At 38.5% G+C, this 243,793-nt stretch overlaps 9 protein-coding genes across 11 annotated transcripts; 3 read left to right on the top strand and 6 right to left on the bottom strand.

The window, feature by feature from the left end:
• Positions 1–1,740: 1,740 nt before the first annotated feature.
• LOC109031131 (uncharacterized) lies at positions 1,741–53,409 on the bottom strand. Its single transcript, XM_019042475.2, has 8 exons — positions 53,093–53,409; positions 48,548–48,609; positions 43,685–43,775; positions 24,502–24,705; positions 17,956–18,097; positions 13,310–13,509; positions 12,232–12,384; positions 1,741–5,841 (listed from the first exon to the last, which is right to left on the bottom strand). The coding sequence occupies exons 2-8, from the start codon at positions 48,579–48,581 to the stop codon at positions 3,594–3,596; spliced, it is 3,072 nt and encodes a 1,023-aa protein (XP_018898020.2). The 5' UTR covers positions 48,582–48,609; positions 53,093–53,409; the 3' UTR covers positions 1,741–3,593.
• Positions 53,410–56,524: 3,115 nt separating this feature from the next.
• Obp73a (Odorant-binding protein 73a) lies at positions 56,525–76,628 on the bottom strand. Of its 2 annotated transcripts, XM_019042276.2 has the most exons (7): positions 76,430–76,628; positions 62,463–62,562; positions 61,617–61,777; positions 59,862–59,897; positions 59,178–59,334; positions 58,723–58,787; positions 56,525–57,829 (listed from the first exon to the last, which is right to left on the bottom strand). In XM_019042276.2, the coding sequence occupies exons 1-7, from the start codon at positions 76,520–76,522 to the stop codon at positions 57,806–57,808; spliced, it is 636 nt and encodes a 211-aa protein (XP_018897821.2). In that variant the 5' UTR covers positions 76,523–76,628; the 3' UTR covers positions 56,525–57,805. The 2 variants fall into 2 exon arrangements, with proteins under 2 accessions (XP_018897821.2, XP_072154218.1); XM_072298117.1 differs by lacking the exon at positions 76,430–76,628 and having other exon boundaries at positions 62,463–64,716.
• A 2,522-nt stretch (positions 76,629–79,150) lies between these two features.
• On the bottom strand, positions 79,151–125,045 carry LOC109031173 (uncharacterized). The gene is made up of 5 exons (XM_019042536.2): positions 124,984–125,045; positions 85,282–85,483; positions 83,901–84,179; positions 82,660–82,901; positions 79,151–81,644 (listed from the first exon to the last, which is right to left on the bottom strand). Exons 2-5 carry the CDS (start codon positions 85,297–85,299, stop codon positions 81,164–81,166), a joined length of 1,020 nt encoding a protein of 339 aa, XP_018898081.2. The 5' UTR covers positions 85,300–85,483; positions 124,984–125,045; the 3' UTR covers positions 79,151–81,163.
• A 2,211-nt stretch (positions 125,046–127,256) lies between these two features.
• LOC109031174 (nose resistant to fluoxetine protein 6) lies at positions 127,257–149,528 on the bottom strand. 2 transcript variants are annotated; one of them, XM_019042538.2, is made up of 15 exons: positions 149,216–149,528; positions 146,539–146,643; positions 142,204–142,377; positions 139,348–139,577; positions 138,519–138,730; positions 137,874–137,974; positions 137,196–137,398; positions 135,667–135,827; positions 134,663–134,828; positions 133,716–133,909; positions 132,571–132,703; positions 130,299–130,488; positions 129,270–129,412; positions 128,349–128,454; positions 127,257–127,868 (listed from the first exon to the last, which is right to left on the bottom strand). In XM_019042538.2, exons 2-15 carry the CDS (start codon positions 146,594–146,596, stop codon positions 127,762–127,764), a joined length of 2,178 nt encoding a protein of 725 aa, XP_018898083.2. In that variant the 5' UTR covers positions 146,597–146,643; positions 149,216–149,528; the 3' UTR covers positions 127,257–127,761. The 2 variants fall into 2 exon arrangements, with proteins under 2 accessions (XP_018898083.2, XP_018898084.2); XM_019042539.2 differs by lacking the exon at positions 149,216–149,528 and adding an exon at positions 147,671–148,087.
• A 3,272-nt stretch (positions 149,529–152,800) lies between these two features.
• LOC109031165 (nose resistant to fluoxetine protein 6) lies at positions 152,801–177,705 on the bottom strand. Its single transcript, XM_019042522.2, has 15 exons — positions 177,510–177,705; positions 172,376–172,498; positions 171,636–171,806; positions 170,188–170,417; positions 167,803–168,014; positions 164,311–164,411; positions 161,646–161,848; positions 160,661–160,821; positions 158,595–158,760; positions 157,689–157,882; positions 156,772–156,904; positions 155,804–155,993; positions 154,703–154,845; positions 153,764–153,869; positions 152,801–152,960 (listed from the first exon to the last, which is right to left on the bottom strand). Exons 2-15 carry the CDS (start codon positions 172,428–172,430, stop codon positions 152,947–152,949), a joined length of 2,079 nt encoding a protein of 692 aa, XP_018898067.2. The 5' UTR covers positions 172,431–172,498; positions 177,510–177,705; the 3' UTR covers positions 152,801–152,946.
• Positions 177,706–181,030: 3,325 nt separating this feature from the next.
• Positions 181,031–187,963, top strand: LOC109031156 (reticulon-4-interacting protein 1 homolog, mitochondrial). Its single transcript, XM_019042511.2, has 6 exons — positions 181,031–181,517; positions 182,742–182,968; positions 183,513–183,710; positions 184,326–184,444; positions 184,888–185,170; positions 186,824–187,963. The coding sequence occupies exons 1-6, from the start codon at positions 181,247–181,249 to the stop codon at positions 186,938–186,940; spliced, it is 1,215 nt and encodes a 404-aa protein (XP_018898056.2). The 5' UTR covers positions 181,031–181,246; the 3' UTR covers positions 186,941–187,963.
• Positions 187,964–189,095: 1,132 nt separating this feature from the next.
• Positions 189,096–211,916, top strand: Nup107 (nuclear pore complex protein Nup107). The gene is made up of 17 exons (XM_019042468.2): positions 189,096–189,304; positions 190,376–190,482; positions 191,764–191,916; positions 195,131–195,276; positions 196,497–196,667; positions 197,502–197,627; positions 198,588–198,686; positions 199,406–199,602; positions 200,516–200,749; positions 201,486–201,756; positions 203,119–203,315; positions 203,829–204,021; positions 204,812–204,946; positions 206,282–206,455; positions 208,090–208,224; positions 209,223–209,324; positions 210,459–211,916. Exons 2-17 carry the CDS (start codon positions 190,380–190,382, stop codon positions 210,564–210,566), a joined length of 2,544 nt encoding a protein of 847 aa, XP_018898013.2. The 5' UTR covers positions 189,096–189,304; positions 190,376–190,379; the 3' UTR covers positions 210,567–211,916.
• A 418-nt stretch (positions 211,917–212,334) lies between these two features.
• LOC109031127 (uncharacterized) lies at positions 212,335–214,792 on the bottom strand. The gene is made up of 2 exons (XM_019042471.2): positions 214,551–214,792; positions 212,335–212,913 (listed from the first exon to the last, which is right to left on the bottom strand). The coding sequence occupies exons 1-2, from the start codon at positions 214,713–214,715 to the stop codon at positions 212,578–212,580; spliced, it is 501 nt and encodes a 166-aa protein (XP_018898016.2). The 5' UTR covers positions 214,716–214,792; the 3' UTR covers positions 212,335–212,577.
• Positions 214,793–221,152: 6,360 nt separating this feature from the next.
• Positions 221,153–236,396, top strand: Tom70 (translocase of outer membrane 70). Its single transcript, XM_019042478.2, has 9 exons — positions 221,153–221,456; positions 223,274–223,447; positions 224,091–224,298; positions 225,166–225,319; positions 226,906–227,125; positions 228,343–228,477; positions 229,951–230,175; positions 231,553–231,773; positions 233,272–236,396. Exons 1-9 carry the CDS (start codon positions 221,259–221,261, stop codon positions 233,435–233,437), a joined length of 1,701 nt encoding a protein of 566 aa, XP_018898023.2. The 5' UTR covers positions 221,153–221,258; the 3' UTR covers positions 233,438–236,396.
• The last annotated feature ends 7,397 nt before the right edge of the window (positions 236,397–243,793 follow it).

The raw sequence follows: 243,793 nt of genomic DNA, 5'->3' as shown, positions 1-243,793 counted from the left end.
CTCGGAGGTTTTCCTAACGTAGTCACTCAGATAAGATTATTGAAAATGGAATAAGGGTAGAGGGAAGAAGCATCTAAAAACGTTATACGACTCGTTGCTCCTCAGCTTTCGTCCTCGTTCTCAATTCTGGCGCCCATCCTCTTTAGGGCGATGATGGTGTTGACAGCCTTGATCCAGCGCTTCTTGATGACGTAGCGTTTGAGTTTCGTCTTGTCCAAAGTAACCTCGCCCGCGTCGTGGAGCCACGTGTGGTTCAATGCCTCCAACGCGGTCATCCTTTTGCTAAAAAAGAAAAATTAACAAAGTTCCCTCATTTTCGGCTTAAAACAAAATGCACTGGGAAAGTCTCATGGAACCAGAGTCTAAACTCTTAAAAAATTAGACAAAATGAAAATACTCTTGATTCAATCGGATTTCCCTTGGGTTCCAGCAAAAATCCGATTGAATCAGGAACAAGGCCCCAGCAAAAATCAGATTGAATTAGGATCATTTTTTTGTCAAATTTTTTAAGAGTCTGGACTCTACACCCAAGAGACTTTTTTTCCAGTGTGTGCAAACGTCTCATCGGACAAGAACTACATTATAGCGTATATTGCTCTGCAACAGCTTAAGTCGAAAACTGCGTACCTCAGTTTGGGACGTTGCAAAGTATAAAGTCTTGTTTTACTCTTCCGAAGAAAACTAACGAACAGTTTGCCTTGAAATTTACAATGAATTATCTTCACATCATAAAAAATATTCACGGATGATTTGAAGGGAATATTTTGGCTCATTTCCTTTTTATTCCCAATTCACCCTATCAAACTTTTCATCCAACTTTTGGATGCAACTTGTCGAATGGAAAGTTGGATAGTGTGATACCGACGGGAGAAAACGAAAATTCGATGAAAAGTTGAACGGAAACTTGAATGTGATGTCACATTCAACTTTTCGTTCCACTTTTCATCCAATTGACGGCGCTGATTGGATGAAAAGTTGAATGAAAAGTTGCAACGAAAATTTGCGATCGACATGAGCCGAAGCTGTATCTTCGCAAACCGCAGGCTGATGACGATATCACACTGCAACGGTAATTGAATCTATTTTTTTGCGTCAAACTTTCCATCCAACCTTTTGTTCAATCATGTCGGACGAAAAGTTTGATGGTGTGAATTGGGCTTTAAGTAATAAATGCAGGATCAAAATGTTTAACCTTGCAATAGAGATTCGTATTTTTCTAACCTGCCATCGGTTTTCATGTCCCCTAAAAAGTCTACAATTAACAATTGCAATCTTGGAAATATTTAATTTTGGTCCATATTTGTGTGTCAACGTATATTTTTGACAAGGAGTCTATGCGTTGTCATTATTGCCTTGCAATTGTTGCATTGTTGCTGTTGGCAAGCTTACGTTGCCTAACAATATCATCATCAGAAAATACAGAGAATTTCTATCTCATCACTTTTGACCACCAATCTCTTGTTCTTACAATAAAATAATTGGTGATGATAACGGGACACCTTGTCTACCACAGGGCTCTCGATCGTTATCAGTCACAGGATATTTCTGTCGAGACCACAGAACTTAGACGGTGAACAAGAAGGACTCTAACCATATTTCAGGAACGTTTTGTAACTAGGACGCTTATTGTAAGAATAAGCTCTGGAGTCTCATAGCTTTATATAAATTTTGATTATCTTACGTGCGAGAGGCTTGAATATAGTTTGCTACGTTGTTAGCGCGCAGCCTAAATATTGTTTTTTCTTCGAAGTATTTACTAATTTTATTTTTGCTGGGGACCATGCCATTCATCAATCACTTATGATGTGCTTGTGTGATATTGAACAAAAACATTGCGTTTTTTTTACAAAATTTATTAACATTTAAAATCAATTCAACAAATAAAAAAAAACAAAGTAGGATCTCTTCTAAGAACATTCAAGGATTTCTACTTACTTGGAACAATCAGGGGGACTTATGCTTAATTTCCATCCATCACTTAAAATTAACAAGTAGTTCAAATTAACATTTCCATTTTCTAGCTTTTTATACATTTTTGCTTGGATTCCCTCGGTTTTCTATCTGAATTTTTGTTGCGTCCACTTGGACTCTAAACATTTCCTCCAGAAATCTCTGTCTCACAAAATGGTTGCTGACTGTGACTAGGTATACGCTTTCAAACGATTGAAAATTTCACACTAGAATTACATGATCTAAGTACTAAATAACTTGATCACCAAAAGAGCCACATTTTGCAACCAAAAACCATTCATCCATAACGTCGCGTACCTGCATAGAAAACTATCAGCACATACGTTGTTTCCATAATGAGCTTGAAAAGTGATTCCTTTTCGCAAATAGTCCAAATGCCTCTCTTTACCGAGTTCGTAACTAATTTAAAGTTTACTTCAGTTTCCCTCACTCCATATTACACACTGATGATATCAGAATTTTTACTCATATTTTTTTCTTCTAAACTTTGATAATATTTTCTTTTGAGTCCGATCATGTCGCTAAAAGCAACATCAATAAGCCACAATTGTCCCTCAGCTGTGACAATTCAGATGACTTTATTTTCCAATAAAGAAAAAGGGTCAACGTTTTTTGCCCGAAGTTCTGCATTTTACACGGTTTATAAAATATACAATCAGTAATAAACTAATTATTATCTTTTTAACAGGAATGCCAAGTTTGATGTCAAAATATTTGACAAGATACTGGGCTTCAAAAATTAGACATATGAGCCTTAACCTGAACTCAGAGAACCAAGGATACTAATTTCATTTACCACCTTCTGGGGGAAAGTAACTTTTCTCCAGTCTTCATCCTAAAATAATTGTTTAAGACCATTGAAAACTCAGCTGATTAGCAACTTACAGATCTCTACGTATTAAAAATACCGTTCATAAATTATGTCAAGATGACATTTGTAATCTTGAATCCTGTTCATCCGCCCCGCTGAAACAGCAGGTGAATTTCACCACACCCAATTTCGACTAACAAAATGATGTAGCACCATTTTCTCGGTAATGAGACTTGTAATTTTTAAAAAATTAGCAGTTCGCACCGATCTTGACATGACGTCATGCAGTACCAAATTTCCTCCTCAATAATTGTTCACTTAGAGCGGAACCCACCCTCTTTTTACAATAAATGACGTGACGAACAAACAGCCCCCTTATTCTCTAATCCATCACAGGTCAAGTAGAAGGCAAAACAAGTGAGCTTTGAGTAGAGTCAGTCGGAAAACAGGAACACCTCGATGTGAGCAGGCCAGGGTGGCAAAATTTCATGAAAAATAATGTCTTGAAATTTCACGCGAAATATTCCATGAAACTTCAGAACTTCATGAAAGATATTGAAAATACCGGTTCCTTTTCACGTTTTGCAAAATGAAAAAATTGTGACGTTCTTCTATTTTTGTGTGTTTGAGTGCGGGTTGCATACTCTAGACCCTGAAAAATATTAAATATTTCACAGCCTCGTAAAATTTCATGAAATATTTCACCAAAATCTCCAATTTTTCATTTCTTTCTTACGTTTCGTGCCACCCTGGAGCAGGCGCACGTAGAACACGTAACGCGGAAACCAGACGCATCTCTCGGCTACGTGCCCTAGGAGTTGATGAGCCCAGTCTTCTTGGGCGGCGCCACGCTCTGTATCGACGCGTCCGCCTTGAGCTTCTCACTGAGCATCTGGAAGATCATGTCGGCGTCGAGGGAACCCTCCGAGGGCGACCGCGGCGACCCCAGTGGCGTCCCTGGCGCCGAGAGGAAATCGGTCCCCGCCCAGAGCGGCCCCACCGGGTTGGACGTCAAGCAGTTGGTCAGGTAGTACGTCATGTTGGTGGGCGGCGGGGCGCTTCCCACGGGGACGTCGCGGTTCAGGTAGGTGATCCGGCGGTACTTGGGTCGCCGCTTCCCGTTGAGGAGGTCCGTGATCTTGTCGTGGCGCTCCTGGGCCATGATGGCCGCCTTGTCGCTCGACCGCTTGTCGTCGTCGTTCAGGCGGCAGAACTTGTCCGTGATCCGCGAGATCTCCTCGGCGAGGCGGCTCCCGACGCAGTCCGCACGGTCGTCGAAGAACGTGTCGCTGTTGACCAGGCTGGAGATGTCCGAGGCTCGTCGGTCGATGTTGAACCGGTCGTTGAGGAGCCGATCGTTCACCCATTCGTTGATCGGCTTCCTATTCGTACTAGTGTCCGTGACGCTCACGCTCACTCTGTCTTTGGGTTTTTCACTAGCCGATACTGTAACGCCGACTCTGTCCTGAGGTTTTTTACTCGGGGTCGCGTCCTCTACTTCTATCCTGTGTAAAATAACCTTAGGTTGAGACTCTTCACTTTCGGGGACCTTCTGGGGCTTGGGGCCCACTGTTCGACTTTTGGCCGTGTTCGGTGTAGGGCTGGACATGGTTCGGTTATACTTGACGATCGGGTGGTGTTTGGTCTCGTTTGCTAAGATTTTTGAGCCCCAGATGGATTTCAGTCCTGAGATATTACTGTTGCCTAGTGGCTTAGGTGGTTTGGGTTTTTCCTCAGTCTTAGAACTTGTCTCTTGCTTGCCCTCCACGGTGATGGGTATCACATTTACCCTCGGGAATACTGGAGGGGTGGTTTTAGAGCTAAGGGGAGAGGGTGGACTAGGACTAGGTTTAATTTCAGACGTTGAGACACTCGGTGACGGTGTTCCTTGCTTTGGAACTGTGTTGTTGGTTGTGGGTAGAGCTACGGGAGAGGGTGAAATCGGAGGGGGCTTTTGCACTGGAATGGGTGTGCTGGTTCGGGACACGTCAATATAATTACTGTTTATGTCCGGGCTTTTTGCCGGGTCTGACTTGGGCGCTGTTTTTAGTTCTTGGGTTACGGATGGCTCTGGTTTCGTATCTAACATTTGAGTCGCACTAACAGCCGGTTGTGCAGAATCACGTACCGTCTCTACTTTATTAACCTTTGGATCAGTCGCTTGAGCTGTAATTTTTTGTTGCTCCCTACTGTTTTCATTCGATGTAGTTGATTTAACTTCAGCCGGTGGTATAACCTTGCTGCCGAGAGTTACAGAGCTTTCTGGTTTTTCGCTCTTCGGACTTTGTGGTTGTGTCTTCGGAAGGCCGTTCAACGTATTCGAGGTTGATTTTTCACTAACTTGTGCTGTGTTAGCGACCACAGGTTTAGGAGAGCTTTGAGCCGGGCTTGCATCACTGGTCCTCCGGTTCGTGTTGATCGGTGGAGAGTTTTGCACCGGGCTAACGCCACCGGATTTCAGGTTCGGACTGCCAGGTGCAGAGCTATGTACCGGGCTGACGTCACTGAGTTTCCGGCTCGTGCTGGTCGGAGAAGAGTTTTGCACCGGACTAGCCTCGCCTGGTTTCATACTCGTGTTACTAGGTGCAGAGCTCTGCACCGGACTAGTTTTCAGGTTCGAGCTGGTTGGTATAGCGTTCTGTGCTTTGGTGACGTCGAGTTTGAGGCTGGTAGGCGGAGATTTGTTCTTCTTGGATCCGGTGCGTGTTTTCTTGGGCTTGGCCTTTTCTTCTTCACCCTGGAGCTTGATCTTCTTGGGGAGAGGTGACTGGGGCGAGGTGGGGCTGACGAGGCTCTCCGGGCGGAAGTCGTTGGGGATGTTGACGCTGGGCTTGGCCTCTGGGAATTTGGGCTCTTCCGTTTCGAGCTCCTTGATGGCCGGCGTCTGGATGAAGAAGGCGGTGGGCGTCTGGTCGCCCCAGCGATCGACGCAGGAGCGGAGGTTGTCCTTGGTGGAGTCGAGGCGCTCGACGGTGCGCTTGGGGGTGGGCGCCATAAGGGTCGGTGGGCGCCGACGCAGCCACGCGTGCTGCAGCGCCTGCGTCGCGGTCATCCGCTGGCTGAAAGGCAAGACAAAGACCCCGGGTTAGTCATACTGCCAAGTACGGAAAAGCATAGGTTAGGTTGTAGCAAAAAAAACATTCTTTCCTTTCACTGGAATAAAAAACACATTGGATATAGAGTCCAGACTCTTTAAAACATCGACAAGAAAAAAAACTCTTGATTCAATCAGATTTAAGCTTATATCAAGAACCCAGCCTCTTAATTTGAGCGGATTTCCTTGTGATTTAAGCTTAAATCCGATTGAATCAAGAGTATTTTTTCTTGTCAATGTTTTCAAGAGTCTGGACTCTAGATCCAATGTGTTTTTTATCCAGTGTTTTTCTCCTGTGATACGTTCATTTCAGTACGTGAGACAATGTTTTTGTTTCGTTTTTTGTTTGTTATCAATTTCAAGGAAAAAATAAATGTGAAACTGAAGATTCATAGTTTTGAACGTTACCTCTCAAAAATGTGAGGTAATTTTGAACTAGCAGGCCATCTGTAACCTACGTCACGTATAATGTCGGACGTTTTGAGCCCTTCGCTGTTGAAAAACGCTCCAAACTAGGTATGTTTGAACTGGGTCCTCGGGAACATCGGAGTCCACATTCGATCACATTCAGATATGTATTTGAGTTTTACACATTTTCATGAAAAATCACTCGGAAATGACAAAACAAAACACAAATTGATGATTAAAAAAACACCGCTCTGGGTTTTGTTTTATCATATTCGAGTTAAACTGTCTGACTGCGATTTTCCACGAACTCTTAAGGCTTTGAAAAGATTGGACCCAGTTCCTATATTTACTCGGTTCTAAAATTTACATCAGATTGACTATTCCCTCAAATCATAACCAAAATGAAGGATACTCCGAAAAAGCAGTAGAATAAATCTCCGTACTTAAAGCGTTGACATTTTCTCTCTAGAATAGTAAAATGATGCACTACTTTAAGAAGTGTGATTTCATATAATTTTGGTGGCAAAATATATTGATATCTCCCTTTTTTCACTTTTTTAAACTTCTTAAATTGTCTCAATGTTCAGGTTTTCGACAGCTTCGACCGTTACTGGCATCTTGACATCAGGGTTGACTTTACCCTCCACACTTTTCACCAGGTACAATGTACATGTCAAGCATCCTTTGATCTCGGACGGTCCCTAATTTTTCACAAAAATTCAATATAAATTGTCTTACAACTTGACTTCTCGGTATGAGTAGTTTTTGTTATAGCCAATTTATTATCACTTCATTTCATCACTCACGTATCACCGATCAATTTTTTTTCCGTTCTGAATTGACATAGGAAGAAATGGTTTTTTGCACAACCTTGCATAAACACTGGACTCGCTACACTGTGTCAATAGCTCTGAAGATAATTTCACCGAGTCGACTTTTTTGCGCAAGGAAGTTGCTTCAGTAACTTTAGATTTTTACCGGTATAATTATGTTTTTTTATTGCTAAGGATTACCAAATTTAGGTAAATTCTTAAGCATTTTGTAAATACACAGTGTATGTATTTCCACGGCATCACTGAGTCTCCTCACATAAATAAGGAACATACTGACTAAATGGATCGATGACCTTGCATTATTCTTAAACCAAAAGATTGAAACGTGGTACAATATATACAACACCGATGGATAATCAGATGCCGGTAACTGAAATGAACAAGTTTTTCTTTTTTTGGGGGGTGGGGGGGGGGGGGCTTATTCCATGAAACATCCATCGGCTATTTTTTCTACCAAACAAGTACTTCTATTGTTGTCACTGTTAATTGTTTCTTGGCGATCAACGGCATCTGACTCTCATTAAAAGAAATGAATTCAGAAATTATTTTGGAATTTGAGGTATTTTAAAAGAAAATCGAAGCAGTTTTTTTGGTTTCTTATTGGTGTCCAGTGAAGTTTCTCTCCCCGGAGCCATGTATGCAGTGTAGCGGCCATCAGAAATGGAAATAAAACAAGACGACACGAAACATATATTGCAGGTTTTCTTCAACATGTGAGTAAAATATTGTGTATGTTTTGCATAGTATGTGTTCGTTGTCTAACCATTATCCTTGATGGATCAAAATTAGGTGCTGCTGGAATCCAGAAAGGATCTGTTTTCCAACCTCTTAGGGTAACTGAGTTTAAAAATTATGAGTTGGGTAGGGTTATTATTTGTTTGTAAACAAGATTCAATAAAAGAATTCATGGATATAGAAAACTCAGTTGGGGAGGGGGGTCGGTCAGTGTCGGTTGTCTTTAAACCATAGGGACAGACGTTAACCCTCTCTCACCCATGAATTAAGTTTTAATTTGTCATGGAGATTTGATGTATAGAGGACAGTCTTAAGATTTAGAATTTTTCTCCTTAATAAAAAATTATTTTCAAATGTGCAATGAATAATTGTATCGTATAACATACATATGTGTATGGGCCCTGTAAATATGATTCAAATTATTCCGTTAAAAAGAGGAAGACCAACCCAATTTTGCATGGTGAGTGATCCTCTATTGGAACAAAGCATATCAATTAATAACTCTTTCAGTGAAATAATCAGAAATTGGTGGTGTTGCAGATGTTTTTTACTTTTTTTATCACAATGGGCCACTAGACAAGGCGCGAACTTAGGCATTCTGATACATGCTTGTTAACTAGAATTTCACGTAAAACAAGATTCTTGCATCGAAAATTACTGAAATCAACTCCTAACTAAGATATTAATGGTATTATATTATCGATTGAGCACTGGGGAGAATTTTATGAACGCCGTCGCCCGTGGCGCACTATGAACTCAAGAATAGGAAGAAATAAGCTGAATAATGACTGAAAGATCACGAAAGTTTTGTAACTGATGTTTTTTTGAGTCGCTAATTTCGAATTTGATGTCAAATTGGTTGCATTTTAACAACCTGACCTATCAATTAAGGGCAAGTTTATGACACGGCGCGGCGCGGCGTGCTGCCGCTGTCAGCTCGAACGGCGCACTGACGCATACAAACCTAAACGGATACTTCAAGCATTGCGCAATGCGTGAGGTAGCCCTTTAGATTTGTAGGCGTCAGTGCGCATTTGCGCTGCTAGCAAGCCGCGGCGCCCCTGACGGGCGGGTGGTGAACGATTTCTTGCGGGTAGAGCTCCCTGGCGGAGAAACTCGTACATCGTGTACATTTTTTTTTTTAAATTTTCGACTTTGAAAATTACACACCGGTCGTGTGATGGGAAGTAATGATTGCACTATCAACACTAGACGAAGTGTAACAATGAAAGGCAGGTCGTGTGCCATGCGCGCTGCGGACGGCGCAGGGCGGTTCATGAACAGAGACAACTCATTAGAGCCTCCCCTGTGCTATGCCGTTATATTACATTGGTTACGGGAAATTTGAGTTGCCCGCTCACAAGAAACTCAATACTATATGTGAGTCCAGTCATGCACTAGAGCGGTTTCGGCAGGCTTCTCTATCGAGCCTTGTTCATTTTACACCCAATTTTGTTCAAACTATAAACAACTTGCTATAGCTGAGCCAAAACGTCAATATTAAGATTGCAAGATTTTCATACCGCAGAGACTGTCATGGTAAAGTTTAGTGTCAGATTTGACTCACGCAGGCCATTGTGTTTTCATGAGCGGGAGGTTTCAATTCACGCGTTAAGAAACGCTTAGGAGTTGATTTCAGTAATTTTCATTGCATAAATCGCACTCTACGAGTAATTTGGGTTAGGAAATATGTATCAGAATACTTAACTTCTAGTGGTCTGTCTAGTGGTCCATTTAAAATATCATTATCGATATGAATATCATTGAGAAACTAAAATATCTCCTTTGATTCTGATTTCAATGCTCCAGAAAGCTCTCTTCCGAACATTAAAAATGAACTGTCAATTGGAAGGGGCAAACGTCCGAGGACATGGGAGATATCTCACTTTGAATTCTGTTCTTATTACTATTTAGGTATTCGGTTTCTTTTCTTTAGTAGAGGAATACAAGTTATAAGTAAAAGAGAGTGTGTGTATTTTTCTCATGAGGAAGACAAAAACCGCCTCTAGATGAGATTTAATTGCACCGGTGCTTGAAAATTAATATTTAATAATAATGTTTACTTGAACTAACTTTCCAATACTATATTTGAATGAACTACCGAGCTTGAAGTGAAGAACTTTTGAAAACAAACCGGAGTTTTGCATATGATAAGTATTGCTCCTCTTTAAAATACATCTTGTGCAGGTTGGGAGATAGCTTTGCAAAGGATACGAGAAGAATCAATTTTAAATGAAATCGTTATTTTTTTCATGCTTGGAAGATGTGCAAAACGAAAGGTATTGTTGAATCCCGAAGGAAACGTAAGAAAATTTGGAGGTTGAAAATGAGATGAGAGGAGTATCGTTTATAATGACGGAGCATTGCACACGTTAATGCGCATTCGAATTTTAAGATATGAGAAAAAGTGAGTTTTGGGGCTTGTTTGTATCATGGATGAGAAGGACCTTTTTCTTGTGTTTCTTGGTGATGAAGATTAAGTAGAGCGAAGGAGTTGAGGAGTGCAAGAAATTGCAAAATACAAGAGGAGGTTTTCAAACGGAGGCAGAAAAGTACTCAAAAGCAAGAAGAAGTGATCCAAGTGATCGAAGCAAATACTGAGCAAGTTATTTAAGTCAGTCTGCCTGTAATGCAGAGAGGATACAACCGAGAGGAGGGGTTTGCTAATGAAGTATTGGCAATTAAAGCGAAAGATCATAGGGATTAATCGATAAATGAAAATGAAGCGTTAGCCAAATTTCTTCAGGATATATTAAAAGCATAAATGGGTCTTTGTCACGCCTAAACTGAGTGCTGTCTCATGGAGTTTTTAAGGCGCAGCACACGATAATTGTGTTTAAAACGCAAAATTTTCCATTTCAGTTAACTGCACACAGTATTCTGCTCATACCAATCTATACTATTAGTAACTGTTCGTAAAGGACCGTTGGATTTACCCTTCATCAAACGAACCGGTAGCCATGGATTCAAGTGGTACCTGATTAGAAATTAACAGTGGCGCTCTTGCGAGTTGGAAACTGTGCTTTTCCTCCATTTAAATGCATGTAATACAATCGATTCCAAGTCAGGAAGCCGTAGGATCGATATTTATAATATATTTGAATGGTGGGAAAACGGTTTTTTTTGAACTTACAATAATTGCCGCTGAGAATCGTTAAAATCGGTTATTTAATCATGTATTACGTTCGGCTAGGGCTAATCAAGTCCAAGACTCTTGGCTAAAGGGGAGAGTAAAGTACCATCGTTTCTAGCTGCAATAGCAAAATCCATGGATATTTCAATCTAAATATGTTGCCATAGCGAAAAAAAAGTATGCCAATCTCAATCTGGCTGATTTTGGCGCTAGCCGAAGACGTGAAGGCACCAGCTAGTGCTAGAGGTATGGTTGATTCAACCACATTTTCGGCTGAACCAACCGTACCTCCGGCTGGTTCAACTACTTTCCTGACTGGCACCAAATGCAGCCCGGAATATAGTTGATATTGTCACACGGATCTTCCGTGATAACCTACGATTTTTACAAATTTGGTCACTGTTTTCCTTGCACGACAAAATTATCCATATGTATAACAACTCGCTTGGAAAACACCTGGTCAGAGGCGGATCTCGCAATTTGGCAACACCGAATTTTCTCCATTTAAACGTATGCATTATCGATTCTTGCCCGAGCACTGGCCCCTCCAAGAATCGATACTTTTCCATAGGTTTGAACGGAGGAAATCCGGTGTTCCCAAACCGCTGGATCCGCCAGTGCACCTGGTTAATCGTCTTCTTAATCAGCACCCATGTTTCTCGATTAAAAGCGAAAAAGAAATTTTCCTTTCAGACATTATTTCACGAATTGGCACTATATCCCGCTTAAAATGGCATGTATACTAAATATACGAATATCACAATCATCTTGAAATGGACAACCAAATGGAACGTAAATGTGATCTAGCATAACTACTCTTTGGTGTCGTTTCCATGAGCATTTTATGATTCGCGAATTCGACAATATTCACTATGAAAAGTTCCTATCAAATTCAATTCTGCATTTGATTAAAAGAACACAATGTCAGCATTTTCGGATATTCAAGCTGCGACATCCGATTGAATGAACCCGAATGTTGAGTGAACCAACAATATTTTTACTTAATCATATCCGACTTTACTTATAAATCAATAATTATTATACTGCTGAATTGTCAATTTTTTATGCAACTTTGGATTCATTCAATTCGATCTGTTTATTCATTAAATCGCATCCTCAATATAACTTTCTACTTGCAACCTCTCGAAATTTTCTCCGGATTTATCATGATTTCAATTCAGAATTCTTGTGAGTCGTCTGTAATTTTGTTTCAGAATATATGCGTGATTTATGAATAGTTACTTACTCTTTGTCTTTGAGGAGTAGCCTGCGAATGAAGTCCTTAGCATCCTCGGAAATTGTACTAAATGCATCATCGTCAAAATCGTACGTGGCGATAGTCACGTTGGCCATTGTTGCAACGTCATTCTCGCCCATAAATGGAGATAGCCCCGATAATCTGTGGAATATATTGATTCGCAAATGAATAACGGTCGTTTTCTTGTTTACTAGAGTATCTTACCCTGGTATACTGAATTGAACTATTTTTTCTCTACACTAAGTAAAGTATATCCATGATGAAAGCCGAAAATCACGACCTCTAATCGTCGCTTCTCGAGCAAAGGAAACTATCTCTTTTCGAAGGTCGCAAAATTTACACAGTCAATTCTATTTTTCACGAGAATATACCTGCAATATTTGTGTAGCACACTTTTCTGATTTTTGCACGGTATCAGAAGAAAAATCAGTGAAATTTCTAGTTAGAAAATACCAAAATTCTCCTGGTAAAAATAAAATTTGCGTGGAAATATTTGGCAACACTCAAGTTTAGTTACGTTCTTTCGTGAGAGGAACAACGAATTACAACACAAACGTTTTTGCTAATTATTTTATTTTCATATTAAACTTTATTTCTTGTAATATTATGATGTTGATTGTATTGTATCGCTGGAAACATATTTGCAAGAAAATGCATACGAATATTTGAAATATTCCGAGAATATCTTTAAATTTCACTTTAATCAGCCTATACTAGACAAAGTGGAAGAGGAGATTTTTCAACGTCGCTGTCGAGTTATGTGTTTTCGTAATTGCACCATCGATTGCCGCTGTCGGAAGCGGGTGTATCGTAATTGGCACGAAGCCTCAATTAAATTTATTCACCTGTGGGAGTGTGAAGCGGGGTGGAGGGGGAGTCAGTATCAGAGAAAAAACAACGGAGCAGGGCGCTACGACCCCGGCGAAAACGTATAAATAGACGCCAACAAATCAAATGAAAAGGGTTTCCCGAGTTTTTATCTATTTCGCCAGAACCAACACGGCGACGTTTTCCAAATCTGCAACTTTGTCATTGATATTTAAGGAGGATGTTTTTTTGTACTCACAGAACGTAACAAATGACGCCGACGGACCACATGTCAGTGCCAAATCCTATCTGGTCGAAGTTCACCACTTCGGGGGCGACGAATTCGGGGGTGCCGAACAGAACTTGGAGCTTCTTGCCAGGATCGAACTTTCGCGCCAGCCCGAAGTCTATTATCTTGATGCGGTTCCCCGTCTTCGTGAGGCACAGAATATTTTCCGGCTGAAATCAGAGATGACGAATGGGACGTTAAAATCTTAGCACCTTCTCGCATTTATCAAACGAAAGAGAAATTGTCGCCGCTAGCCAGAAGTGATATAACTGCGTGGGCGGTTTTCAAAAAAGACGTACATAGAAAATAATATAATGGGTTTTGTGAGGTTTTTCAGCCGATGTGTGATATAGCCTCATACTTCCAACTTAGGCGCCACTCATGAGAGGTGGAGGCTACTTTCGTCGGCACGGGGTATCTTTAAATCATTTTTAAGTCTTTCCTTTTGCACCATCTGTAAATAAACGGGCGTATCGGAGAGATAGCTGACTTTCCCTCGACCGCATCGAAGCGGTTATCACACAAATAATCGGTGATAACTAGTTTGAAATTTCTACCTATTCGGTTTTTTTAAAGTAAATTCAATGAGGAACGTCTCATGGAATCAAGCACTTGAAAAAAAATACATCGGATCTAGAGTCCAGACTCTTAAAAAATCGACAAGAAAAAGTACTCTTGATTCAATCAGAATCTAGCTTAAATCAAGAACCAAGCCTCTTGATTTAAGCGGATTTCGTTTTGATTCGAGCAAAAATCCGATTAAATCAAGAGTATTTTTTCTTGTCAATGTTTTCAAGAGTCCGGACTCCAGATCCAATGTGTCTTTTTCCAATGAACATAAATGAGAATTCATAAGGTTTCTAAAATGGTAAATTCATATAACTGAGCGATACCACTCTGTGTCAGAATTACATCACCTCAAAGTATGAATCTAAAGACTAGGCTAACGAGAATCGTGTTATAAGTTTTCTCGTTCGCCTGATATGAAGAACCTCACAAGTTTGGTCTTTACATTGAAAACTTTTTGAAGCGAAGTGAAATTGAACTCATTGGAGATTTTCAGAGACAAGTTCTTTTGAAAAGAATTCCAGTTTACTTAAAAGGAATTACTTCGTCTGAAATATTCAACGAAAGTTACTTTTATTGTTTTTCTCACTGCCGAATAGGGTGCTGGGATGCCATTATGGATATGGTGTATCAAACCGTGACATTTTTCAATGTGCGTGATTTGGAATTTAAATATGGCAATCTGCTCTGAAGGAGAGTGAAATGTTAAAGCAGGTCTTGAAACTAGCGCGGTGGAGAGCAGTTAAGGCGTATCGAACTCAAGTTGACTGCAATTCGTACGGCCCAGGGATCAAGCGCCTGAATTTCAGCCAAGTCTATGAAACACGCGCTCCACGGTCCACCTGGAGCCGATTGTTCAGCACGTCAGTGGTGCCATTTTGAGCGCAAAAGGCAACTGAAGTTTTCAAACACTGATGTTGGACGTGATATATGAAATTTAGAAGAATCATCAGAATCATAAATCATTTCAAATCATCTTTGAAAATGTCAATGTAAATATCCAGAAAGTAACTTTCAACCGACTCGTATAAATTTGAACAAGCGGACGCTTGAATCCCGCAGGAACAACAATAAATTACTATGGAAATGGTGTCCGTTTGAAATGTAAACCTATATCCAATTAACCATGGGTATTATATTTTAGAAATCCAGTTTTTATCTTACGCATCTGCTCTCCCGCGTTGAATAATTCCGATTATTAAAAAAACTTGTATTTTAAATCCGATTTTCTCACTCTTAGAGACCGTGGAAAGGGACAGGGACCCAAGTTCAGAAAAAATATTGAAAATATAGAGCAATCAACTGTAGTCTTTACTTTACGTGTGAATTCTCTGAAAATTTTGTGACAAGAGAAACTTGAGAAAAACAAAAAAACTTGCAGTTCAAAGAAGTTAAGTTTTGAGATGAAGATAGGTATTTGACATTCTAATTTTCCATGTGTATAGCATAAAATTACAAAATTATTAAATGCCTTTAAACATTCTACCAGCACAAAAAAGAGCAGTACCGTACTCAATGTGATTTCAGTCACCAACAAGAGCTTTTCGTCAATGTCGTAAATGCTATAATTTTTCGACCCAACCCTTAATAAACTAACTCCCCTGAAAATCGTCCACCCGTAGACCATAGCTCCATTTCCGTGAGTGTTGATCGCCTTCTAATCCTGCAAACCCTGGCGTTACCGCGCGGCGGTGCACAGACCGTGGCACGTCTGTTTTAAAAATTCTGATGAAATTTGGAGAATGGACATCTCTGTTAATATAATTCACAGTTGCGGCCACTTAGCGAACGTGGTATACCAATAGTGCCAAAATCTTGTATCTTAGTCGATTTTAATAAACTGGACTGAATATTCTTAATTTGATCGGGTATTTCAAATGGTAAATTTTACTGTGAAATCAAAAACGTGAGAGGATACTGCTTCTTTGTTTGGGAGGTAAAGCGCCGACAAATTCGCTGGAAAATCTCGGGAAAATGGATGGTCTGGCATCAAGGCGCTAAATTGCTCAGTAGGCCGAACCGAAATACCCTCTTAACGAATTCTAGTCTGTCTAGCCGAGCCGGAATCCAGAGAAGTCTCCCAAATTCCATCCCTAGTTAGCTCACGCCTGGGTTCGTAGTCCGTCTCTACTGAAATTTCTCCGACGAAAATTATTAAAAACCGGGAAAATTAGAGGCAAATCGCATCCCTTTCAAATACTTTGTCCTTGCCTGACCATTCCACGTGATGATGTACGAAATTTTCTAAACGGTCAGATTTTACTACCATACTTGTAGGGATAATTTCGGCATCATGGAGATGTTGCATGTGTGAGGAATTTGCGATTTGACTATTGATTCTCACGTAAAACTTGGTGAGAAACACGATGGTGCCACTGGTTTCCTCTGAAATCAACTCCCAAGCTCAAAAAAAGCTCTCAAGTTGAGGCCAAAATGGAGGGGATATCCCACGCTATCCTGAGAGTCCACCTCTATATACATCAAGACAAACTCTCCATGAGAAGATAAGGAGCAAATACATTAGCAGGGTTGCCACTTTATTTGGGGACTCTAAAACTGAAAACATGGCAACCCTGCAAATGTATTTGCTCCCTATCTTTGCAAGGAGAGTTTGTCTTGATGTAGAGGTGACTCTCAGGATAGCGTGGGATATCCCCTCCATTTTGGCCTCAACTTGAGAGCTTTTTTTAAGCTTGGGAGTTGATTTCAGAGAAAACCAGTGGCACCATCGTGTTTCTCGCAAACTTTTACATAGGAATCAATAGTCAAATCGCAAATTCCTCACACATGCAACATCTCTATTTCGGCATAATTATTAAAATTAAAGAGTAGTATGAAGTAGATTACGAGAGGAGGCAGACTGGAACAATGGGTAGACTATAAGGTAAATTTGTTTTTAAAAAGTGAACTTTAAAAGGTCATACAGGAAGTTTTGAGCCTTCATGGGCTCATTTTCAGCTGCAAAGGCAATACATATTTGTCATCACTTGTTATCGTGCAACCCTTATCGGGCGTGATAACAGTGATGATTGCCATTCACTGTGTTACTACTGCAGATATTTTATTCATGTCAGCAGCTAAAATTGAGCCTGTGACGGTGTGGTAAGCCGTCATAGTTCCGTGAGCTCTGTTCTTTACCCAAGAACTGCTGCAATAATTGGAAATACTGGGCGGTGGAAATGCATTAACCATCCCGAAAAGACCAAGGGGTTTCCCCAAAATTATCTTTCAACTAGACTTATTTCGCGTTATGGTATACTGCAATTGAGAATTGCATCACACGAAAGAGTTCTATCAGTAAAAAGAGGTGTAGACCATCAACTGCCGCAGGATTTTTATATACAGCCTTGAAAGGTTTTTCCGAATACTCCTTGCTGTGATGCCCTAGTGCAACATCCAGATTCGTCTGATTTTGTATGCGTTCCTATAATTTTCGTGTATGCTTTTCAAACCTGTTTCATGTATGTCCTTTTCCAAAACTTTTCATGCAGATAAAATTCGTCCAAATATACGTATACTTATTATTAAGAGAATCTTACGCCACTGGTATTCTTCGAAATCAACATTCAAGCTCATACAAGGTTTTCGAAATTGAGATCGTAATGATGTCGTAAGCCATACTCAAAACTATCAGAGAATCACCGTATGTATAGGGTCAACTTCTCTGTGCGGATAGGGCTAAACACAATGTACCATTCAAATTTCAAGATACTCATTTTCTGCTTGCAGTCATAGTAGCTCTGCCCATTGAGTTTTTCTATCTCTGCATAGTGAACATGCGTGAAAACGATCGAGACTCTCGTGTATTTACGTGACGAACCGTGACCTAGAAGGTCTAGACTTCAAGAGCTTTTTGTAAGTTGATTCTAGACATAAACAATAGCAATTTAGTATTCGGGGGGGGGGGGGGGCGTTTGGATTTCAAGTGGATCCCAAGTTCCTGATACTGCAGGTGATCTATTCATTACGACTATAAGTTTGTTATTTTTAAAGAATTTTAACCGCTACCGTGAAGATTTCCCACTGTTCAGAAGAAAAAAGTAACATACCTTCATGTCTAAGTGAAGAATGTTTTTGGAGTGCATAAATTCCACAGCTTCGCAGATCTGTCTGACGAAGACTGTGCAAGCTTTCTCAGTCAAAATGAAGTCATCGTCGATGACTCTTTCAAACAGCTCGCCGCCCTCTATCCTGAAACACGATCAAATCAGTCAATTTAGTTTTAAGCACACTCATTAAAAGTTAAAGTCCATGGTTTATCTTTTTAGGAATTTTGAGAATGCTGTCAATGTCGGCCGAGAGTTTGAAAGAAAAAAGATACTTAAGTGCGCAATTTGCGTGTCAGTCGGGGGTGCATTAGGAGCAAGAGCAAGATAGGGAGAAGAAAGAGAATAAAAAAAATAGGAGGAAAGAATAACAAACTGCAGAGAAATCAGATAAAAAGGAGAGTGACAAAGAAAAGATAAAAAGAATGGAAAAAGTGCAAAATAAGAAGGTTTTTTTCCAAAGCGTCTCCACTCAGCATATGTTAAAACTGTTGCACATGTACTCATTGCGCACCCCCCCCCCCCCCCCGTAAAAAAAAGAAACCCCTTAAATTGGCACGACCCGAATGCTAATTGGACCTCTAGCATCATAAAACATGCTCCCCTCTTAAAATATGTAGAGAACGATGGACTCGTTGAAACTTTCCGAATTCCGTTCACACGTGAGAAAATAGCGTTTTTTGTGCACCATCCACATTTTTCACTTACAAAAAAAACCAAAGTCTACTTGAGTCAAATAGAGCACTAAAATAATTTCGGTATACTCCTCTATGGGAAAATTCTCCTGTGTGCTGATTTTTTTGATCAAAAGTGCTTTACATCAGAAGGAAAGGTAATGTGTAGGAAATCATGTCCTAGTCATTTACCTACCGTAAAAGTTGTTTTTAATGGCTGATTTACATTGATTATGGTCTGATGGATGGAAACTGAAGTTGGTATTTACTATTCACGAAGTATACTATAAACGTCAATTTTTCACTTACGACTTAATTTTTGAAAGTTTTCGGCATGTTTAAGGTCTCCTGCGTGAAAATTTGACGAGGACATATTTTATACGTCCAATTCTTACCGGGTCCTCCATTCTATCTAATTACGGCAGACCTCGGGTCTGAATTAAAGCTTGGAAACCAGTGGCGTGGCGTGAATTGCGATTTATCGATTGTTATGCCATTGAAACCTATGGTAAATAATCGATTATTAAGGTGTTCGCTGCGAACACCCTATTTATCGATCCTTTTCCATAGGTTTAAATGGCATAACAATCGATAAATCGCAATTCACGCCAGGCCACTGTCGGAAACCGGACGACTCGGGTAAAGGATTCATAGTGCACCGAAATGTAATGGGGCCGCTCTCGGGTCACTCTATATCGGAATGCTGCACCATTTGCTTGCACAAGAGTACTGTTTTTTGAAGATAAGAGCTTTTAAATCTTATTCTCCTGCAGTTTTTTATGTGCGATCAGTGGAAAAGTCGACAGGCGTCGTAGAGTAGGGAGAACGGAATGGAGTAGCAAGCGCATGTTTCAGATTTATTTAAAATTAGATGAAAGGTCGCCGCTTAAAGTTTCAATAATGTTGTGAGATCTATGACGCGGAAAAGTTTTGCACCGCCTCTGCACGGTTGTGCTGCTGCTGAGGAAGAACGTCGCGTTAACGAACGGGTGTTGCCAAATTTTTCCGAATGAAGTATGACCATTCTAGGCTACTTGTGAGGGCCCCCCTCTGAAAAATGAAAATTTTAATATTCGCAATATTAATTTAGTGTACTGAAAATTTCAATGAAAAACTAGCGAACTTTTTTATCCGTGCAGGTATGAGAGAGGCAATTTGCGGGACTTTCAAATACAAGTTGTAATTTTTCTGTAGCCAGTAAATTTTAAAGAGAGAGAGAGAGAGGGATGGGGAGGGAGAGATTGAAGTAATCAATAAATAACAATTTTGTAATATGGGTGCATTCTTCGCCGTAAACGCAACCAATGTGAAGAAAGTAGACGGGTTTTCATCAAACCCGATTGAAATTAGGGAATTTTAGAAAAGCTCAGATAAAAATGCATGTTTCTCAAAATTTAAACCGTCAACTTCGAAAAATCTGCAAGGCGAAGTAAATTTCAGAGCGGTTATTCAAATTTTATATGATCAGTGTTTTATCAGAAAAAACCAATGCAAATAATTGCAATTCCTATTGTTCCTCCGCAATATAAGGCAGATATCTGCCGATTCGCTGTTAGTCATTAAGTTTTTGCCTCTATAGGAGACTGGGGCTTTGAAAGTACCAGCTTTCCCCTATCGGGTGTGCTGTCGATATTGATAACTTCATTCAAAAATAAATTTTTATTTGAGGGAATTCGGCAACCTCCGAATATTCATTCGGCGTTTTTCCTGAGGCGGCAGAAATGCAGATCGTACTACCGCGGCCCATAAACACAATATTTACGATGGGTTCCTCCATAACTAATTACTATGCTTCACCACAGCGTTTTCCACAACGGCCGCGAAAATAGCTCGCGCCCGATGCGAAGGTGTCGATTTTGGTCGAATTTCCCGCGGTGTGTTGCCGAATGATGCTACGAATCAACATTTTTCTTCACTAGACTGCGCATAAAGCATGCCGATTTCACCATCCGATCCGGCAAAGTTGCACGAGCGCAAAAGCTGCCGAACAAACAGTTAGCCTCTGTTTTGCCCCTAACCCATACGAAGAAGGTTGTTTCAAAACAAACTTGTGGAACACATCAAAGTTGAGCCGTGAGCTGTGCCAAAAAAGTTTATTCAATGCTCTCCCGGAGTCGTGTCTTTTCGCTAAAATAATATTTCCACCACTGTCGCCAAATTTAAGGTCTACCTTTGCATTTACTTTAAAAATCAGTGTACCATCTAACGGACATTAACTAATTTATTTAAAAAAGTAATATAAAGACATTAAATGATATTTAAATGCTGTGATACCGTCTTGAGTATTTTGCAAGGCCTTGTAACAGTGTGCCACTTGGCTAAAATGTCAGTGGCGCAATCATGAATTTTTCATGGGGGCAAAAAATGTACAAGTTGCTGAAAATGAGACAAAAGACTCCTTGCGGGAACATTGTCACTCGTAAAGGCTTTGAATCTTCTGCACTTAAAGCCCGTAATTTGAAATAATCGTCACTTCATCATGGTGACACGCATGATAATTTCTCGCAACTTTATCCAGAATCAGTCAATTCTTCCCATTTTAAAGAGTTAACGGGTGTGACCATCGGTTATCCTGTCTAAGTACTTATCTTTCCTATTTTAGTTCATTGTCTGCCTAGCCTGCCCAAAAAACTGTCTTGTTTCCCAATTTTGATATCTATAAAAAAAGATGAACCACTCTACTGTCTTTTATGGTTATAGGTAAATTGATGAAATTTACGAGTAAAGTCTTCGGTACATGTTTCGTTTGTGGCAGTATATATTGATCTCATGCCGGAAGGTGACATCTCAAACAGTCTACCTTAAATGTTCAATAATGTTAATGTTTCGGCATGGTGATCAAGATATGCAGCAAGGACTCTTTAACTAACTATCAACTGAATTTATGTACAAATGACCCCATCGTCACTGATAAATACATATAAGAGTGATTGTTATCTTTGGTGCAGGTCTACGTTGCACTGGTCCTTAAATGGTCCTTTCGAGTGGCATATCCACCCACTGTCGTTAGTAAGATTATTTTGGGTAACTAGTACATATACACAAATTTTGCTCGCAAGGGCAGAGTATGAAGTATTATATCTACAACTCGTTTCGTGAAATGACTCCTCACGTGCAAAATTCCGTTTCGATCGTTGATCGATCGATTGATTGGCTAATTCTGGATTTTATAGGACACCACTTATCACTTACCACGAACCACGTCAGAAAATGATGCGGACAATTTGATGAAAAAAAACTCTGATTTAGCTTTAAAATTACTTTCTGAATGAAAATCGGAACGGAAAATGATTTTCAATATTCACTCGGGACGTATTTTTGGATTTTTCCGAGGTGTTTCTGGGTCAAACTTTGTCTGAAAATACCGGACGTTTTTATTCAAGCTTTCGTTTTTTCTGTTTCACTAACTCGTTATTCTACAGAAAAAGCGTAAGCTAATAAATTTTATTTTAGGTATTCACTCCAAAACCTTTAGTAAATTGTCTCTACTTTTGTATAGTTAGAAGCTATATTTTTAAAATTTTTGTTTAATAATTATTAAATTTTAGCATATTTCAGCATATGATATGCTCAAAAATTATGAGAAAACCCAGGAATTATGAGCTATCGGTCGGCTATCAAACCCCTCTCCAAAGCCTTGGAGATCAACCCCGAGTGAGACGCTGTCCGCCGGACAATACTCTTGGTCACGGCACTTGGAAATCATGAAAATGTGTAAAACGCGGCAGCCGTGCGCCCAATATTCCGGCGTCGGGAGTGGGTCATCTCATTGATGGATTCGGTGAATGAGTGCATCAAAATACGGTTGTGGGGATCAAACGAGGGATTGACAGCAAGGGGTCAGGGCCACGGGCGATCGACCGAGAGGCAGCGGCTTTGAGGGGCACAACTGCGTAGTTGGGAGGCGAAATCGGGACCGAGTTTTCAACGAAGCGGAGAAATTTACGAAAATTTACGCACTGTGTTTTTGACGCGTCACTACGTCGGTTTTTGACAACAACTCATTCGAAGACAGTTTATGAGGCCTTCATTACGTTGTTAGAGAACGTATGCAATACCTAAACACGTCAAGCGTGTTATTCGCGAACAGTTATGCAATTTTCCAACATCCTCGTGCTAAAATCACTCTTGGCCTGTTAGTATCGCAGTAACTTTTTTTCCTGTAAACTCGTTTATTAGACGGTTCAATTTTATTTCTTTTCAAAGTCACAAAATTTACCCTCGAAAATTGCATTTTATCAGGAAACTGTTGGACATGTCTGACTGAAAATGTCTCTAATTTTGCACCTAATTTCACACAAGAATTAGAAGTACTTTAGCCAGAAACCGCATTTTCATATTCCTGTAGTGAACTAAATTTTTCGGGTCAGTTTTGCAAGCTTGGTATAAATTTGGGCTCCCTCGTCGGCATAACGACCGAATTGTTTGCAAGGTTTTACTCTCTTTTCTATTTAAAACAGAGCCCTTACAAGGTCGAGGATTTTTTCTCCATGTAGAACTCATTGTTTCACTTGTAGTGCTCTTAGTAGATTCCAAGTCTTCAATTTGAGCTCTACCTGTTTTTCTAGTCGTAAGGAGAATGACAATTTTGTATTGTTCTTTAAATTCCCAAGCCGAGACAAATTGACCCGAGGCTTGCCCAAAAAAGTGGCGTGCTGATTGTATAGAGCGGCACATACGAGCTTCCGTGTTTAAAAACCCCTCCTAAAAAGAATTAGACATCAATTTGAAAATTGAAGAAAGAAAGAAAGAAACGAAATCGATTATCAGCAGTCGGTAATAGGAGCAAAGTAAGCGGACCACGTTTTTCAACTTTTCTACCGAATCTGAGCGACACTTCTTTGGCAGCAGAGCATAGAGCGGAGCACTGCGAGTTCACGCCTCGCGCCATCGCGCCTTCAATTTTGCTGATACAACGCGGACATCCATCAAGTACGAATAGTTGTATCACTGCGCCGTCGTCAACGCGTGCCCGTTCCCTCGCTCTGTTGAGCGTTCACCACGTTAGTGGTGTACGCTCTATCCGGCCGTTTTGCAGCGGGTATGTTACTGATGGATCTATTGGTAAAAGCTCGTACTGCTCCATGGGAATCGGCGGCAATGCCTAGTTTCTCAATTTTATTTATGTACCATTTCTACCTTTTTCCTCCTATTTTGTCCACTTTATGTAATGCCTATAGGTTTGTCTTTGAGAAATTAATATCTTTACGTTGTAAAACTCTACAAAGTACTTTTATTAAATGACTCTTTCAAGGATCGTTCAAATTTTTTGTCGTCGTAGTTCTAGAAAAATGTTTGGGTACAAAGTACCCCTTCACTAATGACCCCTATATTTTACTCTATGATTCTTGTATATATGTATGTTTCCTAGGTTACGCTCCACGTTTAGTTCAGCGTCTTGCAGCGCTCTCTTCCGTCCGCGCAAAACCACTTCTACATATTGACGAGGTGCCACGCTCTCCAACATTAAGACGTTGGAACCGTCGTCGTCTTGTTTCCATGTTTCATTGGTTCCGTTTGTCTTATTTTTATTGGTGCCCCAAGGACCACATGAGCGACACAGCCGAAGATAGGAAAGATGTAATCAATCCTCATTTTTTTTAATCAATTCTCCCGAATCTGCGCGACACCTAACTATCAGCATAGAGCGGAAATTGTGAGTTCACGTCTCGCGCGTTCGAACTTTAAGGTAGCCGCAATCCTACCTTATTTTTAATTTTTACCAATTCAACGACTTTTGTAGTGGTATAAACTCCTGTGTAACATTTTCTCATCAGCTCGAGATTGTTGGATAGACGTTTCAAATTAATTACTAGTAAATGATGAATACTATGAATACGATGCAAACTATGCTAGCGGACTTTTGGTTACTTACAACTCGAGGACGACGCACATGACGTTACTGGACTCGAAGGCGTCGTAAATCTGGATGAGCCGGGGATGCTGGAGCTCCCGCATGATCTCCACCTCCCGTTCCACGTTCTTCCGATCCTGACGACGCCCGACCGCAACGAACTTGGCCGCCAGCGCCAGCCCCGTCGCCTTCTCCTTGCACTTGTACACCGTCCCGAACTTCCCTCTGCAAACATACAAACGAATTACAGTATATATTTAAGATAAAATAGGGAGATAGATGTTAGTTAGTTTCCATACGTTGATAAACTCTAATAAAACTTTACAAATTTTCAATAACACGAAGGGATAGGTTGGTGTGATAATGTGATAAACACATAACACTAACACTACTTTGAATACAAACTAAATGTGAATACACATAACACTAAACACACTGGAAGAAAAACCACATTGGATCTAGAGTCCAGACTCTTAAAAACATCGACAAGAAAAAATACTCTTGATTCAATCAGATTTCCGCTTAAATCAAGAACCAAGCCTCTTAATTTGAGCGGATTTCCTTTTGATTTAAGCTTAAATCTGATTGAATCAAGAGTCCTTTTTCTTGTAAATGTTTTCAAGAGTCTGGACTCTAGATCCAATGTGTTTTTTTTCCAGTGCACGTTAAGGAATAAGTGATTATAATTAATGTAGAATCCAACGAATATTAACCATAAAAGAATAACGTAGCATTTTCTGTGATATAGAATTGTCCAATCATCAATTCTATAAATGTACCAAAAACATGAAAATCAGGACACGGGTACCCCTGTGTATCAGAAGAATAAGGCAATTTACTATTTCGATCAATACTCAAGACAAGAACATGATCCGGGGAGGGGGGGGGGAGGGAAAAGCTAAAATTGACATTTAAAAAAACCGAGACGTTTCGCCCGCAAACTTCCGAACTTTTGAAAATGCCCGAGAGTTTGGGCGAAACGTCTTATGATCAGTTTTTTCAATGTCAAGTTGAGCCTTATTTCCCCAGGGTCCTGAACTTATTTTGTGTATACCAAAAACTAAACATATAGCGATTTATATATAAAATCTTAGAATTGAGAAGATATAATAAAGTATAGTTAATGGAATCAGCTTTATTCAACTAGATAAAATATAGCAGACTAATCAGTATAATTATATCAATCCCATTCCTGCACTACTTCCTAGTTTGCTAAGTAAATGAAGTCGGTGCGATGCGGAAGAATGGAACTGATAGATTATAGTCGAATCGACTTTCGGTCAATTCATCGAGAATCGATTTTCTCGCAGCTGAGAACGCGGCCCCGCTCGCATACTCCGACGCACAGTGAAGCAAGTCAGTGGGAGAGGTCAGACATGATAAGGAAACTTTAAAAGCAGTGGCGTGGCGTGCTTTGCGATTTATCGATATTTCCCCATTTGCAGCTATGGTAAAAGATCGATTATTAAAGTGTTCGTTGCGAACACCCTGTTTATCGATTCAATTCATAATTTTAAATGGCAGGTCAATCGATATATCGCAAAGCACGCCACGCTACTGTTTAAAAGCTCACATCTTTGTGAAGGTTTCAGAATGATTCCATTGGTTTTTTCATAATATTTCCTCATTACAGCAGCCCATTAAACAAGTTACGAAATTTACGGTAAAATTTGCGGTTTTAAGTCGAATATTTCATGTCCAGCCTCTCCAAATCGTTCGTTCCTTTGTGCGACGCTGGCGAGGCGAGCAATGGCCGAGCTGGCAGCGGGCTCGGACCTGAGCCAAACTCATAATTCCATTACATCATTCGATTTTACCTCAAATATTATTTGTCACCCAGTGGCGCCCCTTCCCCTCTTACCCTCCGACGGCCCAGGGAGAGGAGCAGCTTGCACCCCGCTTGCCCCTCCGTCCACCCCCGCGTCTAATGACCGTCCGTGACAAGCAGACAAGGTGGATATCTTGCGATTATCATTCTCTCGCCGTGTAACAAAACTGCGGGTACCGCCCCCTGGCTGCCTCGGTGTCACTCCTTTCAACAATTAAAAACCCTGAAATCTTTATTGGTTTTCGTGTGAGAACAAAGTCGGGAACATAATTATTTCCGATTTATCACCTCGGTTTTCGATTTTTTGGCACGTAGTACGTAGTCACTTCAGTGGCGTGGCGACCGTGGCGTGCTTTGAGATATATCGATTGATCTGTCATTTTCACGTTTGGAAAAAGAGCGATAGACAGGTTATTTGCAACGAACACCGTAATAACCGATTCTTTACCATAGCTCCAAATGGGGAAATATCGATAACGATCATTCACGCTTCGCTTTGAGCCGCTTAAAACCACCGGCGACACAAATGTATTTCTGTCATCGTAAAGTCACATCGGCTATGATAAGAGAATCCTCGCTGACAACAAGGTAAATGAAATGCAGGTTTGTTTTACCGATTCAGACCCAAAGTCGAAGAAACGCTCGGTCGCGTTGGTTTCGTTTCAGTCCTAACGGCAAGTTTTCCCGTGAGGAGAAGAGGACCAATATGAATCGTAAATTGCAGGATTGGAACACTTCCAGGAAGAAAGAGGACCATTTAGAATCGAAAGAAAACAAAGCTATTGAAGTAGTATTAAGTAGTTAATTATTGAGCTTTTAGCCGATCCAATGAAAGCGAAACTATGTAAATTCAGGCCATGCTTGAAAGTAAAATAGTGTGTAAGACATTTCGGTACAGTTTATATTGAATTTATCATGGAGGTTAACGGATATTTGCTTGAAATCAAAGGAAATCCGCTTTAATCAAGAGGCTTGACTCTCGATTCAAGAAGAATATCCTATTTAAGCTATTGTATTTTTTCTTGTCAGATTGTTCAAAAGTCTGGACTCAGGATCCAAGAAACTTTTTTTTTCCAGTGTACAGTAATTTTCTTGTCTAAAAGTTTGCGAGTCCATCAAACTCGCGTTAAGTCAATTCGTTCATCTGCACCTCCTGTGCGGAACGGACGAACTCTGAGAGGCGGTCGTCGGGCATCGGTCGTCGGTAATGAAACCCGGACCCGGGAAGAACCGGGAGGCGGAACTGAGCGCGGTCTCGGGTGGCGGGTCCGGCGGCCGGTCAAGGGCGGTTCCGCGCCGCGCCGCGAGGGAGCCCCGTGCCAACGGGACGCTCCCCCCGCCCGCCCCCGGGTCCCAGCCGCGGCTGCCAAAATCCGCACTGTTCCGACTCGCCACGAGCCGCCTGGGCCCTGCCGTCTGTCACACTCCTCATCGGTTAACTCCGATCTCTCGGGGTGGCGCACCCCGCTTATAAGTCCATCTACTACGAACCCCCCCCACCCCCCCGGACAACCACCAGCGATAATTGAAATTGATAGACAAAGCTATAGACAAATAATGAAAAGGAGATGGGATCCTTTTGATGGAAGTAGGTGGTTAGAATTGACAAAGGAGGTAAGTAATAGACTAACTAACGGTAACCCACAAGAGCCTCGATAGTTAGTCCATCATTTTCTCCCTCAGTCTATAGCACCCGCACCCGTTTCCACCAAGAAGATCGCTACATTCTCCCTACGTCTTCTTTGTTTATTGCTGCGTCTATCAACTTCAATAATCAACCCGAAGATCAGCAACGGACTGATAATTAAACATTCAGAGCAGCAAGATACCTGCGACTTCGAAATGTGATACATTCCATGGTTGGGATGGGGCTGTATTATCATCTTGTCGTATCGACAGAGATCCAATAAATCAAGCCTCAGGGCTATCATTGCGCTCTCTGGTGCTTAGCGGCGCCTACCCGCTACAGTCCTGCATTCTCCCTAATAGCCCCCTAGTAAGTAATGCTCCTTCGTATGCAAAATTCCCCGTCGCTAACCGTATTACTAGGCGTCCGCTTTGTCTCCTCTAACGGGAGCGCTAGTCAAGCATCCTATTTTGCATAGCCTTTCTTCCGTCATTCTGTTGAAATGACCATGCTAAACTAAGCTAGGCCACAGTTAGTTCCTCAACAAATGTTCAAGTTTTAAGAAATTGTAGAAGAAATTACCTTCATTTTGGAAAGTGAAAGTTCAATTTTTTGAAATCTCTAGAGCATGCTAGACGGCCTCCGCGAATGATGTGCGCCGCCGCGGTGCTAAACTCATGTTCTACACGCATTAGTTTCTTCATCCTGTCTTTCTACTTTTATGTAGGTCGGATTAGGTCAGGTTTCGCACCACGTTAAATAGGTCAAGTCATCAACCCGAGTCCTCTCGCGTTTATTCGCGTCGCGATCAATCGTTTTTCGGACGGACTTTTCACCGCAAGGAGTCGTATATCTCTTCGGTACGAGCGTGTTGAATGGAGTGCATCTAAATTAAGAAAATTAGCGTCGCCGAAATGAATGATGATCAAAGAGGATAAGGACAGGAAATCGTTTTATTATTGCTCGGTCGCTCTGTACGCGAAATTTCACGGTTCTTGATTAAAGAGTTTACTTAACTCGATGAGAGAACTGCGTTAATCATAAAAATATGACAGTCAGCGTGGAAACTCGTCGTCCAACTCACCCACGCCGAGCATGTCTGTAATGTGGAAATTTTTCGCCTTCACACGTTAGAATAGTCATGGAAGAATTTAGACCTCTCGTGATTTATGGAAGTGTGTTATTCTGGCAATATTTAGGCCCTCTTGTTAAAGCAGAGTATAGGGTTCGATCCTGATACGTATTGCTTTTCGGAAGATAAGATCATATTTGAACGTATTCATGCTAAAAATAACTATGTGTACAGGGTTTGCATGCAACATAGTTCCTTTTAGCACAAATATGCCCACTTGGCTTCATGTTTTAATGAGTGACCACAATTCCTGGGTCATCCATAGAAGTACCTATCTACATGGCACATATCTTGTTCCTAAAATGAGGCAGAAATAGTGGCTTCTGATTGAAAAATGTCAATTGAAACCAGAATGGTATACATCTGACACGGTGTCTAGGCTCGTATACCTAGTGCACCTTGTAAGTACGGGCATGTGACTGCACACTTTTGGTCGTCAGAGGCGTTGAAAGTTTCGCCAGATCTGCCATCAAATTTAATACAGATGCTCTGTTTGCCTAGAATAGACGAGACGGGTCTTCAAGCTTTTTGAAACTTAACGATATCTGAAGTTTTCACTTTTCCTCTTTTAAACGAGTGCGGAAAAATGTAGCCAGAATAAGAAGTCCACGCAATATCGTTGAATTGGCACCAATTTTCGCACAAGTGCGCATGCCTATATATATGTAATTAGCACAGAAGAAAACCTAATGTTTCAACCCCTAATTTTCAAAATTTGAGCACCTCCTTCTTAATTTGCCCTGTTGTAAGACACTTAAATATTGCAGTCAAAATGAGTTGTATGATTATTTTGCATTCTTGACTCATTATGTATAATATACTCATTTGAAAAACATGCAACTATTAAGACCCCCAATTGCCTCCTACTGAGCCTTGCTATATGTGCTCCTATTACCTGCAATACTTAAGTGTCGTATAACAGGGCAAATTAAGAAGGAAGTGATCAAATTTTGAAAATTTGTGGTTACAACTTTTAACTATCTTGTGCACAAGATGCAGTATAGTTTTCCTATGCTATGGTGCTATTAATAGCATTTATTTCTACAGCTCTTAAAATGAAAAACTTCGCATAGAAACTAGAATTTGCAACCGTTTTGACTGAAAGTGAAAATTCTTAGTTGCGTCATTGCAAGACATAGGCAAGGTTTGGCATTGGGGCCGTATTCATAGTTATTACTTTAACAGCCCATACCCTTACAAAGGCTCATATGATTTAATTGTGATTGAGGTAGGTTTACGGAGACTAACTCCATCATTATAACGACAATTCCAACCATTTTTGAGTTATTTTACAACATGATAACTTCGAAAACAAATAATTGCAAGGGATACCCATGATTTATTACTGCAAAAAAATACAAAATACGGGGAAAAATTCCACGATTTTGACCAACTTTAAGGTAGGTACACATCTAAAAATTTGCAACACCTGCTCTTTTGAATTTTTCATCTCTTGCAGTTGCAAATTATTTTGATCCCTTGCAAGATTCTATCTCCAAGTATACTGTCGAATTCTACTGGAGATTCTTAAAATTGCCGTTTTTACGACTCTACATTTGATAATAATTTCTGATCTATGTATAACCTCGGCTGCAACTTTGCGCGACAAACACTTCAACGCTGGAGACTCCCGATAACTCCACGAAAATAACCTTGCCCGACTTCGCAACAATGAGTTTTCCAAGCGCGCTGCATGGCCGAAACTTATTTCGGTCCTGGTATTTGGCGACTTGGCTTGATTACGCAGCAACCTTTTTATTATCTGCGGAAGAATAAACATAAAACAAGGAAGATCGTTGGCGCTTCCATTATCCCTTTTTACGGCGTCCGCGGTTTTGTCGCCCGTAATGATTCCGTTGTCCTCCACGGTGGGAAGCGAATTCCAGGGTAGTTCATCGCCAACACGTGCGCTCATTTCGACAAATTTGGCCAAGGTGTCGTCTAGTTCCGCCGTTTCATTCATCGCCGTCAATAACCTCCCCTCCGTTGTTTTAAAACTTTCCATGTCAATAGCGATTTTTCAGTGTGGAAAGAGTGTTGTAAACAGGGGCGGTTCGGCCAGCGGCCCGATTATTGAAATGGATAGACAAAGCTATATACAAAGAAGACAAAATGGATACGGAGGGATCCTATTGGTGGAAGCAGGTGGTTGCAATGGACAAAGTCAGTAGGTAATAGACTAACTAACGGTAACCCACGAGAAACCCGATAGTTAGTCCATCATTTTCTCCCTTAGTCTGTAGGAACCACGCATTTCAACCATTAGGGTCGCTCCTTACTCCCTATGTCCTTTTTGCCTATCGCTTTGTCTATCAATTTCAATAATCAGCCAGCAGGGGTGCTGGGGTGCTTCAGCATCCCAGAAAATTCTGCCGGATGGCTCAGGGGGCCCCGGCAGGACTGAGAATTTGAGAATAGGGGGCCCCAAAAACTTGAAAACCCCATGTGAAGGAGGACTTTAGGTTGGTGAGGGGGGCCCCACTCGAGAGAAACCCCGAACACGTAGCAGCACCTCAAACATTTTCTAGCCAAACCGACACTCTTCTCGTCTCAAAATTAACTTACGTATAGCCAAATATACTCTTTAATATTTTTCCGCTATAAAATGCAACGCTTTCCCCTTACCCTGGTTAAAAAAAGTAAAAAGAAGATGAAAGAATACTAAAATGCGTGGCATGGTTTGCCACGCACCCCGCGTATTTTTAAACAAGTTCAATTGGTTCTGGGCAGTCGTGAAGTATCTCTGATGTTTCTCTTTCTCCTAATGTTTTTAATAACATTTATCTAAAAGAAAGTGTTAACTTTCCTAGTAGGAGAAATTAATAATAATCTAAAAAAGCTGATAAGTCATGCACGAAAGTTATCCTCTCTAATCATCAACAATAGCTCATTCATGGATGCAATTGCTGTTTAAAGATAATTGAAGTAATATCTGTCATCCCAATGCGTTATACGAGTAAGAATACGTATATCATGTCAATCTTGCAACTTCGCTTGGCTTCGACATACCGGAGCGTTTAATGCTCTTGATCTACACGCGCTTTGAAGGGTAACGATAATGTCAATAAGATAAGAATAGCGTAGTAATAAAATGGAGTGTCGAATTATGTGAGTGGTGTGAGGAATCACTCACTCAAATGTTCATCGTGAAAAAACTCGCGCAGGAAACCTTACAAGCCTTTAAAATGTGCAAAAATGTTCAAATATCCTGCTATACGTAACAGAACGTTTATTTGATTTTGGAATTTGATCGAGCCATTTATTTTATGTTCAATTGATTTGTAGTTTAATGTTACCCATAAAAATAAAACCGTTCATAAAAGTGTATTTATTTATTATTTTATAAACCGCAACTTGTGTTTCTCCTGACAAAAAGGACGTGACCTAACTTCGTGATGAACTCTGTCGTCTGTATAACTCGATGCTCTCCCGGGCTCATTTTGTAGTTACGTAGTTTTGTAGTCTGACGTAAGGACGTATCTCCATTGCCATATGAGCCGCGGGAAGCATCAGTGGCGTGGCGTGAATTGCGATATATCGGTTGTTATGTCATTTAAACCCATGGTAAAGGATCGATTATTAAGGTGTTTGCTGCGAACACCCTGTTTATCGATCCTTTTCCATAGGTTTATATGGTATTACAATCGATATATCGCAATTCACGCCACGCCACTGGGAAGCATACAGTCAAACGGAGAACAGGGATCACGTAGAAATCGCGATATCACTGAGAAAAAACTATGGTTTATAAACCTATTAGAGGTAAATATGGAACACCTATAATAGTCGTAAATAAACTAATGATTCTCGGTCTGTGAACCATACTAAGGTCTCTGTATCTAATTAAGGTACCCCGTACCATAACTAAGGTATATGTGCTATTATTATATGTAGAGGTACTACTATTAGTGGTGTTCCATATTTACCTCTAATAGGTTTATAAGTCATAGTTTTTTCTCAGTATAGGACTTTACGTTAGAGGTGCGACGAAATGTCAGAAGACCTATATGAGCACAGCCAAACATACTTCCCTATACCACACTATCTTACACTACTGATAAATGAAATGATGTAACCAAAAAAATGATAATAATATTGTCACCTTCCGGCCAAAGTATCACAAGCACCACCCGACGTTTCAAAATTTCCACTGCCATTTTATTTTTTTACGGAGAAATTGTTTAACGAAGCTGTCCGAACATTTTGCTGAATTTTCTTCGTGGTGCCGATAAAATTCAGTGAAATGTTCAGACAGATTCAACCAATAATTTCTTTGTAAAAAGTAAAATGACGGCGGAAATTTTGAGCTGTCGCATGACGCTTGTGATACTTCGGCCGGGGGTGACGATGTATCTAATCAGGAATGAGAGCTAAATGGTCTATTTAAGTTAAGCTTGCAAATCTTAGAGGTACGGTTAAGTTACGCAAGTTTCTGTATTAAATTAATTCTCTTATCAGGCATTCTGTGGCGACCGTATTTGCAATAATTCCTCAAATAGCTCCTTTCTGTAAGAAGGTCACCACGTAGCCTCATAAAAGGGACAATTCTTCGAAATCTGGAGAAGAATATAAGAGTACATCTTTCGAAATGTATCCTTACAAGGGATTATAATGATTTCTCACAACGAAAATAATTACAAATTGAAGTAGAAAGTATATCCGGGATTTTGCAAGTATCAGGGTAGTTTCTGACGTATCTGAAAATTTTCAAAATCGAGAAATGTATTCCTTAGTATTTTGTATTTTTTGTTGTGATGAATCATTCTAATTCCCTGTAAGAATCTGTTTTCACAGTTATACTCTCCTCAATTTGACGTATTTCTGTCAAACAGAACTATGTGAATTATGACGTGAGCCCTGTTATGCACGTATTCTTATGGGGCTCAGGGCTCATGTCTTAATGCACATAGTCCCGTTTGATAGAAATACGTCCAATTTTACTTCAAGTTCGTCAAAATTGTCCTACAAATAGATCGCATTTAGCACGAGGGAACCAGCGCGATCACAGTGTCGTAGAAATGTTGCTTATTTATAATTAACTAAAATATCTCTCATAATAGGAAATAGTTTTTGCTTCCCACCAAAAATGCGGTAATTTTAAAGGGAAATAATTGCGTAAATTGTAATACTGTACAGTGTACGTACAAAAATGATTTTAAAAAGAATAGGAGAAGTTGCACGATTTTGAAAACACTGTAATCGCACTGGTTCGTTTTTGCTAGATGCGATCCAAATAATGTTACGTTAAGGACTCCTCTGAACTTCCATCAGTCACGACGCAACCGTATAGGGTCTTCGTAAGGGATAAGAAGCTGTTTAAGGAAAGATTATGAACACGTCCAAATAACGTCAGTTCTCCGCGCTTTGAGTGAGATCTTGCGTGTTGGAGTCATCTCATTATTTCTGTGAATAGGACCGGAAGGAAGTGACGTTAAATAGAGAAAAAAACTGAAATTCTGAAGAAAAAGCTATGTTTTTCTTTCTTTCCTTAATTTGTTTATCGTCTGCGTAATGTATCCAAGCGCACAAGCCGGCCGGTCGAGAAGCAACTAAATCTCCGCGCTAATTTTTGGACGGCAGCCATTCATTGTTGTGCGGTCGCCACGATTCGAGACGAAATATATTTTCTTCTCACCGAATTCCCTAAAGACTCCATTCCATAGTCCTCCATTCCGATGTTGCTCCTTTCGGAATATTCAGAGCGACACAATATTGAGCCGCTTTTTTAGACAAAATTGGCAACATCGCAAACAAATATGTCTAATTTATATTTCGTAAAGCTCGTAGGTAGGCGGATCCAGACGCTGCGAACGGGGGGGGGGGAGGAGTGTGTAGGGGGCTTCTCCCAGAGAATTTTCGAAATTTTGAAACATCTGAAATGCAGCTTGAGTCAATTTCGCTAAGAATAATCACAAAATGTAAGCTTCCTTCCTTCTTATTTCCTTCGTTCCTTCCCTTAATCTTTCTTCCCTTTTTCTGAATCATTTTTTCGAATAGAGGGGGGGGGGGGGGTAGGCTTACGCCCCCTTGAATCTGTCTATGGTATAGCTCTAGGTAAAAGTCAAAACTTAGTTGTATCAACTTTTTAGGACCTGAGATCTTGCCAAATCGCGTGTTGTACTACATCTGAAACTATATGTTTTACAATAGGAAACCATTTATAAAGGCTGATTTTAGAAACAGCATAACTACCGATGATTTCGCAATGTAGAGCACTTTTATGAAGCTATAGAAGTAGTGGTTTTTTTACCGGAAAAAGGTAGTCAAAGTCTCCAGGAAAAAATGCAGTCAGTGTCTCACATTTTTACGTGTGTTTTCTTCTTCCTCAGATCAAGACAAACGGATGCGATAAATCATGTCATTCAAAGCCTTTTCCGAAGAGTATGCACTCCTCTCTCTGTACGTCAAACTTGTGAGGAGAGCAATTCCGTGAGATGCAACATCAGGGAACTTGTCACGAGTTTGACACAGTGACGTCATACGAGCTGTCAACATTTAGGGCATCTCTTCGTCAGCACCCCTTGTCGACTCCGCACCTGGGCTTTTAAAAGCTGTATTGCCAACTTTCATCCTCTTTTGGCGTAGAGAATAGATCTAATCCCTTTTTTTAAACGCACTCGAAAAGGAAAGAAGTAGTTACTTTACGGATGTACGATAGCAATGTATTACGGGAATTTGAGAGCCGTGAATTTTGTTAAGTTTATTGATGAATCTGCTCGCTTTCCCAGGCTCAGAGTAACATTGTTTTTCTTACAGCAGCGATGTGACAGGATTACTAGACTAATTATTACAATCACCAAAATCCATGGTTTTATACTACATCGAAACAACTGCCAAATTATCACACCGAGGAACCGCAATGTATGTAAGTGAACAACACGTAGAGAAGATAGTAGGTTGTGATCTACACTGAGAAAAAACTATGGTTTATAAACCAATTAGAGGTAAATATGGAACACCTATAATAGTCGTAAATAAACTAATGATTCTCGGTCTGTGAACCATACTACGGTCTCTGTACCTAATTAAGGTACAGGTACCATAACTAAGGTATATGTGCTATTATTATATGTAGAGGTACTACTATTAGTGGTGTTCCATATTTACCTCTAATAGGTTTATAAGCCATAGTTTTTTCTCAGTGTAATAGTACAGTGAGAGTTAAACCACAAACCTAATTTGCGGTAGAGTTTTCCATAACTGTCGCCAAAATTAAATACTACACTTTTACAATGGAATTGAAGAGGCTCAGCTCCGACCGCGGGCATATTTAGAATTTAAAAAAAACTTCAAAAATAAAAGTCTTATTATGACCCACATGAAACTCTCCTTTTGCAGTCTGACGGTGTAACCCTGGAGCACCCATTAAATTGTCTTCGGTCGCCGTGACTTTTGTTCTTCTTGAAATTAGCCGTGGGTATACAATGAGAAAACTGACCAAAATGTTGTCTAATGCTCTTTAATTTACATTGGTTGATTATTCGTATGTATGTATGAGCCGCTTTTACGGCGCACTAGGGCGCTCTGCGACGCCTATTCTCCACAGGAATCTGTCATGGTAGAGATCCTCCGGAAGCTGGCATCTCTCCATCTCTTCACGGATGCCCTCTACCCACCGTTTGGCTGGACGCCCTCTCCGTCGCCTACCTGGGGGGACCCACTCCAACACCTTCTTCGGCAACCTGGTATCAGCCATTCTCTGCACATGCCCATACCATACCAATTGCTTGGTCATGATATCGTGCACAATCGTCCCCTCAACGCCCATTATCTCTCGGACACGTTCATTCCTGACACGTTCTCTCCTCGAGATTCCAGCCGATCTTCGCCAGAAATCCATCTCGGTCGCCTTGAGCATTTCTTGGGTCCGCTTCTTCAACTGCCACACTTCACTGCCATAGGTGATAATAGGCTTGACAACCGAGTTATAAATCCTCTTCTTGTTGTCTTTGGAAATCCTTTGGTCCCAAAGGATCCCATTAAGCATGGCGATGGCTTTCCTTCCTAGAAGATTACGGTCCCGAATGGCCTGATCCAGCTTCCCATCCGAAGTCAGGTTCACCCCCAGGTACTTGTATTGTTCGCAACTTTCTATATGTTGACCATCCTCCAGGACTATGCTTTGCTGAGCACCTCCGACTGACATCTTTTTTGTCTTACGGACACTAACCTCGAGGCCCCATTTGCGGTACTCCTCCACCAACTTCCGGGTCATATACTCCGCGTCATCGTGATCTTGACTTATGACTACCTGGTCGTCAGCAAAGCATAGCGTGAAAAGCGTTTCTTGGTCATTTAGAGGGACGCCCACACTGAGAAAAAACTATGGTTTATAAACCTATTAGAGGTAAATATGGAACACCTATAATAGTCGTAAATAAACTACTGATTCTCGGTCTGTGAACCATACTAAGGTCTCTGTACCTAATTAAGGTACAGAGACCATAACTAAGGTATATGTGCTATTATTATACGTAGAGGTACTACTATTAGTGGTGTTCCATATTTACCACTAATAGGTTTATAAACCATAGTTTTTTCTCAGTGCATGCCGGCACACTTTCTTTTCTACTCCTTCAGAACGTGCTCTAGATATATCTTAAACAGCGTCGGTGACAGACAACATCCCTGCTTAAGCCCCTTGGTGACAAAAAAACCATCTGAAAGCCTTCCTTGGCACTTGATTCTAGCAAAAGCCCCCCGATAAAATTTATTAGAAATGCCCTGCACTGAGAAAAAACTATGGTTTATAAACCTATTAGTGGTAAATATGGAACACCACTAATAGTAGTACCTCTACATATAATAATAGCACATATACCTTAGTTATGGTCTCTGTACCTTAATTAGGTACAGAGACCTTAGTATGGTTCACAGACCGAGAATCAGTAGTTTATTTACGACTATTATAGGTGTTCCATATTTACCTCTAATAGGTTTATAAACCATAGTTTTTTCTCAGTGTGTACATTCCATGTCCCAAAAACCATTGTCCTTTTCCGTAGTTTGTGTCGCAAAATCCGTTTTTTTCCATTATCACCGAGGCTATCTTTATTAGGCTTTTTAACATTAAGTTTTTTTCCGGGTATCGGGGAGTTAGCCCGATGCCCCAACCCCCAACCTGGAGGACCACACTGAGAAAAAACTATGGCTTATAAACCTATTAGAGGTAAATATGGAACACCACTAATAGTAGTACCTCTACATATAATAATAGCACATATACCTTAGTTATGGTACCTGTACCTCAATTAGGTACAGAGACCTTAGTATGGTTCACAGACCGAGAATCATTAGTTTATTTACGACTATTATAGGTGTTCCATATTTACCTCTAATAGGTTTATAAACCATAGTTTTTTCTCAGTGCAGGGTTTGATTTTGGAGTACCGTCTCCTAGACAGGCTGCTTTCACCACAGCTATGAGCCCTGTCTGCCCCTCTGATGAGTGGTTCATACGCCATGAAGCCGGTGACCATCTCCACCCCCCTTTAAGGCAGGGGCTACCAGCTGGGGTCCGCAGGCTTGCTAAACCTGTGACAGTACTGAGTACAGTCCCCCATACGGCCTGGTTGATTATTCGCTCAGTTAAATTGGCCAATTCTTCTTGGTTGGAAAACTTCAAGTCCGTGAAAGCTAGGCACAAACCACTAAGAAAACTCGGATTTTGAAATTGACAATCAACTTGTCATCTGCATGTCGCAACTGATAAACGAAAGTGAGTGCAGTGGGCTTTCAGTCATCAGAACAATTCCTTGATCTCGAGGTGTCTCGGAGTAACTTGAAAAATCGGTCGATTTAACAAAAATTCAGTTGATCAAATAAGTTGTTCTGGTTGATGTATTTAATATTAAGGTGATTCGATGGACGCCATATTTTGTGTCAGAACGGCATGCGATATATCGCATCAATTGGTTCCATATTTTCAGCTACTTGTCATTTTTCTCCTATTTTGAGATCGCACACTGTTGTCAGGAGTCTAAAGCACTCACTTACCAATTTTAATATAGAAATTCAACTTAATAAAGGCGTGGTTTTTTCAGAGAGAAAACATCGCATTCGATACTGATATCGAAACTGCACTCGAATGCGATATTTTCTCTCTGAAAAAACCACGCCTTTACTACGTTGAATTTCTCTGCCAAAATTGGTAAGTGAGTGCTTTAGACTCCTGACAACAGAATTGCGATCTCAAAATAGAAGAAAAATGACGAGTAGCTGAAAATATGGAACCAATTGATGCGATATATCGCATGCCGTTCTGACACAAAATATGGCGTCCATCGAATCACCTTAACCAAAAGGAACCAAAAGCAGATAATCAAACCGGAAAACTTTAGCAGAGACTCCATCCGTTAGCTTCCAATGACAAATCCTTTCCGGGGGGGGGGGGGGGGGGGCAATGATTGCGTGATCATTTAATGACCTGGGGAGACGACTGCAGCAGCCGGGAGTCGCCGTGGACGCGAGTCTCAACGGCGCACAGGAGATCGAGTTAATTAGAGAGGTCGGACATGATTATTTTTTTACTAAAGCTGCAAGTTTTGATGCTAATTTCGTCACATTTTAAATTTCAAGGGGTGTTTTTAGAAGAAAATTTTACGAGGAAACCCATGGAACCACTTTTAAAATCTCAAAGTTTTGTATAAACGGAGTTACAAGCGTTTAAAGTTCCCAAATTTTGTCCGATCTCTCCTATTGACTCGATCTGCCGTGCGGCGCACAATAGAGCGAATCAGTGGGAGAGGTTGGAAACTTTAAAACTCATATTCTCGTCAAGGTGGCTCTTGAGAATTTGGGAGGAGGACTCGATTTTTGATCGATCGGTTGATAATATTTGGATTTCAAGAAATTTTTGAGCATCCATGTCATACTATGACCCGTCAGGAATCACTGGAAAAAAAGCACATTGGATCTAGAGTCCAGACTCTTGAAAACATTGACAAGAAAAAGGACTCTTGATTAAATCAGTTTTAAGCTTAAATCAAAAGGAAATCCGCTCCAAATTAAGAGGCTTGGTCCTGGATTTAAGCTTAAATCTGATTGAATCAAGAGTATTTTTTCTTGTCGATATTTTTAAGAGGCTGGACTCCTAGATCCGATGTATTTTTTTTCCAGTTCGTCCAAAACAACAAGGAAATAAAAAATAAATTTAAAAAAAAAAAAATAGTTTTGGGCATATATGGGCTGAATTGACACAATAAAAATCTAAATTTTTCAGTTATTTATCCAAGAATCTCATGTGCGACCTCACTGGATGGCTCGCTCCACCGTGCGACGGAGGCTTAAATATAGTTTAGCCGCGCATTTTCAACGGGGGTATTTTTAACTCATAAACATGCGGACGCTATGCTACAGCCGTCGGATCCGAATTCCAAGCATGAATAACCTCACTCTGCCTTTTCCAGGCATTCGCGCCCGTGTCATAACCGTCCGACGCCGGGTCTCGGCGAAAACCGTTTAAGTCTCTCGAGAATCGAATGCGCGTTCGCGGTTTTTCCTTCGCGTCCCGACGTAGTACGACCCGCAGTGTGATCTCATTCTTCCTGGGTCCGCTGGGTCAGTAGCGCAGACTGCAGATTTGTGCTCGGTAAAAACGCCGTATGGCCAATCGAACGTTGCCAGATTCTCTCTTTTGTAAAATGTGAATTTTCTTTCAATTTACTATAGAATGGGTCATTCGCACGCAAGAAATACAGCACACAGCTAAGTGAATAGATTTTTTATCGGTAAAATCCCAAAAAATCACAATGCGCATTTTGAACGAGTCTGGTATACTTTCTATCAAACGCGCAATGCGTCTGTTGCATCACTGGAAAAAAAAAAAAAAAAAAAAAAAAAAAAAAAAAACAATTGGATCCAGAGTCCAGACTCTTAAAAACATCGACAAGGAAAGTACTCTTGATTCAATCAGAATCTAGCTTAAATCAAGAACCAAGCCTCTTAATTTAAGCGGATTTCCTTTTGATTCAAGCAAAAATCCGATTGAATCAATAGTATTTTTTCTTGTCAATGTTTTCAAGAGTCTGGACTCTAGATCCAATGTGTTTTTTTTTTTTTTTTTCCAGTGATTGTTGCAAGGAGGATATGCAGCCGTGTGAGTAGACTTCCCAGAGGCTTCGTTTTTAACTTTTCTACAGAATCTGAGGGACATCTCATTGGCAGCATACAGTGAAGCACTGCAAGTTCAAGCCTCGCGCCTTCAATTTTGTGGATGCAACATGGACATCCATCAAGATCGAATAGTTGTATCTCTGCGCCGTCATCGTCGAGTAATGAGGCGGTTGAGAGACCCCTAAGCATGTTTTTACTTCTAACTGTTACTACTTGAGACAATCTAAACTGCGTAACAGCCAGAAAAGGGAGTGTTTCTGCGCGAAGAAATGAACACCATAAAAAACCCGAGTTCGGTTATTTTCGAACTGAGAGATTCAACTGAGCCGATTATTTTTTCTTGGGTAATTACGTATGGTGAACATAAGTATAATTTTTGAAAACATTTAGTTATTAATGATTTGAAGTAAAACTAGTGCTGATGCATACTCTGTGAAAAATTTTAGCTCAAATTCCAATTTCTAAGCAGCAAAAAGTCAGTTTGAACTTTTTCCCACCATAAGGATCCGTGTAAGTTCGAAACTTCCGACACTTATTCCTCAAAATAGAGAAAAACTGTGCTTATGCGCCTCGTGCTCCAAGCCCCTCATTTCATCGAGGACGATCTAATTTAGTATACCAACAAACAGCTTTTGAATAGACACCCGCTTTTGCACAGACAACGCACGACATGAAATTGCCAGCGCGGTAAATTCATGCGACCGGGTGCAAAAATGTTAATACTCTCCGCCGTCACCAACGTTTGGGACGCGAAGCCCATTTGCAAAGGCAACAGCTGGAGGAATGTTGAATCGTTATCCCACGACTTTGATCGATAAACAACCCTGCAAAGATAGGGACCAAGATCAGTCGAAAATGATTCATCAATGGACCATTGGACAAGGTACGAATTTCAGCATTCTGATACGTGTTTCTGAACCAAAATTTCACGTAAAATACGATGCGCACAACAAAAATTACCGAAAACAACTCCTTACGAAGATATTTAATGATTCTTGATGCGTGAATTTTAACCACCCGCTCATGAAAACTCAATGCTCCACGTGATTCACATCGCGCGTTGAACGTTATCATGACAGTCTCTGCGATATAAAAATCTGCAAACCTCAATCTTGACGCTTTGGCTCAGCTATAGTAAATTTTTCATGGTTTAAACAACACATGATGGGAAATGACATTGCTCGATTGAGGAGCTTGCTGAAACCATTATAGTGCGCGATTTGACTCAAGTAGAGCTTTGAGTTCCTTGTGACCAATGTGAAATAAAAACGTTAATATCTTCGTTAGGAATTGGTTTCAGTAATTTTCGTTGCACAAATCGTGTTCTACGTAAAATTCTGGTGACGAAACATGTATCAGATTGCTTAAATTCGTGCTTGTCTAGTGGTCAATTGGCAGGTGGGTTTAAATAATCACACTCGATCGCGCGAAGCCGCGAGGGCGCAACTCGCGTCGCACGCTGTCTGTGAAACCTCAGCTTTAAACGCACGTATATTGAAAACATGCGTCGCTACTCTCAGATTCCCGTGGCAGCGCGCGGGGGCGTTTCATTCAAAAATCTATCTGAGATGACTCCTGCCAATGCGGAAGTTTTCACCTTTCGAAATAATAAGTTTAATTCGTAATTAATGTCGTAAAAATAATTAATTGCCCGTCGTGCAATCGGCGTCGTTGTTTATGCTGATTTTGTTCCGAAGCGTGAAACGTCTGTAACGGACCGTGCTGCCAGAATCTTGGGGAAACAAACAGCGAAATTCTACGCATCACAACAGGATTGAGTTCAGCTGAGAGGAACCGAATACATGGATACGTTTGTAAAAGCTCTTATTCACGAAGAGAAATCAGTGGTGAGTTATTTGTTTCTGAGTGAGAAAGAATTCTGGGCACCTTTTTGCTAAACTCGGAGAATGTGAGGCTATTGCGAGGGCTTTGAAATTGTTTTCTTCTTCCCTTTTTTTTAGGGGAAGGCAAAGTGAATTGGTGGTAAACATATTGTGGTTTTGGTCATCGGCGATGATAGCCACGTGATAAAGTTATGAAATGAATGAGAAAACACACAAAATGACGTAATTTGACTATTATATGCATTCATCCATTTGAAAATAATAAAGCATGGTCAGTATATAACATTCTGCGTTGATTTGTAACCTTTATTACAAGAAAGCAAATTATTTCTGTTTTGAGTTTACATTTTAAAGTGCGGAAGGATTTAGACTCCTCCATTTTGGTATTAATTCGTAAAAGGAAGACTCCCTCGCTATCATTGAAAGTAACAACAATGTTTACGTGTAGAGTATACAAAAAAAAAAAAAAAAAAAAAAAAAAAAAAAAAAAAAAAAAAACATGTGAAAACTATACGCATACGCAATTATAGTAACCCTAAAGTTTGGATTTTATTGCATTCTATCAGCTGAACGCTTCACACCTCTATGCATTAAATTTAAAAATAAATAAATAAATAAATAAATAAAAACTCAAAATGTACTAAGAAACGGTCACTAACCTGCCGATTTCAGACTGGAGTTCGTAGAACTGTTTGACGTCAACATTCCATTTGATTTGAACATCTCTGTACGGAAAACTTGGCTCCAATTCTGTAACAGAAGATCACTACATTAGACTTTGGGCGTATTGGCATAGCTATTTAGGTAATGCCACTGCAAACTTACACGAGAACGCTTTAAATATTTACCTCTTCCGAGTCGCATGGTGTGTGACAGGAGTGCCATCTCTAACCCCGTGTCTTCGGGTTTCGAGTGTAAAATTTGCACATCTTGAATTTTAAATTAGAAGTCGCTTACATAATATTTACTGAGGACGCCTTTCCGCCTCACGAGGTCAGTAGCGTAGGGTTTCATACTGCTAGATAGGGCACGTTTCCATTTCCAAATGAAATCAGACAGGATTCGCCACAAAAATGATGAACGGTCACATTTCAATTGGACTTCTTACAATGAGGAACTAACATATCTGTAGGATCCCCATAAAATCACTTTTCTGCAAAGGGAAAATGATGACATGAATTTTATCTCCAAAATAGGCCAGAAACAATGGTTTTTCGTTTGAAAAATGTAGTCACATCTTGGCCTCGCGCTGGGAGTTAATTTAGACGAAGGAAAAAAAAAAAAAAAAAAAAAAAAAAAAAAAAAAAAAAAAAAAACACCAGTGACAGTGTCGCGAAACCAGTGCTCACAAAAGTTTACATGAGCGAGTTCACTCTACAGTCGTAGGTTACCAGTGTAACGGTTCCATTCTACGTCACAATCACTGTAAAATTTCTAGGATGAAAGCTAGCTGGTTTTTTTTAACCGGTCGTTTTTTTTTTTTCAGAAAAAATTAAAATAATTTGTAATACAGTAACTGAGTTTTCTTTTCGGAAGATTGCAGTGGCGAGAACCGAATACTGCCGTGCTAAGGAAGAACGCCGTATATGAACATTCGAGAGTTGCCAAATTTTCTCATATCAAATGTTTATTTCTAAGGAAAATCATGAATATTTATCCTTGAAATTTTCAAACACTTTGGATCAAATTACAAACAAATTTATCTGAAAAATTGGCAGGGAAATATTCAAAAACTTTCCTGAAAATTAGTGGTTTGCCAGAGGGAATTTGGCAACGCCTGAAGGCTCATACGGCGTTTTTCCTCAGCACGGCAGAATATGCATACGCTCCCGACGGTTACTATTTTACAATGGTGGCAACTTTGTTTTCCCTTCATTTAAATCCAGCGGGCTGATTATTGAAATTGATAGACAAAGCAATAGACAAAGAAGACAAAAAGGATATGGAGGGATCTTATTGGTGGAAGCGGGTGGTTGCAATGGACAAAGGACTTAGGCGATAGACTAACTAACGGCAACCCACGAGAGACCCGATAGTTAGTCATCATATACCCCCTTAGTCTATAAGAATCACCCATTTCAACCAATAGGATCGCTCTATACTTCTTATGTCTTCTTTGTCTACAGCTTTGTCTATAAATTTCAATAATCGGCCCGTAGGTGAGACAGATTTCCTCACTTAGAATCGATTGTTTTAAATACATTTTAATGGAGGGAAAACAGCGTTGCAAATGAACCAGAATCGCCACCGCTTCCCGATGGGAGTGGGAGGGAAACAGTGAGACGGTTTCACCCGATGACATTGACAAAACTCGCATGTTCGCTTCGACTAAGTCAAGATCATCGTGATGGAAAAAAAAAAAAACCGAGAATCGAGGAGCCCCCGGGAATGCGAGTGGGGATTCGGGGGTCTGGAAACTCGGCCAGACGCGGAGCGTCCCGGGGTCATGATTTGTTGTTTTATTAATTAATTGGCACAATTTTTCCTGCCCAATGTCATCTTTGACCGCCACCGCGCCGCACACGCAGTGCTTGAATCGTGATCTTTACGGGTCAAAATTCGCCTCTTTCTCTCAGTGGAGAACACGGAGTCTCGGTTAAAAACCTCTGAGTGACTAAGTGAAAAAAGCGAGCTACAAAGTATATCGATCTCTATATACATCTCTCATTGCATAACCTTTGAATTGAAGGGGTATTCAAGCTCACGCGCCGATTAGTTCGAGTGAGGGATGATATAAATATTCCTAAATTCCGACTTCATCTTTCAATTGACTAAATTTCAATGTTTCAATTTACTAATTTCCTCAAAAATTCCCGTGATATTGCCGCTTTGTTTAAGAAATGTTTTAAAAATGTCAAGCAATGAAGTTGACTTGTTCCTATCGTAAACCTGAAAGTAGTTACAAACTCATTATAAAATCACGATTTAGATACTTATTTCCGAGCCGGGACATTTTATCAGTCCTAACATTTTTCTCTTAACGTAAGAAAAAAGTTTTTTCAACGGAGTCTTCAAATTTTTCCGGGCAGTGTATTGGGCAACGATTGGCGATTTCAATTTTGACGGTCATCTTGGATTTGAGGCGTCCTTTTGGATTTTAAACCTCGGATTCGGAATCTTCGACCAAATTTACATAAAATAGGTATCTATTTCGAGATCGAGCACAAAATTAAATATGTCCAGTCTCTGAGCCCACAGGCTGCCAATTTGAATTTGGGGCATTTGACGCGAACTTGAGCCTGTCAACTTTTGTTCTCTTTTTTAAACAACCAAATGAAGGGATTAAGACAATGTTGACACTTGCCACCATAACGTGTACACGAAAAGCTTTTTTTGAACCGATGCTCGTTCACTAATCCCATCACCGATGGTTGGCGATTCAGTTGCCAAAAGTTTTTGATCTGACCGTAAACTCTTACGATATACACTGCACGTAAAATACGACGGCTTCGTTGACAGACACTTTTCCAGAGTTCGTTAGTCGCCCCCCCCCCCCCCAAAAAAAAAAACCCTCGTGTGTCGTGGATAGACCCTTTTGGTTTAAATGCGCTCTCACAGAAATAGTCATGTTTCAAAATTACCCGAATCACTCAAATACGCTTACTTTAAAGTCAAGGCTAGGACGGAACACTGTTTGATGTGGTCTCGGGGGAGGACCTCGCAGAATCTCTTCAGCACTTCAGCGTTACATCTCTGCCAAAAATTTCATTGTTTCACGGTCTTAGAATTGACTCCATGGCGAAGCGGATTAAAGTGTCACCCACAACAATGTACCTTGGCTTGTGAATCGTATACGCCGTAGGAGATTAAATCAATGGAGGCACAGTGGAACCAATTTTTACAAATTCTCATACGCTGACATGAATGAAATTCCCCGTCCTCAAGCTGACCCACAATTTATTTCGAGCGGCATTCTTTCGTGATCTTGAATTTTCTTCTCTCATCACGGTATTCTAAAATTGTTGTTATGCTCCGCGCAAAATTCAATGCACTTATCAAATATGCTTATAAATTTACGAAACGGCCTTTGGGAGTAACTGAGAGGAAGAATCTGTTCAAAACTTCCATGCTAAGGGAGAGAGAGCACTGCAGTAAGTAGGGGAAAAGAAGTATTTTACTGCAGGTAGTTTTGTTTTTTAATTCTAACCTTGGGCGTTGGAAAAATATCATGACAAAATTTTAACAAAAATTTATGTAAAAAAGTTTGAAGAGTGCGTCTGAACATGAGATCGGTCCATGGAACGCTAAATAATCAGGCCAAACAGAAATAATCTCTTTACATACTCAACTGTTTCTTGCACATATTCCCATGAGTATGAGTAATCAAGATTAATTTTGATGTTTTATTTGCCTCTCTCAGTTGAACAGCTTGTTAATCTCTCGAAAAAGTACACATAGTGCATGATTTGATTTAAAACTAACAAGGAAAAACGTGCTCTTTCATCTCGATGTTGTAGGTATAAATCATTTAATACACTGAAGCCACTTCAGAGCATCCCTACTTTAGGTAAAACGTTCGGACACGGCCTGAATCTATGTGCGCTTGCAGTCACTAAAATCTGAAATGGCAAGTTGGAGAGAGTAATGAACTAATGATCATTATTAATTTCCTCACACCATGGCGCGGAACCAAATATTTTGTTCCGCATTCCTGTTCTGAGCCAAAACACACGATGAGTAAATCCATTTACAAATGAACCCATTTGTTTGAAAGAAGTCATCCAGTGCGCCCAAAAAAATAAAAAATAAATAATTGGATCTTCAGGACACATGTTCGAGACAAAGGAAAAATTGAATAGTGTACACAGGCTTATCGAGCGTGTCCTAGACTTGAAGAAAAAAGATGTAAATCCCAGACAACTTGCCGAAGTAGTGCTACCGAGGGGTTTCCTGCGCGTCACACCAAAATTCAAATTAAGAGGTGGATTTTTAGCCGGCAGGCTCCTCTTTTTTACCCATCCTAATGTACTCTGAATAAATAAAGCTTAGTACCAAGAACCCGTTTGCTTCGTGGGAGATGAGCAAAACAACACAGGAAATGTGTCATTCAATAATTTTTCTAGTTTCATTAAGCTCTTCAAAATTTTCCATCTATGAATGTGTGATATGTAACACTTTTGAGGGAGTTTTTATTTTGCATGAAATCATTGAAGTGACTGTATACATACGGGACGTATAACTGAGGCAAACAAAAGCAAAACACAAAACCAAAGGTGCAATTTGTTGTTAGGAGTGTTAGAAGCGCATACTCGAAATTTCCTCAAACTGGCATGCAATTATGAGGACCAAAAATGAAAAACTCTGTCGTTAGTTTGACTAAGAGTTTAATCTCAAGTTGATAGTAAACATCTGAAAAATCTATTTCAATATTCATCAGTCATACCAATGCATCATAGCAAACTCAATACGCACGACATCCAACACATTTTGTTCGGTGACGTGGTTAATAATGAAAAAATCAAAATTGCGAGAACTCGTTATATCAACACGCGAAAACTCGTGATCTTTTAAATGCATCTTACCTCCAATTGGATCGTTTTCGTCAACTTTAATCATTGTTATGGGTGAGTTTTTACCGAGGCGCCTGAAACCAATGGTAAATCAATTTTAAATGCTGCTCATCGTTTAAATCTTAATCGAAAAATCTCATTACTGCAGTATGGTAATTGTGTTAATACACATAAACCCTCCAAAAAAATCAACCAAAAACAACTTCATTTATACCACATTCATACAAGTATGGTCCCAGTATACTCATATGTATTATCTGTTTTTGAAGCACAATGGGCCTGTTGCAAACTTTTGCTAGAGCAAAAATGAGAGTTGTTTCTTGTAAATAATGCCTCAAAAATCACGATGAGCGCATCGGCAAAGTCTGAAATGCACTCATAACTTCACAATCTGCGTAAGAAATTTGCGTTTTTTTAAGCTTCCCGCTTCAAAAACAATACTACGGCACAGGTGAACATTTTGTTAGAGGAGTCGCTCCATCGTCGGCGATATTCATCATGGCCGACGCTTGCGCGCAGTTCCGCGCGTACTTCGAGGAGAGTTCAAGGTCAATCAATTCGGGCGTGGAAAATATGAACGTTAACACACCGATTGTTATCTGGTCTAATCCAGTTCAGGTGTTATCTCGTCCCATCAAACGTGTTTTGGCAGATTGGCGTCGGCCATGATGATTATTGCCGACGATGGAACGACTCCTCTTACAAAATGTTCCCCTGTGCCGTAGTATCGTTTTTGAAGCGGGAAGCTCAAAAAACCGCAAATTTATTACGCAGACTGTGAAGTTATGAGTGCATTTCAGACTTTGCCGATGCGCTCATCGTGATTTTTGAGGCATTATCTGTAAGAAACAACTCTTATTTTTGCTCTAGCAAAAGTTTGCAACAGGCCCATTGGATCACATTTTGCAATAAGGAGCCACTATTTCTGGCCCATTTAAGAAACAGCATACATGCCATTGGTTTCCCTGCGCAGATATGTGCTTTTATGGGAGAGCCAGAGATAGTGGTTCCTTATTGAAAAATGTAATCCAATTGACCTGCGTTAAGCAGAAAGGAACCAAGTAACATCAGCTGCTGCAAATTTTAACTGGGCGATTTAATTTTTTACATGGAAACGGTTGTGCGGATTAATGTGCAAATTTCAGTGTATTTTCTGCATGGTGCTAATTAAATTCCTTAAAATTTTTGGAGGAATCCGCACAACCGTCGTCTAGTAAAAAATTATGTCCCCCGGTAAAATTTGGCAATAGCTGATGTGGCTTGATCTCTTTCTGCTAAGCGCGGTCCAATTTGTTTATTATCTCTTTGAATATGTTAAAAGCAATAAAAATACTAAAACATCAAGGATAGAAAGGTACATTTCGAGTATCGTGCGCTTATTTCGGATACCTCATCAATATTTCAAATTTACACGATTTGCGCTACGAAAATTCCCGAAAAAACTTCCGACCTTAAGATATCCAACATTTTTTGATGCGTAGGTATATAACTTCAAACTTCCCGCACATGAGTCCCGCAAAAGTCCAAATGAGTCAAATCGCGCAGTAAACGTTACCGTAACAATCTCTGCAGTATGAAAATATGACAACCTCAATCTCGGTACTTCGGATCAGCTATTGCAAAATGTCACCACTTTGAAAACACCGTTTCTATTACATAAGTAACCTGCCAAAACCATTGTAGTACGCGATTTGATTCAAGCAGACTATTGTTTTTCTTCAGAGTTGACAGAGTTACAGAGATACAAACGGCAACCCACGAGGAACCAGACAGCTTGTCCATCATTTTCTCCCGTCTTCAATAGGAACCACACATCAACCAATAGGATTTTTCCATACCCCTATGTCTTCTTCGTCTATCGCTTTGTCTATCAATTTCAATAATCGGCCCGCTGGGTTGGAACGTCCCGCGAGTTCGTAAATGTTGCGCCCCTCGCAATGGGCCTGTTTCAAACTCTCATTCTCGGCCGAGAATTCTACCCGTTCAGGACCCTATTATTACCGCCCAATTGTCGCTCAAGCGAAAGCTATCCCTCGTCACGTAGCGGCGTAACGTAATTAGGTACTTCTGATGGTTTACTTTGGTGCCTGACGAAGCTTATTTAGATTTTCGGGTGCCTTGCGCTCAGTCGTGTCCCTTTGTTTTCATTCTAAAAAAACCCCCGGTGAAAGACGCGCGCTGGCTCGAATCCACCACCGGTCGCGGCTAATACGCTTTGGCACCCAACGTATTTACTCGGCACGGCGACGTAGGATTGACTTCCTACTTGCACGGGGTGTACGCTTCCAATCGTCTCAATTCTCTACCTGTCCGACTCGGCCACTTGTCCCCAACAAACCATTCTAAAACCCACGGAATGCGTCCGCAGTGCTCCTAGTCGAAACTCTGAATGAATAATTTGGATCGCATTTTGAAAAAGGAACCAAGATCATAGTAATGTTGCTGCACGGAGAAAAAACCTTTGTGCGTTGGACCCGAAGTTGAGGTCATATGAATCTCTGAAGTTTACGGATCACGCATATAAAAACTCGAGGTCCAGCTGCCGAAGTTCGGGTCAGACATCGAGGTACTTCGGTATGTGCCAGAGTGCTCCAGATGTGTGACCCGAACCCTTCGGTATATATCGAAGTACTTCAGATGTCTAACCCTAACTTCGGCAGCTGGACCTCAAGTTTTTAGATACGTGATCCGAAAACTTCAGAGATCCATATGACCTCAACTTCGGGTCCCACGCACGAAGTTTTTCTCTCCATGTGGAATTGTGCAACTTCTTATGTCTTGATGGAGGAAAAACCTGATCATCTATAAATAATTTCTATTTTACACGCGAAAAACTGTAAATTTAAGAAAAAAATTCCCATGTGAATTCCATATAATATATTTGCATGGTTGCAGTAGTTTTATTGCTAAGGGTGGAGCTGCACAGTCTTAGCAACGTGGCAATGTTCCTAGTTCCCCTTTGCAAAATGCAATCCATTTAGTCGCGCCACACCCTGGATAGTCAATGAGAGAGGTCGGACATGACATTTTTGACTAAAACAGCAAATTTTAATGTTTATATCATCACCTTTTAAATTTTAAGGGGTGGTTGAAGAGGCAAATTTCACGAGGAAACCAATGGAACGACTTCAGCTTAAACATTTTGTATAAACGAAGTTTTAAGCTTTTAAAGTTTCCAAACTTTGTCCGAGCTCTTTCATTGACTCGATCCACTGTGCGCTATAGCCACAGAATCATGTTTAAAAGATCGAAGTTTTAAGACCAGCGAAAAATAACAAGACGTGTTCAAACTTGATGCTCTACAACCGATATTAACGGAGGTATCACCCGTCGAAAGACATAACCTATGATTTCATCCACCGCGGTAGTGCGTAACGTGGTTCCTTTCCCCTAGAATTCATCCGTCTTCTACGTTGAGCAATCAGAGCAATTGTGTGAACTTATTGATGATGAATGATGAAACCAATGTGGAAGAAATTATAGTAACCTACCACGGCGGATGGCATCATAATGCCGTGTTTGTCGATGAGTGATATTACCGTTAAGGTTGGGATAAGAAACCTGGCACTCGCAGAGATCTTATTATACTTTTTGCCAATCGATAGCCTTTAAACACCCAAATACGATTTTACGATTAGCGCAACTGACCAATTATCAACTCACTCGCGATGAAAGAAAAGGGTGTCCTTTATAGAGAGCAAAAACTTCCGTAATGAGGACTGAACTTCATTTCATATGGAACACTTAGTTTTCAGTCCAGGTATCTGAAATTTTCCGAACTGAACTTCGATGCAGGTAATCAGGTCTATAGTGTAGAATAAGGGACTTTTAGAATGACTATATATTGGTTTAGTAGCAAACCGGCGAAAAGCACAGGAGTTTATTAACTATATTTTTCCATACTCTATTCAAATTTTTCCTCGTGCAGTTTTATAATTTGACCAACGTAATCTACGGATTTGAAGTTCTTCTCAGGACTTTCGAAACAATCTCGGACGACACTTATACCCAAAAGTAATCAATTCATTTCGTGACAACCGAAATTCGTTTGCAGGAAGTTTTCAGCAAAAACTCCATTCATTTTAAGTATAAATTCTAAATGCACCCAACTCACTGTTTCCCAGAATCAAGAAGGAAAAATGATGTAACTTCATTTCGGTGTTTGAACGTATTCTGCCGTGCTAAGAAAAAACGTCGTATAAACTTCCAGGCGTTGCCAAATTTCCTTTGATAAAACACGAATATTCTAGTAAGCTTGCGAATATTTTCCTCCCAATTTTTCGGATAATTTCGCTCGCAATTTCTCCTGAAGTTCCTGAAAATTTCAACGAAAAATATTCATAACTTTCCTAGAAAAATAAACGTTTTATTGAAGGAAATTTGGCAACGCCCAAATTTTCATACGGCGTTCTTTCTTAGCACGGCAGTATTCCAGTCATATTCCCATAAACATTGAGCTAATGAAACCGATTTTGCAACATCGGAATGTAGTAACGTTCCTTTGTGCGGAAGACAACAAATGAACCTAAAAAAAATCTAATTGGATCATGTACTTACAATTAAAAATATTTAACAACCAGATCCCTTGCTCTGCCGGCAAACTGGCCGCGGAAAACGGGACCTAGGGCCGAAATCCGTCACACAACACCAATTTCCCGAAACCCCAATCTCGAGGGGCCGAAACCGATGCGGTTTTCTACTTATTCCCGCGTGAAATATTCACGATTTATCTATTCCAAGCGTGCGTTTTCGCAAAAATGCGAATTCGTGGATCGCGAACGCGGAGGCGAAACAGAAAAGCTTGCGCGCTGCGAGGCGTGCACTGAGCGAGTTTTCCACCGGGCGAGCGATCGTGGCCCGGCCACGCGGAGCGGGGCGAACGCCGAGTTCGGCGAAAAACACGTAACTGCAATATTTTACAACTGACGATACGCTGTTTCTGCGCGGTTTGCGGTGCGGATTTAGCTATTTTCACGAAGCCGTGGCACGCTGCCCGATGCGTCGCGCGGGGTCTTATCCTCCTCTTCCACGGATGAAATTCGTGGGGGGGGGGGGTGGGGGCGGAAGGGGGTAGGAGGAGGGGGGCCTGTCATAATTTTCTATTATTACTCATTTTCGCATTCGCACCTCGCGGGCCAGGAATTCCAGCCGGGCCCACGCATATCCCGACGACGACGGAATCGCACCTTAAGCGGTTGGCCGCGCTGTGAATTCGTGTGACACTAAGCGGGTTGTCGTGCGCTTGGGGGAGTCGTTGCCTTTTGGAAACTTTTTTTTTTGTTTTTTTGGAAGGAATTTTGTTTAAATATTACGTAACTACTACAAGTATTTCCTTGTATCCATCTACTTCTACATGGTTTAAAACTGAAACTAAACGAATTGCATTTTTACAGGGTAACGTTAGATATAACACACTGGAACAAAAACACATTGGATCTAGAGTCCAGACTCTTAAAAACATCGACAAGAAAAAATACTCTCGATTCAATCAGATGTAAGCGTAAATCAAGAACCCAGCCTCTTAATTTGAACGGATTTCCTTTTGATTTAAGCCTAAATCTGATTGAAACAAGAGTATATGTTTTCTTGTCAAAGTTTTCAAGAGTCTGGACTTTACATCCAAGCGACTTTTTTTCCAGTGAATTCTTTGTTATTTTAGGACGTTCTGACCTTTGAAGCATCTAGTGTAATATCTGACCCCTTGTGTCCACCTGCTGATCCACTCTTATAAGTTATTTTTTCAGTGTGTTTTCCGATGGAACTACACTATTGACACTTTTCACGGCAAAGCTGAAGGACGATCGAATCAACGCAAAGACGACAAATGCTTTAGCCGCTCTGACGGAGCCTCCAGCTGTGCACGCCGCGTTGGGCGTCGTCGTGTCGCGGCGCGGCGTCGCCCTGTGCCGTGCGGGATGTGCATTGTGCACCCTGCCGGGCCGAGGAAGAACGCCGTATGAGCATTCGAGAGTTGCCAAGTTGTCTCCGATAAAATGTTAATTTTTAAGGAGCGTTTTGAATATTTTTCCTTTAAATTTTCAGAAACTGTAGATTGAATTGCAAATGAAATTCTGTGAAAAATTGGGAGGAAAATTTCCGCAAGTTTTCAAGGAAATTCGCATTTTAATGAAGGCAATTTGGCAACGCCTAAAGGTTCATACGACATTTTACCTTAGCACTGCAGTATTATGCACTGTGCAGCACGCATGCAGGATACCCCCAGGCATGCCGAACTGTATGCACCTTTGCTCGCAAATCGCGGCTCAAGCCAGCGCGAAAGTTCACTCCCAAAATACAGTCGCTGCAGTTGCTCATCTTTCGCGCGTAACTGACCTTTCCCTATGCCGCACAGTGGGGAGGCCGTTTATGATTTGGAACATTTTTTCAAATAGTATCTTTGTTACCGAAAAACGTAAAGATTCATGAGATGTTCTATATATTTCTTTGTGAAATGTCCTTCCAGTAGTGCTCCTTGAAATTAACAATGTGACCAAACAAACATCTTTGTAGTTTCAGTCAATAGTGTTACGTGGGACCTCTTCTAATAGCTCGTTTTACTGTATGCCAACAAATGGTGTTTCATACCCATGACACATCTCTTAAAAGAGGGATTTGAAACGAAATGGGTTACTAGAAGCATGAATGAAAGCACCGTGATTGCCTTCTTCTGGACCCTGTAGAGTTTTCCATAAAAAATTCGAAATGGGGTGTTTTCTTTCCGCTACTGGTTGTGCGGCTGTAGCAGGTCATCAAATGAAAAAAGCACTTGGAAGAGTTTGACATTTTTGTTAAATATTTTCTGCGATTTATGGGGACATGAAAGGTAAGTATGAAGTATTAGATACTCACGTCTAGTAGGTTGAATCTATAACCCGAACTTAAAGCAACTACCAATGTAAAAATCATTCGTTTTTCAGCTAATATTTAATGTTTTCCCTTTTAGGTTGAATGCAACGAAATACATTGATCAAATCGATGCATGATTTGATCGATATAAATAGTTTATTTCATTCATTTCGTCAAACTGGATTTTTCCGTTTCAGCGTCGGACAGCTTATGAGGACATAGTTCATTTGGTCTGACATTGACTAAAAGCCCAAAAGAGGGTCGTGGATTTAGAATTCAGAAAATCTCAAGCAACCTCGTCCATCAGCTCGCTAGAACAGACGAGGTGGTTACTGAGCAACATATTGTCAATTTCTGTTGTTAGAACGAAACGATCGAAAAGTGCCAGTTGTATTTCACCCAAGTTTTTGTATTTTAATGATCGTGTCTCATTAACTATTCGACTGATTTTCAATGCCCATTTTCTTGCTAACTAATTCAACAATTATTCTTAAGTCGAATTAAAAGCTAGGACATGGATCGATGGAATATTTATTTAATCAAAACTACTCCCATTGAAGATGAGCTCTGCGTTGATAATACGTATTTGCAAACATGTTAACACTTTTTTCAATCAAGCCATGGACAAGCGTGACATTTATTGTGATACCACTCTTCGACCACGTGGGCACCCATGTTGCCCACGCTAGAAATTGAGGGCGAAATGATATGGCGTTAAAATCACCTCTTCCCGTTTGGTAAAAAGCTATTGCACCGGTTTGTGCGGCTTCCAAAAAGCTTAAATTTTCACAGCATTTATTAGCATAGTTTTAGCACCTCTAACAATAATAAAGCTCATTTGGTTCCCACGTGTGTCACGCACAGTAACAGTGGCACATTTTGAACTTTTTTTAACATATTTGTCAGTCTTTGGAGTCTCCTTTTTATATATATGTTTACGAATTGTTTTGAATAATGCATTGCAATTTGTCTTCTTAGCTTCTGCGAAGCATAGATATTACTTCTAGGAATTCAAGAAAGCATGCGCTCAAAATATTTGTATAAAATGAAAAAAAACAAGGAATAAACTATGTTTTTAAAGTAAATTTATTGAGAGTAAAAAATAAAATTAACTACTAATAATTAAAAGAGACACGCTATGAATGAGGTAAAAATGATAATGATGATGATGATGATGATGATGACGGTGGTGATGAAGATGATGATGATGACAATGATTATGAAGATAATGACAATAACGAAAATGTTTTTTTAAATGATGGAAAGAATGATCATGATTTATGAGGAACACGTGACTTGGATTAGTGATGAACTAGAATTGAGAATAGGGAATTATCATGCTGCATTTTTCATTCAGTCAATGACGAACTTGTTTTTTGTGTGAAGTTATGCAATTGAAAACATCTCTTAAAAGGGGAAAATTCGTCGAAAATTATCATGTTCAAGATTTCAAATTGAGAATCCTATTTACAGTCCACGCCAAGTATAATAAGTTTAAACACTTTACAGCGAGAAAAAATATCTTGGTTTTAATTAAGTGAAGGCGGTTGATCTTCTGTCGCAGTTTGAGAGAGTTTCAACTCAAATGCTGTAAACTTTTCCAATAATAAATGTTACGATTGAATGAAAAATGTCTATCAACGGACAATAAAAATATTTATGAGTAATAAATAATCCCTCAGCACTTCCGATGTCACATTTAATAGTCATACATGAGTGGGAAATTAGATGTCTCAAATGGTTAATCTTTGATAAAATGTTCAATAGTGAAAGACTTGGACACGTGAATTTATATTTACAAAGGTTAAATTAAACCTTACCTAACCTAACCGTAACCGAGCTCCAAAACTTCAGAAGGAAAAAACAGATTCGCAAAACAAAGGAAATCTGTATATTAATTCTTATTGCAACTTAAAAGAAGTATGGAAAAATTTCTACTGAAGGGATCAATTCTCTCAATAAAAAACTTTTGCATGTTCAAAAATGCCCACTTGGCGGTTGAAGTGACAGAGGGTGTCTTTCTACTTTTTCATAAAATGACTAAAAAGTGACGAGTTTAAATTCGATCGATTTAAGAAACCGCACGAAACTGTTGAGCAATAGTCGTAATTTTTCAGATCATGGCTTGTTTCCTTGCTCATGGAGAAATAAAAGGTCTGTTTGAGACATCGCAGAATTTGCAGTGTCTTAAATTGGGGTTTTCACGCGATTCTTGACTCATATCAATATTAGGACGTCTTTGAGCTTTTAATGCTCTGGAAAACTACCCAGGAGCATTATGTGCTGTACTGCTGAAAACAATGTCACACAGCTTTCCCACGTCCTCGATTTGGTAACTAAAGTTTCATTTTTGCGGTAACTTCGTGCAAAACAGTCTTATAAAATGCTCGGTAGAAACATGAAATTTCGTTGTTCGGGAAATTTTCAGGGAGCAGCTCCACCGCAAGCCTGGAATCAGATAAACACGAAATCATAATTTGCAGAATACTTCTTGGATATACTGTTTATTGATACGCCATGTTTGTATGTTCTAATATACTACATGCAATTGGGTATATGCTCATAATAATATTTTTACATCTGTGCTTTTCATGATTTAATGGTTGACGCATTGAGTATCGATGCACCAATCTTGCATGCACCATTCGTTGTGCGAGGATCAATTTTTCTCGCAACAGGTCAAATCATGAGTTGAATGACTCATATCGTCAGTGGTTCATAAAAATGTGTGTGATCAGAAATTTTACCAGCGGGCCTACATTCAAATTTGGCTACGGAGACAATAAAATTTAAAGAAACTTGCATAATGCGTATCTCAGTTGCATTGTCCAAAAATCTCCACTCATACTTAACTTTTTTAATAGGACCCAACCAACCATATGACTAGAATTTTTCATAGAATATTAATCAAACAAAAAAATTAAGATCTCCCGAAGTTTCAAAGAAATGACGCTTGGTTGTTTCCTGTAAGAAAGAAAGTATGACAGGAAGTCTACACCGCCGCAGACCGAGATAAGCATTTGTAGTTTCACCATCAATATACAATTTATTTTGGTTAACTTGCGCACGCACAAAGAAGTACTTAGGCAGCGCAAACCAATGTCTGTAATAGACTTCAGTATTAAAAGCACCATACCAGAATCAAATTTGATGGAATGAGGTCAATCAACAGTTTTCATACAATCAAATTATTTCATTAAGTAAGGTGACTGATAAGGTGAAATAAAATTGAAGGATTCTTCGGATAAATTCTAAAACTTTCAATCATGATAAAATTGTGTAGAGAATACCAAGCAATTATTACCTAGTGTTTCGAAAAAACAGTAAAATACACTACTTACGCGCTCTATTTTTTCACTGATGCACTCGAACATGTCGTACGCTAAATCACACGTTTGACCGCTCGCTGAAACATCAGAAAGATTAGATTATTAAACATGTCGAAAATCATGAATCAAGACGTGCAAAAACAAGAGTTGGAAAAATATGTTGAATACGTTTTGTAATTCTTATATAAACACCTCTTTCATTTTTAAAATTGTATTCTCGTGTTGCGGAAAATACTTCAAAAATAGTGTGGATCCATCACTATATTCTACCATCTCGTTACTTAAAAGATCGATTTACTGTTTGCTCGAAGGACCATCATTTAAATAACATGAAAATAAGGGTTTTTTTCCTCCCAATGATCTGCTGGAAGTGGAACTAAAGAAATTTTCTCGCTCTTTGATGCCTAGAACTGAATCAAATGATTTATTTTATCCTACTTAATGTCACATAATCACAAAGAGCTTACCAAATTTTTGGTTGGGCTGCTTCAGTTTCAGCGCCTGAGCAAAACTAACACATCGTTCTACCGCTTGAACCGTTGCCGAGTAATAGTTGTTGTCTTGAACCCCTTCAGAGTAAAGTCGGACCATGCCTTCAGCTTGAGGGAAACCTGTGTCATCCACCTTATTTCGAAGGGAAAAAAACATGCATCTATTTATTTATTTATTTTACATTAAATTCAATGATGGTGGAAAAGCTTACCATGAAACTAATCTTTATTCGGCTATCCAGTAATAAATTGTCTAGAAATATCTGCAGTAACCCAATCGACTTCCTATTTCTACATTTTGCACTTTCGGCTCAGAGGTTTTTACAAAATATTTTGCAAGGAAACATATCATCTCTAAATATCGAGGAATTCACGATTTTCTTAAAGTGTACTGCCATACTTAAGTGCCATCTAGTTTGCCTTTGAGTGCTCACTCTCTAGTACAAAACAAGTAAAGACTCAAAAGGAAACTGAATAGATTTCAATTGAAATTAAGGAGTGAAAAATTCAAAGTAATAAACATAAAGCGTCATAACTAGTTTTTGATAACTGTGCTGAATCGTTCACTTTTGTGTTTTTTGTTCTATTTGTTACTATTTAATCTTACTCTATAGCGACATAAGGTGATAATAAGTAATTATAACTTTTTAGAATACTTACAGCCTTTACTTTCCTGTAGACACATTGCAGTAAGCACTGAAACAATACAGAACTTGTTTGAGAATTTGAGAAAATAATATAATTACAAGATTTTAAGATGCAGGTCAAGAAAGCTCGCACGTGTTATTTTAAAAATGTCATATTAGTCAAGAAATTTCATCTTTCAGAATTAAATTATATTATTTTTAATTTGACATGTTTGTAAATTTGAGGGATGCTTGTTTTTACAATTAATATTTTCAGTCCAATATCACCTTCTAAAATCAATGTCACTAAAGGGCGTTTGACAGTAACTGGAATCTAGACCTGAGGATTTGGTGGTAATAAGTGCCGTAAAACAATCTCCAGTGCAAGGACCCTTTTTATAGTCCAATATTTCTCTTAAACTTTTCCGAGCGTTAGAGGATGTAACGTAAAGGGTTCTACATCATTGCCCTGAATCAACGTAAAAAGGCACATTTTTTTATGTTTTTAATACAAACTTTGTACAGGATGGCATTCAATCTGAGGCGAGTTTCGTTGGATGGGCGCTCGGCGCGTATCATGTCACATTCAGCGGCTTCGACCGACCTATTCATTCATATCAACCCAGGGTATATACTGTTGCATTCAGCAGGTTTGAAGGCGGTTTTAAATCACATTCAAAATTCAAGCAGTTTCACTCACGTCTACATATGCGTTTCTCGGATCGGTATTTTCAGATTTTCAGAACTTAGCTTGAATTGTCCCCAAGAATATTTAAACACTCATAAAAATATTTGTGCTCTTGCGTTACTTTTGGTTAATTAATATAGGAAGCAAAACGCAAAACAACACAAGTTTTGGGTTGATTTTAGTACAGTTTGCGGTGAATTTTGCGCAGAAAACAATAGAGAGACTAGGAAAACGCATTACCGTAATTGTGACATTGGTACCAACCACTCGTTTTTTATTAGATTTCTTCAAGAAAACTAGCTGGTATTTTCTCTTGAAATTATCAACCGGAGGCTAGGGTTATTTTTTCTTTTACTTCCCGTATCAACCAAACTTTTGTGTTGACACTTCCCTCTGTGTATGTGTACATTTAACTCCAAACGCTCAAAGCATTTTTATGTAGATTCTGAGATGAGAAATCTCAAGAGACGTTTTAAAATGCGAGCATCCAAATTGTACTTTCTTTGCAATTGTCCAGCCGACCCATTCATGTAAACGATCCTTGAGACTTGATGTAAATCTTCAAGTCGAAAGTATTCTGACGCTGAGTAATAGTGAAAGGAAATTGAGAGGATCCGGAAAGAATAAATCATCGGACGCACCATCGACACAGAAAATCCTTTCTCTAAGTTCACGGATTTATTCGGCTTGTGCAGGTAGGATTTCCCAGCACATGTTGGAACACGCATGGTAGTGAAATTAAAAACTCTTCTAGAGCTATGTTTAGATGATTTCTGTTCACGTCGATGCTGGACTCAGGGACAGAGAGTTTAGGCCGATCTTTTGGCAGGCTTGCGATAATCATGCGGTATGACACGATTTTGGGGCACATGCAATAAGCCATTTGTCAATGAATTGAGGGCATGAACCAGTGGCGAGGCGTGAATAATCGATTATCGATATTTCCCCATTTGAAGCTGTGGTAAAAAATCGATACTGTAGGAGTTCATTGCGAACACCCTGTTTATCGATCCTTTTCCATAGGTTTCAATGGCAGATCAATCGATATATCGCAAAGCACGCCACGCCACTGGCATGAACGTGGGAGTGATGGGAACTCACCCCTGCTACTCGGCGTTCTTCCTGGGAGAAGGAGCTGTCTCTCTTGGGTCTGCTTTTGGCCGGCGCAATCGTCACCGTTCGATTCTTCGATTCCTTCACAGGCTCCTCCTCTTCACTACTATCCTCGTCAGCGATACCCAAACCCAACAGGTTCAGAGCCTCTGTAACATAAAATACGCCTTTTATTGAGGTGGCCCGATAATATTTTTAGGAAAATTCGACCATCTATAAAAATCAATCAATAATTTTGAACCATAAGAAGTATCTTCAGGACGTCGGAGAACGATGCGATAATCGATCGATCAATCAATAATTTCTGGACTCAAGGACATTTCTTAAAGATTTCTGAACGTCACATCACGCCATAGTACGTCAGGTATTTTTCCATACAATTTGATCATGAACTATTTTGTAATATAACTCCGAATGAATATCGCAAATATCAGGATGTACTTTTCAAGTTACTTCAAATTTTTGCGCAAATACCCGCCACACTAGGGCATGATCTTAATCGTGGAAATTCTTAAGAAATGTCCCAAAATTCAAAAATTGTCAAATGATCCACTGACTATGTATTCTTGCTCCAAAATCTGATTAACCGCTTCTAGGTTTTTTTCAATATCCCCGAAATTCACGACCTGAAGTAGGTACTCGTGCAAAAGATTTGACCTTGAGCTTGACTTTATTTTCCCATTTCGGAGGACCCCAGCGGTTCACATTGGAATAAAGGAGCTGTCACAGAAATTTTTGGCACAATGCCAGGGAAAAGACGATTTTATCAAACTGTGACATTCGATAAAATTCTGAAATTCGTCATTGGTATAAGGCTAAAAATTTCGAACATACCTTGCAGTAAAGCAAACTTGATCTCGTTTTGACATACTTCGACCACCCTCTCCAATTTTTGTGGCGCTGTAGCTGGGGCTTTGCAGTTGGCGAAACTTCCCTGGAAAAATAGACAAAATCTTGAGTTTAGACAGCAAAGCACGGAAAAAATGATTTTAAAGAGAATCTGAAATAATGAAGACAAAATTGACATTAGAAAATGAATTATTTCCATTGAAAAGCAGCCCGAGACAGTTTTCAACCAATTTTTTCCATAGACCACTGAAAGACAGTAAGCATCACGACAAAAATGATATCTCATCAGAATTCAAGTAGTATATATGATGAAGTATCGACCATATTTAAAAACTTTTGACATACTCTAGAGATCACCATTTTCCCCGTACCTATGTAAATTCCAATTTTCAGCTTTCCAAAAGGTCTAAGTTTACATAAGCCAATCAGGCATTAAATTATTTTTGCCGTAAATGTAAATAACGAACTCATCTGATACAAAAAAACTTTCCTCAAAAACAGCTGAGTTATAAATGATTCTATTAAAATCAACTTTCCTCATCCAAGAAAACTTTTACAGACTCTTTTTTCCAGTGTGAAAGTTGACAGCTGTCTTCGACTTTCCGAGTTCTTAATTGTCAACTCTCTCAATTACTTTTCTATGCGGGTCTCCGTCATCTCGCAAAGTTTCGCAGGCAGATAAACCACAGCACGCGTCGCAAAGGATAAATTAGTGTTCCTCTTACTAACTTGCATTCTGCACACTTACTCATCAAAATGCACTGAGCTCTCGAATTAACCAAAGCTCATCAGTCCTCACAAATTCACTCTCGAGGAAGTTAGATCAACATATTCAAGATTTCTAACCAAAGCCACAGCCGAAGATGCGTCATCCTCCTTGCAAACCGCATATCGACGGTGAAACTACCAAACCACGTATCTCGTTTGCGGTGTTTAAAAATCTACGCTCACATTTTATTTTTTTGAAGTGGACCAAATCAATATCATTCCTTGAAATTTTCACGGAATTTTCTCCGCACAAAGAGGAAAAATCACAGAAATTTTCAAGACTGGATGTTAAGTAGTTTTTCATTTAAAAAATAAAGTATGACAGGAAGTCTGCGACGTCGTAAACCGAGATACGTGGTTTGGTAGTTTCACCGTCGATATGCATGTCTCTATGAATAGTTTTATCCAAATATACGCTCACTCTTAGTTGGGGACAGTTATTGTAGTGGATCAACAGACAAGATGAGAAATGGAAAATCAAAGCACAGGTTTTAAGATTTCCTTTTCATACTGTGCCCGTTTATTACCGTTATTTGAATACCCGTGGCTTTTTCTCGGAGGTGAGAACTTGAGAAGTTCTTTGATTGTACTGTAAATAACGAACGTTTTATTCTCATTACTTTTAAGTTCATTTTCAACACAGTGAACGTGTTTTGCGTGTAAGTATGATAAGTTAATATATACTAGTGTGTTTTAAATTACTTTAATGTGTATGAATGTAAAAGAACACCACATAAGTAAGTGTTGCATGCTGCATACCTAATTAAGGAAGCAAATACAAGTTGCTGAACCGAAGAAGATTCATTTAAATAAAAGTAGTATACCTCACACGTCTGATGTTTATGATGGAATCATTTTAAAGTTTATGAGGTCACGATCCGCAATCAAATCTTCTCAGCCTTTTACGAGTTATTTAATGGCGCAAAACCGCAATGATGCACAATCGAAGGTAGTTTAGCTGTGATAAATTAACCTGCTTAACTGCAACCTGTTTTGTATCTTGAAGGAAGGCGACTTTTTCTGGAGATTGCCTCATCGTCATGTTGTCTTAAAATGCCCTTTTTTCAGTCGCTGCCGATTGCCAACTTGTTTTCGCAAATCGCGAATAAACTGCAAGTGGGAAAACAACGAATGCCATCACCTTGATTTTCGAGCGATTTTGATTAAAATTCAAGTTCACGTCGCCAGAAGGTATGAGGCAAGTGAATGGAATTTGGCAGAATGACACCTGAGTGACAAGTCGGACGAGTTGATTAAGTATGTCAACGACCACTCGGATTGAGTAATACGTGTAAACACGGGCTGCGGTCGTCCAAATTTTCGTCAAGGTCTTGAACTGTCGCACTGCAATCTTGGAGGATATGTTTTGGAACTGTACGTCGATTTCAGTGCAAGTACAGATCAGAGAAGTAGGTTTGGCTCATTTAAGAGGGTTTAGCACCGGTAGATGTGTGACAGCTCCAAGCCTCACATGAAGTATGGTTAAATCTATTATAGAGGGGGAGGGAGGGGGATCCAAAACTTGCAAAAAATGAGCGACACCTTTTGTTTAAGGACGGTAACACTGCTGTGCTAAAGAAAATCGCCGTGAAAACATTCGAGAGTTGCAAAATTTCCCTTGATATAACATGTATTTTTCACTATTTTATGCATATTTGGACGTAGTTCTACGAAACAGACCTATGTGGAAGTGAGAAATATGGGTCGTGCTCGTTAGTCTCTGGCCGTAAGAGTGAATGAGAATAATAAAGCGCCAGTGACGTCAGTGGCAACGAACGAAGGTAAGCTCGAGGGCGCGGCAGCGCGGCCATCGTCGTCGGGGCGCTTTAACTCGTGAGCCCTGTCCACAACGCTCTCTTGCCATGCCCGCGGCTCATGAGTTCCGCACTCAGCTGCACTTAGGTCTGTTTGATAGAATGCAATATCCCGCTTTTCCAATTCTTCAAAAGGAACCACGCCCACTTTTACATTGCTTCTTATGCAGATTTATAGAGCACATCCCACATTTCTCATCGCCACATAGGTCTGTTTGGTAGAAATACGTCCATTTTTCCTTGAAATTTTTAGATGTTTTAGATGAAATTGCGCACAAAACTGTCTGAAAAATTTGGAAAATAATATTCACAATTTTCATAATAAATTCGGTTCGTATCGGAGGAAACTTGGCAACGTCTGAAGGTCCATACGGCGTTCTTCCTTAGCACGGCAGTACAACTAAAAAGTGTTTCTCTTGCAACTACATCGCAACTACTGTTTTCCGCTTACGTACCATGCGTAACTTTCCTGTATCATCAAACTCATTAGGTACTCCTTACTGTGAGCGCAGCAACCGTGAGTCCAGAAATCCAAATTCATCAAGCAATGATGATGTCATCGCGAACCCAGATTTTTACCCGCGCCCAGAGCACGCGAGATTTGAGGACAGGTGCGCTCGGAGCTTCCTCTGTTGACGTCACGGGAGTGCTTACCCGTAAAATTCTCACTGGAGAAGCGCTATCCAAGAGAAACCGGGATTGTCGAGCTTACCTGTTCAGGGGAACGATCGTGCGACCAGTGACCGTGAATTGCAGTGTTGCCGCCCTAATGATGAAATATTAACGAACTAGTAACTATATTTGAACTACATTTTGCAATTTGGAACTATAAATTCTAGCCCGGTTAAAAAACAACATACATGACACTAGTTTCCCCATGCACATGCGCGTTTTTCCAGAAGAGCCAGAATTTATAGTTCCAAATTGCAAAATGCAGTCCATTTGTCCTATCCACAAGACGTGTAGGCATGAAAATAGCTTCAGTCGTGGCGTGCGGAGGTAAAATGTTTTTTTCATAAGATCAGTTCTGCCGTTCTGAGGAAGAACGCCGTATGAATGTTCGAGAGTTGCCAAATTTTCTCCGATAAAATGTTTATTTTTGAAGAAAGTTATTAATATTTTTCCTTGAAATTGTTGAACTATTTAGATCAAACTACGTGCGAAATTCTCAGAAAAATTGGAAGAAAAGTGTTTATAAATATTCCTGAAAATGCGCCAAATTTTCTCCGATAAAATGTTTATTTTTGAAGAAAGTTATTAATATTTTTCCTTGAAATTGTTGAACTATTTAGATCAAACTACGTGCGAAATTCTCAGAAAAATTGGAAGAAAAGTGTTTATAAATATTCCTGAAAATGCGCGATTTATTGTAGGAAGTTTGCCAACGCTTAAATGCTCAAATAGCGCTTTTCCTTAGTACGGCAGACGGCAGAGTTAAACGAAACCCTTTATCGACCGTACATTTCACTACATGTAATCGCCTTACTCGATTCGTGGAAACATGTTCAAAGTCCATGCAACCGAACTTTCCAGAAGTTGAGAGGACGGTTTAATGGCATGTATATGAACTGAGAGGTCGGTTACCAGAGCCGAGACTGCGGTTGCTTGAATCGAATAGAACGGAAATGGAACATTGTGTGGAGGTTTTTCTGACCTATATTTTCTTCCCCGTGTATCCGCGACTTGATCGTTTCTTCTCAAAAAAGCAGATAAAACCTCATAAATTTGGCACGCTAACCGAGGAGGTTTTCAAAACGTCCGGGAAGTCAATTTCGTATCCTTTAGAGTTTATCGACCGGTGCATCAACATACATTTTGCCTCTCCTCCTCCTGCCTCCGTATCTACGCGTAAAATCATACCCATGATGAGAATCGTGTATCACTCTGATCTGAATTCGCGATTTTTTCAAAACAAATTGGTTGTCACGTTGAAACAGTAAGTAATTAAAGTTCCTCAAACGTTTCTCGGGGGTATACACTGAGTTATCTATTTTGCCTTTGCATTCAGCTCATTGCCAAAAATTAGTTATTATGTTGTACTATAGTGACAGTGAATGTCACAAACATAAATCACGACAGGCGACGTGGAAGACTCTACACCATTTTCTTATCGAAGGAAATCATGTGAAAATTCTCTCTCGGAACCCTCGCAGATTATTTTTTAATGTAAAAAAAAAAAAAAGTGTGTTGTAAAATGTTCTCTGAAATTTTCGAACAGGGATATCCAGCTTCATTTTTCATAGAAAAATAAAATGAATTAAAAATGCCATCCTTTAAATGGGTATCAGACCAACGGAGACTTAGAAACATGCGTGTGGCGGTAGCCAATGACCACCCAATTGGTGCGCCGCGTCTCGCGCTCAGCCCTCATTGGTCACTTTGGTGGTAGCCAATCACCACCCAGAGGGTGCAGTGCGTCTCGCGCTCAGCCCTCATTGGCTACTGAGGCAGAGCCAATCACCACCCGGTGGGACCTCCACCGCGGTAGTTATCGTAACTACCGCACGGTAGCTGGCGCATTTTTAACTAGCCGTTGGTTGTGTCGATTACCCTATTTTTTTCCGTGTATCGTAAACATTTGGTTAATTCCTCCCTCTAAATCGAAAACCGCAGTCATTCTATGGATCTAAAAACAGTCCTCATGGATTCTAGTCTCTGTACTCTCTATGTAAAGTCACTCTTGTTAAGATAAAAAAGAACGTATTGTTCGTTCGTTCGGGAACGATTATCAGCCAGTCACGTCGACCTTCCAATGCTCGGTGAGCTGGTTTTGCGGCAGACCGTCTAAATGATACGTGGTCATGTTGCAGCACACCTCTAATTTTCGGAATCCTCGAACCCAGGCTGGACCCAGTCTGAGGCAAGTGTCACAAACTGACTCATTACATTAAGAGCAGGATTGCGATATTTCAGAAAAATATCTGATATTTTAATCTATGCACAGTGGGCGGATACTTGGATCCGGTTTGGCATGTCCCGAACGATTTCGAAAATCACCGAGACACCATCCATCTGCACGGCTCAGGCACCGCGGGATTTAGGTGAGGCGTTACGATTTTCCGCCGCGTAAATGCGTAATGTTCGATGACTCAATTTTCAGGAGATGCTGCAAACGCGTCAAGCCGATGGTAGCGCAGGTGCCAAGCTGTTGTAGAATATAAAATATTGTAGTACTGAAATTCATATTTCAAAAGTTTGTAAGGACACTAATTTAAGTCTCTAGAAAGATGCGAATTCTTCATTTAATTCTTTAATGACTCCCTGGTTGTACGACAATTTTTTTTTGCTTGCTATTAAAATGTCGTTGGTCAATTCTGGTCTTTCATGTGCCAGACGATAGTTACATCGATTTTTGGGGAATATTTCTGAAAAATTCCATAATATTGTTGGCCTACTTTAAACGATTAGAAATTCTGCAAAATTTACTCTTTGTCAGAGGTTTTTCGAAGTCTAATATGAAACTCCAGGCTAATAAATTGTTCCTTTTTACGGTAAACAGTTGTTTTCTGTAATGTCAAGATATAAGATCTAAAATAATACTGAACGATGGAGTCACGTTGTCTAACGACATTAAGAACGCACGTTAAAAACTTTTTTCCATTAATTCAGAATTCATGTATTACATACGTAGTCACTGAAAATAGAAAATAGCATTGAGGAAGTAAAATGAATAAAATTTCACAAATTTTCTAACCTGTCCTTGCGGTTAATTATATTTTATTGTTAGAGAATATTTCGCAATCTGTAAGACGTCAAACTTCTTTCAACCAGTTTGAAAGGTTGGACTTGTTAAATTCCAGGCGAAAGTCTCAATGATTTTTCCTCCCTCAAATCATTAAAGAAAAAGTATCCTCCTGTTACATGTGCACAACCTCAATTCCAAAAGCAGCTTTTTCGCGACAACTAATATTTGCGAAAAAGCCAAGAGATGCTTGAAGCCATTCTGACGCGGCAGCACTGCTTTGCAAGCGTCAGAATTCGGTGGCTACTAAAGCGCGCGTCTGGGCAGTGGTAATGAAAGTGAAAGTGTCTTCTCCACGAGGTGTTGTCAGTTTTCGTCAAAATTCAGATATTCCGAACCTCAGGGGATCGAACACTCGACCATTTTTGAGAGATTTGGAACCAATGGTTGCATTACAACTTTATCGGCGACAGCTTTTTTTAAGCACGGGCAGCGCGATAAAAAAAAGCCCCGAAACAAGTTTACCCACTTTTTTTCAATGGATCAAAATTGGACGATCGATCGTCCCCTTGTCCTCCTCCACTTCGAAATTATTTGCTTTTTCGGACGGTTTGAGTTACTTCATAACGTCAAAGATGTCTGTATTATCTTCAAGCTGTTGCAATATTTTCCTTTTATGTATCATTTAAACACAGTGGGATAGCCGGACAGTTTTTATTAGAGACGGGGAGGAAGGTTTGTTTGTTAAAACCGTTCTCGATAAAGAGAAGGCAAAAAAGAGAAAAGAACTTGAATGGTGTGAAAAATGACATTATTACAATCAAAAATTTTGGACGGCATTCTCCTTCTTCGGATCAAACTCCCTTCTCCCGTAATTATACCGCTGCAGAAATTCACATTCCGCCAAAACTACCCTATTATTTAGATTACTTTTATAGCTCACTTTAGGGGGATTTATAATCCTTTTCTCGATATTTTGATACACTCAGCCATTTTCTTAAGAAAATTTCAGTGAGAAGAAACTTCACTTTCACTTCTATGAGAAGAAAATTTCTTCTCACATTAGGGATAACAAGACTTAGAGGTTTTCAAAATCCATCCTCCAAAATTTTAGATACATTGGTGCGTGTTTGCGAGGATATGTATGTTTTTGACTATAGGCGAATTGAAAAAAGATCATTAGAGCTTACATTGTTCAAAAATGTAACAAGTGCCTTGATAGAGCCATTTTTCTACATTAATTCATTGTTTCTTCGAAGAGCATCATCAAAACGATCTTCCAGGTGTGTCAATTTTTCTTTATGGAAAAATTTTATATTCAAAGAAACTTTGCAATAATTCACTTTTGATATTTTTTGAATGACTAAGTCGTACTCTTCGGTACTGTCATACGGAAGAAAAAGAATATCGGTAATCAGGTTTCTTGCAGTAGTAATTTTAGTCAAAAAATCAGAAAATTGGAAGTGGCGCCACCTAGTTTTTGCCTTGAGACGATAGTATAATGAAGCAGTTATTTCAAAAGTACCAAACTTATACTAGACTCTATCTTTCCCTTTTCTTGGAACTGAGTTTTTGGTAATTTTTCGATGCGTCATGCGAAGAGCAGTCTCCACTAAGCACTTAATTTTCTCAGAAAAGATTGACTCTTCCCTTTTTTAAACATAAAACTTCATGCGTTGACCAAGTTTGTACAACAGAAATGCACCAAGCCGATCAAGTTTGAAGCGAGAAAAACAGGCTGAAGTTTTATTCCTACACAAGACTCAATGTTAGAGACACATTTTAACAACTTTTATCACGTCCAAAATATTTTTCTTGACTTTCTTTGTCGACAACGTATGACCACAGTCGACTTCAAAACTTCTCCAAAATAATTTTCTTCACACAATGCGACTTGGTCCGTTTCTGTTAAAATCGGTTTATGTGTTAGCAGTTGGCGACATTGCTCTAATTACCAAATTGTCATCTGCGTTTTTTTCGACGAAGATACAGTGACCTGTGGATGTCGATGACGGAGCATCGAGATTCGTGCCGCCGAATCTTAAATTCGAATCATGAGTTTCATGAACCGACCTCGAAACACACTTTCCGCTCACCTGCCCGAGGAAATATCCTTAACAGTCGATTGTCTCATTAGATGCGTCTGCACTCTGTAGTCCTATTAGCTCCTCCCTCTTCTCTCCACTATCCTTCTACTTTCCCCTACCCTTCTTCTTTCCCTCCTCCTCCTTCTCTTCCTCCCCCAAATCCTCTTTCTAAGTGTTCCTCAGTTTGTAACACAATGTACTTTGAAAGAATGAATGAAATGATTTTTGAGTGAAAAGACTTTGGATCGCATTTAGTAGAAGGAAATTGACGAGCTGTTTTGAGAAAATGTAGTCGAGATGCTCAGCACTCCCGTTTTTAAAAGTAAGATGATACAACCAAAGTTTTTTTTTTTCATCAACTAAAACACGTTTTTGGTACTAGTTCAAACCGGAATAATTGAATTTGTAACCTAAAGTATTTAATTGAGAGTATTTTGCGTACATGGCTTTGTTGTATGTTTTTTTTTAAATCGAACAGATCATTTCACAGAAGGAAACCAATTCCCAGCCGATTTCGTTTTGGCTCCTCTCAAAATCGCAACTTAACTCAAGGAAGGGCACCAACTCGAGTTGTATTCCTTCAGTATGAATTTCGTTTTCAAACAGGGGGGGCTCGTGATTCTGAGGACGAAAAGGTGCCTTCAATCACTCAGTCATGCCAAATGCCCGACAGAAAAACACACTCAGTCGTATTGCTATTACGTTAAATACGCAGTTTAACTCATAATTCATAAGCATGAACAGTTTTATGTAGTATCCAGGGCCGGATTTACCTACTTGCCGCCCATGGGCCGCCTGTATTTTGCCGCCCCCTTCTCATTCGTTTTGAACATCAATAAAAACCATCAAGTGAATGTGCCGGAGGAGGAGGGGTGCATAAAACGCGTTTACCTATTCGTGTTGCATATATTTTTTGCGAAAGTCCTGTCAACACTACTAGCAAAATTTCACGGAATTTGACGCGAAAGTTAAGTTCCATAAACCTATCTCTGTGTGGACAAGGTCCTCCATTTATAAGAAATGAACCCACAAATTATGGAAGAACAAACCTAAATGTAGTTTAATAATTTTAACTTCCGCCGCTGCGCCGCGCTGATCGCACTGTGTTTGGCGCAATGCGTGAAGTATTCCTGGAGTCTTGTAGGCGCTATGCATTTCACGCGAACCGCTCCTGACCGCACTGTGTTTGGCGTAATGGGTGAAGTATTCATGCAGTCTTGTAGGCGCTAATATGTGTTACATGCCGACCGCTGCGCCGAGGGCTTGTCCTTTTCATCTCAAGTCCTCGTCATCATTCCTCTCTGTGCTGAGCTCCAGGCCAAATTGCTCGTTTAGTTCCTCTCTAAACTCGACTAATTAAAGATGATGTCTCTTGTATCACCGAAAAATGACAAAATTAGAAATGACTATACTCTCAGGAAAGAGAGATTTTATGCCCTATTCTCATTGATAATTTTTTTTCTGAATCCGATTTTTTTTTGTCCCCACATTTTAAAAAAATGCAAAATTTGCCGCCCCCTAAATTTGCCGCCATGGGCCGCGGCCCATATGTGCACCCCCCTTAATCCGGCCCTGGTAGTACCTACTACTTTTTCCATCAGCTCCTTTCTGATAAATCTGAGCGCCCAAAGCGAATCATCCTGAATTTAAATTCAAAATCTCGGATTAAATACCTAATTTTTACAATGATATTTTTTAAATTGAAGAGAATGACCAGCCTTATTAAGATTAACCATTTTTTTAACCAATCAGCCATAATTTCCCCTGAGAATGACGTTGATTCCCTTCTGATTGTCCTTCCGCTTTGTTGATCTCATTCTGATACTCCTTGGCACTCTGGTCAAAAAACGACATCAGATTCGAAAAACCGGAAGGAAGATTGATTTTTGGCGCTCATGCTCGTGTTCATAGCTCTATATTGATCGTCTTCGATAGTGGTTTGACGTATCGTTTGGTTCAAAACAATAGAATATAACCTTAAACAACATTTTTAGGATCTAAGTTGGAAAGGCTGAAAATGAGAAAATTCCTAACAATTTCACTATTCATGGCTATTTTGTACGCATAAGTATCAAAAATTTGTCACCAAAAACCTGTACTCTCAAATTACACGATTGACTTCTAAGGCTGTGTTTACCTGTTGAACCAATCGATATCGATACGATCTCACCTGTATGATGTATCCAATACGATCCATTTTCACTATCAAAATTTGAGGCTCGCGAGTTTACCCTTCGAGGTGTGTTTCTCAGACCATCAATAATACCGGTAAAAAAGTCGCCTGGATCTAGAGTCCAGACTCTTAAAAACATTGACAAGACAAAGTATTCTTGACTCAATCGGATTTTTGCTTTAATCAAAAGGATATCTGCTTAAATCAAGAGGCTTCATTGGAAAAAAGAACACATTGGATCTAGAGTCCAGACTCTTAAAAACATGGACAAGAAAAATTACTCTTGATTCAAACAGATTTAAGCTTAAATCAAGAACCAAACCTGAGCGGATTTCCGTTTGATTTAAGCTTAAATCTGATTGAATCAAGAGTCCTTTTTCTTGTCAATGTTTTTAAGAGTCTGGACTTAAGATCCAAGCGCCTTTTTTTTCCAGTGAAACACAGGCGGATATAGGTTTCTCTGTGCAAAAGGGTACTTTTTCGATGTATGAGCGCGTATTTGGTTCCTCTTTGGCACAATAAGTGCAAATGTATATTTTATACACGTACAATACGACAAAAATCAGGACGCGGCTTTGCGAGGACCGGTCCGGCGGTCCATTCATTAGCCGGCTCCACTGAAGCGTCCCGAGACCTCACTCGTTCCTAATTGGTCTTCGCTTGCGCAACGGTCAACACTCAACAGTGACACTCATTGTCGCGCTTGGGCCCCGCAGTAAAGAAGTCGCCGCTAATTCTATAATAGCAAAATTTCTTCGCGGCCTTAATTACAGCCGACTCACTTACCTCCGTGCAAAAAAGTGGGGCATCGCTGGACATTTTTTTTAAAATTTTGATTCGCGAGGACTCGGAGCCCAGCCGGTGGTCTTAATTTATGAGAGCGCTCTCAAAAGAAGTTTTGCTATTGTGAGATTATGCTATATATTATTTGTCAGTGCAGCTGTGTAATACAGCCATTTTTTTATATGGAATAGACGTATGAGCTATTTGCAAAGTTCCTCAGACTTTGCTTAACTCCACGGAGCAAAATTTTCTGTCGGATCGATATAAATTCCGAACAATAATTGCTGGACAGTAATTCTCGTTAAATCAACCTAAAGTATCCTTGTTTCAAACGGTAATTCTGTTACTTTAGAGAGACTTCCTCTTTTTTGAAGAGATTCCCAGTTTAACTTAACGAGAACTCTCGCCCGTCCATTATCAAATGAAAAGAATTCCGAGCATGAAATTGAACGACTGGAAAGTCCTATTAGAATTTTCCATTTGAAAATCTACCTTATTTGTACTTACTTTTTATTAACATTATTAGCATTAGGGTCAGTTTAGTTTGTTGAAAATTATGCATGAAGTTGTACAATATTAGTAACACTGCAAAGTTCACATGTCGTCTCTGCAAAGAATGTCTCCATTCATGAAACACCAACTGCCTAATCGCTTAAAATAACACACAATCTTAAGCAATTATATCCAAGATTAATTTTTATGAGCGTCAGTTGATAACAGCAGTGAAGTCCAGAACTGCCTTCTGAGACTTCCGGTTGAAAGCAGGATAACTGAAATCTACCGTTTCGAATATATATACTCTGGTAGTAAAGCCACTTTAATTTAAAAAAGAAATAGGGGCTTTAGCGAGACGGAATCGGAACTTCATTCCCGTAGTTTTTGTCGCTTTGATGTGCTAGACACGGTATAAATGATAACGACTAGATACAACTAAACGCGCTCGAAAGATGACCGTGATGCATATTCAAACATTGAAGGCGCTCCGGCGTTTCGTCTCTTATTTACCTGAACGCACCGCCTTGCGAGGTACTATTGGTGCAAGTTGTTACCATGTGCAAGCCATGTAAAATCAAGGGCAGGAGAGTCAACACTGTTTTTCTCGAAAAATGTGTTATAAATATTCGTTTCCTTCATAGAACTTAATTAAAATAATTCACTCATCACTCTCCTCGGACCAAAGACATCTCAACCAAAAGCAGAGACGTGTGCTCGAGACAATAACAGAGATAAGAGATTTTAAAAGAAGATTTTATTTGAAACGTGCATTTTCCCTCTATTTTGCTGTGTGTGCGTGCATAATGTACAAACGATTTTTAGATTGCGATTTTAACATTTCCTTATAGTGCTAACGCGACACTATTTCTCATCATATCACATTACTATCAATTTATTTTATAGGATTTCGCTATGCGGTATAGTTTGGATCCAAATGGTATTATATTCCTCTCCGATAAAACTATGCTCAAGTGAGCTTTCTCTCTCCATGACGAAGAAATCACTATTATTTGTATCATAACTTAAGTGCTGTTCTCGGCTTGAAAAAAGTCATCAAACTTTTTTTTAGTAGAGGACAGGAACCTAGCATAAAGAACCGCAAATATAGCAACGTAAGGAATATTCATTTGTAGATCCACCAAAACAATTTCCATGTGCGATCTAACTTACCTAAACTCTATGGCCTTTTTTTGTGAGCCTGTCATTTGAAATGTTCGTAACCAATGCTAACTAATCCCGTCTAAAACGTAGGTATCCCACTTGGGTGTTTAATTAATCGTCACAGGATGAAACGCTTTCAACGAAAAATCTTGATAAGAAAAAGAGTAAAATGGACCGAGTTTATCAGAAAGGAACCAAGCCACTTCAGGTATTGCCAACTTTAACTGGGCAATTTAATTTTTAACAAGAGAATATTTGTGCGATTTCCTTCGAAAATCTTGAGAAATTTGCGTCGCACTACGAAGAAAATTCATTGAAATTTGCACAAAAATCCGCACATAACCATTTTCATGTAAAACATTAAATTGCCCAATTAAATCTAGCAATAGCCGATGTGGCTTGGTTCCTTTCTATTTAACGCGGTCCGAATAATGCGTAAAGTCAGACCCTGCCTGTGGGTCGATTGTTGAAATTGATAGACGAAGCTATAGACAAAGAAGACAAAAGAGACATGGAGAGATCCTATTGGTGGAAGCTTGTAGTTGAAAAAGACAAAGGGGGTACACTGGGAAAAAAAACAAATTGGATCTAGAGTCCAGACTCTTAAAAACATCGACAAGAAAAAATACTCTTGATTCAATCAAATTTAAGCTTAAATCAAGAACTAAGCCTCTTAATTTGAGCGGATTTCCTTTTGGTTTAAGCTTAAATCTGATTGAATCAAGAGTCCATTTTCTTGTCAATGTTTTCAAGAGTCTGGACTCCGGATCCAGTGTAGGTAATAGACTAACTAACGTCAATTCAGGAGAGATCCTTTAGGTAGTGCATCATTTACAACCTTAGTCTATAAGAACCACCCAAATTAACCAATAGGATCCCTCCATACTCACCATGTCCTCTTTGTCTATCGCTTTGTCTATAAATTTCAAGAATCGGCTCGGTGGTGGTGGATTTTTGTCGAGGGATCCGTCAGAAAGGGGCGGCCTTACCTGGAGCTGGATGTTGGGGGCGGCGGCGGCGAGGCCGACGAGGAGGGCGGCTCCGAGGAGGACTGTCACTTGAACGGGACGGAGGGACGACATCTCGGGGGACCGGGGACCCGTGGCAGGGGAACTCGCGGCGATCGGCGATCGGGGACGAAGCTGCGCGGAAACGTACTCTGCGTCGGTCCGCAGGATTATGTCGGCGCCCAGACGTAACACGCCGCCTGGGCCGCCACCGTTCCCGCAGACCGCGGCCCCGGGCCTCGGGCTCTGGAGAAGGGGGAGCTTTCATAATCCGACATTATAGCCCGGTTGACTCCAGTCTCGCCAGAAGCCGCCTCATAAGTCCACAGCCTCAAATCCATACTATAGTTAGAGCACCTGCACTGGAAAAAAAACATATTGGATCTAGAGCCCAGACTCATTGACAAGAAAAAGGACTCTTGATTCAATCAGATTTAAGCTGAAATCAAAAGGAAATCCGCTCAAAGTAAGAGGCTTGGTTCTTGATTTAAGCTTAAATCTGATTGAATCAAGAGAATTTTTTCTTGTCGATGTTTTTAAGGGTCTGGGCTCTAGATCCAATGTTTTTTTTCCCAGTGTGTATATGGGAGAGTATTGCCATCTCTGTGCCGCTCTCTGATTGGTTCATCAGTTTAAGGCTATCATAAAGCGAATTTTCGCGATCGAATATCATTCACCGTTGAATGATATTCGACGATTGTGCATTTTTTTTCAATGATATTCGACTTCTTCGTTGGTCTCACCAGAGACCGTTGAAATCCATCAATTTGAAATTTCGAATTCACCTCGGGACTTGAATTCAATTTTTGAATTGATGCAATCGATGTCAGAAACTTCATCTCTCACCAAAATTTTTGTTCTGTCATCTCTTTCTGTTGTTGTGTTTTGTCAATTCAAGTCTGGTGTTTTCATAATTTCTGTGCTTTAGTGTTTCGTGTTTTCTTATTTTCTTCTTAATTTCATTTAGGAAAAAAATCTGAGCTCTGATTGGCTCCTGACATCACCGATCATCGGCATCACTCAGCACTGATCAATTCGTTTGATGAATGACATTCGATCGCGAAAATTCGCTTAATGAGCTCTAAAGTTGGCCCAATGTAAACAAAACCCGACTCAGAGGAACAGGAACACGTATTATCGTCTGAGAAATGAATAATGATCACACTCAAAGCCTTATTTTCGGCAAACTTATTCATCAAAGTTCGATCCGAACTCAATTTGGAAGTTGAATATAACAAATTCCTATCCCACCCAAAATCAAATCACGTCTTTGTAGAACTTTGTCGCCATCTTGTTTGTTTAGATTGGGCGAAACTAGGAGCGGAGGAGCTGGGGTGTGTTTGCATCGGGCCAACTTTGGTGCACCATGATAGCCGACCAATCAGAGAGCGGCACACTTTTTCTGTGGTTAAAGGATTGAGATGGCAATACTTTCCCGTGCTCAGCTGTACTCTGCTACTACTTTCTTCTGGAATGCCATCTTTTCGGAATTACGATGATTTGTCCTAGGTTTGCTCCAAAAGGGCGAATTTTAACGAAAAAGCACAACATCATATTTTGAAAATTAAAATGTATCCCAAGTACAAAAGTAGGAAGATTATTTGAACCGACCGAGTTTATCAGAAAGGAACCAACCCACATTAAGTTGAAAGTGAGAAAACGAGGTTCGAAGATTTATTCCTCCATAAGACTCAATGTAGAAAATAAACACTATCTCCCCATTCCACAGACTAATTTTGTTTTCCACCTTCGAGTTTTTGGCAGGAGAAAATATACGACGAGTGGAACTCAAAAACATTCTTAACTCAATTTTTTCGAAAGTGTGGGTTGGTTCTATTCTGATAAACTTTGACTAGTTACTACGTATGCGTCCAACGGCGGAATTATATTTCCCCCATGTGTGGACTTTTAGGGGCGGCTTTTTTATTTGCCACCAATACTCAAAGTCATCACAAGGTGGCAAAATATTTCTGTGTCCGCACTATGTCGTGGGGAAAGCAAGGCCAGAAAGTTCAGAAATTTCAATTAAAGTTAAACCACAGCTCCATTTTTTTGACTTATTGAAATTTTTGAACTTTCTGGCCTTGCTTTCCCCGTAAACTCAGTGGACTCCGCATTATTTGGACATATTTCTGCCAAACGGAACTACGTGCATTATGACGTGAGCCCTGCTATGCATATATTTTTATGGATCCCAGGGTTCTTGTCTTAATGTACACAATGGAGAATTTGCAAGGGTCTGAAATTTGATGAATTTCCTGTTTAAGTGGAATCCTCTGAGTGAACTGAACACGAAGATACCCTTGATTCATAAATTGAGCAACTATTAGAGGAGATATAACAAAATAACCGATTCTGCTAAAATACATGTGTTTAAATGGGAAATGCCGCCAGATGACGTCACAAGGCGGCACATTTTCTCACTTTTAAATCAATTTTTCTCCAATTTCCCATGTCAGAAAAAAATTATGAAAAATATTGCGAACTCAGCTCATTAGGCACTTTCAGATGAAGCAATAAAAAAATTGCGTGCAAATTCTCCATTCCGTTTGGCAGAAATACGTCCATTTTACCACATTGTCCCATTCAGTTCGGGCCACATTTTCAGGGTTTTTTTTTCTTAATGTTATCAGCTCTTATTGAAATGACTGAATTTGGGGTCCTTCGTCATTATACATCATTAAATAATCAACAAGTAACAGATTATTCTCAATAAAATTTATTTATCGAAATGAAATCCTGTTGGATTTGATTCGAGAAAAAAACTCAAAGCTAGCACGTTGCTTCGGACGAAGTTGTATCTTAAACTGTACACGAGTGTAGTCTAACATTTTATCAATGGTATTGTTGGACTGACAAGACTAAGAAGTAAAGTAAAAACGAACACTAAAATAGGTAGGGCATTACCCGCTCCTCTTAGGTAAAAGGTAATTAGTTGATGATCTTATAGAGAAACCCTGAGGCAGGGGAAGGCACATCCCCCAGACCCGTAGAATCTACGTTACACCGAAAGGTTAGGGAGAAGATGATCTTGTGTATATATTCTGTCTATTCTACGTAATACTAAATTGATCTACAATTCACTCATGTAGCGATGAAGTAAATATCTAAATTATTGGACATGTTTTGAACGAATGCACTAAAATTCGCCCGCTCGTATACAATATAAGTGTTCATATATAGGTCCAATTGTTTCAGGCAGTATAGAAATTTACAAAACCAACACTGAAAAAGATAAAAACTACATTTTGATATTCCGAGCAACAGATTTTTAGGTATTTTTCTCAACGTACATCGAAAAAACTGCTTCTCGTACTTTCTACTTCTTCGTAAAAAAAAGTAGAGGAAAATATAAATACCCAAAAAACCGAAAGTTGTGAATACTACCGATTTATGAACTTAAAATGGCTGAAAAATTTGGTAGGTCTAAGAACACTTATGAGGAATGTGAGGTCCAATGGCATATGATTCCATCCTCCAAAAATGACAAGAACACGTATAGTTTTAAAATTTTGACAGGCACTAATGTGGTGAACGAATTGCAATGGCTCTCTCCGGTATACTTAATTAAACAGGTGCATCCACATTCTCAGACTTTAATACCCTCGAGCAAATCATATGGCACATTTTTACGGAGTTTTCATTAAGAATGTTGATCAATTAATGAATTTCTGGATTTTCAAACATTTTTCAATAAACCCTGAAAGTCACATTGTCCTATGTTGGGCGAGGTAATCATAATCAAAAGTTGATATACCCTGAAATAACTCCGATTGTACTTTCCTAGCGAATATTGCAATTTTCTTTGTCCTTCGATTTGCGACATTCGCCAAGGACGTGCATCCGAAGCCATTTCAAAGTAAATCTCGATCGAATCTTGTACATGACTGTCCGACGCATTGCAGCTTGATGTAGATTTCACACATCTCTTGAAAATGTCTTAAAATCTAGATAGCATCAATTGACCGATTGACTAGCGCATGATCTCGAAATAAGTGGCGTAGAACTACTTTACTTAAAAACAACCGGGTCTATTCAAACCTCGCTTTAACTATATTTGCGCAAGAAATCGGGCGACGAAAATAAGAAGATGAAGAGGAAAAGGACGACGACGAAGAAGGAGACAGAAGAGAAAAAGAAGAAAAATACAAATGACGAAGACGGCGAGAAAGATGGAGAAGAAGGAGAGGAAGAAGAGGTTGAAAGTTAAAGGAGGAGGAGAATGTAGACGAAGAGGAGGTGGTAGAAGAAAAGGAAGAGCGACGGTGACACTCCCACACCTCGAACCTCGATTTATTTCCTGTCATATTTTAATCCTTAAATGGAAAACTACTCAATTCTTAAAGACTATCATGAAAACTTCAAGGAATGATAATGATATTCTCGCCTTTAAAAAAATATAATAAGAGCAGAGATTTTAAAACAAACGAGATTTGTGGTTTGGGAGTTTTCCCGTCGCGAGGTAGGACAATGGTAAGATAAATGCATTATTCTCTCATTTCTCCTTCTCCTTCCTCTTTCACCCTCTCTTCTTCCTCCTCCTCTTCTTTTTCTTCTTCTTCTTCTTCTTCATCATCATCTTCTACCGATTTATAACTCGCTCTCATCGAACACATGTCAATAAGTGTCTTGCGATCCGAATCTGTCAGACGAGGGTTACCCGGAAGGGATTTGCCCGAGGGACCATAGATCACTTCTCCCAGCCTCGGCGGGGGCCTAGGCCCTCTTGACGTCCTCCTTGATGGAGAGGAGGTAGACGGACTCCTTGGAGTTGAGGAAGAGCTGCTGGTTGGCCTGCGGCTGGGTCGACTGCACGATGCCGGCCGGGATGACCGGCTGCGGCGGCTCTCGGTTCTCGAACTCGGAGTCGCTGCTGATCGGCGGCTGGTAGTAGAGCACGCTCGGGCTGGCCACCGCCTCCGGGAAGTCCAGCACGGTCACCACCGGGGCGCCCGGCTTCGTCGCGTACGCCACAGACGGCGGCTGCTTCACCGTCGCCGGCTGCACCGCGGCCATCGCCGGTGGTTGCGGTTTGGCGTCGCTCGAGGGGACCACTGGTGCAGGTGCGGGTGCGGGCAGAGCGCCCATCGGCCGGTACGGGTAGTAGGGGGCAGGGGCGCCGTACTGGCTGTAGAGGTTGTAGCCCAGAGGGTACGGCTGGAACAAGTACGGCGGCCGGCTGTATGCTGTCGCGGCTCTGCAATCGAAAACATATCAGGAAGATAGTTAATAACCGTTAGTGAGAGAGAGATAGAGATAGAAGAATGTACGCACATACGCTCAAGACAAGCGGGAACACAACAAGAAAAAACAACCAAAATTGTGTGTTAATATGGTAAGTAGAACACAAAATAACGCTAATGGTTGGTTAATTACTGTGTATGTGTGTTAGTTTTTTCTGTGTCAAATGACCAAATTTTGGGGTTGAAGGGGCCAAATCTTTGTGTTGACAATCTGCCATCTCATTAAAAATTATGCGGTAGCCGTTGGGATTGAGCCTGAACCGCATCGATCGTAATCCAATGCGTTAGTCACTCGCAAGTCAGAACCTCTGGATGTGGGGAGAAGAACAAGAGTACATAAGTCCTGCTCCTGCAGGACACTTTTTCCATGCCTTGGTGTCTCAGAATAATCTACGGTTTGGGTCGATTTAACGAAAAATTGTGTAGAACAACCAAGTCCTTTGGGTTTATATTATTTCCTTGTGGAAAATTAAAAGGCAGCTACAGTTATCATCCTTCTGTACACTTCCTCATTAGATGCGTGATGAACTTCGGTTGACCTAATGTACCAAACAAATACACCAAACTTCAACTTATTTGCAGAACGAAATGTTCAACTCGATGTTGAACAACCATCCAGTTGGTAGGTTAAAAGCTGAATGCTGAGGCCGTACAGGAAAAATGCAACTATCGGCTGAAATATCTGGCAAATGGGAAAAAATGAAATTCATCCCCTGAATCTTTTTCCGTTTTTCTCGTCAAGTCGAACTTACTTAATCTTTTTGCTACTTTTCCAGCTTTTATACTTAAAAATATGTGTTACGTTTCTGTTGGGAAAGAAGTTTGTTTATTTGTTCAATCGCACATTGACATCTACATGGAAACCCGTATGAGCACGGTTTTGACAGAGTTTCGAAGTTAGTTAATTTTCAAGCTCTCAAAAGTCAAATGATCTTAAAGAATTGAAGGAAATCATATAGTTCTACTCACAGCGATGGTGCGTAATGGTAGTTGAGCGGGAATGTTGGCACTGCGTATACAGTTTTGATTAAGATCGGCTGACTCAGTTGCTGGTAAGTGATGGGTGCAATGAGAGCTCCGACCGGCAGAGGAACCATGGATCCACGATAAAAGACGTTGACAACGGACGGGAAATCTACCACCGTTCGCTCTAATCCTGAGTTAATGAACACCGGGGTCCTGAGTAACATTTTCACAGCTGGCATCGCCTCCTGTTCGAGCGTGAAATAAAATCGTGAAAAAATAAAATTTACATTTTTATGACATTCTTTAAGGCCTTAAAAATGTATTGTGCTTTGTTGAAAGTTGCGGAAAAAAGAGCACGAGATTGTTGGATGATAAGGATATAGATATTTGACTCTGGTAGCACCCCAATTAATTCTTTTAGTACTCTCATAAATTAGGTTACTAACGCAAATCTTGCGACACTACCTCAACTTAAGTTACGGTACTGCAGTGGCGTGGCATGACTATATCGGATAGGTGTTCGGTAGGAGTGTCAACCACTCCCTAATTAACATATCATTGAAAGACCATAATTTTCGCAATCAGAACCCTTTGAAAGATCCTTGATTTTCTTTTTAGAACTCTCGGAACATTCCTTGACAATCCTTAATTTTCGTACTAAGAACTACATAAGAAGTCAAAAAAGTCCTTATGATTTTGCTAATTACCACTCCCTGAAAAGTCTTTAAAAGTTTATGGCTTTTTTGATTAGAAAGCCATTTGTAAAATTATTGAAAGTGTTTAATTTCTCTAATGACAAGCTCTTTAAAAGTCTTTGACTCTAGTTGTGAAATGATGTCATGAACCCTGTTCTGCCGTGCCAAGGAAAAACGCCGTATGAGCCTTCAGGCGTTGCCAAATTCCCTGAGGCAAATCACGAATTACCAGGAAAATGTTGGAATATTTTCGTGCCAATTTCTCCGATAATTATGTTTGTAATTTGATCTGGAGTGTCTGAAAATTTCAAGGAAAAATACTCACAATTTTCCTCAAAAATATACATTCTATCGTAGGAAATTTGGCAGTTCTCGAATGTTCATACGGCGTTTTTCTTCAGCACGGTAGTGTTCGAGTCATTCAATCATAAAAGCCGATTCGAATCCCACTAAAACCCCTTCATTAAGCCAGCCTCTATCACTACCACACCTGTTGTGAAAGTGGTCTACCCGCTAGTTTGAAGGCGTTTCGTAGAAAGCGAAACTTACCGTGAGCCCGGTGCGTTGGTTGTAGCACTGGACGAGGGCGTTGTCGGGCGACAGGGCGGTGATCTCGGCGTTCCTCATGACGACGAGGTCCTTTTGGGGCACGGGGAGCAGCGGAACCCTGGCCATCGACTTAGCTAGACTCATCGGCGCGTCCGAGATGACGGCCAGCGGCGGCATCTGTCCTCGCACCGGTCCTCCGACCGCATTTTCCGAGACGTCATCTTGGCAACTCCTTCCGGCCAGCGAAACGATTAGCACGACGCCAAATAACCAGTATATCTGAAAGTACAGCGTTGAAATAGAGATTGAAAGACTTAGATTTGGACATCGTTATGGCAGGAGGGAACAAATTGGTCCGGGGAACAAGACCCAAATTAAGAAATGCGCTCTCAGTTTTTCCGGAAACGAGTGGTTAGCTCGCTGAAATTGTTTTTCAGAAAGCCACGGAAATTATTACAAAATAATGTTTGAATTTGATGAACTCTATCTTTTTTATTTGTTCCTCTCTGAGCAGCGAAATTAAGTTCTCTACGCGGAGGTATTACTTTATTGTTGTTCTTGACGATGCATGTGGTTCTGCAGTTATGGTTCGTCTGGAGACTCATTGACGTCTGACACTGAAATGAAAGAAAACCCGAAGCCTGATCGCTCTAATATAGAATTCAGTCCACCATGTTGAAGTTCTATTTCATTGAGTTGATTGAGCGAATAATTACACTTCTAGTTGGATTTAATTAACTTATTATTTCATTATAATTGCTTTTACATGCCGGCCTGGCATGATCACCCTAGCACGGTATCACAGAATTAGATACTTAAAGTATACTTTAAATTTGAGCGTACGGATTAATTAAACATCATTCTCCTCCATTTTGAATCTTCAATTTCCAATTATCGTCATTCATTGGTTCCTAAGAGCTTTTTCAAGCATAAGATGGACGAGACAATCAGAAATGGATCCTCCCGTTGCCTATCAAGGCACTGTTAAAACAAATATGCTCGTAAGGTGGCTGGCAGAATGAAATAATGAATGAATGTATAGCTCAAAAGTTATGTGAATAACTAAAAGTTATCAAAAGTTATGGTTGAGTGGAATTTTTAAAGATAAAATTGTACAAAATTCACATTTATTACAAAATCACACTTGCACATAAACGTAATTTATCAATCAAATTCAACTTGCCACCACCAAGTAAATGCAAGCAAAAGTGACGATTATCAAACCACATATGGACGTATTTCTATCAAACGGAACTATGTGCATTAAGACATGAGCCCCGAGACCCATAAGAATATATACGTAACAGAGCTCACGTCATAATGCACATAGTTCCGTTTGGCCGAAACGCGTCCACATATACACAACGCTCACTCTCCTTACCTCTCTGAATGTCGTCATGTTTAATTGTGACCAAAAACGAATGTGTGTCTATAATCTTGTGCAGTCCTTTACAGACTGAGCTAACGATACGTGACAAACTCTTGGCTTCCAAATCCTCTCCTCTGAAACAGCTAAATCCCGGTTCTATGTTGTGAGCCTTCCTCTGATTTCCTTGTCATTCTTGAGATTTCAGGTGCTTAGTCTACGAACAAAAGAGTAATGCGAAAATTAGACATAATGCTAGGGATTGCACACACAATATGAAATATTTAGATTATTATTGGGAAATATTGGGGCACAATATGCGATTGTCACATTACATGAAAACCGTCGTGGAGGCATATTGTAAATAGACTCATTTTCGCTAAAAGGAACTACGTGTGCAAAGCTTTTACGTACAACATAGTTCCCTCTCATATAAATAGTCGAATTGGTCGTAATTTATACTAAAAGAAACTACGTGCGTAGGGTTTGCATTCCTTTTAGCATAAATATGTCCAACTTTAAGACAGGATACTTTTCTATGCCGGAATTTTGGAGACGAACGGGCGTTCTTAAAGATGAAGGAGGACAAAAAAAGAAGAGAGGAATAGCGGTTGAAACTGCTTATAAATCTGTTTCAGAATGTGTTCCAATGAAAAGCAGTTGTCCAGTGCCGAGGCGTGAATGATCGATTATTATCGATATTTCGCCATTTGAGGCTGTGGTAAAGAATCTATTATTAAGATACCCGTTTGCGTATACCCTGTTTATAGATCCTTTTACATAGGTTGAAGTGGCAGATGAATCGATACATCGCAAATTATACCACGTTATGGGCATGTTTTCAATTTTTCCGAGTGCAGCGGTAGAAACTTGAACGCAAGACCAGAAAAGTAGAGCACCATCCAATGTGTGCAAAAAACTGACGAGAAACGATTGGAAAAAACCCCCGTTCCAAACTGCACATGATTATGACAAGACTTCATGGCGAAAATGAGCATTGAATTACGTCGTTCGGAATGAATCAAGGATAAATAAGATCTCAAAATTTTTATTGGCTCTCACACACCGTATTTAGATCCTTCAAGTCCTCTTTCGGAGCCTTTGTCGGAAGCAGTTGAATAGGCCGATATTACCGTCGATTTCCTTATGAGCTCTAAGCTCCATAAAACGGCGTGTAATCTAGAACTCACCAGGGAGTGGGAAAGTTCGGTTTTAACATTGGCTGATTCATTTATTGAGACACCTACTCAAAAGTTATCAAACTCTCGAGCCTTTTTATGAAAGTTATAATTGCCGGGAGGCGTATCAATTGTCGACTTCTATCCTCGCTACCAGCCAAGTGCAAATTGAAAACTGGTTATGAATAATTTATGGGTGGATGAAATGATTTATTTGCGACGATCGCTTCGAGGAAAGGTCAATGTTCCCGCCGCGAAGGTGTAACGGAAGCTGCCAGATTTCGGTATCGGAAATCGCGATGTTTGAATGAATGACGTCATTTGTTGATAATTTAGAGAGAATGACGTCAGTCAGGATTGGAGGTTTGTGTTAGGTATGCAGATAGGATGAGGATGAAAACCGTGGTGAGTATAACTCATGAGCATTCCTATAACCCTCCGGGTATCATCCGGAGTCGGTCGAAATAGTTTTTTGCTCAAACCATCTCTAATATGAAGTATTATTAAGTCGGGTTGTACATTTTGAATTTCCGTTTTGAGCGAATATTTGGCCAGTGTCGGCAAAGTATTGAAAACCTTAAAAAGACCGAATCTAAGGCACCATATTTCAGTTTCCATGCAATTGTTTTAAAACTAATATAAACATGAAAAACAATTATATTTTATCTTTTTATTTTTTTTATTCTTTTATCACGTATCGGAAGCTAAATCTTTGTTTATTATATATTGACTCATTTTTTTAATGAAAAAATCACTAGAAATGGCTCGAACTGTATGTAACAAGGTGGAGAAATGGTGCTGGATCCACACCATTTCGCGGGGCAAACAAAGCCAAGAAGTTCCAAAAATTATAAGTAGAGTCAAAATTAATTTTGACTTTAATTATAATTTTTGGAACTTCTTGGCTTTGTTTTCTCCGCGAAATGGTGTGGACTCAGCACTATTTCTTCACCTTGCTTCTTTTTATATCTAGTAGCTGTATTGTGGCCCAATTTTCCGGGCAGCGCAACGCAATATCACCCTTACATTTTTCCTTGCGTATATATTAAATCATAACTTTAAGTAATACCTACGTATTTACTCTCGTAGGTGTACTGTGAATGGCCATTCGACTTAAACCACCGGACAAAATAAAGTCATCGATTACTTCTACTCATGTACTCACACACTTTTTTGTTGTTTTAGTTGTCTTTTTATCAGTTACAGAAGAAATGACTTGCAACGGTGCTGTAATGTTGAATGTCTCTAAGAGAAGATGATTCATCTACACGTGGAGTCTAGAAAACACGTGTAGCGATTGAGGCGCTTTATTGGAGCATGCTTAGTTCTTGGGAACTCACTCCCTTCAGTTTATATTCAATTTAATCCTCCATAATAAGTTTTCCACCCCAAGGCCTAGTGGTTCTTCTTAATCTAAGGGTTTTCGATAAGTGTACGATCATAAGTCTCCACACTGGAAAAAAAAACACATTGGATCTAGAGTCCTGACTCTTAAAAACATCGACAAGAAAAAATACTCTTGATTCGATCGGATTTTTGCTTAAATCAAGAACCAAGCCTCTTAATTTAAGCGGGTTTCCTTTTGATTTAAGCAAAAATCTGATTGAATCAAGAGTATTTTTTCTTGTCAATGTTTTCAAGAGTCTGGACTCTAGATCCAATGTGTTTTTTTTCCAGTGCACGCTACATCTGGCACATCAGCAAAATACCGTGGTAAACATCCGTGCTTCTTCTACATCCTTCCGTGGTGAAGAATGACAAAAACAAAATACAAAGAGCTTTCCTCTCGTTTCAAAGAATGGGACTCAATTTATTTAGATAAATAATGTTCGATGTATCACATGCCACTTTCATTTACTAGTTCCATCTCTCTTACCGAAGTTAAGTATTTTTATTTGACTATCTCGGTCTATATAAAACGAAGCATTCGGTGAGCATGAATCTTTTCCGGACGAAAATGATACAACAAGATGAAGTAATCTTTTCTAGTCAACTGTAGAACATATAATTTAAACAGCACATTCAAATGAAAGCGTGATGCTACAGACATTTTTCGCGCTACCCTCCGACTAATCTACCGAATACTTTTAGGGTGTGTCTAGATGTGATTTCCCTTAGTGTAGGTATTCTGCTTTTCCTGAACGTGATTAACATTTTTCGATGACCTTCAGGAACAGGTAATTGCGAGCACACCAATTCAATCCCAAAAATTCACGCGTTCCTTTAACTTTTTGATCCTTCGTTGGGCGGTGGTTCAGCGGGACATAGATCCGAATTCCGCCGGCTTCCAAGGATTTATTGTCAAAAAACGATTATCACGATGAAAGATATAGGTTTCTACCTGGAAATACTTCCCTCCTCTGATGCTAACTCTTTCGAGCTTTTGTGTCAAACTGTCTTAGATGAGAAACAAATGTCAAGAATATCTTCAATATTTGGCAACGTGACAGTTAACCTTACACGGCAAAATGAGACAAGCTCGTTATAATAGGGATCACTCACCGTGGACGGCTGGAAATCCCCTCAACACTAGATCCGCGTGCTTTTGAAGATCCGGGATTTTTTGATCGCGCGGGTCCCATTCAAAAGTATCCATATGCATTTTATGAATTACGATGCACAGTTCATCGACATGAAGAGAATCGGTGCCATAAATGCGGTCCATAGATTCCATAGCTTTTGTAATCTCTAAGCTACATTAATCCGGTTGTTGACTCACTGACCCGGAGAGAAAGGAACAATCAGTATGTAGTTTGAATGATCGCGCACATTAGCTTTGAAATCATGTACCTTATTTGCTGCAATGGATCATCTGACGCGGAAGGAAATGACGCGAAAAGTTTACGTGCTACGCAGTGAACGCAATTAACAACCCTAAATCCAACTCATGGGGAAAATAGTTTTCAGAGTTCCTCGAATCAAATGTCCCCCTCACTAATATAATACAAAAGTCTGTTTGGTCTGATTGGGACGATCTCTATTAAGATAATATGGCCACTGAATGATCCACTTGGCTCAGACATCTTAAGCCTCCTGGTGTCCTTTGGATGGAAAAAAATGTCGGCCGTTTTGTGCCGATGATTCGGAAGTGCAGAATGTGTAGTGTTTTTCGCTTGTATCACTGCGAACTGTACTCAAATCACATATTTACGCGTATTCAATGAATCTTGACACCATTCGTGCATTACATGTGAAAAAATGCTTTCAGACTAAACCTTTACTGTGGCAAGGTTGGTATCAAAGGAAGCAGGTGATAAACATCAAAAGTTGGTAACAACCCCTCTAATCCGCTTCTGCCTTCAGTCGCCGCCATCTCTATTTATCACGGGGATCTCTATATACGCAGTGGCCACTCTCTTCCCGTAGGCACTTTAGGCTGTGGCGGTGAGGCGTCGCAGAGCGCCGGAGGAGCGCATTGAAGGCGGCTATTATATATGTACTCATAAGTTATTTTACGTAAATATTGAAGAAGGACGAAGAAGCAGGGGCAGAAAATTAGAATACCGAGACTGACTGAGACAATTGGCAGCACTTCAACGAATAAGATCACTGTCCTAACATTTTTATGGGCTCTCTTTGCCCACCTGCCCGACGTCTTTCGGCGACCACGGTCTGCGAGGATCACCTCCGAATGGCTGAGTCATCCGCAGTTACCAAGTCGAATGCCAAACATGTTCTTTTCACACGCGCGTGGCCTGGATGAATGAATACGAAGAATTTGTCAAACAAACGGCAAATAGAACTGAGCCGGAATTTGCTTTGCCGATTGATCCGATTCTTCGCGTGACTCCTCGCTAATAGCATTTCATCCATCTCTTTATCACGTGATCCGCCCTCTGTAAGAACTTACCCTAAAAAAATACCCCCCTCCCCCTACTCACCCAAATGTAGAAAAAAATTTGGTAGCTTTCCTTTATGGTGCATATTTGAATATGTGATGACCGATGGTTATGGTTGAATGAGTGATGAATGTGTGTGTGGCCTTTGCATCCTGATCTCATTTCTTTCATCCTCGTGATTTTTCACGCGACGATGGTAAGTTGGAGCTTTACTGTCTTAGCCGCGGGTATTCGTCATATATTTTTGGGCAGATGCGTCAATATGTATAAAAAAAACAATAAACAAATGGGGAAAATATTTTTTTAGGGGTGAGGCCCCTGTGCGAGAGTATGTCACTCTACTAAAAATTGTAAGCTCGTTTATTACTCTCTTTAACTCGAAATATTTATTCATTTCGTTGTTTGTCTGTCATCATTTAAAGCTCTAGCTACAATTGGAGTTTACTTTGCAATAACATATTATTTTCGTCCTATTTAGAAAAGCACCCATCAACATAGGGAAACAACATACTTTGTTCCTAAAGTAAGCGAGAAAAAGCGGTTTCTTATCGCATAAAGTAGTCGAATTGGTTTAGTGGACACAACAAACTGAAAAGTTAACTTTGATACGATGTCTCCATTTAGAGCTGGAATGGAACCTGTGAACTTATTGAGAGGAAGAACAAATGCATGATGTATCGTAGTTCCTTTTATGAGGTATGAAGCTTTTCCTGTTGGTGCAACTGTAAGTACTTTTGGCATGTCATGTTGTTCGCCGGCAGAAAAATTAAAATGATTTGTAACTAATTTCACGATATTGCGGGCAAGATGACTTTTTCCAGTGCCTGCTATGCCAGATAAAAAGTAGAAAAATGGTGTTCTGCCTGATCTTTAATTGTGTAAGATTTGTAAAGCGAATGACCTTTGTTCATCATTTGGCGATTCCAAAATTTCACTGTCCCTTTCATCATATTTGATGATGGGCAGTGTGCCTCTGATACTATTCTCCACATTATCTTTATTGATATGATGATTATTTACATCTTCTAAAATGTTGTAATTTTCATTGTTCTGTTCATCTGACCATTCAGAATTTTCAGTTTCTTTGTCAGCAATGTTTTCATTGAAAATTATGACTGGTAAATCTTCAAAGTCTCCTTGCATATTCGTGTAGTAATAATTCTTTTTATTGTTTTTAATTATTACATTTACATGCTCAACACTACATTTTTCTTTACAGTTGATATCTCATAATTCCTTATCTTCATTTGTCCATGGATAAAATATAAAATTGATAAAATATCATTAGTTGTTCACGGTAAAAATTTTCCACTTTTCGCCAAAAGGTTCCCTATTCTAGGGGTTCTTATCCGTCTGTGGAGAGCAATGTTAAAAAAGCCACACAAAAATGTATAATGTAAATTTATAATCAATCGCAAAAACTGAGCAATATCTATCTTTTTCAAGTATCATTTCTAACTTTAGAAAGTAAATTGATTTTTGAGACAAGAAGGCGAACTGCTTTTCTTGTATTACAATTTTGCGTCAGGAATGTGTTAACAAAATCGTTTCGAAATTTTTTTTGTTTTCCTCGAGTACAATGTACTTCTGTATCGTCCGGAGCCATTTTCTCCAGCCCACAGTCGTTTGTACTGGCTCTTTTTTTAACCAATACTAAGCTGAATTCCGAGTAAACGACCGATTTCTCGCAATGTATGAAAATGAAGCGTACTTCTGAAAATTTTTGATGAGTTTTAAGGAATACTCGATCAAGTTGTCGAGGTTTTACCACACGATTAGTTTCAACGATGTTCCTTCTTACGTGACGAAATTTTACTCAAAAGTTTGCAGTTTGTCAAAAATAGATGAAATTGACTTGAATGTTATTATGAAAATTAAACTATTTCTCAAAAAGATTCATTTACATTTTTACGGAGGCACAGTTTGATAAATTGGAGAAGTTTTTGTGAATGAAAGATAATGATTTCTAGTCAGGATGCAATGTTGCCGGATTGTTGACACAAACTGAGAGGCTGTAAAACTGAAAATTCCGAGAAATTGCAGCTGAGACTGATTTCCAGTGTCAGTGATATTACGTAATTAGGGAACGTTGGAAGTATGTCCGTGGCATTCAGTTGTATATAAAAAGCGTAATTTTGGGCTTGAATAATTACAAGGATGTTTCCCCACACAATCTAGACAAATAATAATTCATTCGATCCGTGCACACTGATCCCATTTTTTAGGCATCGTGTCAACACACTTTTGCCGAAATTAAATTTTGTGCACCATATTTTACATGGCAAAAGTCACAGAGGGGGAAAAACAAAAATTACTTCTTTTTTGGTTTTTACGCTGAATAACAAAGCTTTACTCGAAGCAAAAGGAGTTTTCCATGATTGAGCAGAAGCTCCTTTTGAGTAATAATTGAAGTCTTCGGTAAAGAAAACTAAAGTTTAGCTATTTTGAGGCTCTTCTTCTTTACTGGAGACGTTGGCTAAATGAACCAAAGGTCGGTTTTTTTGACCAAAACATTCGATTGCATAGACAAAAACTCCTCAGTTTCTTATGAATTGATGTTCGGTTCTGGTAACTGCAATTTACCCCTTCGCGATGATAGTAACTTTTATTCAAACGCAACAGTTTATGGATCTGAGTGTTTTTGGAAATTTTGAAACCATCTCGTGCAACACACACATCGGCCTACCCTTACACACAAAAGTCATTTTCCAAGCTTTATTGTAATTCGAATATTTCAACATAACGGTGGATACGCCATTTGACCCCATGAGCACTTGCATAAAAAGTAGCGCGAAAGTATGGGCGGAGTATCTATATCCTCAGTGTCTAAGGACAATGAACAATGTCCATGGTTTTCTGATAGTTCCGTTTGGAATGATTCATCAATACCGGAGAAGGAGAAGAAGACGACAAGAAAAATGTCAAGACCATGACTCAGCAATAATAATAACTTTTTTAGACAACTCAGATGTCCCGTTTTTAGCTCAGACACCAATAATCACTCGAAAATATTTCCGAGAAATTTTTCAGTGAGATACATGTTTCTATCCCTCTTGAAAGGTTGATAAAGTTTTAAAACATGACAGCGTCGCGATGTGGTTACATCATCGGGTGTTCGAAACTCCACAGATCAATTTTAAATCGCTGAAATTCACGGGCAAGATTAACCTATCGTCCTTATAAATCAGCTTAAATATGCAAACATTCCCTCTTTCCGAATCAGTACTGCGGCTCCTATTTATTTTGATTTATTTAGGTGAAAAATGAATGTTCTGTTTTCTTTAAAATGAGTCATCCCCCAGGAGTATCGATCATATTTCTTAGATCTCATCTTGTGTCTTAATTTCTTTTTCGTTTTCCTCATGTTGGTATTTAAACCAACGGTTCTGGATCCACGCAGCCGCAGCCTGTTCAGGAGCTGAAGATCACTTTATTCGCCCGTAACATAGTAAAACAATGTCTTGATATTTTTTCTACCCGTTTCTCTCTAATCTTTAAAATTTTTGTCTTAATCTTCGCGAAGTTATCGTCAAGGTCCTCCAAATTATCATCTATAAATCTCATCAATGAAAAAAATTAGAAATTGGGGCGGATCTAAACTTTAAAAATAGACAACCATTTAGAATAGCTATCGAGTTTGTCAATCTTGTTCAAAGCTGCATGTCTACCGTGAAATAATTATAGGTTAGTGATTGTGTAGGAGGTGTGCTATAATTCGTCGCTTGGCTGACATAAGGGCGTAACTACACATTGAGATGAGCCCGGAAAAGCATTGAATTATATGGAGGACAGGGTTCATTGCAGAGTGTAGCTACGCCTTTATGTCAGGTAGGCGACGAATTAAGAAAAGCGCGCAATTTTATTTACATTCTTTCACCTTGTTTCATGAAAAGCACTCTCAAACGGAGAAAAAGTCCTATTTTTAACACAAAGGATATGTAGTTGCGCTCATAAAAATATTATCTATGATTTACCGCTTTATTCTTGTATGGATCTTGCTTGGGTGCTTGAGGCGTATAATGTCAGCGCATTTAAGTAGTCAGGGAATCAAAGGAATTTTGTACATTTCACTATACGATCCCGGACACTATACTGCCGTGCTAAGGCCGTATGCGCCTTTAGACGTTGCCAAGTTTCCTCCGATAAAAGCTGAAATTACTGGGGAAATTGCGTAAATTGTTTTTCGAGATTTTCAGACAATTCTGTATGCAATTTAATTTAAAATATCTAAAAATTTCGAGTAAAAATTAATTGCATGGCCATAATTTTATGTCAATTATATATTTGATTATTGTTCGACTCTTCTTATCAAAATGACAGAAATTGTCAGAATTTTCGATTTAGAATTCCCCCTATGTGTAAAATAGTGTACAAGTTACATAGTCACTGTAGTCCAGTTTACAATTTCTATTGAAAGTTATAATCTTCCCGGACATTTTTCAACTTGGTCCGTCAAATTTTAATGGAAGAAGCTCAACTGATTGAAAATGATTTTTGATCTTAGGAAGGCTAGCAGATTCAAAAACACGAATTGCTGGTAAAAGTTCATGTTTTGAATGGGTTTGTGCACGAAAAAGATACAGCCGTGTGAATAAAACTCATAGGGGTATAAAATGCCACAAAAATCACGGAGTTTACATTGAATTGCTATGAAATTCATGAAATTCTGCGTAATTTGCGTATAGTTTGGAACACGTTTTGTCAAATATCCCGCGTCTGGGGGCAGTTTTTACAGACTGTAACTGGAAATAGTTGGTTTGGCCATTTGTGGTCAACCATTAATGGTTTTTAGACGTACAAGCCTGTATGGAGAAAAATTGAAAATTGTCTGCTATGTTTAATTGTTGTTGAAGGAAACACCGTCACGGCATATATCTTCAAATTTTCTATAAATTACCTTCACTATTTAAGAATACTCTAGTAAAATTTCAGAAATAACAATGGTTAGTTCTCCTCTTTGAAAATAAACGTAGAACAAGTTTTCAAACTTTCAATGTAGGATGCAGGTTGTTAAAACGTCTAGTTGGCCGTGTAGCCGTGTTTCGGTTTTTCCAGAACCGCGTGTTCTCTTTCCAGTCAGTGGATTTCTTATTCTCACGAGTTCATTACATACATAACCACGCTCAAACCAGCACGGACTGAACAAATTAAATCGGCTAGGCAACACGAAAGAGATAAAGATCCATTAAGGAACTCATCGAAAAAACGCCCGACGTGTACTATAAATAAATACACACCTTCAGTTCTCAGACTACTGAAATGTTTACTCTGCACATTATGTGTGCTCTTTATTGATTGGTGGGAAACACTTACTTATTGACCTGAGTATTATCAAAAATCTCACTTCGGAAAAACGAACAAGGAACTTGGATGAAAGCTATTGAGCACCAAAAGAAGAATCCCCTTAGCAAGTCACGACCATGAGGCTTTTCACCGTTTTCATACCATTCTATCCGCGTCATGAACTTCGACATTTAAAAATAATAAAACCATGCGATGTCGTGCATGGAAAACACTAGTATAGAATGAAGTACCTACACGTAGCCTAACGGAGAGTCACAACTTAAAACCTTAATTTCAAAACAGCCAACAAAAAATGTCACTTGTAACACCGTGTCTTTTTAGAAAGTGAAACGTAAGGCGACACTCTCATACGTTTTATGATCATGTACCACCAGGTACAAGTGAGTTCAAAGAGGAAAATGAAAGGGAAAACAAAATTTTGAGAGAGATGTCGGGGAGGCGATAAGGAAAGAAGTCTCACCGCGAAACCCTAGTCATAAAGAGACGGAAAATATGGGAATCGAAAAAACGCAGCCGATATGCATGCAGACATGTAAGGTGCCTTCATCTCAGACATTCAGCACATCCTGAACAGATTCTAACCCAAATTCGAAGAGATTTTGTTCTTTTTTTCCGACGAAGAATTTACTGCATTCAGGTGGTCGCAGCTAGCTGACAGACTGACACATTTAAATGAATTCGGTTAAACGCTGACGATTCCTTGTCGCTGCCAAGAGCTTGGATAACACCTCGAAAATCGTGGGAAAATCCGGCAAAATCCCGCCGCCGAGACGAGACATGACAAATCTACAATTTAAACATTCCCAAAGAGATCTCTGTTCAACTACATTGCTGGAAACAAATAGAATGCAATGAATAAGTACCCTAAAAATATTTAACTGAATTTAAATTCAAACATCATTTTTTCTTGTAGAAATCTGTGGTGAATAATCACTTGTGCTTATTAAGTGTCTTGGCGCGTTCTTTGACGATGGAATTCCCAAGACGGTTTTTTCTGCTAACGATGGTAATTTCCTATGCAATATTTTGTGATATCCGTCTGCTCCAATTAATCAGGACCACCGTTGTAGGCCAGTAATAGATTGCACGCATTACCATTACTGAATAATAGGCCATTATTCTTTATTCTAGAATAGTCGGCGGTAACAAAGCGTCGATAATGTTTATTTTTGTGTTCTCTGGACGAATTTCAGAGATTCCTCGCTCAAAATTCCGATTGAGAAATTGAACGGTACAAAAGACATTTTTAATGCTGCGTTAATCATTCCTCAGCGACTCAGCTGATGTTATACTGTTGACGACGCGACGACGGCCCAAACACAACCCACCCATACCACCGTGCAACGCAAAAACGCCGTAAACGCCATTTTACATTTTTTGGAAACAACGTATCATAGCTAAAAAAACTTGTGTACAATGTGTACACAAGTGTGTGCGTTTTGTGTGTTACAATTGTGTACCTTGTGTACAAACTTGTGTACTTGTGGACAATATTTTTACAAAACTCTTTTGCAAATACTATCAAGAACTTTACCTGAAAATTTGAGGTGCATAGGTAAAAACAGTTTTTCTTTTATACAATGTTCAGTTCCAAAAAGCGAGGAAAAGGCTTGATGGATTAATGGCGTTCCTGCTTAGCACGGTAGTATATCGAAGTGAACTTCAATCGAAACCCTATATTCACCTGGTTCATCCTCGCATTGATCCAATTAATTGATTCAGAGAAGAGGAGAAGTTGTTGAGTGCTTTTAGTTTCTCTGGGGCAGCCCATAAACATAAAGTAAACAATGCATTTACTATGCGAAAGAATGATCTACGATTATTTCATTGATATTTATTACCCTCCATCAAATCTCAATGTGTAATCAAAATTTCTCATACAATAATACTAAAACAATGGAAATATGTGATACTAATATCGTGAACTCTTCACTCACAATTGCTTTTATCGGGTAGCTAACTGAGAGACGTCAAATTCGATTATAATGACAGTTTTTGCAGGAGGGTGGATGTTTTCGACCGTTGAAAAAATATGCAGGATCACGGCTTTTATCATGGATCCACCAGGACCCGAGAGAAAGTCGTGGTTCGGATTCAGTGCGTCAGAAATATTTAAAAACATTTTCCTTGACCTCCACAAACATTAGACTGCACCACAGCTTTAATTACAAAATGGTCAACAAATCGCCCTTAATGTGCTGGATGAATTGGAATTAGGTATACTTCATGTGGAAAAGCGAGCTATTGTAATTAATACATAGAGAGAGTTAGTACATTCCCGATAAAACCTTATTCTTTCGATGCCTTTTCATTAAAACGACTGGAAAAGACAGACTAGTAAAAAATCGCTAATTTATTGTGCAATTAATGATAAATCACGGAGTTTGATGACCATAAGAAAATTGATAATTTTAAAGCTATTTCAGTGCTTAGCTCAAGATTAGATGAAGACATTGAGTCTTTAATGGATTGATTTTTTTCTCCGACAAAAACCGCGAGGAAAGTACCTTTCTCCATTTTAGTTCAAAGAAATAATTGAATTCTAGCACGGCGGATTAGAGTGTCCAATTTTCTCTTGCCGTACCTACAGCCTGCCTTCACAAAGAAACAGAGTCTCTCCCTTTATGACTGAAAGTAGCGATTTCACAGATATCTCTGCCCCTCCCAAATTTACGACCTTATAATGTCCTGTGCGTTCAGGAGTGTTTGTCTCCGATTTTCGAATTATACATTTACGTTACGCTGCAACAGATACTAACTACCTGGGAAGCCTCGCCGGAATGTTGGCGAATTTTTCCTTCCTCACTTCGCAGGGGCTAATTTGAATTTTTATGGCCTGAAATAGCGGCTTAATTGGTTCAGCATCGTGGCAGCCGTAGGAGAAAAGTTTTAACGTCGTTAAAATTTCTCGGAGTCGAATTTCAGGTGACAAATTCCACTAATTATCTCGCCGATTTTTTCTGAAAGCATGTTTTTTATTTGGTTTTCGTGCTCCATTACAAGGCGATTTGTGATGCCGGTACTAGGTTATGAGTGATCCTTCGAACCTTATTCTTGGAGCAACACGGTACCTATTCTTACAGCAAATTCGGGTTAGAGGAAGTTGAAGATAGGCTCACGATATGAAAGTTTCACATTAAGACTCAAAAAATATTTAGAAAACTTAGTGAAAATTCTTATTTGACAAGTGGAACGTTTGAAAGCTCATAGGACGTTTTTATGTAGCACGGCAGAATGAGTCAGTTGCGCTGATCGTAGAATCGTGTTTTGATGCTTGATTCTTGTAGATTAGCTGAAAATAAGAAAATATGCCCAAACAGCAATTTTACTGCGCTCAATATTAACCTAGATATCGCGCTTTGTAACATTGGGTTTATGACGTTATCCACCGCGGTAGTGGCACCAGGGGTTTCTTCCACCTCCTTGCTTTCATCAGTCATGGAAACACATACTTGCTCTGGTTACTCAACATGTAACTCCGATGAAAGGAAGGTGGAAGAAACCAAGGGTATTACTACCGCGGTGGATGACATCATAAACCGAATTTTTCACACCGCGATATCTCGGCCAATATCCAACGTAGAAAGTTGCTTTTTGGACAAATCTAATTATTTTAGACGATCTACAAGAATCAAGTATCAAAACACGTTTCTGTGACTAGCGGAACTGACCCATTGTGAAAAATATACGTGCAAATTCTCTTTAAAAATACTCATATCATCTACAACGTTTCTAATTTTCCAAGCGTTTTTCGAGTCTTCCTATGCACATAGGTGCTTTATTAACGAGCCTAAAATAGTGCTTCTTTATTGCAAAGTGAAGTCCAACTATTTAAATATGTAAAAGTAATCTGCACCACTGCTTCGATTTTTTCTGATTTTTCTCCACCATTACCGCGGTCATGCCGTTCTAGTGAAAATGTCGAAGCGGAATGTTGATTTTTTCCCCTAAAAATGAAGCATGCATGAAAATTTCGAAACGCTGCAATGGAGATAAGCGGTTTCGTAGTTCGATAATGGATAAACCGTTACTTCAGGGTCGCGATGAAACACGGCAAAAAAGATCTTGTTTTTACATCGCGCTGATTTGCATAATCCCTTACCATAAATGGACTTATTTAAATCACAAAGATCTATCCCCATCGTAATATGAGCCCTGTCATGCATATATTTTTATAAGTATCAGAGTCCATATCAGCTGATGGAGACAGTTCCCTTTGATTTAAGCACGTTCTAATGATATTACATTGTTATTTGGGTACAGAGAATTCTAATCTAACGATAAATTTCCAGCAGACAAACTTCAGTCACAGGAAAAATTGCGTATGGAAATCGAAAGGGGTTCTTTTGAAAACTAATAGATATGTAGACGGTCTCAAAACATTAGCTCAAAAGTCGTTTTTGCGGCCACTAGCAAATTTGTTTGATTTCTTTAGTTACTTAAGTCATCAGTCACTCTTCTCTGTCCAGACGATTTTCGTGAGTCTTTCTCCACGATTTCCTCCCAAAAAATTTTGCTGTATCTCTGACACCCTCTCAGCATTATTGTTGAAAATCCTTATATTTTAAAGAACGTGGCTTTTCTGTTAACCTAGATATTTCTAACCAAAGTCGTCAAATACCACGCCAAGAATGCATGAAAAAAATTAGTTTTCGATTAAATATTTAGCGTGAAATTCAGTCAGTGGACAGAACTTCAAATCGAATGTTTCTCAGTAGATTTCCCTAGCTTCATCTGTAGGTAAGGTAACTTCAACCGGCAAATAATCCGTAGATTAGTTTATTTTCGATATATGCAACCAAAAGCTCTCTACCAGTAGATTTATTCTACCAAACAATTTCTACACCCGCAGTTTCGTCTCGAGAGGTACGGTTGTATGAACCGAATACCATTGTATGATGTAATTTCGTTTTATATGTCCGATATATATATTTTTTTTTAAAAAATATAATTAAGGGTTGAGTCCCAGAATGATATGGTCCATGGACTCTGGGTAGGCAGCTCTAGATTCGCAGGATAAGCAACTAGCAACTTATATAATTCGGGCAGGGACTGTTATCTACTCAAAATCTAGATTGATCTAATTCTCTCGGGATTATCAATGAACCCGTTTCTTCGATGAGAATGTGGCCTTAAGGTGGCTTCTCAGCACTTTCGAGAACAATTATAGTTGAACAATCAATTGATTCTTTTTGAATTTTAGACGTTTCTTCGGATTTTCCGAAATTATATCACACTGCCGGATGTAGTATGTGTATACGCAAAAGACTGAAGAAATACTTTTAAACAGCCTCAAAAGCACGTCCTGAATAAATATCCCCGGGGGAAAGAAGTAGGGATTATACCAATAAAGTGTGGTGCTACCCCCAGTTGGTTGGATGATATTGACATTTCCAATTAATTTTGGTAGTATACGGCGGCAACTCAAGTTAAGTTAGTATCGCAACATTTGGGTTAGTAACCTGATTTATTGGGGCACCTCCACAACTAATTGGAAATGTTTTATTCGGGATTGAACCCCTACCTCTTTTTTCCATGGCGCAAATTTATTTACCTATCAATTTGCTATATTCACGTTGTACGCACTTTTATAGCTATTCATAATATTTTTTAGTCAAATCCTAACTAAAAATGCCTGACATGCTACACAGCGTAAAGTGATGTTCGGGAATTCTTCAGAAATATCTTGATATCCAGAAATTATCGATCGATCGATTGATCAATCGACTATCGAATCGCTCTCCAAAGTGCTAAAGAACCGAATAGTTGAGGGATAGAAAACATAAAAAAATGAAAAGAATGAACCGCAATGAGAGATTACCTTTACACTTTGCTTAGTATCACTGAGATAAAGTATACAGCATAAAGTGTTCGATAGTCAATCGATCAATTGAGTATCGAATCGCTCTCCAAAGTGCCGAAGAACCGAATAGTTGAAGGATAGAAAACAGAAAAATGGAAAGAATGAACCGCAATGAGAGATTACCTTACACTTTGCATAGTATCACTGAGATAAAGTACACAGCATAAAGCGTTCGATAGTCGATCAATCGATCGATCAATTGACTATCGAATCGCTCTCCAAAGTGCCGAAGAACCGAATAGTTGAAGGATAGAAAACACGAAAAAATGGAAAGAATGAAGCGCAATGAGGGATTACCTTTTACACCTCGGCAGTATCACCAAGATAAAGATCACGGGATCTTCGAGCACTTATTTTGCGTCGAATTCAAGTCTGGGAGGAACTACTTTAAAATCGGACCCGAAGCTTCTTCAAGTGCGCGCGTTTGACGACTGGAATGTTTGCGGACGCTGAAAAAGCTTCCCTCGATGACAATGGGGGAGACGACTCGACGAGTGCATTGATCTAAAATTAGAGGCAGGAAAAGTCCGGCTAGGAACCGAATAAGTCACAGGCATTACAGGTGGGGTCGAAACCACGATTCAGCCTAATAATGAGTTGCGCATTCCAGGCCGATGCCTGATGGACGATGACAAGTCGCCGATCCGTTCGCGAAAAAGAAAAAAAAAATCGCCCGATTTATACGAGGTGAGGGTCTTTCGAGCGATCTTTCGGCCTTTACCGTTGCGAAATTTCGCGGAAATTTTCACTTTTTTCGTGACCAGAGGTGGATAACGTTACCCTAGTCCAACAGATTGGAGTCTTACAACTCTTAAAATATGGCAGATGAGGACGCGTAAAATATTCGAAGAAAGAAAAGCAGAGGAGGAAGAAGAAATAGAAGGAGGAGCGAATAAAGAAGAATAGGAGCCAAAAAGAGAGGAGTAAGAAAAGAGGAGAGAAGGGGAGGAGAATAGGAGGAAGGAGAGAGAAAAGAAGAATTTGTTTTTCCTCCATTGAATTTGAAATAATTCAAAAATAAAGAGGGGAAATGATTAATACAGGCAAGAGGGGAAAAATATATAACAGCGCATTTAAGGCTCACGACATCAGGCGCATTTCCGACCTTTAATGGCCTGCTCAAGGACCCATAAATAATAAAGTCTCAAAGGCCACCATCGATACACAGTTTATTTGATGCATGTCAAAACCGCATATTGATGTCCAAAGTGCGACGTCGCAGACTACTTGTCACACTTCATTTTTGCTTTGAAAAAGTAGTCACCGTAATTATTTGTAAACTTTCTCAATTTTTCTTCTCTGTTGGCAGAATATTCTGCTTAATTTTCAAACCAATTAAGTTGGCTTGAAACACATAAAATAGAACCGAAAATTTTGAAACACTGTGATAAAGATACGCAGTTGCGCACTTTGGCCATGGATATGTCCCTTACATGATGTGTTTTTCGCAAAAGAGGGTAAAATTAACCCCTACAAGCCGCGATATACGTTTTTATTTCAGTTCTTTCCACCTTAAGGTACATTTACCCATTCTTCTATTAAAATCTGGCAAGTCTTTGAGTGTACAAACTGAAACTAATATCAATAGCACCGGCATAATTATCTCAACTTCATCCGTCATTGGAAAAAAAAAATGAAACTATGAAGTTTTTGTGTAAGTTGACAAATGTAGCATAGCTACATACAACTTTTTGAAGTTGCCTAAGATTTGAATTATGCCACTAAAAAGTATTAAAAACTTTACACCTCAACATGATCTGCATGCCCTTGAATTTGTAGCCGTGTGAACCATGCATGTAATCATTTACTCTGTGCGGTTGAGCGTATACTTTAAAGAAAAATCTCATATCCCGCACATTACCATATTGAAGTGGAAATAATTTGTCTAAATCTTTCGACAGATTTGAAATTTATAAGTATTTTAAGACACATTGAGATCGGATCAAATAATCTAAAAACAGAGGTAGATTAGTTCATCGCTTTGTGAATGTATAAATTTCAGGGAGGCTGTCACTTACAGTCACGCTCGGAAGAAAAAAACGCATCCTAGCGTTTATGTAACCTTCTTAATTCCGGTGTTTTCCCTTTCGTGTAACTTTGGGCACAAGCGTGAAACTTTAGTTTACCCTTGACCTTTTGAAAAATGCAAAATTCAGCATGTTACAGAAAAAGCTTTTCGGAACTTGTCGTGGAAATAATATGTGGACTCGCGTGCTGCGGGACTAATCCCTCTGAAAACTCTCTTAATATGAACGATAAGTTTTAGAGGGGGACATTTAAGGCACGGCTCGTGGAAAAAACAATCACGGTTTCTTCGTAATGGAAGATTAGAATTTTTTACACGAATTAAATGTGGAATGGCACTAAATGGGAGGCGAGAATAAACAATGATATTGAAAAAAAAAAATTTACTCACGATTCAGTAGAATGAACCGTTAGAGTGGCATATGACATCTAAATATACAACTACACTTTTCCTCCGGGATTGACAATTAAACTAGTGACAATGGAGCTTCTATGATTCTTCTTTTTAGTTCATACATACTTTCTCGATTATATTTGCTGCGAAAACCTCGTTTGTGTCACTTAGTGATTGAAATATCAAACAATGTACGTTAATTTTATGGATTTGTCACTATCATCGTTTAGATTTTTAAGTTGAAAGTCCTCCTGCATATCAATGATACGGCCTTATAAAAAGCAATTCAAGGTGGATGCAATATTGCTTCATTTTTTAATTTTTATTGTTGTATATTTGGCTGTCGTATCGTAGGTAAGAAGTCATGAGGGGTACCAGTGACTATGTTTGGTTTTGTATTTTTAAGTTCGATAAATGCAAGTTCCCACATGGCAGAATAAATCCACCGAAAAGATATTGCAGAAATTTGAATCTAAATCGGAGGACACTCTTGCCTTCCAAATTTTTGATCGTGGAATTTCTACGTGATGGAAATTGAAATCAATTAAATCTAAGTATTTTAACGTTGGTATTTTATTGGCAAATGTTACAAAAAGCATGTTTTTCAGCCTCATATAGATGGATTGGACACGCCACGGCAATTTTCCTGCTACCGCATCATTGTATTGCATACTCCTTAGTTGTTTGTTTATAACTAATGCGCAATTGCTATTTATTTTGTCTCAAAAACTCGTAAATCTTACTTAAACGAAGCTGCACTCGAAATTTTCCATTGGTGAAGAAGTATGTTCGCTTGATATTCGCACGTAAGGATAGTCTTGCGTCTTTCAAAATATCCTTCAGAGAAGGTTTCAATCATTGTCCGCCGTGTTTCTCAACTTACAGACGTAACATCCTTTGAACCGGTCATCAAATAAGAGGGGTTATGCTCGGTTTTATTCCGCAATCGCAGCACTTAACAGAAAAAGCACCCTCGATTATTTTCAAAGAAGAGTTTGAACTCAAAAATCTTCCGAAAAATATTAGATTTTTGGTCGAAGAAGAGACAAAATATCGTCTCGTTTCAAGAAAAACGACACAAAGCTTCAGAATGTTCAGTGTATGGTTTCACATTTTCGGAGAAATGTTTTTGCCCGAAACGACTGCAGCTCAGTTTATGATAGAGTTTTGGCTTCATAGAAAATTTTACAGGCTCTTTAAAAAAAATGAAAAATAATTATAAAAATACAATATAAAGTACGTAAACTGTCGTACAAAAAGATTGGTTCTTGTTCATGAATGTGGGGGTGGGTTTCAAAAGAGGAGTTTGAAAGTGTCCTGAATTGTATGTATAATTGGCAACGTAAATATGAATAAGAATCAAAATTGTAAATTTTTGAATTAAGTTAGAAGTTGAAATGTTTCGTAATCTTGAATTAATATTCAGAAATCTGGAAAGACATTAAAAGTCTTATGGCAGCTAAATGTCTATAAACAAAAGTGACTAACTAATAACGATGGTTAACAGGATCGTTAATTCAAGTTTTCCATTTTCCAAGAAATTTTACGTATTCAACGATGATTAATTCGGCCATTGGAAGCGAACTTTTATCCCTTTTAAACCCGTTAATTCATTTGAGTAGACCAAAATAGAAATATTTCTTTCTATTTTGGTTTGAGCATTCTCGCCATGCGGTCATTCTAATAATAAACGTCACAAAAAACCAATTACCACCCATAAAGCAAATACTTGACAGAATTTGCGGATCTCTGCGTGTTTTATGACGTCCAGGCATTAATACTTTAACATGGTTTGAATTCATCGAGTGGATTTGAATTCAACGTTCTTTCCAATGCCGCTGTTTTTCCGCGTTGTTTGACTGACAGGTTGCTATCACGAGGTTTTCTGATCGAGAGAGTATGTGGGAGGCATTCCTGGTTCGACCAGAAATAGCAAGCTAGCTCGATGAATAGGAGACGCCACAGAGTCTGATAGATTTAAAGGTCCCACACCTGGGTAACAGATGTCTCTCTCCTTTTTATTTCTTCTTTCTTTGTTACAAGGCACAATTTTTGGAATTAAAGCTTAAATGAAAGCTAGTGAGATTTGACCTAAAAATTTCAAAGGCATAAGTCGACATGAGTCTGCGGATTTCGTGGAGGAGGAAGTGTGTTTCGACCTTTTTGATCCTGACCTTTTTTTGTTTCTATGCTAATTGAGATCTTAACGCTTTATTGTGCAACTTTAGACTTTTTTTAAAAGGAATCAATTAATGGGAAGGAGCAAATTATAACATTATAAATCAAGACATTAAAGCAAATCCGCTTGTGCTAGTTGTGATCAATTTTTTGAAAGCTGTGAATTTTTGGGGAAGGGGGTGTGTGTGGATCCCCCCTCTAGCCCCTAAAAGTTAAATTGTGCCACTTCCTCTCTGCTCTGCTGGATGCGGCTAAAAAGTAGCATGTAATGGTTATCTCAGTCTTCTCAAAAAGTGGATCTGTGCTTTTTTGATCATGTATGCTTCATTTATGCTTAGATTCAATGTGCCTACGTAAAATTTTTAAGAAGTACAAAAGAGACACACTTATATTCCTAAAAACGCTGCCACATTTAAGGAAAATGCCTTAAAATTACACGATGGATCAGACGACTGTCGCGCTAACCTTTTTTTCCAAATTTACAGTAAAGTGTAATGTTACCTTTGGTACTTTGAAATTGAACCCTTAACTTTTCCCTCGAAGGATGTGGCTTGATATCGGTACTCATTTTATGTCGGCTGGGACTTCTTTTGAACTGTCACTAATCGAGGGTTTAATGAATCGGTTGTCAATAATTTTAGCGTATTTTACCCCTGGCTGGAGTCATTCACTCCGGTCCGTCGTCGTAAGTGCCATTCCTTCTTTAATTGCCAAATTTAACTTCACGTAAAGGCTCTTTTTTAACGGTATGCACTCCAAAGATGTTTTGCAAATTATGACGACAAATGTGCCAATTTCAAACCAATCTTAGTCTTTATCAATGGCGATTTTTGAAAGTTGGTAGTTCTGCTTTACCCCCATTTAAATTTATAGAAATTTATCGATTTTTGGTGAAGCTGTCTTTCTCTATAGATAGCGATTGTTTTACATGCACTTAAATGAACGAAACTCATTCTTAAGTGTCGAGAATCGCAAAAAGTTGACATCACTGTCCACGTGCTATTAATCTGCACTCTCACTGCCGGATTTCAACGGCTCATGTTTCGCCAAAAACAAAACCGTCCAACATTTCACGCCCTCCGCCATTTAGAATCCCGATGCGCAAAAAGACAGCCAACAGCTCAGCCAAATTTCTCAAAAAAACCAATTTTACAATCGTATGAGCGAAGAATCCAAAGTCTGCGTTAGTTCTATGACACTAATATTCCGTAGTATCGAATTTTGATTTGAAATTTGCCTGTAGCGCTTTCATGAAGGAAATATCAATTTTTTAACGTTTCGGCAGCTCGGTTCCAGACGGTAAAATAGCACAAAAAATGCCAACCATCTTTTGCGTCGAGAAGTTGTGCTAAGTGAATAATTTTAAAGGCAGTCTCTCATGATTCGTCATCGGCTTTCGCGGTTTTCTTCTTACCGTGGCGGATTTTTTCGAAAATTTAAATATTTTCAGACGATGACGACTTGAATTTAAAGAGGTCATCGCATCGGAAAGGACTTCACCATTTCGAAGCTCTACATTCGTGCATAGTAATGAAGCGGATGAAACCAATTCGGTTAATTTTGAGGCTCTATTCTACATTCAACTCTCAGGGTGGATGGCAAATTATTTTTCAAATTGAAAATACTACGAATTCGATTGAGCATAAATCTTCAGGTTCAAATCATCTTAAATGTTTTAATCGCCGAACTATAATCATGATACTACAGCTTGGCTAACTGAATCGGTTACATAAAGTATGACCTTAAAAATAGCCACTGGTTCAAAACTCAAAATAGATTTGGACGTGTTTCTGTTAAACGGAACTAAGCGCCAAATTGAGTTCCTTTTGAGGATTTTAGAATCCCGGATAGCGCGTTCTGTCAAATGGAACTAAGCGCCGTGGAGAAGCATTGCGAGTATAGGACGGAACGAGCATCGCGTTCCACAACACCCGCCAATCCAAGCCCCCCTCTCCCTTCCTCCCCCGATGGCGCTTAGTTCCGTTTGATAGAGATGCGTCCATTTGAAAGTACGGAGCATATCACCTCTATTTGTAGGAGGCTGATTGCTCATTTATTTAAAACACTTAACTCTTTGCTTGTGGCAGTGGCGACGCGGTGTACGCCAGGGGAATCTAGGGGCTTTTCAACCTAGAAACTAAGGTCAATACCTCACGGTTTTATGAATCAGGTTGCCGCGCTTGAAATTCCACCTACTCGAAAAGTAAAACTTTATAATTCGGTCATTTTCATCTCCCCTACAAATGGCCCAAACGGCAACCGTGCTAATGAAACCTATCTCCGGTCCGGATTCTTAATGAATGCTCCAGCGAGGTGCTTAGAAAGCATTTGCCGAGGAACCCGCCAGCCTTTGGCACCGTTGCGTACGTTTTTCAATGTTAATTTATATGTAAGAGCCAGTTTTTCGTTGGCCTTTGCCATGAGATAAAGGCCGCTAATAGCTTAGAGACAAGATTCGTAGTCATTCGATTAAGGTAACGTTTAAGTAGTGCGTAACGCACTTAGGAAGGAGACGGTATTAATAGTTGTTCCTTAAACAGCTTCTCTCTACATATACTGCCGTGCTGAGGAAGAACGCCGTATGAACATTCGCGAGTTGCCAAATTTCCTTCGATAAAATGCTTATTTTTGCGGAACGTTGTGAATATTTTTCCTTGAAATTTTCAGGAACTTCAGGTGAAATTGTGCCCAAAATTATCTGAGAAATTGGAAGGAAAATTTTTACAAGTTCACCAGAAAATTCGTGTTTTATCCAAGGAAATTTGGCAACGCCTGAAGGTTCATACGGCGCTTTTCCTTTAGCAAGGCAGCATTGGAGGCCCTTTATATGGTTTACTGAGTGGTTAAGAGATTTTAAGGAGATATTAACTAAAAATAATACAGGGGACATTGTGTCACTAAACCAAGAACGAATTCTGACTTGCGAATAATTGTTTCTGGATGCAAATGGCGCGTAGAACACGATGTGCACATGGACGATTTTTAATCTTCCAGATCTGATTGATTGATTCATTAAAATGGGAAGTTACAAAGCATATGGGGTAAAAAGGACACAAACAAGGGCACCTTAAATTTGAGCGAAAATGAGATAATAGCACCAATAACAGTGCTTTTTCCGCATCCAAAGAAGTTTAAAAAAAAAATTGCAGCGAAAGAGTTTTAAAGACTGAGGGAGGGGGCGTTTGCCGTATACTGTCCAAAAATGTTGAGTATTTCCGAAACAAATAATTGCAGGTCTAATCACACTGGCTTCAAATGGTATAATTCATGTTTCCTCCGATAAAATTATTTGCAATTATTAACAAAATTCCGTCAAACTCGGTCCAAATTGCAAATGAAATGTATGAAAAATCCACGAACAGATTCTCACATTTACAAAAAATTCATTTCGTATCGGAATAACTATGGCAACTTCCCAACCTCCTCTATTTTTCCTTAGCACAACAGTGATAGGCATTAAGCACGCGGAAAAATCGGATTACGGCGCGGCGGCGGGTGCACACCGGACTTTGTTTTGGTCCGAGTTCAAAAACCAATCTTCGAAAAAGAGACGAGCGAATCTTTTTAAAAACAACTTATCTCTTTTGATCGTTTCGTTAACAGAAAGTGATTTTATGAATGAGTTTGTGTGCTGGCTCATTTCTGCTACGTTGGACCTTCTCTTCGGAAGCCGCGTTGCGGCATGCCGCGAATTTGATATGACATGAGATTGACTCATAAATATTTCAAATTCGCCAATAACAGGGCCCCCCTCCCGCTCATGCCCCCAAAACCACGGGGAAAAATGCTTCGAGTCCGTAGCAGACGCGAATCGAGTTCCGACGTACCCTTCCGGCTGTGTTGCCAGCAGGAAAAAAATCATTCGTCCATTCTTTAGATATCCACTCCCCGATACTGATCTGTTTCTTCTGGATTATTCATTGAAGAACATGGGCGTAGCTAGGAGATTTATGGGGGGCCTGCGCCCCCCAAAAATCCCCAGAAAAAGTATGGTGCCTCCCCTGAAAATGTTTGATCAAATCCATGAAAAATATCGATAATAGGTGAGACAAGCTGCCACACAAAGAATCGATTGTGTTGCGTATATTTAAATGCAGGAAAAACAGGGCTGCCTACATTTAAAAATTGCCACTGTACACATTATTTGTTTGTACATTATTTGTACAGTGGCGATTCTTAAATGTTGGCAGCACTGTTTTTCCTCCATTTAAATATATGCAACACAATCGATTCTTTGTGTGGCAGCTTATCTCACCTAATATCGATATTTTCATGGATTTAAATAGAGGAAAACAGTGTTGCCAGCTTGCAAAATTGCCTATGTGTATGTGCACGCTGAAGCTTTCATGTGGGATCAGCAGGAATTCCCGGTTAATGTGCCTCGGCAGTAGTATCTCGTTGAAACAATTGGCAATTTAGAACGATCGGGCTGTGAGTCGAGTTATGAGTGATTCAAAATTCTAGATATTGATCATTTTGGAACTGACTGGAATTTGCACATGTTGATCTCATAAAGAGGGAGGGGGTCAAAACTTTCTCTAGAAAAAAAAATAAAAGTTCAAATCCGTTTTTTTTTGCAAAGAAACGATTTTTGATTACGTCGAAGGTGAGTCGTTTGTGGACTGAACAATTCAATTAAAATAATGCAATTTGATCAAACGGCGTATTTTTTTTACCTTACTGAAGAAGACATCACCTTCCAAAAAAAAAATGCCTGGGGAAAGAAGGAGTTGTCACGAGATATTATAAGAAACAATCTGAAATATCTATTTCCTCTTGCTGCAACCCTGACCTTGCTTAAACTCGCTCTATTAATTTGATGATTTTTAACAACCGCGCCGCGCACCATGATAATCTCGGAAAAGGAAAATAATAGGAATAAAAGTACCCACGACTGAGATTTGTGATCAATTTTGAAAGAGTAAAGGTGGAGTGAGACACCCTTTTTTAAATATTGCTCGATTTTTGTTTGAATAAATGTTATGGAATACGTATCATTTTTGGTTGGAAGAAACTTAAAAAGGTCAGGGGAATTTTTCCACAGCAATCGATCATTCGCGCAAGTCTAAGAACCGCTATCGATGTTAAGGGGTTACAAAGTAGACTTGTAAGTAAAAATAAATCCACCCAAAACAAATTTTTATTTGTCATACACTCAATATTAATAGAGATATAGCCCTTCGCGAAACTGCCGTGGTTGATGACATTCGCCTTAATGTATGTACATGGCTTAAAATGTATGCATCCCTAATTAGATAGTGTACAGGAAAACGGTTTTATACATATTGGGTCATTTTATTCAGAGCCTATCTGTTCAGCGAAAGAATGTGAGTTATTAATATTATCATATAGAGGCTTGGTTTGCGGTATTTCTGTACAGGAGTCCCTGCACAAAGGAATAGTAAAATTGAAACCACCAAGTTCGTGGCCTTGAGCAGCGAGAAAATGTCTCTCCTCATTTTTGCAGATGAGACATACTTTTAAAATGTTTTAAAATATCTTCGTCTATTTTAAAACGTGTAGCGTGTTTTGCCTTCACTTTTCTAAGTAGGAAAAACAGCCTCCCAAGTGGTTGAATAGTGGTATCTATCATATTGCAAACATCCGTTGAATATGCGTGGAGCTATGGTAACACCCTCCCATCGCTCCAGACGGCCGAAACTCATTTCGCCTTCACTTTTTGAAGTAGGCAAAACGGCTTCCCACGTGGTCGAATAGTGGTATCACTCATGCGTAATACAAAAATGCGTTGCATCGCCGGAGAGTACGTTGACACACGTGCAGTGCTCACTAAGCGCGTTTCGCCTTCACTTTTCGAACTAGGCAACAGTGCCTCCCACGTGATCGAAAAGCAGTGGTATCGTTCATATAGTGCAAACATGCTTCGTTCGTATTACTTTGTTTTATCGTTTTTTTTAAAAAATATCATGTTTAGTTGGCAGACGATAATTTTTGTTGCCAATTTGACCATTTGCCTAAATTTTAACTTGGCTCACCTCGTGCCTCGAGGTCATACGGCACTTTATCAAATGTCCATAGACAGCTAGTTAAAAATGAAATTTGACTTATTTGCCTGATTGCCTGATTTGACTACTGGCCCGGGACGTAAATCACTATCCATTAATTATCTGTCTCTGATGCACATTCATTTTTTTCAAAACTTTCGACGTTAATAAGGCAGGTTTGCCTGGAAGAAAATAGTTCAGTCATACAAACATTGATATGATATGGTGTCACATTTGTCAGTATTTTTAGCTCGCACCCTTAGTAACCGTGTTCTCGGTTCATGCTACCGAATGTTTTCTACAATTCAATCCATACTACCGACATATTACTGCAGTTCTGCATAGTTTCTGAGTTCGATTGTACCCACAACTGAGAGTGCAGTTACATGAACACAGCCGGTATGGAACACCCACCATACACTCACAAAGCTCTGTATTTGAATGCTGTAACTACATGCTATGTAAACTTACCATCCGCTCCAGGCTCAGCAGCCCAAACTTTGGGCTGCAGGGTCCGTAGTTATGACTGCTCCGTGTTCAGTGACCGGACTCACAGTTTTTGCACCCGGAACTTTCAGTCTTTATGCCCGGAACAGAGACGGATGGTAGATCTAAAGCTCGAGATGACGGCGTTCAGAACCGGAGTTTTTCTTTTTCAGTGTGTTACAGCAAATATGACCAAATGAGGAGCTTGGAGGATAAGGCGCATTAGTGCAGTTTTTGAAAAAATTGAGATATTAATGATTTCAAGTCAAACTGGGCGGAGTTAAACAGAAAGGAACCAAGCCACATCGGGATCGAACCGAGAAAAAGAGGTTTAAAGTTTGGCTCCTGCAAAAGACTCAATGTAAACGATAAACTTCAAGTTCAATTTCTGCAAAATTTGCTCCGACAAAAACGTTGAATGTTTGGCGATAGATAGTAGAGCAGTGGTTGAGTTCAAAACCACTCATAATTCAATTTTTTCCAAAATGTGGGTTGGTTCCTTTCTGCTTAACTCAGTCCAACTAGTTTTAATGCATATTCTGTGAAAAATTCGCTTCCAAATTCCAATTTTTAAGCATCAAAAAGTGAGTTTAAACTTTCTTTCCGTCATAAGGAGCCACGTGATTTCGAAACGTCAAACACGTTTTTTCAAAGTAGCAAAAACTGCACTTATGCGCCTTGTCCTCCAAGCCCCTCAAATACTTTCTTTCGGCAAGGGAAGGACTACAAATTCGAAACCCAGAGACAGTTCATCAAAGGAGAAACCTACGGATTTAGTTGAACTCATTACCCGATTAGCGCCTCTTTACCCTGCAGTGAGTGACCGCGGTCCAACATTTCGGCACGAATTGGCGGGTCGGATTAAATCGGTCCAAAAACTTGGCCTCCGACCTGTCGGACCTGTCGCGGCTCGGAAAGCGGTGCCAAGTGCAAAGCACGAGCCCGGGAAAACAGTCGCAATGCGCTAAGCCAAAATAGCGTATCTGCACGAGCGAGCCTACGGGAGTTGGGTGATTCTGGTCCGGTGTGGGTGTCGAGGATTCCGTGGCCGGGAAGTGGAATGAGCAGAGGCGGACAGCGCGGGGGCCCCGTGTTGGGCCCCGGTGGGCCCGCGTCATGCAGGGGCAGGGGCGATGCACCGAACTGGCCGAGTTTCAAGAGCCATTTCGTCCGGGTGCTTGTGCTGGTGCAGGGCGAGTTGAATGATCTAGCACGGGCTTCCTCACATCACCCGGGTCGCTGATCTCTGCCGCTTCGTCCGCGATTTAATATTTCTCGCGGGAATGGGTCAGTTGTACACAAGAGGCACAGTCAACGGATCGTATTCGATAGTGGTTCGATGTATCGTTCGGTTCAAAACGATAGAACATAACCACAAACCAAAAGTTTAGGATATAAGTGGATTACCTACATTTTGCAAAAAGGAACCAGAAGTATTGTAATGATGCTAAGATTGTGCACTCTCATCCTTTGCGATAAAATTACTGAACTCATGAAATAATATGAAATTTTAGATGGTAATGTTTGTCTTAAATTTACAGTTTTTAGCGAGTAAAATAAAAACTGACAATGGATAATCAGGTTTTCATTCCAAGACAAAAGAAGTTGTACAATCTTAGCAACATTGCACCCGTTCGATGTGTCGAATACTATCTACTGGATAATTTTGCCCTGGGCATTTTATGACAACGGCATATTTTTACAACGAACATACGTGTTATGAAGCTATTGTGCTTGTTTCAACTAACTTTGCTGTGTTGTAATTAATTGTATGGGCCAGTTGGGACTATTTACATGTACCATAGCCCCAAATTGGACCACGTTAAGCAGAAGGGAACTAAGCCACAACAGCTATTACCAAATTTAATTGGGCAATTTAGTATTCTACATGAAAGCGGTTTAGCGGATTTTTGTACAAATTTCAGTGAATTCCCTGCTTAGTGCGAAGCAAATTCATCAAAATTTTCAGAGTAATCTGCACAAGTGCACAAACGTTCTCTTATGAAAAGTTAAATTGCCCAGTTAAATGTGGCAATAGCTGATGTAGCTTAGTTCCTTTCTGCTAAACGCGGTCCAATTTTGGGTCATTCTTGTGGGAATCATTGTAAATAATTAAGATATAAATAATTGTATCTAAAGTTAAGCACACAAAAATGAATGCACTTTGAACACATCAGAAATCTGGGACGCATACTCCTAACTGAGAGGTAAAATAACACAATATTTCAGTTAATATGGGCAGAAGAATACAAAAACCCCGAACCCTCCGTTGATTCTGAAGTTCCCCTCGTCTTCCATTGTTTTCTCCGCTGTATCAAACGCATAAACGATACGAAAATCAACACTAATAAATCTTGGGTTGATGTGTATTTCACCCCGTATATTATTTGAAACTAGCACAAGAACATACGTATCCTTCTCAAAGCAAACACAGTTTAAATACATTGTGCAATTTGGAAAGTACTGTTTACTGTTAGAACCTCGAGTTTGGTCATAGATTTCAGAAAGGTGTCTTATTACAATGGGCCTGTTGCATGCAAGAGATACAGCCGCGCGAATAAACTTTTTAAAGGTTAAATGACACGAAAATTACGATGGTCACATTAAAAAAGTCTGAAATACACTCCTTACTGCGCAATTTGCGTTGTTAGGAACGCGCTTTTTCAAATTTCCCGCGTCTGGGGGCAGTTTTCTAATCACCGGAAACGAGCAAACGGCGGGCTCGGTGATTTCCGGAAGATGCCGAGTCGTTGTTGTTGTTGTGATTTTTTCCTTCAGTTTGTTTACAAACCCAACGTGATCTCTTATAGTTGTCCATATACGCTTTATGCGCTAACCAAATCGATCAACTTTTAAATATCCAACGCAATCCTCCTACATTTCATTTCACGATATCACGAGCTCCGATTTTTAGGTTATGTTGTCAGTTTTAGTTGACCGGAAATAGCCGCGAGTTGCCGTTAATTCTTTCCGTTAGGAAACTGCCCCCAGACGCGGGAAATTTGAAAAAGCGCGTTCCTAACAACGCAAATTGCGCAGTAAGGAGTGTATTTCAGACTTTTTTAATGTGACCATCGTAATTTTCGTGTCATTTAACCTCTGAAAAGTCTATTCGCACGTCTGTATCTCTTGCATGCAACAGGCCCTTAGGATTAATAACAATTTAGGCAACTGCTGGATGATGTTATTTATATTTTATACACAGTCTAAAGTAAAAGGAGATTGCATACATCATTTTAAAGGTATACTGAATCTTATAACAACACACGCTTTCAAGCAGATATCTTTCGCTTACCTCTGTAAACATTTCGGAGACTTTAACGAACGGTCAAAAAAAAGGCGCTTGTTAATAGATTTACAACGCTCATTTTACTGGTGATGTTGCGGATGTTTGGCAAAAATTGTAAAATGACATCCGTTGAGTTTCATGAGCGTGATTAGACGAGCCTATATATACATCGAATAACCGATACCTACCAAAGATGCGTTCTAAAAGTCATCAAAAATAGGCCCCAAGGAGGCCCTGATAACAGAGGCGCTTGGAGGCGAACATCAATTTTCATCGGGTCTTTGATTTCATACAGCTTTCGCATTTCTTCCGTGTAATGTCAGAAGAATTTACACTCAAGTTTCAAATGGGAAATCTAACTTTTCAAGAATGCTCGTAATAATGAGCCTATCAGCTTATCAAGCTTTGCGATTGATGCGCTGGTAGACGCTTTGTCGAGCAATTTTCAAAAAGTGACGTTCCCTGATTTTCAACTTAAATGACTGGCAGGGCTCGTGACAAAGACGTATGCAGATAATATCTTTATTGAAATTTTAGAATTTTAGAATGTTTTGAATTTTTAGTCGATCAGAGATTGCGTTGACTGAAAATAAGTCTCTTTCTCGACTTTAAGCAACGTATCTGTACCGAAGATTTTAGTTACGTGACTTGTGGCGTGGCGTAAATGATCGATTATCGATATTTCTCTATTTGTAGCTTTGGTGAAGAATCAATTATTAAGGTGTTCGCTGCGAACACCCTGTTAATCGATACTCTTCCATAGGTTTAAATGACAGATCAATCTATATATCGCAAACCACGCCACCAAAAACTCGGGAGTTGGGAGCCGTTGGACGTCAGGGAAGGGGGAGGGGGGGAAGCTGGCGGGACTGGACGAGCACTGTTATAAGTGTTTATAACCCTCAAACTGGGTATCCTTGGTCTAGGTCAGCGCACTTGGCCCATGCTTGAGTCTCGTGCCAGTGCCTTCGCCGTCGTCCATGCCGCGCTGCCCTGCTAAGCAACAACACCGTAACACCGGTGAAAACTTCCGAGTATTTACGCGGTTTATGGTTAACGCAGCAGCGCGCGTTTCGTGCACATTACCAACACCTCGCGCATTTACGCCCTGTCGTCTGCTTCGCACCCGATAAATCGCATTGCCGTTGCAACTGCATACTCGGCTCAAGGTAGAAGAGAGTACTTCTACTCGTTGGGAACAATAGACGGCAAGACAGGGTATGAAATTCAACACCACTATACATGTTTTCTAGGTAATTGAAATTTTTCACGGAATACTATGAACGCATAAAAAAATCCAAGTTGAACTCATACGTGAGAAAATAACGGTTCTTGAATACTTTAATGCACATTTCCCACACAAAAAGAAAATCAGAGTCTACGTGGGTCAAATAAAGAATTAAAAAATTTCGATGTACTCATTTTACGATAAAAGAATTGTCCTGAGTACATACGTACTTTTTAGTGGCGAGGCGTTAATGATCGATTATGGATATTTTCCCAAAGGGATTTTCTCCAAGTGATATTCACGGTAAAGGATCTATTAAGGTGTGCGTTATACGAGCACCCAGTTTATCGATCCTTTTGCATAGGTTTAGACGGCAGATCAATCGATGTATCCTAGACTACGCCACGCCACTGATACGAGGGGTATTCGTAAAGTAAGTTAATATTTGTCATATCTTCTAAACTAATCAAGATAATTTAAATCTGTAAAAAGTTTGTGAATTTTCTTACTTTCAGATTTTTAAAAAGTTTCAGTTTTTCAAATTTGGTCTTTTGAGTGCCGAGTGACGTCAGTTTTCCCACACCCGTCTCTCACCACCGCGTGTCCAAAATTGACGCGCGTCTTTAGGGGTGCTCGATGAGTGTTACTCATTCATTTCTTAGAAAGAAGCACAAATATTGATGCAAACAGAAAATGTGATGTCATTAAAGGCTCACAAATCAGCATTCAAAAGAAAATACCTTGGCCTTTTGTCTCGTCAAGTGATGCTGCTTCATGGCAATGCTAGGCCCCATACGGCTCATGTGTCCAATCAGTTGTTGACCTCCTTAAAATGAGACCTTTCCCACGTTCTTCTTATTCTCAGGATCTCACCCCACGTGATTTATCACTTATTACCTGAACTAGAGAGGAGTTTTGGCGAAAAAAGTTCCGTGGACGACGATGAGGTGAAAGAAGCTGTACAAAAGTGGTTGCAAAAACGGAATCACCAGTTTTACGCTGATGGAATAAATAAGCTCTTGTCATGGTATGTAAAATGTGTCCAACGAGATGGGGATTACGTGGAAAAGTAAAGCCAGATCTTCAAAAACATGGAAATTTTAAATTTTAAACAAAAAATTCCATTTTGACAATTTGCAGGATGAAGTCGCATGCTACCGTCCTGTGACCTCCCCAGCGCGCGTCAATTTTGGACACGCGGTGGTGAGAGACGGGTGTGGGAAAACTGATGTCACTCGGCACTTTAAGGACCAAATTTAAAAAAACTGAAGCTTTTTAGAAAGCTGAGAGTATGACAATTCACAAAGTCTTTACAGATTTAAATTATCTTTATTAGTTTAGAAGATATGACAAATATTAACTTACTTTACGAATACCCCTCGTAATTTTTCCCCAAGGTTAGAAGCACCGTAAACAGAAGAAGGAAGGTTCGTGTAGAAAACCAAACTTCAGCTATTTGTCTTATTTGTAAAAAGTGTACGTTAATTTCAATGTCTAATTTGGCTTACGGTGATTATCGCTGTTTCCGCAAGCGGAGAGTTTGAGTTTAATTTTTATGAAGTAAACTATGAATTTTTATTTCTCGTTTAAAAATTAATTTTGATAACTTTGGAAATTTTCACTGTGGCATGAAATTTTAAAGGGAGGAAATGGGCTGTAAATCTCGTAATCGCTCTAAGCTCTCTCATAATCCATTCAGATCCATATCAATAATTCATAATTGCCTAAAACGGCAGCAATGATTGTCCAGGAATTAGCCTCAAGACTGAACAAACTGGCTCTGTGGCAAACGCTCTATTAGTCATGGAGGTAGATTTATGTATTGGCTAAGTGCTTCTCGTCTATTTATTTTCGGCTCTTGTCGCCTTTTTGGAAGTATTTTCTTCTCGCACCCACTGGTTTGGAAAATTTCAATATTTGATACGATCGAGAGACAGCCCAAATACTCATATCCCGGATGAATCTGTGCCTTGTTTAGGATTATTTCCTCAGGCGTTTGCAGCCCTGCATTTGACGAACAATCCGATAAACAATTCGAAAACAAAATGGCAGGTTTGCCATGGTAAACAAATACATAAAAAGAAACTTGAACAAAAGACAAAATCTTGTCTAAAATTTTATAAAAGGGTGAACGACCTTTTTTACATTTTTGCACTTTCTGGCCACAAATTCATAACTCGTGATCTTTTAAAACTTAATGTATCATCATACTTCAACTGCACTCTTACAGTGTAATTAGATCGGTTTTCTTGATACATTCATCACACCGTTAAAACATTTTGATTGCTAAAAACAAAGCCGCATATTGATAAGGCAGCGTCCCCAGATTTCCGCGAATACTTTATTTTTCAAAACAAAAACAAACATAAATGAGCACCTTAATATTTACGAGATGACCATTGTTGGTGAAAGAAAAAAATTTAAATTATTATCAGGCTACATTGTTGAGGTTATTTGTTTCTTTATAAAACGAAGCATTATGCGGAAATTTTGAAACTATGTAACTGAGATTCGTAATTTTTGAATCGAGCCAATGGTGTATTCCTGACTGTACTAGGAGGCTGCAATATAGAGTTTTTAAGTCACCGTAAGAGGCTAATCAAGCATGCGCATAAAAAATTCGAACTCTAGGACAGAGCTGAAATACCAGAAAATTCACCCACTTAAACATTCCTGATTGCTGAATCAGCATCTTTTCTCGATATTTTTTAGTCAGTCGAAAAGAAAAAGTTCAAATAAAATGTGGAGTCTGAAATTACAGCGACTTGCGAGGAGATTCGCTAAAATCAGAGAGAGAAGACTTAAAAACAAGCAAAGAAACGATTGCTGTTGGAATTTGAATATTCTATCGAAACGGCTCGGCGGGAGTGGAGTGACATTTTTTCCTGACATGCAATGTTGTCATGTTATGGGAAAATTCCACACCACATATTACATCACGACGGTATAATAATCAGTTTAATTTTGGCTATCAAACTATTCATTTTGGTCCTGCGGTTAAATCAGTTGAAAAACTTGCAGCATGTGGATGAAATAAATTCAACGGTCACCAGATTCCTATTCATGTAATAAGTCGAATAGCCAGTACTGGATTTTTGAAAATATTTGGGTAGTGTTAGATTCTCTGCGGTTTATAACCACCCTCTTCTCCTTCAGAATAAAAATTAAAATTACGCATTATTCATCCGAAAAATAATGGCATCCCTGTGAATTCTACGGGGTGTCCCAGGCCAGATTAAACCGTTAGACCGAGAGAACGTGTTCTATGACTCAATATAAGACCTTACTCCTCCCGCATGAAGTTTAAATGTCTCCTTCTTCTTCAAAAGTGTCCTCGTCAAAACTACGATAGCCCAAATTTTTGGAATAATCATAATATTTTCTGAATTTTGGCGAAGGTGCTAGACTAGAACTGTTGAATAATAGCTTTCCCCTTGATATTCACGGTAAAATCGATATCCTCTAAAATACTGAAATCTCTCCCAAATGATCCAGATCCAGGACCCACTGAAATCGGTGTTTAACTTACCATGGATAAATTTAATGATATATTGGGGGTTGTCTCCATTTTCCATTGGTTCGTATCTGTCCCTAAAATTAAATTTAAGTAAGATTTTCCCAAAGATTGGCAGGTCGTAGCTCTGACAGGGGGCGTTTCCGAAAAAATCTTCACAGGAGAAAAAAGTCATCACGCTCATGCAGTCTGGTGCTTTAAGCCTGGAACACTCTGTATATCGGAGCTGTTTTCAGTATAAAATTAAAACGTGTTCACCCATGCTTCGAATCTTGAGGAAAGAAGGCAGGATTTGTTTGAAAAACTGACCTAAGACACAAGAAATGCCCCTGTGTATGTTGAAACAGTGAGGGCAGGTTTCACCATTTAGAAGAGGGAAAGTGGTCACGTGCTGCGTGGATATACTTGTTGGATCTACTTAGATCGATCTGTAAATAACAGTTTCCCGGTGAGAATGCGGGTAAAAAACCGACCGTTGCATGCTAATAGCGTGGATGCTCGGCAGCCTGCCAAAAATTGCATCAGTTCCAACGTGTTCCACGCAAACACTTCGAAGCCGGTGATTATAACCACCGCTCGTTTAACCGCGAAACGCACATGAGTTTGAATGATAAACTAATGATAAACTAATGATCTTTTAAGGGACGTTATTTGAGCGAGATTTTAGAGAGAGGGTTGTTTCTGTTCAAACGAGGCAGAATTTGCTTTAAACACTTCATTACTCCAACTTCAATATGAAAAAAGGGGAAATCCTCCATGCCCTTTCCAAATTACGTTTTTGGCTATTTTAAATCTATGGAAAATTAGAGCCTACAGAAAAACTAATTTTTTATCATTAATATACATGGCTCCTTGTTTCACAAAATTTTAGCAGCTTTGCAGTATTACTCTCTGCCAAAATGGACCACCAGCAGAAGACACCGTCGTAAAAAAACATCACGTTTTGTGTTTCTTCATTGATATTTTTTCTCTTTGTATTCGGCAGACACGTCACATGTTCTGAATGCATAACGATTATAACACACTTTTCATGAGGAAAAAAAAGTGAGGTCATTATTTTTATTCTGGTTAGTAGAAAATTTTGAAAGTCACTTTGGAGTAAAAGCATCCCATCCAATTCGAAAATATCTCCTTGCAAAATTTAATCAAATGGTTTTTTCCTGTCTAGTGCACTTTGAATTGATGAATAAATGATTGTAAAGATCAATCATTACGGCTGAAAACCTCATTAAAGGACCCAATGGTCAAAATGAAAGAGCTCTGGCAAATATTCCTAAATTTAAGTCGTAAAAACGCCGAACGGTGTTTCTCATCAAAATCAAACGATGAGAGAGAATTTTATGATTACGTACTGGTCCGATCACCTGAGACCGGGAATTGCCTTAACTGAAAAAAGACATACTTTAAGGAATACATTAAGTGGAAGGATTTTAACCAGAATCGGCCGAACTGCATTTCACGTCGCACCTAATTTTGACTGAGGTTTTTCTTTTTTGACAGAAAACTAAAGAACGTAACGATTTGTAACTCTTTGAATTTGTTTTACATTATAAAGAGCATATTCAGCCCATTTCAGATCAGAATCCTGCTCAGACCTTTCTAAAAAATAATGTAAAACACGAGGGAAAATTAAGCGACGGCTGGTGTAGTTGCGCTGGTTTTGTTTCCATGTGTCCAAGTTACAGACGGTTGAGAGAGAATTCAGCCGGTTATGTAAGGACTAGCCGCTTATAAAAAACTGGAGATCGGAAAAGAGGAAAATTTTAATGGCTTCTCTCGCATGGAGCCTTAACGATCCTCTGTGCTGTGTCCGCTGATTGATCGAAAGCCCTGCGATTTTTTATACACGCGATTGGCGAGTGTAAAATCAAACAGACCGGAGAAAAGAAATCTGGGGAAATTGAAGAGACTCTCCGGTCAAACTGATGTTCGATTATCAAGTGCTGATGTCTTGTTTTATTGTGCACGGACAGAAACGTTGAAACTTTTAGAATATACTAATAATCGTGGAGAAAAAAATAAGAGAACGTATATGAAGTAATGTGCTGTCGCTCTTTGCTTTGAGTGTCCGGTGGTTTTATAATATCAATAAAAATGCTAAATGTTAGACTCAAATTGAATTCAGTAAGAAATGACAGTTTAGTGATCCCTAACAGAATTTACGTTAGCATGTGTGGTAACGACGTATTTATCAATATTGAAAGGCGTTAGTGAGATTTGATGTTTATTAAGTGACAAACATGCATTATATTCTCTGAAAAGATGGCAGGATAAAATCAAAGTCAGTTTAATAATAATAAAATCTTAATTGAGATTTATTTAGATTTTTCGATAATCAAAACGGCGGAAATAAAAATGAGTCTTTTTTATCATGACCAGAGAGAACCTGAAGCTTAGGAGTATAGTTGGACCACAGTTTGCAATAAGGGACTACAATTTCTGGCTTACTTTAGACGCAACATTTATGCCATTGGCTTCTCTATTCAGAAATGTGATTTTACGGAAATGCCAGAGATAGTGTTTCCTTACTGCAAAATGTAATACAGTTTAAAGTGACATTTTCTGCGACCGCCAATCGTTGAGTCCAATTTTTTTTGAAACTTTACACGATGGCCGTTTCAAACTCGCCCCCATCGTCATGTACTTAAAAATAAAAATTAAAAAAATGTATAAAACTTGTCGCGAGACGTAGACATGTGAGCAATATGCCGTAATTTATCTAGGTGGTTACTGATGGTCGCCGGTTCGCTGATCGGCCCCCTCTCAGTGGGTCCTCTGTAGTAAAGTTACATAATAACGGAGAATCTGAAGCTTTGTAACAAGACAAAACAGTTGCCGAAACTCGTGACTGGTAGCAGTGTTAAAGTTTTCTTGTCAACAGTGGGGATACTTTGGAGGTCAACTACGGTGCCCCGCAGGACTGAAGGGAAATTTTTCGATTCCTCCCCAAAAAACATCTGATTATGGCTATTTGCACAAACATTTACTCTTACTAGCAACTACTAGCAACTATGCGAACTTTCCAGGACATTCTCCTTCAAAATGTTTACACTGGTAGGAAACTTTGACAGACAATTAGATAAACACGCAAAATAAACACTAATACACACACACACCACCTCACATTTGTCGATCAACCGGGAAATTTTCAGGAATTCTAGTGCGAGGCTTCCAGTCTTACCCGAAAAAGAAGGTATCAAATCTTCGCTGCAGTAACGTAAGGGTTTAACTGTTTTTTAAGTTGATCTCTATCGTCCACATAATTTCGGACTTTCCAGGACTGACGTGGGTATTAAGATACTTCCTCACGCTAGAAGAGCTCCTATGTTTGCACACACGAGAATTTCAATCAACTGGAAAAACAAATGAAATTTTTTGCGGACATTTTACCTCGAATTCCCGTTCTTGGCATCTTACTCTTTCGAAATATATCGATTGCGAATCACGGACTCACATCCTTAAAACACAAAAACTCACATTTGCACACCCAAAACATCAACACACAAATACGGTAATCGCCCACGCTTTGACGAGCAACCAGGAACGTCATAGGAAAAGTTCCCTGAAATCCCGTCCCTGTCGAAGCGATCAATTTCTCCGGGAAACCCGTTGAGAAGCACCCACGAAAAACTTCGACATACAAACACAGTCGGCACACACATTGGGGGGCCCTCGAGAATGAAAACAGAAACTCCATCCTCCAATGCCAGCAACTCGAATTTTCCGGAAAAACCGATCAAGGAATGCACACATGAAAATCTTTCACACATGGACACAGTTCTCATCCACACGTTGACGAGTGACAGAGAATGCTCCCGGGAACAATTCCGGAAATTCCATCTCCAGTAGCCAGCACTCAACTTTCCCGGTTAGAGTACTCGAGGAAAGCACACACACACAGGCAAAACTTTCACACAGACGCAGTAACCGCACGCACACTTTGACGAATGACCAGAAATGCTCCCGGAAAACTTCTGCACGTAGCATATTCTGCTTCATATGCGGTAGTCACTCGCACTCTGACGAGTTACCGAGAATGGTCCCATGGACGATCCCAAAAATTCCACCTCCCGTCGCCTGCACTCGATTTTCCCGGGAAAACTGGGGGAGAAAACCATACCCACACGCAAAACTTCCATTTGTAAACGCAGTTGTCACGGTAACTGCCCCGGAAATTCCACGTTTCGGTTCGAATTTCCCGGGAAAACTGGGGGAGAAAAACCATACCCACACGCAAAACTTCCATATGTAGACGCAGTTGTCACGGTAACTGCCCCGGAAATTCCACGTTTCGGTTCGAATTTCCCGGGTGCGGGTGAGCTGGGGGACGTCCGGGGTGCGGGCAGCGGGAAAGTGGACACTGGTCGAGCCTGGAAGCTAGAAGAAGGAGCTGGTTGGATTTGATTGAACTCACCTGGATTCCGGGGATCCGCGGGAGGAGCGACATTAGTCCCAAGCGAACGCGAGCCGAACGACTAACACCGTCATTTCCCCACAAACGGTTCAAGGTCGGCGAGCGGCTAAATTCGCGCTCCCCCCTGCCCGCCGACGCCCGCAAAACCCCCCGCACCCCCGCCCCCCGGGCGACTGAAAACGGTTCCACCCGATACCTGGCCCGACCCACGCCTTTTTCAGCCACCCTTAAGCCACGGCCCGCAGAGCTCGACGCCTAATGGACTCATTATTCTGTCGTGCCGAGGAAAAACGCCGCACTGGCAAAAAAAGAATCTTAAATTTGCCGCCAGAAGTATTTTTCTTAAATCAAGACTTTTGCTGCTTAATGTATACTCTTTTTACTTAACCCAAGCATTATGTTTCTTGCATCAAGACAAATTCGGCTTAAATCAAGATAAAACAATCCTTGGCGGCAAATTCAAGAATCATCATGGTTGAGAGAAGCGCCTTTTTTTCAGTGCGGATGAACATTCGAGAGTTGCCAAATTTCCCCCGGTAAAAATTTAATTTCAAGGAGAGTCATGATTATTTTCTCTTGAATTTGCAGATAAATTAGAGCTGATTGTGAATAAATTTCTCTGAAAAGTTGGTGGAAAAATTTTCATGATTTTCCAGAAAATTCGTATTTTAACGGAGGAAATTTGGCAGCATCTGAATGCTCATACTCCGTTCTTCCTTATTGCGGCAGTATTGAGGCTAGATTACTAAATCGATGCTCAAAGTGCGAAACCACGTATGTCCGTTTGCGACGCTGTGGCGTACCAGTCATGTTTCTCTTTCTTCTTCTTCAATTATTTATTTTTTCCTCGGAAAATTAGTCAACGTAATTTCTTGAAAAGCTCACTTGATTTTGGTGTCTCTGGTGATGTCCGTTCTACACTGACCGTACAACGCGCCAGCTTCAAATAGATTTTGAAGTGCGCAAGCCTGAATGTATTGATGGTGAAACCGCAGAAATGTGTAAATCGGTTTGTGGCTTTTACGTTATTATACTTTACTTTTTACATGAAAAACCACTAAACGTCATTTCTTAAAAACTTCGGTGATGTTTCTTCTCTGTGTGAGGAATATTCTGTGCAAATTTCCAGTCATGGTGTTGGTTTGGTCTCCTTTTAAAAAATAAACGAGGAGCGGAAAGTATCGAACAGTGCAACCGAGATACATTTTGCAGTTTCACTATCAGTATGCTTGTTTTATAATGCTTGTCTTTGATTTGCGAGAAAGGTTATTGTACAAAATAGAACCCAAGTGTTGATGCAACTGTGAGTTTAATCCAAATTCATTCTCTGAATAAAAAGGCTCGTTTAAAAAAGTCCCAATGCACATTTAAGCCCCCTTTACGTAATTTTATAGGATAGTAATTTTAGGATAGTAAATTGCGATAGGGATTGATGAGCAAGAGCTGATGATCCTCCTGAATTCAGGAGACTCCCTCCAAAGAAAATTGGGAATAAAAAATCACTTCCTTCATTCTTGTACGAGCGTTCAAGTCTCCGAAGTTTGGGAACATCGTTTGATTCATTCGTTGCGCTGCAGCTGATTCTTTTCTTAAGGCTCCATAAATCATTGCTTAAATGCCGTTCAACCAATAACTAAACATACGTATTTCTCTTTTTTGTTTGTTTTGTCATGGAGAATTGCTCCTGAAAAAATTCAATCCTCAAGGACCACCGGACAGCGGCCCTCCTTCATATGGATACGTAATACGTCAAAATCAAAAAACGGAGCATGAGCTTAAGTAAAACTTTCGGAAATAGTATAATATAGGCTCAATGTTTCTGTTACTATTTAATCGAGACCTGATCACACCTTAGAGCGCCACGCAACATTTGGAAATCCTGGACTTATCATCAGTGCCCTTTTTTTAACGTTACAAAACATACGTGAGAGGAGGAAACGCATGGAATTGTCAACTTTCAATAAAACACTTTCCAAAGATATTTTCACTTACATTTTTCACAGTATCTACTTCTTAACGGAGGCTCATGAAATTAATATATTCTTTAGAAAATGTTTATTGATGTCCCACGTTTGGTACGAAATCGATTTAAGATTTCATGAACAGCGTAAACATTCATCAATTCTCATATTTTTCACTCGGTCGCATTTTGTTTTTGAAAAAAGAAGAAGAAATATGTCATGACACGATACCTCAGGATAACTTTTCACAAAAGCGGGTTTGGTAGATCAGGAAAGCATGTTCCGTCTTGAAAAAGTGAAGAAACAAACATGAAATGTTTAAAAATTTATTGTAACAATGAAAGCTCAACGGTATTCTTACGGAGGGATGTGACTTTAGTTGGAAAAGCAACATAATTATTGTTTCTCATAACTTTTATCTAACGTCAATGAATTTCCTTTCTTTTTAATGACTTCGATGTAACTTAAAAGTGATGATTGTATCGAAAATTACGACGGTAGCAGTCCATTAAAAAGGCATTAAGTGTAAAAGCATTCCAGTTTGTCCCTTTTTTCGCCAAAAATCTTGATTATGTTGGAACGATAATGATTTTTCTGAAAATTCGGTCACATTTTTCATCACACTCGGCATTGAAAAATTCCAAAATAGTACCAGGAATCCTCGCTACACTAAAAAAATAGAGTTGAGAAGGAAGTCATAAGAGGATCCGGAGGTGACTTAACAACGGTGCTATCACCTAAAAGGTCCCTTATACACCTACCGTCTCAATTAATCTAGTTTTGAAAATTCACTTGAAAGGAGTATCTGGTAATGACGTCACATATGTTTTTCCAGGTCTCGCTCAGAGATAATGCCTTGATGTTTATCATCACTCACATCGTGCAAACTCATGACTCCATTGATCTCACCTTTTGGTTTTTCTTCTGTAAAAAAAAAAAGAAAAAAAAGAATAATAAAATTAAGAAGAGTTTAGCAAGTGAAGCACACTGAATTTGACAGTTATGAGGGAGAGACCGATGATGAGAAGAATTTTTCGATGATCTGGTCTTTGGAGAAAGTTTGGAGGGTTATCATTCTGACGAAGTGAGACACCGTGAAAATAATGTCTCACATAAATATTGGTCTGGTAATAGTGGATTTTCATCAGAAAATTAATTGTTTGGGAGGATTTTTAAATTTGAATAATGTTTTCATCCTTATTTTCGTGAGGAATTATATGGCAGTCTAGCCTGAAAATCATTGGAAGTTCTTACGTCAGGCTTATGTTTAACTTCCCGAACAGTTCAATGCGAGTTCAAGCTATATAAATTGGTGATTAATTTTCTCGTCGAATGCCTTCTATAAATTCTAAAATTAATTACATTTGCAATGAACCATTCTAAAAAGAAAAAAAATTCCTGTACCTTTTGATCCTCTTAAATGCTTTTCGATAAGTATCGTCGGTAGGTATAATGTTAGCGTCATCCAAACTGTTGCGAGGAAAACAGCGCCTGCATAAGCCACATCCATCTGGAGAATATCACAAGTCATTATTGTTTATAATAGAAAATAATCCCTCAACACTTCCTATTATTTTAACATAAAGGAACTGACAAATCTTGAGATGATGCATTCTTAGAGTGATGCGTTGGCCACGCCATACAAACTTTCGGTAGTGATTTTCATTATTTATTTGTATATAATTTTCTGATTACATACCAGGCTGCTCGGAGAGTATAAATCGAACTTCACGGCGCTGTACGCACTGAAAGATCACTCCTCTCACAATCGCAGTGGATTCCCGGCTCAACCTACTTTTTCAGTCGTATTATAACTTATAATGGTACTTTTGTAGTAAAAATTATTTCAGGCCCCATAATAATGCAGCAGTGTTACCGATACCAAAAAAGTATTACTGGGACGAAGTTATTTGTTGAAGCAAAAATATCATTGTGCCTTTTTTTTTTCTTTTTTTGGGTAAATAAAAATTACAGGCTGTATATTTTTATTTCCTGAAATTCACAAATAAGTAACAATATTATTGATACACCCAACAATCATTCATAAATTAAGGGCTATACAAAAATAAAATTGAGAGAAAGAATATAAAAACTGTTTCGTTTGTTACAAATCACAAGGAAGAAAAAAATAAATGTCTAAAAGTTCAGAAAAAAAGTATTGGGCAATCTAAATAAATACCCTTCGAGAAGCTTGATATGTAATCAGGAAATTATAAAATACAAATTTTTGAAATTATTTTCGATAGTTGAAAGTATTTCTACTTCTTTTTAGCATTGAGTAAAACCTACTCACATTTGTACCCACTTATACTAGCGAATACTTACAGAATTAAGTAGTCTCGAATACAGAGGCACTCGGTTGAGTTGGAGCAAAGCTCCCATCACACCTGCTTGCACCATATAAAATGCATAGGATAGTCGGCTGAACACAAGATATGGCGAATAACTCAGCATCCTGTTGAGGTGCTCTGAAATGAAATAAAAATTAATTGATACTCTTATTGGTTTTTATGAAGTCAGATAGATTTTGCGTTAAGATGAAACCCTTCAATTGTTCAGTGCAGCGAAAAGAAAATTTCGGTGAAAAGAAAGTATCGATTCTAATACTGTGTATGAAAATACACAGTAATACAAGACTATTTGAACCATTTTGAAATGTTCTTTATAAAAATGCATGAAGCGCCCCGCGCAAGTTTTTACGTTATTCCAAAACGTATCAACTTACACAATATTATGATCCATTTGGGCAGATTGGATCGTTCAGACAATATTTTCAATGCTGGAATTTTCGTTGGGGCATCTTGAATTTACGATTGTTTGAAGGTAGACTCCATTTTTCACGGCGAGAAATACTCACTATAAGCGTTCTTTTTGCTCCATACAGATATTTTTATCCGCACCGATCTAGAGTGCCCCCACAGAGAGATTTCGGGTAGGTCCCATCGGGACTTTTTAGTCCAAAAACATATTCGCAACTTTTGACAGTTATCCCTTCTGCACATGTTGTCAACCTGAGAGCTCTGTGTTGAAATATTTTTCGAATATATTGTACATAGTTGGTTTTAAGACAGAGTATAAATACGTCTACCTGTGTATTTTGAGTATTCAATTTACAGCGCTGCAAGAAAATAAAACCTCATTTTCCGTCATTCTGAATCATTTGTATGAAACGATTTCTGCCATAATTAAATCCCAAACAGTTCCACATATAGGCTGAAGCACCCAAGCTAATCATAAAGCGTCTTTAGAGGTACACTGTGCCGGATCGCTCAAAAACTATAATGTAAAAAATAAGGACACCAGAGCTAACAAAGTTGAAGCCATCAGGGCAATCTGATGAATTGAAAAACTCACGTGCTTTGCCTGTGAAGCAACTATAGATTAACCATCCGAGGGCGCAGTTAAACATGATTGGTTGCGCAGCTTTGTATAGTCCCATTTCGAGTGCATCATACATGTAGCCCGGTTCGGCGCATTTCTTCAGCCAAAAGTACGAGAAATACATTCCTAAGATTGCCAAAGTGTGTCCAATCACCACTGTTGGCTAAAAGTCGGAGAAAAACATCCAAATTACCACATGAGAGGAGCATGGAGGACAAAAACTTCGGTTCGTTTTCGGAACCAGAGGAAACATATTTAAGAAACCTTGTGGTGTAAACTGTAGTACCTCCGTAAGTACCTGTAGTGACCCTGTAGTGCCCCTCACTATAGTGTAAAGTTACATTCGGTAGTCAACGCTCAGATTCGCTTAGTCATGACTCATAGCCAAAGAGTTGAACACTTGCTATGGCAATCCTATAACCTAATTTGCAAAAAACTCGCCCAGCGAAGTACTTACCCTGACATTTATCAGTCATCATTAGGCGAATTTTATTTGATTTTTTGCTCAGCAAGTTGCCCGACAATCGTCATTCGGCGGGAAGTAACATTGACCTCCGAAACTTAGCTTTCGCATCACCCGAATACAGTTCCTAGATTGTTAGTATTGTCTCTACAAAGAAGACCAGGGCCGGATTTACCTACTTGCCGCCCATGGGCCGCCCGTATTTTGCCGCACTCTTCTTATTTGTTTTAAAACATCAATAAAAACCATCCGTGCCGGAGGGAGGGGGGGGGAGACGTGCCGGGCGTGTGTATAACACGCGTTTACTCGTGTTGGACACATTTTTTGGGAAAGCCCTGTCAACACCACTAGCAAAAGTTCTCGGAACTTAGCGCAAAAGTTAAGTTCCGTAAACCTATCTCTGTGTGAACAAGGCCTTCCATTTGTAAGAAATGAACATAAAAATTATGCAAGAACAAGCATAAATGTGGTTTAATAATTTTAACTTCCGCCGCGCCGCAAACGCTCTGTGTTTGACGCAACGCGTGAAGTATTCATGAAGTCTAGTAGGCGCTGTGCATTTCACGGTGACTGCACTGTTCTTGACGTAATGCGTGAAGTATTCATGCAGTCTTGTAGGCGCTATGCGTTTCACGTCGACTGCTGAGTGCTGCTGACCGCACTGTGTTTGACGCAATGCGTGAAGTATTCATGCAGTCTTGTAGGTGCTAATATATGTTACATGCCGACCGCCAAGCTGAGGGCTTCTCCTTTTCATCTCAAGTCTTCGTCATCATTGCTCTCTGCGCCGCGCCGCTCCATGCCAAATTGCGTGTTTGGTTTCTCTCTTGACTCGACAAATTAAAGGTGCTGTATCTTGTATCACCGAAAGACGACAAAATTAGAAATTACTATACATCAGGAAATGAGAGATTTTGTCGGCTTTTCTCGTTTGTAATTTTTTTTCTGAATCCGATTTTTTTTATTACCTTCATTTAAAAAAAAATCGCAAAATTTGCCGCCCCCTAAATTTGCCGCCATGGGCTAGGGCCCATGTGGCCACCCCCTTAATCCGGCCCTGAAGAAGACCAAACTTTTTGATAAAAGGAACTAGACTTTTCGGTCATACGGAATAAATTTTATTTCAGGTAACTGAAGTTTTTGTTTGATACACGCATGGCTCGAATTATTTACAGGAGACTGGTAATATGATCTAAAGTTCTGCTTCTACAACTGAAAAATTCGGTTACCCGGTAACCGGCGCAAATTAACTTGGTGTTCCATTTGAACTGGTTATTTCAACAGAAGTTTATTGCTTCTTTTCAAGGTGAGTAACCTGTGTTTTTGAGTCGTGGTAAAATGACATCAGTTCCTACAGAAGAGCAATTTACTAAGTAACAAAATGTAACCAAATGGCATGCTTCCACATCGACTATCAACTAAGTCACTTTAAAGTGGCGGAGGATGTCATTATTCAATCATTTTATCCTTATCGTTGTTTCTTTTTCCTTGGTCACATTTTTTATGTTGATACACATTCAAAGCAATCAGTAATGATAACTACGTCTCCAATTAACTTCTTCAATATAATAGATACCACAAACGACAGTTTACATCACCACGCAGTGGATGCCGCCTGACACGTACTTTTCGGAAAGGACGCCTTTATTTGACATATACTCTTTCTCAAAGGTACGGACATCCATAGGCTGCATGGAATAAGTGAACAGAGTTTTTCTTCTTCTTCTTCTTTCTTTCTTTTTGCGAAATATATTTAGTCTACTCTATCGTCATCAAACTTACCTTTGATACTCCTTTTGATTGAGTTTTCGAAAAATAGAGTGTGTAGCCCACCAGAATACCGATCAAGTATGGTGGCAGGCGAAGAAACGTGTTCAAATATAGTCGATCAATACTTTCGAGACTGAGAGAGAACCTGCACAGAATTATGGTACAAGTATTGAACATGGCGCTTCAATTTGAAACTTTTTAACGTGCATGGGGGTATGAAAATCATCTCGTTTTCAACTGAGTCTCCTCGTAAAGGTACGTAAATTAAAGTAAATTCAATATTATTGAGGTAGTTGTTAATAAATATAAAAAAAGAGTTGTTTGTAATCAGTCTGATTAATCCTGTAGCTATGTTAATTAAGTTGAAGGCGATCAAAATAAGTCATGATCTGTATTTTACTATATGGAAAAATTGTTATTTATTATCATTTTGCCAAAACTCTTTAGTTTTATTAATTTATCAATTTATTAATTTTTGTAACTTTTTTTATATTTACATATATATGATGAATATAATAGATGTGCACGCACTAGATCAGATGATTAATATGAGTATAATAATGTTTTCTTAATGTGTTGACGTGGGGAAAAATTCACTGAAATGGTTTTTGTGGTAGCCAAAACACTATCATTTGGGGGAGGGGAGCAGGGGGGCATAAAAGGAATTGCAGTCAAAAATTGCGCATGGTCGGGAAAGGTAAACAATGCCTGAAAATGAAGTTTTTTTAGGGGTGCACATTTTCCAGTCATGAGAGGGCGAGGTCCGCTTTGAGGGGGTTCCGCTTGACCCCTCCCTCTCCCGACTATATTACTACTGAAAGGTTTAAACCTTGGGAAAGACTGTTTCTCCTTACGAAAATTATTTTCAACAAATTTAATACAAAAGTTTTAGGCAAAATCCTTTTCATTTATCATTCATTTAATTATACCTTTTTCTTACTCTTACTGCCTAGAACATGTTGAATGAAGACTTCCAAATGCCTTTTTCTCGAAACTTTAGCTTTTGTTTGCAAACTTTAAAACTACAATAATTTTGGTGAGGTTTGATTTTTTGGATGGTTTATTTTTCATTTATTATTAATTTAATTTTTTTTTTGTTGAAAATTTGTTCCCAAAATATGTATACGAATAAGTGAAATATAATACAACAAACTTACGTCGTTCCATGAAAATACACGGCAGTGAGTTTCTCTCGATAGACGATCCACCCACAGTAAAGGCTGATGGCAACTACAATGGAAGATATCAGGGTGTAAGCGGCCGCTCTGAACTTCCACAGAAACAATATGAGGAATGGCGACAATAAATACATCTGCATGTCCGTGTGAATTTGATGGGACACACTGTAGCACTAAAACGAAAATTTCAATATCATCAGCGAAATGTCACATTCTAGAAATACTTTCTTTTTATCTTATTTTTTCTGTTATTTGTAAAAGAAATTTGTATTGTCGCGCGTACTCCTCCGAGAAAAGTGCTTTTATGAAGAGGGTACGTCCGCTATTCTCGAGTTCTTTTTTCGCCCCTTTAGAAATATCAATGTGCACTTTGGAGTTTGTTTCACTCTGAAATTATATAGCTGCTGAACAACCAATGTGATCTGATGTGGAGTACGCCGCACTCTTAGGGAACTAGTCCGCACAATAGTAAAGTCCATTCCGTATCATATTACTCTGAATGTTTGGGAGCTTTATGTATACGCTGCAGAGTGAGTGAGAAACACCTCGCATTGAATTCATCAGTGTATACATGCTTTTTGAATTGAAGTACTCAGTCGGAAAAACACAAGAGCTTCAAAGAATATCACCACTAATCCATTTTTGTCTCCAACAGAATTTCAGTTCAGCCAGGTGACACGGCTTCTATTAATAATGTAGTACAGTCTGATGGGCACCAAGACATTAGTGTAAATGGAATTGTAGAAGTTGCTGTTTGAATAGCTCTACTGCCTCAGGCATAAAGTTATGAGGATAGATTGGGTCCATGTCAGCGCCTAACTTGAATTAGGTACTTTGCATCTTTGTGACAAAGTTCGTATCATCCAGGACTGAAGGCGATTTTTGTCAAGTTGTTTTAATGTGGAGAAGGAACGTGCTGCACTTACCATATCTTTTAAACCGTCAGAATTTCCAGTGTATGTTAACACTTTCCAAATGTTTTCACAATTGTTTGCCAGTGAATCCAGGACAGTGATGTTATGAGGACTTCTGAAGAAATGTGGCATAAGATCGCGAACCATTAGGGCCATCACTAAGAACAGTGGAGTGAATCTATATTGCAATCATGGGATTGAAATAAAAAATATTTTAAAAATCAGCACGTCTGCAATCGTTGATTTTTTACACTATTGAAAATTTATCATCACGAACCAGCCAGTTTTTCTGAATTAGATCATAATTTTCAACATGGAACTTATATTTACGGCTCATTTTAGAAACAACGCGTGGGCCAGTAAGTTTTTTCCCTGAGTGAAGAAAATGCAGAAGACTTGGTATATGATCGAAAGTAATTTTCAACGTCGAGTCCGAAAATGATCTCAATTTTTCCTTTAACACACCAGGTTTGGAAATTGAGGGTTGGCTCAAAAGCGGCCGTTATCAATACCCCTCCTTTCCAGGGTGGCAAAATGTCATGAAAAATAAAATCTTGAAATTTCACGTGAAATATTTCATGAAATTCCAAAAAATTTCTGAAAGATATTGAAAAATACCAGTTCCTTTTCATTTTTCGTAAAATGTTAAAATTGTGACTTTCTTCCATTTTTGTGTGTTTGAGTGCGGGTTGCACACTCTAGCCCTAAAAAATATGAAATATTTCACAGCCTATTAAAATTCCATTAAATATTTCACCGAAATTTTCAATCTTTCATTTCTTCCTTACGTTTCATGCCACCCTGTTCCTTTTTCGAAAAATTCGTACATCATCGAGAGAAACTTGGCAATATATCTGAATGTTAGTGCGAGGTTTTTCCCGAGGAAGACAGTCTAGTCTTATCGATTGTCGTAGATCAGTGATCGGCGCGAATGCAGAATTCGAAGCATGCAGGCGATGATGAATGCATTTCTTTTTTCCGCGTTAATTGAGCGGAGTGCACAGAGGAGGACGTACTTAGCGTATCGTTTGATGTAGAGAAGAGGAACGTTCAGCTTTCCACTGGACTCGAGTCGGGCGAGACCGTGGTAGGAGCAGAGCAGGCCGCTGAGCAGCGAGAAGGCGTCGATGTTGTTCATGGTAGCTCGCAGTATCATCGTCAATTCCTTCTCCACCACCTGGAATCAATCGGAAACGGAACACTTAATTAATCGCTGCAATTCACTTTCCCGAGTTTCCCGCTCGGAAAACCACTCGCTCGGAAAGCGCTCAAAAACTGACCTTAATCCTACTCTGATAGCATCGGCCCACCGGGGGGGGGGGGGGGCATTCGGGGCATACGCCCCCTTGGATCTGGATACTACGAAAAATTAGGTAGCATTTACCATATTCTGGTTAATAAACGGAACAACCAGAGAGTATCGTAACCTTCATCAAAATTATCGTGAAAGGAACAAGATTTTTCCTTACTTGGACAATAAAATTGGTGGAAGTTACCATACTGTTTGGTTGTCTGTTTGGTTTGTGGAAAAAAACATTAGGTAGCATTTACCATATTCTTTTAATATACGGCGCAACCACAGAGAGTATGGTAACTCTCATCAAAATTTTCGTGAAAGTAACAAGATTTTTTCTTATTGTGACAATAATTTTGGCGGGAGTTACCATACTGTCTGCTTGTGCAGTTTTTTAACTTGAGTATCGTAAATCTTACTCAACTTTTTTTCCCGTTTATATCGGACTAAATTGACTTAAACTACTTATTAGATGCCTCAAAAATCCCGCCATTTTCTGGGGGAAGCTCCCCGGGCCCCTTTTCGCCCCATCCGTTTGAAATGTGTGGAACCGCCGCGCCGCGCGCCGCCGCCCTCTGTCTGATAGACACAGGTCTTTCAGACCCGAGTTTTTGTCTTTTGGATCGGAAGTCGAAAGGACCTTAGTCTGCAACAGGAATGATGTCATTTTTAGTTTGCACTTGCAGTTATGGCAAAAGTTCCCTCGTATTTAGTCCTATCTCTACACAGAGACTTCGACACAAAAATTTGGTTAATACGGGAGGAAAAACACTAAATAACCCTTGCCTTCAGTTGATAATTTCAAGAGAAAATTCCAGCTAGTTTTCCTAAAGAACTTCAATAAAAACTGAGGGCTTAATACGAACGTTGCAATCGGAAGAATGCATTTTCCCAGTGTCTCAACTGTTTACTGCGCAAAATTCACCGCAAATAACGTACCAAAATCAACACAAAATTAGCGTTGATTTGTGTTTCACTTCCTATATTAACCAAAAATAACACAAATATTTTTATCAGTGTATGTAGACACTTTCACTTAATATGGTGATTGGCTCTTCTGCCCTAAAATGATTCTTCTCCCGTCGATTCCGCAATTTTAGGTGGTATTTTTGACGTTTTGGAATGAATTTAAAACAAAATTGGTAGCATCATTGCGTTTCCAGCGTAATTTACGTAAAAATAAATTAATTTATACATAAATTGAATTTAGGAGTAAGGCTCATTAAGTGACAGACGAATTAAAATACTTGCCTGGCGGACTATTTCAGTTCTGTTTACCAAGGGGAACCCAAGCAAGAAGAGAGACCGATGCGTTTCAAAAAGGATCAGCGCAAACAGAAACCGAAGACCGTGCAAGCAAGATACATCTGAATCGTCCTCTTTTTTCCGTCGATCCAGTAAGAAAGGAACAGTCCGCTTTAGAGAAAACGCTAAGAGCACTTTCATGGGCACAGCTGCCAACAAACAAAAGGGTTTCATCAAATGATTTCTGCATGTGTTATCGCAAGCGCGCCGCGGGCTTAACTCAAGAAAAGCCCAAAATTATAGTTTTGATAGTGTGCTTTTAAATATATTTAGTTGACACGATAAAACACATGGTACACATGATGATGGTTCTCACATTGAAGATGAAATCAATTCCCTTTTGACTCAACTCTCGAGTCAAATTCGACTATATTTCGATTTGTTTGTCCATAATTGACTCAAGGATTTAAAAGTGCCTCATGTAATTTATTTGCGTTAAAATTCATGATTCTGCTTTTCCTTTTTGTTGCAATGAAAAAGACTAGAACAAGGTAATGCTGAAAAACTCATTTGGAGACTTAATTCATTGAAATCTTCACTGAAAAATCTTCCGACCAATTCATTCACCTGTAAATGTCGCCATTTTAAAGGAAATTTTATTACGATAACTCATTTTATTCTTACTTGCTTCCTTGATATTCGCTGCTGTTTGCGTGGCGGTGTAAAAGTAATGGTCGGTTAGTGTGCTCAGTAAAATAAGAAGGTGTATACCAGCTAGCAGAGCCCTGAAATTGACAATAAATTTACATGAAATTATTTAAAGATGGATGGATTTTTAATGGTTTGTTCCTCACAATAATCCACCATGATCAACTCAGATCAACGCAGATCAAATTAGCCTTTGAAAACCTCGGGCTTGATTTCATATACACATATTTTTTCTTCCTCTTCTCGTATAAAGCACTCCTAATCAACAAGATTCAACAAGCAGGAAAATGTTTCCATTGCAAAATGTATTAAAATTAGTGAAAAGTGGTAAAAATTACTTAAATTGCCTCTTTTATTGTGAGCGGGAAGGGAAGTGTGAATTGAAGTTCACAGAAAGCGCCGTTTCCTCACTTGTGGGATGAGTTCGGAAAGTTTCAATGCATATTCCACGTACCTCTACAAGAAATCATACATAATATCTCCGTAGCGTGTCTATTGATCTATTTGCTTTTTTTTAAAAGTGATGTATTATTAAAGTACGTACATTCTAAAATAAAATGAACAAATAAATAAAAATATGGTTTAAACATGAGGTGGAACAAAGAATACCGGAATATTTACATGACGAGGAACGACCGGACTGTGAAGTTTTTCGTTAAATTTGTCGTGCATGACTCTTCAAACGGTATAATGTCGATTTTCAATCCGTTTTCGGTAGAATTTAATGGCGCCAGAGCTTGTTGAAGAGAGCTTTCCAAGTCGTCCAAGCTGCAGGACGACGGAATACAGAATCCCCAAACGAATTTTTGTCGTGCGAGGGGTGAAATCAGAGGCTGCAAAGGGAAAAAATGGTTCGTTTTTACATGTTTTCGACTCTGAGGAATTGACAATATCCTTATTTTCCGTAACAAGTGGCTTTTAAAGTTTCGCTTATCTTTTATTTTTATATATATTTCTTCCGTTTTACTTTTTATTTTTAAAACTTTTTCATAAAGAGACAAGCAGAAATTTCATTTGTGACAAATAAGTGCCCAGTCAAAAGGTTCATGAACTTTCATATTTTATCATTAAAAGATCAAGAATGTTCTTACTTTTGGCTTTTGGGACTCCATTAAGGCACTAAATAATACGCGCCAAAAAATTTTCCATTCATCAAAAACTTACTGTTGCATTCAGTTTTTTTTTTTTAGATTTCTTCATTAGATTTGACTTTTTACTGCCTGATGAGCACGACGGCAAAAATCGTATCAAATTTTGGACTTGTCAACACCTGCTGGATTTGTGGTAGTTGCCACCATGCAACATTACACTCAAGACAAACAGATATATTTCGTTCAGCCCTATGAGACAGAACTCACGGATCACATCTCTGCATGTCACTGCGGAGTTTCTTGACGTTTAAGTAAGATAGGACACAATACTTACAAATGTAGTACATACATATTCATACCGGTTTAATTTCTGGTCCATGGAATGGCCGATCGGAATATGCACTGTCCATAACTTCTCTCATGGATCCAAGATACGACGAACCCTTCTGAAAGTCAGCGTCGAATCCCAGAAGACAGTATTTCCCTCTGATGTGAGGATGACGAATGCTCAAACATTGCTCGTAGTCGCCATAAGTGTTGAGGTTTCCGTTCAGGAGTCCCGAGTTCAATTTTCCAGTTGAATCGTACACTGAAAAATAATGAACTTGATTCAACAAAATTTTTATCCAAAAATGTCTCCGAATAAAAACTTTATGAATATGTTACATTTGCCACGGATGTTGTGGAGCGTCATTTGGCAAAATTTTGTGGTTCCAGAAATATCAGCTATTGTATATATCAGGGCAGGATTTACCTACTTGCCACCCATGGGCCGCCTGTATTTTCCCGCCCTTATCTTATTCGTTTTGAAACATCAATAAAAACAGTCGAGTGAACGTGCCGGAGGGAGAGGGATGCATAAGACGCGCTTATTCGTGTTGGATACATTTTTGCGGAAGCCCTGTCAACACTACTAGTAAAAATTCACGGAACTTGGCGCGAAAGTTAAGTTTCGTAAACTTGTCTCTGTGTAGACAATGCCTTCCATTAATAAGAAATGAACGAAAAAATCATGAAAGAACAATCATAAATGTGGTTCAATAATTTTAACTTCCACCGCTGCGCCGTGCTGATCGCACTTTGTTTGGCGCAATGCGTGAAGTATTCCCACACTCTTGTAGGCGCTATGCCTTTCACGGCGACCGCTGCTGACCGCACTGTGTTTGACGCTATGCGTGAAGTATCTATGCAGTCTTGTAGGCGCTAATATGTGTTACATGCCGATCGGCGCGCCGATGGCCTCTCCTTTTCATCTCAAGTCCTCGTCATCATTGCTCTCTGCGCCGCGCCGCTCCAGGCGAAATTGCGTGTTTGGTTTCTCTCTCAACTAGACTAATGAAAGGGCAGCCAACCTTCTGACACAAAAATGTCACAGACAAAATTTAGATTTCATTGTCAAACCAAAACGATCAAGAATGTTCATAAATGAGCGTTCTGACCAAATTGCGTGTTTGATTTCTCTCATAACTCGACTAATTAAAGGTGCTGTCTTTTGTATCACCGCATACGACAAAATTAGAAATTACGATACTCACAGGAAATGCAAGATTTTGTCGCCTTTTCCCGTTTGCAATTTTATTATTATACCTACATTTAAAAAAAAAATTACAAAATTTGCCGCCCCCTACATTTGCCGCCATGGGCCGCGGCCCATGTGGTCACCCCCTTAATCCGGCCCTGGTATATATCTATATCAGTATATAGGTAAATATCAGAATATAGGTAAATCCGATTTAAAATTCTAGCATTGTGTCTGTTACTTATCGGGAAAACTTCTCTTCTACGTTTTCGATAGCTCGGCGCGTCACGTGTTTTCCGCTGTTGAAGCAAAAAAAAGGGACAGAACGCCTTCATAATTTCAAAAATGCAACCCGGACATTCATAAAGCAAGAATAGTTGCATTTAGTCGTTGCGTCGCGCTCTTTGGCCAATTTACGGACTAAATTTTGCATCTAAATAATGTAGATGACATAGCCGCACGGAATAAATATGTGGCCCAGATCTAATTTTATTCTTAGATGAAATTGTCACCCCTAATTACCAGTGGTGTGGCGTGCTTTGCGATATATCGGTTACCGTTAAAGTGCGTAATTCAGTTATATACATTAACTAGTTGAGACAATACTTTTTATTCCTAACTGAAAAGCTCAGCGAGCGTCAAAAAAAATTTTATTTATTTTTTGCACGAAGACGAGCACTGGAAAAAAAAACACATTGGATCTCGAGTCCAGACTCTTGAAAACATTGACAAGAAAAAGGACTCTTGATTCAATCAGATTTAAGCTTAAATCTAAAGGAAATCCGCTCAAATTAAGAGGCTTGGTTATTGATTCAAGCTTAAATCTGATTGAATCAAGAGTATATTTTCTTGTCAATGTTTTTAAGAGTCTGAACTTTAGATCCAATGTGTTTTTTTTCCAGTGAGGAATGACTTTTAGAATTACACAAGAGGCCTATAGGAGGACTGACAACATAAGAGGAGTCTCTTCTGCAGGCATGTTTAAATAATTGTTGTTTTTTTTTCCTTCTTTTTTTAAATCACATTTATTTATTTTATACGAAAACTTCTCACCTTCCACAATTTGATCAAGTGGCATTCCTCAATCACTCAACCCACCGCGCCCCCTCCTCCACCCCCGCATTCCTCAGATGCTGGTTCTCGTTAATGAGCATCACACATTCTCCCCGCGAGTCGTTGTTTTGTCTATAGAATAACTAGTTAAAGTACATTATCGTCGGACATTCTGTAATTTAACGGGTCTCCTCAGTTATTCCAACATTCACAAGTTAATGTATAGAATATAACGGATTACGCACTTTAACGGTAACGTATAAATTGATTTGCCATTCAAACCTATGAAAAATGATCGATAAACAGGATGCTCGCAACGAACACCTTAATAATCGATTCTTAACCGTAGCTTCAAATCAGGCAATATCAATAATCGATCGTTCACTCCTTGCTACTGCTAATTACAGCGACCGGACCTCAATTTATTTGGATCTAGCTAAAACATGTTGCGGTCCAGCAGACACAGTAAGTGAGCGTTCCGCCACACCTCGAGTTGAGATCCAGCCCCAATGAATCAGAGATGACAGTTTTATCCTATGAATTGCGGCTGAGTTCCAAAAAGTAGGATTCGGTCCTCAATAGCCACAACTTTTTATTCTGTGCTGAGTAATACGTAGGTATTTTAGTCTTAACAGATACTTACTCTGTAATGCCCAATATTGCAGCTGGTTGAGATCTTTGATATATTCTTGCGTGTCCGCGAAGCAAAGGTCACTCAAGTTACTTCCTCGAAGGGTGAAAGTCGGGCTGACATTCAGCAGTCCCTTAAGAAAATTCTGTTCGTATTCTCGGCTCAAATCTACTTTGCCCAAAACCACTGTAAAGAAAAGGTACAGAAGACTTTTTACACACTAGAAAGAAAAAAACACATTGGATCTAGAGTCCAGACTCTTAAAAACATCGACAAGAAAAAGTACTCTTGATTCAATCAGAATCTAGCTTAAATCAAGAACCAAGCCTCTTAATTTAAGCGGATTTCCTTTTGATTCAAGCAAAAATCCGATTGAATCAAGAGTATTTTTTTCTTGTCAATGTTTTCAAGAGTCTGGACTCTAAATCCAATGTGTTTTTTTTCCAGTGCAGAGAACTCAAAAGATCTTACCATTCAAGGTTATACAAATACTAGCCGTTATCAGTTCGCTGTGAGAGCTGTCACGCCTATAGCAGGGGAGTGTCCCTGGACCCCCGGTTCCTCGCTTCGCGATGAACTTACGACTCGCTCCGCAAGCCGCCCCTCATGGCTATTAACTTTTGAAATAATTATAATGAGAAGACAACATCTTAAATTATGGAATTTTAAAAATCTGACCAAAAATTCGAGTTTCCCATCGAAAAATACCGCCTGGCGCCAAGTTTAACGAAAATCGATCGAAAAGTAGCCCCCGCCACCAATTTTCACAGAAATCCGTCGAAAAATACCCCCTAAAACCTGAAATCTCGTTCATAATGCTGTGACGTCACGCGATAATAGAATTGATCCTGTTCGGCTCGATGCGCGTGAACAACCTCGTATCTCCAATGCATTACTATAGGGAGAAACAACTTTTCGCTCTTGCGGGCGCCCTGGGCAACGTTTTCTGATCGGAATAATTTTGATCAACTCCTCACGACAATTGCTAAGCGTGTACCAAGTTTGAAGGAAATCGCTTCGGCCAATTTTTCTCAAGGGGGGGGGGGGGCAGAGTTAGCCGTTACGGCAGCTTTATATACAGTAATGGTTGTTTGGTAAATGCATATATTTGAGGGTGCCTCAACAAAACGTAGTCATTATTAACACCGTGGAAAAGAGAGATCTATACAAGGTGACACTTTAAGAAAAATATTTGTGCTCTTGTGTTATTTTTGGTAAATTTAGGAGATTAAGCATACGAAACAATCAAAATTTTATGTTGATTTTGGTACAGTTTACGTCGAATGCCGCAAAGAAAAACAATAAAAAAACTAGACAACCCCAGCATCAACCGGAAGCCTGTGTTATCTTGTGTCATATTAACCAATCTGCTGTGTTATTTCTTCTCTCCTCGTAAGTCAGCAACAAACCTCGGCAGGTGGCAAAGCAGTTCTTTTTACATTTTAATCCATTTTATACAGTGGCGTGCCGTGAATTTCGATGTATCGATTGTTCTGCCATTTAAACCGAATGTAAGGAATCGATTATTAAGGTCTTCGCTGCGAACACCCTGTTTATCGATCCTTTCTCATAGGTTTAAATGGCATAACACTCAATATATCGCAAAGCACGCCGCGCCACTATTTTGATATAATTAATTCTGCTCGGTTCGATCAACAGATATGATTTTTTTTTTACTGCCATTCAAATGGCCAGATACCAGCGTTGTCGACCTGCAAAAACCACTACTGATACCAATATTCTTGTTGATCCTCTCAAACACGCTATAAAGATGATCAATATTTTTTTAATGTAGAATACCCCTCGAAAGATCGATCATTTTAACGGAGGAATGCCAATACGTTGCCAATTTGTGAGAGTCGGAACTGTCTCTCAATTAACCTTGAATCGAATGAAGAGTTGAAATTCATAACCTGATAAGAACCATTAGGTAATAAGATTGTGCTAAAACCTTTGAACTCCCATTGACCTTTGAACTCAAAATATTAATTATTGATTTTAATCAAGCAAGGAATCTCAGAAACTTACAAATTAAATGTAGATATATAAAAAAAAAAAAAAAAAAAAAAAAAAAAAAAAAAAAAAAAAAAAAAAATAAACAAACTTCCTCACTTGAGCGTCCTAAAAACGATTTTATTAGAACAGAGAGGATTATGTAAAACAATTGAAATTTAACGGGGCTCATGCATAGGTACATTATTGATTATTCGTAAATAGTTTAGATGGAGGAACAGCAAGATTACCGATTGGCGCGAAAAACGCCATTATCAGCGCTCAGCTATATGTAACCTAAAAACTTAACGCAATGTGCGGTCTTTCGTGATCTCCTCTTTCTAAGCTCCACAAAAAACTCTCTCAAGAACTTTCAACGGGGAAAAAAAATGTTTTTGCACGCATAAATTAAGGCGAAGCGAATTTTGCCGCAGGATGTCATCGATTTTTTGTACTGAAAGATGAAGCTCAAGCACATTAATCTCGACTTGAAAATTTTCCGGTGTTAATAGGCTGAATATGAGACTGCATGTTTTAAGAGTCACATTCTACGTATGAGCAACGACTCCCATCAAATGTTGTCAATTTTATCGCTATTAACTCTAGAATCGTATCGAAGCGTAAGTTTCGAAAATTTTGATCCGAAATTTTAAGGAAAACTAACACTCAGTTCTCTCGAAATTTTTTCTAAAAGACCCACTGCGGAGACAGATGTATTTGGAGCATTTCATCTCGGGAACGGAATATCTTGGGAGTGCGCTTCAGGAATCTTCTTCTTCTAAAATATTAACTAAGTATCAAACTATTCTGCGAACATGCCCGTTGAAGTTCTTTTTGCAAAAGAATACTCTTTTTACATTTAAAACATGGCACGCTGAGAAATCTCAAAGAAAATTTGTGAAGGGCATCAATTCCAATTCTATTTTCTTTTTGCCAGTTTACTCCCCTGCTGCTTTGGCAGACGTATAATGCGTTTAATTACTGTCAAACATATATCTCGGTATAACACAAAATCTGGAGAGGAAATTTTGCATCAGGATATCACCGAAAATCTTCAATTGAACTGTTCCTCATTTAAAGTATGCCTACGCTAAAAACTTTTGAGCTGTGGTTTGCTACTTCCATTGCGATTCCCAAAGCTCAATACTGCCGTGCTAAGGAAGAACGGCGTATGAATATTCGAGAGGTGCCAAATTTCCCTCGATAAAATGTTTATTTTTGCAGTAGGTTATGAATATTTTTCATTAAAATATTCAGGAAATTCAGGTAAAATTGCGAATAAAATTATCTAAAAAATTAGAAGGAAAATATTCATAAGTTTACCAGGAAATTTTTGTCTTATCCAAGAAAATTTGGCAACGCCTGTAGGTACATACGGCGTTTTTCCTTGGCACAGCAGAATACTTTCAGGCGCTGTTATAATGAGGAAAAGCCCAGTTCAAACGTATTATAGAAGATCGTTTTTGTTTTTTTTGGCAGTCACTATGACCTGCAATGTCGTCGCGTATGAATGAGGACACGTTGTCTCAGTTCATTCATTACTATACCCCAAGCGAATTACTCAACGAGTTGTGAGTAAAAGTGCAAGGCTACGATCAAAGCTGGTGACAGCTTTTATTTTATTCCTCTTTTCTCAGGTGCACTTATCTCTATTGATAATCTACGTCTTCTTCCTCAGAATAAGGAATTTTAGACCAGTGGACTTCATTTACCAATAAGAATGATTCATCCCTCTCACCCTTGGTCCCCTTATTCGTCGGGAATCCTGAAGCAGATGCACGGAAAAAAATACGGTTAAAATTACCATACTAGTGGTTTGTTTTTAGTGGAATTCTCAATTTATAGGAGCCATAATCAATAATAAGTATATATTTACTATTTTGTAATACTTTTACGAACGTAGTAATATTACTAAGGAAGTGGTAAAAGTATTTCACTATTTAATCAAAAGTTCATTTGAAACACTCCTTGAACGATACTTTTTTAGGCATTCCATGAAACAACACCCCACACTACTCCCTACTTCATTGGAGCTTGGCTATGGTAATGCTACGGTATACTCTACGACAGGATCTGTTGTTGATCATTACACTCACGTTAGTGTATCTGATTTACCATTTTATTTTTTTTAGTGAAAGCAGTTCTTGCAGGCTGGCAATACAGGAATTCATCGATGCATGTGCACGAAGAACGATTCATATTTTTTTTTTTTTTTTTTTTTGGGGGGGGGGGATTTGTCCTGAACGCGATTTTTTAAAATAATTCCAAAAGCTGCCAAAACAGTACGACTAATCTGCCCAATGATCTCTTTTGCTTGATTATGTCAAAATGATTAAACCTCTGTTTTTTGTTTACCAAAAGGCGACAGAAGGGTGAGCACCGTCACCAAATGTATCTCTAATTCCTGGATCATCTCGTCTGTTTGAGTGTCTACGGCGGCAGCAGAGTTATTTCTGTTTCCTGAAAAAATAAAAAGAGTAGTCTAAGTTATACTGATCAAATTACTCTCGTCGAATTGTGAAGATCATCATGATTCGGGGTCGATGTTGGGAAGGTGATAAAAATTGACCCAATAATCAATTTGTAAGCCACGTGAATTATCGCTCCAGCAAAATGGCAGAGCATCGAATGTCTCAGAACATTAAAAAGTGACTTTGATTATGTAATGCTATTGAAGTTACCTCTAACGTGTTGATCTGGAGATATTTTTCATTAACTACTTTATTAAATGTAAGTAACAAACCATTACAATTCTTCTGCATGCGTATTTTCCTTTGTTCACATTCCGGACATTCTTCCATCAAAACGAATTCCACATGCTGTTAGAGACTGTTTTTGTCCATAAATTAATCGGTTTTCAAGAGAAATTTATTTTAGTCCTATTTTTAAATGATCGCCTTCATTTTTTCAGGATCACTTTCAGGGCTAATATTTTTACATGATTCCTTCGTAGAGATTGAAACTTTCATGGGACTTCCTATCAACTTTTTTTGAAAAATAATATCAATTTTGAAACTCGACTGCGACGTTGTAAGTCTTCACTCATGTTTTTTAATATTTTTTTCTTTAAATCTAAATAAATCAACCAACATTTCTTTATAAAAAAGTTAGTGCATTTTCTTTAATAATGCGAAAATAATCTCAGAACAAATGAAAGAGACGTTTTGATTTGGTTTCTTTTAGAAAAATACAGCAAAATCATATTTATTGAAACTTAACAATGATAGCACGGCTGGCACGGGCACGGCACGCATTTTTCGACTTTAGTCATCCATTTTATATAATTTGAAGCCAAGAAAGATTCTTAAGTTGGGTGTAAGTAATTACTCCCAATCATCACAATCTTACAAGCGATTAAAAATTAAATGAATGTGAGTTCAATAAATAAAAATGTTTGTGGTTTTTTGTTCTGTTTTTTGTTTGCGGTTGCTACCGGTTTTACCGATTTGATATTCTCGGTAAAACAAAAAAAGTGCAATGTACATACCTAATGAATTTTGAAGATGAATCTACACGACGAAACTTAATAATAGTAATTTCAATTAATACATTTGCATCGAAAAACTGAGAGATACTTTTTCTTAAAAAATAAGTAAACTCGTTCGCATCATTCGCACGTGGGATTCCGCACATGTCTGTGTACAATATTGAAAGCTTTATATCTTTTATGGTGGTCAGCGAGTGGACAAAATACAGTTTAGCACGTAGCAATAGATTACAAAAGAGTAAATTCAACCGTGCTGACATACTCCACCGATAATTAAAAGAAATTAAAACCAAAGAACTTTAATGACAGGATTATTAGTATCGAGCTAATTTTTTCCTGTTACAAAATTGACTTCAGCAAGCCAGTCATCGTCGTGACTATGAAATTTGCTACATAATTTAAACAAATGATAGTCAGCGTAGAATCATTTGTCATTCATTGCTCCATTACTCAATGTCTAAAAATAAAATAAAAGAAATCCTCACTTGGTCCATCTACAAATCGCTGAGTTTGCAATAAGCTGACAAAAATTTTGTTCGTCTTATAATTTGCAGTATTGGACCTCTTTTCCCTCCTTACTCAGACTTACTCATGTCTTTTTCCTACTTTTACGATCCCTCCGGGAGGGGTGGTGAGGGTTGCGGATCGGGGGGCGTATACTCCCCCCAAATTTTGAGAATTTCGAAAAACTTTGCAGGTCTGATCACGTTGGCTTCAAATTGTAAAACTGTAATTCATTGATATGGGGCCTCCTAAGGAAAAGACCTGTTTAAGGAACGACTAAGAATTCGACTTTTAGGTCTTGACCGCACGTGGTTCGCGGAACCTCAGGCGAACTTTTTCCCGGAACTTATTATAACTTCGCTATAGTTTACTCCGCAAAATCTCGCTTCGTTGAAATAATGCATCCGAAAGTCCCGCAAACCGCGCTCGTGTGGACGAGATCTCAAGCCCAATTCACACCATCAATAACTTTTCATCCAACTCTTGGATGCAACTTGTCGAATGAACAGTTTGATAGTGTGATACTGACGAGAGAAAACGGCAATTTGATGAAAAATTGAACGGAAACTTGAATTTGACGTCACATTCAACTTTTCGTTCAACTTTCTATCCAATTGGCGGCCAATTGGGGCGCGAATTGGATGGAAAGTTGAACAAAAAGTTGAAACGAAATCTTCCGACCGGCATGAGCCAAAGCTGCACTGGAAAAAAATCACATTAGATCTAGAGTATAGACTCTTAAAACATCGACAAGAAAAAATACTCTTAATTTGAGCGGATTTCCTTTTGATTTAAGCTGATCTGATTGAATCAAGAGAGTCCTTTTTCTAGTCAATGTTTTCAAGAGTCTGGACTCTAGATTCAATGTGTTTTTTTTTCCAGTGTGTATCCTAGGCTGATGACGATATCACACTGCAACGGTAAATAAATCAACTCTTTTACGTCCAACTTTCCATCCAACTATTCGTTCAATCATATCGGATGAAAAGTTCGATAGTGTGAGTTGGACTTTAGATTAATTTGAGCGGCACGAGCTTTTACCTGTTGAATCGGGAAACGACGGAGGCTCCTCTCAGGAGCATTTGCTACCGCAGAGATCAGACAGGAACATCCATAGCTGGTAGATGAGGGGCGCGAAGACGAGGATGAGCGGCGTCCCGATGAGCGCCAAAGGGGTGAGCAGCAGGGCCAGCGGCGTGAACACGAGCGTCAGAGGATTGAACGCTAGGGCGAGGGGCGCGAACATATGCGCGCGGTGCGTTGGACGAGCGCAGCGGCGAGGAGACGCAAACGGCGAGACGCTCCCGACGGGTGGCCGAGCCAATTTGACGCCCGACGCCGACGCCCGACGCCGATTCCCCAATTAAAGACGCTCCGCCGAAATGCGATTGTTGTCCGCACTCGACGCTTTTCTTCTCGTGATCCGAGCCATCCTTCTCCGCAGTCATTCTCGTCGCTCTCTCGATTCGCCGCCGTTTTCACCGCTCGTTGCTGCGTTTCCGCCCGGCTCTCGACCCGGCATGATAAGGCGAGTTTTCGCCAGTTGATTCGGTCGACTTTTCAACCAGCGGCCGGATAATTGGAACTATGTCGGCAAGACTAAAGTACTGCCGCGCTAAGGAAGAACGCCGTATGAGCATTCGAGAGCTGCCAAATTTCCTTCGATAAAATGTCCATTTTTGAGAAAAGTTATGAATATTTTTTCTTGATATTTTCAGAATCTTCGGATGAAATTGTGAACTAAATTATTTGAAGCATTGAAAGGAAAATTTTCATGAATTTACCAGGAAATTCGAGTTTTATGAAAGGAATTGTGGCAACGCCTGAAGGTTCATACGGCGTTCTTCTTTAGCACGGCAAGAGTAGGTACCTGTATACTGCCGTGCTAAGGAAAAACGCCGTATGAGCATTCAGGCTTTGCCCAATTTCCTTTGATAAGACACGAATTTCCCGGTAAATTTATGAATATTTTCCCTTCGATTTTTCAGATAATTTTGTACGCAATTTCACCTCAAGTTCCTGAAAATTTCAAGGGAAAATATTCATAACTCTCCTCAAAAATGAACATTTTATCGAAGGAAATGTGGCAACTCTCGAATGTTCATACGGCGTTCTTCCTTAGCACGGCAGTATACGGGAGAGTACTGCCATCTCTGTGCCGCTCTCTGATTGGTTCATCAGTTTTAGGCTAGCATGGAGCTCCAAAGTTTGTCCGATGTAAACAAACCCGACCCAGAGGAACACGTATTATCGGCTGAGATACGAATGATAATCGCACTCAATGGTTAATTTTCGGCAAAAATATTTATCAAAGTTCGATCCGAACTCAATTCAGAAGTTGGATACTTAAATTACATTTTAATGCTCGCACTTGATCAAATTTAGGATAATTATCACTTCTAATTTTTTGAAGAAAAAAAATATATATTCATTGTACTTGCCACTTACGATAGGACTAACTAGTTCATTAAAATTAGTTTATCCAAGAAAAAAATAGAAACAAAGTAAAGACTATACCACCTCGACTTTCCAATTCTTTAATTCACGCAAGTGGAATCTTTTCAGATTGTATTTTTTTAAGTTGAGCGATTAAGTATTACTTATAAAATCGGTTTATTAATTACTAGGTAATGTAAATTAGGTTTAAAAATAGGGTAAGAGTTAAATTTAGTGATAAATGCAAAGAATTGGAGTTAAATGTACGGCGAAAGTAAATCATTGTGCGAAGAGCATATCACTCGACTGCGGGAGATCACTCGTTGGGATACTAGATTAGTTGTTTTTTCTAACCGTGCGTTAAAGTCTCCTAGCCTATTTCAATAACTGGAATAAGTTTAACTCTAAGAACTTCACTACCGTGTAATAATTAAAAATATAAGGACGTAAGGTAAAAGTCTATTTTTCTCTACTCATTGCTCGCAAAGTGTAAATATTCAGACGTTGCCAAATTTCTTAGGATAAAATACTCATTTTTCAGGAAATTTTCTTGAAATTTCCAGAAATGTCAGAGTGTATTGCGGCGACTGATCCCTGATAAATTCAAAGAAAAGTATACACACGTTTGAAAGGAAATTAGTGTTTTAATAGATAAAATTTGGCAACGTTTGAATGTTCATTAGACTTTTTTCCTTAGCAATGCAGGGTTGCTAAGAGAATGAGGCCATAGGCTGGGAGCAGACCCAAGGTAAAATTTAGTTTATTTTTGCGTGTTTCATAATTGTTAACTCTCCACGAGGCTAATCTCACATCATTTATGTGCCTTTTTAGTCCTAAAAAATGTTCTTAAAGAAATGAAATCGAATGAATCATTGTATTAACTTACATGTCAACGCTAATGAGCACTTGAGCAGTCTTATGTACCTATCTTAAAACAAGTTCTCTCCTCTAAGTAGTGAGGATGACGAATGATGCCTTAATACAATGGACCTTTGTCTATGATGTTCCGCGGCAGAATGGATGACGCTTTTTCATTCTCATTAATAGTTCATCTTATAGCATATTCGGTGCTAGGTTGTTTTCTTTCGCTACTTATCTTTTTATCTATTTTTTGTTAACCTATTCATTACAATCGGGCGTCTTTCACGAGTAAACCTCTTCATGATACGTAATCATTTGAATTTAAGGAAGAGTCAAATTCAATTAGCTATTTTCAAAAATTGCTCTGTATCCATGCCACCCCTGAAATAAACCGATACCAGCACTATCGATTATCGGATGAGTTAAAATGAAGTGGGTTTCATAAATTTTATCATATAAGAGAAAATCTATTTTCTACTGGGTAGAAAAACACGGTCAAAATCTGAGCTCGAAAAGAAGAGAAATCTGTTCTCGATTAATCATCAAAAATTCAAGGCCGGTAAGATCTGGACATCCAACGCTCAATAGGCGCATTAATAGGAAAGGCAGAGTTAAAAATTAGGCACCACCATACATGTTTCCTCATCAAAAATGTACGTAGAAGATGGTGGGCACATCAGAAATTTCCTAATTCAACTAAATAATAAGAAAGCATACATTTTTTTGTCCTCGCGGATCAACTTTCGAAAAAACCAGAGTCTAGTTGGACCACATTGGTCCTTTATTCTATAATTTCAGCTTTTTCTAAGGTGATATCATTTTCTTCGTGATCTCAATCTTTCTTTATAATTCCAGCGCATCAAAGTAAAATTGCATTTTCGTTGAGTCCAAAATCAGTTATTTCTTGAGTGATAGGTTAATTTTTGACGGCTAATTGGACCTACGTGGATTTTGATTTTTGCACGCGGAAGTTTTATACATTAATTGGGTCTATTGTAAACTATGAGCACTTGATTTCTGTATTTTCAGTCAATTTCGGACTTTCAAACATACACAGTGTTTTTTGCGTGACATTCGGACGGAAAAAAGAAGCCGCTAACTGTAGTTAGTTCTTATTCTGTCCAGTGGTCTGTTTCTCCCATTTTAAGATCGCAGTTTGGTCGTGTTTTTTTCACCCATGGAAACGTGGAAGAAAAGCAGTGTATCCCCAAATTGCGAAAATTCTCATTGCATAATCAAAAAGAAAATAAGCGAAAAAGTCAGGCCCGACGCATAAACTCTAAATCTCTGATACCTATCTTCCAAAAACAAAACGAAAAAACTCTCGACTTAAAAAAATCATAATAAATAATTTATTGTCACGAAAGTTATTTAAACGACATTAATTCAATTTGAAGACATAAAAAATATTCAATCGCCTCTACGAGTTGGCCACGTTGATTCAGATCCGATGATGGTGTCTTTGCGCTGAGAATTCAGCTGTTTTTACCTGAAACCAATCGAAAAAATAACTTATAAAACGAGAATTTTACAGAAAATTTAAGAAGTGTGCCAACACCTTACGTTTTGATTACCCTCTGATACAAGTGATACATCGACGCTGAAACTACCAGACCACGCATCTCGTTTGCGATGTTAAGAAATTTCCGCTTCCATTTTATTTTTTTAAGGAAAAAAAATCCATAGCATTCCTCATTGTTTACACAGAGAAAACCTCGTAAGTTTTCAAGAATTGACGTTGAGTAGTTTGCCGTTTAAAAAGTAAAGTATGACAAAAAGTCTGCAATGTTGCAAGCGGAGATATGGTCTGGCAGTGTCACCGCCGACTTACTTTCGCGAGTCTCTAGACTATATAGTGAGTCTCATGCATACTTTTGCTAAATGCCGGAAAATTATCGCCAACTTTACAATCCACGCAAGAAATGAATTCCAATTTTTTAGCTTCCTGCCCCAAAAAGTATACTATAGCCAAGGTATAATTTGATACTTACAAATCATTCCGGTTTTATAACTCCATGCGAAACTGAAAATGGGCGCCGTCTTAAGACATGTAGGTCCTCAAATAAACTCTATTAAATTACCTTAAGTTCTTCTCATTTAACATAACTTGAAAGCGAAAAAGTGAAGATGCCGATTTTATGAGATGTACGGCTAGGGCCCATTACTCTCCCTTTTAAGCATCTCTTAAAAATATAAAAAATAAAACAAAAGATTGGACGTTCATTAATCAATTTTAAGCGAGATCAGGCAAATGAAAGTTGAATTTGAGAAAAAAAAACTTGATTTTTATACCTTTGGGGCTTTTTAAGTGTTTTTCGATCAGATTCACGGGTAGACAGAAAATCAGTGTGAATAGAATTGAGTGGAACAAAATTTTCCCCAGAGGAGCAGTATCCATCTGAAAAAGAAGGGCATGAAAGAACTAGAGTAGGTACATTGCACGTAAATGTTCCGCGGAGCATTTAACATTTCTCATTTTTTGTGAACAATGCATGAAATAATCCAAAATGTCAGCGCTTATGCGAATGGGTTCTCTTTGAGATGTATTTTTAAAAAATGTACCAATCAGAAATCTTTTACTGAGAATAATATTGCCTCTCGCTCACCATAGAGATTGCATCAAGAACTAATCTGCCATGCAAAGCTATAAATCCATCAACATGTTCCCGCGTGTTTTTGGAACTCAACACTTAATAAGATAAAAACTGTTTTACCTACGCACCTCAAATTTTCAGGTTAAGTTCTTGATAGCATTTGCAAAGGAATTCTGTAAAAAACATTGTCCTAATGTACACAAGTTTTTCTGTCATGATACATCGTTTCCAAAGAATTTAAAATGTCGTTTAAGACGTTTTTGCGTCGCACGGCAGTGATGTGAGGCAATTCAATTATCCGTTTGTGAGCTTCGGCAATTATTTGCGTGTAACTGTCGAAGTTCCAAATGTAGCTCATCAAATTTTAAGGATTTACTGAGTTGTTATGTCTTTTACCAAGAGTCTTCATTTTAAGCAATCTATTGGTAAATATTGATTAAACAGCTTTATCTTAAATAAAATATGGTTTCGTTGATTATGATACTATTTAATACGTCTCCTATGAATTTGAACGTACATAATTGTAAATATGTTCGCAGTTCATTTAAGACTGAAAATTGTGATGTAACTGTTGTGAGGTAATTAATGGTCATGAAAGACACTTAGACTGCGTGTAACGATTTTTAGAAAAACTTACGACGTTCAAAGGATGCAAGTAAGTAGGAAGGCGTTGGACGTGCAGCTGAAGTGTGATGTCCACGGCTTGGTAAATGTAGAAGGCGTAAGAGATCTTACTGAAGAACACAAACGGTGTCAGACTCAGGTACTTGTTTAACGTTTCTAAATCGAGAAAAATATAACCAAAGGTGTCAGAAAAATCACATACCACAATAATATTTGATCATCCGAATTCATCAAATTGTGACCATTGATTCGCCGTGGGCTTATCTGGAAACGTTTCTCATTTTCAAAAGCTCAAAGCAAAAGCCTGTACGGGTTTCAGCTTCATTGCTGCATAGTTGTAGTTGTTCTTCGATCAGCTCCTCTTCAGAAGGAGGTTCTGTTGTCTGTATAATTCACACTGTCAATTTACCCTCTATGGCATAAATTAATTTTGGATCTGAAATTCTGAAGACACCTATCTATTTTTTTGCTTGCATAAAAACCATTGTGTAGGTACCAATATTTTTTCAAAACTTTAAATTTTTGTAGTTATTCGAAAAAAGAGAAAAACTAATAATGAAAACTTGCAATATGATGCCACAGAGGAAAAATTATTCAATTCTTAAAAAAACCCCAAAAATACGTTGTTACGAATTCGTAACGCTATGCCATAGAAGGTTAAGGGGTGCTTGATTGGGTTTCTTTCCGGGAGGAGACGAAGGGGACGCCCGGTGAAAGGGTGGAAACAGGGGGTTTCCATTGAAATGAGGGAGTGCCAACAGGATTACATTTCGCAATAAGGAACCACTATCTCTGGCTCTTCCATGGAAGCACGTATCTGCATAGGGATACCAATGGCATATATGCTGTTTCTAAAATAAGCCAGAAATAGTGGTTCCTTAGTGCAAAATGTAATCCAACAGCCAACTCCCTGACGGGTTGTGGGAGGACCGAGTTTTGTGGCGTTTGGACGTGCTAGAGCGTCGGCGAGCGCTATGAAATCGACTCTTATGTATGTATCAAGGGATGCATAAGGAGGTCTGCAACCGGTGTCATACTACGAAGGACGATTTTTACGGAATTCCAGTCAAATTAAACATTACAATTTTTGGAGAAGGTAAGGGATTACACTTACTTGTTTGTCCGGTGTAGCAAATGAATATGATCCAGCAAAGGACAAATCCCCACAGGAAAGGATGTACCGCTTTGTAGATGGCCATTTCCATTGCGTTGTACTGGTAACCTTTTTTTGCGCACCGCCAAAGCCAGAAATAGGAGTAATACGCAGCTATTGCCGCTAGGATGTGACCTAAGATTAGTTGTAGCTGGAACAATAATTGTCCAAATTCTTAAAAGGTAACCGAAAAAAAGAGGAAAGTTGGGGGAAAAATTTACAAAAATGTGTTAGAAAAACTTGACTTCAATTTAAAAAAAGGAGATAGGAATCAATTCTTTTGGTTTAATTTTTTTATTTCATTCATGTTTTCACTGCCAGGAGAATTATTTTGTAAAAGATACACGTAGTTCCTTTTAGTGCTTATTCCACACCGTCCTTAAATTACGTAACACTTATGAGGGCGGGAGGGGGGTTCAGGAGAGCGATACGCCATTTTGTTTTTACGCGTTTAAGGAGGGGCCTGCGTTACAAAAGCTATACCGGGGGGAGGCTAGGTCAAAAATGCCGAAAAAGTGCGTTACGTAATTTACGGACGGCCCCTCCTCGCAGACCGTTGGAAGGATAATAAAGACTGGAATTATGTTCCGAAATCGCTCATGGCAAATGTTGCGTTGAGTTTGTGTGGACTCAAAATACGCCATATCTAAAAATTATTCCAAAAACCTTCTTTCTAAAACCTCAAAGTATTAGGTCCCTAATTATGAAAGGCTTGTATGTTACATCTGCAAAGTTTTCGAATGCACTGCGCCAAATATTCCGGATGTAAATTGAGATCCTATTGAAACCATTTGTTTCCTTTGCAGAAAACAATTCAATTTCAGTCTTTATTTAATTTTATATTTAATCTCGATGGTTTTTTTTTTTTTTTTTTGCTTATGACACGGTCCGGTAATCAAATGTTTTAATGTAATGAGTTGAGTTATTACCTGACTTAGCTTGATGGGGCGCGTCTTGTAGTGATGAAGAACATAACCCAACAAAACGCCGACTATATAAGGAGGAAGCCGATGTATAGGGTTCAGGTACATGTGATCAACACTTTCAATAGCTAGATCAAACCTGAAAAGATAATGTGCGTCAAAAATCGAATAAAAAATTTCATATGAATTTTCGGTTTAAAGCCAAGAGCAGGCAGTACATTATTTGGATTTAATGCCATATTTTAACCCTCTGCAAATTAACTGTCATCGAATTGAGTAGACCTCATAGCGCATATACCAAGCACGCAGAGACCAATACATATTGGTAATCATGGCACATCTTTTGCCAATAACAGAAACGGCAGGCGGTTAAGAAGCATGCAGTTCCGCAAAAGTGCAAAAAATCAGAGCTAATTTTGTTAACAGTGCACTGTGTGAACTGTGATAATCACCAATACTTCTAATGTAAAAATGGAACGTGATCAATCGGCATTGAATTGATATCATCATTAGTTTTTGAAATCTAAAACTTTAGATATGATTGACAGGAAAGACTATATGTAACTTTTTCAATGTTGCATTACACGCAATACGTGGCGTCAATATAATGAAAATGATAAATGTGTTAATACAATAAGGGCATCAATTCATCATCCATTGTCGAGCTCGTTTTATTCGCAGGAATTTAACCGTTAATTTTTATACTATTTTTTTTTTTTTTTTTTTGGTGAAAATTTCTTTATCCTTGCTTCTTAAGTTTCCTGAATTAATTGAAATACAATAATTAACGCACTACACAGACAAGGAATGTGAAAGAGATGATGATCTTATTTTGCATTGTTTGAATTGGCTCCATTTGCAGGCATGTAATTAACTAAATAAACAATATACGCAATAAAATCGCATAATTCGAAGTCACTTACGCTATTCCATGATAAGCGACAGCCACAAGATTCTTGCTATAAATGACCCAGCCACTATAGACGCAAATTGCAGCCATGGCCAAGGAGACCACTTTAAAAGCTGTGGCTTTATAATGCCACAGGAACAAGACGAGGAATGGTGACAGGAGGTACATTTGATAGTCGGTAACAACTTGGTGTGAGACTGGATGACACTGAAACAAATTCATTATAAGGGATGATTATCAACCTCATTTTCTCAAGAAATAAAATTCGAATCCAACCGGGAGACTTATGAGCGGTTTCCGGTAAACCGAGTGTTTCTGATTTCAGAGGTGTGTATCGTTATCTGCAGTTCAAAAGTTGAGTGAAAAGGTGAGAAATAAACGTTTAAAAAAACCAACAACAGAAGCTGAAAAGAGAGACTCGAACGCATAGTTATCAAAACTCTAAGACGCTGAAAAACTTATCAAGCAACATGTAGGTATTTTAAGCGTATTTCAACTCCAACTTAATTAAATATAATATGTAAACCGTGTCAATTTTATTTATTTGGTCCTTTTTGTCTTTTGATAACAGTCATGACTCTTCATAAAGAGAGTAATTTTTAAATTTCATGTTTTTACATCCTTTGTTCGTTTTTCAAAGTTCACAAGAGCAAGCTTCAGTGCATGTTCTAACTTAACGGCATAGTAACATGTAACCAAGCTACCAGTAGTACGTGAAAACTTATTAATGGTAGCCTGCGTGGTAAAAATAAGTAATGAAAATTCATGAATGCTGTTAAATGCGCACGTGCTGATTATAAAGTACATGGTGGTTTCTTCAACCCAACAGAGTCCTTATGTTGTGATCAAAACTTTCTGTGTTTATTCTTTTTGGTCAAAAATTTTAGCTTCAATTACATTTACTCCAATGAATCCTCACCATTTCATTTAAACTGTCAACATTGCTCGTGTATGTCAAGGTTTTCCAGATGTTTTCGCAGTGTTGATACCGTTCATCTAAGAGGCTGATGTTATGTGGATTTCTCAGAATGTATGGAAATATATCCCGAATCACCAAAACAATCATGAGGTACAGCGGCATAAACCTGGATGGAGAATAAAGGGGAAAAAATGAAAGCCAGTCATACATAAATTCGAAAGAATCGAGTAACCAAAAGTGTCCACTTTTAACGGCATTAGTTTCTCTTAATAGACATTTTACAGGGTGAGCGAAAAGTCCCCGACCCCCCCTCTAACTTTTGAACGAATTGAGCTAGGGAAATGAAACTTTGGGGATGTTCCTATCTCAAAGGGGACCATCTTTTAGGGGGATCAAAACTTTGGTCCCCCTCTCAGGGGGGACGAGGGCCCCCCAACTTTTTTTTTCAAAAAGCAACCCCTATCTTGTGATACCTCATTCGAAAAAGCATCAAAAACTAAGAATTTTGGCGCAAACCGCAGATCAATATCTTAATTTTTGACCGAGTTATGATAGGTCAAAGGTCAAATTTGACCTATTTTCAAAAAATCATAACTCCGGTTCAAATTATCGTAAAGAAAAAAATAAAACGGGAAAATGTACCAAATTGTGTCCGCTTTTAAGTAAAAATTGCAGAAATCACTTCGATTTCATTTTAAGGGGGGGCTCGGACCCCCAAATACGTCAATTCAAAGGTCATTCAATTTTCCCGCGAAATAAGCCAATTTCCCCTGGATTTGCCTCCACATTATCTCAGTAAGGTCAAAATCAGTTCAACATTACGTTGGCAAGTCCCCAAATTTTGGGAAAAGTTAAAAAAAAAACGAAATTTAAACGGTCAAATTTAATCACCTTAAATTTCGTTTTTTTAACTTTTCCCGAAATTTGGGGACTTGCCAACGTAATGTTGAACTGATTTTGACCTTACTGAGATAATGTGAAGGCAAATACAGGGGAAATTGGCTTATTTCGCGGGAAAATTGAATGACCTTTGAATTGACGTATTTGGGGGTCCGAGCCCCCCCTTAAAATGAAATCGAAGTGATTTCTGCAATTTTTACTTAAAAGCGGACACAATTTGCTACATTTTCCCGTTTTATTTTTTTCTTTACGATAATTTGAACCGGAGTTATGATTTTTTTGAAAATAGGTCAAATTTGACCTTTGACCTATCATAACTCGGTCAAAAATTAAGATATTGATCTGCGGTTTGCGCCAAAATTCTTAGTTTTTGATGCTTTTTCGAATGAGGTATCACAAGATAGGGGTTGCTATTTGAAAAAAAAAAGTTGGGGGGCCCCCGTCCCCCCCTGAGAGGGGGACCAAAGTTTTGACCCCCCCAAAAGATGGTCCCCTTTGAGATAGGAACATTCCCAAAGTTTCATTTCCCTAGCTCAATTCGTTCAAAAGTTAGAGGGGGGGTCGGGGACTTTTCGCTCACCCTGTATAAGATTTTACGCCACCGGTAGTGATTTATTTTATAAACAATGATTCAATATTTCATTAGAACAGTTCTTTATGTGTCGTTCAGTCAACGTCGAAAGCAAAATCGACACAATTCCATCGTGAAGTTTCAGCATTGTTGCAGAATTTTTTTTTTCATCAGAGCTTCTTGCATATTCTGTAGAACTGCATTACATACTGCTTTGCTTTTGCCACAAAGAGTGTGCGCCAGAATCAACCAAAATTTCCTGTAAGTATAACATAGCAATTCTTTCGTAAGAAAATAGCAAATTCAGTAGAAATGTTGGAACCTCTCAATGAAGATGTTCCTCTCCGGCTCCCTAAGGCTCATTTTCATATAGTTACTTTTCTCACCCGGTCAGTTTGTTAATGATTGCATCAACAAGCTACAAATAAAGCAGGTGAGACGAAATCTTTTTTGGTAAGATTTTCCCCGAAAACAATATGAATTTGTTTCACAGCATTCAGCTTTCGCCCTTCTACCCTCAAATTTCCTAAACTGTCAAGGGTTTGTACGTATCAGGATTTTTGGGATTGCTTAACATCAAAATCCACATACTTACTTCATATACCGTTTCAGGTACATAAGTGGAATATTAAATGACCTCCCAGCCGACAACTGCTGAAAGCCGTTGAAAGAAACGAGCAGTCCACTCATAAGCACAAACGTATCGATGCTGTTCAATGTTGCCCCGAAGAACATCGAATAATCATGTCCCATGAGCTATATAGAAAAACAAATTATTGCGATTCAGTCGAGGTAACATCCAAAAAATATGATGATCTAAACATGAAAACATGACGGTGCAAATGAATACGTAAATGTGAAAGTAAAAGCGCGATATCATTGCAATGGCGAGATGGAGCGCCTTCATTTTAAACGTAGGCAAAATATGTATCTACTGAACAGGTATGGTTGCCTGCAGGCGTTACTGTCTAAATGAACAGAATGAACCAGAAATACCAGAATCAGACCGACTGAAGTTGACGAAGTCTAATTAAAATGTCTCGCTCCAAACACTGTCCAATCGGGAAAAATGTAAACTGCAAATAATTGTAAACAAATAGCTTTGAGGGTCACACGCATTTTATTCTCCTTAAACTGAAAAGGTATCGACACGCTTTCTTGCTTGTTTCGAAAAATATTCAACTAGGAGGTATGGAAATTGTCAACACTAGGAGTCTGTAATTTGACTATATTTCAATTCATTTGACTATTTGATTCTATTTGACTCTTGGTTCCTCTAGTTGTCCCTAAGTTCGAATCTCATTTGATTCAATCCAAGAGTCCTATCTTCAATGCTTTAAATGAAATGAGGGATTGCCGACTCTCTCATGCTTTAGCTGCATCCATCAGCTGTAGGAGAACAGGTTACGGTGTCGGGTAGGAGTCTCAGAGCTCCAGAGAGCACCGAGTGACTTTCAATGTGGGTATGTAATTTATCAAGGACAATTTGGGAGCAGGGAAATTATAGGATGGGAATTTTGAGGAGGAGTTTAAAACTCTTGTGCGTTTATTTTCAATAAATTGAAATGGCATTGGCGTACCTGTCGCATAATGGCTGTTCTGTTGATGACTGGGTAGAAGAACGTGAATAACATCTTGTGCCCGATGTATATCTGGATGGCGTAAATGCATCTGATTCCATTAACGCATGACACATCCGACCCGTCGTTTTTAGTCCTGCAGTCTAGCAGATAAGGAACTGTTCTTTTGAGAGAAAAAGCCAGTGCAATTTTCATGGGCAAATCTGTTCAAAAAAGAAATCATGATTTAAAAGCATTATAGGGAATAATCAGCTCAGCCTGATCATATTTTTAACGTCATTTGGATTAAAAAATGCAAAAAAGAATCGCGCTCAATTGAAGACCCTATATACTTACGTTTTTTCCTGTTCAATGAAGTGAAATTAATGTGTATGTGTATTTGCACGGAAAAAAAAGTCCTGCCATTTTAATCGTCGCGACTGCTGAAGGAACAGCCCTTGGCTGTTAAAAAACGGCACAGCATCCTGGTTGTTAAAATAACATTACCTTTGTCTGTTATTACAACAGGCGCTTTGCTGTCACAATGACAGTAAATGAATGTAACAACGACAGCAAAATCTGCTCAACCTTCATCGAATAGTCTGTTACACTGGCAGCGCAGCTGCTGGCGTAAACGCCGGTTCCCCATCAGATTGACGTTCACGCTGCCTTCGATTTAACAGCGGCCGCTGCTGTCGAAATAGCAGCGTCGCTGTTCTCATGACAGCCAGTTCGTTTTTGAATTTAAATCCACGCTGCTGTCGATGTAGCAGCGCTGCTGCTCATGTAAAAGCTAAATCGCTCTTGAATTTTCATTCACACTGCTGTTAATGGAGCAGATACAATGCCACGCAACTGTAAAAAATTATGGTCATACTTACATGCTTATGTAAATAGCTGATAACTGCTTAACTGGTTTCAAGTAAATGATACAAAAACCGTAGATAATATTCCGGTCAAAGTAACATTTACAGACTAAATCAGTTTCACAATGAGTTAATTTCACAAAAATTTTAACAGTTTAAATGCACAGAAACACTACACAAAGTATACATCTTTGCAGTTCTCGGTGGGGCAGAATTGATCATGGCCTTGGGGTCGTCAACAAATTATGTGAGGCACATTTTAAACCCTTCCTCTCCATCCGTTATTTTCTTTTTTTCAAATAACCGAACTTTTCACTCGCAGCCTGGTCAGATACCGCACAGACACTGTATTACACATTGAAACACTTTACGCCATTAAGACAATGTCACGTTGGCATCATCAATAAAAAACAACGTAAGAACCAAACAGCAGATCGTGCTTATGAGTTAAAAACACCGAAAATGTATTATAAAAGGTTTCAAAAAATTCTACCAAGATTAAGATTTGCTAAATTATCACTTCATTTCATTTCAAAACAGCCTAAATTTCTTTGAACGAAAGAAAAGGAAAAAATCACACAATGGAATTGGGTCGGAAAGTATAGAGGACAGGGCTAATGGTATAATCTACAGGAAACGAAATCAAAAGAGTGCCTGCATATAAATATGTAAGGCACGCTAAAAATAATAATTTGATGCACTGGACGCAAACCTAATTGAGTTGAGAGTGCGTGTAATGTCAATGGTGAAGTTGAAACCAAAAAGCACAAATATACGGCAGCAGAAATTTCGAATTGAACGGATTCATGATGATGCCTCAAAAAATGGCGTCTGCCCGCAACTGATTACAGTGTGCCCAAATTTGCTTATATCGTAAGAGTTACTTTCCTATGGAGCTACTAATTTTGCAGATCGCGCACTGAGTATCAAAACTAATCACTTTCTTCGCCAAAATTCACTCGCAAACACAATTTGAGCACGATTTCGAAACGCAAGCGCAAGACTTCTCTGACTCAAAACCACTGACTGTTGAGCAAACGAAATCCCTTTAAACAATGACATGGCGGCCTCAGCGAACAGACTGGAATGCGGGAACAACGCCGAAGGAAGAAACAACCGAACGCCAGGCCCGGGCGGTTGGAGTTCTGAGAATTTCCCTGACCGGGCCCTTTGTCAGGACGGCGCGCAACCCTCGAGAAGGAGGGTGGGCAGTGTGGCGGGTAGGGTAGGAGAGGTTTTCTGCGTCACCGCTCGCAGCGGGGCGATCGACAACTGTATACAACTGCGCATGCGCGCTGCGCCGATCGCGCGGGACTGGCCGGGATGGAATGCTCCGTGCAACGGACAGCATTTTACTGTCAACTCGCTGTTAAATGAGAGGCTGCTATTTCGACACCCTCGCTGTTGCTTTAGCAGATTATTTCTGCAAATTTAACGACCTTCAAAACATTAGACCAACACCTGCACGAGTGTAAATTTAAAATCCAAACGAATGTCAAAATAACGTGTGGACTGTAAAATCAAAAGTCAATGACAGTCATTCCAAAAGCTTCAGGAACTGTTGATTTAATGACTGCGCCTGACGTTAACTCAGCAGTCGTGTGATGATGGAATAACATACAGAATGTTATTTCAAAAGCATCAATAAGATGTTGAGCTAACAGAGTTGCACACTTTTGTTTCAACATACTTAAAATGTTAAACTATCAGTCACGACAACTAAAAGAACAGAGAAACGTCAAACAAATTTAACATTCAATGCGACTGTTAAAATGACAGGTCTTTTTTTTCCGTGTGTAATTTATGGTGAAGGTACTTACTTAACTTATGCACGTCAACGAGAACTCCAGTGGAACTTTGCCGAGACATATCGTAGTACGTGCTGAATAACGTCAGGGCAAAGAAACCTCCAATCAGAGCCCTTAAAACAGAAACGGTTCAAATTGTAAGAGACAGAAATCATGAAGTAGTATCAAAAATTGTCATTATTTACCTTTTTCCGAATGTTGTTTTATAATATAAAATTACGACACAACTTTAAAATGACATTGGAAATTATAAGTAATTTGAGGGAATAGGGCTATCAACTACAAAAAAAAGGCGCCAAAACTACTCAAACTGACTTCATGTATCCATTCCATTTACTTACAATCGTGAAAAAGGAAAAGTAAAACTCCTCTACGTCAAGGACTCACTTAGAAGTTACAATGAAAGAGTCTAACCAGTATTGTATTGGAATCGCATCGCAGTGAATCTACATCTCTCTTCCTCTCACTTAAAAGCAGGCGAAAGAGGTGATGACGGGGAATAAGATCATTAAAATGCCCTTTTTATAAGGAAAAACCTGGAACGTCTTCCTGGTTGAATGTAGCTGGTCTTCCTCCAGACTTGCACTGTAGTTTACGTTTAATTTCACAACATTTCTCAAATTAAACGTCGAACAGTAATTGAAGAGTCTTCGTTTATTTAACGAAATTAAACTGCTCTGCCGTGTACGAATCGCCATGCACGTCACGTCGCACGGTGGATCGAGTCAATGGTACAGGTCGGTCATGGGCGATTCGGGCGAATCGCATTTTTTAAGGGTCAAAAGTGTTCCTCAAGAGTTATATTTTAAGGATCTGACATTGATTTGGAACGAAACATGTTCATTTTTGTGACAGAAGGCATCAAAGAGGGGCTTTGCGTAACTTTTTATTTTAGCGACAAATCGTCCGAGTCTTTCTATTCCATTTAACTTGCTTCTGTTTAAATTAATGCTAATTTCATTGACATATTCTTGTTCTTCAGAGTCTGGAGAACACATTGCACTAGTAATTTTTTGTATTCGGCCCATTTTTTCAATGATTATGTTTGCGCTAATGTGCTCATCTCAAAAAGCGAAAAAAAAAAGTTTAGGTAAACTTTTAACTACCCATCCGCCACCATCCGCCAGAAAAATTTGTATAGGCATGTTCGTAGGAGTCCTGAGAATACGATCCCGCAAAATTTGGGTGCCACTTTGCGCCACTTTGGCCGTGACGTCACTTTTTCTGTTGCGTTCCGAGATTGTGCGCGAGCCTTATCTCGAAAATCAAGCGACCGGTTAGCTGCCGCGGCACTTAGCTTGCCTCTGTTTAAATTAATGCTGGTTTCATTAATTGATTCTTATTTTCCAGAGTCTGGAGAACACATTGCACTAGTAATTTTTTGTATTCGGCCCATTTTTTCAATGATTATGTTTGCACTAATGTGCTTATATCAAAATGCAGGAAAAAAAAAGTTAAGGTAAACTTTTAACTACCCATCCGCCACCATCCGCCAGAAAAATTTGTATAGGCATGTTCGTAGGAGTCCTGAGAATACGATCCCGCAAAATTTGGGTGCCACTTTGCGCCACTTTGGCCGTGACGTCACTTTTTCTGTTGCATTCCGAGATTGCGCGCGAGCCTTATCTCGAAAATCAAGCGACCGGTTAGCTGCCGCGGCACTTAGCTTGCTTCTGTTTAAATTAATGCTGGTTTCATTAATTGATTCTTATTTTCCAGAGTCTAGAGAACACATACCGCTAATAATTTTTTGTATTCGGCCCATTTTTTCAATGATTATGTTTGCACTAATGTGCTTATATCAAAATGCAGAAAAAAAAAGTTAAGGTAAACTTTTAACTACCCATCCGCCACCATCCGCCAGAAAAATTTGTATAGGCATGTTCGTAGGAGTCCTGAGAATACGATCCCGCAAAATTTGGGTGCCACTTTGCGCCACTTTGGCCGTGACGTCACTTTTTCTGTTGCATTCCGAGATTGCGCGCGAGCTTTATCTCGAAAACCAAGCGACCAGTGAACTCTCGTAACTGCTAAATGACCCAGGTAGGTATGATTCCTGTTCATCGGAAACTGAAAAACAAGTTTCACCATCAAGACGTGCTCTTTGGCCCGTTTTTCGTATTTTCATTATTTCCTAAACTACATATCTATAGGAGAACTAAAAAAAAAAATCGGGCATATTTTCACTCGGACATCCCTTCATATCCCTTATAGAAAGCTTTTTTGGGACGTATGCGTAGATAGCTTGAGGAAACTTTTAGCAAGTAACCCCCCCCCCCCCTTTACTTGCCTGGCCCCTGACTATGATGCCATTTTATCTGTTGGCCTCCGCGATCGCGCGCGACCGGTCACTGGTGAACTCTGATAACTGATGCTTCTTTCAAATACGTACATATTTTTTAATTTTTCACCTATTTCGATGTAAACAAAGTGCAGTTAGTGCGAAACTAATTACACTGCGAGTACGTTTTAACGTTACAAGTCCGGGAAATTGTGGAATTTTTGCGGTTTTTTGCGTTGCTTGTTTTTTAAGTTTGATGCGGTTTGAGAGCGGAAGACGAGGATGAGAGTGATGGGGAACTGAATATGAAGAAGAAGAATAAGGAGAAGCAGATGACAGATGACTGTTACATGCATGTTTAAATTTTTTTTCTTTTCTTTTTTTTTCTAGCCATCTAGTGTTTTTTCTACTCTAAGTCCCTGTTCCGTCCTTTGAATGTAAATATGAATTTAAAGTAAAAGTGATCTTGAATATTTTCAAAGAATTCATAAATGTATTTCATTTGTTTTCTCACCGATCTTTATGCATAAGAATGATATCTTATGACAAAGTTTCGAAATTAACTTTGCAGTGAAGGGAATGATTTATCTGATGCAGCAGCTCATAACTGGGGAGGTATTTTTGCGTATTTGTGACACTTATTAGTAAGTTTTCATAATTTTATTCATAATTTATCCTCTTCCATCATGAAAAATTAAAAACTCCGTCCTACGAAGTAAAACACAGACGCCTAAACTTTGCACCTGTATAGTTTTCCCGACAAAATGCACAAATACGGGTCTTCAGGTACGTTGTTCACCAAAAATAACATCAAAAATGAATTCTACGCGAAAAATTACATGAGATTGATGGTACATAATCGATCAAATGACCAGGAATATTCGTTATCCTCGTAACATTGGAAGCGCAACGCTCCATGACCGACCTCTCCCATTGACTCGATCCACCGTGCGTCGTGTCTTACGATCAGAACGTGTTTCGCTTGTTGCATTAGCTTCTCTTTGAAGGCGATTCATATTTGGCGATACATATTGCTTTGCCAGTTGTCCAATAACCTTCGGGAAACTAGGCACAAGTGGCGTTTAGATGTCGCAGCACGCCAAAGTGTGTTTTAGGAGCGAATTTTATGATCTATGATATACACATTTGAAGCAAATTACCCTCGTAGTCGCAGACTCAAAGCGAGCGCTTAAAAATTAAAATGATTATAAATGTAAACTCACATGACAAAATATGAGCGTGCGGTGAAACTTTTGCTCTCTTCTGTAGTGCAGGAATCGCCCATCGTGAACATCCTTATTTCAAGTCCGTGATCAGTGGAGTTAAAAGGTGCCAAAATTTGTCGCAAACCATTTTGCAAATCATCAACGTCACAAGAAGCGGGTATACAGAAGCCCCATAGAATTTTCCTTTGAGGGGGCGATCGCCCGCCTGGCTGAAATGAAAGCGCAAAATAGAATAATTTAGAACTGAAGTACTAGGAATATCAACTCAGAGCTCCCCCGCAGTCAATTTAAAATTCAATTGAATAAATTAACAAAAAAGTGATTAATAACAAATAAAAATTGGATTTGCAAGTTTATCATATGCTATGAATAATCAAAAGATACATTACAACCTATTTCACAAGACGATCGTGTGTTTAATAATTTTAAAATCAATCTATAGGAAAAACAGTCATTCCAGGAGGTTATTCGTGTAAAATTACGAGACCTTGAATCGATGTAAAAAGATGGGCAATTTTACCATCCAAATCAAGTTCAGACTTAGTAAAAAAGATCGAATAATTGGAACAAAAAGAAGATAATTTTCAACTTCCGCGTTTTCCGGAAACAAAATCCATCGACTTTAAATGTTTGATCTTGTCAAAAATCACATGCAACTATTTAAGCTGAGAATCTTTTTAATCTATTTTTTTGTACTAAAGTAGGGTTGACTTGTTTTCCTATTCAACTTGGTTCGGTATTTTAACAACAGAAATCCTCTGCGACTACTAAAAGCTACTTCAGAAACTTTCACGTGCACTTACATTATGTTTCAAATTTAAGAGGGGAGTTTCAAAAATATCGGACTCTTTTTTTACAGAGGCATTCTTAAATATAAAGCTTAAGCCGTCGAGCTAGATCAAGAGGGCCTTGTTTCACGAACAACCAAGAACTGGACTAAGGACTCAGTAACGTGGAGACTTAAACGAAAGGGTATGAAAGTAAACAATTTTTATGCTCTTAATAAACGCAATTGGTACCGCACAAGTCAACGATTTATTTTTTTTAAATAGACCAAAATGCGTTTTATTTTAAAAAATAAACGAAGTCGCGGCTGAGGGTGACGCCAAACAAGACCCTAGTTTGAAGATTAATGCAAGTGAGTAGACTTTCGTCGGTTTTTTTTTTTTTTTTTTTTTTTTTTTTTGATGAAAATTTAATTCTCATCTTGACATTTACGTTTCACGAACCATTAAGAACTCAATAACGTGGAGACTTAAACGATAAAGCACGAAAGTTAGCAATCTTCATATTGCCGTGTTGTTATATATATAGTTTATGATAGGTCCCCGATTTGAATTCCGGTATTTTTAAAAGTCTTACGTGGCTTATTTCGGCAAATTAGTTAGTTAGTTAATCAATGGTTGGTCAATTCGACAATTAGTAACGTACATCAATTAAATTATCTTTAAAAATATTAAAATGAAGTTAAAAGTCCATCGGCAGTACCCCAATAAATTAAGTTACGAACTCAACTGGTTCATAACTACTACAATTAATTGGAAATGTCCATATCATCCAACAAAAATTTGGACCGAACCACAAATTCACGGGATAGCCCTTAAGACTTTTTTCCGTGTTACAATCGCTTTTGAAAGAGCATTGCTACCAGGGAAACTCAGCCTCCCATTAAATAGGTACTGCACTTGCGATGACACCTCAAAGCTCCAAAAATATCTGATCTACACCAGCGCTTCTCCAACATTTATGATTACTCCTTGCCACTGCACCGAAACTTCTTTACCTTGAAACAGAACCTACCTACCTTTGGTAAGCACGCCGAGTTTTCAATGCGTCTTTACGCAATGCCGCATAGTGGATCGAGTCAATAGGAGAGATCGGACAAAATTTAGAAACTTTAAACGCTTATAACTCCGTTTTGGAATTTGGAGTGTAGCCGAGTGCTAGAAATAATGTAAAATTTCTTTAAAAAACTTGAATTTTATTAACAAACTTAGACCGAAGCTTTTCGAAGCAACCGCTTCATCGTCAGGGTCACAAAATCGATATCACATAGGCCTTAATTTAAATTTCTAACAAGGTAACAGATTTCATTGATGGTAACAATTGATAACAAGCTATTGGATATAATCACTCTTAATAATCAAAACATCGTCAATCTCGCGTTAACTTATAACTCCGTTTGTACAAAACTTTGGGGTTCTAAAAGTGGTTTCATCGGTTTTCTCGTGAACGTTTCTTCTCCCAGCACCCCTTAAAATTTAAAAAGTGACAAATTAAACATCCAAATTTCCAGTTTTAGTCAAAAATTTTACATCCGACTCGATCCTATGTGTGCCGTGTGTCTCCGCCACCAAAAATTGATCAAGATAGGTAACGCACCGCATTATGGTTGGGTCCATACCAGACGTAGTCCGCGTAGGCGCCCTCGAGGAGATGCCGGACGTTGCCCCTGTACGTTGACTTTGGGTGGAAGTCCACGTCGAAGCCCAGGAGACAGTACTTGCCCTTAACGCGAGGATGCGAGACCGCCAGGCACTGTTCGTAGTCCCCGTAAGAGTGCAGGTTCCCGTTCAGCATCCCTGAGTTGGGTTTTCCCGTTGAGTCGTGCACTGTAATTCAGGAAACAATAGATTTTATCACAAGAAATCAGTGCTCCTATTTCCCGGAACTAGTCCCGAATTCCGGAACTTCTGAGATTTTCCTGAATTTTTCCCGGAGCTTATAAAATTCCCAAAATGTTCCGGATCTTTTGCATTTTCCGGAACTTTCTCGTAACTTTTGAACAAATTTAGGAGAAATCCCAGAATTTTTGACGTTCATGGGGTGGGAGAAATTGGAGCAAAAAAGTTCCGAATCCCTGAACTTCTGAGAACTTAGAATGGAAGCATTGAAAGAAATAACATAGCTGGAGTCTTACTGAACAGAGAAGCAAACTGAATTTTGGAATTTACCACGAGACAGGGTAAGATATTGAGAATTACAGCCCATATTTTCTTTGAGCACGTTGAACATATAGAAAATTTTTAAAATCATGTCATAATGAGAAAAATACGCGTTCGCAGTTTACAGCACGAATGCAGGAAACTTAAACTTCCTGCTGCCAAAATAAACATATTAATAAGTCAGTTATGCTAGTCATAGAATTGTGTTTTGATTATTGATTTTTGTAGATCAGCTAGAAATAAGAAGATCTGTTCAATCAGCAGCTTGCTACTTTCAATACTAACCGAGATATCGCGCTTTGAAATATTCGGTCTATGACGTCATCCATATTTCGGTAGTGACACCCTCGGTTTCTTCCACCTTGCTTTTATCTTTTCACGTTGAGTAGCCAGTGAAAATATTTCTCCCTGACAATGAAAGCAAGTTGGGAGAAACCAAGGATGTCACTACCGCGGTGGATAACGTCATTGAACGAATTTTTCAAAGCGCTATATCTCGGTTACTATTGAACGTAGAGAGTTGCTGTTTGGGCAGATCGTATTATTTTTAGCTGATCCACATGAATCAAACGTCAAAACACAATTCTATGACCAGCGCAACTTACCCATCAGCAATGATTTCAACCTAAACGTTAGGCAAATAACTAGAACTTCATTTTACACTAATTTTCTTCCTTTCCTGATACAAGACACCTTCCAAATTGTCAAAGAAATATTACTACACAAAGCAATTCTTCATTGTAAAGTATACCAAAAGTAGTTCAGCTCGACTTGCTTGAGTGAACTCTGTTTTTTTATAACCGCGTGTAATTTTGACTTCTCGGGGCAAATTGATGGGCAAAAGATATGATAAGTAAAACGTCTCATTGTTTTTTCTTCCCTTACTTTGGAAAGCCCAATACTTCAGTTGTTGGAGGTCCCGCGTGAACTCTTGGAAGTCGATCTTGCATTGCGGGCTGAGGTTCTTGCCGCTTACAGATAAGGCAGGACTCATGTGAAATACCCCTTGGAGAAAGGATTTTTCATATTCTTGCTCCTTGTTTACTTGACCCGTCACTGAAACAGATAATTAACAATTAATGCGTTATCAAAGCAAAAGTGGTAATTGTTGAAAATTCGTTCCCTGTGAGATGATTATTAACCATTTTAGTCCGAAAGGCACGTCGCCATTAAGAGATATGAAGTCATCTCATCGTCTGGAATGGACGCATTCATGCTAAGTGGAACATTATGTACAAATTGATGAAATCAAACTGTCTATGTGCATAGGATTTGCGAGTTTTATAGTTTAGATTCAATTTATTTGCGCATAGTAAACGTCCAGTCGATGATTATTTTGCAATGGCTTAGCTTTTGACGCAGTTTGTGCACATGGTATACGTGCTCTGTGGGTCTAGACGCAGGAAAGTAACAAATGGCGTGATCTTTTATGGATATTCATTCGTAATTTATTTTTTTATTTCTTGCAATTGAACTGTCACGTTGCGTCCGTAGAACACTTTTCAATCACACCAAAAAATTACAACAGACTTCAAAATTTCAACTTTTTTGCGCTGTATGATTTTTTCTAAAACATCCCTTTTGATGAGAATCGTATCGCGATTGTTGAAAAGGACTCGACTCACCGCTGAGAGCAAATAAAAATATTGCTGGAAGAGTTATCGGGTTGAATCCTATCATTTTACCACTGCACGAATCTTTTTCTTGGAATCATGTATTTTGATGTTACCGCATTGAATATAGAGGTTCTGAAACAGAAAAAATCGACAATACATTTAGGAAGTTATTCGTAACCGGGCAGGATGTAGACCAATATCAAAACTATTTTAACTAAAACGATTTTTAACTATCTATTATCTTTCCTGTTGATAATGTTTTTTCCAAACTTTAAAAATTTTACTTATCTACATTTTGGTTTATTAATATCTTTCTAATTAATATAATTTATTCAAATGAAGTTAGGTAACTTTAGGTTTAACCGCAACTGCTGGCACCTAGTTATCTGGTACTTAAATGAATCCTTACAGTATATCGTTCTAAGTTTTGTAAGGCTGATAAGTGCTAACCTCTTGGATAGTATCTTAAAAAAAAAAAAAAAAAAAAAAAAGATAGTTAGGAAGTATAAAAGTTTTTATTGCCAGGCAAAACGCAACTTAAACCATCCATTATTTTTTAATATAACGCTGCTATACCCTTCTATCAACTATTCAAAATGAATTTTACGTTCACGACGCCCCAGTTCAATCAAAGCGCAGACGCTTCCGGGTTAAACTCCGTCCGTCCCTCTGAGAACGGAACCGACAGGTATCATTACACCTCTGGGTGTATATCTCCTTTCTAATGTGCACATCGCACACTGTAAAAATATAATTATCTGATCAATTACTGGCGTTATCATAAGACTCCTGTGGCCACTTGCAGAAGTCATTTGATTCTGCCACTGCACTAAGAAGGTCGATCGCTGTTCCCAAAGTTGCCAGACTGACAGACAATCGGGTGGATTTACTCGAAAAAGCGAACTAACAAACTAGCAAAGGAATGAAGATTCTAATCCGTGTGAGAAATCTAAAGAATGGGAGTGTGTGTTGGATCGAAATGACCTTATCACTGGAAAAAAGCGACTTGACTCACGCAGAAATATTCTTGATTTTGAGAAGAAATTTCTCGTGCATCAAGAAGGAAATAATTATGCTTATACTAAGGAGGAAGTCGTTTGAATAAGCAGAAACCTGCTTTATTTAAGAGATTATATTCTACACCCCAGAGATGTTTTCTTGACGACAACTTCAAGTATGTATAAAGCCGCTTTTATAGCGCTTTCTGACGCTCTGCGACACCTAGCCGCCAAAGTCCCCTGTCCTCCCAAAGCGCTTCAGGGAGTTGGCAAACCCTCATTTCTTCCAAAACCCCCTGCCGCCACTCTTTCAAGTAACTTCTTTCCAATGTGAGTGCGTAAAATGAGACCATAATCGAAAAAGAACGGCGAAAGTCGAAGGAGATACATCTCGCTTACGCCGCACAGTGGATCGAGTCAGTCACAGAGGTCGGACATAAAAGTTTTGACTAAAAATGAAATTTTTTTTTGTTTATTTCGTCACATTTTAAATTTTGAGGGGCGCCTCTAGAAGAAAATTTTACGAGGAAACCAAAGGAGCCACCTTTAGAACCTCAAAGTTTTGTGTACACTAAGTTATGAGCTGTTAAAGTTTCCAAATTTTGTCCGACCTCTTCTATTGCCTCAATCCACTGTGCGCCGTTACTCGTTGTGTCGTTGCAAATTTTATTCGTCAGAGAAGAACTGATGAGGACCATTCCTATAGATATCACTGATTTCGGTCAAAATTTCAAGAAGTACAAATTTTGCAAAAAAAAACCCGTCTCTATTTTTTATGTTTCTAAAAATATTTGTATCAACATTTTCAAAAAATAACTTTAAATTTTCTTCGCAATAATATTGTCATTAAAAGGATCTTGACCACTGTGGCAGTTTTTCAAAAATATTGCTGATTTACGGGGCACCGATCGAAACAGAACTCATCATTGCCACATGGGTCGTCATACGTATCACATTGCCGAAGTTTCACACTACCACATTCCACTTTCAGACGTTCATCTGTGAGTGTGTGCCTGTGCGTGCTCAGCGGCAACGGTGTCTAATTATGAGAACGGCAGCGGTGCATGCTGTTCAAGCATGGTATTTTCTTCGTTCATTGCCGCTGTTCCCGCCATCATCAGCGGCATGGCAATCGAAGACAGATGCACGGATCGCGTAAAGCAAAGGACGGTATCATTTTTACACGTTTTATTTAATAAGCATCATCACCGCGGCTGGTCTTGCCCTCAGCGGTCTTCCCTCAAGATCGATGAAAATTAGAGGGCGAATCAATCTGTAACATTGATCTTGGACGCGTGTGGCTAATTAGTTTACTACATTCTCTGAGCTGCAGTAAGGAGGAAAATCTGCCGATTGCGCCGTCGGGTTAATCGCGCGTGCACTGTTTAAAAAAAAAATTAATGCTCCAAACTTGGTGCACGTGAAAACTAGATCAATCGTTTTCTACACCTGGAAGTTTGTGTCAAATTGGAGTAAGAAAGCTCAGTGAATTTGATAATTTCAAAGAGGAGTCCCTCGAATATGATTGAATGAAACACCAATTGATATGATCAAAAGCAGAGGCGGATCCAACAATTTGGCAACACCGGATTTCCTCCATTTAAACCTATGCTAAATAATCGATTATTATCGGAGCACCTGGCCCCTTCAAGAATCGATAAATTTCCATAGGTTTAAAAGGAGGAAAATTCGCCGGTTGCGCCGTCGGGTTAATCGCGCGTGCACTGTTTAAAAAAAAAAAATTAACGCTCCAAACTTGGTACACGTGAAAACTGGATCAATCATTTTCTATACCTGGAAGTTAGTGTCAAATCGGAGTAAGAAAGCTCAGTGAATTTGAGAATTTCAAAGAAAAGTCCCTCGAATATGATGAAATGAAGCACCAATTGAGGATCTTGGAGGACAAGGCGCACGAGTGTGGTTTTTGGTATTGCGCGAAATACGTGTTTGAAGTTCCGAAATTACACGGATCCTCATGGCGGAAAAAATAGTTCAAACTGACTTTTTGATGCCTAGAAATTGGAATTTGGGAACAAAATTTTCACAGAATGTGCATTAAGATTAGCTTTACTTGAAATCATTAAAATCTCATTTTTTTTCAAAGACTGCGCTTATGCCCCTTGTCCTTCAAACCCTTCAATTGATGATAAAAAGCAGGAATCTATAGGTATCATATTCGAGTGACTTTTCTTCATTACTTGAAAATTTACCCACGTGTTAGCTACTTGACTGCAAGTTTTAAGAGATCTCGAGGTCATAAAATATTTGACCTGGTTATCCTTTATTTGCTTGGTTTGATTCTTTCAACAATGTGCCGCATAATCGTTTTACGGAGGTTGCCTCAATTATTGAATGGAGCTATTTCAATCAAAAGCGGTGGGGGAAGCGTCAGACGGAGAAAAAACTTCGGCCCATGAGTACAGACGCTTTTATTCCCCAAAGAGACTAGGTAGGTACAAATGACTCAACGAAATGAATACACATCGATACCTCCAGTTGGCCACTAGACAAACTATACATTACAGCAGAACATATCTTATGTTTTCTGCAAAATTTCCCGGGGAAAACGAATCACACAAGGCGAAGTCTGAAAATCACTTCTTAAGCAAGATGTAAGAGTTTACCACTAACACTAATTAACTGGCAAAAATACAAATGACGTCGTCTGTGTAGTCTAACTTCCACTTGATCTATGTTGAAAAGACTTTTTAATTTCTTGGTCGGGAGTTGATGTTAAGTGCTCGGTAGCTCGGTGCGTCAATTGTTTCCTACGCAAGCTTTTGAAGAGGAAACGTTAAGAGTAAGCTACTTACTACTAAGGTGACATTTTGATGACCAATTATAAATCAAAATTAAATATGCACAAAGGATTTGAGTATTCTTTAATTCCTTTTGGCTCAATTTTGGTGAACATAGTTTGTTTTAGCATCTGGGTGAAGTTAAACAGAAAGTAAACGAGTAAAAAAAAAGAGGTTTGAAGGTTTATTTCCTCAAAGGAGGAAACGTTAGTGATGAATTCTAACTCGGATTTTCATATTCATCATATTTTTTTTTTATTGTAAAATTTTGACAGTAGAAAACATGAAGTGCAGCTAGTCACGTCTAAAACTACTCCCCCTAACTCATTTTTTACCAAGATATGACTTTGATTCGTGTTTGTACTCAATTTAGTCTGTAACGATGTTAATCATTCTCGCGCTGAAATGGAGTTGAGAGAATTTTTGTAACATATACCAGTCCTAAGATGATGCTCCTTGTTGTGCCAATCCTTCAGGATTGGCGTTTTCTAATTCAGGCACCTAAAAGGAGAGCCCTTAAATATTGATACTTTAAAAGACCTACAACTTTACACTTTTGTCCGTATAGTTCATCTTAGCTTCTCTTACCCTAGCAAAGCTACCGGACGGAGCATCCACAACAATGAAAGAGTGCCGAGTTTTGTTCCCTACAACTAGACGTAGATGAAAATAGATTCATGACCAACGGAAATCGTCCGGTCACAGAACGCACAGCTCTCAAGTGACAGACAATGAAGAATACAATGATGGAAATAATTGTACGTATAGTATATACTGTGCACGGGGATAGACAACTACAGGATAGAAATTCGATGTTTACTCCAGTCTACCGGCTAGACTCGTGCTGCGACTCCGCACGCGTGCGGACTTTTCCTCATATTTGTTTGATCTTTACGCTAACCATACGAGTATATTTGAGAATTGTCAAATTTCCTTAAAGGAAATGTTCATTTTTGAGGAAAGTTATGAAATTTTACCGACAAATTTTCAAGAACTTTAGGTAAAATCGCAAACAAAATTATCTGAAAAATTTGAAGAGAAATATTCACAAATCCCGCAAATTCGTGAAAAGGTTCATTTGGCGTTCTCCCTTATCACGGCAGTTTAGGAAAGGTCCGCACAGCACGGATATATGCGCACGCTTGGAAACACCATTTTTATGGTTGAAACTTCGTTCAATGGCCCACACCACGACCAGCGCTGTCGCATCATATTCATTCATAATTTTACGCATTTTACGCACTTCCTATAGCACTTCCTCGATGATGCCACACGGAAACGAGGAAGGCACGTCGATAATCCAGTGGCACCAAAAAAAAAGGGTGGAGACAATGATTTCCAACTCACCTTAAAAGCGAGTCAACAAATGTCGACTTGAAAGCCCCACCACTTTACACCAATCCGCGGTTCTGTTTATCTTCTCCAGCTCCGATATAACCACCGCACTAATAAAGCAATAAAGAGTGCAGAGTCCTCTGCAACTGGATATAGGTGAGAATAGATTTATAATCGACGGGAATCGCCGGGCCCAAGATCGGAGTTCACGGAGGGGTGGGGAGCGGGGGCGGGAGGGGAGGGGTTGCCGTGGGAAAGGGGCAATTATGACGGCGGATAACGACGGCGACGACATTGCGGCCGGGCCCGAGGACGCGGACCGCGAGACGACAGGAAATGCACGCGAAAATCAATGGAAATTCATACGCAGCTTCGATCTATCGCTGACTTCGAGACGCGTCGCACAGTGGATCGGGTTAATCCGAGAGGTCGGACATGAAATTTTGGACTAAAACTGCAAATTTTGATGTTCATTTTGTCACACACTGGAAAAAAAACACATTGGATCTAGAGTCCAGACTCTTAAAAACATCGTCAAGAAAAAATACTCTTGATTCAATCAGATTTAAGCTTAAATCAAGAACCAAGCCTCTTAATTTAAGCGGATTTCCTTTTGATTTAAGCTTAAATTTGATTGAATCAAGAGTCCTTTTTCTTGTCAATGTTTTCAAGAGTCGGACTCTAGATCCAATGTGTTTTTTTTTTTTTTTTTTTTTTTTTTTTTCCAGTGCATTTTAAATTTCAAGGGGTGCGTTTAGTCGGAGATTTCTCGAGGAAACCACTTTTAGAACCTCGAAGTTTTGTATGGACGGAGTTTTAGGCGTCTAAAGTTTCCAAATTTTGTACGACCTCTCCTATTGACTCGCCCCACCGTGCGTCGTCGCACGCTCAATCATGCGTCGCTCTCGTGTTGCCGCTTGCTCGAAAAAAATTCGAATAGTTTTTATCGAAAAAGGATCTGTTTTTGAGGGAGAGGCCTGTGCATAAAACGAATAAACCCAACCGGCGCCTGTAAGTTTTTGAAGATCTAAAATGATTTATTCCCACCAAAATTAAAATTTTGGATTTAGTTTTAGTTTTAAACCATGTAGATAGATACCAGGAAATACTTGTAGTAGTTACGTTATATTTAAATAAAATTCCTTCCATATATATATTGCCTCATTTATTCATAGTTGAGACCATGAGGAAACACCCTTCGCTGGGAGAGGTGGCTCGGAAATCACTACTTTTTTTTACTAACGCAATATTAAAATGCTCAAAAAAAAAAGACAAAACCCTTAGCCCTAGATGCCCAAGCCGGGTCAAATCACATCACAAAAATTACATCGTGAAAAGAGATTATCAAATTGAAGAAAAGGAAAACAATTGAGTGGTAGGGAATTTTTTTGGCAACTATGTCTCTAGAAACCCCAAGCCGAGTGAAATTTACCCGACTATCTCCTGTCGGGGAGCTATGGTGCCAGTACATGCAAGCCTAATATATAGGTGCACCGGTACAGACACATTTGAAAAAAACAATCGGATGTTAAATTGTAAAAAAAAAAGAAGAAGAAACAAATCGAGTTTCAACACAGCCGCAGATAGAGGAGGCTTATTCGGGCTTCGCTTTCAACTTTTCCCGAATCTGATTGTGAGTGACCTTTCACAAGCAGCATAAAGCGAAGCAATGCGCGCTCACACTTCGCGCCTTCAATTTTGCCGATACAACACGGACATCCATCAAGGACGAATAGTTGTATCTCTGCGCTGTCACAACCCACGTTGAGGAGTCTCTTATTTTTAAACTTGAAGAAAAGTTAACATTAGGTTTGTTCAAAATATGAAATGATGTGTCTAAATCAATAATCATGTCGAAAAAATAAATAAAGAACATGTGTAAAGGTCTCTTAAGCGCAGGGCCGGATTTACCTACTTGCCGCCCACGGGCCGCCTGTATTTTGCCGCCTCCCTCTCATTCTTTTTGAAACATCAATAAAAACCATCAATTGAACGTGCCGGAGGGGGAGGGGTGCATAAGACGTGTTTACCTACTCGTGTTGGATACATTTTTTGAGAAAGCCCTGTCAACACTACTAGCAAAATTTCACAGAGCTTTGCGCGAAAGTTAAGTTCCGTTAACCTACCTCTGTGCGGACAAGGTCCTCCATCTATAAGAAATGAACCAAAAAATTATGAAAGAACAAACATAAATGTGGTTTAATAGTTTTAACTTCCACCGCTGCGCCGCTGATCGCACTGTGTTTGGCGCAATGCGTGAAGTATTCATGCAGTCTTGTAGGCGCTAATATGTGTTACATGCCGACTGCCGCGCCGAGGCCTTGTCCTTTTCATCTCAAGTCCTCGTCATCATTCCTCTCTGCGCTGAGCCCCAGGCCAAATTGCGTGTTTAGATTCCTCTCTAAACGCGACTAATTAAAGATTCTGTTTCTTGTATCACCGAAAAACGACAAAATTAGAAATTACTATACGTTCAGGAAAGAGAGATTTTGTCCTCTTTTCTCATTGATACTTTTTTTTTCTGAATCCGATTTTTTTAATGCCATGGGCCGCGGCCCATGTGGCCACCCCCTTAATTCGGCCCTGCTTCAGCGCCTTGCATGCCTAAAAATAATTGGTATATTGGCGAGAATTGTGTCGGATCAGGGATTTTTTTTTTTTTTTTTTTTTTTTTTTTTTTTTTTTTTTTTTTTTTGGACGGCTACTCCTAGAAATCTCAAACTGAGTCTATCTGACCCAACTATCACTTCTGGAAGAGTTACATACATATGACAGATGAAGAGAGAGGCACTAATGTGTCACAAAAAATGTGAACTTTTCAAACAAAGGATAAAACCGTCAAAATCAAGTATAAAGTAGCCGGGATCAAAAGAGTCGACACATACGGTCATTAATGCGCGGTCTCTCCATCGCAACCACCCGCTTCCACCAGTAGGATCGCTTGATTTTCCTTTTTCCTATTGGTCTATCGCTTTGTCTGTCTATTTCAATAATTAGTCCGAGGAATAGAAACCTGAAAATTAATACTTTAAACCCCAAGTCACTTTTTTCGCTGTAAGAATTTAAGTCTCCTTCTTACGGACCCGTTTTCCTGACTTCTTTACAAATTTAAAAAATTTAGGTACCCTGGATGAATAATTGTATGTCCTTCACGCTTTATAAAGGGAAATCATTCTTAGTTCTGACTGTGAGGAGTGACTTACGGCAGGAGGGGAACAGTTCCGCAAAATTAAAAATCCCGCGTCACTTTTCCCGCTTGAATTGATCAGCCAATGATAAGAGTTTTCATGTATTGAACGGCGGTACCACCATTCATGGTACACGTGGTAGAGCTTTGCGCAGCTCACAAAGAGAGAAGATGCTTGTCATAGTTTTTTCTTGAATTAAATATGCAAGAAAAAGTTTTTCCCCTATCAAAATGTTCATTAAGCTAACCTTTCATGCATAGTGTAGGAGTCAACGTGATCGCTATTCCTAGTGTATTTTTTGTTTGTAAGTTGTAAGTTTGCTTAACCTCACTTTCACCTTTGTTTACATAATAAAGCTATTGATAAGGCTGGGCAAGCTTATCAATACAATATTGTGAAATTTTCTTCCCATAAACTTCTCTTTAGAATATTTTGAACTGAAGTCATAAATTTTTGAGGCGTTTTCTGTAACTGACTCAGAACTTTTCATATTTCCTCCAGTGGCTCTGCACTGTCTTGTAAGTTGTGCTCAGAGATCAAGTGATAGCAGTCCGTGTTAAAATGTCCAGTTCAAAATTGATTGCCCATTCTCAGTTATTCAAAGCCCTCAAGTTAAAATGTCAGCAACATCAGACTCAACGCTTTTTAGCAGCCATCGCAGAACCAAAAGTAGATCAAGTTCGAAGCAAAATGAAGGCTTGGCAGATTCATTCTTACGGTGGCCTCGATGAACTCCAGCTCTCCGAAGCTAGGTTACCCAGCATTAGTTCTGATCGTATACTCATCAAAGTGTCCACATCAAGTGTCAATCCATTAGACGTAGCTATGACAAGTAATTATTTTAATATCCTTAGTAGTACTTAAATTAGCTTTGCTTTCAAGGGTCAGTTTTGGAGTGAGGCTCCTTTTCATGCGGTAGGTAAGTCGATCATCAAGTTGCAATGCAATTGTGGAAGGCGCTATCTCTTCATAACACCTCATCAGTAGTGACCAAGGGAAGAAATATGAAAAGCTCGTGAAAAATATTGTAACACAAAGTGAATTTTAGGCGAAGGTGACTTGTTCTTTCACGTAACTCTTTATATTCATATAATCTACAAAACCCTGATTTGAATGCATTTTTGAAGAAAATAGTAATTGTAACCTCTGTCAATATTGTGAAGTTCAAAATGATCCTTAAAATAATGCATCCTTCCAATTTATTTTAATTTTAGATAGGTACCTAAAGATTTTACTAATTATTATGCTAACTTAAATAATTATTACTTCAAAAACATAAATGTTGCCCGAATGTTATGTCATTGAGAGCCAAATAAAAGAAGAATTCATTGCTCAGGAAAATAATGCTCAGTCTGAAACAAAGCACAAGTGATCCAAGTTTATTTTAAGATGTAAATATAACTCTATTTTTCATGAAATTTCCCTTGTCTTTAGATCTACGATTTTACTTTTTTACATACAGGGTTATAAGAGGTTTTTGCTACTGGGACAGCTTTCTTCACATTCTTTCCAAAGTATCCTAAGTACCATTTATGCTTAGAAGCTGTGTTGCTGGAAATATCAATATTATTTTGAAATTTTTTTAATACTTCTGCATGATCCTTTCATGAAAAAAGGGAGTAATCTTGATGTTAAAAGAAATATTAGGTCTAATTTCAAGTAATCAGTATTTTTTTTTGTGTGTGTGTTTGTGTGTGTAAAAAATTGGACAAGTTTCAGGAATTTGGCAACATAGTGTGAAGCACAAATGGTGCTTGTTATACTTCAGCCAAGAGGTGAGTGTTCAGGATCTTTATATGCTGTTCAAAGTATTGTTCATAAGCAGTAGTTACCCCTGAATTCAGCCTGTACTCCCGTGCAGTCTTTAACCAGACAAAACCTGATATTAAAAGAATTCATTCACAGATTCAGAAAGGAGGTGGCAAAAATTGGTCCCAATTCTCACTTTGATTGGGTATCATTGTACCAAGCAATTATTACATCATAACATGGTGCTGTTTGTCTATAATTCAAATTTTTTATTTTAACCCAAAATTCTTTCCAATTTTCGTTTCAGATGGTTACGGAGCAATTCTGCTGAACAAGATTCGCCAAACAGAAGCTGGTAGCTGTGAGCCAATTGTTGAGTTTCCTTTGACTCTGGGCAGGGACTTTTCAGGCACTATAATTGCTAAAGGAGACAAAGTTGGCTCTGAGTTTCAAATTGGAGATGAAGTTTTTGGAGTTACTCAACCTCATGAAAGTGGTTGTCATGCAGAATTTGTCACTGCGCATAAGTGTTTAGTAAGTTATTCTAAGAAGCTATGCATTGTTTGCTCATCCTTCTTTGTATTGTAGTTGGCAAACTACACCATTTTTGCAATCAATAAATGAATTGTCACAAGAGAAGGTTCTAAGATTACTTATCGCTTACTCTGGGGTACGTAGTAGCCACCAGGAGAGTCCAAAAAAGTTATTGAAGGTTTCATGGGCATGAAAGCATAAAATGAAAACTTGAAATTCAAATCAATCTTCCAAGGCATGTAAGAAACTATCTCAGTTCTCAGTGAAAAACATTAATTTTTTGTTGTTTGAAGTAGTCCAAATGAAATTCTTAGCCTTTCAACCATATTTTTCAGTTTTTACCAACTGGATTAAATCTGGTCCAGAATTTTCATTTAAAAAGTGGGTGCTTTTGCTAACTGAAATGGGACTAAAACTTAAATTTTAAAAGAGTAAAAAAAGAGCTCTCTGTTCCTCCTCTAAAGAGCTTTTCTATTAAGGTGCAATCTTGAAATTTTCATCACAATTCTTTGTCCCCTCGCTGACTTTAAAATTTTGCCCTCAGGTTCATAAACTTCCAGAAAATATAAAACCAATTGAAGCAGGCTCAACTTTGTATACTGGTCTGACAGCATGGTCTGCGCTGAAGGTAACTGGTGACTTGGCAATAATTCCACCAAAGAACAAGGTTGTACTTGTCATTGGCGGTGCAGGAGGTGTTGGCTCTGCGGCGATTCAGTTGTTGAAAGCATGGGATGCACAGGTATCTGATCAACTTAGCTCTGATTTGTTTTGCAGACTTATAGCATCATTACAAAATGACAACTATGAAAATGCGAATCATGATTGTGGCGCTCAAAAATTTCATCTTATTTTCTACTCATTCAAGAGAGTATAATCAGAAATTTTTTTCAGGAGTGAGGAAATAACTTTTTCTCACCAATTTTTCACTTGGTATCAATTATTTTATCTTAATCATTAGCTTCTGTAATGTGAAATTCGTAACTAGACATGTTTTTTCTTTCTGAAATATTTCTTCTTCAGGGATAATTCCTCTAAGTTAAAAGGAAAATGGTGCAGAATTCAACACAAAATATTGATGAGTCAGAATTTAACACAATGATAATGATGAGTAATAACCTAAGAGCAGCCCCAAAAAGCTTTGTTTCGTTAAGTATTAATTTCAATCAATCATATGTATGGTTTTGTTGACTTCTAGGGTGTTGTTTACGCCATAATTTTGAAAAAGCACACCTCTAACCAATGGAGCCAGTATCCCAATTTTCAGTTTTCCATCCCCCTAATCCTCTTTCCTGTGGACGGTCATAATGTATGTAACTCACGATAATCGGATTAAGTAAGCAATATCCTGTTGTAGGTGGTTGCCACGTGTGCAGCAGACGCAGTTCCCTTGGTACAGTCTCTTAAAGCAGATGTTGTCATCGACTACTCATCCAATGCTTCGGAACTTATTTCTGTCTTGCAATCTGTTGGAAAGTAAGTCAATACATTTCCTCCTAAAGATCTAAATAAAATCATCTTTGTGTACAGGAAAAGTACTTTAAAAGAAAAAAAAAAAAACACTTAGAAGTGGCCCGAACTGTATGTAACAAGGTGGGGAAATGGTGCTGGGTCCACACCATTTCGCCGCGCCATTTTCTTAGCTTTGTTTTCCCCGCAAAATGGTGTGGACCCAGCACCGTTTCTCCACCTTGTTACGTACTTTAAAAGATGCATCCATGAAAAATATTTGTTTTCAGTTAAGCAACGTTGATTTAATAATGGTTAAAATGTGCTTTAATTCACGAGAGGTTGGTCCCATTTGATGTCGCAAAAAAACTGAAGATTATTCATGTCAACCTCACAATTTTTTCCTTTGATTTTTTTTTTTAAAATGATACAATTTGCCCTGCAATACAATTTCGTATCTTAATTTCTAGGTACGATATCATTCTTGATGCAGCTGGTATTCCGGAGTCAGAAATACCCAACTACTTGCCCCTACTGAAAGAATGGTCCTTAGCCAAATTTATTACCTTGAAGTCACCTTTGTTACGCAACATTGATGAAAATGGTGTTATCAATGGGATGATTCTAAACGGCTTCAGCCTTTTGGCCAACAATCTACCCAATCTATTCAAAGGAAGCACTGTTCGTTGGGGATTCTTCATGCCTTTGAATCAAGGTGTCAAGGAGATTGCGCATCTATTGGAAACAGAAAAGGTAAGTTTGTGTAGGAATGTTCTGACTTATTTAACTGGTATTATAGGAGGTTGCGGAGCTGTAGCAAAATTCAGTATGTCTGATGTCTGCAAGACCATGACTCTTCCTCTTAAGTAGCATTGACATTAAGATTTAGACTTTAAAAACGTAAAAAAGTTGTTGAAACGCATGCGTACAAAACCCTTTTTGCCATTTTTAAGTAAGCTCCAAGTGAAATTTCAATAAATGAAAAATTAAGTGGCATACAAATTTTTCATGTTCTAAAAATCCCTAGTGATGCTGAACACAAATGAACCGTACATTTTGCAATGTAAAAAAAAAAAAAAAAAAAAAAAAAAAAAAAAAAAAAACTAAAATTTTAAGTAGTGTTGATGTAAAATTGTTGTTAAAATTTACTGAAATTACAAGATAATAAACTTGTTAAAGTTCAAAGTGGCATTTTTACTTAAATTTAAAACAAAAAGGGTTTTCGAACTTTGACAGATTTTTTAAGAATTTTTTCTTTAAAATATATGAGTTCTTTCTTTCTCTATATTTAACAGACAGTGCGTCTAGAGTGCCTTCACCTCCTTATCTCAAGATTCTTAAGACCTGTTTTTAAATTGTCGAGACATCAACAGTAGAAATCAAATTAGGACTTTTGAGTAAAAATTGCCTGCAGTGGTCTCTACCGAGTAATGCACCAACTATGTAGGAGACCAAGTACAATATGAAACAGGGTGTAATGAAATCTGCCGAAAAAATTGATGAGTATGCTCTTGGCTTAAAAAATAATAGGAAAATAATTTTAATGTAACCCGTTGTCCTAAAATTTGAACAAGCAGCCAACCTTTCAATCCTACTATATACAAATATATATTGCATGTTTTCAGCCCCGCCACATCCCATCTCGGGCCCTGGTACCAATTTTCTGGCCCGGGCCCCTAGCACGGGGGGGGGGGGGGGGGGTCCGGGGGGCCTCCCCCGGGAAATTTTTGAAATTTTAAATCTATTTGGACGCATTATGAAGCTCTTATGATGGAGATTTTCCATCAATTTCTGCAGAATAATTACGCCTCTTTGTTTACTTTCAGCACCAAAAACTTTCGAATTGTTGCATTCAAAACATCTATAAATTTTTTTTTGAGGGGCCAGATGATAATTTTCAATTCTATGGGGAGCCGGGCCCCCCTGGACTCCCCTTCCGTACGTCTATGACAAGGGAGTTGAGCCATTGAAGTCGAGGATGCCCAGACAGGAGGCTCTTAGCATCCGACAACGGAAGAAAATGAAACGCAGTTACTAAAAATATCATTCTACATATACTCAAAATCTTGAAAATCTCTAAAAAAGTAAGAAAAATTTTATAGTGCCCTAGCGTGTTTTTGAAACTTTATTCACCTTTTGCGGAATTTTTAGGGTAATTTTCTCACTTTTCCCTACGAGACAAGGGTTACACATGAATTCGTAGTGGTTTGTCACCTGCGCCACGGGCCCCTCCAGGGCCCGGGCCCCGGTACCAAGGACCCAGTATCCCCCCCCTTGTGGCGGGCCTGCATGTTTTATACAAATTAAGAGTTCACTCAAAGATATTTTTCCAGTGTCTCAATTTTGACTTTTTTAAACTTGTCACCTGTTCTCTAATACTTAAAATTTTGTGTTCTTCTCCCGCAGATGAAATCCATCATTCACAAGGAGTTTGGCTTCCAAGAACTGAAAGAGGCTTATCAAACAGTTAAAGATGGCCATTTGAGGGGCAAAGTGGTTGTGAAAATGGAGGATGAAAAGTAACCGAACCCCTCGTGCACATCTTCAAACTATTAAACCGGTGCGCTTTTGTTCCTAATTGTGTTTACTGAGTGCTTAATACATATTATCCTCTTTGTACCTGTAGCATCAAAGATGTGGTCATTAAAAAAGATCTCCACACTCAGAAAAAACAAAATTTTTCTTGAGAGTGCAAGAATATTTTACTTTACAAGTTGAAGAGGTAGATTTAGAATTTGATCTTAATCTAAGCTTGAATGTTTCCAAGAAGAGCTTTAAATCTATTTTTATTATTATTTTTCATTATAAATGTAGATACTCATTCAAAACCTTTCTTGGAAGCAGAAATAACCATCTTTCAACTGGATCTGATCATTTTTTTCTTTCAACAAACAATTAGAAAACAATTGCCTTTCACCGCAGACCTCTCAAAGTCAAACAGTATTTTTTAGTACTCCAGCACATTGATGTATATTTCTCATATCCTTACCTAGTCATGTTGCCCAAATTCTAGTAAGAAATTAATATTCTACATGATTTTTGCCCGGAGAACGCAAGAAAATATAAGCACATATAAGAACTTGCAATATTTATAATAAATAAAAATGAGTACTTTTATTCATTTGATTTTTAAAATATGTACCGAAAATGTGTTTCTGTTGCCCAGCTACTTAAATGTACAATCAGTCTGTTAGTGAAGTTTGTATTTTACTTGTAAAAAGCAGTAAAAAGAAAGATTTTACTATGAAGAAAAAATTAGGGACTCAATGCTCTTAAAAAGAATACAGATATAGTTTGCTACCTATGATTTGTTGTAGCTACTCCAACGCATGCTGATGAAATTTTACTTATCTATCATTATAGCACATTTAATCAAGAATCAACATCCAACTGTTTTCATTTTTAGCTGAAAATGCTGCTTTTGTTGTCTATTAGATCAGCACAAACAAACAAACAAATTTTTCTTGTTGTATTTAAGTAACTTTTATCTTGTTGTTTTTTTATTTTCTGCTCAAATCTATAAAATAAAATTGTGAGTTTTTTTTACTTATGATTTACTGATTTATTGTTGACTGATTTATTTTATTTGCATTCCAACAACAAAGATAATATTTCCTATCCTCCAGTCCTAAGCTAATGTATCGTGACTGCGTTTTCCCTGGTTTTGCATTTTTATTAAGGAAAAACATCGTAGCAACCTCATTGCCCTCAGTATTACGTATTCAATTCTTGGGACTCATAGTAGGTACCTTGCTTCTGCTCAATATGGTTACCTAGAAACTTTTTTCATGATCACTAGATTTTTCTTGGTATTTACATATATGCAGGAAAGCGTTGGTATCTTGTTTATAATGTTTTAAAATCTCCATTTTATTTATTAAAGTAGAATAATCCAACGCCATTCTTTGAAATTTTCACAGAATATTCGAAAGGTTTTTAAGCAATGACGTAATGAGTGAACATTAAACAATAAATACACGTGTACAAATTGTGTACATTGACTTCAATTCATAGGAAGTCGGTATAGGAAGTCGCTTAGAAGGGTCTCTAAGCGTGAAAATAGTGATGGCTAGAATAAACAAAATACTCTACCTCCTATTAAACTTGGTACTAATGAAAATGTATGGGTAAGGAAATGTCCTTACCCATACATTTTCATTAGTACCAAGTTTGAAATTTTGTCTATAGATGGCTGTAGGTTCTACATCTGGAATATAAGCTAGTAAACAAACCGAAGAAGAAGAAGATTTCAATTTAATTTCCAACATATAATTTTGTTCTCATTTCTTTTTTTACGAGGAATCCTGTGGAAAAATCATAATGGAGGGCAGAAGCATCGTTCGGAGATTTTTGCCCTGGGGGCCACGCTGTCATTTGAAGAAGGCAGGAGGGAGGGCTTGTTAATTAAATTTTGTCGACATGTTGATTAAAATTAGGGTCAGTTATCTATTTTGATGAAGTTTTGAGAATTCTTTTCAAGTTTCGCCCTGCTCGCCCTTTAAGTTGTAAATGTTGCCTCTTCTCAGCAAATCCCTCCCTTCCTCTAAAGCATGCACGCCCGCAGGAGGTGCCGGAAGAAATTCAAATTTCGCGGCAAAACTAACTCAACTCTCGAACGACATCACTCATCAGTTATTTTACCGGTTATTTTTTTGAGGTTAAGTTTTCCTGTTGGTCTAATTTATCAGCATTTCGCCCTCGGCTTTAATTTTTTACTCCCTACTCGCTCTCAAATCTAGGATTATAATGTAATACTGTTATTATCTGCTTCGTAATTAAGTGCTTACAGTTCTGTCAATAATTAATGGTATTCACTTACTTTATTTCAGTCGTGAAGTAAAATTTTCTCCATTTCTTCAACCTAGTTCTTCATGCTGTCCTATTGAAGTAAGTAAAATGTACCAAGAAGCATATCAAACTCTTTTCACATAATTATACTTAATTTGTCTATGATTTGTCTCAAATAAAGAGAGATCATGATCTTATTTCTTGTTTGGCATTAGCTCCAGACCTCAAAATTTGTCCTGCTGAATCGTGAAGTAATGTCGATGGAGATCACAGTGTTTCGTTTACTTGAGCGTTGCAAATAACATTCTGTCAGCACATGTCTGCTCCCATTCTGAAATCTATTAAGCAGATTTGATCTGTACAAAATGTTGAGCCTGTTTTTTGAATACCTCCGTAGTTGTGACTTGAATGAAATCTAGTATCTAAATGCATCCTGTCATCCAATACTCATTTTCAGCAGATGCTGTTTAGCCGAATCTAGTTTGGCAGTCAGTGCAATCTGAAAGAACATCTATTTTGTTAGCTCTTGTACGTACTTTTTATATTGGCCATCTAATGTGAGCTGAGGGTGTCAGTGTGTTGTCTGATGTTGCGTTAATAAGCTTATTTATCACTGCCTCGTTCATGGAAAACCACTAATCCATTCGTCATATCAAGGAGAGATTGGACCCATGAAATTAATTTACCTCTAAATTACGAGAGTGAATTAATCATCCTGATTCTCTAATTTTAACGTTGAACTCGCCAGTATAATAACAATCATACAGTTACTTAAGAGCACCCTGGCTTTCTTTGTTATTGAAATTCATGGCATAAAATTTCAGTAACAAAGAAAGCCAGAAATTCTCTAATTTAGTCGCTGTGCTGAAATGAGGAGGATGTATCCCGTCACATTCTAAAAGTCACCCAACTGATTTGATGCCAACTCAAGTATATAATGATTGCATATCTTCAACAACAGTAAATTAAATGTTTTGTCAAGCATGTGCTTTATATCAGCTTTCAGAAACTAATTTCAAAGTGTTATAATTGTAATTGACCAATTTTCAAGCAATCCATCATATAAGGGTAGCGGAAGGCCTTCCTAGCCGTTTGGGTACCATCCGACTCCACCCTATTTCAGTACCTTGATTTATGCTTCTAACCTTGTGTTTGTTTTCATTCTCATAGGATAATGAATTCCAGTAGCCTTTTCAAGTCCTCTTTTCGAGGACTTGATGACACCTTAAGTTCGTTACCATCAAGTGTCCAAGCCAGCCATGCTCGTCGGGAAAAAGGTAATTATAAAAATGAGTATAGGTAATGAAGATTTGAAACCAATAGTTGTAGGTATAGAAAAAAGAACCTCCATTTTTACGAAGTCAGGTCTAGGCATTTCCACATCAAGATAATTCTCACTAGAATTCTTCCCTTAGAAATTGTCCTACGTATTAATAGAATGCAGCACACATCTGCAAAAAATGTCTCTTTGAAAAATTCAGAGGCCTAGAAACATTCATGTACTCTTGTGTAAAAGTGGAAAGAGTTTTTTCAAAAAATTCTATCAGCACAACTCACACCTCCTTTTCTGACAAATTTATTTGTTTCAATACTCAAATTTAAAAATGAATGCCCTTTTGAACATATATAGATAAAGTCGCTCCTACAACGCACTTTGGCGTTCTGCGACACCCAAACGCCACATATGCCTATCCTCCCAGAGGTTACTCGGGCAACTGACAGGGCAACATCTCTTCGTCAACGCCCTGCCGCCACCCCTTTACGGGACATCCCTGTCGCCTCTTCCTAGGAGGTACCCAATCCAAAACTTGTTTGGGCAACCTCCCCTCCGACATTCTTTGCAAATGTCCATACCAGCATAACTACCTGGACATTACGTCGTGCACGATATCTTTTTCAACCTTCATCACCTGGCGAATTCTTTCATTATGGACATGATTCCGTCTCGAATGCCGGCAGATAGCTGCCAAAAATCCATTTCAGTTGCCCTCAACATTTCTTGCGTTCTCTTTGTCAAGGGCCACACTTCACTACTATAGAGCACGGTACTTTTAACGATAGCGTCATATATCCGGTGCTTGTTTGCCTTTGAAATGCTCTGATCCCGGAGCATTCCGTTCAGCATCGTGATGCTGAACACGCCTTTAATATAAATTCTTGTACTTTATCCTCAAAAATTTGAAGCTTTAACTTTGGTTAATTTAATAATAAATAAAAGAGAAGAAAAACGTAAAAAATAATGTAGAAATAGGTTACAGTTTATGATAGTTCATAGGTATTGATGAATTAAAACCCATCACTATCAAGTCATAAGAGCAGAATTATATGTTGTAGTCCAAATGTCACGGTACGCCAAATTATGGGACTTGCCAAAGTATACCCAGTGAAGGGTAAAAATCCATTTCCACAAAAAGCTCAAATCATTTTTCACTTATCAAGTTGCGAAATCCTCTTTGCTATGGTTTGTGCTTTCAATGATATGAAACTTATTAGGCTCTAAGCTTTCATACTTAAAGTCAACTGCATTTATCAGATATCTCGTTTGTTTGTTCCTCTAGCTCTGGCCAGCAGTTTCCTCAATGACTCTGATGTTTATTCTCATCGACCATCCAAGTACCTGAATGATCTCTCAATCACAATAAATCAGAATGAAATGTCAGAGCTTTTTGACTCTACTGTCGCTACCACTACTACCAAACAACCTGATACGGGTGAGATATTGAAATAATTTTTTATTTTGCTGAAAGTGGCCTCCAAGCAAATGAACAGGTGCAGAATGTTAGCTCAAGATTATGCCTGAAATTGAGAGGCTTATGTTCTATCAACTATTTCCAACAAAAATATTAGGAAGAAAAAAAACAAACACAAGATGGCCTCCATAAACATTTCAAAGGAAAATTGTGAACAGATACAAAATACATCATTGTAAAAACTTAGCATGTCATGTGTTTACTTTATTGGAAAAAGGTTTGAGCATCTCATATTTAAATAGTTTTGGCCAAGAAACTCACTACTATAATCTTTCTCTAGTTTTTTTTAGTGTTTGCCAAAAAAAGTGGTGTCTCGTATCAGTCTGATAAAATTTTCCAACAGATCCGAATTTAAGAAACTTAAAAATAATCGTTCATCTGCCTTTTTTTTACTGCGAAAGTCAGTAACTGGTCTAGGAGAGGAATTCTTGTCGATTCTCAAGAAATGTTTCCTTGAAAAATTTTATTGTAATAAACTCTTGAGGCTTTTATTGAGATTCAAACTCTCCTGTATTGTGTGAACTTAACTACATATACGTAAGCTTAATCTGGAGAAACAGTTGCAAAATTGAAATTAAATTAAGTACTGGAAAGTCTCAAAGTGTTTCACAATTTGAAGCAGCAAAGCCAAATTTAAGTACTGACTCATTGACCTACTGTTATTGCCAAATGGAGACACTGAGGCTGCCAGTCTTGAAATAACTGGGGGTCACTCTTCCCTTGATTCAGGCATTCAAAGGTATCCCAGGATAAGGGCACCAAAATGCCCCTCCTCACGGATTTTGAATTTAATGGTCTAAACCCCTTCAGGAGGTCCTAAAAACATGGTTTTGGGCAATTTTAACCTCCTGACCCCAACCACCCCCCCTCCAGCCCCGAAAAACCCATTTTTCGGGGAATTTTGGGGTATTTTCACGTTTTATTTCATATCTCCCGCGTTTTTCAATGAAAATGCACCAAAATTTCACCAAATGTACATCAGGGCAATCACATTCTTGGGTAAAAAAATCAAATTTATCGAAATATATTTAGACTCCGAAAAAAATTCGTGAAAATCGTAAATTTTCAATTTTTTTCAGATTTTAGCGGTTTTAAAAAAAATGAGGACACATACATTTTTTTTTATTGCCTTAAAATGTAGGTAATATACCCAGTTGTTACCAAAAAAAATTTCAAGCCTTCACGCGTGGTGCGTCCCACCGAAAAAATAGTTTTTTTGGCGCCAAAACGGTCAAAATGGCTCTTTTGGCAACGGTTTACTCGCACGCTATCAAGATAGTAACACTAAAATCTCTAATTTTTGGTTTCAATGTTTCAAGAAGCATGCCCTAGTATCGTCAGAAAAGGTTTCAAGTCGATCGAGTCCTTACGCCCCACGTAAAGTACCGGTTTTTGGCGCCAAAATGGTCAACATTCCTATTTCAGAAGAGGTTACTCGCCGTAGGGTGGCCCTTATTTTTGACTTTACGGAATTTAAAGTGCAGAGCCCTGCAAATGGTTTCATTTGATGAGAAAATAACTGGGAAAAAATAACAATGGAGAAAAAAATATTTTAAAACGCGCCTCAAAGAGCCTAAAGTTCCGAGCGTGGCGTGCGAAGACGCGTTTTTTCGTCATTTTGCGAATTTTTTTTCTCCCGTTGAAATGTTTCTACGGCTTTGAAATTTTTGTAGGTAACATACTTTTTAGAGTACTTTACGAGAAAAATAATGAAATTTACCTCGCCCAATTTAAAATGCCCTTTTTACCTCATCAAAGAGGCCATGTCGTGCGATTTTGCCGATTTTCCCTTACAATCTACCCGCACGGCGCGCGGCGTGTCTTTTTTCCACCTTTAAATTGTTGCTTCGGTTTTGAAATTTTCTGAAGTAGGTATCACATATTTTATAGTAATTCACGAAAAAAATAACAACATTTACCTCGCTACTTTTAAAATACCCCATTTCCCCTTCAAAGTGGCCTCGTTTGGCTGCCAAAACTCGTTCAGGCAAACTGTGCCGGGAGAATGTTTATGAACAATCGACGAAATCGCATGATGTGTGATGGGCGAGGTAAATTTCATTATTTTTCTCGTAAAGTACTCTAAAAAGTATGTTACCTACAAAAATTTCAAAGCCGTAGAAACATTTCAACGGGAGAAAAAAAATTCGCAAAATGACGAAAAAACGCGTCTTCGCACGCCACGCTCGGAACTTTAGGCTCTTTGAGGCGCGTTTTAAAATATTTTTTTCTCCATTGTTATTTTTTCCCAGTTATTTTCTCATCAAATGAAACCATTTGCAGGGCTCTGCACTTTAAATTCCGTAAAGTCAAAAATAAGGGCCACCCTACGGCGAGTAACCTCTTCTGAAATAGGAATGTTGACCATTTTGGCGCCAAAAACCGGTACTTTACGTGGGGCGTAAGGACTCGATCGACTTGAAACCTTTTCTGACGATACTAGGGCATGCTTCTTGAAACATTGAAACCAAAAATTAGAGATTTTAGTGTTACTATCTTGATAGCGTGCGAGTAAACCGTTGCCAAAAGAGCCATTTTGACCGTTTTGGCGCCAAAAAAACTATTTTTTCGGTGGGACGCACCACGCGTGAAGGCTTGAAATTTTTTTTGGTAACAACTGGGTATATTACCTACATTTTAAGGCAATAAAAAAAAATGTATGTGTCCTCATTTTTTTTAAAACCGCTAAAATCTGAAAAAAATTGAAAATTTACGATTTTCACGAATTTTTTTCGGAGTCTAAATATATTTCGATAAATTTGATTTTTTTACCCAAGAATGTGATTGCCCTGATGTACATTTGGTGAAATTTTGGTGCATTTTCATTGAAAAACGCGGGAGATATGAAATAAAACGTGAAAATACCCCAAAATTCCCCGAAAAATGGGTTTTTCGGGGCTGGAGGGGGGGTGGTTGGGGTCAGGAGGTTAAAATTGCCCAAAACCATGTTTTTAGGACCTCCTGAAGGGGTTTAGACCATTAAATTCAAAATCCGTGAGGAGGGGCATTTTGGTGCCCTTATCCTGGACACCTTTTTGTTATGGTCTATTCAAGATGTTTAAGTTGCCTCTCATAACACTTGAGGCCTCTCTTGTAACCATTTTGTATAGAATTAACTTGATTTAATATGAATCATGTTTTTTTTTTTAATTTTTTGTGTTTATTTCCTTTCCAGTTTGTGATTCCCTTTTCCGAGAATTCCAAGAAATTTTAGAGTCTCATAGCTCTTCAGGACAAATTTTCCAAACTATTTCTGATCTTGAACAAAATTGCACCAATGCCATTGAAATCCTCTCAGAAAACAAATTCAATTCCTCTGCTGTAAGTTGAATTTAATCTTTCTTTCCGTAATTTTCCTTTTAGAGCTTACTACACTACTTTTAAGCTGAAAAATATTTAAGCCTAGTTGAGAACAGTTGATTCTCCTCTTCAAATCATCTATTGTCATCAAGGTATTGAAGATAAAATTCTAACTGTCGTAGCATAGCACCATTGTGCTTAACACTGAAATAAAAAGTATTTTAGCACATGAATGAGAGGCTTGGCAGCTGGAAAAACTGATGCAAGGTATGCTAAGAGCACTGGAAATTGATTTTTCGAGGAGGTCAGCTGGAATTGCTAGAAAGGATTGGGTCTGTAGTGATAGAGTGCATCAGATCATGCAAGGATGCAGAAAATACCTAACCCTCCCCATCATTCAATCAATCTATCCTCATTTTTAACAGGAATTCATAATCTCTCTAAAAAAAAAAAAACAAATTTCTACCCTAAAATCGGACTTTTCATCACTAAAATGCCATATTTACCAGGGAGTTTTCCCATCTCTCGCAACTGGCATCTAACCAGGCGGTTAGTGGTCCAAAAGTTTCTGCACCTCTCAGATGACGAAAGTTGAAAATGACATCTTATCAGACATCATAATCAAACAACTAGTCTGATATGGTCACATGAGCAGGATGACAGAAGAAAAGCTGCCAAAAAAAATTGCTTGATAAGGTTCCTCCTGGGAGGGGACAATGGGGAAACATAATGAAAGGATGATGAGACAGGTTTGATCAAGGAATTAGAGAGTGCTAGCTCCCAGAGGGGACCTGGGGAGTCAAGGCATCACAAAGCGGTGTAAAAGCGCCCTCATATATGTAAATACTTACCATTAATGTATTGGATAGTTTGCTTTAGCTTGACAAGTATGAGACAATTTATTATAAAGCCACAAGTTGATTCAATCAGGAAACCTTTTATGTAGAGGAAAGATGACTTCTGTGTAGGAGACTGCTACAGAAGAAAAAAAAATTAACCCAAAATATTTCCAAATCACCTGTAGAAACTTGATTAAGTAAGCCAAATTTTTAAATAAGTTGCTTTTTCATTCCAGCATCCAGAAAAATATGTCTCCTAGAAATGTTAGCCTCTTTTAACAAAAAGTCCAACTGTACTTACTCAAAGTATGAAAACTAATAAGATTCTTCATAGTGCTGTTATAAGTGTTTGAAGCTTTGAACAAAGTCCTTTTGTGAACCTTATTTGTTTCAATTTTTCAGGAACTTTCTCGACTGGAACTTGAAAGAAATACCTGGAGATTATTGAATGCTCTTTATCAGAACAGGTTGAACCCGGACAATATGGACGAAGATGAAGCTATGAACTTATTCTCACCAAGTGATCGTGACACAGTTGCTCTTATTTTGAACAACAGCAACCGTCTGAGAGAGGTAATAAGTGGCAATGGGTGTATTACTAGGAATAAGAGAGCAATTTATTTCAATTATTCGGGTATCAATGTAAAGATTTAAGAAGCAATTCCTAAGTCCAACTCTTGAAATGCATTCCACAATTGTGTTTCAAAATTTTTGTTTCTAGTTAGGTTTTTACAGGGTCACAAACCATCAATTTTCCTTGAACATCAACAAAATTTCCTTTGAATGAAAAATTACATTTTTTAAGAGGGGACTTTTGAGTTTCATCCATTGAGAAGAAAAAGAAATCGGAAATGGAATCTGGACAGCTTGACGATAACCACTCTCAAAAAATGTGCCTCTCTGTAGTGAAGTCTCTTTTTCTGTGACGCATAGATTAAATTTTGCAGGAAGAAACAACTATCTCTGGCCCACCTACGAAAGTACTTACTATACAGGGAAACTATTGGCCCATAGGTTGTTCAGAAATGAGCCAGAAAAAAGTTTAAAACAAAATCAAAGGCTTACTAGCCTAAATAATATTTTCAAAACATTAATTATTGATTTTAATCAAGCAAAGAATCTCCAAGACTTACAAAATAAATAAGTAGTTCCTCATCGCCAAATGTAGTCCATGTGTCTCATTTTTGCCCCTGAAACAACGTCAACATTTTTAAGAAGAAACACTTGCTTATCTGTACTTTTGAAGAATTGAACTCTAAGAGTTCGACTAACACAGTGCGACAGTCGCACTGTGTTTGTTTCTCAGTTTGCATCTAATAATGTCTAAGTACTCTTAATGTAAATTTTTTTGATTTGTTGATTCTCCAAATAAGAGAAGCTAAATATTTATTTTCTAATAACTTTTAGTGGCAGTTAGTCATTGATTGGCTGGAAAAGTGTGCTGCAGATCAGTCCAAGCGTGCGATGCAGCCAATGGTTGGCCATTTCTTAGACAAAACAGTTGGCTGGGAAAACACATTGTATCAGTTACAGGTAGGTTTCACTGCTATCCTGGAAGTTTTGAAGTGCTTTGTCTCATTGCTGCCATTGCGATTTTAAGTTTTGTTAATCGTTTGAATCTAAAAGTTTAAAACTTGAGCGGAATTTTAAAAAACTCTAGAAAACGAGTTTGCTAAAGAAACTTTAAACAGCATTAACCTCTCCGTTCGAATTGGCCACTAAACAAGGTTTGAAGCAAATCACTACATTATAAGTTTCCTTTTCAAAATTCTATGCAGTAAATGCTTTCTAAGAAGCTTAATTGCGTATGGATTTATGTACTCCTACGAGGTGTACCCGCATCTATAACTCACTTTTTTGATGAGTCAGTTATCAACTGTCACATGACAAAATATTGGCCTTTGATCTGTCAGCAAGTGAATAATCAAGATTTTCTAAAAACCTGTGATTGGCGAACTGAAGTGTCACAGAAGAAAAATACTAAAATTGTGGTCCAAACGCAGTAAGGAATAGGATGGTAGAATAGTCCTGAGTCCACACAACTCTGCGGAGAATTTAAAGCCAGGAAAAGGATCCCATATCGATGACCAAAGTTTGCAACCATGTATCCCTGTTTGCAATGTTGGAGATTTCCTGTCATACTTTACCTTTTTCTTTGTAAAACTCGTCAAAGTAATTTCTTGAAAACTTCTTCAGCTTTTCCTTCTTGTCAGCATAATATTCTGTATATATTTTCAGCTGTAAAGTTGTCTGATTTCTCTTCAAAAAAATAAAATAGGAGTGGAAATTTTAAAACACGGAGATACAAGATTTTGCACTTCATATCATATCGATGTAGTTCTCACAGCAGGAAAAAAAACCACCTTATCAAACAACATATGTACTATCTAAGGATGGAATCCATGAAAAGTGGAAAATTCAATTCTCCTATAAGATACTTGTCCTAAGATAATAACCTAACCTTTATTTACTTGCTGTTTTTTTTACATGCAGAATACTCAAATAACTTATCAAAGCTCAAGACCAATCATCACCGAATTGGATCCTGATGCTCCTGCCCGTCAGAAGAAGCCTCTTCACGACCTAGATGCGGTAATTTTTTTCCTTGGTTTTATATGCACTACCTCAGTACGTCTTCTCCAAGATCATAGACTCATGTAAATTGCCAAACATACCTTTATTTGAAGATTGTTAGCTCAACTGAAATTCTCAAAGGTTGACTCTCGAGTCACCAAGTTTTTTTTTCATTTTAATGGCAAAAAATTGAGTGTATTATTTTTATTGTATACCAATATCATCGGCTAGAACCAAACTTTTACATTTATTTGAAATTAACAGCAAGAAATTGATGTTCATCAAGAGAATTCGATAGGTAGGAAGTTTCAATCTCCTCAACATTTTTAAGCAGAAATCTTGCCTCTTCTGGAAGAAGAGTGTTAGAAGTTAAATTTTTGGACAAAGTCTGACATCTGCAGGTTGATTAATTAATTATATTTTAACATGACAAGGTATCAAAATGTAACACATTGCATGGTAAAGATAGAGCTTTTGTCTTGTCTTGTCGTCCCAACATAGTCTTAATAGGGGTTCTGACGGTCTGGAAAACCTTGACAGTCAGGGATTATACAGCGATCTGAGTATATCAGATAATGCATAGAAATTGTCAGGGAATTTTGCGTTCTGGCTCAGTAACTTCAGCTGTCACCATCGGAGAAAGCAGGAACAACTGCCAAATGCCTTTAGACGTGAAAATTTCATTCATAGTTTAGCAAACGTCAGTTTAATTGGATATTGCCCTTTTCACTTTTCAGGAAGATGAAACCAGACTATTTGAACAAATTTTAGCAGAAATTCGGTGTGGTCGTTTAGATTCTGCGCAGAGCTTATGCTATCATTGTGGGCAGCCCTGGAGAGCTGCAATTTTAGAAGGCTGGAGGCTCTATCATGATCCAAACTATACAGCAGCTGATTCTTCAGAGCTGTATCCAATCGAGGGAAATCCAAATAGGTGATCAATCTTTAAAATATACAGAGAGTTGCGTTTTAAGAAAACTACATTAACTCTATGATAAAAGGGACCCTCAAACCAAAGGGACCTTTACAAAATTGAACATTGCCTACAAGAATGGAGAGGCTGTAACTACATATTTTGTTTCATGGTGTCAGACCGTAAGTATCCATTACTTATGGAAAACGAGGATCATCTTTGGGTTATCCAAGCTTCGATGAATGAGACAGTCCCTGTGTCAACTAATCAGAGAGATCTGAAGCTGCATGAGCAATTCGTTTGGATGGTAGTGGAGTTACGATTTCCGATATTTAGCCTTTATTCCCACAATTAATCAGGCTTCATTCATGGACTAGTCGGTTTTTCTAAAGTGGATTCTAGTGAATTTTTGCATCAAGTCAACCTTTCAAAAAATGTCAGCATGAAACCAACGGGCATCATACGTTTTCCCATAAACACTCATGTTAAACCGCAGCAGAGTTTCATCCACTAGTGTAACATCACAAAAACATAGTTGCGGCCTTTCCATTCTTATAGGCAACAAATCAAATGCTTTTTTTCCACTATATTGCACTTTTGTGAATTCATCACAAAAATCCAATGAGTTTAATAAAATCAAAAACATTTCTCTGTTCGAAGCATAGTTGGTTTATAACATTGAAATTTTCAAGATTTCTGAGTTCTCCATTTTTTTATAGTGTCTAGTAATTTATGTTCTATAAGAAGTTATCTACTGTATCCTTTCTTTTTAAAATTGAGAGGGAACTATTCCCTTGCCCTTAGAAAAAGTTAAAATTCATGGAGAGAGAATGTTAGTCTATGTTTGATGTTCAGAATGCTAGGTTTCAAAATCAAATATATTTCCAACAAGTTTTCTAATAGTTATGGTCATAATCTCTATTGTTCATTGTAGAGGAATCTGGAAGTTGTGCGCCTATCGCTTGTCAGAAGAGTCCAAATGCTCTCCAATCTGGCGTGGAATTTTAGGTGCTCTGTGCGGAAATATCAGGGCACTATTACCTGTTTGCAAACAGTGGGAAGATCTGCTGTGGGCATACGTGAAAGTGCTCGTTGATGTTCAAGTGGAGAAGGAGCTTCGAAGCTACAGTACTGCTGCTCCCATGCCTCCAGCATATTGGAATTATCAGTAAGTATACTATAAACTAAATTGAATACTCTAAGTGACAATGACGGAAATTAGAGGTGATGCAAGAGTTAAATATTTGCAAAATTTGAAGAAATTTCATCCAGAAAAGATCAACTTTTAAATAAACTTTTAAATGTCCTTTTTTTTTTTTTTTTTTTTTTTTTTTTTTTTTTTTAATTCTTGTCTCGTTCGATGTACATATATTCTTTGTTCAAATATATTTCACTAGTCAAACAGTCAAATGCTCAGTTTTAAATCTCTAAAAAAATACTACATTGGCAGTGAAATGTCTTTGCTGCAATATTTTTGAGAAGCAATTGAAATTTAAAAATATACCATAGATGTATCTGCTTGCTGCAGATTTGCAACGTATTTCCATAGACAGATTTTTCAAAAATCCATTTACCAGGTACCAGGCTTCCCGTAGCAGCAATTATTTGATTCCCTCTAATGAAACTTGCCTCCCCTTTCGTCCCCCCTTCCCCCCACTCTAACATCTCTAATTAGGACAAAATATTCATGAATTACTACAAGTGAATTGTAAAAAAACATTGCTTATTATTAAACCGCTCAGCTGAACCATTGAAAGTTTCCTCTGCACTTACTTATCAATCATTAGAGGCTAACCTTGAGGTCTCATTAAGGTTAAAATTGTTCATTAGTTTTTAAAGATCAGTTTTCATACTCTGTTTTTACTATCTGCACATTCTCTATGCCTATCGATGTTATTCCTCAGGTTGAGTATGGATGAGATTTTCCAAGAACTCTCAGGTAACCCCGACTTCAAAATCCGCAACGAAGCCCAAAAGCCCTCTCGCATTATTCAACAACTCTTGATCCTTAATCGACCATCAGAGCTCATGTCAACAATGGCGCAATGGGTCACGCAAGAAGCCTGTGACCCACATTTGATCCGTACTGCTGCACATTTAGTTTTAATCTTGAGGTTGCTTGGTCAGTCTTTCAGTAGCGCCAGCAGTGATACCATCTTGCGTGCCTATGTTAAGGTTCGTAGATTATGAATTTTACCATACTTCCCAGAAATTTCAATTTTATACCAGGCTTAATTGTTCAAGGCTTTGCCTTGGAATAGAATTTTTGCATTTAATTGGACAGATTCCTCTCTTCCAAGGCTTAGATATTCTTAGTTATATTCATAGATTACTAGAGTGATCTTTTTTAAAATTTAAATTGTTACTTTCTGTCGGCGTAATTCAAAAGATCAAATCATATTATCATCTCTGCGAATAAGTTGTGAACAGGTTAGCTCATTTTCATGCCAATAGCAGGCTTAGAGATAATGATCCCGCTCTGAACCAAGGACAGCAGACTACAACTGTAACGAACTTTTCTGCAAAAAATGCAATTTTTTGAAATTCTGACCTCAAGCTTCTATAACTCGACCTAGGTTTTACATCTCTAGGTGGTTTTTCTAATGTTTATAAAATTATTTTTAAATACTCATCTGAACAATTGTACCAGTATCTCTACTTTAAATTGCTCAGCAATGAGGTTTTTACCCTGCAAACTGGTTAGTATGAATAGTCGCCTCACTTCATATCCTTTCTTTATATGCATGTAATTTTGAAACATGGAGTTCAATATTTAGAAGTTTGTTATAACAGCTTATCGACGGTGTAAGTCGGCAATCACATAACTCGGTTTGCGACGTTGCAGACTTCCTGTCATACTTTATTTTTTAAACGGAAAACTACTCAATGGCGATTCTTTAAAACTGCCGTGATTTTTTCTCTTTGTGTGAAGAAAATTCTGCATAAGCTTCAACGAATGATGTCAATTTGTTCTCCTTTGAAAAAATAATATAGAGGCGGTGATTTTCAGACACCGCAAACGAGTTAAGTGACTGCCGACTTACACCGTCGTTATGTAACTGAAACGTCATATTTGAGCTTGTTTCAATATACATTGTTGTTGTTGCACATAATACATAATCATTAAAGTAGATAGACAGCTCATGAAACCCTCTACTTTTTGTTTGAATAGAACTTGTTGACACTGCATGGTGGCAATGAATTAAACTGATAGGGAAATGTCTGAGTGCTTCCAAATATTTTAAATTTCTGTTGGTAGACTTTTTAAAAATTTATTTTACACCCCTTTCCTAGATTTTCTGCGTTTCTATTCTTCAATCTTCAAGGATTTCTCATGTAAAATTAAAAAATTCTTGCCTACAAATCAAATGTGACCAAAACTTCGTCAGAAATGGATTACTTGGGTCTCAAGAATCAGTTAATGTATCCTTGTTAATTTCGAAAAATTTCAGTCAAGTTTCATGCAGGAGTGCCTCCACCGATCTTTTAGCTTATAGTATACAAATAGGTAATTAAGGACATCCTCTCCTTTTTTAGGTTTTAATGAATCTTCGGGATCCAAATTTAGTAGCGTACTATACTGCAACACTCTCCCGTGATGATCAGATATCTCTCTACTCCCAATTTTTGGAGACAATCACCGGGCTGGAAGAGCGAGCTGCTTGCCTGGAAGCTGCAAGTGTATGCTCCTTACCAGTTGAAGTTATCGTTCAAAAGGTCGTGGAAAACAGCAGGTAACTTTGAAGACTTGCTTCTTTATTTGGTTGACTCAAAAGCCTTTTAATTGTTACTAAGAAATTCAGGAATTGAATGATGTACTCAAACTTGCCAATGACCCCGAATGAGTAATTGAAGAGTAATTGAAAAAAAGATTGTTCACATGGTCGGCTATAAACTTGGAAACCAAAGAATAAGGGCATATCATACACTCGTTAAATATCCTTAACACTTTTTTAAGAAAAAGTAAGTACAAAGATTGATCTTTTACAGAACTAACTCTTATTTTTTGAGGGTACCTACAGTCCTTCATCATCGTCATTTTTACTGCAGACCATATTTTGATTCCGTAGGGATCAACTGAAGATCCATCAAATTGCGAAATCTACTTTTTTAAGGTATCTCTAATGGGGGCTCTGCATTTATTCTCATTTGTGTGGCTGTTTAAATCATTAGGGAAAAATAAGAGATCAAAATTCTACAATTTTTTTCCTCAATGTTGAATGATTTCAATGCCTTTCTGTTTTCAGATTAAAAGAGTCTGATCTTTCTACTACACTGGTTCCTGAAACTTCAGAGGAAGATAATGCAAAGATTTCAGCCCTTGATTGGATAGTATTCTACGAAAGCCAACGAGCGGAGGCATTGTGGCAAACAAACGCGCTTGTCCGGTACTTCATATCTCATGACAAGCTTGATGCAGCTCGCAAAGCTTTTGATAAGGTGTGTATCGACAGAAACATGTATGTTGATCATTTGTAGATTGCATATATGGATGACTGAGCTAAGTGATTTGTTTGATGTTGTTTCCAAAATCACAATTGTTAGAGAGTGTGGCCAGCACAACAAATATGGGCCCCTTCACTGGCTCATTATTACAAGAAATTATACAATTGAAAATATATTAATATTTTCTTTTTATTTTCCTTCCTTGTGAATGATATCAAGTATAATCATTTTGATTGAAGAGGAGTCTTTTGAAAGGCTATATTGTTCGTATGTTGCCATAAAAAAACAGACTTAATCTATTGTTTACGACAAAGCACAAAAACATAGCCCGAATATACAAATAAAGAAGGAGATTTAATTAAAATATGGGTAAACAAGGCTAAAAATTATTGAAACCCTAAAAGGCAGGACGTTTCGAGCTGCTACCAGCTCATTTTCAGCTGCAAAAAACACATAAAAACAAGTAAAAAATTGAGTGGCGACCTGACCCCAGCCGTTATCACGTAACCACTGAGTAGTTACGTGATAAACGCTGGGGGTCGCCACTCAATTTTTTACTTGTTTTTATGGGTTTTTGCAGCTGAAAATGAGCGTAGCAGCTCGAAATGTCCTGCCTTTTAGTGTTTCAATAATTTTTAGCCTTGTTTACCCATATTTTAATTAAATCTCCTTCTTTATTCTATTGTTTACTTGGCGACTTCAGTTAGTATGTACTTTCCTCTCATCATGAATATCGACAAGTGTCTGTACCACTCTTGCTTACTCCCCATCATTTTTATTTCAGATTCCACCAAATTCTGTTGTTCTTGTCTTGACTCAGCACCATTGTTCTGTCATTGATGATGTCACAGATTTCAGCAGAATGCCAAGTAGAGTCAATTGTGCAGTGCGAGAATTTTTGTGCTACAAAGCATATCTAGTAAGCTTTTACTGTTTTCCTGGGTCTAAATCCAAATCTTTAAGCTATCTTTTAGTCATCTCCCTTTGAATATTTCAGACTTTATTTTAACATATTTTATTTCAATATATTTTTATTTGCTTGAAAGTCACCTTTTAAGCTCTTTTATCCAATTTATTTTCTAATAATATGGCTATGCTCTCAGAATGGCAATTACAAGAGTCTTCTTCGCTGCCCATATCTGAAAAATTCAATCGAAAATTCAGAACTTCCTTAAGGAAAAATTTGTCTTTAAGAATTGTAAGTACAGGCAAGGGCATATGCAGAGAGCTTATCCAACAGTGCTACCGCATGAAGACTTATCATCAATAATGGGCTAAATGCCAAAAAGTTTATTTTGAGTTATTCATGTTTTTATTTCTGACAACTGGCGCGGAACATGCCATTAACGCTGTTTTCTGGACATTATATGAATTTCTCTAGTGTTAATGGTACTTAGACCATGTTGCATCATATTGTCCTTGGTGCCAAGAACAAAATTCCATATCTAACTCAATTTTCGATTTTTTGGCACTTTGCTTGTCATTGATCATAAGTCTACATATGGAACGTATCTTGATTGCACTTTTTCATTTTATCCCATGAACATTTCAATTTTTCAAAAGAGAATGAATTTGCATGAATTTGCCTGAAACTTTCAGCGATTATTTCTTACATTTGTGAAAAAAGACGCTAAGATTTCATAGGTAGTCTTGTAACGGTTCTTTAATGAAAAAATGAAGTGTTGGAGAAATATTGAAACAACTCGAGCAATATTTGCTCCTCCGTGCAGGAGACAACGATGTATAATCCTGCATCAAAGTACTGAATATCAGTGTACATCCCTAATTCTTTCCATACGTAAATGTAAGAAACATTTGAACAAATTCTAACATTTATGCACATACTTATTCAACCATCTTATTTTATATTGCTTCAACTTTTTTCTGTGCTTCAGAATGTTAGCCAAGTTCAACCCCAACATTGCATAGAAAATTATAGTGATGTTGTGTAAATTGACCCCTTTTCGTAATTTGTAGAACCTTTTTAATTGCATATTCATAATTTCGGTCAATAGCTGTAGGATGAAAAAATAATTTTGACGAAATTCCTGCTCACTCAATTGATGGGGTTTTATTATTATGTACTTGGTTTATTCAAGAATTTTGTACATCACTGGTGTCTCAACGACTCCTCCAAATTTGAGTCAGTGATCAATTCTTTATTGAATCTTTTAAATTATCTGTAGTGTGCATTGTGATGTACTGGTGTAAATTTTCAATGAATCATTGTGTTTATTGTGGATGCTTTTTTTAGGCTGCCGAAGAATCGTTCGTTGATTGGTTCAAATTGTTAAATGAGCGTCCTCAGATGTTAAATGAGTTACCTGAAACCGCAACTTATTCGGAAAAAGTTGCATATGAACATCTAATAGCCCAGTATAAAAATGAGTACAAAAGGTGGAAGTTGGCATTGGACCATCAAACAAAGGTAACTATCGTTGATGGAACTGAAAAACGCCGCATCTCGGTTGCGGTGTTTCTAAATTTTTGCTCCTATTTTTTTTTTAAAAAAAGGAGACCAAACCAAGCATCATGGCTTAAATTTTCACAGAATATTTTTCTTAAAGAGAAGAAATATCACCGAAACTTTCAAGGAATGATGTTTAGTAGTGTTCCATGTGGAGAATGAAGAATGACAGGAAGTCTGAAATGCTACAAACTGAGAAGTGCATTTCTGTAGTTTCACCATCGCTATATTTTTGGATGACCAGAATGATCAATTATAAACCTCGACTTATTCAAGCTGTTTAACAAGGAAGGTTAAGTCGGGCAAACTACAATGGATTGCATAGAATTACTAGAAACCTGACCATACGAGGATCCTTAAGTTTCCTTGCTATTTCTCCTAAATGTGTAGTTTGAAATGAGGGATGTCTTAAAGTCTAAAAATCTGTCATTGGAAACTGTCAGAGTATGTGATCAGGTCAAGTGCATGAGAGGAAAGTCAGGGAATTTTATGAAAAATAGAGAAAATCTAAACAAATCTTGAAATTTGAAGAAACATCAAACATCAACAGCTTTGTGCCCAAAATCAAATTGAGCCTTAGTTTAGTTTGAGGCTCAATGCTGTGAGTTATACTTTGAATGCTGAATGTAAAGAAAAATAAGTTTCAACAAGGAATGGACCACTGGACTAGGTGCAAATTTAAGCATTCACCTATATGTTTTCTCCTCAAAATTTAATGTGGAATACTATTTGTACAACAAAAATTAATGTAAGTAACTCCTATCAAAGATATTAACATTTTTGAATGCATAAATTCAAACCTCCTGCTCATAAAACAACCATAACCTAATTGAGAGAAATCGCACACTAGAAGTAACCTTGACAGTCTTGGCAGTATGGAAGTATCACAATCTCAGTATTGGCGCTTTGGCTCAGCTATTGCACGTTGTCAATACTTTGAAGAACATAGGAGGAGGAAAGAACACTGCTCAATTAAGGTCCCTTTCAAAACTGCTGTAAGGCAGGATATGATTCATGTAAACTCTGGTTATTCTTGTAAGTGGTTAATTTAAATTTTTCGTAACTAGTGCCACCTTAAAACGTTAATATGTTGGCTGGAAGTTAGTGTCTGTAATTTTCATTGTGTAAATCATATTCTATGTGAAATTGTGAAGAGAAAACATGTATCAGATTGCTTAAATTAGTACCATGTTTAGCAATCTATTTCAATTTCTGATAATTGAATGATCAATACTTTAAGAAAATGGGTTTATGTGTTTCTATCTTTGATTGTGAAAGTGATGCCAAAAATTATTCATTTTCACTTATGCACACATATTTTTTAGGGATCAGAGAAAACCTGGAAAAGTCACAGAATTTTCCTCCCCTGAGCCTGTAGAGATCCCAAAGCCAGATTAAGCACCAATTTTTTTGCTCATTTCTCAGGTTCTTAAGAAAGTCCAATGCAAGACAGGTGCTGTTCATTGGAAGAAGGGTTAAAGACTGTGAAAGACTGGCACAGACAAGCTCAAACATTTCACAAATAAAATCCTCTGAAAATTCTCCATCAATAAGCACATATAATTTGTATAGTATCTTTCTGTGTGAATTTTCAGGCTGTGAAAGAAACATTTCATAATATGATTTTATTCCCGGACGGAGGATGGCTCCGAGATCCACCAAACACAGAACAAGATGACCCAACAAGAGCACATCAGATGGCCGCTCTGCGGAAGCTCTGCATCCCAAAGGTAGGCTAAGTTTTTACTTAAGTGGATTCAAATTACTTTTTGAGGTGTAACAATTTGCACAAAAACCCTGTAAAGAAAGGACGGAAAGAAGGCAGAACTTTTTGAGAAAAAAGTTATTATGGTCATGTGTAGGTTTATAATAGTTCAATCCTATTCTTCATGCCACCAGACTTGACACAATTTTCAGCTGTAATTTTTGTGTGAGTAAAGTGGAGTCTATTACTGTCATGCTGTGCAAAAACTGTGGAATTCCATTGTAGATTTTGAGGGTCTTTTTAAGATTGAACACTTCGCAGAAGAAAGCCTGAGCATGTTCATTTTGTATTCTTTCAAGATTTTTACTTCATATCATACTGTATGTATTCTGGATTTAAAAATTCTGTAAGTATGAAAGTTGTCAAAGGTGGTATTGGAGAATAACTTACAAAATCAGGAATGGAGAATGGCATTTCTAGCTTAGTATGACAGATCATTGGAATTTTCATAGTGAATGTCAAAAATATATTTTTGAAGCGTACAGAAAATGACTCCACAAAACTCCAAAAAGCAACTATTCTATGCATAAATTTTAAATTTTAATGCAGCTCTTGACCATCGGAAGTTGTACAATTTTCTTATTTACCTCTGGAAAAAAGTGTAAGATTTTGAAACCAGCTCTCAGCCTAGTATCGAAGTTCTTTTGTGGCATTTCCAAATCGAATTCTTAATTTTTTATCAGTTTGCTAGGGAAAACGTAATAATAGACTCAAATGTTGTTTCTTTGCATTCTCATGAAGATAATCTAGAAACTTAGAAATCTTAGAAACTCCCAATGTTCTGTAGATATAGGACGTGGAATATTGTATTGGTTCTCCTCCTTTTGATAACTTTACAATGCTTGAAAATAAACAATTTTCATCTTTTAATGGAAACATCATAATCATCATAAAAACTGTAAAGGAGAATTGAATTTTGCCAAGCCTATCTTTTCATTCCTCATTTCGTTTAATCTTTTTCAGATGGTTTTATTGCTTCACAAAGTTCTCCATAGCAACGGAGATTATCAAGAGTGCATACAATTATCTGAACTTGTCGTAGATGAAACTCATAAAATTTACAAGGTACGTACTAGACTTTTTGCATGTTCTTTTTTTTCTTACACAATAATGTTGTGAAAATTTATTTTTGTTTGAATGTGCCCATCCTTCATAATTTGGTCTCTTTTTATTATTCCATGAAAGTAATGGAAATAAAGCTATTTTATGATCACAGTGAGGGATTGTAGGAAATTTTCAGGTGTAGAATGCAAGCTATATCTGAATAGAAAGAGTTTTCTTTTTAAGATAAAATCACAAGAAGTCCTAGGTTTTTATTTTATTTCTTAACTCTTAGCAACTTTAAATTTTTCCTACAATGAATTGAAATGTATGTGTGCCAATTTCTAAGAAAGCTAAGCTGAAATGTGTATTCATTGTTACTTTTTCATGTGTTTTCTGGAAGAGATGCAACATATGTTAGCTTCTCACTGTTATCTTTCAAAAATATTTTGCTCTCTCTATCTGTCTCATCTTCCTAGGCAAGAAGGAAGAATCTTCCCTGCCTATCAAACCAAGGTTGCAACATTTTCGCCAGAGAATGCTGTACAAATTATGAAATTTTCATTTTTACAACCCTTCTTTCTCCATAGTAGCACATCAGAAGATTGATTTAGGGATCATTTAAACAGTTAAGAATCAAAAGCTGCAATCTCCATTCTGCTGTCTAAAATGGTAGCAATCATTTTGATTCATTGGAAAGAGAGCAGGTGAGCCTTTGTCTGCGTTCTTTCTCAAGAATTTCTTACATAATAGTGGAAAAAATAAGGTAGTATTTTATGCAAGAAGTTTTATATAGCTGAGACTTCTGCCAAATTTTTTGACAGCAGAATGGAGATTGGAGCTTTTGATCCCTTGCTTTTCATTTTTAATTATGAAGAATTTTAATTAGCTCCTAATCCTTTGATTTTATGTGCAGGAGTTTTTCAAACTGTTGTAAGTATAGTTTAATTTGACGTTTTCAAGCAGTTTTTGGTACCAAAATATTCATAATGCATTTTTCAATGCATTGATACCAATAACTTGTTTTGAGTTTCTTCTTACTTAGATCCATTTTCCTATTGAAGGTTACCCTTTTTTTTTTCATTTCAAATAATGATAACATGAAAATCAACTGTAAAACATGCTATAGAATTCATTTGATTTCTTCATGCTTTTCAGGAATATGGCAAACAAGAATTGAATGAGCTTCTTTTGAAAATTTGCGACTCGTCTGCTGCTCTTCTAGATGAGAATAAAGATGCTTTTGGCTATCCATTATCATCATAACTACCTGCGTGAGTTAAAATGCAAGTCCTGTTTTCGTACTGATGTTCTGTCTCAAATTAGTGTTCTTGGGTGAAATTTTAACCAGTGACAGAAAAAATCTCTTTGAAGAAAATTACGGGTTATTTTATGAAAAGAATTCTGTGATCATTAAATCTTCATGCCTGACTGTGTCCAAGAAAATGTATTTCAAAGTTACTTTTGCTCTTCAAAGCAATAAGAAAACTGCCGTTGTTTCCTACCATCATCATTAAACCGCAAATTTTTTCAATCATTGAAATTGTTTTGATCATGGACAAAATTTTTAGAAACATAGCATTCCCAAATGCATCAAAAAGGGGGATTGGCAATGGGAAATTTTGCATGCTGCAAGCACCTCTTGCGGTTTTGAAATCTCTTAGAAACTTAGATTTATGGAAAAATTAAAATTGTACCAGCCTCATCCATTTTTCTGATCTTGCTCAAATGGTTTTTGAGTAAAATAAGTAGACATAAAAAAGAAGAAGAAAAGAAATAGGAAGAAGACATCCATATGCACTAAGAGTTTTAAGGATGGAAACTTTCTAAGAGATGACACTACTGAGATACGTATGATGATCTTCTAATTTTTTGATTAAGATGGGTCGTTCCTGCCTATTGATGTCCATATGTGAACATTATACTGGCAGTCAATAACCCACCTCTGTATAAATGGTCTTTTTATACTTACCATTTTCTCTGCCTGTTAATATGTATGTAAATTGATTTGATTAAGTGTAATTAGACTCAAGTTAACTTTTTAATTTTCTAACAGTTGGTAATCTTTAGATGTCTTTGAAGATGAATGAAATTGTGTTTCAAACATACAAACTGAGCAAATTAAATAACATTACGTAAATTGAAAGATTTTTCAGACATCTAGTCATGTATATTCCTGGTGGGTGAGGAGCAGAATTTCCATCTTCTCTTTTATTTTTCTCCCAAGAAAATCCTGTGTATAGTTAAATCTTCGTCAAAAAAAAAAAAAAAAGAAGTCAAGTTGAAATATTTTCATGGGTGTTTTGAACCAAAATTCGAATAAATAAACAGCAGTTTGCAGTATGTATTCCAACTTCTTTCCAACTGTTAAGGTTGTTTTGAAATTAAAACACAAATAAGGCAAGTTTTAGCAAAAGCAGAGACTTTATTATCGCATTGACATGCTAGATACCTCTCATCTGGCATGCCTATGGCATACCTGTTGATTTTTATTAAGATATTTTAGTTTTGTAAAGTGCTGTAATCTATATTAAGTGTATTTGACTGTGTCTGTAATCACTTTGATGTTCATTTTTTTATCTGAGAAAAGAAAAGTAAGTACAATTTTCTACAAGATACCTTAAGTCCTTTTTCATTCACTAATTTGCAGGCACTCCCTGCAACCCTAAACAGATTGCTCTTACTGAAATGTTTGTAGGCAAAAAAAAAAAAAGCTATTCCAATCAAAGCACTTAAAACTTACCTCCTATTTCCCTTGGACCAGATTGCTTAAAAAAGGAGACACTTTGATTTTGAATTTTTTAGAACTTCTAGTCTCTTTCAAATACTGTGAGAGTTTGCACTTTACGTCATCAAAATTAGTAAAACTTCATAGTTCTCTATAGTGGTGTAGCCAAACATTTTCCATTAAAGGAGAGGTCTATCGTCAAAAATTCCTCTTAACAATTTTCAAATATCGTCGAATAAAATATAAAATACACACAAAACTAAATATTATTAGTTGTTTAGGTTGAAACAAAGTAAGTACAAAAAATGATACTAAAATATTCTTGTAATTAGTATGCCTCAAATTTTATTTAACATTCAATATCCCTTTTCACTGTTACAAAATTTAACTGTTAACAGAGATAAAATATATGAAAGATGCCCTCTTTATCTTGTTTCTGTCAGTTCAAGTTACCACTAATGATATAATGATTTTATGCCTGGACAGTCAAATGATCACCGCAGCTTTAATACTTTTCCAGAGCTTCTTTTCAGTGATCATATGTGGTTTTTACCACCACCAACCGCTCCTCGTTTTCGTTTGTGGTGGTGGTGGTGGCTTGTGTTCTGGAATTTTTGGTTTCAGGTCAACTGGCTCAGGGGCCACTGCAAGTTGTTTTGCCGCAGTTGCTGCACCCTGGGTAACGGAGCTTACGCTGACAACACCACTCTTCAGGAGTGCTTCAGTATGCTCCATTGCACTGGCACTACTCTCCAGTAGCACGCTCAATGCTCGTTTCATGAGCTTGATAGCAAGGTCTGCATTTGTAGCCGCTAGTTCAACAGAGGCAAAGACGTTTTCCTCATCCTCGACTTGATCTGTGTGTTCATCTCCATCCACATGATCCTGATGAAAAAAAAAAAAGTTATGAGACGCAAGGTCTTCTTGGTTTAAATTAACGTATGGTCAAAGCTAACAATAGTGTTGAGTGTCTATTAAGAAACAAATTCTCATCTTAAGAATCACTACCAGTTTCAAAATTAATCCAATGGAATGATAATGTGAAAAAGAATGTATCAATGGCTAAAAGCGAAAAATGTATATCTTAATTGCATCGTATACAAATTTCCGATGATTTTTTATTCTCCTAAAGAAAAACCAACCAAATCACTTCCTTACTGTGTGTGATTTTTTAAAAATAAGTTAAAAGAATTCAAAGAAACTTTTAATGAAAAATGTTGGTTAGTTTTCCTTTGAAAAAAAAAAAAAAAAAAAACATGAGCGGAGATTTACAACATTTCAATCTGAAGAAAGCATTTTTCAACTTAGCCATTGAAACAATTGTGTTATCGATTTTGAAGTAATTTCTTAAACAACATGAACACAATTCCCAATGGTGAGTACCTCCCAGAACTCAGTGGAGGCTGTGAAGAAAATTTATTTTGACAAGTTCTAAGGCAATTCTCACAACTTGGAAGCATTGGGTTTAGTCAATTTAAATGCATTCATATCAATCGGTATTTATCAAAGCAGACTGCCATACCTATGTAGAGTTGAATGAATGTTATTGATTTAAATGGAGAACAAAGAATGTTACCAACTTTCAAGAATCACAACTGGGTAGGTTATCTGTTGAGGGTAGCACAATTTTTCATTTTGTTACTTTTTTTCTAGTCACTTGTAAGTGATGCACCACTGGGAAGAAAAGAGTAAAGAATAAAATATGAAGGAAATAAGAATCAAATATGAATGAGATAGGAATAAAATATGCCCTGATGAATTAAAAGCTGGCAAATACAAGGCAGATATTTTAATTTTACACCAAACTGAGCCGCTGCAAGGGTAAATTATCCCAAACAGCAAAGGCCAACACTCACCTCCCTTCCTCCTCCACCAGTCAATGAGTGGAAGGGCTACAGAGAAGCACAGTGGCTTCATGAAGTCGAATTAATCTTGAAGAGACTATAGAGTAGGATTAGTGTTTTGTAGAACTCAGTGTTGAAAATTTCAAAGTTTAAAAATGACAGGATTTAGGATACAGATATGATGTTTCAGAGAAAAAAAATTAGAATCTTTTAAAGACTAAAATATCCCTCCATTTCATATTATCATGCTCTGAAACCTCGGGAAGTTAGGGAAATCGGGAAACTTGGAACCTCTTGCAATGGGCCAATTGAGCTGGTAACAGAATCGTGTTTTGACGCTTGATTCTTATGGATTAGCTAAAAATAAGAAGATCCGTCCAAACAGCAACTTTCTACGTCGAATATTAACCGAGATATCGTCCTTTGAAAAGTCGGGTTTTTGACGTCATCCACCGCGGTAGTGCATAACATGGTATGTGCCACCGTGGTGGATGACGTCATAAATCGAGTTTTTCAAGGCGCGATATCTCGGTTAATATTCAACGTAGAAAGTTGCTGTTTGGACTAATTTATTATTTTTAGTCGATCTGCAAGACTAAAGCATCAAAACCCAATTCTATGTCCAGCGCAACTGACCCATTAGAAGGTGGGAAAAGAGATGAAGTTAAGTGGACTAACGGGGTGGGTGTCGTCGTGTACTCCTGCATCCTCTGCCAGGTGGTCCTCGGGGCTCACGAGATGGCCGCCCGGTTGTTCCTCGGGTTTTGGCGTCGCTGGGGGTTGGCCTACCACCGCGACGGCGGCCAGAGTGACCAGACCGGCCACGATCAGAATTCCGCGCATTTCAAGTAACCACGATTACGACGCGCACAGGTTTAGCAGATACTCGAACTTACACTCTTTAGGGCGGCTACGATTCCCGCTTTCTCTTTTATCCGTACAGTTTTTTCTTTCCTTTTGCATCTCGCGTGCTGTTTTCCGACCAGGGGTTTTTCCGCGTCACGCGTTCATGCCGAATTTCAGCCGTTATCGTCACGCGATCCGTCGATGGTGTCTACCATGTAATGTCCCCAAGTGTAGGAGCGGTCTGGCCAGGGTTTCAGGGTACTACACCACCCCAGAAATTCTGACGGGTGGCTCAGGAGGCTGCGGCAGGACTCCTGCAGGGGCCCTCAAAACTTGAAAAACCCATCTGAGGGGCTTGGAGGACAAGGCGCATGAGTGCAGTTTTTGAAAAAATTGAGAAATTAATAATTTCAAGTAAAACTAGTCTTACTTATTGCATATTCTGTGAAATATACGCTCCCAAGTTCCAATTTTAAGCATCAAAAAGTCAGTTTGAACTTTTTTCCCGCCATTAAGGATCCATGTAATTCCGAAACTTTAAACACGTATTTCTCGAAATAGCGAAAACTGCACTTAGGTATGCGCCTTGTCCTCCAAGCCCCTCACTTGAAGGAGGACTTTTGGTTGGGGTACCCAAGAGGAGGGGCTCCGAAAAACTATCAGCACCGCCAAGAACTTTCGAGCCAGACCGACAATGCCCAAGTGGCACAGTGCAACGAAAATATTAGGATACGATTGCAACTCAATGCAAGAAAATTGCGATTCAATGCGATGAGCTTTTTTAAAGTACCATAATATTGAACAATTTTGACATAATTTATCTGATCGATAAATGCCTATTTTAAGCGATTAATAGGATGCATTTCTGTATCAGGAAGAAGGGCAATTTACGATGCAGAAAAAATTGCAATTTATTTAAATTTTATGTAAAATAAATTGTGATGGGAGAAAACCTTATTTCCATGAGTAGATAAGCAACATGCACAACACTAGGATGCAGCAGCAGGCTGAGTTTTACCATACAATCGCACTTTATTGCATGTGTGGCGCGATTTCCATTCACACCTCCTTTAGCCAGAAGCAATTCCGGGGAAATATCGGCATCACCTACACGTTCAATCATTAATTTTGAGTCGCGAAAAACTGGAAATATCCACTGGGATTTGTCAGGGAACAAAAAATCTTCAGAAAAATATGGAAAGTACTTGGTCCTAAGAACCGGAAATATCTTCTCTCTTCCCTTCGAGAGCATTGCGTTCACAAATTAGGTGGCCCGCAGCGACGCGACACCACAGAATCGCATGTAAAATTAAAAAAAAAAAGAAGGAGTACTGTTTCAACTCTCGAGAAACTTCAACATTTAAAACGTAAACCTGTTGTGGAATACCCATTTCAAGGCCGCCAGCAACCTGAAAAAGACAAAACACAATTGGACGTATTTCTGTCAAACGGAACTATGTGCATTAAGGCATGAGCCCTGAGACCCGTAAGGATTTATGCGTACCTATCAGGTCTCACGTGATAATGCACTTAGTTCCGTTTGGCAGAAATACGTCCAATTTGGTGGGAAAATCACCGTGCCCTGGTAAAAATTGGCGATAGGAGCTGCGTTTCAAAATACCATAGGAATTCTTATAGCCGACTAAAGAAAGGCTATTGAAAATCATATAGCTGGCTGTAGAAAGCGGAGCGAATCATATAGCCGGGCTATACGAGGCTATAAAAAAGTATACAGTCGGGCTACAGTTCTTATCGCCGGGCATTACACTTCATCGCCATCGGCTATAAAAGGCTATAAGAAATTGTGTAGAAATCCGTGTGCTTTGGAAATCATTAAGTTTGATACCGAACCACCATAATATTTACAAAACACACATTATATTTTCCTTTAATACATATTTTTTTCATCAATTAAAATGAGAATAATCCTTACAGGATGTGCAAACATTTCAAAATCATGTGTCGAAAAACGCTGACTCCGCGAGATTATATATTGGAGCCTAACACAGAGCGGAGCGGCGCGGCGTGCTGCCAGCGATAAGCGCGCACTAGCGCCTACAAACCTAACAGGGATACTTCACGCATTGCGCAATGCGATTCTGATGAATTGCAGACGTAGTAGGCGTGGTCTTAGGGAAGTATTTTCCCGAAACTTAGGTTAGGTATTCTCAAAGACATCTCATGGGCTGATCAAGGCTGACTGTGTCCCTCGTAAAAATTCAGACTGCAAAGAAATCGAATTTTTTTCCTTTTCGCGATGAGAGCTCAGTGGCATGGTGACCCCTCCCTCCCCCCTCCCCCCCTCCCCCCACCATGCAGTCACCATTAAAGATTCTTGCCTTTCCGTGGTGTGGATTTGTAGAGCCAATGGTTAGTATTCAATAATTACGCGTTAAAGGGATCGCTTACTTGTTCCCTCGTTACTTTAAACGGTCAGGAAATTTGTTGGGTAATCTTATTTGATTGATAGGTACCTATTGACACTCTTGGCGCGCATCGAAAATCGTCTTCTCACGTGAAGTGGCAACTGAGCTGTTCCGTTCGCACAAAAAACGTCTGTAACGCTCGCCTGTTTTGACTTGTGCGTCGAATGGAAATTGGATTTAATTAGATTTCGAGTAGGAAATTAATCACCGACGAAGTCTCGTGTTTTCGTGAATGACGTGTCGTTCAAACTTTGTTCAGCCTGACGTTGGCAGAGTCATCCGTTGCAACATTGTAGGCAGAGCACACTTAATCCCCAAAACATTTTTTTCCTATTTTTACCTATCGTCCAGAGCGAAACATGTATTAAATGGATAGATCATCAGGCGAGTAGATTGAAAACAGGTCCAAAAAAAAAAAATACAAGAAAAAATACAAGAAAATAGCTATGAAATCACGAAAATCTGCCCGGTAAATCTTCAGAACGAACTTTGACCAAAAATTGACAATTACATTGTTAAAATTGGAGAGGTTTTAATTTTTACTCAATGAAATGTAAGAAAACCCAGGGTCGTACCTCCAAAGTCTGAATACAGCGGTCTCATCTAAGGGCTATGAAATGTCGATAGCCGCAAGAGTATGGAAATCGACCCTGAAGAATGTCTGAACGAACTGAGACGAAAAATGAAAATTTATGGAGTCAGAGAGCTTATAGTAATGCATTTGGGGGAGGTGGACTGGTTTTTTTTTTCCAAAAGAGAGAGCAGTTTCGTCCCCCCCCCCTCCTATTCCCACACCACGAGAAATATAGTAACGCGAAATCATCAATACATCAGCGAAAGAAGGCGAGGACGGGGGGCGGGGGGGGCAAAAAGGCACCGTATCTAGGGGGGCCGGAGTCCCCCATTGAGGAGAATAATGTGGGACGACTAACCCAGTTTCTAAGGAGGATTCTCGGGAATTCTTTAGTTCCGAAGGAGCAGGACCCAGGAAAATCCCTTCCCCAGAACATTTTTGAAAAATTAAGCCGTCTCATCAAGGAGGGATGTTCATTATCATTTTAGCGCATATTGACGGCGCGGGGTAAGTCCGCCGTCACCTATCTCGTTTGCGATGTCTGGAAATCTCCGCCTCTATGTTTTTTTAAAAGGAGAAACAAATTTACAGAATTCCTCGAAGTTTATGCTGAATTTCCTTCACACAGAGGAGAAAAATCACGGCAGTTTTAAAGAATTGCCGTTGAGTAGTTTTCCGTTAAAAAAATGAAGTATGGCAGGAAGTCTGCGACGTTGCAAACCGAGTTATGTGATTGCCGACTTATACCGTCGATATATATTAGCGCACTTTTCCTTTTTATAACCGTAAACTTCACTCAAATCTTATAGTTATAGGCGTGTTTATACTTACATTTTGAAACCAATTTTGCGCATTATATTTGAAACAAAGACGAAAAAATTAACACGCACGTACCTATTTAGCAAAATCACACACATTTCTTGGGAGGAGCAAAGTAGGTTTTTGTAGGGCAGTAGTGTAATGAGCACTACGGCAGATCTTGCTGTGCAGGGAAGCTAAGGCGCTAAGGGGGGCCTCTGCAGCCGCTGGGAGTTTTTATCTTTTCAATGGAGGGTAGGTATGGATTTGATCGACATGAATCGATCGACAAATTATTGAAAAAACCGGCGTCGATTCGGTCGATATGAATCGATCGACAAACAAGAACGTGAATCGTGAATTGATCGACGCGAATTAATCGGCACCGATTCGATCGACAAAATTCGATCGATTCGCACTGGCTCGCACTGTCGATCGATTCACGGCTTTGTCGATCGATGGAAGTCAAAGTCTATGGTCGGGCTGCTGGTGTGAAATAGTTGCTTCAAGCGCCGTGACACGCTGCGGCGCGGCAGGCGGGCAGCCAGCGCGAAAAGCGCATTAGCGCCTACAAACCTACAAAACAAAGCGCCTTTAATACATATTTTTTTCATCAATTAAAATGAGAATAATCCATACAGGATGTGCAAACATTTCAAAATCATGAGTTGAAAAACGCTGACTCCGCAAGATTATATTGGAGCATAACACAGAGCGGAGCGGCGTGCTGACAGCGATAAGCGCGCACCAGCGCCTACAAACCTGACAGGGATACTTCACGCATTGCGCAATGCGTGAGGTATCCCTGTTGGGTTTGTAGGCGCTAGTGTTCGCTTATAGCTGGCATCATGCCGCGCCCGCCGCTCCGCTCTTTGTTAGGCTCCAATGTATAATCTCGCAGAGTCAGCGTTTTTCAACCCATGATTTTAAAATGTTTGCACATCCTGTATGGATTATTCTCATTTTAATTGATGAAAAAAAATATGTATTAAAGGAAAATATAATGTGTGTTTTGTAAATATTATGGTGGTTCCGTATCAAACTTAATAATTTCCAAAGCGCACGAATTTCTACACAATTTCTTATAGCCTTTTATAGCCGATGGCGATAAAGTGTAAAGCCCGGCGATAGGAGCTACAGCCCGGCTGTATACTTTTTTTTATAGCTTCGTATAGCCCGGCTACATGATTTGCTCCGCTTTTTACAGCCAGCTATATGATTTTCTATTGCCTTCTTTATCCGGCTACAAGAATTCCTATGGTATTTTGAAACGCAGCTCCTATCGCCGATTTTTACCAGGGACGTCACAAAAGCGTTACGGGGAAGGGGGGGGGGGGTCAAAAATTCCGAGAAAGTGCGTTACGTAATTTATGGACGGCCCCTTCTCCTGTCTTGCGTAAAGCGTACATACTTTACCTTCAGGTAAAAAGTTGCACGGTTAAAAGACGTTTTCGTTTCAAAAGCTAAGGTAGTGAAAGTCGGAAAACACTTATCTAGGTTTGCGCCGTCGCAGGTTTCTTGTCAAATATAATTTCGAAGGACAACCTACACGAGCATTGTTTCTTTGAATTTTACAGAATATTAGCCTCATAACTAACACTCCGTGAAATTTTCACAGGTCATTTGCTATTTCTAAAAAAAGTCAATGGTGGAGGTTTTGAAACGTCGAAATTGAAGTTTCCTCGTGTTTTTCGATCGTCACCATCGCGAGAAAATTTAAATGTTAATGCGATCAGTTCTAATAATACGCGAATGCTGTCTTATGTTATGTAATTTCTTCCCGAATTCCGTGATTATTATGTAGCCAACGTCAATGAAGGAGCTTCATGACTTACTGGCACATCGACGGTGAAACCACCAGATCATGTACCCATCTCGGTTTGCGACGTTGTAGACTTCCTGTCATACTTCATTTTTTAAATGGAAACTACTGGACATCCATTAGGTATTGAAAACTTCCGTGTTTTTTATTCTGTGTGCGAAGAAAAACTGTGAAAATTTCAAGAGATGATATTGATTTGTTCTCCTTCAAAACAATACCTAAAACAGGAGCGCAGATTTTTAACACCGAAGATACACATGGTCTGGTGGTTTCTCCGTCGAAATGTCACTTGAGTTGTATGTATTGTATAAGGGACGTCATGAGGCATATCTTTTATGTCAAATCAATGTATCAAAACCAACCAACCATTACGTGTGCAATTTGTTGCTATATGCACTTCTGTAGAAGCTTGGTTAATTTATACCGATGTCTATCACGTGGAGACATTATACCGATTTTAAATAATTAGGTATTTTTATTTTTTCGCCGATACTTGTATCCTTGTGAACTGAGGTTTTCATATTTTAGCGCTGATTATTCAAATTACCGCAGTCGCGATTAAGTACCAACTGTGTATTTCTTCAACTGTGACTTTTTGTAGCTCATCGCATGCATCCTATTTCCAATCTGCTTTAAATTCAGCTTTTTAGGATTTACAATATAGTAAATCCACTTTTTATTCTGGCCATAGATGTCAGACTCAGACCTCATCAGGTTTCTCATCAATACCGCTAGCATCTGTATTAGTTTGGTGTGCTAGGTGAGAATTTCTTTTTCCAAAGTTGGCGCTCACTGCCATTATCTTATCGCAAGTTTTTTGAGGTTATGAATTGATCATTTCGGTGTAAAGTTCCATCCCGGTCGCGTGACCGTAATTTTAGTTATTTTTCTAAAGTGTTGTGCCGTTTTCCGTTTGAATAATGTCAAATTCATCGAGTACAGGTTTACCCTCGCTAACGAAATGGCAGTTGGCCATAATTCTTGGCACTCCGGTTGCTGCTGGCCTCGGATACCTGTGTTACAAAAACATGTGCAAAGAACTGTCTCCAGACTCGGCCAAGGATTCTGATAAGAAGAAAATTAAAGAAAAGACTGTAGACACAATTCCAAGACCAAAGGTGAGCGTTTCTGTTATACCATATTTAGTCTTATTTCTTGTCGACTACATCGGGGTTCATCCCTTACTTACGGAGTCGAGTCATCGCCACTACATGGTGATTCATCTTTCACCAATTTCAGGAAACTTTAAAGAAAGCAGCCATTCCCTATTTTATATTAAACGTTCTTATCACTCACTCACTGAACTATATTATTCCAAGTCATGAAAGGTAAAGGGAAGGTTTCACACCCACCCTTTGCTCTGAAAGTATTTCCTACCTAGCTACTTTAATTGTGTATGAGTAGACGCAACTTTTGAGTTCTCGCCATATCAGTTTTTAGAATATCTAAATACTCATTTGTTTGCATATACTTTCATACAAGTTTAACTAGTGCTACCTATGTGGAAATTTATAATGGCCTTATGGCAGGCAGAATTCTTTATCTACTGATCTCAATTCTGTTAAGTAAGTCCTTTATCAGTACCTAAATCTACTCACTGAAGTATTGCCCTCTGCTGTAAGTTTACAATATTTCTCCAACTGATGATTAAATATTAATTCTCAGTTATCATGACTAAATCTGATTGAACTGTTAAATCATCTTATTTTTTTTTTGTATAGTGGTAGGTCTCTCTTAAGCGACACTCTTGACTGTCAATCATTTCAAAGTAAATTTCTTTAAGCAAGTTGATGATCTTTTATTTTATAAGAACCAAGGCTTTAAGTACAAACTATGAGTCAGCATAAAAAGCGTTTAGCTTGGCATTTGATAGTGGTCCAAGACTAACATTTTCATGCTGTATCCTTATCTGTGGAATGAAGTTTGAGGCTTGAGTAGAATTCGTATTTTCAATGTTCCTTAGTCTTGTCTCAACACTCTCAAAATAGAATTGAACCCTGATGGAAATTAGAGAAGGAAATTCTCTGTAAATATTAAGGTTTATGATAGAAAAAATTAAGGCAAATGTTGAAAATGAGTGTAACATGGCCTAAGGTGATTTGTCCTGGACTCCGGCTTTCTTGAAGTGGTCCAACTGGCGCGCATTACATTATCGTCTGTATCGGATGTAACATTTTTCCCTTCACAAATCCTTTCTTCATTTTTCCATTAATTCTATTGAGAATGATTCTTCAGACTAAAGTACAGGAGCTATGTCATTTCCTTGGCTCAATAATCAAAATCTGTCAAAATTTGTGAATAACTGATGTGATAAATCACTCAGCAGTTCTAACATGTCATGAGTCCGAGACCAATCCCCCTAAGACAAGGAATAGCTCCTGGATTTGGGGCCGATTATAAAAACTTAATACTTCAAAATTTCTGTAGACTAGTAATCCCCTACCGCAATATTAGACTTTCTTTGAGTTGATTCAGAGAATTTGCATCAGGGTCCATGCCCACATAGCCTCCTGCAAAGCTGGTCATTCAACACAGAAAAAAATTGGAGAAAAATTATTTGCCCACATTTTTGTCAGGACTTGTGTTAGATAAGTTGACACCCTCTGAATTTCTTGTACAGGAGTCCTTTTCAGGTACCTGCACACAGCAGCGGTTTTGCTTTCAGTCAGTGGTCGGTTGCCCTTGGATGGCAAAGGTTAAAAAGTGTCAACATAATTAAAGAGGCTCTGCTCTCAGTTAACATCCCCAAGGCAGATATGCTGGAGCTTTTGTGTGAAGTAAATTTTCATGAATACCAAGCAGGGAGCTTATGTGATAAACAAGTTTTTCAGAAAATATGACTCCTGTAATTCCAGGATTAATGTGGAACATCATTCCTGATTCTTCTATAACTTGCCATTTTACCAATTTTAATATCATCTCTTTTTGTTCCCAGACCCCTCTGGAAATGGCTGTTGATTTGAAGATGCGAGGAAATGAGTTCTTCAAGAAGAATGACTTTGACAGTGCCCTTAAAAGTTACACAGAAGCCATTGAAACTTGCCCACCAGAAGAGAAGGAAACTCTTTGCTTGTTTTACCAGAACCGTGCTGCTGTTTATGACAAATTGGTTGGTACACTGATATGCATTATTTCCTCTTAATTTAAGTATCAATTTTGTGGTCAATTTATCACTCTTCCCTTTTACTTTTAATTTTTTATGAGTTAGTGCGAAATCCCCTTATTCCAACTTGATTACTTCTGAATGAGCATTAACCATATAGGTATTTGACAAAATCAGATTTTTCAGAAAAGCAAAAAAAAAAGTGTTTAGGGTTTTTTTTTTTGGGGGGGGGGGGGAGGGACAATAGAAAGATAATCATTCAAAGAAAATAAAATTTATAAGATGTGTTTATTTTCTTTACAAATATTTTTTGAAATATTTCAAACAGTTGTAAATCTTAGAGAAAACCTAAGAATTTCATTTTTTGCTTAAGGAACAGTATGTCATCTTGAGGTATGTGGATTTCTGAATGAGGGTTCCAAGTGAGTCATTGATAGATTTTGATGAAAGTAAGACCCCAAAAAGAGCCATCAAGAGCAGCAAGCTTAAACTCATGAAGTAGGAACTTTTTTATTTTTAATTTTTTTACGTAGAAAAATAAATTTTCCCCTCTTCAGGTTTCAAAAGTGTGACAGTAACTGTTCAAAAATTTTGTTAACATATTTTTTACATCCCTCTAGACTAACCGCAATTTTTTTTTTCTCTTCAGAAACAGCATGAAAATGTCATTAAAGAATGCACAGCAGCACTAGAGTTAAATCCAAAATATCGCAAAGCATTGATCAGGAGAGCAAGTAGTTATGAAGCCGTTCAGGATCTGAAGAGTGCCTTGGAAGATATTACTGCTGTATGTATTTTAGATAATTTCTCGGACCAATCGATTTTACGGGTTGCAGACAAGCTGTTGCAAGAATATGGTAAGTTATTGCATATTATAGAGGGAAAGTAGGAAGCACAGTTGGTGCCCCCCAGGAACAAAGAAATTATCTTAGATACCTCAAAAAATAAATGATGCACTGTTCTCTGTGGTTTCTCTGTAAAGGAATGTCTTTTTAATTTTAATGATCGTTCATAATAATAGTGACATCCTATTTTAATTTAAATGGGTTTTTTTTTCCTTCAAAATTTCTGTCCAACATTAATGTGTACTCAAAGAACCTTAAATTGATTATAGCTTCTATGATTGCGGAGAAGTAACTTGAAAACCAAGAAAGATTTTTCTATCAGTTTCAGAACCTTTTATTTGAGCTCAAACTTTGCCTCGGCATGAGGCTCCTTGAATGATATAGAATTGTAAATTCAGGGCTTTTGGCAGTGTAGGAAACCTGGAAAATCAGGGAATTTATGGGGACCTGGAAGAGTCAGAGAATTTTGCATTTTGTGCTTGGGGTCAGCATCTTTAGCCAATGCTATTTAAAAGAGCGAGTATAGCTTCCAATTGCTTTTTTTTCATTTGAATCTCTGGGAGTGGAGATTTTATCCATAGCTCAGCAAAAATAAGCATTATTAAAGGGGATAAAATCTGAGTGGAAGTTTTGATCAAAGGCGAGGAAAAGTCAGGGGGTTTGAAAATTTCGGAGTCAAGGAGAAGTGAAAAAAGTCAGAAAATAAGAAAATGAAGAAATTGGAAACCCTATCGAGGGTGCAAGGAAAATGTGACTGCCATAACTTTTGCAACTTCCCTTTGAAATGGCAGTAAAGTGATATAAGCCATTTTTCAGCTTGCATTATGCCTTTTTTCCCTGGATTTGTGAAGGTTTCTCTGAAATGAAATTTTGTTTCAGGTAAACGAAATGCTAAAAATATTGTCGACAACAGGAAGCCCACGTTACCATCTAAGAACTATGTCAAAACATACTTATCAACGTTTTCTTATGATCCAGTCCTCTCTAATTTGGATTCATCAACAAATAATCATGTCAGCGACTCAGGAGATAGGTATGGGTGCCTTTTTGTTAATCATTTGCCTGTATTGAATTTCATGCCTTGCCTGCAGCCTGATTTTTGAAATGTTGTGTTTTTCGGGTGGACTTAGATGACATAGGTTAAATGACCAAGTGTGATTGTTCGGCTTTGTCTTATCACTACTATGTCGTGCTTTGTTGGGTGGAATGAACGACAAACTAAAGGCACCTCTTGAGTTTCCAACAGTATGTCGTCCATTCCACCCGACAAAGCAGCGATGAGACTTAACCAACCAATCACGCTTCGCTATTTAACCTATGTCATCTATGTCCACCGGACGAACACAAAATGTCAACAATGAGGCTGCTGTTATTATCTATGAAGGCAAGTCTGTGAAGAATTTTAATGAATCATGCACCCCTGAAAGAGATTTTAATCTTTGACTACTCATAAATGGCTGTGCAAGTCTGTGCAGTTTTGCATATGAATCTTCAGACGGAAAGAATTTGTCTCCCTTCGGGCCTTTTTGACATTTTAGTTCTCATTAGGTCAGTGAAATTGCCTCTTTTTAACTGACAGGTCATGCAAAAAAAGATAGGCCTGTCTGCAGATAGCAGCATGGAAATTGCGGGTTCATAAAAATCGTGAAGAATCACAATGCTTTGTATTCTAAGATGAAAGGAAAAAGAAAAGAAGAAATCAACAATTACCTACTTTAAAGAATTTGGAAAAATGAAGTATTTTCAAATGAGAGAGGTCATTTGAATGTATGGGAAGGCGAAAAACATTCTGCACCCTTACACTGATAGCATTTTAATAATTTATCCAATTGTAAATAGTCAAACATGATTGATTTCCGTCCATCCAGTTTTAGTTTTTGACAGCCCCATTTTCAGCGTAAAACATGTGTAGGTAAAAAGTGTCCCCTGGCAGAGCTTTTTACCTAATTTACAGCATTAGCAGGTAGGTAGCCTCACAATGTTTTGAGTTAATTTCTTCAAACTTTCTAAGTGAGTTGTGCTGTAGAAATCTCCACCTCGTTTTCAGCATCTATGTTCAAGGTAATCTGTGCGGAGGTCTTATTGTTGTTGAGTTGGCAAGAAATATATCACTTCGATCAGGTTAATAATCATAATCTAGGCAAGTTTTGATTTTTAGGCCACAAAATGACAACAACCCCTATGCCTAAGTCTGAAGAATCATTGACAACTGAAAAAATTGAAAAATTAAAAGCTGGAAGCTGTTGAAAAATCGTCATATTTGATACAGTGTTCAATCACTGTATCCAATGCAACACTTTTTTTTTGTAGTTGAATCCTGTTATGTCATATTTCTTGGAATTTTTCAATTTCTTTGTTGTAAATGACTATCAAGGCTCATACACAGTGGCCATCGTTTTTTACTGTTTTTTCTTTTTACCGTCTAGCATGAGACTGAAAGTTTATTTGATTTCTGAAATGATCTATTCATTATAGCACTGGCTAGTTTGATCACAATCAGACCCTGGGATGAACTACCTCATGCCAGGGTTAATATTCAACTGCAAAAATTTCTTGCCTCTAGTCACTGTAGTACTCCAGCTAATTGGTCTCCAAATTTGATTTGTTTATTCCCTGTAGTGGTCTTGACAAAGCACTGAGGTTATTCAAGGAAGAAAAGTATGATAAGGTAATTGAAGCAGCTGAAGAAGAGTTCTCAAGACCTGAAGAAGATGTAGATGAAAACCGGAAGAAGCAGGCTGAATTGTTGATTGCCACAATGAACATTTTCTGTGATCAACGCAATAAAGCCTTAGATCAGTTGACTGCAATAATCGATGCTGAAAATGTTGACCCAAAGGTAATACTCTTTGTGAGTTCAATCTTTTTGTTGCCCCCTCTAAAAATCTTAAATTTGTAGTCAAATGAAGTTCGTACAATTGCAACCACCAGAGGAAACAAGACTACATTGCCTGGAGGCAAATTTTTCAGTATTGAAATTTTTGTTGGGTTAAGTTGGAAAAAGAAAATTCTAGTTGTTGACTACAGGTGTTGTCAGCTAAGTTGGCATTGTTTACATTCCACTTTGCAAGCAACCGCGATGCAGTTTTCCAATAAGGGTAGAGAATTAAATACGTTCATGATCGGGCTGTTGAAAATTGCATTGTGAATGCACGCAAGCAGATTGTAAACAAGTGCCAACTTAGCTGACGACACCTCCAGGAGATCTTCCCCATCTTATAGAAGAAGTTATGATGAGTTAATTTTATTTTTTTGTTAAAGCATGGCATATGATTGTATACAAATGGACACATTTTAACCCTAAATAACATGGCATGTAAAAGTAAAGTAGCTTTTTCTCGAAATTTAGTCTCTTTAATGGTCAACTTCAAATTATGGGACTGGGTGCGAGAAGGGGACTTCTCACATCAGTTACAGTGTTTCCGCTAATATTTTACTTATTGTAAAGAAAGTGAACGCATGCATTTCATTGAAACTTTTATTGAACATTCCTCAGAATTTTCCTTAGTTTTGTAGCAAAAATCCTTAAAAAATCACCCATTAAATTATTCTCAGAGACATACATTAGCGACAGAAATTCTGGAACTTGGCAAACTAAGTGCCTTTATCGTGTACAGGGACTCAATTTTTATGACATTGATTTGGTTTAATGTCATTGGGCTTTCTTGTGCCAAAAAATTTTGAAAACATATATCTAAAAACAATGATTCATACCAGTATCTCATTTTTAAGTTTTTTAAGTCGCTTGGTAGTATGCATTAAGATCTTATTTCAGATTGACAATGACAATTAATTAATTCAATATTAAATATTGCCCATGGAATTCCTTATTAGTTCGAGTTTCTCTCTCTCTCTCTCTCTTTCTCTTTTTTTTCCTGCCGAATTTTCTGCAAGGATTGATTTTAAGAAGCAAATATCTGTCTCCAAACTAGAAACTATCGTTTGCCTTAAATTCCAATTTATCTTTGTCTCCCCCTCCCTTTCTAGTTAGCATAATTTTTTCTACACGCTGAAGATGAGAAATTATGATCAAATTTTTTTCTCACTCATTTTCAGATTGCTGTAAATGCTTTGATCAAACGTGCGGCCCTCTACTTCCAAAGTCAGGAAATTGAAAAATGTTATGAAGACTTTGAAAAAGCTGTCAAAATCGATGAAGATATAGCTGATATCTATCATCACAGAGGACAAGTGAGCATCACCAATTATTTTAAGAATTTTTGCTCAATACTGATCTTTACAAAGTCTCTGACACACTTTAATCTTTTTGAAGAACAACTAACCGTTTTTATTGCACGATATCTTCTGTGCTTTTTTTTATTTGTTTATATCACATGATTCATGTCATGCTATTACTTTAGTTTTGTCAAAGGAGTCTGTATTCTCAGCATTAATTTTGACAATGAGCTTGTGCAGTCATTTTTAAAGAATTGAGATTGCATTTGGCTCACTGGATTTTTACAGATTTTTTTTGAGAATATTGCACCACAAAAAACGAGTTGAAAATGGCATCTTTCAAGTTACAATTGAAAAATGCATCTAGGAGAAAGTCAAGATGGCACCTGAAAACATCCCTCTTGTCGCGGCCATGATCCTGGTTGCAACTCAGGGTCTGTGCAGCCGTTACCAATACACACCTGCACAGAATATAATGCGCAGCAGAGACAACATGCCATCGAGATGGTGGTTGCAATGAAAGAAACATTTTGGGATGCTGTCTTGACTTTCTCAGCAATGTGCGTTTTGATGGGAGCTTTCAATACACAATTTTGAACTCACTTTTTGTAGGTTAATACTGTCTAAATAAATCTAGAAAATTCTTGTATACCAATTGCTCTCTCTACTTTTCAAGTATATAGCACCCAGAAATTCCTGAACAAGCTCATCATTTTCAATTTTTCATGAACGGTTCAGTTTAAAGGGATCCATTTCTCTCGTGAGTCAAATGAAATCGTAGCTTTAAATGTCTATATAATTGATTCAGAATTGGGTGCTCAATTCAGAGTTGATGAAACTGCAATACAGTGTTTCAAAACTGTCTTGCATTTCTTCTTCTCAAGTAAAAGCATTCAAAATTAAATTGGATGTAGTTTATAATGATTTTTCTTTTCTTCAAGTTCTAACTGATAATGTTGTATCAGTACTTTAGAAGGGAAAGGGCGCAGCTTACATTCTTGGAAAAATCAAGGTACATGTTCAGATTTTTAATTTTTTTAGACAGGGCTGTATAATTATGTGTGAACGAATCTAATTTTAGTACCAGATTTAAGATGTAAAACTTCAAATATTGAGAGACACAGAAATTATGGGGTCATTTAAAAGTTTTCTCATTGCATCTCGGAGTAGGAAAAAAGTTGCTACAACCCTTCTACTCTAAGCTACTGATATGATCTCTGTTTGAAAAAGTAAGATGAAAAATTATTATTTGCAGCTGTGGTATTGTTAAATTACACTTGATAATGGAGTCAAGTTTATCAGCAATCAATAACTAAACGGGAAATTTTTAAAAAAAAAAATTGGAACTATTATTGGTTAAAATAAGTAAGAGTAAATAAACATCATACGCAAGTTTAAAAAAGCACGTCTCAAAACCTCCCTTTTTTCATGAGCTTTATCTGGCACCAATTCTTCAACTCAGTTCTTTATCTCACCATGTTCCCACAGATTCACATTCTCATGAACCAAATCAAGGATGCTAAAATTGACTTTGCTGTGGCTCTCTCCAAGAACCCAGACTCTCCCATCATTGCTGTACAAAAGTGTTACATAGATTTCCGATACGCTCAAGTAAACGAAAGTTCAGCTTTTGCAGAAGAATGCCTGAAAAACTTCAAGACTTTGATCGACAAGTATCCCAAGTGTGTGGAATGCTACTTCATGTATGCTCAGGTAAACGGCTTTATAATGTTTTTCTTTTATCGATATTTCATGTCTGATTTATTATTAAACCTGGAATCTCTATTTTGTCATGAGTGAAAGCTGAAAACTGTCACAGTGTCTACAGGGTGAGCGAAAACTCCCCGACCCCCCCCTCTAACTTTTGAACGCATGTACGTATCAAAATGGAATTTTGGGGATGCTTCTAGATCAATAAGAGCCACTTTTTGGCACATCCAAAATTTTGGGGAAGTGCCCCTCCCGTGAGGGGCGCACATTAACTCGACATTTTCAAATGGTAACCCTCCTTTTGTGATACGTTATTAGAAAGGTAATAAAAAAGGAAACTTTTTGGCACAAACCGAAGGTCGCTTTGACTTTTTGTTATCCTCGGTCAAAGTTCAAAATAGGCCTGTTTTCAAAAAATCATAATTCCGGTTCAGGAAAGTGCAGAAAGGCAAACAAGGCGGCCAAATTCTTGGTATTGCATGTACTTTCAGGGAAAAAATCGTCAAAAACCTTATCGTTCACGCCAAGAGTGATTTTAGCCCCCCTCTGGTAAGAAAGACAGTTAATCGCGGGAGGGGGGCTAAAATCACTCTTGGCGGGAATGATAAGGTTTTTGACGATTTTGTTTCCTGAAAGTACATGCAGTACCAAGAATTTGACGAAGTTTTCGCTCACCCTGTATAAACTGTGTCATGGGGATGAAAAAAGAAATGCTCCAGCTGTGTAGAATTGATTTCCAGTATTTTCGTATATTGAATAGAGTGTTGTTGGTAGACTCTTTACATATTGCAAAATCCACTCAGAGCCTGTTGATTGTTCCTAGAGATTCCAATATAGGGACTCAAGAAATCACTGGTTTCTCAGTGGATTTTTGTTTACTGCAGTATTCTCCTTGATCGGTTGTCATCAAAGTTGCGATCTCTGTAAAAAATCCACCAATTGAACTTTGGTCAACTTGCAAAATTTTTGTTCAAGATTCATCAAGAATCAAGCAAAATAAGGCATCACCTGACTTTCATTGGTGAATGACATGAAGAGATACGGTCTTGGCAATGAGGGTTTAGAATAAGCTTCCTCATGTAATTGTTTCATTTCTGCCTGAAGGTGAAAGCAAAATCTGTATTATGACCATAAATTGAATTATGTCAATGTCTTTTTTTACTTTTAGTATAGGTACACAGCAAGTTTTAGGAATGAAACTGAGTAACTTGAAAACAGTATGGTATTCCTCCCCCAATGTTTCATCCTGCTTATTTAATTCTATTGTTACATTAGAATCTCCTCTCAAATCTGATAGAGATTGCTTTTGCCCCATGTTCTGTTCCTCAGAAGCCTTTTTTCATTTTTCGTCACTAATTTTGCATTGATTCGTGCAAACAGGTCCTCATGGCGATGCAAGACTATGAAAATGCTGAATACTACATCAAGGAAGCCTCCAAGATAGACCCGACAAATGCTACGCTCTATGTTCATCGAGGACTGCTGAAGTTCCAATGGACTGGCCGACCAGAGGAAGGAGTTGAATTCATTGAAAAAGCTATCAAGTTGGATGATCGTTGTGAATTAGCTTATGAAACACTTGGAACCCTCAAAGTTCAAAAGTAAGTATTCACCTCGTTGACTATTTGTAAAATTGCTTGGAAAAGGCTGGAGCCTATCTAAGATGGACTTGTCAAAAATTTGGGGTATCAAGAACCAAGGAAAGCTTTGATTTTATCTTTACTATGCCCAAAAGTTATCATGCTGTAAGAAGTAAGTGCTGTGGATAATGTCTGAGAATTCTCTCGCTCCACATTTTTGTATTTTCGACAGAGTGCGCCTCAATTGTAGTGCGCGATTCCACGCCTGGAAATGAAACAGTTATAACCTAAGAAATACGTTTTTTTCATGAATCTTTGAATTGAAAGAATCAGAGGCTGGAGAACTTCATTGCATTGCAACTTAACAACATGAGACAATCCACTCACTTGTTTAGAATGGCTCCAAACATTCCTTCACAAAATTTTGTTGAAACGCAATAAAAAATACCAATTATAGCGCCCTCTTAACTTAAAGGAGTGTTCTACAAGCATGTCCTTGCAAAATATGCCGAAAAATGTCAAACCAAAGTGAGGTTGTGATGGTTTAAAGATTGCAGTTAAGAAATCAATGATCTTAGAAACAATTCTGTGTTTGAGGGCTGTTTTTTAGTCATTCCTCAAGCAGCTCCATTTCGTAGGAAGATCCATATAGTTTAAATTGTGATTAAAGGAGATCCTTACAACCACATCGTTAAAAGGACAATTTTAACGAACCTTAAGTAAAATTCAGCTGAGTAACTTGAGGAATAGATCCTTGCAAGAGATAAGCAGGATTTGCCATTGCAAAAAATGAAATATACAAAAGATAAGGTTGTACTATTATTCCAAAATTTAAGGTAGGTACAAGCCTACGTAGGTAGGTAAGGGAGGTACAGATCTACTTTACAATTTTCGAAACTTGAAATCTTTTTGTATCTTGGAGTTGTTTACAGAGGAAAATCATTATAATCCCTCTCAAGGATCTATTTCCAAAGCTATTCTGTTGAATTTTACTCGATTCTCCTTGAACCTCTTGATCAAAATGCCTTAAAGGCTGCATGTATAATTGTGTGAAAAAAAACTAATGGATGTGAATTAGCTAAAATAGAAATAGATGTAATTCTGAGCTGACAGAGTAAACTGTATGGAGCCTCCAGAGGAAAGGAGGTACTTGAGGAACGACTTTGAATACTGCCCTACATTTCCGAAATCAAGGACTCAAACTTGTTATATTGAAATGTAAGGCCTCTACGTATTTGTTTCCATGATCAGTGCCAAAATGGAATCATCGGTCTGCAATCTATTCTCTGGGCACCTAGAATGTTTTTGGTCAGAAACTCAAAGCCTGATTTTCTATCAAGCCTGGTGATACTCCAAAAGTTCTTGAATATTTTGCCATTCTACGTTTAGGTCCCTTTTCTGAGGATGGTCTCTTACGGAGTAATTGAATGTACGGATATCTCCGGCTTCTCTTTTTCCTGATGCCTTTTTTTTACTTGTCTTTTGATTTTAACATTACATGAATTCTTTTTCTTTTTAGTGGAAACCTGGAAGAAGCCATCAGCTGCTTTGAGAAAGCTCTAGAAATTGCGAAAAGCGAAGTCGAGATCACTCACATTCTGTCTCTCAAGTTCGCTGCTGAGGCCCAGCTGAACGTAGCCACACGATTTAACCTCTACAAAAATAACAGAGTTGTAGTGTCGTAGTGCCTAGATCTTCATTCAAGACTTCTAAATTTTCTTTGTTTCCTATACTTACAAGTGTATACATTATTGTGTACGTACAGAGAACAATGTTTTTTGCGGTTGGAGCTTTACACTGTTGGGCTGGAATCAACACCACTCCTGGCGAGGTAACTCTGTATCCACATGTTCTCTAATCTTTAATTTCTCCTTTTTCTCATTCTTTGTTAAATTAATCTTTACTTCTAACTACTAGCTGGGATTAGGTAAGAATTAACGCGAAGCTCCATGGAGGAGCTGGAGACCTCCAATATTACAAGTAGAGCAATTCTCTTTTCACACCATGTCAGCACCATTACTGTAAGCAGATATTTTTAGAAGATTGTGTTTTAATTATTAGGATAGATCAGTGAAGAAAAAACAAGATTTATCTGAATGCTAAATATCTTTTTTTAGTAATATTGGAGATATATTTAGTGAAACTTTAGAAATGCGTATCTCAACTGCGGTGTTTCAAAATCTCTGCCCCTATTTTTCTTTTACAAAGGATACAAAACCAGCATTGTGGCTCGAAATGCTCACAAAGGACTCTTTATGTACAGAAGAAAAATCTCCCAAGTTTTCAAGAAATGATGTTGAGTAGTTTTCATTGTAGAAAATAAACTATGACAGAAAGTCTTCAACACCGCAAACCAAGCTGTGTGTTTCTGCAGTTTCACCTTTGATAAATCTCCTCGAATAACTAGCAATAGTGTCTCCATGGTGCTTTCCACCTTCATCTTATTCATCAAATTTTTGTGCTTATTACTTCATTTGGACAACTGAAGGGGTAAATTACATCACTGAGGTCTTAAAGACTGATATTTCCTCTAATATCTGATGAAAAAATTTATTGTTTGGATGGATCTTACTATTTTTCACATCTCAATTAGAATCCTCTGTGAAATGCAATCTTATTATGTGGCACGGCCTTCTCAACACTTTCAACAATGAAGCTTAAACATTGATCTTAATTGTTGTGATTAGAACTGCTATAATGGTTGAATTGTGAACAAGTTACAGTATGCACTGCATTGCAGTTCCTATGTCAAAACTAACTTCGTATTAATAGCAGGTTTACTTGAAGACTCTCCATTTGATGCATTCCTCTTGAAACTTTGCGTTAAGAACATGTTACGTCTTCAAATTATCGAAAATAAACTTCTTAGTAATCGGGTTTTCTTTTATCTCAGATATTTCAACAAAATGGAACCGTCCCATTTATGCCCACCTTTTTCAAACAAAATTTTGGTACGAAAACATGAACTGTAATTAGTTCATCAATAACTTGTCTGCTAGCCCATTCCAAGTAAGATGAAATAGATTTGCATTTAATTTTAAGTCAATCTTATTCATTTATAATTCTATGATTTATTTATCTATTCTTTTTTTTTTTTGCCTACCATCTATCCCTGATGCTATACTTTTCTAATCATTCTATCAAGAAAAATTACATTTTGATGGTGTAGGTCGGCAATCCATAACTTGTTTGCGGTGTCTGAAAATCTCCGTCTCTATGTTATTTATTTAAAGTCAAGAACAAATTGACATTATTCCTTGAAGTTTTTGCAGAATTTTCTTTGCACAGAATAGAAAAATCATGGCAGTTTTTAAGAATTGCACTTTAGTAGTCTTCCGCTTAAAAAATAAAGTATGATAGAAAGTCTCTGACGTCACAAATCGAGTTATGTGATTGCCGACTTTCACCGTCGATTTATGTACCTCAAGTGGAAAGTATTGAGTCAAGGGTTCGATTTCATCATACTCCATCCGGAGACAGTTCACTATACAGTCACTTAATGGACTGCATTTTGCAATTTGGAACTATAAATTCTGGCTCTTTTGGAAAAACACTTGTGTGCATAGGGAAACTAATGGCACATACGTCGTTTTTAAACCGGGCTAGAATTTATAGTTCCAAATTGCAAAATGTTGTCCAAATCTTCTTTGTAGTGCTCCTCCTATTATTCCTGTAAAGCTTTTTTTGATGGAGGGTCAAATTCTTTTCTCATAAACAAAACACCATGCAGACCATCAAAAAAATCAGACCAGTGCAAAGTGTTCTGGGATCCCCCATCACCTTGTTGAATAATTTCTTTGTTTGAGTTATTTTAAAGTGACCAGATTAAGAATGGGGCTGAATCAGGGTAACTAACTCAGCAAAGCTGTATGTTTTGAGCAGCAATTGCCTTTCGCAAAAAATCATTTCCACTGGAATTACATAATACCAAAAATTGTTCATTTTTTGTCTTATTCTTGCTGGTTGTCAGCGTGGAAAGTCCAAGAATTTTCTCTTCCGCACGTCTGTAGACACTATGATTTAGCATAATCAAAAGCTCCGCGTGAATCTGGATGAATCGTATCAGTTTAGTGTAATTTGGGCAAATCGAAGTTAACCTTGAGAATTGTTGGGTTACCCTCAAAAGAACCCTAACATTAGGTTCTCCAGTTTTTAAAAGAGACTCAACACATTTGAATCAGAGGAGGGGGCCTTAATCGTTGCAAATTCTTCAAGTATCAAGAAGTTAATGAAATCTGTGTGCGCCCAGCATAATCAACAAGTTGTCCTTTCAGGATATTAGAATTATCTCTCTAATAATTCCCTCAGTTGTTATGTAGTGTCAGTGATCGTAGTTCTTCTAAACTTAGCAAATTCAGTAACCTAAGTTTCTTGTCATTTTGCCAGCTAGTGAGCTGTATCTTAACTGTTACTATTCCTGAGAATAGCAGTACAACACATGCTTTGTCTGTTCTGCATCTAGGACTTTTCTATGATTGTTAACTTCATGCGTAGTTCTAGTAATATCATCTGCATTTTATTTATTAAGTAAAGTGTAATTAATTTCAGTTTTTGACTAAAGTATTGTTTTACTTTTGATATGTTTCCTTTTTTTTGTAAATACATCATGCATCTTATTATTAAATTTTCTTTTTTTAAAAACGATTCCTCTGTTTCTTCTTTATCCTTTATCTAATTTTCAAATCTGATAATCTTTACTGCGAGATTGGCTCTCAATTTTCTGTCAAGCTTTTTAATTTTTTCTCAAAAAAAGTGCTGTGACATGCTCTGTTTTGAAGCTCTGGCCAAAATCTTAGAGTTCAAAGATCAAAGCAGTTGCAAGTGTCACGAGATCGAAAAATTAATTAATTTTTCAACTTATAAATATTTGCTGTAAAATTGGTCGTACTTGCTTTCATGATTTATTTCTCATATTTGCCCTCAAATATTGTCCTAGCAATTTGTCACTTATATTCCATTTTTCATAAAGCTTGAAAGCTTGAATTACAATGAACCCAAATCTCACCCTTTCAACAATATCGGAGCAAACTCCTTCCACAGACAGGGTATTATCAAAAAGATCCAATAAAGTTGCATTCAGATGCTTAATTTTATCCTATTTCGGTCTATGTAACCCTTATGAATATAATATTTTTGCTTTTATCAAGGGAAATGATTCATTACAATACTTTATTTTTCCATTGAAATATTGAATCATAAAATCAAATGCACATGAATTTCAAGTTCAAGCTGTAAACTTGAGTTTTTGATCGTATAATGTTAAAGAACCTGAGAGGAGTTTGCAGATACTGAAAAAATATGTCAAAAATCTTGTCTTTTGAGATGTGGAATAAGGTAGAATACCTATTAAAATACACTGATAATGAGTATCAACGAGTTTATTAAGGAGAACTAATGAGCATTATGTCAAATACATACTGTTACACAGTAATAAAACTGTAAAATATTGGAACAATCCCACAACATTTAAGAAATTAACATGTTTTACAAACAATTAAAACATTTAAAACAAATTGACTAGACATTTGTACCAAAATAATAATACTAATAAAACAAAACAAGAAGCCTTTGAGATTTCTAAATGAAACATACAAAGAAATTAATGCACTCATACATGATCGGCCTTTATAATTTATCAATTGCTTGGTTGCCCTCGCTGATTCAGTCCTCACAGCACCCTCAGGTATGAAGAAGGAATCAACGGCCGCATGAGAGCATGAACTCTTCAGGAATAAGTGACATTTCTTGTGGATCATCAATTTGCAGTCCTGGCATTATAGTCCATGCTGTTCTGAACCCCAGATCCGATACAGGATGCAGGCAGTTGGTACATGCTGTAATCATACATAGACCAATGTAGATTGAACCAGAACAGAGAAGGCAACAGAAAGCAGAAGTCTTTGTTTTCAAGGAGAAAAATCTTGAGAAACTGTTGAAATATCAGTTAGGAGTTCCTATTCCCCCCTTTTGACAAAAAAGCGCCACCTAGCACCATTGCAAGTTTTTTATCGGTTTGTTCTGGTAAATTTCAAAAAAAGTTTTACATGAAATTGTAGTTTTTCATAATACATATTTTGCAGTGTACGATGTGTTTACTGTCAGCGTGATTGATTTTTAGAATTTAACAGAATTTTGATGACAGTTTTCTTCTATCACTTTTTGAAAGTAAAATTCACATCAAGTTCTCTCGAAAAATAATAAATAAATGTCTCCCAACTTGAACGTTTTAAATTTTTTTTGCATTATTTGAAGTTCAAATGAAACAGTCAGTGCGACTGGTGCTACTGAGGCAAGAATAAACCCAAAATCAACCAAAGCCTACTGAATCGAATAAATGTATACCCAGATTGCATGGGGTCAAACTTATTTTTTTACTAAGAACAAGTGTAGGTATTTGGGTAATCACTAGCGCACAAGCTCAGCTCAGGGTAATGATCATAGCCATGGTGACGTCATACACTGCATACACAGTGCATTTTCACTCTTGAGAGAAAAAAACTCGTACGAGAATAATTTTCGCTCCTGGAGTAGTGCTGTTTGGCGCAACACTAGTTACGTCCAATCAGAAAGCAACCCCAGACACACAGCTCCAGGAGGGAAAATTATACTCGTACGACCCCCCCCCCCCCCCCCCTCCTATAGTGAGAATGCAGTGAGTATGCAACATTCTCTTAGGATTCTACTTTATTCTTTAATCATTCCTGATAATCAGACACCTAAACATTTTCTAGTGGGTGTATCACTGACAGCAAGAAACTCAAATTATCCTTGATCCAACAAATTTATGAAATTATCTTGATTCTTGTACAGTGACACTTTTAAGAAATAGGAGTAAAAAAATTAAGAGTACAGATACTTAAGTGCTCTTCTTGGTCTCCAAATTTCTCTCTCTTTTCATCTCTTTTATCATATCTCTCTTTTCATCTCTTTTATCATATCTCTCTTTTCATCTCTTTTATCATATCTCTCTTTTCATCTCTCCCCCTATCATATATATATTATCGACCCCTGTGTATTACTACCAAAACCAGCACCAATTTTGTCGGCGATTAGCCGAGGGTGAAACCCTCGTTTCCACCGTCCACCACGAGGAGGAACCGACATCAGACGGCAACGCTTCCACCGTCCAACTTACAACTCCCATGGCATACGTTAATTTGAAATTCAAAATTTTGAAGAAATTTTGAAAAAATTGAGAAGAAATTTTGAAAAAATTGAGGAGAAATTTTAAAAGACAAAGGCATGCCTTTGTTGTTTCCCTCGAGATCGGAGGTATAGTCGGTGACCGACCAGTGTCCTTAAGATCTCTTCTCCGTTCTGCTTTTTTCGCACGGACTCCCGCGCGAACGAAGCACAACGGATCTACTCAGTTCCTACGAGATCAGAGGTTTAGTCTAGTGAGATTTAGTAAGGATAACCAGTGACCTCTTCAAGATCTCATGCCATGAAGAGTTGGGTCGGCGTTCTGGGCGCACCCTCACTCACAACAATGAACACTTCGCCAGTGACCGAATGCAGGGAACTCCTCTACCACCGTGCGATCCCGCAGCAGGACAACAAACTCGTAGCTGGATACTCTCTACAGAGATAGAGATTGCTGAAACTTTGTCCGGCTTGTTCGGCCCAGGTCAAACAGAATACCTTGAGCCACGAGACCCCGGGACTCTCGTGAGGTATTCGGCTCGTCCCAAACCTACTTCAGTCTGCAACATCGCCCCAACCACCAGCCCGTTTGAGATGCGTCCGACCCTCCTGTTCCGACTTTGCCTGGTCTAAAGTGTCCCGGGGGGGATGACGGTTTTAGACTTAATACGCAAGCATCGGCAGATACCGGAGGTTGACCGCAGAACAGGATTGCCAGGCTTCGATCGGTCACCCCTGCATTTGGTCACTTACGAATCGCGCAAAGTTGGTCACAGATCGGGATTTTCAAACCACTGTGTACCGGTTGATCCTTGCACCTCACGGTTCAAGGATATGGCCTAACTACTATCAGTGGTCCTCTGAAGATCATCGTTCCCCTCATGTTCCTCAGGTTCCGCTTGATCTCTTCCGTAAGCCAGGGATATGGACTAACAACCAAGGTAATAATGTACCAAGGTTCCGCTTGATCCAAGGCTGCAATGGATATGGGCTAACGACCAAGGTAGCCTTGCCGAAGCAGGACACCGAGGATGCGCTTGATCCATGCCTGAGCGTTATCAGGGATATGGGCTAACAACCAAGGTAATAACGTACCGAGGATGCGCTTGATCCCAACTCACTACGATATGAAGAGGATATGGGCTAACAACCTGAGGCGAGGGAGGGTGCAGAATCACAACAGGTTTGCCGGCGTTTGGCACGGGTCGGAGACCGAGACCCGCCCCAGGTCCACCACGAGGAGGCTCCGGCACCAGACCCTCAGCTCTCTCATTTTCATCTCATTTTCATTTCATCTCGTCTCATTTCCATTTCATCTCATTATCATTTCATCTCATTATCATCTCATCTCATTATCATCCCCTTTCATCTCATTTTCATCTCATTTTCATCCCCTTTTCATCCGATTTCATCCTTTCCATTTCTTTTTCATCTCATCTCCTTTTTATCTCTATTTCATCTCTTCACCCTTTCATCTCTATATCATCACCTTTTCATCTCATTATCATCACCTTTCCATCTCATTATCATCTCATTTTCATTTCATCCCCTTTTTATCTCCTTTTTATCTCTTTTTCATCTTTTTTTCATCTCATCTTTTTTTGATTTCAGATTTCAAATCTGCCTTTACTTTTACCATAGGTAATGAAAATCCGAGAAAAATTGCTATTTACATGAGATATTCCTGAAAAATACTAAAAACATTGATTTCCACCTCGCAAATGAAGTCATTTCTATAATTTAAACGTTCGACACTTCTTAAAATATTTGCAACCGTCCTTCTCTCTTTCCATCTGGCTTTATAAGCAGCATTGTACGTATTCATATTTGCATATCTCAATACTGCTGTTTAATATAGGAACAAAAAAAATTGAATAAAATAGAAGAAATGAGTTTTTAAACAACATCTCTACTTGCCCTTCAAAACAAAACTGTCGACTGCTTCATCCACATCCATTTCTTCTTCTCCCTCTGATTCCTCATCCTCTTCTCCTTCCTCCTCTTCACTTTCCTCTGTTCTGAAGAAGAAAAGAACCGTCAACCAGAGGTTTATGGACGGTCGGCGACATGTTACACCACTTGTATAGCGAAACAAACTTCTCGGCGGTTATTCTCGCATACGCGTGATACTTGTTGGGATCCACCTCCTTCCCGCATGTGATGGCCTTAAAGTGAGAAAAATGCGTGTGAATTCGGTGCTACATTGGGTAAGCCAAAATAAAATGGTACGAAAATACCATAGGATAACTCTAAGATCAAAGTAACTAAACTCATGTTGTGTTTTAAATTTAGTACACATCGATTACACTCACCTTATATATAAATATGAGAAAATTAAAATGTAAAAATGAGATCTGGAAAATTGTTGCTAAAAATGATAATAGATAATCATTTTTTTCATTTAGTAAAGTATAGCCCATGACCTATACTAATCGCTTTAAACCTAACTAACTACTGCAAAGGACTCGATCTACATCCGAAGTTTGAGTATGTATATACAGTGTAAATACCTATTTAAAAAATATAAAAGAAAAAAAACCTGCCGCAGTAATAATAGGGTTTTTATCATTCCTATTCTTCAACCTTGTCCTCCGATTTCTCAAGTTTTTTTTTTATAAATTTTATTATTTTTTTACTGGATTTTTCAATTATTTACATCTTAGTCAATTTCTGGAGTGTTTGTTCAAAAGCAAAACATGAGCACACTTTTGCAGTACCTTAATTGGATATTGTACGTAGACGGATTCCCCCGCGACAAAAAAAAAAAATGGGAAAAATCTTGCTATTTAAGAGAAGATATTAAAGTATTTTTCACAGAGACATTTAGATTTCACAACATGTTAAGAAAATAAGTTCCTTACCTGTAAAAGTATTTTGAATCTACGAATGATTTCTGCATCAATTCCTGTGACGTCAGCAGCTGTGAATTATCGGGATCCTCGAAAAATTTCCTAGCACAGTTACCATCGTTCGTTGAACCTGCACCTTGTTTTGTTTGTTGCGTTTAGATAATCCGAGGGTGCAATTCGCCTCATCGACAGGCCTGTTGAATATCTTTGAGATTTCATTAAACTCTTCACCTATAGCACCGCAACAAAATCAAGTAGAATACCGTACTTCTGACTGAATTTTTCCTGAATATATCATTTTTTTTCTTAACAGCCATTACGACATTGCACTTTTCCTCCGAAGCTTTTTTTATGCGAGCTTGTTCTTCTGTTTCTGCCTGACTGAGTTCCGTTTTCTTTTTCTCTGCAACTGGACCCTTGTAGGTCGACCATTTTTCTGTCCCAAGCTTGTAAGCTAACTTAAGTAAGAATTCCATCGTGCGAATCAATGGATGCAAGGTGGATAATCCAAGGGTGCAATTCGCCTCATTGACAGGCCTGTTGAATATCTTTGGGATGCCATTAAACTCTTTACCTATAGCACCGCATATGAAACACCTTTGTGTTGCTTGACAATTAGTTACAGCATTACACACTTGTCCATCTATCATGGTAGGTAGCCTGGGGTTAAGTGGGCACGGCGGGTTAACTGAACACTCGACCTACCTGCCACCTGGTGGGCATACTCAAAACCAACTACGCGTCAATTTCATCAGTTTATAGACCCTTACTAGTGTACCTTGCGCCGAGTTGATAATCTTTGTTTTTTTTTTGAAGTTATGTTTACAAACCGTATGGGGGACTGTACTGTCACAGGTTTAGCAATCCTGCGGACCCCAGCTGGTAGCCCCTACCTCAAAGGGGTTTTTGGAGTTGGTCACCGGCTTCTAGGCGCATGAACCACCCAGAGAAGGGTAGATTGGGCTCTTAGTCGTAGTGAAGGCAACCAATCTAGGAGAGCGCACTCCGAATTCAAACGCTGGTCCTCCAGGTTGGGGGTTGAGTCATCGGGCTGACTCCTCGGTACTTGTTAAAAATCAAAAATGTTAAACGACCTAGCCAAAAAAGCCTCGGTGCCCATGATAAAAAACGGATTTTACGACATAAATTACGAAAAAGGACTATGGTATTTGGGACGTGGAATGTCCAAGGCATTTCAAGAAAATTACCGGAAGTGATATCGGAGATCAAAGAGCATCAAGTGGATATTGTTGTTTTGACTGAGACTAAAAAGAAAGGACAGGGTTCCGAAAATTACGAGGATTATGATCTGTTCTACAGCGGCGTGCCCAAAGACCAGCGGGCGCGGCAAGGGGTAGCCATAATGATGCGGAAAAGTCTACGCAGATTTGTTGTTAATTGGGAGGCTGTCAACCAGCGCATCATTAAGATGAACTTGAACTTATACGGTCATAAAATCACGCTGTTCGGGGTGTATGGAGTAAATGATGATGCAACTGTCGCAGTCAAGGACCAATTTTTTGAAGATCTGAATGAGGAAATCACGAAGGTGGCAGCTGGCAGGGAAGTAATTGTTATGGGTGATTTGAACAGCAGAACGGGACGACGAGGCAACTGCAAAGTTGTTGGACCGTTCGGGGAGGATGCTGTTAATGATAATGGAGATCGGCTCATCGATATTTGTTCCCAAATGGAGATGAAAATTCTGAATGGTTTTTTCCAGCACAAAGACATCCATAAATACACCTGGGTCCAGCCTACTTGAGGATTGAAATCCATCATTGATCACGTGATAGTGAGGCAGGCAACTAAATTGAAAGTGCAGCAAGTACGAGTTTACAGGGGACTTTCTTGCGGCAGTGATCATCATTTCCTCCGGGCAGATGTAGCGTTCCCTGTTAAGGGCAGTAAGGACAAACAGCCAATGCAGCAACAACAGCAGAGGCAGGGATCACAAGCGCAAGAAGTGTGGTATAATATTGAAAGTTTGGAGCACCCCAGCGTTAAGAGACGACCCTCCCTGCCGAGATGCGGCAAACGAGTTTCACC

This window comes from Bemisia tabaci, chromosome 3, assembly GCF_918797505.1.
Source record: "Bemisia tabaci chromosome 3, PGI_BMITA_v3".
Lineage (NCBI taxonomy): Eukaryota > Metazoa > Arthropoda > Insecta > Hemiptera > Aleyrodidae > Bemisia > Bemisia tabaci.
This window is presented reverse-complemented; position numbering and strand designations above follow the sequence as displayed.

Excerpts from the sequence above, each read along its gene's own strand:
- Obp73a (XM_072298117.1), bottom strand. The coding sequence starts at position 62,763 with ATGAGATATCATTTTTGTCGTGATGCTTACTGTCTTTCAGTGGTCTAT. Across the intron at positions 61,778-62,462 it reads CAAGTTTGCTTTACTGCAAG|AGGCTCTGAACCTGTTGGGT; the intron begins GTATGTTCGAAA and ends TTTATGTTACAG. Across the intron at positions 57,830-58,722 it reads TCAGTGAAAAAATAGAGCGC|GCTTGCGGTGGAGCTGCTCC; the intron begins GTAAGTAGTGTA and ends ATCTGATTCCAG.
- LOC109031173 (XM_019042536.2), bottom strand. Across the intron at positions 82,902-83,900 it reads ACCAACGCACCGGGCTCACG|GAGGCGATGCCAGCTGTGAA; the intron begins GTAAGTTTCGCT and ends ACGCTCGAACAG. Across the intron at positions 81,645-82,659 it reads TACCATTACGCACCATCGCT|AGCCGCGACAGCATACAGCC; the intron begins GTGAGTAGAACT and ends TTTCGATTGCAG.
- Tom70 (XM_019042478.2), top strand. The coding sequence starts at position 221,259 with ATGTCAAATTCATCGAGTACAGGTTTACCCTCGCTAACGAAATGGCAG. Across the intron at positions 224,299-225,165 it reads CAAGCTGTTGCAAGAATATG|GTAAACGAAATGCTAAAAAT; the intron begins GTAAGTTATTGC and ends ATTTTGTTTCAG. Across the intron at positions 228,478-229,950 it reads TCTATCATCACAGAGGACAA|ATTCACATTCTCATGAACCA; the intron begins GTGAGCATCACC and ends ATGTTCCCACAG.
- LOC109031127 (XM_019042471.2), bottom strand. The coding sequence starts at position 214,715 with ATGCGCGGAATTCTGATCGTGGCCGGTCTGGTCACTCTGGCCGCCGTC. Across the intron at positions 212,914-214,550 it reads TACACGACGACACCCACCCC|GATCATGTGGATGGAGATGA; the intron begins GTTAGTCCACTT and ends TTTTTTCATCAG.
- LOC109031165 (XM_019042522.2), bottom strand. The coding sequence starts at position 172,430 with ATGATAGGATTCAACCCGATAACTCTTCCAGCAATATTTTTATTTGCT. Across the intron at positions 160,822-161,645 it reads GAACAGCCATTATGCGACAG|CTCATGGGACATGATTATTC; the intron begins GTACGCCAATGC and ends TTTTCTATATAG. Across the intron at positions 156,905-157,688 it reads GTCGCTTATCATGGAATAGC|GTTTGATCTAGCTATTGAAA; the intron begins GTAAGTGACTTC and ends TTATCTTTTCAG.
- LOC109031156 (XM_019042511.2), top strand. The coding sequence starts at position 181,247 with ATGTCCAGTTCAAAATTGATTGCCCATTCTCAGTTATTCAAAGCCCTC. Across the intron at positions 183,711-184,325 it reads TGAAAGCATGGGATGCACAG|GTGGTTGCCACGTGTGCAGC; the intron begins GTATCTGATCAA and ends ATCCTGTTGTAG. Across the intron at positions 185,171-186,823 it reads ATCTATTGGAAACAGAAAAG|ATGAAATCCATCATTCACAA; the intron begins GTAAGTTTGTGT and ends CTTCTCCCGCAG.
- LOC109031131 (XM_019042475.2), bottom strand. The coding sequence starts at position 48,581 with ATGATTAAAGTTGACGAAAACGATCCAATTGGAG. Across the intron at positions 24,706-43,684 it reads CTCCAGTCTGAAATCGGCAG|AGGGAAGTTCGGGACGGTGT; the intron begins GTTAGTGACCGT and ends GTATGTTTGCAG. Across the intron at positions 18,098-24,501 it reads ATGTGCGTCGTCCTCGAGTT|GATAGAGGGCGGCGAGCTGT; the intron begins GTAAGTAACCAA and ends ATCGTGTTTCAG.
- LOC109031174 (XM_019042538.2), bottom strand. The coding sequence starts at position 146,596 with ATGATCCAGGAATTAGAGATACATTTGGTGACGGTGCTCACCCTTCTG. Across the intron at positions 137,975-138,518 it reads GTCCGGTCGTTCCTCGTCAT|GGCTCTGCTAGCTGGTATAC; the intron begins GTAAATATTCCG and ends TGTCAATTTCAG. Across the intron at positions 129,413-130,298 it reads TTGCTTCACAGGCAAAGCAC|AGCACCTCAACAGGATGCTG; the intron begins GTGAGTTTTTCA and ends ATTTCATTTCAG.
- Nup107 (XM_019042468.2), top strand. The coding sequence starts at position 190,380 with ATGAATTCCAGTAGCCTTTTCAAGTCCTCTTTTCGAGGACTTGATGAC. Across the intron at positions 199,603-200,515 it reads ATCGAGGGAAATCCAAATAG|AGGAATCTGGAAGTTGTGCG; the intron begins GTGATCAATCTT and ends TGTTCATTGTAG. Across the intron at positions 204,022-204,811 it reads CTCGCAAAGCTTTTGATAAG|ATTCCACCAAATTCTGTTGT; the intron begins GTGTGTATCGAC and ends TTTTTATTTCAG.